Source organism: Perissodus microlepis, chromosome 6 (genome assembly GCF_051167445.1).
Source record: "Perissodus microlepis isolate ML-2025 ecotype Zambia chromosome 6, ASM5116744v1, whole genome shotgun sequence".
Lineage (NCBI taxonomy): Eukaryota > Metazoa > Chordata > Actinopteri > Cichliformes > Cichlidae > Perissodus > Perissodus microlepis.
In genome coordinates this window covers 3,567,274-3,851,702 of record NC_140466.1, presented here as the reverse complement: position 1 = coordinate 3,851,702, position 284,429 = coordinate 3,567,274, and the positions used below count along the sequence as shown (strand labels likewise).

Below are 284,429 nucleotides of genomic sequence, written 5' to 3'. Positions count from 1 at the left end.
CTATCAGCATCAAATTTAACTTTTCCCAAGCTGACATTGAGACTGCAGCCACCACCCTGAATGTGGACAGCAAACGGCAGTCCGTTGTTGAGGTATGTATGGTGACAAAACACCATACAATGAAATTAAATGTTAAATGGATCGGTACTTATATAGTGCTTTTCTACTCTACCCTGAACACTGACAGTTGCATTTCAGGGTCAGGGTACTGGGCTGGGGGCGGCATTACCTGGGCTAACGGTACTCTGGGGTCTTGGGTTGCTTAGGGTTAGCATGTGGTTTGTTCAGGTGTTTGCAAAGGCCCAAAGTTCTGTTAGCAACATCATGCATTTGTTTCTGTTCTCGATGCAGTTTCCACTTTACCATCGCATTCTTGTCCTTTGTCCTTCACTTTTGTAAAGATGATGTCCATATCCAGGCTGTAGACTCCGCCAGAGTGATGCTAAAAAAACTACTTTCATACATTTATTACTTCTAGGCTGGACTACTGTAATTTGTTATTATCAGGATGTCCTGAAAACATCCTGAATCACTTTCAGTTGATCTAAAATTATATAAATGAATTTAAAATCCTGCTCCTCACATACAAGGTCTTAAATAATAAACTTATGGGATAGATAAAGCTTTTGGAATGGCCTTCCCGAAGCCCAAACCTCAGCTCTATTGAAACCTTGTGGACTAAGCTTAGGAGCCAGGTGCGTGCCAGGAAAGCAACCAAATGAACTCTAAAAGTTCTGCTAAGAAAAGTGATCCAATATTCAGCCCTAAGTTTCTTGATGGCTGCCAAAAGCATCTGGTTATGTTGCAGCTTGCTAACTAAATATTAGTGGGGTATACATATGTATTTGGGTCGGTATGTATAGTTTTTACCTTGTTTGGATAAATTAAAATTTGTACACCCAATTTGTATTTTTTTAATTAATTAAAGATATGTCAGTGAACTGTGGCTAATTCCACAATAATGCATACCAACAAAGAAAATAAATTCTTAAAAGCCCCAAATTACCATTACATTCATGCCCATAATAAGCATATGCAAACTTATAAGAGGATAACAGGCAACAAAGCCTGTAAGCTACAAAGCTTTTGGCAGCATATTAATTTCTTTACATTTGACGGGACTTTAACATACTTACCAAATTAAAAGTTATCTTAGTTTGTCACATCAACATCATTTGGATCCAATAAGACATCGAAATTGTTCTACTCCAACTTTTTAGAACTTTATATTTTAATACAAACCAATTCTCTCACATCAGATAAACAGATGTATTATTTTTTCACAGGTTCCCTTTAAAAAAGGGTGGAGAAAAAATGACACTTGTATCGCTGAACTGGATGTGGATTTCAGTTTCATGTACGTATATCTGACAATCATAGCATAGAAACTATAAGACTGAAGTCACATGTTTAATGTAAAAGGTTCTTTGTTTCTCTCAGGACTACAAAATTATTAGTGGCAGAAGATACGTACTTCACCGTGTCTATAAAACTGGCCAATCACGGTGATGACTCGTACAACACCACGCTAACGATGCACTATCCTCCAGGCCTCTCCTTCAGTAGAATGACACTTATAGAGGTAACTCAGACTTTAAACTCATCTAATCTGATTAAATGATCTAATTTAATCCCAAAATAGATTTGAATAACAACTGCTATTTAAAGAGTCAAGCCATGGTTTTACACATCACTAAATTTACAGGTTGTGGGGAGCACTGCTGTATGTGCATGAGGGGTGTGCTATATGCATATGTAAAAGTGTGTTCACAAACTGAGCTCTCTTAACTTCTTTCATGTTTCTGCTGGGATTAAGAAAAGCATCTAAATCTATTTGGTGTAAATACTACAAGTTGAAAAATAATATTGTCACATAATATTTCAGTGAACAATTCTTTTCATGAAAATAAGGTTACTACAATTTTGGAGCAACTTAATGGTCAAAAGTATACAAACCTTTGAAGAGTATTAGTTGTTCCCTCAATTGCTGGTGCATGACAGTATTATTATTATTATTATTATTATTATTATTATTATTATTAATAATAATAATAATAATAATAATAATAATAATAATAATAATAATAATAATAATAATAATAGCAAATTTTGTTAAAAAGTTACAAAGTGCTTCATAAAAAGAAATATATAATTTATTAAAAATCCAGAAATAGTGGGAAAAAAACAAGACAAATAACAAATAAAAATAAGGAGAGGAATAAATAGTGGAGCAGATAATTTAAAAAAATTGCGCAAATAGTAATATAAGCACCAAATCTGGCACAATTCCTCAGATTAATACACATTTAAAGTTTACTTGATTAGCCACTTGAAAATCCAAGATGATGGATTTTTTAAGACGGCCACCAAAAAACTCTCAATTGTTTAGTTTTTAGTAATCTTGGTGTCTAAACAGACATTTTCAAACCTCCCAAGTTCATTTTCCCATTATCAAGAGCCTAACAGCAAGACGTATAACCAGATTTATAATATTATTTTGAAAACAATATGCAGTCAGTTATGTCGTGTAGATGTTTGCTATTTAGCAGATCAACAGATTGCTGCAAGAAACAAACACATTTTAATATAAAGCACAATGGTGGAAATGCACCTGCCAAAGCAAGTCAGTGTTCACTGCACATTTTAAGTGCAGTGGCACAGTGTCGATGACATCTGCCCCTGCACTGATGTTTGTATGCATACTCAATATGTCAGTTCCTGGAAGCGTGCAGTTAATTGTAGGGAGTGTGGTCCATGAAACTGCCAAGGCCTTTTTTCCTGTCTGCCCAGTCATCTGGGTTCCCATTGTTTGGATCCTAATTGATTGCTTGTTCACAGATTTTTCCGACCTAGCAGGCAGTACGTTTTACATGCTCCCTGAGGGCTGCAATGGTGGAATAGCATCATAACCCTTCTGTTTCCATGCAAATAACTCTAACCTTATTTACCAGTAACTGAATTTGTCTGGTCCTATATATTAATATGGTGAAGTGGCATAGACGTTCCCAGGGAGGCTGAGGAGTGTGATCTCTCTGTATTGGAGCACACCCTCTTCTTGAGGATGAGAACCCCCACCTAAGTCTGCCAGTCAAGAGGTACCGCCAAAATATCCATGCAACATTGTAGAAGTGTGTCAGTCAAGCCCTACAACATCTATAGCCTTCAGGAACTAGTGGCCTCACCCCCAGAGATAGACAAGAAGATGTGCGAGTGGAATTTAGGAGGTCTTCGAAGTATTCCTTGCACCGCCCGACAGTGTCCTCAGTCGAAATCAGCAGCGCTCCACCCACACTATACATAGTGCAGGTAGAGTACCGCTTTCCCCTCCTGATATGCCTATAGGTTTGCCAGAATCTCTTAGAGGCAGTCCAAAAGTATTTTTTCCGTGGCATCTCCAAACTCCTCCTGAGGTTTTGCTTCAGCCACTACCTGAGCCACGTTCCGCTTGGAACCTATCAATACCTATCAATACCTATCAACTGCCTCCAAAGTCCCATAGGCTAACTAATCCCAATAGGACTCCTTCATCTTGATGGTTCCCTTTACCTCTGGTGTCCACCATCTTGTTCAGGGGTAGAGGTGGTTACCACCACGACAGGGACCAACCACCTTGCGGCCGTACCTCAGTGTAGCACCTTCAACAATGGAGGTGCTAAACATGGTCCATTCAGACTCAATGTCTCCAGTCTCCCTCTGAATGCTGCCGAAGCTCTGCTGGAGGTGGGAGTTGAAGATCTTATGGACCGGGGCCTCTGCCAAGCATTTCCAGTGCACCCTCACTATATGTTTAGGCATCCCAGGTCTGTCCAGCATCATCCACCGCCACCTGACCCAACTCACCACCAGGTGGTGATAAGTTGACACCTCAGCACCTCTCTTCACGCGAGTGTCCAGTACATATGGCCGCATATCCAATGATACGATTACAAAATCAATCATCAACCTGGGGCCTAAAGTGTCCTGGTGCCACGTGCACTTATGGACACCCTTATGTTCAAACATGGTGTTTGTTATGCAGTTTGCACAGAAGTCCAGTAATAGAACACCACTCGGGTTCAGATCTAGCAGGCCATTCCTCCCATTCATGCCCCTCCAGGTCTCACTGTCATTGCCCACATGAGCTTTGAAGTCTCTCAGCAGGACAACAGAGACCCCACCCCGCACAGGGGCTCCAAGAAGGCCAGGTACTCTCAATAGTCTTTCAACGCATAAGCACAGACGATAGTCAGGACATGTTCCCTTACCCGAAGGCTCAGAGAACAAACCCTCTCGTCCACTGGGAAAAACCACAATCTACAGGCAGCAAGCCAAGGGAATACTAAGATATCCACCACAACCTGCCACCTCTCACCAAGGACAGCTCCAGACTTAGGCAAAGTTCAGCCCCTCACCAGGAGAGTGGTTCCAGTTAACTCTTAACCTCACGCACTAACTCAGGCTCCTTCCCCACCACCTTAATGTACTTCAGAGCAAGGCCATTTAATGCTTTCTAATGCTAATGAATGGAAAGTCGGTACTAAATTTAATCGACAACCAGTTTAAATCCACCAGTACTGATTATTGGATATAACGCTTAAGTCAATATTAGGATTCGGCAAACAGCAGCAACTTTAAAGCAATATTGCTGACTTTGGTCTTGGCAGTAGTTGGCTACATCACCCATATGAACAAGACAATTTGAACAAAGAAAGTTAGATTAGAACTAAATGACCTTAAAGTGAATTATTTTGTACATTAATCAAATTGACCTGAGTCTGGGTGCTGAGTTTTGCAAACACTTCGCTCATTGTTGTCCCCATTATTCACACATTTCAGATAATTTTAGAATTCAGACAGCTCGGGGGACTCAATTAACTTGGTAAGGGCACTTTGTACCTCAACAACACTTTGTACAAACCAATGGGTTTGTGGCTTATTTTGGCTGTCTGGTGTTTGGCGGGGGGCTGGTGTATAGCAAATAAAAAAACAGAAAAACCTCTAATTTATGTTTAAGGGAGACATTTGTATGAAACACAGAAGACTTAAGGAACTATTTAGTGAGACTTGGAGTTGTTTGTAGGTGCAAAGAGCTCTTTTTTACAGTCTACAATCTTCAAAATTATAAACTCAGTCTTACAGAATATCAAAAAAACTGTCGTAGTAGCTGAAAAAGTTGTTATTCTAAAGAGTCTCAGCAGAGACTATTCTAAAAGTCTTTTTTTTCTTAAAACAGTCATCAAGATCAACGCCCCACAAATGCTTAGATCTAGAAGGAGTACTTGACAAAACCATATGTGGTGTGAGCCTTCCTCTGTTTCGCAGCAGATCCTCTGTGAGTCACAAAACACCCAGATATCCTCCCAGCAGACAGAACTCAAGTTTCACAAATGGGGAACTGTCACAAGCTTTCTGAAACTTTTTGAGAAATATTTTTCTCTTCGTCTATGAATCAGGCCTAACCTCTTTTTAATTTCTTCCCACAAAAAGGCAACGTTTGAATCTTCTTTCTATGTCATGCATGACTTTGAATGGGATGATACAATCTCCATGACAACTGATGCAAATAGGTACGGAAATACTTAACATACAAACCATATCTTTAAAAAATTTGCTTCTGATATTAAAAGACATTGCTTTCTCATCTACAGTAATAATCAAGACTCTAATAGGACCAGTGCACTGACCAAAAATATCCCAGTACAATATGAAATTAAAATGATATTAACAGTGTAAGTTTCACTATTCACACAAAATATTATGCAATGCTTCTATGTTATTTATTTCTGCAAGTCTGTAGTTGCATAATTGTTCAGCTGCATGCTGCGAACATATTTTCAGGAAGCAAGACAGCACTACCTATCTGAACTTCACAACAGATGACACTGCACCTAAAGAAATGGGTATTACATACAGGGTAAGACATAATTACACTGTCAAAAAACCATTCAACAGAACTGATGAGCAATGATCGAAATGAATACTTTTTCTTTCATTTGCAGTTTGAAAAGGACATTCACTATTTTATAAAAATATATATTTTATTTATTATTTAATATATATTATTGACCACTATCCAGGAGCATGTTCAGTTTGATAAAAAACCAAACTGAACTGAATTTCACATTTTCATTGTTGAATTGTCATGTGTTCTCTTGACAGTAGCAGTTTATAAAGAGATAAAAAATATTACTGAGCAGAAAGAAGGTCATTCAGCTTGTTGTTGGTGCGGCCTTCTGCGCTGGACCGAGTGATCATTTCACTGGATCAATAAAAATACCAACATTTACTTTGGACAGTGGTCCCAAAACAATATCGATAGGTTCAAGTAAATGTTACGCTACACTTACTGACTGTAGCTGGCAGATGGGAGGGTGGTATCAATATTTTGATATTCATACATAAACTAAAACATACAAAAAATGTATGTATTTAAAACGACCATTCTCTCTCTACCGATTTACAGATAGATAACTTTGGTTTTAAGGATTTTCCTGTCAATGTTACCATGTTCTTCCCAACTGAACTGGAGCATAACTTTGAAATGAAAAGCTATGAAGTCTTTGTCAAGGAGGTAACTTTGTGTCTGCCAGAACATTTCTCAGTCATACTGGTGCTGGATATGAAAATATAGAGCCTTAAAGCTTACCATACTCTGTCTCTGTAAGAACAAAACGCAGTGCACAGCCACTACTAACCAGATGTCTGAGGTAAGTACAACGGATTTCACATAAAAAATATTGCTTGTATATTGACTATATGCTTAAACTTTCACAAAATTGTCAAATCATAAGCGTAACCTGTTGTGTTTGTTTCTGTGTTTTTATGCTTGTACTCTACTGGAATCACTCTGCATTATTCACAGTTCAGAATAATGACATCATTTTCTTACAGTGGACCTTGCTGTAGCCTTTCAATTGAGGCTCTCTCTTAAATAAGCCATTTTAGCTAATTTTCTTACTTAAGCTAACTTTTATCATAATCAGAAGGTTCCAGGAACATAATACAAAGCCAAAATTTGTCATAAACCATCGGTCTTAATCTAGCTAGGTATCCGGTGACAGGTAGGATGGTTGGGATTGATGGCTTGCATCTTATTATACCTCTTATATTTTATTTAAAGTCACACAAATCACATAAATCATCCCACATCTAATGCTTAGTTTGAACGCAGTCAGGTAATCTTGACAAAGTTTACATGTCTAAATGCAATGTGTTGCATGCCATTTGATTGGCTGATTAGATATATGTGTTAACAAGTAGTTGAACAGATGTAACTAAAAATGTGGCCAGTGAGTGTATGACAGAAAGTCAGGAAAAGCCTAATAGGTCTCTCTTAAAAAACTAAACCTCTGGTTCCATTACAGGATTGCTCTCCAGAAAATAAGTGCATAACCATGGTCTGCAAAAGTTTCAATTTGGAGAAATATTCAGCCGCTGAGTTTACCCTGTTGGGAAAAACAAATTTCCGAGACCTTGAACAGAAGCCAGCCGTATGTAATAACTAAATATGCAGACAAATTATACTCCACATATACATTTTTATATTAAATATAGAAAATCTTGTTAATCTGATCTTAACTTACAGAATCTTCCTTTTCTCAAAAAATACACTGGAGACAGTGGAAATGTAAAATTTGTAAGTTCTATACATGTTGGCTATAACAAGGAGCGGTTTGTGCTGGAATCTCTTAAACAAAAGGTATGTCTAAGTTTGACCACAACATATTTCTGTCATTGCTTTTTCAGTAAACCTAATTTATTATATTTATGACCCACAGAAAAAAGACGATTTTACGCCGTTCCAGTTTCCAATGAGAAGGGTACCTGCAGTCTTCACTCATTCAAATAATACTACTAGATGGGTCAACATTAAAAAGAGTTGGGTAGCACTTAGATTTCTTTTCTGTTTTCTCTGGCAATAGATTGAAGTTCAGTTTGATTTCATTATCCCTCCAAATAAACTGCTGATTATTTCAACTGGAGTTAGTTTAGGACTCGTGCTCCTGATTGTAATCACGGTCGTGCTGTTTAAGGTGAGACTTAAAGACTTTTATCTTTATGTTAATTTGAGTGTAACTTGATTAAGCATATTGAAATAATGGTTTTACTATCTGGTCTAATGATTCTTTTTTCTTTCGTCTCTCTCAAGTTGGGCTGCTTCAAGAGGAGAAAACTCACATATCACATACAACGAGAACGCATCAAAGCAACTGAAAATGTGGAGGAAACATATAAAAGTACAGTTATTTCTAATATACAAGTACAGTGAAGGAGTAAATTTGAACATCTAGAAAATGCATTTAATTGGTTCCTTAAAATCTCAACAATTTCTAATCTACCTAGCGACAGCTCAATGAGAAACAGTCCCAAAACCATTGAAAGAACCACTGAACTTTGAAAATGAAAATTGTCCATTTCCAAAGTTGATAAAATTCCCCTTCAAGCTCCTACACTAAGCCATGTGATTATGCCATGCGGGGGGGTTTTGTCTTTAAAAAAAACAAAACAAGAGACCAAGCTTGAACCAGTGTACCAAAGTAGATCATCACTGATTATGATTGAAACCCTAGTCCCATTCCAAAACCTTAAACTTTTGTTTTGGAGAATAGAAAATGATATTTCTTTCTAATAAAATGAAGTGTTTTTGATGAACAGAGAAAACCATGTAAGTGACTGCTTATCTTGTACTTAAATTTCAGTTTAAAGGGCTATTTCATTATCATTTGAATGTATATTATTTGTGTCAGATCCTTGTATTGAGTTCCCTTAAAGACAATGGAAATGCCAAAACATTGGACACATTAGTGATGTCAGCTGCATTTATGATATCCTAATTATTAATTATATGATGTCTTTATTTCGATGTGTAGAACATATCGTTTTATGAGTTAAGAGTTGGATGTTTGAATGACAAGGAGAGTATTGCTGAGTAATGTAAAATGTGATGGAGTGGCTCTTTGGTTTCTCCTATGTCGAGATCCAAACACTTGTCGCTCCACTGCACCGAATATACGTATTATGTTGTTTAGCTTATTTTGCTCTTGGGTTGAAACAGTATGTCTGACGGTTCTGCTAGATCTGAGTGCTCCATGAGCCTATGTTTGGACAAATGCTTGGTTTATCCCAGGGACAAAACACCTGCATTTGCTTGATATTGCAAAATAACCTATGCTATAAATGCTGGATGTGTTGGCTAGTTTGTGTAACATACTTATCCGTACAAAAATAAATAAAATTAAACAAAACTAAATCTTTCATTTAACCCTTCTTCCTTTAATTTCTTTAAAGTCTCCAGTTTTTCATGTTTATGGTGAGATTGATTAGATTTCTAGATACTCTCACATTTCACTCTAGAATATCTGTCTGACAGCTAAAGCTTTGTCCAAATTAGGACAATTATCCAAAGCACAGCAGTAACAACAGAATGACTGAAAAAGAAGGAAGGTGTCGCACTGCACAAGTCAAAATCAAAGCTAGGACTCCGGCATTATTGATGACAGAGGTTAACTACTTCGGCAGGTCTCTAAAATTGCACAGTCATGACGATGACTCTTAGTACACCAGCTGCACTATCTACCAGAATGTGCTTCTCTTGGATGACTCCTATCGAGGCAACTCAGACATTAAATTGTAAAGTTATGTCCCAAGATGGATTCATGGCCACTTTAAATAACTGCACAGCTATTATTTTAAGGGTTCAGCAGATGCTTTCGATCATATGAGCTCTAAAATGATGATTTCTGATTTTTTTTAAATGATTTTTTTTTTACATAATGCCTATATAAGAATAATATGTCCTGTGCTTAGTAAATATGTGTAGAATGAACCTAGAACTGAAACAAACTGGATTCATTTAGAAACGAATGAATTGCACTGATATTGTGAAGATTCACTGATGATTTTGAAATGCAAAGCTTGCATCTATGAACAACAGTCTGAGAAAATAATTATATTTGTGGTAATGGAAAATTATAATTCCACCATATGTCCCTTAGTACTTTTAGATGCTTTAAAAAAGTAAAAGATTTAACACTGAGATATTTGTGGTTTACTCAGTGTATATCTGACATATGCAGTATGACAAGCTGCCAGCAGATGATCCCTGTAAAGGACTAGTACAATAGTCTCATGATGTCAGTATGATAAGAAGGACACCTCAATTTCAATTACATTTTGCGTAATAAATTAGGATATTTATATTCCGTTGAATTCCGTTTTCCAAATTTTGCCAGACATAAATGGGACATAAACGTTGTTTTTACTGCCTTTTACTGTATATTTCATTTTAACTCTTAGCTGTTATATGCCTGTTAAGGGGATGAAACTCATTTGTTTTTGAGCCGAAACTCAGCTGTGGAAGAAGATGAACGCATGGAGCGCTGACACCCTGTAGTCTCATACAAATTACACGGATGCTTGCAATAACTGCATATAGACCACTTTCACTCGAGGGGTGTGTTTGGAGTAAAATGCCAAACAAGGGACGTTAGGCTGCGTTGCATGCTGGGAAATAATTTTGTTGCTAGGAGACCGTAAACCTCATTCGGTGACGGTACTAATTACAGCGCTTTGTAGCTAGTTTGACAAAGCTCTAAACACTAAGGCAGTTTAATTATTGATTTAAGAGAACAGTAAGATATTCTGGTGCTGAATATTTGATTCGATAGCCTGCTTAAATACAAGGTGACTGTCATCAGGCATCAACGAAGTTGAAAACGTTTTCTAACTTAACGGTAGGTTCAGTACAGGCCAACTGTCAGTTCGCTTCGACGTTTGCCAGCGTTTTAAGTACGTGACTTTAGCTAGTTGCATCACACTGTACACTTGCTTTTTGCACTTCCTGTGCTCTTGTCCTTTTACTCTCTCAGGGTTGAGAATATGGACTCAACTGCGAGGGGCGCGCAGCCGAGCCTCCCTGCCCAAAGAAGTGTTAGTGGCTCCCCAGGTGGGTACATCCATTATTCAGTTCATTTGTGTTCATATAGCGCCAAATCACAACAACCGTCGCCTCAAGACGCTGTATATTGTACAGAGAAAACCCCAACAATCAGACGAATCCTTGAGCGCAAACACTTGGCGACAGTAGGAAGGTAAACTCCCCTTTTAACAGGAAGAAACCTCCGGCATGACCAGGCTCAGGGAGGGGCAGCCATCACAAGAGTGTGAGAGTGTGGGGAGTGAGACAGGACAAAACACAGGCTGTGGAAGAGAGACAATAATAACCAATGAATAAATGCAGAGTGGTGTATTTAAATAAGGTGAATGAAGAAGAAACACTAAGTGCATCATAGGAAGCCCCCAGCAGCCTTGGTCTATTGCAGTATAACTAAGCAGGCTTCAGGGTCACATGATCCAGCGCTAAACATATGCATTGCAAAAATAAATTACAGTTTTTAAGTCTAATCTTAAGAGTAAAGAGGGTGTCTGTGTCCTGAATCCAAACTGGGAGCTGGTTCCATAATAAAAGGGTCTAAAAGCCTTAAAGGTCTAAAAGGCTAGTCTCCTGTTTTACTTTTAAATATCCTAGAAACCTCGAAGTAAACAACCAGTCTGACAGCAAAGTGCTCTACTTGGGGTACTATGGTCCTATGATGTCTTTAAGATAAGATGGGGCGTGATTATTCATGTGATCAGAAGGAGTTTAAATTAAATTCTCAATTTAACAGGGAGCCAATGAAGAGAAGCTAATGCAGGAGAAATATGCTTAATCTCTCTAGTGCCTGTCAGTACTCTCACTATAGCATTTTGGATCAACTGAAGGGTTTTCAAAGCTTTTAGTTAATGAATTACAATAGTAACAAATATTTCTGGCACAACTTCACCTACTGCATGGAGAAGATAAGGATCTAATAACGCAGAGAGTGCAACACTTAAAAGTAATGAGAAACAACTTTATTAAGTGACCAACATATTACGGCTTGTAGCCTTCATGAGGGTCATTGTAAAATGTAAAACAGTTTGTGTTTAAGTAAAAGCCAGGAAACAGAAAACAATTTCAAATGGATAATCAAACCTTCACAAATAAATCAGCTGACCAACTGACATTTAACAAGGTGGTATTGGTCATTTAGTTAAGTCACAGCCTTCGATTCTGGACTAAACCATTAAAGATTAAAAGGGGAGGGGAAAAATCCCCACATGTCTTAACGTAATACATACCGTATTTTCCGGACTACAAAGCGCACCTGAATATTAGCCGCACAAGCTAAAATCAGGGGGAAATCCTGTTTTGTACATACATTAGCCGCACATGACTAAAAGCCGCAGGTGTTTCAATGTTGACTTATCATATGTAAGAGAATATGCACAAAGGGAATTGTCAGAAAAGAGATGGCTGTTTGGAGACACATCACTTTTATTAATATTTTGAAAAACAAGTTATGGGTACATATTTGCATAACTTTTTAGGTATATGTACAAGTACCGGTAATTACAAGTACGAAACATGTACTGTGCTTCATAAACGAGTAACAAATGTAGTACATAACAATAACCTACAGCACACCAGAAAAATAGATTCGGACTACCTTTTAGGCTCAGGTGCAGTGACACGGCTTTAACAAGAAGAAAAGTCAGTCATTCACCACCATCTTCCTGCACACTAAAACCACGAAAGTCCTCTTCTCCAGTGTCGGAAACGAACAGGCTCAGGATGGCTTCGTCATCCACTCTCCGCTTCTCTCCTTTGTTGTCACTTTCAAAACCAAAGAAATCCTCGTTGTCAGTGTCAGAGTCGAACACCCTCAGAAGGGCCGTGGCGGTGTCCTCCTCTCCATCATGCAGCAGTCCAGCCCTTCAAAATCCGTTGGTGATCGTGGATGTTTTCACACTTTTCCACGCTGTCAGAATCCACTGGTGGAGTTGGGCATAACTTGCTTTTCGCAAGTTTATCGCCGCTCATCATCCACGCCTCCCACTGAACGCGTAGCGCTACTTTGAAGTTTGTTTTTCGCGCTACTTCGTACGGCACTACATTGCCTGGCGGACGGACATGTGACCAACATACCACTCTTGAACCCCAATACTGTGTGTCTGATCACATGCCCTTCCGCCAGGCAACGTAGTGCCGTACAACAGCAGAACAAACAAAACAAATCCTCTTACGATATAACAAAAATCATGGACAATCCATAGAAAAGCCGCACCTGACTAAAAGCCGCAGGGTTCAAAGCTTGTGCAAAAAGTAGCGGCTTATAGCCCGACAATTACGGTACTCAAAATTACACAGAAAGATGCAAATAAGTTAATATAAAGAATAAAAAAAGATAAAAATTAAAAGTAAATATAAGTACAGGAACATTAAAAGAGGAAGACGATGGAAAAATGTAGTTAAAAAAATATAAAAACACAAAGGTACAATTCACACAAAACCATTAATAGAAAAATCCTCATTCATGCCTCTAGGATGTAAACTCTTTAAACGAAATATCCAGAATGCTTCTCTTTTTTTTCTGACAAATTAATATTACCATCTCTTTGACTGGGTTCAATGGCTTATCAGGATTTCTTTAATTTATTCAACATCTCTTCTTTGCTCTTATTCTATTGTTCCAGAATTTCCCAGGTGTGTTTATCAATTGGCTTACAGGTAAGCTTTTTTTGAGGTGGTTAGCTGGAAGCAACCAGCTTCATAAGGAAAGAGGTAGATGGATATTTTGTAGACCTAGTGTCAAGGAAATGTCCCAGGGTCTCTAGGCCCTGTTCCTGGTTAATATTAGTATAGAAAGATTCAATATCAAAAGTCCACAATATTATATCTGTATCAAATGGTGGGAAGTCTTTGAGGAAAAGCAAAACGTTAGAGCTATCTTTTATGTAAGAGTTCAAAGTTGGTACAAAATTCTTGATGTAGAAGTCTGCAAAACTTGATATTCTCTCAGTTAAACTTCCAATTCCAGAAACAATGAATCTGCCGGCCGGTTCTTCTAGGTTTTTATGGATTTTCGGTTATATATATAAGAAAGCCCTGAAGGAATGTTCATTGAGCAAAAATGTTTTCTCCCTTGGAGAAATCTCCCCATTGGACAACACCTCTTTTGTGAAGAGGTCCATTTAAAAAAAAAATCTGTTTCCTGGCTTTTATTTAAACACAAACTGTTTGACATTTTACAATGACCCTGATGAAGGCCACAAGCCGAAACGTGTTGGTCACGTTTCGGCTTGTGGCCTTCATCAGGGTCAGTTGGTCACTGAATAAAGTTGTTTCTCATTACTTTTGCTTGTGTAGTGTTGCTGGAGTCTCCGCATCAAATTAATTACAATAGTTCAGCCTAGAAGTAATAAATGCATGAAGTAATTTTTCAGCATCACTCTGAGCAAGAATGTTTTTAATTAAAGGGATCTTGCGTAAATGCAAGAAAGCAGTCCTACATATTTGCTTAATATGCACATTGAAGGACATTTCCTGGTCAAAACTCCAAGATTCCTCCCAGTGTTACTGGAGCCCAGGTAATGCCATCCAGAGTAAGAATCTGGTTAGACACCATTTCTAAGATTTCTATCTGAATTTAGAAACAGGAAATTAGAGGTCATCTAGGCCTTTATGTCTTTAAAATTATAGTGAGTGACATATAACCATTAAGTCTCGGGTAGTCAACCTCTTTTGCAAATGTTAGGAATAAGTTTGGTTTCTACTTGATACTGTCACAGAGCTGCTGCAAAAGCTTCCTGAACTACAGAAGCCCCCTGACCCACCAAAGCCTCCATTCAGAGATCCCCAGGTGAGACTTGGCTTATTAAGTTCAAATGGTAGATGGTATGAAATCCAGTTTACTGTATACCCAGTGTCATCCATGGGAGTTTTTGCTTATCCATAAAATAAATGAAATGTTAGGGGCTTTTGCATGTCTTTTGCTTTCCTTAAATGTAGGGTGTGCTGAAGAGATGTGTAAAACGAAACGAGCCCAGTGACCTACATTTAAAAGCTCGCGAAGAGATGATTTTTCCAGGTTGGTACACAGAGCCACAGCCATCTAAAAGTCTGGAGCAACGGCGCCATGAAGTTATCCACCTAACTTCTCAGCCATCCTCTAAAGATGCCACTGACCAAGAGGTATTAGATGAGAATATGTATGAAAAAAGCCTACTATTAAAATTGCAAGAGCCAACGATCTGGAATCTTCAGCTCCCCATTCTGCCACTTTTATACATATTTAGCTGCTAGAGTAGTTGTGTAATGCAGTGCTATTAAGCTGGTTCAACAAAATATTTTATGTGATTATAGGTACTGCTGTCAGTTTTTGTTTTCCCTTTTATACTATTTTTTTTATTACATGTTGGTTGTAGTTCATTCAGTTTTTTATGAGACAATGCCATTGAGTGACATGGAGGCAAAATCATCAGATTTCTGTCTTTTTGCTAAAGGTTTTGTTGTTTTGGTTTTTTTACTCATCCTTTCAACCCTGAACCATGAAGTAATTGACAAAATTAAACCAAATGGTTTTTTCTTAATTGCATATAGTTTGCATGTATGAGCTTTAATTTGTATCATATTTGCTACACCGGCATTTGTTGCAATTTGTTGCTTAATATTGTGTTGTACAATTTATTTAATTTGGTTTGTTTGGGTTTTTTTAGAAGGTGCATCTTACAGTGATAATGTAAACGTCTCAAAACTATCAAATATTCACCTGGGATTAAGGGTTTCAGAAAAGCTTTATGCATTATCATTCTGCCTGGTTTCTAGGCTAAAACTGTATCCACCTATGCATTGCTTCACTTTTTGGAATTGCATTGTCTGCACAAGGGGCAACAGGCTTAGCTCAGTGGGTGAACAGGTGACCATATTCCACATAGCCAGAGTGTAGTGGCGCAAGAACAAGTCCAACCATTCGGCCTTTGATGGGTGTCTTCGCCCTCTGTCTCCCCACGTTCCTGTCCCCCAGTTTGTTTTCACTGCTGAGCTATCCAATAAAGGCATAAACATGCCCTATTTTCTGAAATCATGTGAATGCAATAACTGAAAAGGAAGTCACTGAGGATGTATGTCATAGCTGCATCTACTAGGAGGCTGAGGGGTAGTACTGGTGGCTGCCAGTGTTTATATATTTAGCAGTACACTCTTTGAGTTTTTTTAATCAAATCCAGATGAAATATTAACACTCATTCTTCTACATTTTTGTGTGCAAACTTTGGCTTTCACCAGTTCTGCACTTTGGAATGATTTAGTATATTTCAACAGCTTCAACATGTTCCTTAAATAATTCAATAATTACAGCAGTTCAACTCAAACCATTCAGCTTTCAGCATTCACACTGCATTTTCTATAGGAAGTTAGTCAAGTTATCGTTATAAATCTTTTCACATCCATAAAAGAATCAAACTGTTATGAGCTTATGCAGTTTTTTGCTTACCTTTAATGTAGGTTGTGCCAAAGAGACTTGTGAGACCTAAGAAACCGAGTCTCCAACACTTAAAAGCCTCTGAGCAGTCATCCACACCAAAAGATCTGAAACAAAGGCACCATGAAGCTGTCCACCTACCTCCTCTGCCATCCACTAAAAATGTCCAACAGGTATGAGAAGTTAATAGGTATGATTTTAAAAAAGCTTGCCCTTTAAAATATTGTGTAACCAGTCCTTGTCTGATGTCGCAAGCATTGCACACACAGTATAGAAAGTACTCTAGTCTAGTATTTATAAGTTAAAGTTAGTTAAAGTAAATACTGTGTCATAAAAGAGGTCCCTTGACATATTCAGGCAGCTTGATAATGTAGTGGTAACACTACACACCTTTGGAGTGGGAGTCGGAAGTTCGATTCCCACCCAGTATCCGTTAAGTAAGGGTCCTGGTTAGACCCCCCATGCTAAAAACCAAGCCCTGGAATGGTGTGGCTACTTCTGGAGCCTGTCAGCAGCTCAGACGCAAAACATTTCATTGTGTATCGTACTCTGTATGATTGTGTATGTGACAAATAAAGCTTGTTTGAGGAATTTGTGATCATGGTAGCATATTTTACATTAAAAAACAATATAGTGCTGTAGTACATCAGTAAACAATATCTATAGTGTACAGTGAATAGGTAGTTCCAAAATATGTCTAAAGCAATTTTCTGTCATAATTGCCACTATAACTGGAAAACTTAACTTCTCTCTTCTTTTCTCAGCCCTTAAAGGGTGTGATGTCAACCCCTCCTCTCCCAAGGCTTCCCATTAAGAGTTATATACAGCGGGACCCTACTTCCAAATCTCAACTTAATGAGTACCACAGTACTGACTTTGTTTTGACTGACAGTCAAACTGTGATTTCGGAGTCTGATGGTGATGATGCAGGATTGCTAATTGTGAAGCGCTGGGAAAAGAACGTATGCAAGCTGCGATGCATCCCCTTCTTTGCACGCTACAGACTATGGAAACCTTTCTATGTCTGGCACAGAAATGTTCGTGCCAACAAGATGACTTTGGCCAGGGAGTCACTACAAAAAAATTTGTTTATTGTCATTCCGGTATGTGCATGTACAAACTGAGGTCTGTTTTTAGTGATCTCTAAATATTTTCAGAGAGAGAAAGTCTTTGAATTATATAGATTTTAATAAGAGTGTGGTTCTTTTATCGTGTTCTTTACATTTGTCTATGTTAATCAGAATCTAAGTCCTGCACTGATGGATATTAGGAAAATGTGCTGCCAACTTATTGAAACAGGCTTCTGTCACATGAAGAAAAAGTATGCATACACACTGCAGGAATTCCAGGACAGTAAGATCAAACAACTACAAGAGGTGCAGTTGTATAAGAACTTTTCATATATATATGTATATGTGTATGTATATACTGATATTGTCTGTTTCATTACATTGGTTATAAGGTTATTATTACATTATTGCTTTCTTTCTTATTATCAGGCATACAGCGACCTGAAGGGGTTTCATGAACTAGTAAAGGAGGAGACAGTTTATACCTGTGGCCGCTACTTGATGGATGCTAAAGCTCGTGTTGGTGCGTACATGATGTGGATACTATTTAAGACACATGCTGGTGGCCACGAACTAATTGCCACTGTGGCTATATAAGCCACATAGGTTAACCTTGGCTTGAAGACCTTTCTGAGCAGGTTGGAACTGGAGAGATAGTCTCTTCACTCTGAGAATCTGGGTTACAATGTAACCAACTGTTCTCTTTCATCTCTCTGTCTTACATATTTCATATGTAAGAGTCCATATGAACTCCATGTGTCCATAGGCTTATATGGACCCTGTATAATTCAAAGACTTCCTTCAGTGGACTCTGTAAGACACCATGAGGAAACCAAGCATATGCAGCTGTTCAGGCATTAGGCTAGACCCCTGCTAGCCACATGGGCACAGTCTGGGCCTAAGTAATGCACACAATTACCATGGCCACCCTCTATAGGCATATTTATTCCACAACTTAAACAGGTGTCGTCCACTGGGCTAGCCATATTCTGTCTGGGAAATGTGCTGGAGTGATTTGGGTAACAATCACACGTCATATACTTAATGTTATACAGGTTCTAAAAACTATGGGTGTGATGCAGTTTTCTGTCGCTGCAACTGTGGAAATGTGACTCTGAGAGTCGGGTAGCAATTGCCAACAGCACAATGTTTTTTTGTAACTGTCTGGTGAGTTGGGTAGGATGAATGAAAGCAGCCTGACTTTTCCTCTGACTGGCCAGATTTCACGTGGCAAAAATGGCTACGTCAGCAGGTTGGTGAAGCACCCAAGCTTTTCACTAGTTTGTGTAGGGGGAGACAACAGCCATCTCTGGAGAGGTCGGGGTGACCAGCTCTCTTCTTACAATTTAGGCAAACATGCTGATGTTACGTACACTACACGCATTATAGGTACTTAAAGAGTATCCATGCTGCGCTGTGGGGATGTAGGTTGCAGAGATAGTCTTGACACAATAGAGAAAGTTGATTTGTATATCCAGATGTAGATCACAAAGTTCAAAGCCTGTTCATGCTCGGTTTGTCACAGAACAAGAAAAGAAGATCGCATCAGGGACCAACATGTCTTTTTTCTTCAACCACGTCATCCAGTGGGTGCATTTTATTTCTGTCTTTGCTTCCCAAAATGTAATATGTTTTCTGTATTGATTTGTATATTAAGCATACTGTACTTTTTTGTTTTAATAACAAAACACTCACATAAGTAAACAAGCAAAATGGCAAAAACACAGAACAGATAATCATGGCTCAAGCACATCTGTCACACTAACGATGTCTTTGTTTCTTACCTGCCCAGCTTTGTTCGACTTGTTGACTATTTGGTTATCACCACCTTGCACAGCTGTGCAGTGAATGCAGTGGATGAAATACTGACTCTCCTGCAAGTGCAGGCAGGTCAAACACCCAGCAATGCCATCATTCAAAGCTGGACCCTTGACTCAGACGCTGCCACTGACTGTACTGAAAAAGAGATGGATAAAAAGGTAGGGGAATTATTCAGTACAAGTAACTGTAAAAATATTGCATTTATTTCTGTAGCCATGAGAAATCGAGATGTCAAGAGAACACATTCTTGTTTATGCCAATATATGTATCTTCATCAGACTATTGAGTCAGAAGCTCCTCAATTCCATCCTGTATTCATGTCTGAGTTGATCCTGGACACAAACAGCTTGACTTATAAACCCTCTGAAGAGAACTTCTGGGTATGATTAGTTTTTACACTGTATAGTTTTTTGTTTCTAATCAGAAAATACCCATCAACATTATGTTTCTATTTCCTACAGGAGACTGTTGCAGATTTTATCAAGCATTTTGAGAACATGGTGACGTCAGTTAAGGATCTTACTAAAGATCCTATTTTTAATTCAGTGATTGAACCTCAAAGGGGTGAGGTTAGTGACGTTTTTCAATCTATTTCAACATATTTTCAACCTGCCCTCATATTTATACTTAAAATTGTCAGATTTTTTGATATGATTGAAGTATTATGGTTATGTTGAATTTTAATTTGCAATTAATATGGGATTTTATTTGAATGTTTTATATGTTTCTGGAAGGTGGTAAATAAATATGAACATGCACCCTCTTTGAAAGTTATCCTAAACAATGACGTCTATCTGCAAAGTTTAAAGCAAAGCATCCAGGTCAGTGTTTTTACTGTGTTGTTTTCCTACGGTCTCATGGCGTCCTGATAGCTTTGAACTGAGCTGATGTATTTTTCTCCTTCAGAGGTCATTCCAGATTGTATTTGCTGCTGCAAACGTGTACTCACACATGTTTGAGCACTTTCTGAGAATCTACAAGGAGAATGAAAGTTTGGATCTGGATGCACTGCAGGGACAGGATCAAGGTAATGTGCAGTACATCAGCATCAACACTGTTAGAGTTTTCTGTAAATTTCTGTGTTTTTTCCCTTTGTTTTGAAAAGATAAAGGTTTTATTTGCCAGATAATTGGACACTTAAAAACAGCACATTCATGTGTTGTCACTGGGTGTATCGTTGAAATGTGACAAATGTCCTCCCTCATAATATGCTTTTTAATATTTATTTAACTTTTGCATTGGTCCTTTCAGTCCTTTCTTGGCCTGCTGCTTTTCTTTAATGCGTTTTTTTTGTTATGGAAATGTTTTATAGTTTACTGCCCAGACAGGATCCATATGACTCAGTGTGATTTCAATTGTGTCCTTACAAAACATATTTCATTTTGTCTTTTAATACTTCAAGCTGTCACCAAATTCACATACCTTCAGAGACCATTACATATTATTATTTCTACTCCATTAAGAAAATTATTATTCTCTTCTTGTAGCCAGCAGTCAGTTTGCAGCAATATTTTGTTTTAGCATATTCATTCCACTCTCTGTTGAAGCCTCTATATCTAAGATCATAGCTTGGATCATAGACCCCACAGTTTGATTGTTCTCAGCAAATTAAATTGTTCTGCACAAGTTTGGCAGAGTGCTCTCTACAAGTAAAAGTCAGTGTACGTAATGATAAGGACATGGATATGACATGGAATCTTTCTTATCACTGTAGGTTTAGGTAACAGTACAGGGTCAATCAATTGTTGTAGCCTATACTATATTGATTTTTTTAAACATTTTTTTCATCCTTAGTTTGATGGTTGTTATGTTTATTTTAGAACACCTTACATTATAAATGCTTTTAATATTCTTGGGAAAACGTTCGGTCTAAAAAGGCAAAATGGGGATATTGGACATGTTTCTGAATAGGAGAAAATAAAATAAAGTCACGAAGAATAATAAGTTAATAAGTTGTACTTGTTAACTTATTGTTCTTGTGGTTTGTTTACAAAAAGCAAAGAAACCACAAGATACATGTTATTTCCTTTTTTGCTGATAATTCTTGATTTTGTCTCACAGATTTATCCTTCTTTCAAAAAGCACTCAAGTTATACCCCACACAGCAAAAGGAAGCCGCAGGTATTCAGCAGAGGACACATCTCGGTTTACTGGTTGTGGACAAAGGACAGCTCAAAGAGAAGCTTGTGTCATCTTCCCTCCGAAATCTGGAGGTTAGGATTAGCCTATCTGCACATGCATGCAATACACTCAATAAGTTAGTCCACTAAAATGTAATTTTTTTTCCCCATTATTATTTTGTTTTTTGTTTTTCATCTAAATTTTACTCTTGATTGTTTTGGAAACATTTGCAAATGTTTTTGACCATAAAATGTGATTTAAGGTCATCAATCACATGCTCACCCAACTCGCTAAGAGGAAAGTAGATGCCATAGTGACGGAAGTTTGTGAGGCCGAAGTTAAACTAGGTTTCAGTCCTTCTACTACAGCTCAGCTGGCTGACTTTCTCACATTTGTGGATGAGATTCAGGAGAGGGTGAGACGCTCCTGTTTAATAATTAAATGCGATAAACCAATAAAACAGCAGCTTGTTTTCTTTTTCCTCAGCTTCCTTTCTCTGCTTTACTTGACTCCATATTTCCATTTTTTGTTTTGCTAGATTATAGAAATAAAAGAAGAGCAGAAATCAGTATCCAAAATGTACGATCTGATCAACATGTACTCAGTTCCCACACCACCAGAAGATCTTGTGAAGTTTGCCGCACTGGAACCCTTTATTGAGTCGTTAAGCTCTGTCATGCTAAAGGCAGTGCTACAGCAGAATGGTACTATGGAAAAGTTTTGCAGCTGCTTGCAGAAGGATATAAAGGAAATCAAACAGGAGGACATGAAAATCCAGCTTAAATTGCAGGTATAAAAAGATGATGACTTTGTTTTTAATTTTGTTGTTATTTTTCTTTTTAATAATGCTTACTAATGGACAATTTAAAAAAACAAAATACATTTGGTATAATTAAAAACTTGTGGATTTCAATGTGTAGGATCCACAAATTCTAGACATCAATGCTGATTCATCACAAGTGCATCTGCTGTTGAGGGAGATCAAGATTTCCATAGAAAAGCTACAGGCCAAGGCATCCTCCTGCATAGCCTACCAGAAGAAATTCAAGGTATTTCGTCTTTCAATGTAAACATATTTCATAGAAAGTAGATCAGGCCATAACAGTTTCAATGTGTGCTAAAAAAAAAAAGTTGTTACTTTAATTTTGTAAGCCAAACTTCTGACCACCTGAAAACAACTTACTCTCCCATTCTCTGTTTTTAATTAATAAAGATGGAGGTGACCAAATTTGAGTCACTGGAGCAGCTAACGGCAATGTTCAAGCTAAAGCAGTTGCTCTGGACCTCTCTGGAGCAATGGGACCCTTTACAGAACGGATGGCAGCAGGTGAGGTGCAAACATTTAATTCTATATCTACAGCAGTGAAAGTAATTCTTTCACCACCTGCTAAATTTGTAAGTTTCATCACTTACAAAGAAATTATCAGTCTGTAATTTATATGGTACTTTCATTTAATAGAGAAACAGAATATCAAGCAAGAATATATATTTAAACACACACACAGACACATTACATCAAAATTATAAATCGATTTGCATGTCATTTTGTGATATAAATATTTGATCCCCTAAAATCCAGCCAGAATACTGACTCCTGTTGACCCACTGTGTGCACTAAGATTGCAATCAATCACAGATACTCCTAATCTCAACTTGTAGTATGTATAAAGCCCCCCTGTCCACAGAATCAATTTCTTCCATTCCAACCTGTCCACCAACACTAGAGCTATCAAGGGACATCAGGGAAAGGTTTGTAGACCTGCACAATGGAGTGAGCTTCAAATCCATCAGCAAGAACCTTGGTGAGAAGATGACAACTGTTTGTGTGATTATTTGAAATTGAAGAAATATAAAATGATCATGAGTCGTCCTCTGTGTGGAGCTCCATAGAGCCTGCCTTATGGAGTGATGATGATCATGAGAAAGGTATTAGCCCAAAACTACATGGGAGGAATTTATTAATGATCTGAAGGCAGTTGGGACTACCATAACCAAGAACAGCATTGGTAACACACTACACCATAACGGACTGAACTTTTGCAGGTCCCCCCGATCAAGAAGGTCTTAAGTTTTTCTATCAATGGGCCTGGGCCCCCTTGCCCTGGTGGGTTCCAGAGTGTGGGGGTGCCTACTGGGGTCAGCGGGGGAGCTGGCCCCAGGGATGGGCCGCTTGCCCCTCCCTTTCTTCCCTCCCCATCCTCAGCTGCCTCCCTATTCCCGCTCTACCACACCCACCCACACACGCAGGGCTTGGGGTGCAGGTATGTCACCAGGGTGCAGGGGAGGCACTCCCCCTCTGTCCCCTTCTGGCCGCCTGTGCCTCAATTTTATTCTGCAACCTAGACATCCACATTACTCACACTCTCACATAACACATACATATAGGGCCTTGGGGGTGGGCACGTTTTACAGCATCCAGAGGATGGTCGGTGTACTCCAACCCACCTCTGGCGCTGGTGCCCTACCCTCAATTTTAAATGCATTTAGACACTAAGGGTTTTCGGGAGGAGCCGTGCTGCTCTCTGAGAGGAAGCTAGTACCATGCTCTCCTGTGTTTTAAATGCACTTTAGAACAGCACACAGCAACACTACATATGAGTGGGCGCAGGGAGGTTTGGGGTCTTCACTCACCCCGGTTCTGTTAGCCGTCAGGGCTGGGGGGCTGGGAGGAGGTGCTGGCCGTCAGATTGGGGTCTGGGATGCGGGGCCTCCCTGCTACTGCAGATAAGGAGGTGGTCCGCTTGCCTCCACCCCAGAGAGAAGGGTTACATCTCCTGGGTTTAGGTGCGCCCCCTCTGGGGGTGGGGGTACCTGGACCTGGGATATAGAGTATGTTTGGGGAGTGCGACTGTCTGTGCAGTGTCTATTTGTGTCTGTCTACACGTTGGGTGAGTGCCGAGTATTTGGTTGTGCATACGGGGTGGGAATGCACGTCTGTGTCCGCGTGTGCCTGTTCGTCTGTGTCTATATGTCAGGTTGGGTCTTAGACTCAACCTCTCTGGGAACATCTCAGGCCCTCCAAAGTACGGAGGCCTATCTCCCCTCACCACACTCCCTGCCGGTGGCTGATGCCCTCAGACGTTGGTGTGTTGGTGGTCCTTGTCGACTGGGGCTGGGCGCTCATGTATGTACCGGCTCACTCCTGGTGGCCGATTGGCGGGGCCGGGCGCCTGTGGCCCGGCTGGGCCCCTTCCGGGGGATGGGATGCCCTCAGGCCTCTGGCCTCTGGGCCTGAAGCTCGGTCCTCTCTGGCACAGCTGGCTGCCGGCAGAGCCCACGGGCATGCCACTGCAACCCCCTCTGGCCTCTGCTCCGTAGCTGCTGGGTGACCTCTCGTTTGGGGCTCTACTCAGCTCTTCCCAGGAGGGTGGCACGGTTACCCCCCTTTTGGTGGTCCTCCTCGGGTCCTTGTACTCTGGGGCCTCTGGATATCTGGGGCCTGGATCTCCTCCATACCTGCTTCATACCCTGGTGGACGGGGCTATGGCTCCCCACACTCCCTAGCAGATCATTACATGGAGAAACCTTTGGAATACAAGCATGCTGATCCACACAGGTATGCACACAGGTGTACACACGGGTGTTCACAGACGCGGACTACACCTTTCTTGGCTGCTGCCTCAAAGCACATTGTGCGCTGTCTATCTTGCGTGCTGCACAATATCGTTTAATATTTAGTATCTACTGTTATCTTCTGCTAGCTAGTTTATTGTGATGGTGCTGTTTTTATTTTGTTGCTCTTTGTTGTTTGCTTTCTCTTCTGTTTTTTTTTCTCCATACAGGTGATCCAGGTGTTTTGTTTGTTTTTCTTTCTTTCTTCTCCCCCTTCTCACCGTCTCTTCTCCCCTCTGTTTTTCTTTCTCTCCCTCTCTTTATTTCATTCTTTCTCCCTGTCCTATCCCCCAGTCATGTCTGTCCCGTTTTTAGCAACCGAAAATAAAATAAATACATAATTATAATAAAGGTCAATCAAATGGATCAATATGGCAAGGCCATGATGATCCACTTGGTAAAATAAATCCGCTTGGCATCTTTCTTGGCCTTAAGACAACAATTCTGATGGCTAAAGATCCAAACGGGACACAAAGAAAAAAAAAGAAAAAAAAAGAAATGTCTGCAGTCTGAATGTCTGAACATACACTCACAAATACAAATGTTAAAAATGTGGAGCTGCTTTAAACCATTTACGTGTCACTATATAATGAAATAAAAGCTGTCTGTATTTGACAAATATTTACTTTATTACATTTTTAACTAGGTGCTTGAGGTTTCACAGTGACCAGCCTTACCCTGTTACCAGGATGACAGACAGCTAGTATGAACCCACAGAGAACGTGACTTTTTGGAATTGAAATGAAAGAAGTACTTTGATCCACCCACAGCTGAGCCATGTCATAGAGGAGGGGCCACTCTGTGTGTGAGTTTGTGTGTGTCGGTCCTTCATGTCAGCATTCATCAGTTTGTTTGTCACTGGCAGAAACTTTGATGGCAGCAGCACAGTTGACCATGAGTGGTGTCACAACTACCAAAGGCTTAGTTATGATTTTGACTCTGATGTGTCTGCTCCATCTTTCAAGTGCACTGATAAACAAGGACGAACTGGAGGAGCTGAAGGGAAACGTTGAAACATTATAAAAGGAAACAGCGAGAAGGAAGGCTGAAAATAATTTAGACAGAGCCTATGTTCCAGCTATCTTTGATGATTTTGGACGTCTCATGGATCCTTTGTCTGAAGTTATGAAGCCATTGTTGATTTCTACATCACTGCTTAGACCAGTGTTGGATTTAATGGATGACCTAAAGTGATGGCAACACTAACACAACTAGAAAATAATAAAGATGAACTGTAGCATGTTAGTCAGCGTCTGTCTCTGGTATTAAATGTTCTGTATCTGTAAAACTTCTCTTTCATACTGTGCTGCCTCAAAATCAAAGCTAACTGTACACTTGACTTATAAACTTTGACAAGAAAAAAAAAACATCTAAATTATTCAGAGAAGACTTTGAAGAAATTGCTGTGGTTGGATAAAAGTAATATCAAGCTGGGACAGGACCCTATACACAAAATCTTGGGAATTTAGTTCCCTCAGCCAGAACACTGAAGAACACTGTGGATGGATCTTCCAGCATGACAATGACCCTAACATACCACCAAGGCAACAATGGAGCGGCTAAATAGGAAGCACATTAATGTTATTGAATGGCCAATTCAGTCTGTTGACCTGAATCCCGATAGAAAAATCTATGGAAGGAACAGCCATGCGACTGTTAAGATACTTCTAAATCTTTTAGGATTAGAGAGTTTTCCATTAAAGAGAAGTGGGCCAAAATCCCTCCTGTGTGCAAACCTGGTGATAAATTACGAGAAAAATCTTACCGCTGTGCTTACCAACAAAGGTTTCTCTGTAAAGTACAAAGTCATGTTTTTCTTTGGGAACAAATACTTTCACTTAATGATTTCAATTAATTACATGCAAAATAATTTATAACTTTTATGCACTGTTTATTTATATGGATATTTAGATGATATTCCGTCTCTCTCCATAAAAACAAGACACTGTTCATTTCTTTGTAAGTGAGCCAAGTTACAAATTTAGCAGGGGATTAAATGATTATTTCCTCCACTGTATTGCAAGTCTGTCCATGCATACACTATAAAGTACAGTTTATAAATGAATGCCATTAGCTCTACTGTGTTCTTTCATTTTATCCATCACTAGACCACACTTCAACAACTGGACCCGGAGCAGTTTAGCTCACAAGTCAACAAATACAACAAGTACGTCAACCAGCTTGAGAAGGGTCTGCCACGTAACAATATAGTTCCCTGTCTGAAGAACAAGGTGGACGTGATGATGCACAGAGTGGGTAGAAAAAAGTGTTATGAAATATCTCATATTTTTTGTGGCATAGATAATGTTGCCAGCAGCCTCTTTATAAAATCATACCACATTAAAATATGGGCTGAAAGTAATAGACTGTTTTTGTGACTTCCCAAGTGGTATTTATGTGTTCTTTTTTTAGCTGCCTGTGATCACTGATCTTCGTAACCCATGTCTGAAACCGGAACATTGGAAGACTTTGGAGTCTTTGGTGGGGACTTCCCTCAATGTGGATGAACTTACCATAGCTGGTTTAGAGGAGCTCAGTGTTTTCTCATATGGCAAGGAGATTCAGGAGGTAAAATGTATATAATATGAGATTTGCTTGTTCTGCTTAGGAGACTCTGGGTACTACTGAGTACACAACACATCCTAATACCTAATAAAAGTTACAGATTGATTAGAGATCCCAAATTTATCAGCTCATCATTAAATTGCAACTATAGTTATGGCAAACTCCTTAGGAACTGACACAAATATTAACTTTTAGGTTTCAGGACAAGCTTCAGGTGAGGCATCAGTGGAGACCATTATCACAAAGGTATGTGGGTTAAATATAACTATTTATACAGATATTACATCTCATTAAAAGTACTACATTATCTCTCTATTTAATATACTATCCCCACATTTTATACCCAAATATAAGTAAAAGCCACTCAAATGTTACTTGATTTCAGAGAAAAAATGCTAATCTATTAGTGTAAAAGGGAAGAAACAGTTAGCTACGTTTGCATAACCAATTAACAAGACAAGATACGACATGTTACATGGCTATAACTATAATAGCATAAGAGGTCTAATGCAGCAGATGTTTCCACCATAGACAGGTTACCTGTTTTGGCTGCAGTGTCAGATTTAGCACTCTACTCAACACAATATCTACTCTCCTTTTGGAAATTCACGTTTGTGGGAGAATAAACATGCATGCAAAACGATATTTAAGAAATTCCATGTAGTTACTGCATGTTGATGAAGCACTCCTAATGGGTCTTGCAGGTGGAGGATTTGTGGAAGAACACAGAGTTTACTGTGCTGTCTCATGGTGACACTAAGGATGTATTTATCTTGGGAGGCACGGATGATATCCAGGTTGTGATGAGTTGCACTTTCATGCAGTCTATTGTAAAACATCACCAGTGTTTCAGTATCTCAAAATGTTTATGTTTCATCCCTCTGTGTTTATTTGTGTGTGAAGGTACTCCTGGATGACAGCATTATCAGTGTGGGCGCAGTGGCATCCTCACGCTATGTAGCTCCCATCAAGGGGAGGGTCAAGAAATTGCTGACACAGCTGATCCTTTTTAACCAAACATTGGTAAAGTCTTTTAAAAAACTAAGTTTATTTCTAAGTGAAACTGGTTCAGCTGTAATAAAGGTTTGCTTTCTTAAATGCAGATCCAGTTTCATTCACATTAGCTTTCCTCAGTGGCTATAGAAAAGAAAACAAAATACTTGCAAAATATATGATTTTTCAAAGTTTACTGAGTTCAGTAGATGGCTTAAGGGAACATTGTTGAGTTTTTTGTCTTTTTCATTAATTCCTATGCATTTTAAATACTCTGTCTGCTCACTGTGTTTCTACAATTCTTATTTCCCTTTCTAGGAGGAGTGGCTTACATGTCAAAGGAACTGGTTATACCTAGAAAGTATCTTTTTGGCTCCAGACATAAAGAGACAGCTGCCTGCTGAGTCAGAAATGTTTCTTAAAGTTGACAAGTCCTGGAAAGAGATCATGGCTAAAGTTAACTGGATGCCCAATGCTTTTGATGCAGCCACACAGACTGGTATGTGACTGTAAATGATTCATGACAGACGCAACTGTGTTTCAGCGGTTTTCAGCATTCTTTATTTTCATGGTTGCTGTTTTACACACACAGCTGTAGCTTTGCAGCTCACAGCTGAACACATCACCCACAACAACAACAAAAGACAGACAGGACCCAGTTCAGACTTTAAGCCGGCGAGGCATGATTGCGGATGTCGCTCAGGTGTCACCACGCCACAGTGACCAAACACGATGCATTAAAACAGCATTGTAGGGATGTTAATGCTAAAAGACGAAGGCAGAATTACTGTACATGCAAATACATGCATTCATGAAGGCGACTATGTTGACACACTGCATACAAGCCTGTTGTTTTATCCCAAAAAGGTCTGTTGGAGACTTTGCAGCAGAACAATGCTCTTTTGGATGAGATACAGAAGTGTCTGGAAGCTTACCTGGAGTCCAAGAGAGTCATCTTCCCAAGGTACTATGTACACATGATTTGTTTGTTTGTTACATGATAGAAAAGCAGGCCTGTACACTGTATTGCAGCTAGAAGCCTCAGATAAGAGTAGAAAAACAATGCTGTCAACACCAGACACCAGCAACTAGTATCTTCAGTTCCCAGACATCCCAGTTAAAATAAGATGGGATGCTACACAGTCATAAACACGGCCCTGTCCTCATTTTTTTAAAATTTGTTGTGACATTTGATGTTTTCTGTTGTGTGAATAAAATATGGTTGTATGTGATTTTAAAATCCCTTATTCCACCACACCAAGTATATCATATTTGATATGCAAGTTTTGTGCATTCTTTGAGTTTTTGAGACTTCTACAACAACAGTGTAAATTTTGAATTTACACACATTTTGAATGGACTGTTTTAAACTTCACTTTGCTTGATCTTCATAAAAATCTCAGGCCCAGAAATCGGCAGCATGTTTAATTTTTAAATGCAATTAAAGATGCGGAGTTTGAAAGATTATTTGTGGATGCCGCAGTAATCTGGGTTCACCAAAAGTACATTTTGAACGCATTCCTGAGACCATGCAACAATTTTCATTACATAATTGCAGCTATGTTTAGTCTATCGACATCTGATTGAAGATCATGGCAATGTAATATTCTTTTCCTTCCTTTAGATATGTTTCATAGACAATCTAATCTCTTAATGTCTAATTATTTATATTTTACATTTTATGTTTTTAGAAAATGACAAACATTATTGTTAGATTGTTTGCATGCTGTGCTATGTACCGTTTGTCTGTGACTTACAGGTTTTACTTCTTATCCAATGATGAACTGCTAAAGATTCTTGCTCAGACACGTAACCCTCAGGCAGTGCAGCCTCACCTCAGGAAGTGTTTTGATGCCATTACTCGACTGGAGTTTGCTTTATTGCCTGAAGAACCTTCTGGTGCTCCAGAAATGTTGGATGATGGAGAGCAGAAGACCATATATAGCACAGACATCCTGAATATGGTGTCCCCTGAGGGAGAAAAGGTCAGGGTTGAGGAACCTTCAGTCATCTGGTCATTATTGTCTGTGTTTAATTCTGCATGTTATTCTCTCTTTAGGTCTTTGTTATAAAGTAGAAAAACTTTCTGATGTTTTTTACTCATTTGACAGGTTAGAATTCCTCAATTGAACCAGTCATTGAGATACAAGTAAGATATGATTCTTAGGTAGCCAGTCATTTGAAAGCAAGAAGCTCACATGCACAAAATCTAAGAGAACAGTCTTAAAGAATAATATTATATCCTAATCACAAAGTATATGTAATTTTTAATGCAAGTGTGGATTTTATAGTTTGAGCTCTCTTTAATAAATACTACTTCTCTCTCACTTGGCAACCATCTTAGTATAGTAAGAACTATCTCAAGTGCAAGGATTTAGCAAGTACCAATTAAGGCATAAAAGGGACATCCCAAGTCTTAGTTTGCATCCAAAACTAGAAACATAATAAGACATGAAAGGTGATGTTATTATGGACATTTGTTTTACAAGAATTCTTTTGTTGACATCTGTTTGCTGCTCTGGGTTTTCTTATTCACATGAAAAACTCCAGTCTTTGCTCAGGTGTAAATTACAAAATAGTATAACAAGCACAAGAGGTGTAATCAAATCCTCAACCCTAACTGATTCTGTGGTTCTGTGCTTGAAGGTGGGTTTGGTTAAAGGTCTGAAAGCACAGGGAAATGTGGAAGACTGGCTTTGCAAAGTGGAGGAGGCTATGTTCTCCTCACTGCGACAGCTCAGCAAGGCTGCCATTGTAGACTACCAGAAGAAGTCTAGAGAGGAATGGGTGGTGGCTGGACACCCGTCACAGGTACACAAATACACGAACACACACACACAAACACACACACACACACACACGTGTGTTAAAGGAAAGTTGGGTGCTAGAGCCTTTTAGACTTTCTAAGGAGCACAGGTGCATGCTATCCTGTGTATAGTCATTTATTAGATTGGCACTGGAACAGATCAGGAAATCATTTCATGTAGTTACTACTAAATTCCATTTTATAGGTATATTAACAATTAGCACTGCATAACTGTTTATGAGTCAACCAGACTCTTGCTGTCATATCTAAAGCTTTCATAGGTTTCTCAATTTATTTATATACTTTTTTGATACTTTTTGCTCAGTTTTTGTTTATAAAAGATTTAACTTCACTTTGTCTTTATGCCCACCAGGTGGTGCTGACCATATCACAGCTGTTGTGGTGCAGGGACATGGATGCGTGCCTGGAGGGAGACCATGACCATTTTGCTGCCTTGCAGAAATTTGAAGGCACCAACTTTGAAGTAAATCGCAGTACCTATTCTTTTACTGCTTCTTTAATTCTGTGGTTACATTTTAACCTCATCAAACAAACCTGGACTTTTTTTGCTCTTTAATTTCAACGTTATAACCCAAGGATGCTTGCTTGATTATGTTTCTGTGCACTCCAGAGACTGAATGCCCTAGCAGCAATGGTACGAGGACAGCTCCCTGCTTTACATCGTAATATCATCACAGCCCTCATCACCATTGATGTTCACGCTAGAGACATAGTCACTGATCTAGTTCGACAAAAGGTACAACAGTGTAGTGTTAGCGGGATACTGACTATAGTTACCTGATTTTTCCTGTGATCAGTGTTATAAAAAACAAAAACAAGTTAGTAACAAGTCACCACCTTCAATTGACTTAAGGTTTTCTTCAGGTTGACAACAGGTCCAGCTTTGAATGGCAGAGACAGCTGCGCTACTACTGGGACATGGACCTTAACAACTGTGTAGCCACAATGGCACTGTCCACTTACATTTATGGCTATGAATATCTGGGAGCTTGTCCTAGGCTGGTTATCACACCACTCACGGTAATGGAGAATATAAAACTACATTCACACAAATGTAGAGTTCCAGTTGTAAGTATATTTAGACTGTTCTTCAATTTTGTGTGATACTTCGCTTAAATAAAAAATGTCTAAGAATTAAATTTTAATTTTATTTAGCGCCAATTCACAACAACAGTCACCTCAATGTGTTGTAAGGTAAAAGTAAGACCCTATGATTTTAGAAAGGAAACAATCAGATGACCCCTGTTAGCAAGCGTTTGGTGACAGTGGGAGGAAAAAGCTCCCTTTTAGCAGGAAGAAAACTCCAGTAGATCCAGGCCCAGCGAGGGGCAGCCATCTGCCATGATTAGTGGGGGGTGAGGAGAAGGAGAAAGCAGCGGAGAGGGACAGGACAGAAGACACTGTGGGAGAAGGAGGCAGAGTTTAATGATTAAATGGAGGAGTGATGTAAAAACACAACGGAATACATACAGTCAAACGGACCACAAAACAAAATACTAGCAAAACCACCATATGCTACTGGCAATAACTTATCATTAGAATCAAAATACAGATTATATATCCAAAACTGTTTAGATAAATGTTAAAATTAGTTAGAAAAACTTACACTTGGCATATTTTTGTAAACACTGTTTTATTTCATTTAGACTTCTTTAAGTGTTAGTTGTTTTATCTGTCATCTTTTTAAATTCTATAGAAACATGGATCCTTTTCTTCATTTTTGTGTTTCTCTGTCTGCCTTGGGACGCAGGACCGTTGCTACCTTTGTCTTATGGGAGCTCTCCAACTGGACTTGGGAGGTGCTCCTGCAGGGCCGGCAGGGACGGGCAAAACAGAGACCACAAAGGACTTGGCAAAGGCGCTGGCCATCCAGTGTGTGGTCTTTAATTGTTCAGATGGACTGGACTATAAGGTCAGCTACAAGGAATTTTATGAACCTAGATCCCTTTTTTGTCATTTCTAGACTACACCTGAAATAGATTACAGCTGGACAGGTGCTTGGAATCACTGTGACCAGCATAAAGGGCCGTTTCTGGTATTTTATAAGCCTGTTTATGAACTGCAAATAACTTTGAACAATGCTTTATGCCATCCATTAAAGTAAAATTACTGATGTCCTATTTACAAACACAACAGATGTACAAAATCCTCTTTGAATAATTACACTTAACAGTGGAATTGAGTATTTGCCACTATTTGGAAGATAAGAGTAGTAACTACTTTTCAAGTCTTGGTATTCCACACATAATATCTGTTTTTAATGAATCACAATATTCTTATACAGATGATGGGTCGGTTCTTCAGTGGGCTGGCACAGTCAGGAGCTTGGTGTTGTTTTGATGAATTTAACAGAATCGACATTGAAGTGTTGTCTGTCATCGCTCAGCAGCTCATAACCATAAGAAATGCCAAAGCTGCTAAGGTATACAAACACATGCACACAGTTTTGCAAGAAAAAAATCGGCTGTCATGTCCTAGAGTCACCTCACATAAAGTTAAATATTTCAAGTCTAATTTGTTGTTTTGATATTTCTGGCTTTTGGTTTACAAAATACAAATTAGTAAAAGTTTAATTTAATTTCAAGTTTGTTATAAGTTACTCAAATTTGAATTGCCACCAGGTTGAAGACACCGAGTGTATGATCACGTCCATTTTTACCACCATTTCTTCCACTGATTTCGGGTGTTGGTGATAGTTGGTCCACTGTGTTTTATAAAGGCCAAAGTCAGATTTTAGAGTATTTCACCAACTGCTGACAAGCTGTATGGAGGTGCCAATTTCCTTTTCCAGTAGAAATAATTACCTGCCATTATTAATTGCAGTGCCAAACTTACTAGCAGATGGATTGCTGGCCATATTATAACGCTCCTTGAATAGCCATGGGTATTACAGTAGATGGGGTGTTGTCAAGAGGAAGATACAAAAGACTGCACTCACACTTTTTTTTAACCCTTATTTAACCAGGAAGTGGACATCTTAAAGAAATACAGAAATACATTTTGTATTGTAAAGCCTTATTTGATTACGCTTAAGAAAAATGGATGGATGGATGGATGGATGGATATTTCACTTTATCCATAGTGAGTATATAGTTTAGGATAATAAAGTTGACCTTTTACTAACAAGAGTGTCTCTTTTATCTTTGTTATGTAGCTGTCAAGGTTTCTATTTGAGGGCCGGGAGATCAAGCTGGTGATGACATGTGCTGCATTCATCACTATGAACCCAGGCTATGCTGGAAGAACAGAATTACCCGACAACCTTAAAGCTCTCTTTAGACCAATAGCAATGATGGTTCCAAACTATGCTCTTATTGCAGAGGTAACTTCCAGTTTGTGTGTTTATGTGTCTTATTCTAAATTCTCTGATATTTCTCCACAAAATAAGCTATCATTTTCCCTCTTTTATTGACTTAAGCTCAGCTGCATTTGTATTGCTATAACTGTTTCTCTGTTCTCCCTCCAGGTGATTTTGTACTCAGAAGGATTTGAGTCTAGTAAAACCCTTGCAAGGAAGATGACCCAGATGTACAAGCTGTGCTCAGAGCAACTGTCCCAGCAGGACCACTATGACTTTGGGATGAGAGCTGTCAAATCTGTCCTGGTCATGGCAGGGTCAGAGCATTACACGGACACATATGCATTGAATAATCAGGGCAGACAACCATCTTCTCTGAAATGTCTTTCTGTGACTGCTGTGATTTTAAATAGTCTCACACACATATACATGGATATGTTTAGCATTTACCATTTTGTGTATTCTGAAGCTACATGTACATTATGTTTACTGTGACATGTTTCACATTTTAAGTAGATAATTTGCTTTTCAAGACAAAGTGCTGCTGTCCACAATAAGAGCAGTGAAACTGGTGATACTGGTGATTACTCAGATTAGAGGCTAAGAGCTTAGAATCAGAATCAGACTTTATTTATCCCCAAGGGGCAATTAAGAGCTCCCAGCACTTCCTCATTTAAGCTCTAGTTCCTCTCTGAAAAAAATAATTTTCATTTATTTTATTTATTTGATGCTTGTCATAACGAAGTGTTTGAAACACATGAAGAGATGAAGAAATGACACATTTTGTAATTACAACTATTTAAATGAATTCGCCAACTACTTTAGAAGAGATGCTCACACTGGTTCTTTAACCATGCAGGTTTCCTTTTATATTTTATAAATTTTTTGTGAATATGACCAATATGAAGACAAAAGACAGATTTTAGGATGCCCATTACTAACGCAGAACTATTTTCATTTTATAGCAATTATTTGCAAACCTGGAGTGACTCTGCAATATTAAATATAAAAAAATGTTTAGGTCACACAGAAATCCATATAATTTTTAATGTTTGCTCGTAGGTCACTGAAGAGAGAGAACCCTCACCTTAGTGAGGATGTGGTTCTAATTAGAGCACTGGGAGACTCCAACCTGCCAAAGTTCCTCACTGATGATGCCGTGCTGTTTGGGTAAGTCTATCTGACATTGTAAGGGACTGTTTCTTGCTCTGCAGCATAGGGATTTATACATTTGGCTGCGAAAGATCCTTATTACAACCCTGGGCGCAGACACAAATCCTTTTGGGGTTGTGTCCTCTGCCAAATTAAACATGTGGAGCTACCCACCGTGGTGAATAAGGGAGCAGCGGAAGTAGCTTTGTTATTTCTTGTTAAACTGCATGATAACAGTAAGAACATTAAGTTCTAAAAGTAAGAGTTTGTATGGTGCCTCTTCTTTCTTTTTTTTTATATATCTGTATTTATGTTCATGGCAATCTTCCATTCCTTTCCAGTGGTATCCTGTCAGACCTGTTTCCTGGTGTTTGTATCCCTGAACATGACTATGGTGTGCTACACTCAACCATTGTGGAGTCTCTGGTTAAGCGAAACCTTCAACCGTTGGATAGCATGACTAAGAAGGTAGAGTACAAGTGGAAAATATTCCAAGACAGACACTTCAGCTCAGTTAATTCCAGCTGCAGACGTAAATCTTTTTAAAAGATCAGAAATATTTTGAGTATTTAAAAAGCCTGTTCCTCTTATCTTCCTATTAGGTGATCCAGCTTTATGAGACCATGTTAGTTCGCCATGGAGTTATGTTGGTTGGACCAAGCGGTGGAGGTAAGACCACTGTCTACACCATCCTGGCAGACACTCTGGAGACCCTCCATCTCAAAGGGCACCAGGCTGTTAACCCCTTCTATCAGCCTGTCAAGACCTATGTGCTCAATCCAAAATCTGTCTCAATGGGAGAGCTCTATGGAGAGGTACAGCACACAGGAGACTAAATCTGACATCAGCAGTATTTCCTTTTCTCTCACTGCAGTTATTTATTTAACTTTTGTGTCAACCTCTCAGATTAATACTTTGACATTGGAGTGGCGTGATGGACTGATGGCACTGAGTGTCCGTGACGCAGTCAGTGACACTAGTGATGACCACAAGTGGGTTATCTGTGATGGACCAGTTGATGCCCTTTGGATCGAGAACATGAACACTGTATTGGATGACAACAAGATGCTCTGTTTGGCCAACAGCGAGCGAATCAAACTTACTCCATCCATACACATGGTGTTTGAGGTTAGAGCCAAACAGAGTGAAAGTGGAACTGGATCACTTTTGTTGACAGTAAATTGGATTATAAATTAATTTGCAGGGTCTTAAACATGAGCTCAAGAATAAACATTTAATGCTTTACTAAGAATATGAAGCTGGATTATAATGGACTCTCTTATAATAGGAGCTTGTAAATCTTAAGTCGTCTTCATAATGTGTATTTGCAGGTTCAGGACTTGGCTGTGGCATCTCCAGCCACAGTAAGTCGCTGTGGAATGGTTTATGTTGATCCTGATGAGCTCAAGTGGATGCCCTACGTGCAGACATGGATTACTGGTCTAGGGGACAGGGTATGTGCATGTTATATCTCCAAATTCTAGATTTCTGTTATATTATACAGATAGGATCATAAGTATTTTGACAGCTGCTCCTTTGCTTCTCCATGGAACTGCGCAGCCTCCTTTATGGGATTTTTGGACAAAATCTATCCTGTTCTTCCTGTTCTTCAGTGTAACCAGGTGTTGCACCTTGTTGTAAACCCTCTGGACTTATATTGATATGAAGATATCTCTTTATTGCTGACTACTGCATTCATATAGCCATTATAACTAGTAACAGATGCAACATGTTGTATATAAAGTTAGATCATCTAAAACGAATTCCCTGTGGAGAAATGTATTTAAATTTAAATGTATTTTTATTTTTATCCCTATAGGTTAATTTTTACATTGTAGTCAAATTGTTGTTTTTTTGCAGTGCATAGTTCTTCCCTCTCGATCTCAGTCCTACCTCTGGGCATCAAGAAGACTATTACTAGGGAGTCTAAGCCAAACTAGCAAGGTTACTTTATAAATTGTGTAGATAATGTAAATGCATGACTCTGCATACACTTAATATCCTGCTCCAATCTTCTCTGTAAACCTCATTTAACTTTCTCCTGTCTCTCCAGCTTCCAGACCCAGTGGGTGCATACCTGATGGAGATGTTCAAGCAGTACGTGGAGAAAGGTCTACAATTTGTGTCCAAGCATTGTGTCCAAGCAATTCGCCAAGTGGACATCAGTAAAGTCAGCACTCTGTGCTCCTTGCTGGAGGCTCTTCTGCTGGGTAACGGAGGGCCAGACCTCAAGATGGTACATTTAACACAAAATGTAGCTGTCATGTTTAGTCCTTTTTTTGTAAGATGCATCAAAAGAATCAGTCATTTAGTCCAAACAACAATTTTGCAAACTGACTTGACAATGAAATAAAAAAAGTTAATTTTTTTCCACAAAGGAAAAGCAAAAAATGTACAGGCAGCAACTTAGTTAAACCAGCAATGCGTTAAAGATGAGAGTGTGCTACTTCTGTTCGACAAGACAAAGCCATAAGTTATATACATGCTTCTTGTAGAATTATTGACTTACTCACCCATGTTCTTACTTATTGATATGTCTTCTTTTTGTGGTGCCAGAATCCCAAGCACCTTGATGGTGTACTATGTCAGACCTTCATATTTTGCTATCTATGGGCCGTAGGTGGCAATCTGACTAGTTCTTACTGGGATGCTTTTGATACCTTCATCAGAGAGCAATTTGAAGGCAACAAAAATGCAAAGGTATGCACCTGTGACCACCACACCTACAGAAATGGATGAGCCTGAGGATAATGCAATCTAAATTATTTATTTATTATAGAACAAAACTGGGCAGTTTATTCAAATCGGTCAAAATTCATACACTTGTATTCAATGTATATAAAGTGGAATAATTTAAGCTGTTCACAGAGTGCCGTATCAAACTATGTTAATGGAGCATTGACTGGAAGGAAAAGTTTATTAAGAATTCCAGATGTGAAACCGTAATTTGAACTTAACACACATAGGCACTCACATCCACACAAAGAATTGTACAAAGCAACACTTCTGTCACGGTCTGGCTGGCAGACCGTGGGGATGAGGAAAGTAGGACCCAAAACGCAGGACTCTGCGATGCCACAGTGCACTTTATTTACAGTGAATAGACAAGTAAGTCCAACAATTAACTCAGAGATGTAATTTGCCAATGGTGCTCATCCCTTGCTCCCAGTGCGTCCCGTGCTGTAGCTCCCTTAGTTTGTGTGCTCCCCAACTCGCTTCTTCGCTCGACTTTCCTGGAGGAAGAAGGGAAAACCACAATTAGCCACACACGCTAGCCGACTATCAAGACCACACGCCTAGCACTATACCGGTCAAGAGTAATAATCCCACGTTGACTGTCGCCGCGAGTCCAGGTTAAATACCTCTTCCTAGCCGGGAGGGATGATTACCACCAGCTGGTCAGGTAATCAGCTGCAACAGCAAAGAGGGACTCCCGATGACGACAGTCGCCCGGACACGCCTCTCCCACGACGCGCGCTTCCGTCAACAGCCCCGAGGACGGGGGGAGAGAGAGAGAGAAGCAGACACACGCACTCTACATACAAACGTGGACAAAACAGTAGATGACACAGACCCCAAATAATAGTCGTAAAAATAATAATAACAATAATAATAACCACTGCTCACGGACCCCTGAGTCCTCCAGAGCCGGGTCCGTGACAACTTCACCAAAACTGCTGTTACCAAAGGTATTAAACAATGTGAGTGAAACTGAACATTAATGATTTAATGTTTTTTCTAGCTAATGGCATTTGGGCTGATACTTAATAAGACACCTAATAATTTTGTAGTAAGTTTTTTACATTTGTGTGTTTTGTAGCTCCCGACGTGTGGTACCTTGTGGAGTGTCTACATGAATTTTAATCACAGGGATCTGCAGTTATGGACAGCTATAATCCCTTCATTTAAATATAATAGGGAACAACCTTTTTTTGAGATGCTGGTTCCCACTACAGACACTGTTCGCTATGGATATCTGATGGAGAAACTGCTATCCGTGCGCCGTTCTGTACTCTTCACTGGTGACACGGGAGTGGGAAAGGTAAAGAATCTTAGAACAGATAATAAAGGGTACATTTTATAAATCCGAAGCTTTTCTGATATTACTTGATGATGCAAAAAGAACAGCTGAAAAAAAGCACATACGTCTAGGATACTTCAGACTCCTTTTTGCACTTCATTAACAAAGACCCACTGCATGTGTTGCAGATGCCTTGCTGCAGCCACACTTAGCTTTGGACAGAACGCTGCACATGCATGTCATATTTTGTTGAGATTTGGTTCTGTGTGATTTGTGGAACAAACATTCCCATGCTTTTGGCATGACATATGTAGAAGGTTAATTGTATATATTAGTGCCACTGTTTATTTCATTCACCTGAATGACTCTGTGTGTACTGATGGATCTGGCAGTTTCCACTAAATTACTTATTATGATGGTGACATATTAATAAAATGCTGAGGAGTTTTAGAGGGGAAATAGCACGAGTCTGCAGCAATGCTTAGTTATATATTTTCATATCCAAAATATCCATGGTGCTAAAGCAAAGGTAATATTTTGGTGTTGCAATTTAGAAAGGAATGCAGATATCAAAATATATATGTGAAAAGTAATTGATGAACATGTTCTTGCAGACTGTGGTGGCCCGGGGCCTTCTTAACAGGATCCAGGAAAGTGCAGGATATCTTCCTGTCTTCATCAACTTCTCTGCTCAGACCTCCTCTGCCCGTACACAGGAGATCATTGAGTCCAAACTGGAGAAAAAGAGAAAGAACATTTTAGGTAAAAGAGCAAGTTTGGCAATGACAACATAAAAGCAAACCCAAGAACCATACATGTTGTGTCAGACTGTCATATGCATTTGTTACAATTGTTTGCACCATCTGGACAGCAATGTAGCTGAAAGGAAATCCTTTGAGAAACTCCAACTGATGAAGTTTTTCAGACAAAAGCTACCATCTTATTGTTTGAATTATAGGTCCATGCTTGTCAATGACATGTCTTCAGGGTCTAACTTACAGATAACACATTAAGAGGCCTTTCTTCAGCACATTCCCAAATTGTTCTGGAGCTGCTTAACACACCCATAGAGTCGCTTCCTTTCCATTAGTTTAACAGTTGCTTCCACTATTCATCTACACATCTACTGCCTGCCCATTCATCCAATAGTGCTTACACATTTACTTTTTTCCTTCTTGAATATTTATTATTTTTCTCTCCATGTAGGTCCTCCAGGAAACAAGAAGTTGGTGGTCTTTGTGGATGACTTGAATATGCCTAAGCTGGACAGTTATGGATCTCAGCCTCCTATAGAACTCCTGCGTCAGTTCCAGGACTTTTCTGGGTTTTATGACAGAAACAAGTTCTTCTGGAAGGAGATCCAGGTATGCAAATAAGATGAGCTACACTGTAATGAGACATTAAAATATAAATGTGTGTGTGCATATGTGAGACTCTGGTTGCAGTTGAGGTTTTAGACTTTTCCAAACAGTTTAAAAACAAAACCACAAGAAGGAGCATTTTCAAATTTTCAGATTTTAGAAAGATTATGGGGCATGTTTCCTATAAGTACAAGCACGTATCTAAAACAAGGGTAGAACAGTTCTACTAGCACAGCTGTTCTAGACTAGCTATAAGTTAATTGCTCATAAGTCTTAACCTTTTGTTTTTAGTGTCTGTACATTCTACGTTCGCATAAATATTGCCTACAAGTAAAGACAAAATCGTTCTAGTCTGAACTACTGTGGATGTTTTCCCCGTGTTCAGTTTTTGAGCACAGTTAAAAACCTCATTTGTTCTGTTTGGTGTTTTTAATGAATACTAAATCCATTTATGTAGGAAACCCAGTCATCTTGTGGACTATTTGTTAGCTTTTTTACTCGCCATTTATAGAATGAGAATGAGAATCAGAATGTCTTTATTGTCATTGTCGCAGGTACAATGAAATTAAAAGTGGTCTCTGATCAGTGCATCATCAATAGAATGTTTACTACCTTAACTTGTGCTATACAAACACACATATACACACAGGCACAACTGATTTTAGAACATTTCTGTACTGTCCTTAAATGCCTCACACAAGGAACCCCTCTTCTTAAATGGAACATTTTATTGTCAATGGTCACATGTCAGGAACAAGTAACATACTAGCGTTTTATCAGCTGTTGAGTAGTCCCTTTATTCTTTCTTTTTCTTCTCAGGAAATGACCATTACAGCAGCATGTGCTCCTCCAGGAGGGGGGCGAAATCCTGTGTCCCCCAGATTTATTCGCCACTTCAGCATGTTGTGCCTGCCAACACCCTCGGACACCAGCCTCAAACAGATCTTCAAAGTCAGGAGTCCTCCAAAATACTGACTCACACACACACAAACACACACACACACACACACACACACACACACGTATGTAAAGAATTACATTTTAGGGAGTAGTGTTTACAGTTCAAAAGATATCATGTCCGTGCTTATTTATTATTATTTCAAGTTAATCTTGACAGATTAAGAATCTTTATTGAGTAGTCTGTATGTGTTATGTCCATGAACTTCTCTCTATGAGATGTTGCGCTTACTTTAAATGTTTTAATTTTTCCATTTCCTGCTCTGCCAGTATATGTAATTTTCAGTATACCCCTCTTCATGCCCTCTCATTTGTGTTACAACCACTTTTCATACCCAACCTCCTTCCAGGCTATACTGAATGGTTTCCTCAGTGAGTTTTCCCAGGCAGTGAAGGACTGTGCCGGACAGATTGTGGATGCAGCTGTGGAGATTTATAACCGTTTAAGTGTGGATCTGCTGCCCACCCCAGCCAAGTCCCACTATGTTTTTAATCTCCGGGACCTCTCCAAGTGTGTCCAAGGTGAGTGTTCCTTTGGTCTTTGGCTGCTTTTTCATTCATTGGCAATCCAGTCCTTGTATCTGACTATTTCCAGAAGAATTATTTTCTTGGTTTGTTAAGTGGCTTAACACTGACCTGTGAACCATTCAAGCAGGAAAAACACCCCTAACTGAAGAGCTGAACCAGCATAAGTCTACACATAACAAACTTCACAAAGAACCAATTTCAGATTGTATCTTCGGGCACTTTGTTACTAGCAGCCTGTTGCAAAAACTCACAATTTGTTGCCATCTCTTGAATCTATGAGAAATGCCAAAAATAACACAACTTGACCATCATAAAATTTTACTTTTACAATGACAAGGTGAGTCGCAGATTATTAACCGAATTTGATCTCAGGATGGTGTGCCCTTAAATAATCTGGGGAAACAGGACAAGTAGAGCACAAAAGAACAACCTACTTCAGATATAGTATCTAAATGTCCTTAAGAAATAGAAAAAATATTCAGGAAAGTCCCGACACAGGACCTGAGAGATGTATTTCAGAGCAACACCCACACAGTTTTTATCAGAAGTGGTCTCGTTGGAAGGGTGGGTCTCAAAAAAATCCCTTTTTAAGGAATGAAGAGAGGGAGAAATAGTTTGCTAAATTACACAAGAACTGGATTCCTCAGAGTTTGTACCTTGACATTATTGAAGCAGTGTGGGACCATCTATACAGGGAATAGAACAGGAGGAAGTCAAGCTATAAATAAGAGCTTTGAATGTCTTCGGCAAACCTGAAGAACTATTCCTGAAGACTACTTTCAAAAACTGCAAGAAAGCTTACCTAAGGGTTCAGACTGTGTTGAAGAATAAAGATAGTCTTACCAAATATTGATTTTCAAGCTTGTTGTGAGTATATAGATTTTCTTTGTTGATTACCAGGCATACTGCAGTGTGAGCCAAGTCAAGTAAGAGACAAGACCCAGATCTTCCGCCTTTTCTGCCATGAATGCCAGCGCGTATTTCATGACCGACTCATCAACACCCAAGATAAGACCTACTTCAACACCATCATCTGTGAGATGGCCAGTAAGAACTCTCACAGTCCAGCCTCAGACTTTATTTTCTGAATGCTCAGTTAACTGTTATCAGCTCAAAATCTATATTTTGGTTTTATGGGTTTAAGATAGACCTCTCTCTTTTTTGCCAGGGCGATATTTTGACATCCACTTAGAGTCTTCACATTTTGTGTCTCATCCCATAATATTTGGGGACTTCATCAAGGTCAGGTTTTCCTCCAAGCAACTTATTTACAGGTCGACACAAAAATACTGCACATTATTTACTGATTTGCAGTTTTGTTCTGTGTCCACCTAATCATCCACATAGATGCATGCAGAAAAAGAAGATCGCCTGTATGAAGACCTGACAGACATGAATAAGATCCAGACTGTACTTCAGGACTATCTTGATGATTACAACATGACCTTCTCCAAGGAGATCAAGCTGGTTTTCTTCCAGGATGCCATTGAACATGTCTCCAGGTGAGTGAATTTAACTTATTTTTGTGTAGTTTCTTAACAGGTAGTTGATTTAATTTAGCTGTAGTTGGGACAAACTGAGTCACCCAAAGGCAGTAGCAATACGAGTGATTGTGTTTTATTGGTTTTTAAAATAGAACATGCAATGACTGTGATATGGACTGTAAGGATCATTTATCCATAATAATAATTACTTGCATGTCTAATTAGTAGACATACCTTCCACATAAGTAAAATGCAGGCACTCTCTTTCTTATTTTAACATCAGTAATAAAATTTAACTGCACATCTTCTGATTTTTTTTAAAGGTAGTGTCATATCAAGTGATTTGATCTGATTATAGCTAGCAGTACATTTTCTAAATGACACGATGCATGTGCCATATGGAATGAAATAATCTTATTATTTTTTAGGATTGCTCGTATGATTCGCCAGGAGCGAGGCAATGCCTTGTTAGTCGGGGTGGGAGGTACAGGCAAGCAGTCACTCACTCGCTTGGCAGCCCATATGTGTGGTTACCGCTGCTTTGAGATTGAATTGAGCAGAGGGTATAACTATGACAGCTTCCATGAAGACTTGAGGAGGCTCTACAAGATGGCTGGTGTGGAGGGCAAAGATATGGTGTTCCTCTTTACAGATACTCAGGTATTGCAAAAAGATTGCAACAAAAGTACTTACAGTATTTCAGTTTCTGTGTACTTACTGTGTTTAACTATTAAATCTGTTGTAGATTGTAGTAGAAGAATTTTTGGAGTATATAAACAACATGCTAAACTCTGGTGAGGTGCCTAACCTTTTTGAAAAAGACGAGCTAGAACAAGTACTTGCTGCTACCCGCCCTAAAGCCAGAGAGGCTGGAATCAGTGAAGAGAACAGGGATGAGGTATGTACGGTACTTATGTAAATACATAAAGTGTAGAAAACATGTGTCATTTAAGCAGTAAAGATTAAATACAGTGTCAAGTATATCTACATTATTTGTGAGAAAATAAATGAATTAAAATTTTCTGTGAAAGTTAGGATAAAGTTACAGTCAACAAAAATTAACAAATACAATCTCGACACAGAACTTTGTTTTCGGATACTACCCAAAATTTTAACAAATTAGAATGTGGGAAGAACGTGGAGTCATGAATGTTCATATCCTGAAAAGTGTTGTTTTCTAATCGAGTGGCTTTTCTTAAATGTAGGAAATCATTCTTTAACTACCAGATATAATCACTTAGTGTTTTCAGCGACAGTACATAGATCTGCAACAAGATAAACAAAATGAAATTAAACATTAATTTCTGATATAAGAGAAGTATGATGAAGCCTGACCTTTGTGAGTTGTTTAAAGAAGATAATAAACACCTAGCAAAGCATCTGAGATTCCCACTATGGGCTAAAATTTCCACAGACTGTATAAAAGCAGACAGTTAAAATCAGTGTCCCAGGCAAAAGGAAAGAACACATGAGAGCTGATGCTATTTGCCTGTTGTGATCTTCTATGTGTGTGTGTCTTTTTTACGTGTCTGTGATGGTGCGTTCAGGTGTTCCAGTTTTTCATCTCCCGTGTACAAGAAAAACTACACATTGTGCTGTGTATGAGCCCTGTGGGCGATGCTTTCAGGTCCCGATGTCGCATGTTTCCTTCACTGGTTAACTGCTGCACTATTGACTGGTTTGTGCAGGTATGCTGATATAACTCTGTTTCTCTGATATATATGAATCACTCAGTGTATACGTCACTACCCTTGTCTATGGAATCACTCTTGTTCATGTAAAATATTTCTAATATAACCCTTTTTTTTTACACCACCGTCCCTTTAGATTGAATTCTTTTTCATAATCTATAGCTTTAAGGTAATCCTATTCTGATTCCTCTCTTTTATAGAAAAAAAGAAGTTTCATCATCGTCATGGAAGTTGTAGTTTCTATATTTTTTAAGCTTCTTTTGAACTTATTAGTTAAAAAAAAAAAACTTTTTACAATTTCTGTTTTTAAATAAATGTTTTATCTGCTGGCGCTCTGCTGAATAACTGTTCAGTTGACAGGAGCTAAAGGTCAAAGCTACATATCGTTGTCCTCGCTGCTAATTTTATGTCACTTTCCTCTCTTTCGCTGTACGTTCTGGTGCTCAGTGGCCCCGGGAGGCGCTGCTCTCTGTCTCTGAGGCCTTTTTCCAGAATGTGGACTTTGGCAATGAGAAGCTAAAACAGAACATCTCTGCGATGTGTGTCGAGATACACGTTAGTGTCACTGAAATGGCTGAGCGCTTCTACTTAGAGCTGAGACGCCGGTACTACACCACACCTACCTCCTATCTAGAGCTTATCAACCTCTACCTCAGCATGCTTGGCAACAAGAGACAGCAGTTAGTTCTGGTATGGCAACACAATTATGGGCAATTTTTCACATATGTTGTTGATGATGAATTGTTAGCTGATATTGTGTAGGAAAAATAGCAGCTAGATACATTAGCTGGTGGTGAGTGCTTATAGTCAGTTTTATTTTTACTGTAACTGTAATGCATCATGAGTTGTTATGTTGATTATGTCAAACATGATAATTATTTATGCGTGTGTTTCTGTATAGGCCAGGGATCGTGTAAAGAATGGTGTCACTAAGCTGCTGGAGACCAATGAGCTTGTAGACAAAATGAAGGTGGACCTTTCTGCTCTGGAGCCAGTCCTCAAACAAAAATCTACTGATGTCGATGCCCTCATGGAGAAATTGGCTGTAGATCAAGAGAAGGCTGATGAGGTCTGTCTGTGTTTTATCACAAAACTTTCAAAAACGTGTCTGATGTTGCCTATATTTCAATTATAAATCATGGTAACTCTTTGTCATTACTTCATGAGCATAACTAAAATAATTCTCCTTGTCACAGGTACGTAAAGTAGTAAAAGAAGATGAGGCACTGGCCCGAGTTAAGGCTGAAGAAACCCAGGCCATTGCAGATGATGCACAGAGGGACTTAGATCAGGCTCTGCCAGCTTTAGAGAGTGCCAACCAGGCCCTCAGATCTCTTGACAAGGCTGACATCTCTGAGATCAAGGTGTTCACTAAACCCCCAGCCCTAGTGATGACTGTCATGGAGTCTGTCTGCATCTTGCTTGATTGCAAGTGAGTGTGCACTATTTTCTTAAAAAAATAATAGATAAATAAATAGCTTCTTAACATGATACACTTTTATTAGGTATCCATCCTGCACTGGTGATGGTTTCTTAAAGTGCAACTCTTTATAATCACAATAATAGAATCACAATGATGTAATAACTTTATCACTCCTTCACTTCACCGGGACTATTTTTTCAATCTTATGTATTTTGCGTTTAACATTAAACAGAGATAACTTGTAGATTTCACCATTCACTAATCTACTCCATTGTTGATCTGAATTAAATCTTCACAATATCATATCCTCTTTAGGATTTTGAAACTTGCTGTTCTGCCCAAAGAATTTTCAGTACTTTGAAAAGATCAACTAATGTCACGGTCTAATGTATCGAGCAACCGTGACATTTCTTTAGTCCTTATTTGTTAACAGTGTCTCACTAACTTTCTTCTCTCCTAACAGACCAGACTGGCTAAGTGCCAAGCAATTACTGGGCGATCCCAACTTTCTCAGGCGTCTGACAGAATATGACAAGGACAATATCAAACCTAGGATCCTGCTGAAACTACAAAAATACATCAATGACCCTAATTTCATGCCTGAAAAGGTCCGTTTGGATATTTTGGCAGATTAAAAAATGTCAAAGTACAAACAGAGCCAGTGAAAATAACAACTTCTTACTGTATCATTATGACTAAACACGTGGTTTTTCAGCTAGTATAACCCATCAGAAATTCTGAAATGTTTCAGTATGTTTTTGCTTGGCCTAATTTCTTATCGTGTCGCTCTTGTTAGGTGGAAAAGGTATCAAGGGCGTGCAGGTCCATGTGCATGTGGGTCAGAGCTATGGATCTGTACTTGAGAGTCTTCAAAGAGGTTGGCCCCAAGAGAGAAAAACTGGCCAAGGCACAGGTCAGTTACAGAGTGCATTGTTGGTGTGCCGTCATTGTTAGCTGAAGCTGAAATAAATTCATGTTCTAGGTTTACCTCACTAAGGAAAAATATGTTCTTACAGGCTTGTTCAAATGTAAATTATTAAGTGTTTCAAAGTAATTATAAGGATTCAACCTGTAAAAAAATAACAGGTTTGTCCTGTGGGAGCCCTGATTTAGGGTTTTAACATTATCTATCAGAGTTGTGTTAATTTTAGCCACATCATACAGGTTAAGGGGGAAAATATAATTAAGATATGAAATAGTTTGTAATATTTTGGGGTTTTTTTGGTTTGTTAATAGTGTTACACTAAACCAGGACAAAAATATCTGCATTTGTGGGACTATGACTGCTGACATTTAAGTAAAATGTTGATCTAAACATTATTTCTTCTTCATAAACATAAGAAAGAGTTAGTGTCATCTGTGTTACCTGCTATATATAAACACAAAGCAACTTAATGTCTTTAGCAGACATATTACCAATGCACCAGATCGTGATAGAATGATGAGGTCTAAAGAAGGAGATGATCAGTTTGACGCTGTTCACTAGTGGATCATGAATCACAGTTTACATAATGGAAGTTTGTAAGCTACCCAGTCTAAGATGGGTCACTGCAAAGCCAAGTGTTGGTGGTGGTCTTCAGCTCTCTCATTAGTGTTTTATTCCACTCGCTGTTTCAGATTATTGGGGAATTTTAGAAAATTTAAGGCAGGAGACTGCTATTGTCAAGACAAACGCATCGCTGGATTTCTATGGGCTTTAACAATGTTGTAGTACTGTAGCTAGAGCTATGCAGCTTATTGCTTTAAGGAGCAGTGAAGATTTTGGCCAGAGTACGTTACAGCACTAAGTCTGATGTAGGTTTGGCATATGTGCACTAAACTTAATGATGAGAAATAAAAACCAGACCAACACATACGATACTTCCAAATATTGCTTTAATGATTCCTGTATGATATTACCCTACCATTTCCCTCTTCATCTGTGCTTACTCATTTGTGCAGGAAGAGCTGGATGTGACTATGGCAACCCTAAAAGAGAAGCAGAAGAAGCTTCAGGAGGTGGAGAACCAGATCAAGGTCCTGCAGGAGCAGTTTGATAGCAGCATGAATGAGAAAGAAGATTTGGGTGAGAGTTGTGCCAAAAAGTACAACATAAAATATACTCTGTGAAATAAGTTCTACCATCTGTCTTTTATTAAATGTTTGATGTAACTTGCTGTCTTTGGCTTGCTAAAATTCTTTCTCTTTCTTTTTCATCAAAGTTAATACGATGGCTCTGACACAGGCCCGTCTGATCAGGGCAGGGAAGCTAACGTCCGCTCTTGGTGACGAACAAGTACGCTGGGAAGAAAGTGTAGCCCTGTTTGAGCAAGAAATCATCAATGTTGTGGGAAATGTCTTCATTGCAGCTGCTTGTGTGGCATATTATGGCGCATTTACTTCCCACTATAGACAGCTGGTAGGTACAGGTTTATTCTGTGCTTTTTAAGGTTTTACAGGCTGCTCTAACAAAGAATTAGCAGCTTGTGCCTTTAGTATGAGTTTAGTCTAATTTTTGAAAATCAGTAGAAAATAGGACACCACATAAGACAAACAAAAGCTGGGCCCAGTTTTCTCATTACTGCTATTGTGCTCAGTCACACGCAATCCCCACTATCGTAATGGCCTTACACCTTGTTTGTTTTTATTATAACACAGGAAATAACATGTAATAATAAGGGATGAAATGAGGAAAACAGTAGAAACTCTGGAGGATACAACCTGAGTTGTTGTGCTTGTGTGCGCTCTGTTTCCCTCTCACCAGCTAATTGACCAGTGGATAACGCAGTGCCAGAACCTGAACATCCCAATCAGTTCCACTTTTAGCCTGATTAACATTCTTGGTGATCAATATGTCATCCGCCAGTGGAATGCAGAAGGTTTGCCTCGTGACACTGTTTCTACAGAGAATGGCATCCTGGTGACTGAGGGCCACCGGTGGCCTCTTATGATCGACCCACAGGATCAGGTGAACTAGAAACAAGTTTCAAGTAGCATCCATGTAGTGCCGATAATTCCAACACTGATTACTTTATGAATGAAATGGGTTATTTTTTTTAACACTTCTCAATTATCTGTATAATCCCAAGTCATTAATATTCATTTCACACATTTATTACACGAGAACCTTAATTTTAAAACTAATGTTGATTTTGAAAATAGTGGTATACAGCTGCATAGCAAGGATAAATAAGTTTAAATTCGTTCTTACAAATTTCAGTCATCTTCATCACATTAGGGATTAAGGATTTTTTCTTTCATTCTCAGGCCAACCGATGGATCCGCTCCAAGGAGGCTAAACATGGTCTAAAGGTGATCAAGCTAACGGACTCTGGCTTCCTTCGTACCCTAGAGAATGCCATAAGCATGGGTGTCCCTGTACTGCTAGAGGAGGTAGGATTGCGCCACTCATGTGACAGTAAAACAGACTTAATCATAAAAAAGACAATTTGTGGTCAAATGTTGTATTGTATTGTATTGTAATTGTGTATTTTTTAAGGTTGGCTAACACTGGGCGACATTAAATAAGTTGAAGACCTTTATTGGACAGATTGTTATTAAATAGTGTTTTTAATTTTGCGTTGTCCCAGGATATCATTATAAAAGAGTTAAGAAAAGCATGTGTACTGTGAATGGCTCTGCTTGGGTATTTTGTGGGTGTATAGTTAAAGGAGACCCTGGATCCAGCACTGGAGCCCGTCTTGTTGAAGCAGACGTTTGTGGCTGGCGGCCGAACAATGATCCGACTGGGAGACTCAGATATTGACTATGACAAAAATTTTAGGTTCTATATGACCACAAAGATGGCCAACCCACATTATCTGCCAGAGGTAAGGACAGCAGCACACCTACTCAAACCTACTTATACTATATGTGTACAAAAGAAGATACTGTAAAGAGATGCAGTCATATGTCAACCAGCAAAACCCTATAGCTGAACAGTCCAGGAGAATAATAATAATAATAATGGATTGCATTTATATAGCGCTTTTCTAGGCACCCAAAGCGCTTTACAATTCCACTATTCATTCACTCTCACATTCACACACTGGTGGAGGCAGCTACAGTTGTAGCCACAGCTGCCCTGGGGCAGAATGTGGCTACAGTCTGCCCCAGGGCATTTAGTGTGAGAATGGGCTCACACTAAATGCAGTCATGTACTCTCTCATTAGTTCAAGCCAACAGTGCATGCATACATCACAGACATTATAAAAGAGAGACATGGACTCCAAAGAATCCTGAATTAAAACCACAAAGACGATCATTGAGACCAGCAAAGTAGTTCAAGGTTTCATTGTGATTTAATGAGTTTCTGTTTCCACCTTTTAAGGTTTGCATCAAAGTTACAATTATCAACTTCACTGTCACTAAATCTGGCTTAGAAGACCAACTTCTCAGGTAAATACATGCACACACATGAAAAAAGCTATTGCATTTCAACTATGTAACAAGTAGAGATGGACCGATACGATGTTACATATCGGTATCGGTCCGATACTGACCTAAATTACTGGATCGGATATCGGAGAGAAATAAAAAATGTAATCCGATCCGAAGTATCACAAAATCACCTCACAAACGCGCTACTTGGCGTAACCCAGCTCGGCGCATCGGAGTAGTATGTGTTACGTGATAGAGCGGCTGTTGTCTGCAGGACCTGTCGGCGGTCTGGTGGAGCATGTGGAGCCTCGCTACATGCTTCCAAACCGCGGCATGTTATCTCGGCAAAAACTATCCTAGAGAAGTAAAGCAAGTGTGTAAGTTCATCCCTGAATGTTTGCACAGTATTTCCACGTTAAGCTTAACAACTGATATATGGAGCCACAGCTGGACTGGCCATCGGAGTTCCAAAAGGAAGCAATTTGTCCCGTACTTAAGCTAGAATGAAAAAAAGACACAGAGCTGGAGTTATTCTGTCCTTGCTGCAAAGCTGATTCTTCTTCTCTCATTCCCCTTCCTGTTGCTACTTCAAACATGAAACTGATCAATGATCAGCTGGTCGGCTTTTCTGTCGCAAATCCTGCCTTTCTTGTTTGTTTATCGCCCACTTTGTGCCAGAGAGAGGAGACCAGTGGATAAACAACAGCAGCACGTTTAAGCTTAATTAGCTGTTGTTAGAATTTATTTAATATTACTTTCTAGTATCAGTTGATGTTTGCTGGAGCCACAGCTGTAAAAGCTGCTGGTCATGATATCGGTTTGGATATGTGGTGAGAGGGAAACTTGTAGATGAAACCAGGAGATGTCCTTACTGAATGATCAGAGCTGAACAGGTGATGGAGAAACAGGTTTACCTTTTAGGTGACATGAATGAGTTGAAGGGAAGTTATGAACTTATGCATTTGTTTTACAGGTGCATTAAATTAAAGTTGATTACGTCGATTAAGCATCAAGGTGGAGGGCAGTGGGTGGTTCTGGGAGATTTTTGTTAGGAGTTTGCAACCCTATTAGTTAGGTTATTTAATATTTCTGCTAAGGACTCTTTAAAATACCAGAATAGGAAGGATGGTGCAGGTTTAAGTTTATTAGATTGATCACTGTTGCTGAACTATAAAATATTTTGGGTGCAGTGTATTTTTTGCATACAAGTATAACAGAATAGTTTTAGTGTCTTGTTTTTTAAAACTTGAGTATGAACTTATACAAAATGCAGCAAGATATTTAAAAACTGTTTTGTTGATTAAAAAAAACCGCTATATCGGATTCATATTGGTATCGGCAGATATCCAAATTTATGATATCGGCATCGGTATCAGACATAAAAAAGTGGTCTCATTTATCTCTAGTAACAAGCATTTACAAAGCCATCTACATTTTTAAAAAATGGATAGAAATACTGCACATAATTTTATGTATCCTATTTAAGTAAGTAAGTAAGAAAAATGTATTTATATAGCACATTTCACAGATAAAAATCACAAAGTGCTTTACAATAAGATCAGACATACAAGTTAAAATTAATTAAAAGCCCGTTTGTATAAAAATGTCTTCAGCTGCTTTTTAAAGGAGTCAGTAGAGTCTAGACAGCGTAAAGACAACGGCAGAGAGTTCCACAGCCTAGGTGCCAGTGCCTGAAAAGCCCGATCCCCACGTACTAGGTTTTAAACCTAGTACGTGGGACCACCAGTAGCCTCTGACCTGACGACCTAAGTGCTCGGGTTGAAGCATGAGGTTTCAACAGGTCAGAGATATACTGGGGAGCTTCACCGTGCAGACCTCTAAAAGTTACAACTAAAATTTTAAAATGAACCCTAAAATTTACAGGCAACCAATGAAGAGAAGCCAAAACTGGAGTAATGTGTGACCTCTTGTTTGTACCAGTTAATCGTATATCCTAATTGTATGTATCCTTTTCCCCCTTTCTGATAATGACCTCTGGAATCTCTTGATTCAATCTTTTTTCAATCTGTTTTAAGTGATGTGGTGCGTCTTGAGAGTCCGCATCTTGAGGAACAGAGGAACGAGCTGATTGTGCGCATCAACGCTGACCGCAGCCAGCTGAAAGATATTGAAGACCGCATTCTTAAGCTTCTCTTTACCTCTAAGGGGAGTATACTTGACAACGAGGAGCTAGTTCAGACTCTCCAGGAGTCAAAGGTAGGGATTAGGCTATATGGATATGGAGTTGTGGTTGTTGAATTTAACATTACCTGCAATGATCTTTTTTTTAACCTTTCCTGTTTTTCTGATGTTCATCCTGTTTATTTCCATGATTTTTTGCATCCTCTTGTCTCCAGGTGACTTCAGAGGCCATAAAGCACCGTCTGGAAGAGGCAGAAGCAACTGAGCTGATGATAAACTCTGCGAGGGAGCGCTACAGGCCTGTGGCCACTCGAGGATCTGTTTTGTACTTTGTCATTGCCAGTCTGTCAGAGATCGATCCTATGTACCAGTTCTCACTCAAGTACTTTAAACAGGTGAGGGAAAAAAGAGCTGGGCTTTACTCTCAAATTTACAAAGCTACTTGTACAGGAATGTTTAATGAAAATGTGTAAGTACCCATTTAAAGTAATTATTTTCTTTTTTTCTCTCTTTTTTGTTTATTTCTTCCTTCATCTTCAGCTCTTTAATTCCACCATCGAGACATCAGAGCAGAGTACTGTGCTAGAAGAGCGCCTTCAGATTCTCCCGAATCAAATCTTGCTAAACTCCTACATTAATGTGTCACGTGGACTCTTCGAGCAACACAAGCTTATCTACAGCTTTGTGTTGTGCGTAGAAATCATGAGGCAGCGTGGCGAGATCTCTGATGGGGAATGGTGGCGCTTCCTAAAAGGAGCTTCTTCACTGAAAAAGGTGAGGTGGGAAATCCAGCCATAGAAGTTCAGCTTGATAGAAGCAATAATGAATAAAATAATTAACTAAAAAAAAAGATTTCCTTTTGTGATTGTGCTCATGTTTTTTTATAACCTCCTAGGACCTGGCGTCCACATATGTGGACATCACATTTTGGGTTATTTAGACCAAAATACTCAATTTTGCTCTACAAGGGCCTGATATCCACTTACGAGGACATTACACTGACACTGTTCTATCGAAATTTTATATGAATATCCTCATACGTGGCTCTCATTTTTCTTAGAAACAAAAATTAGGTGAAAAAAAATCTGGCAATTCTTTGTTTTTACATTTATCGGGTCCCAATCAGCCCAAATATCAAAGAGAAATAAAAAATGCATGCTGTGAAAGAGTGCAGGTATTAGGAGCTTAAAGAAGTTATAGTGATGGTGTTAACCCACCATTTGTTTTTTATGCCACTAGACTGGAGGCACTGGTTGTTAGCAGTCACAGTCCTCATGCTAGTTCTGTTCTTCTTTCTCCTACACCTCTGTTTTAGGTCTCCTGTTTATTGCCTCTTAGCATTTACTGCTCAAAGGTTTGGAGTAACAGGGAAATGTATGTTTCTGACAAAAAGCAAGCTTTTTAAAAACCAAAATAAAATAATAGTAGTTTGATTGAATACGCTAAAAAGGAGTAATGATTAATCGAATCATTAAGTATAAGGGATTTTAATGAAATATTTACACAGGTGTATAGAAGCGGATTTTCAGACTCATCACCCAAATATCTGAAAGCTGTTAATCCGAGTGAACACTGAATACATCTGACTAGTGGAGTGCCTGCAGGTGTAATCGTAGTTGGTGATTCAAACAAGAACTTTTTTAGTGATCCCAAGTATTTCAGATTAAAGTGTCATTTTTACTTTTTAAAGCTGCTTGTCATAGAAACCATTTGTCATCATCCCCTCACTCTTTTATAATTCTAGCTAACTTTCTCTTTACTTACACCAGTCGATAACAATATGTCTACTAAATTTGTGGGCATAAACTTTTCTTTTTCTGCATCTTCCAGGAGTATCCAGAGCGACCAGATGTGCCATGGCTAAGTGATTTTTACTGGCAGACATGTTGTGAGCTGGAGGACACACTGCCTTGCTTCAAGGGCATCTCCAAAGAAATCACTAGAACCCATATCCATATTAAGCTAGGTACCCTATCCCCATTGTTAATGTTGTTGAGCTGATAAGGATCTGTATATGTCAGCATGTTACTTTTAAATATAAAACTAGAATGTTTGACCTACATACACTCTGTCATTTTTCATTTTTATAAAGAGATGTTCTAATCATTCTTATCATTAACTTACCAAACTATGTACAAATCCTATGTCTGATTCCATAGAATTCTTTTTCTCTTATAGGGCATTTTGAAGCATCTTTAAATCCAGAAAAATGGAAAGGCTATGTGTCAGAGTTGCCTTCTCTCGAGGAGTCCAAAAAGGAGAAACAGGAGATGAAAGGATACTGGAATGAGCGATTGGGATCTTTCCAGAAACTAGTTCTTATCAAGACCTTCATGGAAGAGAAGGTGAGCCTGGATGAAGTCCGGGGAAAGATATTTACTGAGGTTTTCATGATTGTTTTCCAGGTGAAGAGGATCATTTTAAAAAAGTGTAACTTTTGTCAGTATTAAAGAAAGGATCTCAGTAAAAAAATAAATGACATGGGTTTATAGCTCTCCGCGGAGCTTTCCCATCACCGCCAAAGCTTGGTCAATTTTTCCCAGCTTTTCTGTGACGTATATCCTCTTTTTCCATGCAGGTGGTTTTTGCAGCAACTGAGTTTGTGATTGTCAACCTGGGGAAGGAGTTTGTGGAAAACCCTCCAGTTGACCTGGCTAATCTCTATAATGACATGTCCCCTACCACCCCATTGATCTTCATCCTCAGCACAGGTTCTGACCCAATGGGTGCCTTCCAGCGCTTTGCAAATGAGAGAGGGTGTCTCGACAGGTAAGGGAGAAAAAATGGTTAGAGAGGTCCCTCCAACATGGCTCGCAAAAATGTCTTTGTTTTGTTCACCAGGCTGTGACATCTGAGATATAGACATATATAGCTGGTTGGGTTTTTATTTTTATTTTTAATAGTCAGTAGCTTCTGTCTTCTGTAAGTCAAGTAGTGGGAGGTTTTTAGGATGATGCCATCAATTTGACTGCACCAAGCAATAATCTGCAACTTGCACTGGGACAGTTCAGCCATGTGGTTCTCTGCCAGAAAAGGGTGGATTGTCCTCTTCAGTTTGAGAATGAGTTGCTTCCTCAAATGAACAAGTTCAAGTTTAAGACTACAGATACAAGCAGTGGAAATGGGCTGTCTTATAAAGGGTGTCTAAGCTCAGTCTCAGACATAGGATGAGGAGTTGGGGAGAGGCTCAGAGTAGAGCCACTACTCATCCACATCCAGGAGGCCTTCTGGACACCTCTTACACGAAGGGCATGTCCAAGGGTCATGCTGGGTCACATCCAGAAGACATGTTCCCAAACCAGTATTTCACTTCGATATATGCTTGGAAGTGTTGGGGTAGTGGCTGGGAAGAGGGAGGTCTGGGCACCTCTGTCTAAACTGTTGTCCCTGTGATCCTGGACTAGACAGGTTGTTGCAAATGAATGAATAAAGTTTATAAAGGCATCAAAATGGTGATTTTTCTGTGTTTTTCAGGGTCGAGGCTATCTCACTGGGGCAAGGCCAGGGACCTATAGCGGAGAAGATGATCCATTCAGCGCTGACGAGTGGCAACTGGGTCTTCTTGCAGAACTGCCATCTGGCTGTGTCTTGGATGTTAGCCATGGAGGAGCTCATTAAGACCTTCACTGAGCCTGGTACTATTTTTAAATTGAGCTCAAAAGTTTCTGTTTATTTCAGCCTTCTGTCCTAACATTTGATGACATATTTTTTTTATTAGTTGAGGCTTATGAAGGTTGTATGAAAAAATAGTATTAAATTAGAATAATTACAACATTTGCTTCAAACTGGGAAATCCCAGTGGTAGTAATTTTAGTGTTTATGGATGGGGATACCCAAGAAAGAGATGCTGGGCTACAGTTTAGTTTCAGTTTAGTTACACTTTGCTAGTACTCAGTTGGACCCCATTTGACCTTCAAGAAAACGTACTTTAGTTCTTCATTGTGCAGACTCAACAATGCTTAAAGCATTCCTCAGAGGTTTTGGTCCACATTAACACGATAGTGTCACACAGTTGTTGCAGATTTGTTGATTGCATTACAGGGAGTGCAGAATTATTAGGCAAATGAGTATTTTGTCCACTTCATCCTCTTCATGCATGTTGTCTTACTCCAAGCTGTATAGGCTAATTATGCACACCCTACATCAGGTGTGCATAATTATTAGGCAACGTCCTTTCCTTTGGCAAAATGGGTCAAAAGAAGGACTTGACAGGCTCAGAAAAGTCAAAAATAGTGAGATATCTTGCAGAGGGATGCAGCAGTCTCAAAATTGCAAAGCTTCTGAAGCGTGATCATCGAACAATCAAGCGTTTCATTCAAAATAGTCAACAGGGTCGCAAGAAGCGTGTGGAAAAACCGAGGCGCAAAATAACTGCCCATGAACTGAGAAAAGTCAAGCGTGCAGCTGCCAAGATGCCACTTGCCACCGGTTTGGCCATATTTCAGAGCTGCAACATCACTGGAGTGCCCAAGAGCACAAGGTGTGCAATACTCAGAGACATGGCCAAGGTAAGAAAGGCTGAAAGACGACCACCACTGAACAAGACACACAAGCTGAAACGTCAAGACTGGGCCAAGAAATATCTCAAGACTGGTTTTTCTAAGGTTTTATGGACTGATGAAATGAGAGTGAGTCTTGATGGGCCAGATGGATGGGCCCGTGGCTGGATTGGTAAAGGGCAGAGAGCTCCAGTCCGACTCAGACGCCAGCAAGGTGGAGGTGGAGTACTGGTTTGGGCTGGTATCATCAAAGATGAGCTTGTGGGGCCTTTTCGGGTTGAGGATGGAGTCAAGCTCAACTCCCAGTCCTACTGCCAGTTTCTGGAAGACACCTTCTTCAAGCAGCGGTACAGGAAGAAGTCTGCATCCTTCAAGAAAAACATGATTTTCATGCAGGACAATGCTCCATCACACGCGTCCAAGTACTCCACAGCGTGGCTGGCAAGAAAGGGTATAAAAGAAGAAAAACTAATGACATGGCCTCCTTGTTCACCTGATCTGAACCCCATTGAGAACCTGTGGTCCATCATCAAATGTGAGATTTACAAGGAGGGAAAACAGTACACCTCTCTGAACAGTGTCTGGGAGGCTGTGGTTGCTGCTGCACGCAATGTTGATGGTGAACAGATCAAAACACTGACAGAATCCATGGATGGCAGGCTTTTGAGTGTCCTTGCAAAGAAAGGTGGCTATATTGGTCGCTGATTTGTTTTTGTTTTGTTTTTGAATGTCAGAAATGTATATTTGTGAATGTGGAGATGTTATATTGGTTTCACTGGTAAAAATAAATCATTGAAATGGGTATATATTTGTTTTTTGTTAAGTTGCCTAATAATTATGCACAGTAATAGTCACCTGCACACACAGATATCCCCCTAAAATAGCTAAAACTAAAAACAAACTAAAAACTACTTCCAAAAACATTCAGCTTTGCTATTAATGAGTTTTTTGGGTTCATTGAGAACATGGTTGTTGTTCAATAATAAAATTATTCCTCAAAAACACAACTTGCCTAATAATTCTGCACTCCCTGTATAGCCACTAGATAATGGGTACGCTGTGGTCATAAAGGAATGAACATTGTTAGCAGCAATGCTCAGGGACACATCTAAACAAGTTCCTTCATATTTCTAATGTCATTAGACATCATTTGTAATTTACACGTGCATTTCTAATCTCTGAGAAACAGAAATAAGTAAACTGTGATATTGTATGCTTTGGTTTTTCAAAGTGTTTGTATTATTGATAAAAAATACTGCAGGACCTTTTTACAAGTATCCTTTAAGGCCTTTTCTTTTTTATGAATATGCAAATAATTTTCTTATCTGTTTCTCTGCAGACACATCAGTCCATGAGAACTTCCGTTTGTTTCTCAGTTCCATGCCGACCAAAGTATTTCCTGTTACAGTGCTCCAGAACTCCGTTAAGGTAGTCACACAGAGACCCAAACACTGTAATACTATATAATAAAGCTATAGATTATTAAAAATACTGTTTTTAAAAAAGAACTTGTCTATACTGGTGGATTGAACATGAGTGAAACATAAAAATGACTTTGGTAATTACGACTACTGTTTATTTAGGGTAGCTGTGGCATAAACGTTACATTAGTTAAGCACTGCCTTCATAAATATGGGTCGAAATCTTTGACGTCAATTAAACGTACATTAACTACCAGCACTTGATTTATCGTCATCATGACCATGACCTGATAATTTGAAGAGTGAGTCACACGGTACACTGGTTACCTTGAAGACTCGTTGGGATTGTATGTGCACTTGAAGACAGCCTGAACAACAAGGAGGAGACGCTGAACCAAAAGATTTCAGGATTACTGGTAGTCTTCTCAGTAGGTCTCTGTGATGTCATTGCCAGGTAACTAACGAGCCTCCTAAAGGCCTGCGAGCCAACATGCGACGAGCCTTCACAGAGATCACCAGCAGTTTCTTTGAACACCACATTTTGGGACGACAGTGGAGGAAGATTGTCTTTGGAATCTGCTTTTTCCATGCAATCATCCAGGTTACATACACTCTTTCTCAGTATTTTACATGTAAAGTGCCTCATCATTATTACTTTGTTTTCTTGGATGTGTTTTACTTTGTGTGTGGTCGTACAGTACTTCTCTGCCTGTGTGTCTCGTGTTTAGGAGCGGATGAAGTTTGGTCCCCTGGGCTGGAACATCCGCTACGAATTCAATGACAGTGACAGAGAATGTGCTCTGCTCAACCTCAACCTGTACTGCAAAGATGGCACCATCCCTTGGGATGCTCTGGTCTACATCACTGGTAGGAAGCAAATATCAACAGAAATGTTCTTGTATCTAAATTCAACAAGGTAATAAGTTAGGGACTGTTTGTGTAGCATCTTATTTCCCATATGTAATGCATGTCTTATTTGTATTTTGACATTTTATATTAATAGAAAGCCTTTTCACAAAACAAACATGATTGCATGTCCTTGAAGCTAAACATGCAGCCGTTTCATAAAATTAAAAGTGTGGGAAGAATAATAGGACACTTTAAACCAGCGGTCAGCAACCTTAAACACCCAAAGAGCCATTTGGACCTGGTTTCTATGGAAAAGGAAACACTGGGAGCCGCAAATACTTTTTGACATCTAAAATGAAGATAACACCGTGTATATTGTTGTTTTTTTACCTTAATGCTTTGTATAAACAACTATAGTGTGTTGCTTATGAAATCCATGAAGTGCTATGGAGAAAATTAAATTTTATTTATGTAATGAACACAATGTCAACCCTTAAAAAATAATAACTAAAAAGAAAGTCAACCAGTTGAAGGTGTCTTTAAAATGAATTAAAAAGCTGAACTTAAATTATCCATGTAGCAAACAAAAACAATGAGCCGTCATCCTTATATCGCCTTCTGGGCTTTCGGAGTGTAGCGGAGCCTTGACTAGAATTTAAAAAATAATTGGAAAAAAAGCACCATGCTCCTAAAAAATTTAAAATAAATATTTTCAAAATATCTGCATAATATTTATTGTACCTGGTTAATGTGCTTCGCGGGGCGTGGCCCGCAGTGACGCTGCAGGAGAGGCAGACGTACCTGAGTGGCATCCGCAATCACGCCTCACCGGCTTGCTCTCTCTGCTGTTGCGTTGTTGTTTGTACGTGTCGGGCTGTGAGCTGGAAAGCTACAGCCGGCTGTGTGTGAAAAGTGGTCAATAAAGAGATGCTGAAGAGCATGTTCATGTAAACATCGTCGGTTCTGCCGTGATGTGTTTAGAATCGGACTTCTGCTCCTGAACCTCTGCGTACAGCGTCTGCTGTACGATCGGGGCTGTACGAAGTCACTTCATCTTTACGCAGGACTGTAAGCTGTCGTCTGTGAGGCGTGAGCGGTGTTTGTTTTTAACATAGTTCATGGTGGAGAATAGCTGCTCACATACGTATGTGGATCCGGTAGGTCACTCTCGTCAGAAGTAAATACAAATTAATCTGCGCAGCCATCATTAAATGTTGTATTTTCTTCAGATATTTTTCTTTTCTTACATTTCTCCATACTTGGCCTACCTGGGGCTGAAAGTCTCGGTAAATGCACGTCGTTCCGGCGGGTATACCGGCTTCCACGAGTGTGACGCTTATTTTGAGCGACGAAAAATAATAAAATCTAACTTTATTTTTATTATTCAAGATCACAATAATCTTCCAATTTAGAACTACAAGTTTTAAAAAAGAACTAACTCAAATAAAATACACTTCAGTTAAATATTTATAATTTATCTTTCCAAACCATGCAGAGCTGCAATATAAGGACTATAGAGCCGCATGCTTCAGACCATTCAGCTTTATATAAAAGAAAATGGGCCGATTTTTTTTCCCCCCTGTTTTCTGTTCTGTAATAGATTTCTCTTTTTAGTATTTCATCTTTAAATTGAATGACCTGGATCCAACTTCTTTCAAAATTATCTGTATAAGAACGGGAATTACACATATCTATGTAAATATACTATATGCATATTTTTTAGTTTAAAGTTGTTGCTGTTTTTTCCATAACTTTTTTATTTTTCTGATTCTGAGTGAGATTTTGATCAACTGAAACTAGAAGAGGGTCTGGTCTTTAAAAGCAATATCTCCTGCATTCATAAACAAAGAAAGCCATGAAATATCTCAAATCCTACTGTGTTTTTTTTTCTCTTCAGGTGAGATCACGTATGGAGGGAGAGTGGCGGATGCCTGGGACCAACGGTGCCTAAGGACAATCCTCAAAGGCTTTTTTTCTCCAGAAACTCTGCAGCCTGGCTACACCTACTCCCCCTCAGGTATTGTTCTTTCTGCCCTCTGTTGTATGTATATGTGTGTGTGTTTGTGTGCGTGTGTGTGTGTACGTGTGTGTGTACATGTGTGTGTGTGTACATGTATGTGTGTGTATGTGTACATGTGTATGTACGCGCGTGTATGCACAGTGAACGCTATGCATATATCTCAGTTAATGGTTTTCTCCCTGTAAGGTGTTTACTACGCTCCGGAGTCAGATGAACTCGAACAATATAAGAAGTATATTGAGAATCTTCCAATCATTGATGATCCTGAGGTCTTTGGTATGCATGAGAATGCCAACTTGGCTTTTCAGGTGAGGAACAATACTGTAACAATACCAGTACATTACAAGCAAATGTCTCTATCTCTATTTTATACCAGACTGCCAGTTGTTCTCTTAAATATAAATGACTGTGCAATTTCTTATTTATACGTAGTTTTTCAAAATCTGTTAAATTTTTCACTTAGCAGCAAGTATAAGAAGTGGCTTGTGGTCCTTTTAGTGATTTAAACTTATGTTTCCCATGCAGTTTATGAGCTTTGGGAGTGCTATGATAAAATATCAATGCACGAGTGTGTGTGTGTGTGTTTGCCTCTGCAGCGTCAAGAAACTATAACTCTGATCAATACCATACTGGATGTTAATCCTCGTTCTTCAGCACAACATGGAGCTAAGAGTAACGATGACAGAGTCTGCGAGCTCGCCGAACTGATTCTAGCCAAACTGCCCGGTAGGCTGACCCCACATAGATTCACCTGCACATAGATCTCAGTTACTGCTGAGAATTTGCATTATTACACTCACTCTTTTTCCCCATGTTTTCATTGGTTTGTGTTGTCTTTTGTCTCTTTGTGAACTTGTCTTTCTTTTGGAGTGCAGAGCGACTGGACATGGATGAAGCAATTGACACACTGTTTATCAAAGACACCAATGGGCACCTGAACTCCCTCACAACTGTATTGGCCCAAGAAGCAGACCGATTCAACAACTTGCTTAAAGTTCTCAGGGTGACGTAAAAACCACACACATTTAATTGGTGGAGATCATCTCATGACCACTTCAGGAGTTGTTTTCTTTGGACTGTAGTTTATTTACTTGATCTTAGAGAAACATTCAAATAGAAAAAAACCTAAACAATCAAAAAATATGCGTTCTGTTTAGTTTCAGAAATAACATTTTTCGGAATCTGTTGTTACTGTGATGTGTTATTCTCACTTTCTTTTTCGTAGATGTCTCTTATCACTCTGCAAAAGGCAATAGCAGGTTTTGTTGTGATGTCAGAGGAAATGGACCGAATCTACACAAGCTTTCTGAACAACCAGGTCCCCACCCACTGGGCAAACTCTGCCTACCCTTCCCTCAAACCGCTGTCTTCTTGGGTCAGAGACTTGACTCTCAGAACGTCCTTTATCCAGGTTTGCATACAGATATTAACAAAAACACACACGTTTTCAAGTTCAGTCCAGAGGAATTATAGAAGTTTGTGTGAAATGTGTCTTTATAAAGCTAACATACATTGGATTAGAACAGAAGTCTTTTTCTAGCTCAGGTCTGGGATATTGGCTGTGTTTTATTGGTTTGGGTGTGTGCATGTGTGCACGTGTGTGTGTGTCTGTGTGCATGCATATGTACTTTTGCATACATTTGATTTGTGTGTTATCTCATTAGGTTGGAAAACTGTAATAACACATGTACATTCTGAGTTCATCTTTCTGCCTCCCTGCACATCCTGGTTTAGTGTTTGGTCCATTTTCTCTGATTTAAGCTGCTCTTAAGTCTGCTCTGAACATGTATCGTACAGTCACTATAATTCACTTAAACAAGCACAAACAGGGTAAAGTCCTGTTAGTTTATACAGCAGTGGATAAACACTGAGTCACACTCCACATGCTGATTACCTTAGGAAACAAAATCTAATGTAAACTGATTCACTGGGTCACTTACAGCACAGTTGTTGAACTCCAGGCCTCGAGGGCCGGTGTCCTGCAGGTTTTAGATGTGTCCTTGATCCAACACAGCTGATTCAAATGGCTAAATTACCTCCTCAACATGTCTTGAAGTTCTCCAGATGCCTGCTAATGAACTAACTATTTGATTCAGGTGTGTTGACCCAGGGTGAGATCTAAAACCTGCAGGACACCAGCCCTCGAGGCCTGGAGTTCGACACCCCTGACTTACAGGATGCCTGTAATGCACTATATTGAATAAAAGAAGAAGATACTGCATAAAGAACGATATCGTTATTTAAAGATACATATATTTTAATTGCATCGCTTCTCTTTTCCTCTCTTGCAAGACTTGGATCACACGTGGTCAGCCCAAATCACTTTGGATCTCAGGGTTCTTCTTCCCTCAAGGCTTTCTTACTGGTAACACACTGAAACATGCTCTATGTTTTTTAATAATGCCAACAGTAAAGCACAGTTTTAGAGCTGAGCTTGAGGATTACAATGATCACTCGAACTACTCTTTCAAGTATACAGTGTAAAAATAAATGAATGAAGTTTAAAAGAGAGCTATTAATTAAATTTGTGTTTATTGGTAGATTTTGCTAAACAGCACAGTGACTTGTTTCAATGCTCTTGTGTCTTTGATGGCCTGTAGGAGTGTTGCAGAATCATGCCCGGCGTTACAGTTTGCCTATTGACGAGCTTAATTTCCGCTTCAGCGTGGTGCCGGCGTACAGGGATGAGGAAGCAGTCTGTGAGGCTCTACGCACTCTTCCCATTGGTGCAAAACTGAACATGGATGAGGAGGTACTGTAAGAGGAGCAGTGCTCTTAGTTATGCTTTCAGTAGTGCTTTGAAAAAGGGCACAAATATTCTTTTCTCCAGCCCTTCAAATATTAGCAGTACTTTAAGATGCTATTTTTCTGGCTAATAGCAGGAGAGCTAATGTGGAAGAGCAGATCAACAATCTCAAGATGCAATCTAAAATATTACATCAGTTTGGTTTCTCTACAGTTAGAGTTTGTTGCTCCTTATATTTGTTCAACTTAACTTACTTAACTGCAGTTAATGTTTTTATGTGCAATATTTTATTCAAAGTTCTTCTTACAGTTTTACACAAAATCAGTTATGTTATCAATTGTGTTTTTAAATTGTGTTTGTGTTTGCATGATTTCAGTTAGAGTCCTTGGAAGCAAAACAAACCTAGCAGGCTGAAGATAAATCCTTTAATCATTAATATGACCACTAGCTTGTTTTGTTTTTAGGCAAGCATTTGAAATGGTCAATGTAAAATGTGAATTAGAAAGTTGTAGGAACCTGAGATCATGACCTATTTGATATATGTATTTAATTCTTGTATTAATTGATTAATGTTTTTGTGAAATTACTTTATCCTGAATCTCTAAATCTGATCTGGTGATCTCAAAGTTAGCACCACAGAGCAAATATATCCTAAATGATCAAATTAAATCCATTATTATCCATTATTTTTGATTGGACTACATACTGATTTCTTTATTAAGATTGTGTTATAATTGACTCCAGGGTGAATCTGGAGGGCAGTACAGCCACCAGTATTGTTTTCTTTTTTAAAATACTGAGTTTATTTCCTGATGACATATCAGATTGATGCCCTCTTAAGCGTCATAAATAGTGAATATCAACAGCAGCAAACATTGTGTCAACTCTTCTTTAAATCTCTGTTCATGAAAATGAAATCCTTAAAGAATAAAAAGCTCTCGATACATCTGATAAAAGCAAAGCCACATGTTCTTTGTTTTATTTTCTGGCTTTGCAGCTGTTTGCCTGATGTTTGTGAAAAAATATAGAAACCACCATTTTTTCTGAAAAGGCACAAACTGCAAAAAGAAAGTCTTGTGTTTACTTTGTTTCAAGAGTTTGTCAGTAAAAAGGAAAAGTAAAATAAAAAGGTAATTCCTTTAATATGGTTACTTGTTAAAACAGTTACCAGAGCCGCGGGACGGTGTACTTGTTCACGGTATGTTCATGGATGCCTGTCGCTGGGACGATGTCGGCATGGTGATTGATGATGCGCTGCCTCGGGTTATGAACGCCATGCTGCCGGTGGTGCACTTTGAGCCACAGCAGAACTACGTCCCAGAGCCTGACCTCTACCACGCTCCTCTGTACAAGACCTCAGCCAGAGCTGGCACTCTGTCCACCACAGGTACACACCTGATGTATCCAAAGTCACTCACTGGAAACCTTTTTACATTTAAAGTCATGACACATTTTGTACTATCATAGTTTTTGGGCATCGCTGGGAGTTTTGGTGGGATACAGCGCACATCCCTGTTACCAACATACAATGTCAAAAAAAGAAAGAAAAAGGATGTTTGCTCAGATTGTTTCCTCACCCTTCATGTCTCTCTCCCTTCAGGTCACTCAACTAATTTTGTGGTGACAGTAATGCTTCCCTCCAAGCGACCCAGCGACTACTGGATATCCAAAGCCTCCGCACTCCTGTGCCAGTTGAATGATTAAATATTTATTCGAGGACCAAGCAGAATTTTGAATGGCACCAAAACATTTGCACAAACTTGAATTAAGTTTGTATAATAGCAACACAGACCGTAATAAAAATTTCACCCCAACTGATGTTTCTGCGTCCTTCATCTCGTACATGTGTTTGACTACATTTATTTATATAACAAACTCTTTAGAAAGGAGACGTCCCACTACACTGACTTACACTGCTTCATTTCATCTGTAAGTTAACAAGTCACAAGAAGCAGAGGTAGCAAAGGTAGATGAGTTTAAATACCTGGTGTCAGCCATCCCTATCCAAGGCAGCACACGGTGAACAAGAGAGGCAAGGTGGAGTGGGTGGAGACGAGTGACAGAAGGATAACTGTAAAAGTGAAAGGAAATTTTTTTTTAAGTTGATGGCTTCGTGAAAACAAGAAAAGAAATGTTTTAGAAAAACTAAGAATTCTATTTATTTATTTTTTATTTAGGCATTTATTAGACAAATAAGACAAATATACCCAAATTTGAAGCAGGAAACTGGACTTCTCAGAGATTAGTCAAATATAATCAACAATTCTCTGGTGTCCTGGATTGTTGATTACCTGACAGGAAGACCACAATATGTGCGTTTTCCACAGTGTGTGTCTGACAAGGTAATCAGCAACACAGGGGCACCACAAGGGACTGTCCTCTCCCTCTTCACCCTTAACATCACAGACTTCAGCCACTGCACAGAGACCTGCCATCTTCAGAAGTTTTCTGATGACTCTGCGGTGGTTGGATGCTTTGTGATTATTCATAAAATATTAACAAAAAGACCTAAAAACTGTGAGAATCTGAATTTTAGCAAACAATAGACAATTATTTATACCTATATTTCAACTTTTCAGAGTCAGGAGTCACAAAGTGGCGCACAAAGTTAACAAGTTCATAACATTTAAACTGTATATTTCTGTCAATACATAATTCAGTCAAAACTGAAGTCATGCACGTGATGTGTAGAAGGCCTCCTCTCAAAAATTAATTCAAACTGCGTGGGCCCTCCTCGTTTTCTGACTCCTCCTTAGCCTTTATCATTTTCTACCATTCTGTGGAAAAGACCAGTAGAAAAGATGAAGTTAGTCTGGCTCATCTGCGCAGTGGCTGTTGGTAAGATCTAAACAAATACATTTCTACAAAATCATATCAAAAAAAGAAGCTGAGTGTGGGGAAAGAGTTGTCTTTTCAATTTGACTGTTTGAAGGCGCAATTCAGCATTTGGAGAAATGTCTTTACTGATTTTCTTTTTAAGAGTTGGATAAAAAGATTGAGAGGAATCTCATGTCTGTTTTTAAAGTAGAAAGATCCAGTCAGTGTGCATCTGGTGGCCTGATTTAATGTAAGAGAAAACGGCCGACTGTAACTGTGTCAGTTTAAAGTTCAGACCTGTGCACAAACAAAGCTTTTGTGTGGGTGATACATGCTAAAATCAACAACAGAGAGAAATGTTAGGAATACTATGGCCTTTATTCTTTTAACCATCTTATATCATGTTGTGGAAAATGTGTCACACTTTATCCTCCGATGCTCTGGATGCTCAAATTAGAACACAGTATTTGTAATATGTTTTTGTCATGAGCTTCTTTGTATGTAGACAAAGGTTCGTAAGAAGCCAATACACTTAATCAGATGTGTATTGTGTATCAGGACCCCCCTCTCACCACATCGTCCCAATTTTCTAAAACCGATGATCTCAAATTCAGTGTGTTACCATTGCCAACCAAACGTTTTTACACAAGATGAAATCATGATTATTTTTTTTATGACGTGCTGCAGCCACCTCCGTATGTCTGGCTTTCAACATTGATACGACAGCCACCCGCATCTTTACTACAGAACAAAAAGATTTCTTCCAAAACAAGGTGCTTCAGTTACTGTCTGACAAGAACAATGGGTGAGTATCAAAGCTAATCTAAAGATGCAAAGTATCAAAATATTAAATCATATTTGCATCATTAATGTGGTGTACAGCTTTTCTGTGCAAATCAGTGCATGTTTTTTGTTGTTGTCTTATTTCTGTCTGATCAGATCTCACTAAGGCACAATAGAACTTTTTATTTAACGTTTCTCATAGAAGATGGGGACAGGAAATGGACTGGAAAGAAAGTAGGGGAAAAATTTAGCTGGGATTTGATGATCAGAGCACGTTTGATGTCCCAAAAGTGCAAAGATAAAATGACAGGTCATGTAACTCTAGTTGCTGTCTTAAACAAACATGGGTAAAAGTAAAGATTACCTTTGTCCTGATCGAGGGAAAAATAAATAACGCCCACACAGCATATTTACTTTCATTGACCCCGAGAGTATTTGTGGTTGTTGTCAATGTGGTCCAGGGGCGTTTTCAGAGACGGTGCCCGTATGGTTGCTACTGCCCAAGTAATTGAATTCAAATTCAACTGAAAGGTTAAAGTGACATACAGTGGCTTGCAAAAGTATTCGGCCCCCTTGAACTTTTTCACATTTTGTCACATTACAGCCACAAACATGAATCAATTTTATTGGAATTCCACGTGAAAGACCAACACAAAGTGGTGCACACGTGAGAAGTGGAACGAAAATCATACATGATTCCAAACATTTTTTACAAATTTTTTACAAATAACTAACTGAAATGTTTGGAATCATGTATGATTTTCGTTCCACTTCTCACGTGTGCACCACTTTGTGTTGGTCTTTCACGTGGAATTCCAATAAAATTGATTCATGTTTGTGGCTGTAATGTGACAAAATGTGAAAAAGTTCAAGGGGGCCGAATACTTTTGCAAGCCACTGTAGAAATTCTGAGAGCACAGGTCAGAAAAACTCTCTTTTTAGTGATTATCACGAGTGTTGTTGTGTCCACAGGACACTTGTCACTGCACCAGAGCAGCTAGGACATGAAGAGACATGCACATCTGATCTGAACCTGACCCACAGCTGCATCATTGTTCCAGGTACATTAATGCGGTTTTTGAAATGCAAATGACATGTTTAATCAGGACATTAAAAATTATTGCCACAGTATGGAGGTTGTATATGAAACAAAGCTGTTTTGAAACCATTACTAAACTGGATTTGTAAGAGTTAGCTCACTCAAACCGAATGAGCACCTACTCTGCAGCTGCTGCAGTTTCCAGAGTCACATTCAAGATTTTATTTTAAATTCAGCTTTGTTTTTTGTTTTAATTTCATATTGCACCAAATCACAATAACAGTTGTCTCACTGCACTTTATATTGTAAGGTAAAGACTCTACAATACTACACAGAAAACAGAGAAACTCCAACAGTCATATGACCCCTTTGACCTAGATAACTAATGATTTAATGCAAATAGGTGTATAAACACATATCAGTGAGTGAAAAAGAAACACTCAGTGCATCGTGGGAATCCCCCCAGCAGCCTAGACCTATTGCAGAGTAACTAAAAGAGGATTCAGGGTCACCTGATCCAGTCCTAACTATATGCTTTTTTTTAAAAAGGAAAGTTTTAAGCCTAATCTTAAAAGTAGAGCTAGTGCCTCCAAATCCAAACTGGAAGCTGGTTCCACAGAAGAGGGGCCTGAAAACTGAAGGCTCTGTCTCCCATTCTACATTTAAATACTCTAGGAACAACAAGTAAACCCGCAGTCTGAGAGCAAAGTGTGTCGGGTCACAAATTTGGAACCCAATATGATAACCTTATCCCACTAACGCTGTGGAGGTCCAGCGTTTCAGATCCAATTAAAATCAAATCACTCAAAAAGATCCTCTGGAAATGAGTGGAATTCTTTGAACAGAGTTTATTAAACAGTGACATATGAACAGCAGAACAGTACATTTACAGCAAAAATAAAACAACGAGCAAGCAAAACAAACGATAGTGAAGCAACCCCAGGGTGTAGAGCCTTAAAACACAAACAGAAACAACACACAAAAGACAGACAGGAAAGAAGCACCAGCGGGGGATAATGACCCTCCTCTTATATAGGATCAGCGACCGCTCCTCCTGCTGTCAGGTACCCTTTCATCCTTCGTTCTTTCTTTTCATCTGCCACTTCTGATACATACGACCCTACACCATAACTTCTCACACACCAGTCTTTCATCCGTCATTGAATTTGTGAGTTTTATGGCCAAAGTCCAAAAGTCTGCAGAAAGGCAGTTAACAGTTAATCAATTCAACAATTATGTTGGGTGTGCATGCCAGACATAAACTGCTATCTATGCTGAGTAAGGATTTTTTGCTTCGCCTCCTGGCGTCTGAGGCAAGAACCAGAATCTCAGGTACATGCCCAACGAGGACCAGGTTTGTTTGCTGTACAGCCATAGAAAGGGCTGTCTGCTTTTGCTGTACAGCCATTTAAACGGCTGCATGCTTTTAATGTACAGCCATGGAAAGGGAACACACATTTTATATACACATATATGTATAGGCCTGAATCCGCTCAGTGAGATCATTAACAAGACTGGCTACGGAATGGAACAGTTGTCAGCCACCTCCTGTACATGGATGACATCAAGCTGTATGCCAAGAGTGAACGAGACATCGATTCACTGATCCACACCACCAGGATATACAGCAATGACATCGGAATGTCGTTCGGACTGGAGAAGTGTAGTCGGATGGTAACAAAGAGAGGGAAGGTGGTCAGAACTGAGGGGCTCAAACTAATAGAAGGCAACATTGCAGATAGCTACAAGTACCTGGGGATCCCACAGGCAAATGGGAACCATGAAGAGGTCGCTAGAAAAGCTTCAACTACCAAGTACCACCAAGTACCTGCAGAGGATCAGGCAAGTCCTGAGAAGTCAGCTGAACGGTAAGAACAAGATCTAGGCTATCAACACCTACACCCTGCCCGTGATCAGGTACCCTGCTGGGATAATAACCTGGCCATAGGAGGAGATAGAAGCCACTGACATCAAGACAAGGAAGCTCTTGACCATGCATGGAGGGTTTCACCCCAAGTCCAGCACCCTGAGGCTGTACACTAAGCAGAAGGAAGGAGGCTGGGAACTGGTGAGTGTCAGCACCACGGTCCAGAATGAGACAACAAACATCCACAAATACGTCACGAAGATGGCCCCAACCGACCGTGTGTTCAGTGAATACCTCAGGCAGCAGAAACCCAAGAAAGAGGAGGAAGGCGAGGAACCATCATGGAAGGACAGGCCCCTGCACGGTATGTACCACCGGCAGATAGAAGAAGTGGCTGACATCCAGAAATCCTACCAGTTGCTGGACAAATCTGGACTGAAAGACAGCACAGAGGCACTAATTGTGGCAGCACAGGAACAATCTCTGAGCACAAGATCCATAGAGGCTGGGGTCTGTCACACCAGGCAAGACCCCAGGTGCAGGCTGTGTAAAGATGCCCCTGAGACAATCCAGCACATAACAGCAGGGTGCAAGATGCCAGCAGGCAGGGCATACATGGAACGCCATAACGAAGTGTCCGGCATAGTATACAGAAACATCTGTGCCGAATATGGCCTGGAAGTCCCGAGGTCAAAATGACGGAGCTAAGATCCTGTGGGACTTCTAGATACAGACGAACAAAATGGTAGTGGCTAACTGTGAAACGCACTTCACACACATACACACACGCACAGTTGTTTGTCGCCAGATGCCACGTTTGTTCATAGTTTACATATGTTATGACCGACCACAGTCTGACAGCTTCAGTCTCAGCTGATTTCCAGCCTCGCCTCCGCTCCTCTCCCGTCTCACTATAAAAGGGAAGGAAACCATCATCAGTCCAAACGCCATCAGCTGTTCTCACCTGCGTCTCCAGCACCGCCCCGTTGAGCTCACTGCACCACTCCTCCCCTGCAGCCGCGCCCGGGACCACACCTCCGCCACACTAACCAACCGGACATAGTGGTGGTAGACAAACAGAAGAAGACGGCCGTAGTGATCGATGTAGCGGTTCCCAATGACAGCAATATCAGAAAGAAGGAGCACGAGAAGCTTGAGAAATACCAAGGGCTCAGGGGTGGGTTTTGATTATGGATTTATCGATGAAAATCGATTCTGGCTTGGATAACGTGATATCGATTCATACAAATCCTGAATCGATTTTTAAATATAAATTTATTTTGCCCGAAACGCCAGAATCTCAGGTTAACCTCACAAAATTTCTACAACCACCAAACAGCTAAAACAGTAAATGGGAGCAGGTACACGGATTCTGCACAAAGACGTAAACACAAAACGCGGACCCAATGCATCTGAATCTGTGAGATGTCGCCTTTCTCACCCGATGGCGACATGGCGATGAATGTTTTACCCTCAGTTACTTTGATGCAAAGGGATCTGCTGTGATGCTTAAACCTTTGATAAAGTCTCAGAAGTGTCAGGTTTCTTTTTATAGATAAAAAAATATATAGATATGTACTGATAAGTGATCAGAATTATAATAATCGAATCGGAACCTTGTGAATCAGAATCGAATCGATTCTAGAAATCAGTGACGATACCCAGCCCTAGTAACAGTGGTCTCAGTGGTAATCAGAGCACTAGGTGCGGTGACTCCAAAACTAGGCGAGTGGCTCCAGCAGACCCCAGGAACAACATCGGAGATCTCTGTCAAGAAGAGAGCAGTCCTAGGAACAGCCAAGATACTGCGCAGGACCCCCAAGCTCCGAGGCCTCTGGTAGAGGACGCGAGCTTGAAGGATAGACCGCCCGCAGGGGCAAGCGGGGAAATTTTTTTTAATATATACATATATATTTATATACTAAGTGCTGGGTATACCAGTCTGGCCGAGGTCTTCTGTCAGAAAGACTGCAGCAGTCCAGGAGTTGGATTAACTGACTTTAATTAAGTTCCACAGAAGAATCAGAGCTTGCCAGGTGCAATCCAAATGCAGTCCAGCCAGACGTGAACTTATTATTTTAGAGGATACAGTATATGTGACTATGAGCATGGTTTTCTGGAAACAGAAACAAGCAATTCTATAATTAGTAGAGTCACAGATAACTAAGAAAACACTCACAACACATCGTCTACTCAACACAGCAATATTTTACACTGTCCCCATGGGGTCACTGTTGACCATAACTTGGCTAAATAGCACGTCTTTCAAGTTGCTAATAGTAAGACGAACATGGCAAGCTAGCAAAAGTTAAAGTAAACAATAAACAATAGAAAAATCCTTTAACGCTAGATGTAATCATCGCGGGAGATTCTAGCCACTGCCATTAACTTAGTACTAAAAAATTAAACCAACATGGTATCAACACACTTTGGCATAACTTTAACATTAACATGCAGAAACAACTACAGCCATTATCATACAGGTTAATCTGTCAAAGGGAATAACACTTACAGGTTCATTAACGCACACTTCATCACACAAAACTGCGTTACAACTGTGATGCTCTGCCTCTGCTCCTTTAGCCTCTCACTCTCTCTCTGCGTGCTCAGCACATGACCACTGATGCTCTTGGGTGTGCTTGATTCTTGCCTCTAGACATCCTGAGGCCAAGTCAGCAGGGAATTTGAACAGTACCATAAGGTCATTAAAAAATGGCCCCTGATTATTTGAAACCTCCAATAATTTCACATTAGTAATTTCTCTTAAATACTGTTTTTGTGTTTTGAATCAGGCCATTTTGTACTTTATCAAGTGTTTCCTCTTTATTACTGTAGGGTCGTTAGCTTGCAATATACAGCACTGTTGTAAATTAGTACTATTAGAATTGAACAGAATTGAACTTCTTCTTCTACTCATTACCAACTTCACATTTTTATCCTTGGAATCTACTCTACTATAGTAGATTGTTCGTATACTAGTCCTTGATCTATTCAGTGCCTGAAAGAAGTGAATTCACCTGCCTTAAAAAACAAATTTCGTTTGAACAGCAGCTGTGTGTCTCAGATGAGGGAATTAAAGATATGGTCTGTGTTTGACATCACAAATGGCCAAGAGTAAGCGGCTAATAGTCTGGTGCTTACATAGCATTTTTCTATTCTGAGCACTCAGAGTGCTTTAAGGAGAAAATACTGCTTGAAACTCAGTGTGGAGAAGTCTGAAGGGATTGAATGCACAAACTCTTAAGACTTTATTTTGCCCATGTTTAATATTAGCAACCACAGTTCTAACAGGATATATGGCAGAAAGTAAGGAGAAGTATAATAGGTTTATTGTAGGGTCTACCTTACAATATAAAACACCTTGAGGTAACTGTTGTTGTGATTTTGCACTGTATAAATAAAATTGAATTCAATTGAATTATAATAGGTACCCTTTAAAGGGACGGATTTAGGATCAGCCTATCCAAAAAGCTAATCTTGATATTTTTATTAGTCATAGCAGAATAAATTCTCATACTTTTACTGTTTTACTGTCATATCAGTAGTGCTATTAATTATCGGCACAATTTAGACATCACAATGTCTATGAAGACCATGTGAAACTGCAAACTGCAAAAAACATCATCTACATCACGGCAAAGACTACAGTTCACCTGGTCTGGTCCATTTAAAATTAAAGTGGGCTGTATGTGTCCCACATGTAAAATGAGTTTTAATTCCCAGAGCGAGACGGGTTTTTTTTCTATTGCAGAATGATGTAGTGTATTTGTATTTTTAATATAAGGTACTAATCTGATGTTATTGTCACAGAAATTTGGCCCGAACACATTCAAGTACCCATCAGGCAATTTGGACTGTCGATATCTGAGGACGCCATGCGCTCTCAAATCACTGTAAGAAACACTCAAAAAACATTTCCTCTGACAATATTCAAAACAAAAAAATGATCTCAGATCATATTTCTTTGTCTCGTTTAAAACCTGATGTAGGTTTGCAGCCCACGTGCAGTGCATCCACACAGTGGGAACTCGTCTCTGAACAAAGTGTGTTACAAGATGAAACTCGACCGTGGACCGTCCACCCAAGGTAAAAAAAAATATTGGGGGCGGCGGGTTCTAGCGGTAAAGGCACTGTCTGTGTCCAGCAGACCGTAGTGGTCAACAAAATGTTTGAACTCGACAAATATGAAGCTGGAAGTGTCTCACCAACACACACAGAGCACTCTGATTGATTCTATAAGTTCAGTTACATTAGAAACAGTGGCTGAGTACAACTGTGAGATCATAATTATTGCATTTGTTAATTAAATAATGTTCATGCTTATAGATGAATCTTTGTTTCATCAGACCAGAAAATCTAGTAGGACTGTTTGAGGTATATTTATGTCTGTTTCTATCTTCCAGGCTAAATATTTTCATGCTTTTCTCCCCCAGAACGAACAAATAAGTCTGTGGAATTCGTTTTTTTATTTGATGGATCAGCGAGTATGAGTGAAGGAGAATTCAACAAAAATAAAGACTTCATTGTGGAGATAATGGCAGCCTTAGTGACACGCCAATAATGGTCATTATATATTGATGTATATAAACTATACATTATATGAGTAATGAGTATAAGTAGTAACGTATATTTTTGTTGTTGTTTGTTATGTTTCCAGTTTGCAGCAGTTCAGTTCTCCTCAACAGTCCACAAAGTGTTTGACTTCAACGACTATGCAGCTGGACGTGCTCTCGATAAACTTAAGGATGACAAACATTTAAAAGGTCTCACCAGCACACACAGAGCCCTCGAATTTGTGTTGTAAGTTGTGTCAAAAGCAGCAGGATCAATACAGCTGTGAGATAATGAGCACTGTATTTGTTCATTTATTCATATTTTTAAATGTTGTTTATTCTGAGTGTTGCTTTGCTTTTGCATTTGTTTCAGAGATGAAATCTTTGACAACCCAGCTGCAGGCACCTCTCCTGATGTTACCAAAGTTCTGATTCTAATCACAGACGGCGATCCTACTGATAGAGACAGGAATGGGATCATTAAAAGATACGATGATAAAAATATAATTCGTCTTGTCGTTGGGGTAGGATGTGATCATATTTATCCGTTAGACAAATAAATGTGATCATTTTGTGTCACATAAACACTCTTATAGTATTAGACTGTTTTATTCACTGTTATTTAGATGGTACACAGTCATACTAAAGTAGAAATGCATCATGGTGTCAGTCTCAGCACAAACAGCTCAACAGATTTCAGTTCTTAGTCCAGTTTTTACTTCCCATGCTGATGTCAGACTTTGAATTTCATGTTTTCAAGCAGTATTCTGATTTCAGGTCAAAGATGCTAAGCTGGATAAATTCAGGGCCATTGCTTCAGAGCCAAAACATAGAAATGCCTTCAAAATTGAGAACTATGATGGACTCACAGGAGTGCTGGAGAATTTACAGAAAAAGATATTTACTGTGGAAGGTGATGTTAAACTTTGTTCCCTGTTTTGATAAATACATTTACAAAAATCACTGTTATCTTCCTGGTGTGGACCAGTGGTGGTCACATGTATCTCTTCATATTTAGGTTGCACAGCTCCTCTGGCAGAATTCAGTGGATTCAGTGCTGTTTTCAAAAAGGTGAATATCTAACTTCAACTCAGCTCAGGTCAATTCAGTTTTATTTATATGGCAGCTAATCACAACAACAGTCACTTAATATTATAAAGTAACGACTTTAAAATAATAAAGAAAATCACATAATCTCCACACATTTGATGTCCAGATAAGTTATTGATCTATAATCCAGCAGCACTGATTTTATTTCTGTGAAGTAAAATCAAATTTTCACTGGTTTGTGGGAACCTGCTCTTTTGAGTGACAGTTCAGTGCTTTTTTTAAAGCGATAAAATAAAAAAATAGCTTTACTTTTTATTTCTATACATCCTTCTATCAATTTTCTGAACTAGTGAGCACCATTTGTGGTTGTAGGGGCCTGGAGTGTATGCTGTCATGCTGCGTGAGACTTTTTGTGTAATTGAAACATTATGTGATCATCTCATTGGTGTAAATATTGATTCTAGCAGTGTGACATCAGGGTTTAGAAAAGCTGATGAAATTGAACAATTCTGAATAAGCGCTGAATGATTTGCCTTGAAATCATGTTCTCCACAGGATGCAGAGTAATCACTTTAATTATGCTCATTCATCTAAAGGGAGTTTTTCCTTCCCACTGTTGTCAAAGCGCTCGCTCACGGGGGTCATCTGATTGTTGGGGTTTTCTCTCTTTTATTGTAAGATCTTTACCTTACAGTATAAAGCACATTGAGGCAACTGTTGTTGTAATTTGGCACTTTATAAATAAAATACAATTGATTTGAATCTATGTAATATTGTAAAGTCAACATTTTAAGTTGTATCTTCTGTTATGATTACGCAGCACAGATGGATTTCCCATAGATTTAAGCTATGCTCTGCATTTAGCTGTACTGTAACTGCTAAATATTTCCATTGTTGGACATTTAAGTTCAGTTATAATTTGTTTTAGGTTTGCAGCACAACTGCAGTCAGCAACTGTTCCGACAACTCCTACCTGAATATTGTCTGTCACCAGATCCCAAATCTTCGACAAACCTCTTCTTCTGTTGTTGAAGGTAAAACTGTTTTTTAAAGTTTTATATGTTCCCGGTTACATTCTCTTTAAAATTGTTCAAAATTTTTCCCCCAGAACGAACAAATAAGTCTGTGGAAGTCGTTTTTTTATTTGATGGATCAGCGAGTATGACCGAAAGAGAATTCAACAAAAATAAAGACTTTATTGTGCACATAACTGACCTTATGATGTTGTCAGTAAAGGTCATTACACTATTCGTTAAATTATTCAAAGCATATTCCAAATAATGTCAACTATACCTGATGTTATTGTGGCAGGGCGTGGCTTGCGGTGCCGTGCAGGGAAGGCAGACGCACCTGCACAGCACCGCAAGCCACGCCCTGCCACAGTTATATACCTAACATATTGGGTTTTTTTCAGTTTGCAGCAGTTCAGTTCTCCTCAACAGTCCACAAAGTGTTTGACTTCAACGACTATGCAGCTGGACGTGCTCTCGATAAACTTGCAAAAGAAAAACATTTAAAAGGTCTCACCAGCACACACAGAGCCCTCGAGTTTGTGTTGTAAGTTGTGTCAAAAGCAGCAGGATCAATACAGCTGTGAGATAATGAGCACTGTATTTGTTCATTTATTCATATTTTTAAATGTTGTTTATTCTGAGTGTTGCTTTGCTTTTGCATTTGTTTCAGAGATGAAATCTTTGACAACCCAGCTGCAGGCGCCTCTCCTGATGTTACCAAAGTTCTGATTCTAATCACAGACGGCGATCCTACTGATAGAGACAGGAATGGGATCATTAGAAGATACGATGATAAAAATATAATTCGTCTTGTCGTTGGGGTAAGATGTGATCATATTTATCCGTTAGACAAATAAATGTGATCATTTTGTGTCACATAAACACTCTTATAGTATTAGATTGTTTTATTCACTGTTATTTAGATGATACACAGTCATACTAAAGTAGAAATGCATCATGGTGTCAGTCTCAGCACAAACAGCTCAACAGATTTCAGTTCTTAGTCCAGTTTTTACTTCCCATGCTGATGTCAGACTTTGAATTTCATGTTTTCAAGCAGTATTCTGATTTCAGGTCAAAGATGCTAAGCTGGATAAATTCAGGGCCATTGCTTCAGAGCCAAAACATAGAAATGCCTTCAAAATTGAGAACTATGATGGACTCACAGGAGTGCTGGAGAATTTACAGAAAAAGATATTTACTGTGGAAGGTGATGTTAAACTTTGTTCCTTGTTTTGATAAATACATTTACAAAAATCACTGTTATCTTCCTGGTGTGGACCAGTGGTGGTCACATGTATCTCTTTATTTATTTAGGTTGCACAGCTCCTCTGGCAGAATTCAGTGCATTCAGTGCTGTTTTCAAAAAGGTGATTTCAAAAGGTTAAAACTGCACACAATCAAAGTGTAAAGTATTTACTTGTGACGAGATTGAAATGTCTCAGTCACAGCTAACCTGACATACACAGGTGCAGCTAAAGCGCAGATAATAAAGCACTGACTACTGCTAAACTTTACTTTTACTTTCTAAAATTTTAAATTCTTATTGTTTGGAAAATAAAATCCACACTGACAGACTGTTTGACACAAAGAGAAACACTGAAAATGTGCTAGAATTGCAAAATGTACTCTTCAGTCTTTCTGTTTGTAAAACAAGTTGTTTTAAAAATCAAGAACTTTAATTTGAACCTGTACCCGACAATCCACTAATATTGGATTTTGAATATCTCACCAGCTACAGTGCAGCATATCACCAATAAATTCAGTGAATCAAGAGAAATCTGTACACAAGGGACGAGGCCAAAAATTAATATTGGATGTCTGTTATTTTTGGGGCCCCAGGCAGCAATGCATTAAAAAGAGGAATAATTATTTCATGAAAATCACATGAGCATGGGCTCAGGAACACTTCCAGAAATCACTGTCTGTGAACAGAGTTCACCATTCCATCCACAAACGCAGGCTAAAGCTCTCTCATACATATTCATATTATCCGTCTTCTCTGGGCTGAAGTTCATTTAGAATGGACTGACTCCTCTGAAGGGTTTAGAGTTTAAATTTGTTTTGGAAAAGGTCACATCCTCTGGACTAAAAAGGAGAAAGACCACCCAGCGTGTTAGCAATGTTCAGCACCAATAATACTGGCAGCTTGCACATCTGGAAAGGCTCGATCAATGCTGAAAGGTGTCTAAAGGTTTTAAAGCAGCATCCAGCTGCTCTGATCCAGACAGCGCATTTTTAATGGAAGGCCTTTTCAGCATGAAAAAAAAACTACAGCAACCTTCATCTGATAAAGTCCAGCAGCTGGTGTCCTCGGTTCCCAGATATTTCGACTGTTAAAAGAAGACCGAATGCTAGCAAGGCCCTGACTCAGCTGTTTGGAGACACGTTGCTGCCAAATTCGTAGTTAGTTTTTCTTAAAATCGTACGTTTTTTCTGTTCAAAAATTTGATATGTTTCCTATTTTCTCTTGTGAATAAAACAATGTGTAATGTAATGCAAATAACTTCAAAATTATGTTGTTAATTACATTTTCCACAGCATCAGCAACATGAGTTGCATCTCCACTGTAGTTATTGAAATACAGAAAAATAAGTATGCTGCTGGTTTTTTTGGAGTGATCGGATGCATTTTATGTACAGCAAAGAAAACAAACCATAAAAGCTTTACTTTCCCCAAAAAATCCAAAATGTATATCAAACTCAAAATATAGAAACAGTTTGAAGAAACTCTAATAATACATTTTAAACTGTCCGTCAATACAACTACAGAATGTCGATTATTAATTAAAATAATAATTACAGTGGATCATTAAACCCATGAATGAGACTATAAATGCAATTTTTCTGCTTCAGATTATAACCAAGCCTAGCCTTAGTAGTGTGCTTTAAGTGATAGTGGAAAAACATCATTTTCCTACAGTTCCTATCACTTAATGTGAACGAGGCAGCTCAAAATCTTCTTTTTAGCTGAGCTTTGCTTTTTTGTAAGCGTTCTTATTTTAATTCATGACTGATTTGCGACGTTACCTCATCACTGTTACTGGTATCTCAGTTCCTCTCTGTCTCTGTTCAGCCTGAACTTTAATCAGATGTTTCTGTGAGCAGGATAGCCTGATCGTGGGTTCTGTGGGATCGAACAGCTGGCGTAGTTTTCTCCATAGACCTCAAGAACGAATGCAGGGTTACCTGGGTAAACCCATTTCTTTTTTTTATTATTACCTACTATCTATATGATACCTGCTACTTTAATAAGATTACTTTTCTATGACTTGAGATACCATAGTGTAGCACATATGAGATCCAGAGTGAACATTTAGCAGATTATTATTTGGCTGTTGCAGGAAATTCCATTTCCATTGGAAAGAAAAACGGTGTTCCTTTGTATTTCGTGGGTTTACCAGAGTTTGAGCAAACAGGACAGATCGTTTTCAGACACCACTGCATATACTGGACAGAAGTGCAGAAAATTCGTGGAGAACAGGTTGGTAACTATGGAAATATCATGATTTTTAAAAATATTCAGATTTGAGCTAAAGCATGGAAATATTTGTGCCAAAACTTTTGTAAAAGTTTGGATTTTGTGTCATATTAAGAGGACAGCTCTTAATAACTGTACTACTTTGAAGCTGTGTCTTTGGGTTTGGTTTTGACTTTGTAAATCATCCTTTACACTCAAAACATTTTTAGATTGGTTCCTACTTCGGTGCTGAGCTGTGCTCATTAGATGTTGATTCAGATGGGAGCACTGACTTCCTGCTGGTAGGAGCTCCACAGTTTCATCTGCCTCAGGTGAAGAAAGAAGGCCGGGTCTACATCTACTCTGTGAGCAATGAGGTGAGCTATAATAAAAACTAAGATCCAGTGTGACACTGTGTGAGCTTTAAAGCTGACAAAATAAATGCATGTGTTTTCATAGTCCATTATTAACATCCTCATTTCCTATTAGACTGTACTGGAAAGTAACCAGGATGTGACGGGACCATCTATGGGTAGATTTGGCACCACCATATCCAGTCTTCCAGACCTGAATGGAGATGGACTCTGAGACGTAGCTGTCGGAGCTACGCTTGAGGATGATAAGAGCGGGGCTGTGTATATCTACCATGGCAACAGGCAGAGAGGGATAGTCAGCACTTTCAGCCAGGTGACACCGACAATACTACTGTGCAAAGGTCTTGAGCCACATGTCATGTCTTTATATTCTGCTTTTAAAATGCTAAGTAGGTGTAGTGATTTCTTGCAAACGTGCAAAATAAATGGAAAAACGATATAAGAGGCAAAAATAGAGTTTGTACAATTATAACAAGCTTTGGACTGCCTCTCTTCTTTTACACAGCCCGAACTCTCTTAGGCAGGTCATTTCTTTCTTGTAATTGGTAGTCTTCAGGATTAGTTCCTTAAAGGACATTCAAAGCTTCTCTTTGGATGTTGGCTGCCTTTTGTTCTCTGTAAAGATGATCCCACACTGCTTCAGTAACGTTGAGGTCCAGGCTCTGGGGAAACCAGTCGATGACTGTTAGTGTTCCACTGTGTGCTTTTCTATAAAGGTATACTTTTACTGTGTTGCCAGCGTGTTTGAGATCATTGTGATGCTAAAAAAAATGTAGCCATCGGCAATCAGGCGCTTTCCAGGTGGATCAAAATCTGACTGTACTCTTCCGTGTTCATAATTCTGTAAATTGTGACAAATCGTGAACCCGACTGGCCATTTAACGACAGCCCCGAACCATAACAGAGCCTCCACTGTGTTGGTTCAAAAGAAATTATCTTTTTTCTGTCAAACTCTGTTACCTTTGACATTTTTGAAGATTCCACTGAAAATATTGTGTGGAATTTCCTGCAACTCTAAAAAAAAATCAAACGACACGTGTCAAAAGAAATTCAATTAGAAGAACAATTTAGATAATTTCAGTCTTTGAGCTTTGTTTATGCTTTAATGATTCACAGGTCAGTGTTAAGTGGTTTTAAAAATGAAAAAAACATTCCCCTGAAAATGATCAGGTACAAGAACTGGACCGAAAATGAATTAAAAAGCAGCCAATGTTTTTTTAAAAAAAGCCTTTAAAAGACCTTTATTACTTACTTTATTATCAAAGATTCAGGAGGAAAATTATTTCTATAACCTTCAAATCTTATAAACCATCAGAGAACTGAGGCACAAACGATAGATCTGCACAACACTGTTGCCCCTCCATGCTTGCCTCTTGATTGTTTTAGTAATGCTGTAATATAACTTCAAAAATATGACAACCTGCCCAAAGAACTTTGTGTCCAACACTAGTTCAAATGGTGGGTTTAGAACATGTAGAATCTCTGTTTCTCTATCAGACACCACAACCTGCCAGCCTAAATGTATTCAAGTCAAAATATTGTAGAACAACGACTGAACGACGTGCAGAGCCTTTTCTCTTTTTTTGTCTGTGCTTATGGAGTTGTGTTCGTACACTCTCAAAACCCTCTGTGCATTTGCATTTAAGTTTAATTATCTGCAGCATGATAATATTGTCAGACTTACACTTATAAGAGCACTATTGTAGACACAGACATGTAATGTCATCTGAAAGAGGTATTTAGACTCGGCTCTAATATCTCATTATTCCAGAGAATCATGGGAAAAAATATAGACCGTGGGCTGAAATTCTTTGGAAGGGCCATCTTCGGGGACCTCGGGGAGGATGGACTCCCGGGTGTTGTGGTTGAATCACATGGTGCAGCTGTTGTATTCAGGTGAATATTATATGAACACTGCACCTATAAAAGAAGCTAAGCAACAGAAGAAGCGACAATCTATTTAAGTTCATTCGCTTCCTTTCAGATCCAAGCCGGTCTTCAACGTCTTGGCTCGTCTGTCTTTTCACCCTGAGAACCTTGACGCCCTGAGTCCAGATAAAAATGTAGCTGCTGTTAAAATAACGGCATGCTTTGAAAAGATCGAAGCAACAAAGAGCAAAGCAGGTAAGTTTGTTGTGATGAGCGGACAAATGTGGAACATTAAAACTGTTTTTTAAAAATCCACATTAATGTGTATTTATTTAATGTGACTTTTTTCAGGGCCAGTGAGCTCAGCATTGAACATCACATACACACTTAATGTGACGAGTCAAGCAAGTCAAAGTATGTTCAGTCAGACCCTGGAGCTGAGAGATGAAAACACCTGCGTCAGCTACTCCATCAACAGAGCAGTAAGAATGTTGAACATCATCTGTTTATTTATTCACTCTCTGATGACTTTAACACATCGTTCAATCACCACTTTTCCTTAAAGCGCCAGTTTTGTAAGCTGTTTTAGTGTTTTAAGCCATAGCACGCACTATGGACATGTCACATAAGATTCTGACTTTAGCCGAGCCTCAAAGGGCTTGGTACCATATAAATGACATTTTACATGATTATTTTGCATTTTACATTTACCTGACTGACTGCCCCTCGCAAGCTTGGGGTTTAAACCATTAAGAAAAGGTGGGCGGGGATTTGTCTACAAGTCCCTTTCTTTTGGCCACGCCCTTTAGGGTTTGCCACAGGAAATCATTTGACTGCAAGCTTTGGACATGCTTAATGTGAGCATCTACCACTGTGACAGAATGATAAAGACATAAGGAAAGGCATTATATATGGCCCTTAATATCAATAATCAGGTTTATTTATATTGTACCAAATCACAATCACCTCAATAAAGATCCTACAGAAAACAGCAGCAATCATGCACCTTCCTATGAGTTGGCACTCTGCAGCAGTGGAAAGCAACACTTCCCTTTCAACAGGAATAAACCTCAGGCACAACCAGTGGAGGAACAGCCATACATCTCCTGTTACTGGTTGGGGGTGAGGGGAGGGAGACAGGACAAGCTGTGGAAAACAGACAGAGATTAATAATAACTAATGATTAAATGCAGAGTGCTGAAGAATGAAGAGGTGCTTGCGGAACAAAATCCCAGCAGCATAGTCCTATTGCAGCTTAACTAAGGGAGGATTCAGGGTCACCTGATCCAACCGTAACTATAAGCTAGGGGCAGGCAGACCCTGATCCTGTATCCAGAGACCAAAACACCACAGACAACAGCAGGATAATGTTGTTTAGGTACTTTTTAATTTAATTTAATTTTAAAAAATCAAACAAATGGGTATTAAAATGGGTAAATCTGCTCATTTAGCAGCAGCGTGTGTGAAATGTTAGGTGGATAAGATGAGGCGATTAGTAGCTACATTAAAAAAATTAAATTAAAAAAAATCCCAATGAATCTACCTGAATGATGCAAACAGAAGTGAAAAATTCATTTTCATCAGTATTAATGCTTAGTTTTTAAGCATTAAAACTAGGGCTGCCACAAACGATTATTTTGATAGTCGACTAGTCACCGATTATTTTTGCGATTAGTCGACTAATCAGATCATGCATCCATTGGACATAAAACATATAGATTATTGCACCAGCAGCATCTGCTCTTATATAACTATCATTAGCTTACAGCTTTAAGTGTTTAAGGTATGTGCTAACTAAAAATAAAGACAAGATGATAGTTTATTAAATTTTAATGAAATTTGCAGATTGTTTCGGTGAAGTTTAATAAACTCCTTGCTATCTAAAATATAACGGGACACCGGAGTATATTCTCCAGCATCTCACACTTCTGATAATCAGTTGTCTCCTTGACATTTATTCAGCTGTGTAAAAACTATAACTTTAATCTCAGCCAAACAGATTTACTCAGGAACAAATAAAATACTAAAAAAAAGCCAAACAATAACATTTTTAAGTTATCAAGTGACTTATATATATTTAACCTGAGTAGCGAAAGACAGCGGTGGGTTTGAAAACGATTTGCTCTAGTTGGCTCTAGTGAGCCTTGCCCTCGGCTAGCTATCGAGCTAGTGGGTAACAGACGTCTCCGAAAACGTCGGAGCGCTTTTGAAAATATGTGGTGTCTTGATAAACTGAGCAGATATTTGAGGTTTACACAGCTACATTCTCGCCTGAAAATATGTTAAACGTTTATTTTGTGACCCAGAAAGAATAATAAGAGTAACATTAAAACTAACTAGCTGCCGCCATTGTTGGAAACTGAGCTGGGCTGCGCTATGAATTCTGGGACAGAGCTACTTCTTCTTCTTCGGGGTTTAACGTCAGCTGGCATCCTTGTATATGCAGTGCTGCCCTCTTCTGTTTCAGTCCGTTATTACACTCTTAAATCCTACTACTTATTCCTGCGTCTTTTGGGATCTTACAAAGCTTCAAATGATGCGTCGACTATTAAATCAGTCGTCGACGATTTTGATAGTCGATGTAATCGTGACTAGTCGACTAATCGTGGCAGCCCTAATTAAAACACACATACACACACACACACACACACACAACATATTACGGATTGTACATTAACATAAAACTGTTGTCGGAACCATACTGAATTTCGCACAACCCAGTTGTGTAAATTGTTATTGTCCCCTTTACCCCCTGGTCCTAAAGTGTATATTTATTTTCTTACTCTTCTTATATATATTGTTTGTTTGCTTCCACTGCTGTAACATCGTCTTGTCTCTCTATATACTGTACTGTATATAGCAGAGATGACAATAAAGTTTACTTTGACTTCAGCAGCAAGCAGACTCACCGAGGGCTCTCGTGCTCACTTTTCGCGTATAGAATTTCGAAAAAACATCGGTGCAAATCTTTATCCTCTCGAGGATACTTGAGGGTGCATGGGAGTTTGCCCAACCAGTCTACATGTGTTTTGTAGACTTGGAGAAGGCATTCGACCGTGTCCCTCGGGATGTCCTGTGGGAGGTGCTGCGGGAGTATGGGGTGTCTGGCCCATTGCGACGGGCCATTCGATCCCTATACAACCGTTGCAAGAGCTTGGTTCGCATTGCCGGCAATAAGTCGGACTCGTTCCCAGTGGGTGATGGGCTCCACCAGGGCTGCCCTTTGTCACCGATTCTGTTCATAATTTTTATGGACAGGATTTCTAGGCGCAGCCAAGTGGCGGAGGGCTTTCACTTCGGTGGCCTCAGAATCTCATCTCTGCTTTTCGCGGATGATGTGGTTCTGTTGGCTTCATCGGGTGGGGGCCTCCAGCTCGCACTGGAACGGTTCGCAGCTGAGTGTGAAGCAGCGGGAATGAGGATCAGCACCCCCAAATCTGAGGCCATGGTTCTCAGCCACAAAAGGGTGGAGTGCCCACTCCGGGTCGGGGATGAGTTCCTGCCCCAAGTGGAGGAGTTCAAGTACCTGGGGTCTTGTTCGCGAGTGATGGGAGAAGGGAGCCGGAGATCGACAGACGGATTGGTGCTGCGGCTACAGTGATGCGGACGCTGCACCGGTCCGTCGTGGTGAAGAGGGAGCTGAGTGTAAAAGCGAAGCTCTCAGTTTACCGGTCGATCTACTTCCCTACCCTCACCTATGGCCACGAGCTGTGGGTAGTGACCGAAAGAACGAGATCTCGGATACAAGCGGCGGAAATGAGCTTCCTCCGAAGGGTGACTGGCCTCTCCGTCACCGTCACAGGGTGAGAAGTTCAGCCATCCGGGAGGGGCTCAGAGTCGAGCCGCTGCTCCTCCACATTGAAAGGAGCCAGCTGAGATGGTGACAAGGATGCCTCCTGGTTGAGGTGTTCCGGGCATGTCCCACCGGGAGGAGGCCCCGGGACAGACCCAGGACACGCTGGTGAGATTATATCTCTTGGCTGGCCTGGGAACGCCTTGGTGTTCCCCCGGATAAGCTGGAGGAGGTCTCTGCTTAGGCTGCTGCCCCCTCGACCCACCCCCGGATAAAGCGGATGAAGATGGATGGATGGCCTCGGTGCAAATTATAAGTCTGTATCATGATGTCTGGTGTTTTCGTTTTTGTTGGTTTGTTTCTATTATGTTTGATTTTGCGAGTTGGTTATTAGATGCTGCTCCAGCCAGCCAGAGAATCCCCCGCCGCCCCGCCCTCTACTCCCTGTGCCGCAAGCAGCAGGCGCACCAGTTCGCAAACAGAGGGCGTCCTTACTCCCAGCAAATGGGCGATAGAAAATCAATCGGTGCTTATGACATTCCCAATATGTGCTGGCATGAGTTTGTTTGTTTTTGTTTTTTTTGGGGGGGGGGGTTGTTGCCGATGCCCATGATGCCACCCCCCACCACAATGCCGCCCCGGGCAACCGCCCGTGTCGCCCGTATAAGAAACCGCTACTGGCTCTAAGACTTATCAAATAACAGTGCTTGAGTTTGTTACCATCGTAGTATTTTTAGGCTTTTTGAAATGATGATGACAACGACTTTGTTTCTTACAGAACTATGTGGATGACACATCAACACCTCTCAGGATCAGACTTAACTTCCTTCAACCTGACAGCGAGAGCGCGAGCGCCGTCCTGAGCGTGGACTCTGAAAGAGAGGCTGTCCTTGAGGTAAGTTCAGTCGCCCGTACAGTCTGTATTTACATGCTTATTGTATACAACCAAAGATACAGCTCAGTCATGTCCTATTATATTTACCAAGAATATTTAGTAGGATTTAATATGAGGTTTGAAGCTTTTTTCTGACCTGCGGTTTAAGTTTGACCTGTTTTATTTTTTTACTTTTTACAGATTCCCATTTAAAAATAATGCAGAAGAAGTGAGAGCTGAACTGTTCAAGAACGTATTTCTGATCTTTAGCAAGTAAAAAAAATGTTATTATCATGGAGTAATTATTATCATTAATAAAGACTTATTGATGAAAACAATGAGAAGTAACTTTGTCTTTAAATGTAAAACGTTTCAATTCGTTCTTTCCTAATTTTTAGTTATTTAATTTAGATTCAGTTTTGTTTTATTTACACCCCACATAATCACAACAACAGTCACCTAAAGCCCATAAAGACTCTGCACAAAATAGAGATGAATGCAGAGAAAACCCCAACAATAAAAACTACCCCCCATTAACAAGCACATGGCAACAGTTGGAAGGAAAAGCTCTCTTTCAACAGGAAGAAGCCTCCAGCACAACCAGGCTCAGGGAGGGGCAGCCAGCTGCTGTGACCAGCTGTGGGTGAGGGAAGGAGGAAAGGACAAAAGACGTGCTGTGGAACAGAGCCAGAGATTAATAATGGCTCATAATTAAAAGCTGAGAGGTGTGTAAACACACAGAGTGAGGAAGAAACATCACGAGAAGCTATCAGCAGGCTGGGCCTTCAGTTAACCAGAATCTATCGTTGTTTCACAGAGACACTCTGCTGATGTGTTTAAACGTTTGTCTTGTCAAATCCAAAAACAATAAAATAAAACATATCAAAGCCTGTCACATCACACAGCACTGTCACTAAGCTCCTCGCCCGTTTCTATGCATTAACATTACTGTCATCTTGTGGCCACAGTAGGGCTGCCACAAACGATTATTTTGATAGTCGACTAGTCACTGATTGTTTTTGCGATTAGTCGACTAATCAGATCATGCATCCATTGGACTTAAAACATACAGCTTATTGCACCAGCATGCATCTGCTCTTATATAACTATCATTAGTTAGTGTTTAAGGTATGTGCTAACTAAAAATAAAGACAAGATGAGAGTTTATTAAATTTTAATGACATTTGCAGATTGTTTCGATGGAGTTTAATCTGCTTGACGTTTATTCAGCTGTGTAAAAACTAACTTTAATCTCAGCCAAACCGATTTAATCAGGAACCAATAAAATACTCAAAAAAAAGCCAAACAATAACATTTTTAAGTTATCTAAGTGACTTATATATCATGTTTAACCTGAGTAGCGAAAGACGGCGGTGGGTTTGAAAACGATTTGCCGGGAGTTCTCACCGGCTCTAGTGAGCCTTACCCACCAGCTATCGGAGCGCTTTTGAAAATATGTGGTGTCTTGATAAACTGAGCAGATATTTCAGGTTTACACAGTTACATTTTCGCCTGAAAATATGTTAATCGTTTATTTTGTGACCCAGAAAGAATAATAAGAGTAATATTAAAACTAACTACCTCCGCCATTGTTGGAAACTGAGCTGGGTCGCGCTATGAATTCTGGGACAGAGCTTCTTCTTCTTCGGGGTTTAACGGCAGCTGGCATCCTTGTACATGCAGTGCTGCCATCTTCTGTTTCAGTCCGTTATTACACTCTTAAATCCTACAACTTATTCCTGCGTCTTTTGGGATCTTACAAAGCGTCAAACGACGCGTCGACTATTAAATTAGTCGTCGACGATTTTAATAGTCGACGTAATCGTGACTAGTCGACTAATCGTGGCAGCCCTAGGCCACAGTCAGCTACCGTCGCTGAAAATCTGAACTCTAAAGCATAAACGCGTCAGTTCCTGCCTCTCAATATAAAAAAAGGAAAAACTGTTTGTGCACTAAATAAAAAGTTACACTTACCTTGAGGATTTTTCATTTTGTTTTGTTCGTTCTTATTTTTCCACCCTTATCTTTATCTATCTTATTTCCCATTTACCTTTTTTTACTTCCATATCTTGGGAATTTGTTTGTACCTTTTATTTATTCCTTTAACTTTTACCTTTTATAATAATTTTATTTAGACTTGTTCCCCATGTTTGTGTTGTAGGAGCACATGTGGTTGTCTGCTTTGATAATTAGCACCCAGATTTGATCCACCGCCACCCTGGTGTTAGTCATGTTCCTGTTCCACTTGGCTATCTTCAGTACTGGATGACAAGCTGGGTTTAAAGATTAATGAGCTTCATTTTATTTATTTTACCTGCAACAATTGTTAGGATTGAATGAAGAATCCTCCAGAAGGGAGAAAAATGTCTTCCACCAAGAATACCCATATGAACACGTGTTTTATGTATGTTTTTTCATTTAACTATGCACTTAGTTGCATAGATGTTCATCTCTTTTTTACGCTTCCTGAATCATGACCTGAACTAATGCTGTCAACATTTTATTTGTGAAAAAAACTTTTAAAAAACTGGCAAATATTCACTGAAAATGGAAACAACAAATGCTAAAAATCAGACAATTTGGAATATATGCATAAAGTTTACTTACAGTATCAAAGTAGAAGACTTTACACCTTTACCAAAACGTTTGAGGCACAAATGAGTGTTTTGGGTTATTATTTAATTAAAATAAACATGTTTTTAATAAAAAAATCTCTACAGTGAGCTAAATTTAAGTCACAGGAATGTATAAAAATAATGTTGAAAGAAAATAACACACAATGAGCCTGTTAAAACACAGGATTTAATTAAATGTGTCAGATGCTGAACACAGTTACGTGACTGATCACAAAGCAAAAAAAAAAAAAAAAAAAACACTGCAGGAAAAAAGTGTCAGTTTTAGTGTCATTTTCAAAAAAAACCCAAAAGACTGACAGGACTGTGCAAACACTGGTAATCTGGTTTGATGCACCGATGTGATTTAGTCAAAACTTTGGTGATGCATGGATGAACAAGCAAATGTGCAGGTTTAGTGCACACTCACAGTCCCATCACTAGTAAGATTTTCGCTATGATTGCATCTAACAGAGGAAACCCAACGTTAACGTCCCAGGTGGAAAACAGCGCTGTCCAGAGTCTTAAAAAGGTCCTTCAGTGGAGTCACCCCCACCATCCCACACCCCCTCTTTTCTTTCCTAGAGCAGTGCATCTCTCTCGGGTCGGTGTGGTGGTTGATCTCCGGTGTTGCTGGTTCCAGTGGCAGCTTGTACGTGCCAGAGTTTCTAACCTGAGGTTCGGTCACACCTGGACTGCTGAGGGTCGGCCCAGCTGTTACCTCTGAGGAGTTCTGAGGAGTTTGAAAAGAAAGCTGGTCGTCTGTTGAGCGTGCAGACGCCTTCACGGTGGGCCGACTGCTGGACGTCTGAGGAGCAGAGCACAAAGAAATAAATAGAAAAACTCACAATATTCAGGTGTAAATCATCTCTGATCAGTGTCTGTGTAAAAACTCTCACACGAACACTAAACCGCTGAAATAAACAGACTTCAGAGGCCAAACTGCTTTTTTACAGCAGTAACTAACAAACCAAGACAGGATTACACCACCAACTCCAAACAGGGCCCCTCACCATTTGAAAAATACTAACTAAATACTAACCAAACAATGCTGAAATGCAGTATTATATTTGACTGCCTATGAACAATAATCTGAAAGGTGGAACCTTTTTGGATTTTGAACAGTTGGCCCTGCAGCCATGCCAGCCCATTGTGACCAATTTTGTCACATTTTTATTTTGTATTTTTCTCTCCAATTATTCAATTAGCTTAATGCATACGTACCTAAATCTTAAAATAGATAAATGTGTACAATCACCACTGAAAATAAACAGACAATAAATGTGAGCAGTAACAAAACTTATGTTAAAAGCTGTATTTTCTTCCTACCAGTCTCAAAAATATAGTCAAATTTATGGGAAATTTAAGTCATTTTATGCTCTTAATTTTGTTGATTTTTCAGGCTAAAACTTTTGAAGAACTCTTGGGAACCTTGTCGATGTAAAAAATTACTGCCTGTGGAGGCTGATTAGGCTGAAGAGAGCATCTACTTCTCTTCCACACTAACAGTCTGGCAGATAAAGAAGTACAGTTTGAACTGACACTGATTCTTTGAAAACAGCAGATTCGTTCTGCTTCTTCTTCTTTCTGCTCAGTTTGGGGGCGTGGCCTAAACCTAAACTGTTTCATGTTAAACATGCATTCACGTACCCGATGCTTCTTTTCTTCGTGCTGTTGTTTTCCAAAAGTGTGCCCGACGCGACCTTTGTTGTTCATTTCTAGTTCTGAAATTTAAAAAAAACAAAAAAACAGATTTCTGTTTCATTCCACTAAAATTTTATTTAAAGTATTTAATGTTTTTAGCGGGCGTGAACAAACGGCGCACCACTGATCTGAATGCCGCCCCGCTGCTCTCCATCCTCCTGGTATGGGCTCAGGCTCACAAACAGGGATTTCAGGACTGAATCCTCAGGCGCCCCTATGGCAGGCGTTAAGAGCACATTTCAGACACACAAATGGACATTAGACATTTTTGTACATGTGGAGCGCATCCTTACTTGTGGGCGATGAGACGTGAGGCAGTTGCTGCTGTGCCGGAGTTTCCGATGGATTCGGACCACCCGGAGCTGGACTGGAGGAAGTCTCCTTGATTGAATCCTGCACGATGCTGCAAGCTGGATCTGCTGGCTGCTTCACAGGATCAGGCTCAGCTTCAGAGGTTGTGGAGCAACTATCAGGACTTTGTTTGACATCAGTTTGGACCTCACACGAAGGAGCCAACACTACATTAGAAACGCTTTGAAAAGGACTTTCAGCTGACGCCTGACTGCAGGGAGGCAAACTCAAAGTCTCAGAGAGGGGGTTTGCAAAAAGGCTGAGGAAGGAAGCAGCAGAGGTTTTTTCAGGTTTGACTTCAGTTTTTAAATGTCCTTCTTTGCTGGTGAAATGTGCAGACTGTGAGGCTCTCACTGGGTCAGGTGTCAGTGTCACGCTCTCAGTGATTGGGTTTTTAAAAAGGCAACTGAAGGGGATTTTCTGAGTCTTTTTACGTCCAGCTGAACAATCGGATAGAGTTGGAGTCTCCCCGCTGCACTCCGGTGACATTTTAGCAGAACAGCGTTTCTGTGCACCGGGTTGGAAGACAGATTTTGTCTTTCTTGAGTACCGAGGGATCTCAGCAAGCTGCTGTGCTACAAAATGATGAACGGCAATGTTTGCAGAGTCACTCGTCTTAATGGAGCTATCTGCAGGTTCGACAGGAGCAGAAGTTCTGCTTTTAAACTCTGAGACGCCTGAAGAGGTAGAAATACCCGAGAGATGTTTAGGAGGACGGGTGTTATCTGTAGGAAGCTGTGAGCTTTCATTCATGTCTGATTTGCTTTTGGAAGATGCAGGATTATCTTCATCTATAACAGGAGGATGCAAACGCTCCAGTTTAACTTCATGAAAAGCCATTTCAGCAGATTTCAGGGACTCTGGTATAGCTCCACATTGCTGAGTACCAGAGGAAAGAATAAGATCAGAGCTAGAAATCAGGCTGCCGTGCGCTTGTAGGGAAGACAGGCTCTTGTACATTTTCTTGAAGGGTTTGTTTGGCTCATGTTTGATACTCAGTGAGACTTTTTGTACTTGATGTTGTGAACTTAAGAGAGGATCCGGGATTTCCTCAGTTTTTACATGTTGTGAACTTAAGAGAGGATCTGGGATTTCCTCAGTTTTTACACTTGAAGCAGTGGGTCTTTGACCAAGGGTTGGATTTTCCACTGATTTTAAGGACCTGAGGACAGCATCAACAGAATAGGGAACTTCCTTTTGTGTCGTGGAGCCTAAAGTGGCCTCGGTGGTGGTCTCTGCGGCAGAAGGGGTAGTAGATTCTTTGCTTTCAGGAGTATTATAGAAGCTAGGGAAAGACCTGTACAGCTGAGGTCCAAGCATGGCTTCCACTGAATAACAAACTGGCTCCGGGCAGTTACTGCTGGTTGATGAAGGGCTGTGAGGTCGGGCGGTGTCTGCTGCACACCGAAGAACAGCTTCATCTGTAACTGTGGCCATTTCTTGTATCTGGTGTACTGAGGGTTCCCCCTCTGTAGCTGCATCTGCATCTGCGCTGTGGTAAAAGTTAGGCCTGAAAAATAAAAATATCCAGTGAAGGTAACGTGCATGGATTATCAGAAAAATTCCTGTTAAAGGCTAAAAGCATCGTAACAACTTAAGTTCCTCTTAGAATACAGCAGCGAGTCGTGTGTTCAGATTAATGTCTGCTGCTCTGTAGTCCAGAGAAGATGTAATCCATCTTTTATGTACAGTCTATGCCTGCACATAAAAGCCCGTCTTCTGTGTCATCGGTCTCATATTCATGAACTAATCCTTCAATTACACTTACTGCACGTAAGGATGAGGACATGTTTAAATTCAGAGGTGCATACCTGAGCGGGTCCATGAAAACATTGGGGGTCCCGTTTGTTTCTGTCATTCCTGCCTCCTCTTTGCTCGCCGGCTGTCCCAGAGGCTCATGCTCAGCTTTTTTTGCAAGCTCAGAGAGGTCACGTTGCCGTTTTAATAACTGCAGTGAAAAGAAGCAAAGCATTTACATTTGATTTCAGCACAAAGCAATGCATGCAAAACATTTTGAGACCATTTTCATGCCTGACTTCTCCATGCACACCTCATCCAACAGTTTTCCTGAGACGTCAGTAAGAGGCTCGTGAGAAAACTTGCAGTCTTCTCCTTGATAGCATTTTCCTTTTCTATGGAAAAACTTGCAAGGAAAAGACTGTGCAGCTTGGTATAGGAAATACAAGACAGCCAACAACCTCTGCTTTCATTTGGTTAACGAGATGTGTTTGTGGCAGCTTACAACAGTATATCAAAGGATATTGTGCATGTACGGACAGCTCTCCCCTTTTGTGCAGAAGCCTTGGATGTAAAATTTACAGACTTCTTTGATGAGATCGTTGTAACCCTGAATATGCTCCAGCTGGCAACTCTCAGCCTGTATCCAGGAAAGGAAAGAAAGCACATTTTTCATTTTTGCAGTCTGAAAAAAGAGATTCAGGTAAAGTTAAATAATCAGCTGTGATGCAACCTGCCTTTAGGCATCGTCCGTAAAGAAAATGTCGACAAAGTAACCGCCCGTCCACCAACAGCGCATTCTGGTCCTTGAACTCCTGAGTCATGAACCTTGGCTTCACTTGAAAGTCCTAAAAGAAAGGAGACACAAGTTAAATTTGATTCCACTGAAGGATTACTTGAATTAATGTGTCCGCTTCAATAAATATTCCAACTAACGCCGAAGGATCCAAGTATCTGTTTGTACTGATGGCGTGACATGAACTGGCGAGCCAATCCATCATAAACTCAAGCTGCTGCAGCTCTAACCAGCTGATGGTGGATGGCGTTTGTAATTAAAGCCATCCTGGAGTCTTGCTTACCAACATGTCATTTTTATGTCCACCGGCTCTTCCGCCTCTCCCGCCTCTTCCAGACATCGGTCTTCCTTGTCCACGGGAAAATCTCCCTCTCCGTCCCTCCTTGTGCTGATATGGATCTTTCTGTCCATCCTTCTTCTTCAGATGTTTCTGCCTTTGAGATTGACGGCCTCTGTTACTGAAGCCTTTGCTCAGTCTTTGCTCACCATCGCTGTTCTGCATGAAACACACTTTGTCCTTTGTGTTATCAGCTTTGGCGTTACTGCGAGTTCTGGGTCCCTGGGCTTGGACACACGGCTTCTGCAGAAAAATAAACACATAAAAATTTGATATAAAAAAAAAAGTTCTACATTTTATTTTATTAGCAGCTACCGGCTGCTCCTTGGCCACAAAGGCTCACCACAAGTAGAGTTTTACACCAAATGTTCACATTATAGCACTCTTCAAGCTCTTCCTTTATCCTGCATGTTGATGAACAGCGAGAGATCATGCAAACCAGACACTCTTCAAGAAGCTCCTTTCCACCACTGTCACCACTCCTTCAGTCACTACCCACAGCACAGCTGTCCCTTCACCAAAACAGAGCGTCTACAGCATCACTGCCAGTGCTTCCCCAATTCATCTCCTGTCTTCTCTTTCCCTTACTCATGAAGGAGCAGCTAATTCTCATCCCAGCTACCACACATTTGATACTAACCCCCCAACACTTTGATGCCAAACCCACCAGTGGAAGCTGGAGGTCACTGATTGATGAAGCGAACACATCTACATCATGATACATTAAAAGAAACAGCGCTTATCTGACACTGGCCCTCCTGTTTTTAAGCAACTCTCTTATGATTGGCTGTCGTAGAGACAGGATGGGTTGAACACAAACTATGACAAACTAAAATATATTGTTTTAATGTGTTATGTCAAACCTTAATGCCAAGGTTAGCTCACCTTTTTGTGAGATCCAAACAGCTCGCACTGAGTTTTCCTCTTTCTCCCACCTCCCCCAGGCTCATTCCTGCCAAACAGAGAGAGTGAGTGATGAAGAGGAGGCCATAAAAACAGATCTAACCCCGGTAAACTTTCATTAAATACCGCTGCGTGACGGCAGGCTGACCCGCACTCTTCACACCTTCATCCACAGCGGAGAGCCTCGAGAACAGGTTCGAAAAAGCCATCTTACTCCTAGTAATGTGCGTCTCTGTGTGTACAGAGCTCGGTCCGGAGTTACAAAGGTCCGATATCGAAAAACAAACAGCCACGTGCGCGCTAACAAACACAAACAGGAAATAAACGTCTTTCACTTTACGCCGTCACGCGGATCACTTTATCAGAGGTCGCTCCAGCGATCGGGGTTTCGCTTGTGTACATGACGGTACGTTCTTCAGCCGTTCACATTTAATTCCGTGTTCGATATTTACGTAACTCTACGTCACTTCCATACGACAGGGTCATTGGGTTAACGCTACGGACGCTTGTCGCCGCCTAGCGGTGAAGATTTGTATCGTCTTGTGTTAAACCTTGCAGCCATGGCAGCCCGCTGTTTATTCCCCTGTCAAAACCACAGCTGCCATGGCACAGCCCTGAAACTTTTTGGATTCTCACTTGATAACAGCGCATTTTTGAAGTTATTTACCATATTTGATCGGACAATAATATAAAATACCAAGCCAAGTGTGTTAGACTGTCTCTCACAGAGTGATACTGAAATAAACAATCAGTGCAATCTGAGTTATCCACCTTTGTTACTTTTTTTAAAATGTAAGATACATTATTAAAACCATGATGTTATGAAGTATGTAAGATAGTTGACAATTCAGTTTAACTGGTCCAACCCTGGTCTCAGAGGTTCAAGGAGTCCAGCAGGTTGGGAAATCAAGAGAGCAGGAAAGATGGAGAAGAGCTGAGCATCATAAAGACCAGACAGAGGTGACAGCTTAAAAGTGGTTGTTATGGCACACTGGCAGCACTGGTAACGTTTAAAAGTTGAATTAACACTGTCAGCAGATGAAAGAATAAAGTTACGTTGAAACCAAGCACACCATTGTTTTTCTTGTGACATTACCAATAAGTTTGATGTGTCACATGGCCCTCTTCCTATTGAAAAAAAAACAAAAGTTGTATCCAAGATGGCCGACTTCTAAATGGCCACCATGGCCCCACCCATCTTGAGGAGTTTGCCCTCTCACATATACTAATGTGCCACAAACAGGACTTTAATAACCATTCCCATGTTATTACGGTGTATCCATATAAATGGCCCACCCTGTAGATTCTAAACTTAAACACCGGAGTCAGTATGAAATCAGACCATGCTCTGTAAAATGGGAAAGGAAATGGGTTATTGACAAAACACATAACAAACGCACACATGCTACAAAAAATGGAATTGAAATCATCATCATCCATCATCAACCATGTAAAAAATCCAAGTAGTCCAATAAAATGTGCAAAAAACAGCTTTTGTGTTAAATTTTCTTCCATACAACTCTTAAATGTATCTCTACTACAGCCTGGTATTCTATTCATACAACTTGCTTTAACATTTTTCTTTTTTTCCATAAGAATTTTAATTGTGACACATTTCCAGACATTGTCCACCACTACTGACATTTCCTCCACCGCCTTATAATTAAAACCACAATTAACAAACAGAGCCACAGTCTCCTTTTCTCTCTTTTTGCAAGTCATTTCACAGTTTCAATGCCAAAGTCCACGCCCATGTCAGGATTTTGCTGTTATACTGTATTTAAAGGCTGTGTAAACTGACTGTAAGGCTGTGGGAAGTAGGAGCAGCCTCAGTCACAAAAGGCAGACAATAGATAAATAAGGTTTTTAAAGATGTTAAATATTATTCCTGGTGTTCGTTTTATTAAACAAATGAGAGGAATTTGTGGAAATAAGAAAATTTGTGTTTTCCTGCTTTAAAGCATCACAGTCAAATGATGTTACACACACACCGGCAGCACTGGTGATTTATTTCAAAATGAGTTATCATTACAGTTAATGTCACAGTCCTCTCTTTGTTTTATGGAGAGCCATGAGTGCCAAAATGAAGTAACCAAATACACCATTACTATTAAATAAAAATGCATTCATGCATTTATTGAATGTTTTAAATGAAATTAACTGATTAAATAAATTGATTATATTTATATATATTCTGTAATTACTGCCGATGTTGTTCAGTGCACTGAACAGTAAGAAAACAGCGTTTTTAAAGAAAACTGACTGTCGTAGCTGTTAAATAAAGTGTATGTTGCAGGGATGAACATCAGTTAATCATACTGCGGATAGATAATGAAGCCTCTTAAAAGTAGAGAGGTGGTCTCTATCCAGCCGTTCTGTTAGACTCTTATCCAGGTCAGGCTCACAGGGGGGCAGGAACACATGTACTAAAATATTAATAATATATTTCAAAATGTATTAGTCCCTTTTATCTTTAACTTTGTTTTCTGTGTCTTTTTCCTGTCAAATAAACTGCAGGTGTACACGCAGACACATGGCCTGTTAGGTCAAAACTCACAGACCTCATTGTCTCAGAGACCTGTCACTGCGAACAAAGCAGACACTCAGAGCTCAACTGGTTTCTTGCCGAGCGTCGAGGTGAGAAGTGTTGCCACTCGCCCATCCAAGCAACTCCAAACCTGACTTCCCTCTTTGCCTCTTTTATTGACACCAGTTACACACAGTTCAGTTATCCACATGACAGTTTAAGGCAGGCGTCTCTGAGCGAGTGTGTCTGTATGTGTGTGTGTGTGTGTGTGTGTGTGTGTGTGTGTGTGGCCCCTCGCCATACCATACAAGCCATGACTTTTATCAAACTTTCCAGTCGTCCCCATACAGAGTGTGATCTTTCACAAACTAACATGTGTACGAGCCATGCAGAAAAGCGAAAGTGAACAGTCGTGCACCTTACAAAAACAGGAACTTGGGGTTTCTAAATGTGCAACGGAAAATTAGAGACAGCTTCTCTCATCTTATGGATGTAACAGAAGCCGCAAGAAACATTTTACAAGCAATGGTTACATATTGCTACACAAATGACAATTTCAAAAGACTTCAATCTAACATCTCCTTTCAATATTTAGGATATATTTATATAATTTCCTGCTGTGTTTTAATTTTCTTTCTGTATATCTGTCAAAATTAATTTAAAAAATATGGAAACAGAGAAATTATGTTTTTACATGTTGGTAAAACAGCCATCAAAGAGGTAGAAGGATCATCTTTGCAGTATATTCCTGATATTTCTATCACATCTATGATACAGAAAATATATAAATTATATATAAATTGTTGTATAAAAAACTAACACAGTGGAGGGAATGTAAGTGTTTGATTCTCTGAAATTCTCAGAGGAAGACCCCCAGACCCCGTGTTTAATGTGTCTGCTTTGTGTGTGATTGGATCACTTTGTGTGAGCTACTGAACAAACACACTTTGTCATCCGTCAACAGGAACAGCACAAGTTCAGATATGCTAAAAAGATGAGATAGAAGCCGGACTTTGTTCCTCCACATATGAGGCCGTCCCTGAGTCAGGTTTAAAGTTCAGGTCACGCAGACAGTTTCAGTATTACCTCACTGAGTGTCGCTCCCTCACTCTCTGAACTCTCTGTTCACACTGAGCTGCCTGTAGCACAGGATGACCCGCTGGGCTCTTCTCACTCCCGTCCTGCTGCTCCCGCTGGGCCTGTTCATCCACAGCGCTCTCAGTCAGGAGGCCGGAGACCCAGCAAATGCACCACCTGCACAGGGCCAAGCAGCTGAAAGCACACAGGGAGGGGATGAAGATGGGGACTGGGGACTAGGGACCCTCCGCGACAGCTTTGAGGCCGTCGGCGGATACTTTGACTCCATGCTGGAGTTCATGGGCGGACGTGACGGAGTGTGTCAATACCGCTGCAGATATGGTAGGTCTGCTAGGTGAACATGTGGTATTGCATAGTCTGGTATAAGGCCATGTATGCATCTGTGTATGTATTATCGTAGGGCCTTTATAATAAAAAGCATACATAAATAAAATTATTGATAAACAGCAAAGCTAGATACCTGCACTGGAAATGGTCAGAGTTTCAAATTACGAGGTCAGTAAATATAAAACGCTTCAGGCTGCTCTAAACATTCAGTTTCAGGCAGCTTTTTTTCTACTGCTGGCTCTGTATGATGTCATCCCTCATCTGCGGTCTGTGACGAGCAGCAAATTAAATCCCCGATCCTGAAAAAGTTTGAAAAGCTGTGTAAAGTGTACATAACAAGAGAATGGAAGGATTTGTAAATCTCATAAACTCCTAATATATTCAGAATAGAACATTTGACGCTGAACGTTACACATTTTTAAACTGACAAAATGCAACATTTTGAGAAAAATGTTACGTTCATGTTAATTTGGTGGCAGGAACAAATCATAGAAAGGTTAGCAGTTCAGCACCCGAAGCCATGCTGCTGGAACAGCTTGTGGTTTAGTGTTGTTTTGCTGAAATATGCTTGGCCTTCCCTGAAAAAGGCGTCATCCTGATGGGGGAGCATGTGCTTCTCTATAACCTGTCGATACCTTTCAGTATTCATGGTGCATTTCCAGATGTGCAAGCTGCCAGATCCAAAGCCACTGATGCACCCGAGCGTCAGAGATGCAGGCTTTAGGACTGAGCACTGATGGCTGAACAAAGCAGACAGTCCCGTCCTCTATAGTGTGGAGGACACGGCATCCATGTTTTCTAAAAATAATGTCACATTTTGATGAATCTGACCACAGAAAAGTTTTTATCTTGGCCTCAGTCCATTTCAAACGTGCTCTGTCCCAAAGAAGACAGCGGATGATGTTCAGCTTTGCCCCTTCCCTCCAGATTCTCTGAATGTTTTAATGATAATTTGAGTCTTCAAGATTTTATGTTGTGTACATTACTCTGAGATTGTTCCAGACTGGCGCCCCACGTTCTTACACGTTCTTGCATGTTGGAGAGTCTCTGTCTCCGGCAGTCACCTTCGAGCAAGTAGACAACGGTCTTAAACGAACTCTGCCTCCTTTTTTGAAGCATTTAATATTTAAAGCTTGAACAAAGCCGCTCTTCACCTTTGAACAGCCAGCTCTTTTAATTGTAAGAATGCCCTAAAACTGAACCCTTTATGAATACGATCATGATTCCAGTAATCCAAGTAATCATCTTATGCTATTTCTAATAAACACAAATCAGCTGATTACAAATGTGCCCAGTTAGTAAGTATGTACGCACAGCTTTTGCAGATCCTCCTCTGTCACTCTGTCAGTTATCTCACCTGATAACTTCTTAATCACCTCCTTCTCTCGGAGCTAATAGGATTTATTCAGAAAGGTCTTGTACACTCTGATATTTGTCGTGGTTGTTATCTGAGCCTGGAAATGGACTGTGAACTCTGATAGGAGAGATTTTATGTGCTGACTGGGTCAAACATCAAGTGATGTGCAACATGTCATCTATGTGCAAACATGGATCTATTTTAAATCCACGGGGGTATCAAGCAGAGCCCAGCACAGTCCTGCTGGCCTGTTGCAAAACATGACCTACATTTTAATTAATTTTGATCAATTTATTTATTTATTGCTATTTCTCCCTCAGGTAAAGCTCCTGTTCCTCGTTCAGGCTACCAGATGCCAGAACCAAATGGATGTAGCTCTTACTTCTTCGGTCTTCCTATTCCAGAAGGGGTAGGTCTCTTCTGTCTGTTTAGAGCAAATTTATTTGGAAATCATCAATACTGTTATGAAAAGCTGGATCCATCTTCACAAGGCGCTTATAGAGTTTTGGTGGAGGACAATCGAGGCCCCATAGAGAGTAATGAGCATTTGCTTCTAATCAGAAAAAGTGTAAGCCAGTTTCAAGAGCTGCTGGAGCTTCGTCTTCTTTAGACTTCATGTGTCTCTCTGGGAATCTTGAACGTTAGAAGCCTCTGCTCTGTTTCTACACATTTTATTGTTTTCAGTAACCAGGACATCTTTACTGTGTCTTCTAAGTAAAGAAGTGAAGTGATGAAGTGACAGCAGTTAAGACAGGAGGAAGGCTCTGTCTGCAAAGTATTATATGCACATCTGTATAGAAACAGGCATACACTCCATACATGCCAACACCTAATGTATATTACAGCTATTAATTAGTGGAGTTTCCATGAAGGAACAGCAAAGCAGGAGGCTGTGGGAGATGCTTTTAAAATCCAGGAGAACTTGGGAAAAACAGGAGTGTATGCAAGTAGACTGGGGGAAAAAGAGGGTGAACTCCACCTTTAATAAAGGCACTCAATCTAAAAGCATCTGAGGTGTTTACTAAAGAAATATTACTTTGTTTATGTAATAAAAAAGTCCACAAAAAGTCCACACAGAGAGGCGACAGCAGTGCTGTAAAAATTCGTCCGATGAAAACAAAATAAAACCTGATCTCAGAACAAACAACAAACCTATTTCTGATGGAGCTAATAATGTTCAATCATTATCCTGTGTGAGGCCTGCACTTGTACACAAACACATTGATCTTTCCTGCTGTGTGTCAGATGGACATGGGCATCCCTGCCATGACTAAGTGCTGCAATCAGCTGGATATGTGTTACGACACCTGCGGCTCCAACAAGTATCGCTGCGACTCCAAGTTCCGCTGGTGCCTCCACAGCATCTGCTCGGACCTCAAGAAGAGCCTCGGCTTCGTGTCCAAAGTGGAAAGTCAGTAATATTTTAACCTTTCATGCACCGTCATGTTCTTCTTCGTGATATTTTAATCATTGATACGGTCTGACTGTAATCCGAGTACGTCACCTTCTGTTGATCCTGTGCTGTCCTGTTTCTTATTTCTCAGCATGTGAGACTGTAGCAGACACCTTCTTCAACACAGTGTGGACTTTAGGCTGCAGACCGTACATGAACAGCCAGAGGGCAGCATGCTACTGCCCGGGAGAGGAGAAGGACGAACTTTAGATGAACAACTGGATCTTCAATTACGTTATCACTCACAGTGCAGAGGGTCTTTAATTACCTATAATGGACGTCAAATGTGCCTTTGTCCTTTTAACACAAAGAGCACATTTATCTCAGTTTTCATCTTATCTGTTTAATTTGCTGATAAAGTCTTGTGTGCTGAAACACTTCAGGTCAAACACGACAATGCTGTGATTATAACGGTATCTAAATTCTATTTAAAATGTGGGTGACTTGGAATTTTGTGATGTTTTCTTCATCTCAGGCCACTTGTTAACCAGTTCCCAAGTAACTCAAGTTTCACCCAAACCTTCCCCGAACATGAACACAACTCAGGTTACTTCCTTTATGAAAGACCATGTTCAGCATAATGTGAAAAACAGATAGACCTGAAGGTGGCGCTCTATAAAAAGCCTGAGGATCCTTCCACCATCAGCTGTAATTTATGTTATTTAGGAACTCAGCCACAAGCTGTCAGACCATGTGAAGCTACAGAGAGGAGTCAGAGTCACCAACACCCTGCCAACTAACCGCAGAAGTCCAACCCTCCTCTGTATGTCTCAAAGTGTGTTTGTGCAGCTGCTGTAGGTCTGTGGACTCAGTGGACGTTTTTATTTGTTCTTTTAAGAAACAAATAAAAACGTCTTTTTTTTTTTTTTAGACTTGCATTTAGTTAACACTTTTCTTTATGCTTTCTTGTGAAGCTGGCAAGTGATTCTTGTCTTGAAGGGTGCTGTATAAATGAAATGTACTTACTATGTGGCCCAGTGGTTTTGTCCATATTGTGTAAATGTACAGTTAGTTATGAGTCATGAACACGCACGCCTGTTTTTGTAAGATTTCTTTATTAGTGTGACAGAGTGAATGTAAAACTGGAAACTGTACAGGCTGAAACATTTTTAACGATGAAAATATTCATTTCTCATTAACAAACTACAGTACGGCCTACAAAAAATAGTTCTTGTAATCAACATTAAACAAAACTGGTGACATTCACAGAAGCACAGAGCTAAAACATGAAAGCAGACCAATAATGAACTGTGCAAAAATCTATTTCAGATGACAGTCAGGCGTTAGAGGTCAGGGACAAATGTGGAGGAAGAATTAAACATGTGAACAAGGCTGAAAAAATAAAAATCTTCACTGGACACAGACGCCTGGAAAAAGGAGGAAAAAAAATAGTTAGCAGACAGGATCAAACACATTTGCATCAGCATGCAGTTAAAGAAAAATGTAAATAAAGAATTTTTCAGGACTTAAAGACATGCGGCTCTTTTTCACTGAAGCTGTGCTAATGCTGAAACCACTGCTGATCGTGGCTCTGCTGCATGAAATCAGCACTTTCAGCCAACAGATTTCATTAAAAAAAATTGAACCCCAGTTCTGCAAACAACTGCCCGTAACCATCAGCACGTAAACCTTTGGAAAAGTGAGCTGGTTATCTCCAAAGGAAGAACTGGAGCCGCACTGGGACATGCAACGCTACTGAGACAATAACCTGCAAAAATATGCCGGCTGTAACAAAAGTTGGTTTTTTTTTTACAGACAAAAGGTTCAACAAACATTCCAATTTCAACAAATTTACATTTCTGAAATGATTTCATGGTTCAGGCTTTAATATTACAGTCACGCTCCACGAGCTGTGCGTGATTGTTCAGCCAGTGCTCAAAAACAAAGATGGAGAACCGTAACCTGCAGAACCAGAATAACCTTTTAACTATGAATCATAGGAAACGTGCCAGGCTGAAGTGGAATTATCCTTTAATTTTCCTTTGAATATACTTACTTTGTTCAGTCTATCTCAGAGATCAGGGAGTTTGCCGGCTGCATGACTTTGGACTGAGGCATCTGGCTCGTGTTCTTTACCTTCTGGTTAAAAGCTTCAAGCTAGAAAAATAAAGCAGGGAAACAATTCCAGATTATAGCAGAGATAATGTAAAACATAACGACAGACTGAGATCAGGATTATGAAATTGAGATTCAGATGAAGTAATGATACTCAGAAAAGTATATCTAAGGTTTTAAATGACATGGTTGACAACTGTTACACATGCAGGGCATCAGTCATGTCTTCAAATGTTTAAAATTCTAAAAATGGAAATGATTTTAGTGACGTGTGACAGCGTCTGCTTATGCTTAAAATACATATTGACACGTCTTAAGTGTCTCAGACTCAGTACTGGGAATTCTGCTGAAGTTGATCCTCAGACCAAAAACACACATCAAAGAAATACTTTGAGCTTCCTACAGTTTTAGTAAAGAAAAAAATAAAGTAATAATCCATCCGCTGAATTAGATCTTTTTTTCATTTTTTGCATAACAAAATTTAATAAAGTTGGGCTAAATTTTACCATCGTACTACTAAACGTTTCTGATTTAGAAGAATCTTAAAGTATGTATGGAGCATTTTATTATGTAAAATACATTCATAAGTACAGGAGATAAAACACATGAAATTTTTAGGGCTGATAAAGCAGACAAAGCATCCATGGTACCAATGCTCTGCTCCTCTATGCCACAGATATCACATCAGTGAGAATCTGACACATCCAAGATACTGATGCTCACACTGGGATTAAGAATTTCATGCGGATATCTCCTGCACTTAAGAAGTTATGACGGTCAAAAATATATTTAAAAAAGAAAAGAAAACAAATTTGAACCCCTTCTAACTGAAAATGTTCACTGGATGAAGGTAACAGCATGCATGGCTTCATTAAATATACTGAAGTAATTGTGCTCAGTGTCCTCTGAGTCACTACATTTCATTATCAACAACAACAAAATACCTGGAAGACCTGAGCAAGGCAAATAATGGCACAACCTAACCTCTTAGCATGGCATGGCCTCAAGAGCTGGCCAAACTGACTGAACACCAACCTTTTTCCTCAGGTTCGCCTTTATTTCCTCCTCTGTTAGCTGCGGCTTCTCCTCTTTTAACTCCTCAGTGCAGGGGTCATTACCCACAGTCTTTGTGCATACCTTTGAGTCCTGTGGTGCCAGTGGTGTCTTCAATGCATTATTATGTTTCTCTAAAATACTTTTGGGATTCCTGAGATCTCCCATAAGCTTTTTGCGACCCCGTCTCCAGTTGTGTCCACCTGTGAGGCTCTGAGAGGATGCCTGCTCGGTATTGATGACTCTCAGGCAGCGGGAAACAGAGGCTGACCCATCTTGGCCTTCGCTCACAGACAGGTCCGGGTTTGGAAATGAGGCACTGTTTGTAAGAAGGCTGGGATCAGGGAAAGCCATGTTAGGTGCCACTACAGAGCCAGGAAAGTGTGGGTAAGCTTGGCTGCTGGCAGAAAGAGAGGGAGGAGTGTTGTACTGATTGTATGACCAGTAAGGATTTGTAGCACCGCTGTAGTGGCCACTCTGGGTAAGAGCAAAATGCGAGTACTGAGACAAAATGTAGTCTGGAGAAGCAGGATATGGAGAAGCAGCAGGATGAGGAAACACAGGATTTTGTGAATATGGATAAGCAGAAAAATGTTTTGAGTCTTTTCGCTCTCTGTCCCTCGGTGTTTCTCTGCTGTTCCATCGATCTCTGTGTTCCAGTCTCTCTCTGCTTCTTTCTCGCGAGCGGCTTCGTTCGGCCTTCCGCCTCCGTTTCAAATCTCTGCTGCGAGAGCGTTGACGGCATGAGGGGCTCGGGCTAGAGCTTCTAGAGGCTGACCTGGAGGAAGATGAGGACGAGGAATTTCTGTGATCTCTAAGAGAGCGCCTCTGCTGTGTCTCGTCCTCCCCTCTGCTCTCAGTCCTCCTCCTCCCTTCACTCTTCCTCACCCTCCCTTCGCTCTTGCTCCCATGCATTCTCTCCTGACTCTGGTCTGTTTTGCTGCTCCGCAGAGGAGAGCCTGATGAGGACTTCCTGCGATCTCGGTCACGAGAGTGCTTCTGGCGGCTCTCGTGCTCCTCTTTGCTGTTCACACGTTCGTTTTTTCTCCCGCACAGCCTCTCCTGAGTGCGGTTTGCCAGTTTGCTCAGCTCGTCCACGTCCAGGCTCCATCCCAGAGTTTTAAGAATGCTCTGCAGCTGTTCATGCTGCTCACTCACCGATGAGGTTTCTTCCTCCTCCTTCTTCTTCTTCAGTGCCACCGGAGACTTTAATCGATTACTAGAGCCCAAACTGTGGTCTCTTTTGCTCTTCTTCTTCTTCTCCTCCTCCTCACCAGGTAAGAAGAGCCTCTCTCGAGTAGATGAGTCAGTCTTTTTCTCTCTACTGTTGGTCCTGTTGAGGCCTGCCAGCAGGTTTCTACCATTTGACTCGCTGTCACTGTCATCACCGAGCCCGGGAATTAAGGCACCACTCTTTAAATGCTGGCTCTTACTGTCCTGGTTGAGACCCTTCAGCAAGGGTCCACTTTTCAACGACTGGCTCTTGCTTGCCCAGTTGAGGTTTAGCCTAATGGGCTTAGTGTTTGAGAGTTGGTTCTCACTGGGTGATGTGGCTCCAGTATTTAACTGTTGGCTTTCATTGGCTTGGCTGAGGCCCGTCAGCTGGACTCCACTGTCTGACCGCACACCGTCTTTGGCTTTGTTGAGTCCAGGCTGTGGAGCACCACTGCCAGTACCTTCACTGGACTGGCTGAGGCCCCTCAGCGAGGCTCCAGTATTTAATCGTTGGCTTTCCTTTGCCTGGTTGAGGCCCGGTTCACCTTCATTGGCTGTACTGAGTAGACTCTCATTTTTCTGACTGAGATCCTTCAGTGAGGATACAGTCTTCGATCGATGGCTCTCACTTTCCCATCCATGGCTTAGAAGAATGGGTCTAGTTTTTGAGTGCTGGTTCTCACTAGGTAGGCTGAGGCCTGACAGTGAGGCTCCGGTATTTAACTGTTGGCTTTCACTGGCGTGGTTGAAGTCTGTCAGCAGGGCTCCACTGCCTGCCCGCTCACTGTCACTGGCTTTGCCGAGTACTGGCTGTGAGGCACCGCTGCCAATGCTCTTGCTGGGATGGCTGAAGCCTTTCAGCGAGGCTTCAGTCTTCGACCACTGGCTCTCACTGGCCTGGCTGAGTAACAGAATGGCTCTACTGTTTGAGCACTGGTTTTCACTGGGTGGGCTGAGACCTTGCAGTGAGGCACCACTAAACAACCGTTGGCTTTCCTTTCTCTGGGTGGGGCTCGGCTCAATGTCATTGTCCATGCTGAGTATACTTTCACTGGGCTGTCTGAGGCCCAGCAGCGAAGCTCCACTATTCAGCTGTTGCTTCTCAGTCCTAAAGGGTGGATCTGATTTGCTCTCCATGTCAGGGATCTGAATGTTCAGGGGCTCCTCACCTAAAGGAAGATCCTCTCTATCATTGCTCATAATCTTGTTAAACTTTTCGATGTCCACGCCTTTGTTGAGGATGCTGAGGAAGCGCTCAAAACCCTTGTTGACATTATTTTCATCCTTTGCTGGTGAAGAAATGCTTCGGCCGAGAGGTGGCAGTGACACACCAGGGACCTGAGAAGGAAAAAAGAGATTACTGTGTCATTACTCAGAGAAGAGTAGAAAAGTAAAGCATTCTCATGTTGATCAAAGCTTCTTCTTATTTTATGATTCATTCATTTAATACTGCATGCAAGTGGAGGTGTGGTGTGGTTGAAATACAAAGAAAAAGCAGAAAAGCATCAACTGTACAACCTCGCCACAGTCATCCTCAGGTTTGAGCAAGTTGATGTCGACTCCTTTGTTGAGCACGCTGAGGAAGCACTCGAAACCCTTGTTGATGACGTCCTCTCTCTTAGCTGGTGATGTAACGCTTAGGCTGGAAGGAGGCCACGCAACGTCAGGGCCCTGAGAAAGGTCAGAAATTCACTTTACTGTTGAACCAGCAGATTCGTGGTGAGAAGCTCAGATGCTGTCATAAAAAGGATAATTACATGCTGCCATGATCCAGGTCTCAGGTAAACACGTCTGAAATTGTTCTCAGCACTTCCAAATCATCAACCACTCAAAAGATAATGGCCATATTTCAGCGTTTTATAGCACATTAATAATGTTAAGACAAAAGATAACATTAGCATTTACTACTTCATTGCCATGACACAACAGAAAGACTGTCAACTGCTGGGTCAACAACATAAGGACTGTACAGTAACAGCAGCTGGTTATTCCTCTGTTACAGAGGCACCTTGAATGCCTTTGTCACAAACAAACACTAACACCACAAACACATTGTAATTTGGGGGAAAACACTGTTATTCACACACATCCTGGTGGTGGTCAGAGGGCCCGGTGGCGCCAGTGTCCGGCAGCCTCGCCTCTGTCAGTGCACCCCAGGGCAGCTGTGGCTACAATGTAGCTGCCATCACCAGTGTGTGAATGTGTGTGTGAATGGGTGGATGACTAAATGTAGTGTAAAGCGCTTTGGGGTCCTTAGGGACTAAGTAAAGCGCTATACAAATGCAGGCCATTTACATCCATCCGAAATGTTTGTTCCAATCACTTCAGCTGTGAGGGCTTTGTGTGGCACGATATTAACCTCTGATTCTTTTGTCCCCGTGATAGAACAGAGAAAACCGACTCATATAGTGTGTTAAAACATCTATATTTCTTTTTATTCAATCATCTTCCGGAAGAGAGAGACCCCTAAGAGATCTCTAACATTAGAATCATAAACTGTGCCTCATATAGGTTTTATTTTGGTACTTTACACGTCACACAGTTTCAAACATTGCTTATATAGAAAGTTCCTATTTTCTGTGTCTTATCTATTAATATGCAGGTGCACTAAAACTTCCTGTTTTTCAGTCTGGCTGAGCACTTTGTGAGTCAAAAGTGGCCTTGCTCTACAAGCCTTCATTATTAAAGTACATAAAACAAGATAACAGGAAAATAAGGATACTAAGGATATTGATTTCATGACACATACCTGTTCACTGTAAGGTGGTACAACAGTGTGTCTCTTCTTCATTAGACCCTTCACTCTGAGCTTCAGAGGATGCTGTTCCTGCAGCACACCGCCTTTGCTCGGGCAGGATGAGCTCCTTCTCTCTCTGGCCGACTGCACCTGAATAATAGAAAAAGAAAGCTTTACACATGAACGAGATTTTTGAAATTGTGACAGTGAGTCAGTACGAGTCTACAAGTGATGAGGTTTCATTTCTTTTATTTTATATTAGGCCCTGTGTTTTTCAGCACTGAAAATCTCATGTAGATATTTCCTGTATAAAAAAATAAGGCAAAAATCCTATGTACCCTACTTCATCTAAATCTCAAGTATTTATAATATGAAGGTCATATTTTTTGTTATCCAAATAAACAAAAACAAAAAAAGAACCAAAACATCTGATTCTAAGGGGATCAGGTGGGTTGTGCAAAAAAAGAAACACACTTTACTCTGAGAGTCTATTCAGTGCTCCTCACCTTTGAGAAATAGCTGAGGTATTGTCGCTGCATCAGAATCTCCTTCACTCTGTCTCTTAGAGTTTGACCTACACACATAGCCGTAGGCTCGTCACCAGAAACACCTGGTGGTGTCTCCACAAACCGCGTTTTCATGGCGAGTGTAGCTTTCTTGTGCATAATTCTCTCCTCCATCTCTCTGAGGAGCTGCTTGTTTCTTGCTAGCTCTACATCCTCTTCACTGTATGACAGCGGCTCTCCGTCCGGGTCCTCCACCTCTGGGACTTTACTATGAACATGATGAGATGAAGAACTGAGCTCTTTCCACCTCACATCACTCCTATGTGGTTCAGGAACAGTATATCTCGAGTGTTCATGGTAAGTGTCCCACTCTCTGTAACCTCTGGAGGCATTCCCCATGCTGTGGCGGCTTGGCTCCAGAAGTCTCTGGAGTCTGTGGACAGCATCTTTCCACTCACGTTGATTCATTCTGCAGTCTCTCCAAGTGTCTAAAGCAGAAACAGTAAGTAAGAAATATGCAGCAAGTATGGGTAAAGATAGATGTGTATGTATATTGTGAAGCCATTACATCCTCCCATAATGTAAACACAAAGACATAAAGGCTATTTTGGAACCAGCTTCGAGCTTTCATGTTGTCTTTATGCTTATTTCACAGTTTCACAGCAAAACCCTCAGCGTTAGCTTACATGAACGCTCCTAATGAGCAAACACAGAGCCAACCAAAGTAACCAAGTAACAACCAAACCCGGCAGCCGTCACATCACACTCGTTAACGTGTGGACAGTCGGTCTAACATACTGTAAGGTGTTTACACAACTTAGCATCGTTGCTAAAAAGACTGGTCACCTACTATTGCCGTGGAAAACGAGAGCTTCTTCTTTTACATCGTGGAAAGATTTTTCATTTTTAAGCTTAGAGCCACTCGGACCAAGAACAGTGAAACTCCAACATTAATGACGTATCGGTAGAAAAATGGGAACCATTAAAGCTAAACGAGCTTCTGGTGTTAACAGAAAGAGGCCATTACTGATCACATTGCTTCGGTGGTGTAAGTGAGTGAAATGTAACAGCAGCGCCCCCTGCAGGTCAGAGTACTGACAATGCAGGAGAAAAACAGGTCAGGTGGTCGTACATTGGCAAAGAATTATCATTTTATAAATTTACTTACCAAATAAAACTATTTATAAAAATAAATGCATTTAGAAGCAAAAACATTTCACTATCGCTGTTTAAAGATTGCCCTTCAGACCGCACCTTTTAGCTGTTTGTAAATGCTCTCTACATCAGTTTTTTTTTTAATTTTTGAACTATGACGATGTATTGAACCATTATTCCTGAGATTAACCCCTTAGAGAAAAAATTGCAGTTGCAACATGCCTTTTTCTTCACTCAGTATATTTCCCTTCATTATATACACACATTCATTCATTCAGTCATTTATCCTTTACTGTCCTCCTTCAGGGTCGTGAGGGTCTGGAGCCTAAAAGCTCTGATTTGATCTTTTCTGTTTGAAGTTAGTATTTTTCTTCAAAGCATTTTGTATACACTGTTTTTTTTTTCCATAAATAAGGCTATCATCATTATTATTATTATGATTAACTTCACCTCACTATTATTTAAAGTTACATGTTGAGTCTTGGCTCTATTTTAAAAATCACATTTTTAGAAATATATGCAAATACTTTATTCAATATTACTGCTCTAATTTTATATTGAAAATGTCATTATTTATTCTAATTTGTTACTTTGTGAGCTAATTTGTTATATTCATTTATTTTATTGACCAAAGTACTTTTTCATGTTTTGGCTGCTATAACGATAATTTCATTTTTGAGTAGTATTGCTTATAAAGCATCTATAGAGCATCTTATAGAGTCTCTATAATTTAAACCTTTTAACCAAAATAATTATAAATTATTATTTCAAATAAATTTCCCCTACCTTAGACATTTTAACATGATTTTATAAAGCTTTTAAAAAAACATTTGTATTCCTATCTGCTGCTTGTGGTTGGACTGAAACTGAAGGTTAACAGCTGAAACCAGTTTCGCCTCTCTCGTTGGCCGAAGGCTTTTTTCTCCTGTAAAAGAAATGTGCTCTGGGTTTAAAACATCAAATTCATTGATTAAATCATTGTTTAAAAACAAAATTGGAAATTCATATTTTCTATTACAGAGCCTTTCTAGTTAGTTGTGGCGAGAACAGCGCCACAGTAAATCTGTACACGTTCAATAACTCAGCACACAGTCAAAGTATTTGCTTTTTTGTTTAATATTATCCAGTTCAATATTTATACAGCAAATTTCTGCATGTTTACAGAATAAGAAAAATATGTAAAGAGACAGAAGTGTAGAGCATGTCTTGTAGTTGTAGGTTGGCCTTTGAGCTAATTAATGAACATAAAGGCTCCTATATAAAGACAAATATGATGTCCACAAAAATAAAATGCATCAAATTTTAGTAAAACTTTAACAAAATAACACATTTTTGTACTTTCAGTATTTGTTTTATTTATTTTTTTCCTAGAATGACCGGGTTATTATAAGCTACACCAACCAAACAACATTAAAACCACCTGCTTCATACTGCCTGAGGAGTCCAGGCATGCATGCAGGACCTCCGAGCGGACGCTGCAGTGGATCCTTTGGGTCCTGTGAACCTCGGAGAATTATGGTGGTCCAGCTTCGTAGGCTGGCTTAATAACTTGTTGTAGTATAACGGGCTGCACTGCCATACGAGAGGAGGCTGCTGCCATCAGCCCAATGCCTGGTCTGCATCAAAGCTGTAACAATGTCAAAATAGCATCCATGTGAATTCAAGGACCCGAGCTGTTTCTACTTCCACTGTCGGCAGTTTTAATGTTGTGGCAGACTAGTGAATGTGTGATGGGTATGAGAGCAGACCGAGAATCAAGAAGAGCTGCAGCACCACCTACAGTTTGTCATCAAACTCACGATACAGTAGCTGATAATGTCATTGTGTTGTTCTCTTAGTTGCTGCTGGACTGATTGCTTGCAAATGTTCACTGTGATGTTCTCTGATGCTTCAAATGCGTGTTTTGTGGTTAAAAAGAGACTCCCTGAAGGCCCAGCTGTTTCCATCAGTCAGTTTCAAAGTCTCACTTCCACCCTGCGCAGCCTCGTTTATCTAGGCTTTTTTTTGGTTTGAATAACCTGCAAACAGCGGGGCCTTGTCAGTGGTTTGGATTTTTGCGTTGTGTTCACTGGCTGAACTGCACTTACATTTGATTGGCTGAAATACGGCGGCTGTGGATGATTAACGTGATGCGGGAACATGTGGCTCGCTTGTGGGAGCATGGTTGGATACATGTTCATAGGCGGGATGCCGGGGTACGGGACGAAGGGTGGCATTATAACCCCCGGCCCAACATGGGGCATTGGTGGAGGCACAGCTGGCGGGACAGGTGGGTATGGCATCGGTGAGCAGTTGACCGGAGGGTACGTCGGCACCACCGGAGCAGATGGAGGTTTGGATGAAGGGTATGAGGAATTAGGAGAAAATGGTTGTAATGCAGCAGCGCTCTCCTGAGATTTCCCTTCGCAGTTCTTACTGTCCTGTACTGTGCTGCTGCTCGTCTTCTGGTCATACTCAGCAGATTTGTATACTTGATGCACATCTGTTACATCCCTCTCTGCACTGTACGAGTCTTTTTTACTGTAATAATTCTGATTTAAGGGGCTAAAACTAGATCTGCTTGATGATGATGATGCTCTACTTTGACGTCTCGGGGAAATCGGTCGCCTCGTGCCCTTCTCCCTCCCAACTTTCCGAGCCAAATCACCATCCTTCTTCCCATACAGCCGCTCCTGGATTCTATGAGACATTTGGCCAAGCTCTTCAAATCCCAAATCCATGCCAATGGCCTGCAGCACATCCTGCATTTGCCTACGCTTGTGTTCATCCTCAGGTGGCAGCGGCACCCTTTCCACCACCAAGGGGGACCTGGATCTGCTGCGGAAGTAGGCTTCCCTGCCATCATTCCCCTGAAGGGGCTTTTCATCAGAGAGTGGGCACCGTTTTGGGCTGATGGACCTTCGATGAGTCTCCGGGGAAACTGGTCTGCGGGACCTTTCGCTTTCACTCCAGTAGCTGTTATCCTGGTGGCTTCCTTGATTCCTCCCAGCATTGTGAGTTGGAGACCACAGATGATCAGCAGGACTCGGTAATAAGGTTTGAGAAACGGGTTGATCGTCGTCATCCGAGGTCTGAGTCACAATCTTAGTGAGAACGTCGACATTCACGCCCTTGTTTAGCACGTCGAGGAAACGCTGGAAGCCTTTGGTTGACTTCTGCTCAGAAACAGCTGCACTTCGACTGGGTGCATCACTCTCAAAAGACTGATGGGAAGCACACAAACGTCACAGGTATAAGAGTCAAACAAATCTCTGGAAGGTTAAACATTTTCACACAATTTTCTGAGACACTTCTGAAAGCAAATCAAACACGAAACAGCAGTGTACGTGACATCTGAGAGCGGATTTGTAAAGCTACTGCAGAATAATGAGCAAGTGAAATACAATTAGAGCCTATTACACCTCGTTTTCTTCTTGTAGCTGTTTATTGTGTTAATCAATATTCTGTCTACTTTGAGGCCAGTTTTGATGTGCATCCCGTTTTGTTGTCACACTCATATTGATAAACCGTTAGAGTGGTCATTTCATTTATGTCAGGTTACAGGTGAACAGGGCTACAGGATCAGAGCCCAGATATACTGCTTTTCATGGTGGTGTTTTTACTGTGTGTGTTGTGCTGCATGTGTTGTAGATGTTGTAGTATTTGGCTCGGTAGATTTCTATTTTTGCATCATGTCAGAAATTTCACAAGTTCATAAAGAATAAGAACTACACGTGTGCTGAAGTGAAGTGCCAAGCTATTACTAATAAATAGGCCTATCAACTGGAGTTACACTTCTGAGAAGGTGCCAATCTACAGCAAGGTGGCTACAGCATGAGTGTAACGTTTCATGCAGTAGAAGTATTCAAGAAATATTGAAGAAGTATTTGGGATAATGCAAGAATACAGTAAACACTCTCTGCAATTAGCCAAACTGCAGGCTGAGGAGCACCGGTCCTCCTCCTCCTCTCTCAGATACATGCAGGAGTGAATGCAGTGTGGTAAATGCAATCAGCATTTACCACACTGCAGTAATAAAACCTGTCTTATTATGCATGTATTAATTATTATTGTTGTTGTTATTCGGCTACCCAGCAGCATATGATGTAATGAATATTTGCTTCTTTTATTACAAATCAGTAAAACCACACAAGGGGCCAGTTATGCTCTGATCTGGTGGCCAGAGACAAGTGGAATTACAAGCCATAACGTCTGAAGTGATAAAGATTTATCAACATGTGTAACGTCAAACCCACCTGTCGGCTCGAACCATTCAATGGATATCTTGTTCCAGCTTGGCGATAATCCTCATCATATACAGAAGTGAGAGGACTGTCCGTCCTCTCTCTGGGATTGACATAACTCTGTTTGACATGGATAAATATTTTTAATCAAACCACAAAATGATTACTTGGAATTAAAACACTATTCAAACTGATGCAAACACACAATTAAAACCCGTCCAACCCTCATTAAGCAATCATGTAAACTTACCCTCTCCTGTGATCGTGCCCTCTCTTGTGATGGATCCCGGCCCCTCTCATATTCATCTCCATCTTTGTAAGACCCCGACAGTCGTCTGTATGTTAACTCATCATTTAGCTGCCTGTATGGGAACTCCTCATGCAGAGGCCTGTGCCTGGAGTCCTGAGGTGTTTTCCTGTACTTGAAATCCTCATTTTGTGGTGACGCATCTTCAACATTCCTGGTTAGATGCGACCGTGAAAAACTGTCCGGTGAAGGCCTGTACGTTTTCTCCTGAGCCTCACGCCTGTACCTGTAATCCCGCTCGTCGTCATCTGCAAACCTCTGCTTTTTGTTGTCAGAGGGGTCCCGCACTGGTGAAGACATGCGTCTCCTCGCCGGGCTCTTCCTGCTCCGGTCCCTGTTCAGTGTATCTTTGCTGTACAGCCTCTTCGGAGACTCACTGTACTCCCTACTTCTTTTCCTCTCTGTGCTGCTGCGTCCATCCCCACCATATTTATGATACGACTCCCGTGGCATGTCTCTGGGAGGGTCACGCCTTTTCTCCCATCTGTTGTCATATTCATCCCGTTGCCGTGAACTTCTCTCGCTGTACTGCCGCCTGGAACTGTGTTCAGATCTGTTTGAGTACATCCTCAGACCTGAGTGATACAAAAAGAGAATAAACTTGAATAATGTCAGACTTCAAATAAACACAACCACTTATCTTCTATTAACAAGGCAAACAAAGTGCTCTCCACTTGGAATATGTCAGGATTTCTACAGTTGTTCTGTGCCTGTGGCGGTGCTCCAAAGAAATTGGCTCCAAAAATTTGTGATTCTAAACTGTGTGAATGGTTGTCTGTCTCTGTGCCAGTTATGTGACAGACGCATGTATACTCCTCAGGTTAAATGTTTAGCATCAGTTACCATGGTGATCGAGTCAGGTTAGAAGAAAGCCACATTCATGACATGCTAAACCATTAATAGCGTTCTGGTAATAACTACCCTCGCAATTCTTCTAAGTCGGGGTTAAACTGAAGATAGCCTCATATACTGCCTGCAGATCTGGCCTATGAGGTGGTAAAACAGGCCAGCTCACTGTTCAATGCTACTACGGTTTACATTCAGAGATCACACTGACAAGCATTCCCCCCTAGATCATAAATGCTTGATAATCACAACAGGATTGAAAGAAACAAGCACATGTAGGTCACAATGCGTCTACAAAAATATCCAGCAAAACATAAAATAAACATTTTTTAAAAAATGAACATACAGCAGGAGTCACAAACCAACAGTATAGGCGCGGGTGTGTCTTTAAATAGAAGCTACGTGTAAAAGCACCTGCTGTAGAATTCACTGAAAGGACGCTCAGGCATCCCAGAGCTTAGATAGCTGGCTTAATGGAGCTTTCGGTATGCCGTGACCGAGCTAACGTTTACAGCGTTGAACGTTAGCGTTCGCTGCAGCAGCTGCCTGTTAGCAGGCCACGGAATAGCTTCATTTGGCTTTAGCAAAAGGAGAAATATCAAACTTACAACTGTATCATCGACGGGATAGTATTTCCAGCTAAAATCTCTGCGCCTGTGAAAACTTTCTCGTCCTAAAGTGCAGTTAAATCAGCAGGAATTAAAGCTGTGCCCCTGCTTTTGATTAACCTACTTAGCAGCATTCGCGGTGGGCTAACGAGCTAACGTAAAATGACCATTTCCGCTGGATGACTCCACTTTCATTACAAATCAGGAAACACACACTCCCTTGGGTAAATGAAACCAGGGAAAACTGCTCAAAATATGTTTAGCAGTAAGTACGTTTCCTAAAAACATTCACAACATGTTAAATACAGTCGGACAGCATTTTAAAAACGGGCACTGACTGAATTCCAGGAGGTTTGTTTTTCTAATCTCCCCCCGGGGATGAAGAAGTGGGTTCAGCTACTTTTTAACGCAACTTTATTGATAACATTTAAACACAAGAAATTATCGTCAAAAAGTAAGAACATTCACATTTAATTGTCTTTTTAAAAAATGTTTTTCTTTATTTTCTTAATTGAGTTACACAGAAAATACAAGACAACAGAGGCACAGAGAGGCACTGTATACATAAGTACATAATTGTGGGGTACGTACTGGCATACTGTGAAAGCACAGTATGTTGAAGAGGATGATGTGTGGTTTCTGAGAGGACCTTTAAGTCATTCCTTTTTGTTGTAATATCAAGGTGAGATCAAGGTGACTGCTCAGCCAACACATCAGGCAAAAACAATCCCCTGATTCCCTGATTCAGCTCTGCAGCCACAAGGACAGGAGACTTTTCCAACATGTGAGACTGGGCGCTGATCTGCAGTACAGGAACTCCACAGGAGACTGTGCTGTCTCCATTTCTTTTTACCTTACACAGCTTCAGAACAACTTCTCGTCATGCAACCATCAGAAATACTCTGATGAAAGTTCTACAGTGGTTAGATGTGTTAGTAATGCGCAGGAAGAGGAGGAAGACAGAGCAGAGGATGATTTTGGTCTGGAATGTTCTGAATGTGGATAAGATTGGAGAGATGGTGATTAACTTCATATGCAGGGAAGAGGACAGCTACATTAAGCCATATAAAGTGCTTTTCTACTTTAACTGAGCACTCAAAGCCTCAAGCCTCGTTTACCCAATCACACACTTTATTCTATCTAGCATTTATCTAATATTGTCTTATCTAAAATTCATGCACACTTACAATACTGGGGTTAACTCAACATTTTGGCCAAGGGTACTTTGACATGCAGCCTGGAGGAGACTGAATCCTTGACCTTCCAATTAGTATACTTCCCACTCTAGCTCCTGAGCCATAGATGCCCCAAAGGACAAAACCAAAGCATCCACATCAACAGTGGGCTGAACTGGAAGTTGACACACAAAAGTGAATAAGCAAACTCTGTTCCTAGGGAAGCCGAGACCCTTCAGTGTGTGCAGGTAAATGACACTGAGACTTTCTACCACTCAGTTGTGGTGAGAGTATTATATTTCCCTGTGATCTGCTGGGGAAGCAGCATCAAAGATCTTCAAGGAGTCTTGCTCCATTGCTTCGCAAAACTCCTCCCATACTTGAGTTTTTGCTTTAGCTACCTTTTAGAACTGCTTTTGCTTTCAGCCTGCCACAGGAGATCAAAAGGCCAGTCACTCCTCTGTTTCACCTTTCACCTTACAGCTGCTGCTCCAGTCACCTCAGCAGACGTGTGGAACATTTAGTATTTTTTACTATTTTCACTTATTGTCTACAGCCATCCTGCTGTCAAAGTTCTTCTGGAGAAGATCTCCCTGACAGAGGTCTCTGACAGATGCTCTCGGCGCACCCTCAAAATATATATGTCAACTCACAACCTAGGGGTCCTGTTGTCAAGCGCACTTAGGGATACCCGTATGCTTGAACATGGTATTCGTTACAGGAAACCTGTCAAAGAAGTCCGATAGCAAAGCAGGATACAGACTGAGTAGACTGCCCCTTTAGGAGTTCCCAGATGGGGCACCTTCCAGCACCCCATCCAAGAAGGCCAGGTAGTCAGGACACATTCTCCAGGAGCTCTGGCCCCCATGCACATTCAGACTTACCTCAGCTGAGCAAGGCCCCTTCAGCCAAAAGGTGTTATTTTTAGAGTCCCTTATCCAGGCCTTGCTGCAGGGTGGGACCCTCGGTAACTCCATCCCAGAGAAAGTCATATATACCACTGTTATTAGGGAACTTCTCTCTTCTCTTCTCCCAGAACTGCAACGCTGAACACTGAGGCCCACAAACCCCTCCACAGTGATAGGGTCCTCTAGAAATAAATTGTATCATTGTTGTGATTCTTTAAATTTAATAACAGTAACATGTGGCACCATTATATTGAATTAACAAAAAGATTTTATTTGTGCGCCACAGCATACATTATTTTTAGTTTTATATGTTTGCATAAACATGTTTCGGAGCACAGATTTTCCTCCTCCTCTGCTTTTCAGTTTCGTTAGTAATAAAAGCAGTTTTTAAAAGAAGCAAAATATCTTTTAATCTAATTATTCAATTTCATTGTGGTTGTTTTAGTTTTATTAATTCATAAACGTACCAAAACATGGGGTTACTGTCATGCATAAATAGACCACTGGAAGGCAGTCAGATGTGGTTAAACGCTTTAAATATTTACACCCATAATGCTGATAGGCTCATTTATACTAATGCTCTTTATAACGTCACCCTCATTATAACACTTAATTATGATTTGGGGCAATCGTGGCTCAAGAGTTGGGAGTTCGCCTTATAATCAGAAGGTTCCTGGTTCGAGCCCTGGCTCGGACAGTCTCGGTCGTTGTGTCCTTGGGCAAGACACTTCACCTACCGCCTACTAGTGATGGCCAGAAGGGCCGATGGCGCGATATGGCAGCCTCGCTTCTGTCAGTCTGCCCCAGGGCAGCTGTGGCTACAACTGTAGCTGCCTCCACCAGTGTGTGAATGGGTGGATGACTGGGTGTGTAAAGTGCTTTGGGGTCCCTAGGGGGGACTAGTAAAAGCGCTATACAAATACAGGCCATTTACCATATTTTTTGGGTGGTCAAGGTTACCAAGCTCTTATTTTGTCAAAGGTGGAGTGAACTTAATTGCAGTAAATCCAATCAACCACTAGATGGTGGCAAACACTGTTGCACACACACACACACACACACACACTGAATTTATATATTCACAATAGAACATTGAATTAAATTGCAATATCTAAAATATTTCATGCAGCATCCAACATCCCAATAATAGTTTGCTAGAACAAAGCGATACATTTTTGTTTTAATGAGAAGTACATTATAGATAGATCACCATACTATAATTGCAGATTTGTTTGGGGGGGGGGTTACACAAATTTACATTTATATATATATATAATCTTTGTTTTCACTTCACTATGAGTTAATGCAGCTTTGCTGACACAGTTTTTATTGTGCAAACAAACCCTCCTTCAGCTCAGCCCCTGCTGACCGTCCAGGCAGACCCACCATCAGTGCAAATGTGAACAAAAAGCTCACAACACACTCAGGACTTTATTAACTTTATTATATCCTTCCCTACAGGGAGCCATCAAACAAATGACAACCCGTTCATTTGCAACATAAAACAAAAAGTTAAACGAATGCCGTACTCACAGTATTTGTGCAACGTCACACAGCTCTACATAGGCGCCTGTGTAGTCTACATCATATTTCTCACTAATGAGGTGCAGTCATTGCTCCCTGGGCGACACGGATGATAAATATGCTCCAATCACATGTGCTGTTAAGACATTCTGTGTTAAGGATGGAATGGGGACAGAGATGTGCGGTGCGGAAGTGAGGCGGAAGCCAACACGAGAAACGCTGGAGTCTGCAACAGTCCCAGGGCCTTCTCCTGCCACTCTGTGAGCACAAAGAGTATCCACCTGAGGGCGCTGTAACAGAGAACCATGAAACACAGCACATGTTAGGAGCTTAATTAGCTTTGCTGTGAGCAAAGCAGCAAATCCCACTTTAACAGGAGGATATTTCAATAAGTAGGAATCACAACCTCTGAGTTCTCTGACCTTTTATATCTCCTCCTAAATGAAAGGCTTTGTGTTCGTGTTTGACCTTCACGACGCTGTCAAAGAATTTGTCTTTCATCAAAAAAGGGATTTAAAAATGATCATCTCAATACCTTAAATTACATTTTAACCACTGCAGACTATATGATTACGGTAAGATGTGTCCACTTTACCATTAAAACTATTGCAAAATTCTTAACTTGAATATGTAGTACTGTGCAAAAGTCCTGAGCCACTCTTCATGTGTTTATATTTTACTTTCAAGGAGCCAGAATTTCTTGTAAATAGTCTTCAGTGATAATTATTTCTAATCTGAAGGTCATTCCAAGTTTTTCTTTGGACATAATAATAATAATAATAATAATAATAACAACTTTATTTTTAAAGCGCTTTCAGCCAAAGTGCTGTACAGCTATTTGAAAATAAAGAGATACATAAATAAAAGTGATGCATAGCAATACAAGTTAAAAACGCAATAACGAGTTAAAAACATAACAAAAGTTTAAAACGATAAAAATGTAAAAAAAAAAAAAAAAAAACAACTAAAAGGCATAGAATTAAGACATGTAGGACAGGGTGAACAAGCGGGTCTTTAAAAACCTCCACAGCATGCCTGCCTGATATCTTGAGGGAGGTTGTTCCACAAAAATTGGGCATGAAGAGAAAAAGCACGCTCTCCAACAGTCTTTGCTCTGGAACTTTTAAAAGGCCAGAGTCCTGAGATCGGAGAGCATGGGATCGAACATAAAGGTGCAAAAGATCAGAGAGGTATGAAGGTGCCAAACCATTTAAAGTCTTGTAGGTGAGCAGCAGGACCTTAAAATCTGCTTGAACCTGACAAGGCAGCCAATGAAAGGATTTCAGTACAGGGCTAATGTGCTCAAATTTTCCAGTTTTAGTTAAAATGCGAACAGCTGCATTTTGCACCATCTGTAAACCTCTAAAACTTTTCTTTGGTAGCCCAGAAAGGAGAGCATTACAACGATCGATATGTGAAGACAAAAATGCTCAATCAAATCAAAAAAAAAATAAAAAAAAGATGTGTGGAATTTTATCTTTAATTCAACATGTTTAACAAAACTATTGCCATTTTTAGCCCGCCATTTTCAGGGGTACAAAAGTAACTGGCAACTGAATGACAGGCAAATTTGATGGTAAGTGAAGCCTGTTCTCTTCTTATTCCATGATAAATTCCCAAAGGTTGTTTTACATTATCCGAGTACTTATGGACCTAACTGTCTGCAGACATGAAAGAAATCACCTTTTGTAGCAGGTCTTGCATGTTTAAAAAACATCCTGCATATACATGTTGAATTTGGTTTAAAAAGAATATATTAAGACAGTATGCATTCATAAGAGACAATAATCCCAGCCTAAAGCTCATTCATGCACATCATACAACACTAAATACATCCCTGCAGCCTCCCACCTCCTCACTGGTAGAACTTAATCTCAGTGTCCACGCAATCAAAAAATAAGTCCCCCAGTTCCTCTCCGGGTATCTCTCCGCTGAGCATGGCTGCGATCTCGCTCAGACACTGAGACTCCAGGTCCCTTAAAATGTTGTAGACAGCTAGACCTTCATCCTGAGACAGAACAGAGAGAAAACCCACAGAGATGCCATGAGAATAACAGTAACACCCAGGTTAGATCATACAAAGCTGTTAAACCTGATTTGATGTGACACCCTACTTTCTCCTCCTAAATTGATGCGTCTTTCATCATCATAAGCTTCAGTCAGATTTTAAAAAGGAGTCAGATCCTGCTGAAAACAGTCCTGAATCCAGTACAACCCCACGTCTATTGGGGGGAGATGCAGTCTGAATAACCGCAACTACAGACCTGCTTTTCTTTACCCAAATCCCACTGTGGTGTACAAAATGCACTTTGTACTCACTCTCGTGGCGTATTTATATTTTAAAATAACAAAATAATAAATCAGCGCTCTGTACAAATGTGAAATGATAAAATATTTACACCAACATCCAATCAACCGTCAAACAATGATTGAAAGAGTGACAGAAAAGTTATATTCAATGAATTGTAAGAGAACTGAGTCTCTGAGTCAGTGGAGGAAGGTGCACTGCTGATGAATACTGTGTGAAGTCCAGTGAGAGGTCAGCGAGTAAACTCCAAGGAGAGTTTGTTTGGTTAAAAGGAGCCTTACAACTCATTTCCTGCTCCGTTTCATTGTTGGACTCTACTAGAGTAGAGTATACTGGGCCGTATACTGGAACAGGCTTTAGACAAGCTAAACAAAGATATTTTAGCTCCACCCCCATTAAGGTGACCTCCCTTTAAACCAAACTTTCCTGATTGGCTTTACCTTCCAAACAAAAGTTTGAATATACTTTAGTTAACTAACAGGAAAGGAAAAACTAACACAAGTATGAAAAAACATGTTTCCTGAGACGTCGACACGACTGTTTAGTTTTCATAAAAACTGCACTTGAGAAAATGTAGAAAGCACCAAACTATGGTAGCAACAGAGTTTGCAGAATAACAGAAGTTAGGAAAATTTTAGCAAGATACCAATAAAAACTAAACTAAAATGCACAGCCAGAGCTGATGACCATATAAGTGCTCAACCTTTTTTGCACCATGGACCAGTTTATGTCCGGCCTTTATGGTGCCGCGGATAAATACAACAAAATAAAACCAAAAAAAGAAAAGAAAACATATTCATTCACACAGGAAAAGACCCAGAGAAACTGAGTTAATAATAAAAACTATTTAAAAAAAAAAGATAAAAACCCTGAAAACCATAAATTTCACACCCGAGCCTCAACTTTTGCGGCTAAGTACCAAACAGCTCACAGACTGGTACCGGTCTGTGGCCCGGGGGTTGGGGACCGCTGATATAAGGGATATCCACTCTCTATGACATCATACAGAGTCAAGAGTTAAAAAAAAAGAGAGAGAGAGAGAGAATAGGATTACTTGTGCACATGCTGAGATAATAATTTGAAACTTTGGCCATTTTTAATATTAAATATAACAGAATATACGCAAATACTAAATAGATCCACGCTGAATAATTTCCATTTAATTCTTCATCTTCTGGATCTTTGTCCTAACGTTTCCGCATTGGAACAGACCAATTTTAAAGGCGGGCTTTGTCACTTTTTAAAGAGAAAAAACTGTTTCCTCAAACTACAAAAGAAAAGTTGAAGTCATGAGTAAAAAAAGGAAGCAACACTTATTTGGTGTAATGAGCAGCTTTCGATAGCTAACATTAGCAAAGCTACAAATACATTTTGTATGCTCATTTTGTCCCGAGCCAAAATTCCAGCCCAAACAGGGCGCTGACCTTCCTCTGACTTCAGGTTCAGCTTGTAATCACGCACATAATGCCAGACAGGAAATCAGCTAAAATGTCTAAATGGAAAAACTGTTTGTAAGTTCTCTGGTGTCACAGTTTGAAACCCTGCTCTTTGGCTTTGAATGTGCACTTGTAGTGTGTTTATGTTTAGTCTGCACTGATGCCATGTGTCTTGTCTGCACCATCTGTGAGGTGCTGTTGTGTTTGGCTCTGCACTGGGAGTGTCTTCTCTGGGTTGTGCGACTCGCCTGTAATTTATCAGCAGCAACTCATCCGGATCGACTCTTTAACGAAAATAAATAAAAAGTGATCCTGCTGTGAATGTTTACTCAATGAACCGGAACTTCATGCACTGCCATTATCTGTGCAGGACTATCATTGACCTAGGTCATCCATCAGTGCCCACCGGGTTGGTCTCCATGGTGTTGAGCGCCACCTGATGGGCCTTGTAGAGGTCATGTCTGCGGTCCACCTGGCTCTGAAAGCGAGGCTGCTTCCTCGCAGGGTCGTCCGGGCCAAACTGTGGGGAGACCACCCTCGGCACTGGGGTGGGACAGTCCGAGAAGATAAAAGGCTTGAATACAGACCTAGCGGGGTGATAGGATTAGAAAGGGAGAGAAAGAGGAAAGAGAAAGAGGAGACTCAGAAATTCCCATCAACCCAAAGAAGATACAGAGGGTAGAAAATTAAAGATTAGAAGGGAAAGAAAACATTTTCACACTTTCATATCAGAGGAGCTCATAAAGTTCTGTCGCTTGAGATTTAAATTTGTTTGGTCTTCCTTTCAAGATCATCCTCTAAACTGTTTCCAGCTCTTCTGCTATTTTATTGCCCCTACAAGTCCCACTCACACCACTTGCCTATCTGTCATACACGTGAGGGGCAACGTCAGGCTCTGAGAAATGAAAAGTGAACATGCAAATGGCAAAAACTGCAGTCCTCTAATAGCCACTTAATTCTGTCCCCAATCTCAACAGACTCCCATGTAAAAATGTCCAAATATACAGCATCTAAAAAGTGCACTTTAATGAACTTAATATTATTAGTGGCCTACTTTAAGACCAGGAGAAAACATAAACCCAGCCTCTGAGGGTTGTAAGTCTGGGTAAGCGTGAAGGTTGCGTGAGGAAGGGCATCTTGTATAAAACCTGCACCAAATCAAACATGAAGATTCATCCACTGTGGCAACTCTCAGGGACCGTCTTCATTTAATTAATATTATTACGGCGTGCTTTGTGGAGCAGACCATCCAAAAGTTGAGCGAAATGCTTGCGAGACCTCGGCATAAAATCTACGTAAAAACTCCTCAGTTTAAGTAAACTTGATGTTTGCTCTCTGGAAGTTTGAGATCACAGATGGTCAGAATTAGACTTCCACACAGGCTTCTGGAATTAATCCAGAGGTGCACAAAGTGACCACCTTGAGGGACGTTTGGGGAATTTAGATGTCTTTTTTAATGGTCAGCACATATTCATATTTTATGCTTTTTAAACATTAACTGGTTGTTACATTTAATTTTCTAAAACGTACTTAATACTAAAGTTGTAGAAACAATTATGAGGAATTCCAGACCTTTAGTCTCACAATATTATAATCGTTCCATGAACATATAGTGGATAAAACGGGTTATTCAAGTAGCATTAAGTGGAGGAATTCTTAGTTTAGTGAGTGGCAAACCTGGATGGGTCTGGGGTGGCAGTGAAGAAGTGGATGCAGGGCAGAGCGGTGTCTCTGGGCAGGATGGAAACCATGCTGCCTGTGGTGCAGAAACCTCCAGAGTTCATGCAGATGCCGCTGGGTTTGTCCCTCAGAATGGACATCATCACCTCTGCCGTCACTGATCCTGAAAGCAGGACAGACAGAGAGCTGAGTGTCTCTGTAGAGAAGTTATCGTCATGTTCGGCAGCTCTACGCTCCGCCGAGCTCTGTACCTACCATCGTGTTGCTGGAGCAGCTCCGTGCCTCCCCTGTAGCGCTGCTTGGCCAGCTCCATCCTTGCCGGCGGGTTCTCGGGACTAAACACATGCGAGAAGTTAAATTCTCCCTCACCGTCCCACCAGCCCTGAGCCTTGGCCACGCTCCGCAGGTCCGGGTGCTCTGTGGAGATCTCGCTGCCAATGGTGAGCTGGTTGGAGATGTTCTTAACACCCTCTGGAAGAAGCAGGTAGATGTCAGTATTTGAGATACCAGATCAACTGAAATCCTATTTAGCCAGAAAAGCTCTGTTTGTGTGTATGTTTCACACAAAGCAGATAGATTGCAGCTGATAAAAATCACTCCATGAGGATTCCCATACATGCATTCTCAGCTGCTAGAACCTGATTTCAGCCAGGAGGCCAGTCTTATCACAAGAACGGACCTAGTTTACATTTTTTATTTGAGTTTGTTAAACACACAGACCGCTGCAAACACACAGTCACAAACAGTTTTTTTTTACTCTTGGCTCTGTGTGATGTGATACAGAGCTGAGGGGCAGCCAATCAGAAGAAAGCTAGATTAACAAAGTGGATCTAAAACTCACATTTAATGTGCTACACATCTATCAGCTAAACACTTTCTTTCTATTCATTAAAGATAGACACTGAAACCAGAGAAAAAACATCAGAGACAAAAAAAACCCCACAAAGACAGACTTATTAAAAGTTCATGATTTTGTCTTTCTAAAAGCAGTTTGCCCAAAAAAACTAAAGCTGACGTCCCGTTTTTCACACCGATTTCTGCTCAGTCTGCTTTCTGGTGCATTGAGGGGATATCAAAAATCAGGATTTACTTTTCTGCCCACCGGTTATGGTTTACAAATGCAGATAAATTCATGTGAACTAATAAATAGCCAATCGAGAGCAATTAGGCAGTGGCATTCCTAAAGGTTTTAGCTTTGAGTCAATACACCTTCTTCTTCCTGACTCAAACTGGATGACGCTTCATGTTTGTGAGCACAGTGAAGTAGAGTAGTAGACCAACGCTGGTCTCATTGTCCTGGAGCTGACTGACAATAACAATCCCATCTCCGTACTTTAACATGGTCCTGTTATCATCATACTCTGTAACACATCTGTGCAGAGGATAAATAACAGAGCACACACATCCCTGTGGAAACCAGCAGAGGAGCAAACCTGAGAACTCCATTTAAACTAAATTTCTGTGCCCACAAGTTTTAAAAGCAAACTGTTAAAATATAAGGTTAAAAAGTTAAAAGCAGAGGAAAAAACAGGAAGTCTAGCATGAGACCCTTTTCCCTCCGTGTGTTTAAGTGTTTAAGCTCTGGTCCTCTGTGTGGTCTGTAAGCAATCTACAGACCACACAGAGTTTAACCTCTCCTGTAGACACTTCTGCCATGTTAGCAGCACGGCAAGGACAGACTGATAATCAGTCAAGACAGACGTACGCATAGATATTCATCATCCTCAGAGGATGAAACCGTTGTTCAGTATCTCTGTTCGAGAGCAGGTTTCAGGATTGTTCCCCTCCCCCCTCTAAAATAAAGTCCTTTAAGCAAGCATGCAATAAGACACTTTATAAAAATATCACTAAGGAGATGTTCGTGCATGCACACCATGAACTTTTAAAGACATCCTCGTCCTTGTTACGACTGTTACGAAGTAATCGCACCTGCTTTCAAACACAAAATCTTTGCTTCAATTATAACAACCGGAAAAAAAAAGCTGGATGTGGTTATAAATGAAGCACATTCAGTAATTTTGAGCTCTATGGATGATCACCCCTTCATATCAACACTGAGTGGGGTGAAATTTTTTTTGAACTCATCTACTTGGATACCTATATTGGGGATGTGGTTGGATTGATGAACAGGTGCCCTGATAGAGACCTGAATGGATTATCTGACCAACAGTATGGCAACAACTGTGTGGTACAGACCACCAAGACATTTGTACTTCAGTTCTGGTGAACAGCATTCTTGTTCTTATTAGTATGTTACTGCACTAATTACCCGATAGGTGTCTCCTTACATTGGACCCATACAGTCTGTGAATGTAGCTTACTAATCACACTGACTAGCATTAGCTGATAAATTAGCGGGATGATCCCTTTGATCCATATAAGGTAACTTTTGGCTACCACACTATACTGCAGTGAGTGCACAGAAACAAACTCTTTTAGCACCTCCCCCTTTAAGCCAGAGCAACGTGAGGCCTGAACTTTTGGCTCACAGTTGTTACTTCTTTAGTCTTTTCAACCCTTGGTCCTTACCTGAGACTTTCTGTGCCACCCAAAGCCTCCCGGCTGTCTCCAGCACCCAAGCCTCACTGCGGTCCACAAGGAGGAAGGTGTTGTGGTAGCTGAAGGGTTCGGGAGCCTCCCTGCACTGCCCGCCCTGGCCATGCTGCTCCAGGAGGCTGGTGATCACCGTCAGTGCTGCCCGGGCACTGTCACCACGCTCCAGCCCCAGTCTGATGATCAGAACCCATGCTAGGTTATGTGTGTGCCAGGTTTCGTCTATTTATTTATCTAGTGTTTGATCAGTTTCACACACCATGAATTCACTTTAACTGCTCTGAAGTGTGCATTGGAGAAAAGCTGCTCAGTTAAAGAGTCTCTCTTTGCTGTTTGAGTATTTTTACACAGAGTAACTTCAACAGTCATCTCTACACCTGCCATAACATGCTAGTGACAATCTACACACCCTTCTGATCAAAGCCTCAGAGGATTAACTTAGTACTTCTACTGAATACATGCAATCCAACTTTAATAAGGTGCAGTCAGCAGCTGGATTATTTTCCATTTATTGATATCCTGTTCTTAATCCATACAAGTTTCTGAGGAATATCAAAAGTTTTCAGCAGCTCACCGGACAAGGTCCATGCCCAGCAGAGCCTCTCCCGGTGCGACGGGCTCTCGGGTCCAAACTGCCTCATTCCCAATACAGACCCCTTTGTCACTGGCGCCCATTTCAGCTCCCCACATCCATGCAGGTTTGCTGAGGACCACAGCGTTGGTCTGCTCCACCTGAGGGATCTGGATGTACGTGCACTGCAGATTGCAAAGAAGAAAAAAAAAGGATTGTGGCTTCAGGTATGAACAGTGGAGCATGAACAACATTTTCTTACAAATGTGCACATATTGGTGTATAACAGTGGAAGAAAAGGAAAAAGATATCTTAGTACCAAAATCCGAAACAGATGTTTCGGGTCATTCAGATCAACGATGACAAAAAGCAGTACAAGCACACGATCCAGTATTAGATATGGTTCACTTACATCATCACTCATTTAGTCAGGCTCTTGAATATCCAGCAATTGTCAGGATATAATGAAAAGGTAAAAGATTCGTATTCTACCTGCATGTTAAATTATCCTAAGGCTAATTTAACATTAGGGTCACCAGGATTGCAATACACTCTCAGAAACCTGGACTTTTTTTAATGTTTTACTTTCCAGTAATGCATTCAACAACTTATCATAAGGACATCATTAGACCCCACAACACCATCAGATCACTGTGATGCATACTTTGCTTCATGAGCTGAAAACAGCTATAAACAATGTATTCAGAGCACAGACACTATACAAGACGGATAAAGCCAGTGCGCCATTACCCACTGGTATCTGAAGACCAGTTTTGAAACCCAGTGATGAGCGTTTTTTCGCTGTGGTTTCAAAGGGGATGTGAAAACCGAGGGACGATAATGCCTGTGAAACCAAACACTAATCGGCTGTTATCGATCACAAGTTGTTGACCAACGAATAAACCCAAGATATCCCCTTAAATTAACAAAATATACAACATCTACTTAACTAAAATCTATTTGTTTTACTCTGTATGACCTGAAATTAGTGGCTGAGCTCAGAAACCCATCAGGAAAGTTGTTACTGACTTCTGTAGGACTGTAAACGTTTTTGCAACCACAAGTATCGACCCTTGTTCCTATTAAAAACAAACTGCATTAATGTGAAGCTTGGCTGCGCTGACCTAGCTGAGCTAACAGGAAAAAGTATTTCATCACAGTTGCTTCTCTTTAATTATTAAGAGGAAAGGTTTCCACATGAAGTCTGTGTGTAAATATTCAACATCCCTGCTTCAGACTTCAGCCTTGAAAAAGGTTGTTTTGAACCCAACAGATATGTAAATGTCAGACGGTGCATTTAAAACACAGCAGCAGCTGCGGCTTTTCCTGCGCTGCTTTACCTCCAGCATGGAGCCTGGAGGGTGAGAGGCTGCAGGGTAGTGGACCACCTCTTGCACCTCATCTCGAGGACGGTCTGAGTTCTTTCCAAAAATCACATGGTCATCACGAGAGCCAGGGGGCAAGGAAACAAAACAGTCACATGACATGGGGGGCTCTGCCATCCTGCAACAAAGACACAGAAACAAAAAAAAAAAAGGAAGTGTGGCTGGCTGTGGGGAACAGGGGCGTGATTGACCCCCACCCCCGGTCCTGACCCAAACACGCACTTAAGAGTAGTGGTACCCAGAAACCCGACTTGGTACTGTTAATCTTACAATGCCAAGTGACATGACAGAATCAGCAATAAAGCTGCTCAAGCAGTGATTAAAATCACCTCCAACTTTAACGTTAAAGTGATTCACACATTAATGAATCATTCATTATAACCCAGTGATTAACCTTTTTGGTATTTTAAGCATATTTCTGTACTGTTTCACCACTTTTCTGAACAGTTATTGAACACAAAATCGTGTATAAAGTCTCGTGCAGCCACTTTTCACCAAATACCATCTGATTAAGAGCACGAGGATCCACCATATTTTCAATACTCTCTACTTTTATCTGATCCAAGTATTGTGATTTCCTGTCGTTCCTTCGTGACACCCCTAAAAAACCCGTAAACGCCCCTGGTGGGGAGTGAAATAAAGAAGCACCACGAGCAGCACTGATTTCACGGCCTCATGTAAACAAGCTGATTTGAAACTAATCATAAGAGTCTGACGGTGTGTTGGACCTGCAGCACTACACCCTGCTGTAACCATAATGTGCATGTGTGGATCAGAGAGGAACAGCTCTCTCCATTCCCCACCCAGCTTTCTGCAGAAAGTCAGATCCAGCCGGTGCACTGCCCATCCCTTTCACACAGGGATTAGGAGGCAGTCTTGTGCAGAGCACTTTATTGACTGTAATCTTCACAAATCCGGCCGCCACGTTGCTCTATTGTCGCTCCTTTTCTCTCGTTTGCGACCACGAATCGCTCACATTCCGGAAACAATGTCGCCCAAAGTGCCCCGGCTAATCGCAGCTGTAGCCTGTGACGGAGCTCGCTTTGCGATCAGTGTTTATTTCAGAGATAAGGCCCACACTATCAACTCCCCGTCCCTCTCTCCGGAGTAGCGACGCGCCTGTCGCTTCGTGTCTGTCGCCTTTAATCTGGGGGGTGAGAATGGGGCTCAATTTCGGGGATAATAGTGCGTAAAGTAGAGCTAGGCAGCGGCGGGTGGTGCTGGAGAAAATGTTTACCTTTGTTTTTCAATGGTGAGCGCGCACGGCCGGCTGGGAGAAGGCAGGTTGTAGATACAGAGCAGTCACGTGACGAAGAAATCCAAAGGTCTGTACTTAAAGGTCTCGTCTCGTCTGGCCACAAGCACAGCTCACCGTCTCACAGAGTCCAGTCCACACCTGTGCAAAGCTGCACAGCAGGCCTGAGCGATGAGGTAGCTCTTCATCATGAGTCTGCCTCCCCTTCGCCTGTTTATCTGCAAACCCGCAGTCAACACGATCATAATTACATCCACCTTCGAGGAAATCCCTGCAAACACTGCAAGTTTTTACAATCCGCTGTTTCCACCGTGGAAACAACAAATCAAGTCTGTTTGTTTGTTTTTTTATTTATTCGCTCAGATACAAACAAAGACTGTAAACAAGTATAATTAAATGCAAAATGCTTCTGAGCTACACTTATGACCTCATGTCTGTGTGACTTAAAGGATGAGCCGGACAAACCTCTTAGCTTGCACTCACTAAAGTAAACAAGTTAACGTTTTCATAAGAATCACAGCCGCAGTTAAAGGACCTGTTTCACAGGTCAGTAAAAACTGTTTGCTTTACACAAACTTTCACAAGCCTGAAAAAAAACAAAACAAAACAAAAAACATATAAGCCCTATGATGACATCAGGGGCATCGTGGGAAATGTAGGATCTACTGTTTTAAACCCAGGATATCGCAGCCTGTGGTGTTTTGATTTTGAGGGCTGTTTTACGAAATATGTCATATATACAGCATATCCAAGCACACATCAAGTGCTAACTACAGACTACATAAAAGTGGTAATTACAGACTGACCAGCAGGGGGCGACTGCTCTGGTTGCACAACAACTTCTGGTTAATAAATGGGGAAAACAGCCCCCAGCTCCCTCTCTGTGTGACCTCAGTGAGATCTCAGTTCCTAGTTTTAAAGTCTCACTGATGGAAACTTTATAAACCATGGATTTGCTGGTCACAGGTTGTCAGCCAATCAGTGTGGCGACTTTGTTTTCCCAGTCAAACTCACCCCTTGCTTTTCAAAACTCCAAGATGGTGATGGCTGAAAACATTCGGCTAACCAATGGGTGATGTTACGTTACGTCCATCTGTTCTGGGAATCCATCCTACTCACAAATCATTTCTGCACATACGCTGCACATATGCACAACACAAAACCCAAATGAACTTCATTTTTTAACCCATTGTGAATATTTCTTATGGTTATGGTTATGGTTTGGATTAGTCAGAAGTCACGGTCAAATTATAATACGGGTAGGACGATTTACCAAAGTAGGACGGTTTCTTAGAACACCATCTTTTATATACAGTTTGTAACCCCAACCTATGAGACCGAAATGAATTAAGACTAAAAATTTGGGTTTCTCTAATGAGCACTTGAGGCTGAATCCCAACCAGATTGTATCAGACAAATATTTGAAGTATCACAGAGCACTACCTTTACCTCCACTAACTGGAGTCACTGAACTGGACCTGACTGTCAGACTTTTAATGGAAATATCCGACAAATAATTTGACTTGCTGTGCATCCAAGAACTTCATGCTTCAGTTTTTGGTGGCTGATTTCTAGTATTTATTAGCCTGTTAGCACTTAGCACTAATTAGCATCTGTTTGTGCCATTGTGATGCACTTGTAAACGTCATATATGCAGCTTCCTAACAAAGCTTATTACTGTTAGCTGATGATTTTTACATTCCAGCCTATTGTTTAAATACAGCCACTTCCACTTCAGTCAAAATGCTAATAGTGAGGCTTTAGAATGTAGAATTTAGAAACAAAAGGGCGACATCATAGTAACTAGAATTAGTCCTTTAGATTAGCATGTTTCTAACATGGAAAGGTAGGTTAATATTAACTTCCAAGTAATATAAATGGTGACTTTTTTATAACCTGCAAAGTCATAGCAAAAAAGCTGAGGCTCATCTTAAACACAGGTAAGTAGAAAAATGGACGAGCCAGCAAGCCACAAAGCTAATAAGATAATTTAACTGACAAAGACTTTGGAGTTTATATGAGTATAAGTCTATATTTAGAGTTATATTAGGACATCGAGCTGCACAACAGCCTGTGTTAATCTTATATTTATTTCCCCACCTCACTGGTTATTGGCTTCCAGTTGCCACCACAACTTTAAATAATAATCCTGAAAATCCTCTTGTTTAATATCTCTGTACAGAAGGACCGGGTACATCATGGACAGTCCATCACAGGACTTTTTACAGTGTTTCTCTACTAAATGCAGTGGAAACATAAGGTCAACAGTGAAATGGAATCAGAATTGCTGTTTACATTTGAGCAGTGGGTGAAAAAATAAGATGGGTAAAGACATTTGTGTTTATTTCGCAGTTTAACAAGTCACCTTCTTTGGCGCTGTGACACCAACGCTGTGTACGCCACTGCTTTTTAGCAGCACTCTGGCTCACATGTTGGCTAATCAGTGTAATTAAAGTTGGGCGAATTCATGTGTGTCAGTGGTTTATAGAGTGGGTGTCTCCCATCACTGGTGTTTCATTGAATTATGTCTCTGACACTCCCTGTCTCAGTCGTCGGAGACAAACTCACTCCCCACCAGCTTCCACCTGCTGTTTGCAAAGCATTGATTGATGACCCATTTCTCTCTGTCGGTTTTCTTGTTTCATCAGCAGAAAAAAACCCTCTGCACTGACGGCAGGAGACAAGTTCTGTTTCCTAGGTATCAAAGCTTCCCAGTGAGTCCTAAACCTCCCTTATATTTGTTTTGAAGCTGTTAAAATACATCAATTATTGTGCTTTTTGCTTCTGGGCCCACATGTCAGGCTGGAAAACTCATAATGTTGCCTTCAAGTACCAGAGATAGAAAGTTAGTCACAGAAAATAGGTACAAAATAAATTAAATTAACCTTCCACCTATAAACCATATAAAGATACAGGAGCCACTGCGATGTCATCCACTGAATAGTGAAATCCATTTTCAAGCCTCATTCATTGAACTTATATATATATCACCTATTTTATTCCTTTAGTTCTCAGACTAAACAACGCTTCAGGAAATCATGTCTGTGAGAGTGTACAATAACTCATATTTCTGTGACAGGTGAACACACCTGTCTGGCATAAGATAAGAATGCAATTTGTATTACTTTCTTAGTTTGAGCAAGAGATTAATGCAGATCAGTATTATTTTTTAGTCTTTTTTAAGTTAACCTCATTTTTATTAATTATTTTTCTTTGGTTTTTCTCACAATATAAGGCCCTCACTATGTCATATGTCTATCTGTCTAATCTAGAAGAAATGACAAATCAGTGCACTCTTTTACTTCGCAACATCTACTTTTTGACTCTCACAGGTACTTATAGTTACCTTAAGTAACCAGCTATCATGCCTACAGTGACAGAAAATGAATTTTATGCAAGCGTAGTTTGAATAAATGTGATGGACTACAAACAGATAATCCATCCAGCTTCTCTCTGAGCTGTAGTGAACACGTTGCCTAAAAATGGTAGGATCTAGCTGAAAACAACAACAACACAGAAACACTCAAAATGCTAAAGTTGAAGCTTGAAAAAGGTTGAGTTCAGAAGTGAGCTGATGGCTTCAAAGTGGCTGTCAAGTACGTATATGTTTGAACACAGAACTCCTTTCACTTTTTCTCTATTTGTACAGAAAACTGCAAAACAAGATATCTTAATAACTGACAACTCAAACTGGTAACACAGGTCCCAGTCGCCCAGCCAAGTGAACGCAAACGCACAGGATGTGCTAAAATAATAAAGAGAACTGGCTCTACTGCATTACAGTGACTGACATCTTCCATCATAAGTCATTTCCAGCATCAAAACCAGCGTGTAATTGTGTCATTGTCACTCATCAATATGCATACCAGCAGATCCCATTCTTAAAACTGACTCATGCTGGCATCTGTAAATGTTTGGTGACGCAAGTTATTGAAGTTCTTAAATACATAGGTGAGCGCATAGGAAACAAGGAGTGGCCGCTAATCCGCTCCAAACGTTCCACAAAACGTCGCGTTTTGAGCGCGCACACCTGGGTCCTGCTGTTGCTGACTTATGTCAGACTTGGAGGAGGTGTTGAGTTACTTTTTGAAGCAGGACGGTGGTGAGTGGTGTTCCCCCGTGGCTCACGAGGAGCGCTGAAGGCAACGCGAGCTGAATTCTTGAGAAGTTTCCTGAGAAGACAACCTGTTACCTGAACGGCAACCGACTACTTCCACTCCCTCTCCGGCCTTTCATCTCCTGGAGCGTGCTGACAAGCATCGCACATCCTGTCTGCCCTTACACAAAACACCAAGCAAACACCTACCTGAGCCAAAAGCGGACACACCCAAGCAAGAGCTAGCATATGTGTACAGTAACACACACACACACACACACGCACACACACACACACAAGCACATGGGTGCAGAAACAAGCAGAGACAGAGTGAAACTAAACAGATGAGTGAAAAAGAGAGCTTGTAAATACACCCACACATTACACCCCTCTGACAACAACATTTGTGTTGACTGATGATGAGTGATGAAGAGTGATTTAGGACACAGATTCAATCAAGCAGAGCTGAATACAAGATTGGCTTTGGGCTTTTATTTTTTATGCCTTTGCTTTGCTTGTAAAAACTTCCTGTTGCATGTTATTTAACATCGCTCTTGCTCTGAGGTGCAACTTGTAACCAACAAAAAAAGTAACTCTGATAAAATTACATCTGTCTGGGTCTGTCGTCCTCTAAGTGGGTGCAAATAAGATGGTGTAAACCACGCACGTTCGAAGATTTCATTAACTTATCAACATGGTGTCTGGGCACTGTGATGGATTTCAAGTTGCGTGGACACGAGACCCAACCTTTACCTCACCTATGTGAACACAGACACACACACACACAGCGCCAGGCGGCGGGCCTCATCTAAAGCCACGCAGGCCAAGTTTGTAAGCCGTGCCATGTGAAGCGGAGGGCCGGCCGGAGAAAAATGAGGGGTGTTAAGGGACGGAAACAGCTGGTGAGAAGCCCAGAGCATATTAATCTGACAGGGGAGACAGGATGGCAGCAAAAGAGGACGTCTAATAAAACATGGTATTAAAGGTGTGTGTGTGTGTATGTGTCTGTGTGTCTTCCTGGAGGATTACTGGTGAGTTATTGCAAAAAAAAGTTGGGTGTCTGTGTCCATGTGGCTACTACACATTTAAAAACTGTCTGCATCCTGCATTCAATCTGAGAGCATTTTTGGGGGCTGTGTGCTCAGTTTAAAGCTGTTAGGAAATCTGTGATTATCTCAGCCGATAAATCCAGCAAGGGAATTTTTAAAAACATTTTTACAACCCTTCGCACACAGCACACACACAAAAAAGGGGGTTTTGAAAATTAGATAAAATAAAGCAATCCAAATTTTCTCTGAGCAATTAAAGTTCCGGTTAAAAGGCAGAGGTGGAAGATGGGAGGGGAAGCTGGGCGGCATCAGTCGCACAGACAGTAATGACGGCGCCACTGCTGTTTAACAATCAAAGATGGGAGGCGGGGGCTCGCGAGGAAGTCTGTCCTTGAAAAATACAGGTGTTTGGTACAATCAAAGCTCAGCTTGCAGAAATGACTGGGTTTGAAGTTGAAAGGGGAGGCAGGAGGGGAGGGGGGGCCGTGGTGGTGAGTGAGTCCATGCATGAGAAAAAAAAGTGAGTCAGAAGACAACTGTGGGCTGGTCTCTCCTCTGGGATTTTGAATAATTAACAAGGATAAGGAAGTTGACTACTAGGTGCTTACTGTTTACTTTGCTTGGATTTTTTGTTGCATGTGGAGGGGAAGTGAGGCTTTAGCTGGCCTAGCTCTCTGGAGGCTGGCGTGTTCGCAGGAGGATTTGTCTGAGACACGAGTGTGGTTCCCGTGGGACTAGAGGCAAGTCAATCAAGCCACAGGCCAGTAAATCGGAATCAGAACCAGCTTAATATTGTGGAAATTCTGTATACAAAACACGTGTTCTTTAAGGAAAGTCCCACACTGAAATAAACTCACACACTAACTGCGAGCCCCAAAATTCCAAGACTGCTGTCTCATGTAAACTGCTTTGACCTTCAGAAAGCTCAGAAAACTAGTTCCTGTCTAATTACTGTAATTAAAAATACAATAGATGCTAACAAGCAAGAAACAGAATGTTGATACGGTAAAATAGTTATAACACATATAGTAAGAACCACTTACAGACATAAAGAAACTGTTTTTTTAGTACAACGTATGTGTTAGATACTACAAACTCCAACATGCAAAAATGACAGTCTGTGGGGATTACCTTCTTTATTTAAACCTCCTCTAAGCCCTAGGCTATTTTTTAGAGTTCCCACATGAAAAAAGGAAAAAAAAAACATTCCCAAATTGAGGCTCCACAACTGTGAGGCCAAATTTGAAATCTCTGGCTTTAAGGATAACAGAGAGTTCAGAGAAACATAAAAAGACTAAATGACTGTATTAAAAATTTATATTTTTGCAACATAATCTACCTCCACCAGTCAAAACTCACAAACAGTGGTTCTTGAGCGTATCTCTGCCAGATTTGATGCAATAGTCAAAAAACACCCTGATTTAAATCAAAAGTCTCACATTTTATAGTTAAAATAAAACTGTAACACTTTAAGCTAAATTAACTAGATTTTTATTTACATAAACTATAAAGAAAAAAAAACTAAACAAGCCCATTCAAGCAAACCACAGCATGATTAGATTAAATGTGTATAAAACTGCATCTCTGTTGGACACAAGCTCAGAGATTTTTACATCCGTTTTCTTCCACTTAGAGTTGAGTTTTGGCTGGAGCCTATCCCAGCCGCCACAGAACGAGAGGCAGGGTACATCCAGGACAGGTCGCCAATCTATCACAGGGCTAAGACAGAGACAGACGACCATTCACAGTCATACCCAGAGTTCATTTAGAACCACACCTTTGGACTATGAGAGGAACCTCAGTTCCTGGACAGAACCTATGTCTAAAACACAAAACACCACATAGAAAAGAACCAGCCAGTGGATTAAAACCAGGCCTTTCTTACTGTGAAGCGATGGTGCTAACTACCGCACCGCAATCTTGGTCATCTAACCATAACCATGAAACCTGAACCATAAAATAACAGCCATGAAATACAGGGTTGTTCTTTTTTCTGACGAAACAATTAAAAATGTGTTAAATATCATTTTGCACATATGAGTTATAATTTGAATCAATTTTGCAACATCTGGCATTTTTATGCATTCGGGTTTTTCAGAAAAAGAATGATGACATTAAATATGATCCACTTGGCATGCTAGGGTTAAAGCCAGTGTACTCGTCGTCCCAGTCCCAGGCACAGACAAATGAGGAGGATTGAATCAGGAATGGGATTTTAGCCAAATCACACACACCAATCGTCAAGAAGGAGATTTTCATGCTATGTCAGTCGGGGCCTGGGTTAACAATGACCTCCACTGATTGTGTCGACAACAGAGTGCAGTGGAAACTGTGCTAATGTTGGTGAAAAGCCAAATATGAGGAAACGGGGAACGCATAGCTAGGCAGCATCGGTTGGCAGGCTGTAGGATGACTTTTAAAATCAAGAAGAGGAAACAAGTGAAGAGTCAGTAGACTTGGTGGTGAAATCAGGAAGTTTAGAAAAGTATTCAAAGGACAAGATTAGCAAAGAAAATGTGGGATAATCAGGGAGAAAAAGAAAATGACTAGGCAGCAAGATTGAGCTGCCTAGTCATTGTGCAGCAGGTTAGGGTGATTAAGGACAGAGATGGAAAGGTACTAACGACTTAAGAGAGTCTGCAGAGAAGATGGAAGGAGTACATCGAAGAGTTCATGAATGAAGAGTGAGGAGAATAGACGGAGGAGAGTTAGTGAATCAATACGTGGAGGAAGTGAGGGTAGCTGTGAAGAGGATGAAGAGTGGAAAGGCATGTGGTCCGGGCGACATACCTGTGGAGTTATGGAGATGTCCAGATGACCAGATGGTTTGATACAATCTCAGAGAGTGAGAGGGCACCCGAGGAATGAACAAGGGTCATGTGCAAAACTGCAGGAACTACAGAAGGATAAAGCTGATGAGCCATAACATGAAGACATGTGACAGAGTTGTTGAAGCTAGGTTATGAGAAGAGGTGACCATCAGCGAGCAGCAGTACAGCTTCATGCTGAGAAAGAGCACAACAGATGTGACGCTTTCTTTGAGAGTGTTGATGGAGAAGGTCAGAAGGCGCTTCACTGTGTCTTTGAGGATCTACAGAAAGCATATAGGATGCCAAGAGAGGAGCTGTGGTACAGCATGAAGAAGTCAGGACTGGCAGAGAAGTGTGCGCGGGTGGTGCAGGACATGTAGCTGGTGGAAAAGAGCCTGGAGAGAAGAGGAATGAACCTCAGTAGAAGCAAGACGGAATACATGTTTGTGAATGAGAGGGAGACAGGTGTAACAGTGAAGGAGCAGGAAACAGAGGTAGTGAAGGCAGTGGAGTGTAAATACCCATGCATAAAGGAGGTGAAGAAGAGCATGCAGGCAGGTGCAGATGAGTGTGGGGGGTAATTTGTGATAGAAGGATGGCAGCGAGAGTGAAAGGGAAGGTTTACAAGTATGGATTGAAGAGGGTGGGACTGATGAAAAGACAAGCGGTCGAGCTGAAAATGTTCAGGTTTTAACTGGGAGTGAGCAGGACGGACAGAATTAGAAATGAGTACATTAGCAGGACAGCTCAGGCTCAGGAAGACAAAGTTAGAGAGATAAGGCTGAGATGATTTGAGGAAGAGGAATAGTGGATATATTCATGGATGTGAAGGAGGGTTGATGTGACATAGAGTGATGCTGGGGACAGAGCTGGAGGACGATCATTTGCGATGGTGGTCCCTACGGGGGGCATTCGAAAGAAGAAGAAGAAGATGTAGAAAGCAGTGTGATGTGGTTGGTCTTTATCTGACGCGTCAAAGGTGCGGCAGTGGCTCAGAAACTCAGTAATAAAGTAAAACATCAACACTGGAGACGAAGCTTCCTTTCAAGAATGTTTAAGTAACCAAAGATATATTCATGTACACACAGCATAAAGTCACACACATATACATAAAAATAAAAAGATAAAAAATATGTAAGCAGTGACAGAAATAAAAACTGTCAAACAAGCTATCCAAACACGTTTAAATCATTAGGAGAATTTGTAAGCCCCCGCTTGAAATCTCTCTGTAATTAAATGTTATTAAGCAGTCTCTTTCTAATTGTGCTGCATTGTATTCATGAGGAAATATGCTTGACTATTTAAAGATGTCGGTAAACACCATTTAGGCGTGGTGTGTGGTCTTCAGTTTAGTGGCCTGATTTCTTCTGTGAGCGTAAATGATACTGAAAGAAATCTGCAATATTATCCACATTTTAATAAAGATTTATCAAAGCAGGTTTGAGATGTTGGATTAATAAAGTATTCTGATTGTCCCTGAAGTTACATCAAAATAAAACACGTTCAAATAAAAAAACTTGTGTTAAAATAAGAACACTGGGGGGGGGGAAGCCCCTGATCTTTAAAGGTTCGAAATGTGCTTAAATCTAACAAGCTGTGTCCTGAATCAAGATGTTCTCAGTATTAGTCAACCACTCTGTGCTTCAAATCCACGCCGTGCTTTCGAGCTCAGCGTTTGTAGAGCGCCGTTCTAGAGAAAAAGGAGCAGAGAGGGTAGGAAGTCACTTCCCGCCGGCCTGTCTGTGGTCTGTGTTTGTCAGTTGATTTGAAGCTGCTCCACCAACATGCTGTGACAGGAAAGGAATTAACTCAGAGAGGAGACAAAATTTAAAATAACACCTCAAAGGCAAAAGATGTTAAAAACTATTAAATGTGTGATGCATGTTCAAAGCCACAGACTGAACTTTGACATGTTACAAGAAATGCAACATTTAGCGTGTTCTTTAAAGCTTTTGTTTGAGTTTAATCAGCATGTTAAAGAGAGACAGAAAAGAGCTTTCAAGTAGATCTGTGCAGTTCCCATGTTTTAGTCTGAGCCAAACCAGCTTTAGCAGGGTGACCTGATCCCACCTGGCCAAACATGAAGCAATGAGCAAGTGGGTCTGAAACAATGTGCGACGCAAGAAAAACCTCCACTAACAAACGGGAAATGAAGTGATTTTTAGTATTAAAAGGCACATTTTCTCATACATTCATACAGAGTCTGTTTTTATGTATTTCTGCTTCACATCCACACACAGTTAAGCAGTTAAACCTGAGTACCTGCAGACAACATGCAAACTCCATTTCATGTTCTGCATGACTATAAAGTGTGTAAGTGTGTATCATGTGTTTAGATTCAGCGTTTTTCTTTAACATTTGGTTTCATTTGTATACATCAGAACTGCGTGGTTAGATTTAGCTTTAATTATTCTTAAAGTATGATGCGTCAGGAGTGACAGCGGCCTCACTTTTCTTGATGATTGTGTGTGCCACCGTGACGTAGGTGTCAGTATTTGACGCCCTGGGAATTATTAAGCAAATCTTACTCATTTTTCCTGCCTTGACTGTCGTGCGTCTCTTTATCAGTCAGAGCTCACTTCACCTACTCCGGGTGAGTCTGCTGCCCAGAATTTAAAATGTATAGAAAAATATGACCACACAACTCCAGTATGTTCAAATTCACACTGAATGTCTGTTAAACCCTGTACAGATTGTAAAATCTTACAAACCACTTTTAAAGCGTTACTTGGCCTCAGTCAGTGGAGGATTTATCAACCCCATGCATGTTTGGGTCTATGATGACCAGTCTTTGCTTTTGCTTCCCCAACTGTGAATCATAACATTAGATGAAATTTATTGTCTTTAAAATCTCTTTTTATTCTTTTATTGCCTTAATTTTTACTTGTAGCAGGTTTTTGTTTATATTTGACTTCTTTATTCCTCATTATTTGTTTATTCACTTTATCATTTCTGCTTTTCTATAATTTAGTTTTTTTTATTTTGATGTTGTAATATATCTTCTTTTTTTTGTAAAAGAACATTTTAACAGTGTTTAAAAACTGCTATCAGTTTATTGCTATTATCAATGTTTTTTTAATTACAAAACTCATCACACATACTTCTAGTTGTAATTTTTTTGTCCAGTCGAACTGACAGAGAAAAACTAAAATACTGATTTGTTACACGTAATAATTATAACCACATTTATTATTCTTAATTAACTGTATCATTTGTTAACTGTTGTTATCATAATATATTTATATATATTTTTTTTTTGATATTTTGATTTAAACACATAAATAAAAACAATGGAGGTTTTTAGGTTTGGACCTCAGGAGGACAGATCTATTTATTTGAATTAATTTCTGTGAAAAATAAAGACAACAAAGACAGATTTCATGTTTTAATGTTTTTTGAAAACTACGACCAGTCAGTCTATAAGGAAGATTTTAAAATAAAGGTGTTTTTCTGGCACTAAAAGGGCATTTGGGGAAGGGGATGGTTACATAAGAGTCTGTCTAAGCTGACTTTACAGAAATGTGTTTAGTTTATTTCTTATTTCAACCACAAAAAAAATCTATGCTTTAATTTTTAAAAATAATTTATTAAAATGCATGTGATTGTCCTTGGAGAGAAAATCAAAAACAAAGACTCAAAATATTTTGGATGCAGGAGAAAAAGTCTGTGTGTGATCGCCCTACGTGTCACGAGTATCTGCAGTCACAGGATTCATGAGCTCATCTGTCTGACTGAAAGGCTGCAGTCCGACAGTAAACCCGGTTCTGTTTTAAACAGATTGTGACTTCAGACATAAAAGCAATTAAGGTAAACTGTGATACATGTGTTTGATATTTGTGTCAAGTAACAAACTGTCAGCAGATTTTGAATGCTTTTGCAGATTATTATCAAAGAAGAACAAAGCTTCTGCAGAGTGGAGGGCAATGAAAGATCTGGTAGAAGATATAAAGTGGACCTGGAGCTAAGCTTATTAGTCCATATATACATTTGTATATGTTTCTCTGTGTAATTTCTTACAACATATCAATGTTAAGAAGGAAATGCACATAACATTTTAGTACAGATGCAGACGTACATAAATCTACTTTATTTACAAGCATCGCTTTTTGTATGTAAATAAATTAGATTATTACAATTATTTTTTCAAGGCTTAACAACTGAGTATATGTAGTATTAACTAAGAATCAATTTATTTAGTTAGTTCTGTTTTTCTATACCTGCATACTAATGAAACAAACCTAAACAAATTAAAAACTGAGTAAATGTTTTCATCTCAGCATGTGTGGAGATTGTTTCAGTCTTTACTGTTTTTTTAAAGATATTATTTTTGGTGGCAGATACTTTTGCATTGTTCATATTACGGAAATGCAGCTGTTAGAGAAACAAATCTGTAGGTGAGTAAGAAGTCGAAATGAAAGAATATAGTTTTGTCTTTTGACATTAAACACTGGGGTAGCAACACAAAGTGAAAATAGCTGATCACAAGCATAACATTTCTGCAAACTCCATTAAGGTCAATGCAAAAAAGAGCACAAAAGCAGTATATATTATATATATAGTAGTATATATCATCAGAGCATCATTGGTAATACATTATCGTGTATAGCTGATTCATCAGGGGCCAGTTTATGTTTCTATGTGTCTATCTCTTGGTGGTCTGACTGATCTGTAACTGCATAATCCCACTGAAGTAATCAGAAAATAAAAACTGCAGTATTTCCTCTTAACTGTTTTGGAGGATGTATTAATACGCTGATGAGTAAATTGACTTGTATCCCACCACTGCAGCTCTGACAGGCTGTTCCACTGATCCCCTGTTTTCCTAAAGCGAGTCGTTTCCTCACCTCCAGCCGCCGAGAGCACATCTTCAAAGGGAGGGGTGGGGGGGCAGAGACGGAGCACCGGCAGGAGGGGGCGGAGCCTGGAGGGGCTCAAGACGCGCAGCCTATCATAGACTGTGTCACAACTGAGAATGCTGCTTACCTGTGCGCCAAAACTCTGACAGCCTTTCGCCTCACCTGGACCGTCTGCGATGGAGAAAAGCAGATGAAATATGATGAGGATTTTACTTTTCTGCGCGCATTTTTCCAACAAGGGCAAGAGCAGCGGAGCAGAGCCGAGACAGAGTTTACTTCCAGAAGAAAAGCACAGCGGCAGCACCTCTGTAGGGCAGACAGGTAAGGCTGTATTTTAACTTTCTGACATCTGCTGCGACCTCCTGTGTGGTACCGTATGTCTGTTATATACAAAAATCACAATGAAGTGTTTTAAATCTTCATCAGACTGATGGAAAGTCTTCCAGGCTTCAAGTTAACTGGAGGGTTTTATTTATAAATCGAAAGTCTCAAAATACAACATGTTAGGTAACGTACGCAGGTTACTTACTGGATAAATTCACGTTATAGAGGCTAACCAGCGGCTGGCACTTAATTTTAGGTTATGTATTTAGATTTTGGACAATAAACGCCAGTGTTAGAAAATAGAAATTCGAGATTGTTAAATTGTTGTTTTACAGCCGTAATTAGATCAGAATAAAATATTTCTGCAGGAAGAAAAAAACAACAAGTTGACCCAGTCTTGTATATTAAATAACTAATGTGATGATGAAATAAAAGCATAAAGTATTTGACCTTAAATTTAAGACCAAGATTTCACTTAATAAATTAGAGGGAAATCAAATCAGATTTTAGTCTAATCTCTGTGCCATCAGTCTGTTTTTCCTATTAGAAAATTATTGCCTAACTAAATAAATGATGATACTGTAAATCCCTAATTTCCTGCAATCCAAACTGGGGGATTTTTTTAAATATATATTTTTAAAAGTATAGAAGAGTGCAAATTAAGTTATAAAAAAAAGTTTTTAAAAAAATGAAAGATATCTTTCCACGTGAAGCTTGATTACAGTTTTTTTTTAATTAAATTAGTTTTACTCTGAAAATGCCAACAGTGCTGAGAAATCAGAGCTTCAGATTAAGATCTTTGTTTGATTAAAGCAGCTGAACCACACTGTAGGTACAGTTTTACTCAGAAGTGTTTTCCATTTGATTTATTTAACATAGATATTGATGTCATGAAGAATGTAAATGGCAGTTTATTGTTGCAAATGATGAAAGTGCTGCTAATTTAAAGTGTTTGATAGACTTATGACTATTTTAATGTAAAACAAAGCGTCATATTTTACTTTTTGTTGTTAAAAGTAAAAACTTTTATATCATATACATTTTTTAAAAGTCCTAAAAAGGGAGTGGGGGGGGGGGGTGATCTTGAATAATATATTAAGTAATTGCACAGTATATGATTACATTTTGCTGGACACTAACTAAGAAGCAGAACAGGTCTGATCTTTTTAAATGATTTAAAATTTCTTTGTCTATTTATTTAAAGTGTATAAAGAGAAGTTTGTGCTGAAGGACAACTTGTGACTGAGAAGATCTGAGAAACAAAACACTTTATAAAGTTTGTCAAAATCACCAAAAATAAAGTACCTTGTCACTTCTAGTAGAGCGACCAACTCTAAAACCTCGGTAGAGTCACTGTGAAACAGATTTTTGATTGAAAGTACCACACAAAAAAAAGTGTTGCAGGAAATTAATTTTACGCAACTGAGTATGAATCCGTGTCTCACATGTAAAGCTGTCACTCATATCTAAACCATCTCTGTGATTAATAACACAGTTAAAGTGCAGAGGGAGAGATTAGCAGCCCCCACATCTCAAGCTTTGCACACCGCACAACTTGATCCTTCGCCCAGGTGTGCAAATCGTCTCAGACTACGGTCGCTGCATCATTGTTTTCACATCTATTTGTACTGATGGAGAACATTCGCTCACGTACGGCCACTCTGCAAAGTTCAAAACATCTAGTGTTGAGAGATGTGTGTTTGAAGCTCATTTTTTATTCACCCTTCTGACAACAGCCGTGACTCCTGCACAAAGGTGGTCTCCTCTCCACCCACGATGTATTTAAACAGGTTAAAACAAACTTCTTCTAAATGTCATTTGACACTGAGCTTGTCTTTCTGGAGCCAGGATGTTGTTGTACATCTGGACTGCAGTTAAACTGGACCGCTGCTCAGACTGTGGCCACTACACGAGATTTTAATGTTTGTTTTAACATTGTTTTCTACTAATGGCAAATGTTTTTCTCACATCTGGTCACTCTACAGAGTTCAGAAATGTTTTATTTTGAAGTTTGCCATTCATATATTCTCTGCCATAAACATGCACTCCACTCTGCATGTCATGCACTTCTTGCAGGTTAAACCAAACTCCTTGTGGATGTCAGCGTTACCGTTTTAACTGCGTGGTTCTACGTCTCTGATGATATGGGAAAGTAGACGGATGGTTGTTAAACCGGATGTGTAAATGACATCGGGTACTGGAGAAGTCAAACTTTTGTCCCTAAAAGAGTTTTTAACTTTTGTTCTGCAGCTGAACAGCACAAAGTTCAGAAACGTTTAATTTTGATAGACACGTGTTTGAATCATATATTTTATTCCGTCTTCTGAAAACAGATGTGACTCCTCTCCATTTATAATGCACCTCAAGCAGGTTCAAACAGACTGCTCTAAAAGCCCTCGCACTGAAACTGGTCTTTTTGGAGTATAGACGATCTAACTGTTTGTTCTATATCTCGGATAATATGGGATGACAGATTAAAAGGGACAGCAGATCTTCCACAGGTCTGGAGTCAGACTTTGGACTTTTAATTGTTTGTTTTAATATCTTCTGTGGGCTAAATGCTATTTGACCCAGAGTGGAAACAGAATGGCTATTTTACCTGTTTTATCCCCGTGTGGGAGATGAGATGATGGACTTTCCTGATTTTTGGTCTAACAGTGTAAACAACAAGATAGTCCTTCAGTCTAGGGGACCTGTAATCTATGGAAGAAGACAGTTTGCAAGGCCCACCACATCTTTTACATGTCTGGAGTCAGACTGTGATCATTACAGGACTTTTTAATGTTTGCTTTAATGCCTTTTGTAAGCATGGCAATCCTTTTCTCACATATCCGCTATAACTGTTTGAAACACATGACATGACCTCCACTCAGACCTCCATTCCCAAACTAGTCTTTTTGGAGCACTAACATTACTGTTTTTACAACTTTATTCTTAAATGTGACAACAGACTTATAATTAAACCAGGCCTGATGAAAACATCCAAGATTTGTTGATTCTCAGTTACATTTTCTGAGTAGAAACAATTAGAGTAGCGCTTTCACGCTTTACTTATTTAATTTTGAAAATCACCAGCCGATGGACTAACAGTAGCGAGTTCTGTCTTTCTCGTCACTGCTTCAATCTGCCTCTTGTTTCTCAGTGGCAGGCTCCTAAATTGCGGCTCTGCTGAGTCTTGGTCAGACAGGTTTTATGACCAGAACTCTGTCATTGCTCTGAACCATCCTCCCCCGGGGCCTCCTCTCACTCCCTCCCCATGCCAGCTGTTCCTCTTAGGAGCCTGCAGTGCTTCCAGCACTTTAGCAAAGAGCTTGATTTGTTTATGTCAGTAAGAGCAGATTTGTGGAGGGACTGTGCCGCTGTGCCGCCATGTCACATTCTCAAAAAATTACAGAGCAGTATGTAGCTCTGGCTCCAGGCTGACAGGAACTAAATCAGCTGGACCTTTTAATACAGACCTTTCATGTGGGAATTCCAAACTAATTGCTTTACGATTTCAGTGAGACAAGAAAACATCTCTGAGTGGCTTTGGGTGAGCTTTTGAGAAGGAAATGTAGTATGCATGGTTTGACTGTAGTGCTCCAACATTCAGGATGCACCACACATGCAAAAAACGTGCAGAAAAGACAAGCAAAGGAAAAGGTCTAAAACTGTCTTTTTTGCTCATTGAAAAAGTGTCTCTTTATCACTTTTGATATATATTTGTGGATATTTATTTGTAAAATGAATTATAGCAATGATAAAGAATCTTTCAAAAATGTTCTGGATAGGGTTTTGTATCCAGATCAACTCCAAAAACAAATTCCTCTGAATTCAGGCTTAAAATTGTCATACTAACTTGTAATCCTGCTAACACACAATCTGAACCAATCACACGGAGTCTTTAGTAGAGTGCAGAAATAAGAAATCATACATAAAAATAAAGAAAAGAGAAAAGAAAAGTAAGGACTCAATCACACTTTGACCTTTACCTGCACTCTGGAACAGCTACCTAACCCACCTGTCAAAAAATTTCATTTGCAGGTGTCTAAAAGCTTAATAATTTAGACTTTACTCTGGACTATTTGAAGCTTACGATGCAGCCTGTTACCAGCATTCACAGCTGTGTCAGTGCAAGTGTAGTTACATCTACATCAGGTTACGGCTTAGGCTATGAAATAAGTTATAGTTTAGTGTTTCAGTAGAGTTTGCAGTTATGACGTACCTACAGAAAAAATCCACTATAATGCTGAGTAAATAAAATAAAAGTAAATAATATAAAAGATTTCACATAAAATACAATGAATACAGATATTTGGTAACATCTAAAAAATACCATGTAAGTGTGATCGAAATATCTACTATGATGTACGACTCAACTTCTAACCATTGAAGCATCCTCAGTGGTTGAAATTAGGTCAAATTCAGATCTTCGTAAGAGCCAGAAAAGACGACTTTTAAACCAAATTTAGATGTAAAGTGACGTCTTTTTAAAGCAGGGGTGGGGAACTCCAGGCCTCAAGAGCTGGTGTCCTGCAGGTTTTAGATATCACCCTGGGTCAACTCACCTGAATGATTAGTGATTAGTTCATTACCAGACCTCTGGAGAAATCCAAGACATGTTGAGGAGGTAATTTAGCCATTTAAATCATATCAGCTGTGTTGGATCAAGGACACGTCTAAAACCTGTGGGACACTGGCCCTTGAGGCCTGGAGTTCCCCCACCCCTGTTTTAAAGGCTAAAAAAAATCACAAAATAAGAAAATCACAGTCACAGAATAATGTATGTGGAGGAGTAACTCAGGGGATACTTCACTGTCGGCAAGCACAGCTTCACCTACTTGCTACATCTGATGCCAGTTTGACCTGCTGCTAATTGATCTACGCATCAGACTGGATGTCCATGAAGCTCGTGTTTTCACACAACCTGTCAGATATCACCAAATGATCTCCAGACTGCCATACCAGCCTCTACAGCTTCAGACTACTTTATTGTTTCCTGCTGTAAAGATAATTACAGATGTTCATGGTTGAGTTGAGGTGGGTGGGGGTTAGTGGAAGTCAACAAGATCATCTTGGGCCAAGGACAAGCCTCACAGGCTGGTAGCTTCTTGTCAAAGCTTCCACAGACTTGTCCACCTTTAACAAGCTTTGTGTCACCTGGAAATCTGAGCCCATCCCACTGACGCTGCTGCGGTTTGCATTCCTGGAGCGTGTTGGGCGCAGGATGCTATTTCAGCGCGTGTGCCTGTGATTATGGACGTAAAGTAATTGTTCTCATTTTGTCGTCGACTCCCATTCTCAGGCTCATGAATGTCGTCAGTCTGTAACTGTTGATGCTTTCTGCCTCCGGTGTGTAAGGGGCAGGGCGCTTCACGGGTCTCGCCTGGAGAGCTGTTGTTGTAAATCATGTGTGATTCATAAAAAACTGGTTCTCCTGTCTGCCAGGTTTCATCTCCAAAACCTCAGAGACGTACAAATAGACCTTGGCCTGCAGCCATACCTCCCTGGAACTTCTTCCTTTACCAAACTGCTCTCCTGTCAACACCCCCCTCCGCTCTCGTCCCTCCCCCCATCTAACCATCATTATCCTCCCCCCAGCGCTGCCTCAGTGCAGGCCGATGATGTTGTTTTCTTTGTACTTGTCTTTGACCGTCCTCCATGGGAAGTACCTGGCAGCGGATGCACGTAGCAGGCCTCTGCCTGGACACGTCCGGCTCCCCCCTCTCCTCCGTCTCCATGGCCATGCAGCGTGAGAACTGCAGTATCCATGGCGACGAAGGGGGTGTGCTTAGGGTTGGTTATTTAAATGTTGTAGACAGGCGGATTTAGGCCTGAACGTCAGCTCTTCAGAGGTTCAGAAACACACATACACACAATATGACAAACAGAAAAATGCTTTCCAACAACTCGGGAATATTCTGAAGGTCAAAGAAATGTTACAGAAGACGTTACCCAGCTTTTATTTCCTCCTTAGCGTGCTGTTGAGCTGTTAAGTTTAGCTCAGCTTTAGACTGCAAAACTCTGCAGCCTGTCTTCTGATAAAAACCACACGCTCTTCTTACATTAACCGGTTTTGGCCTCCTTGCACTGGTTGCTAATTTAATTTTCAGTCCATTTTAAAATTCTGCTCATGACTTACAAGGCTTTACTTTTTCAAGCGCCCGAGTTTATTGATGAAGTTTTAATTCCTCATTACCCTCTTTGTTCTGCTGGGTTCCCACCACCATCTGGTCAACCAGTCAACCATTACGTTTCATTACATTTTTCCTGGTTGGGCATCCAGGTAAAGGTCTGAGCGTGTCCTGGTAACTCAGCTCTGGACCTGTCGGCTTTTACGTTATCCTAACATCATCCTTAAGACACACTTTTACAGACTTCATGTCTCAAACTTTTTTTTACTTTTTTTTTTTTAGAAATAGACTTAAAATAAATCTTAATTTTGTGCTTCCTGTCAGAGCAGAAAAGGTTTTTGGATTGGTTTGTTTTTTTTAACAGAGGTGGGGCTTTTGGCCTGATTTGAAAGTGATTAACATATGGAGTCTTTTCAAATCCAGATCCAGGAATTTTTGGACAGATTGATTAGAATTGTGTGAAGGAAGAACAATTGTAAGACATCCTCCAGAAATTATAACAAACTAATCTTCATCCAGATATACATCTGAACGTGAGGGACTCGTTCGTGCTGGTTGTTCAGAGAGTTTTGGGTCTTAGTGGGGAGATGAAGTCTTGGATTGCTTTTAAAAACTTGTTATCCTCGTTGCTCAACAAGTTTTACGTTTGACCTTTTTGTTATCCTTAGAAGGTTAAAACAGCAGAAGTTGAATCCTCTCCCAGCTTTTTTGGAGTCAAACCCTATGTTTAGTCAGGTCTCACTCTTTTGGGAACAGCCTGAAAAGGTCAGACTTGGTGGAGCCTGCTGCATCACAATGACGTGTTTTCTATCTGTTTGACACAGGTTGTTTTTTTCCTCTCTGAAGGGCGTCAAAAGCAGCCAGCTGCTTATAATAGTGCTTTCAATTTTCTTTAGAAGGCTAAAAGAAACCTCATAAAGATATTTACTATAGAAATGCTTGATAGGAATGAGAAATGCTCATTCCTGTCAAGCATTTCAATAATAAATGTCTCCATATTTTAGACTTCTCGTTTGTGTCTCCTGAAAAATAAACTTGGTCTCGTTAGTACTTCCATAACAGTCTTCTCTTTCTTTCTGCAGGTTTTTAATGCGTCACCATCCTGTCATGTGGTAATCATCTCAGCGTAACCCAAAAGACACTGAACAACACTTTGAGCAGGTGACCTCATCCACAGATTTGCACCTGCACGAGCTGCTCACATGGCCCACCCATACGAGCCCTGGTTACGGACAGCACCACCTAGTGGCAGCTCAGACGACATGAACATCGCTTCCTGGTGGGACCTTCACAGAGACGTCCAAGCAGGCAGTTGGATAGACCTACAGACGGGTCAAGGTGTGGGCCTGCCTTCAGTGAATCCAGGCGGCTCCATGGGTTTGCAGCCTTCTCTGGGGCCCTATGGCTCAGACCCACAGCTGTGCACCCTGCCCCCGGCTCAGCACGCTCCACCCTCGCAACCATCCCATCTCTTCCCCCAGGACGGCTTCAAGATGGAGCCACTGGCCCCTGAAATGCTGCAGCAAGAAACCTTCTCAATGGAGGAACCTCAGGAGACGTCTGTGTCAGCTCGCCCCAAGCCCCAGCGCCGCTCTTCTTCCAGAGGCGGCAGCCAGGCTGTGTGCCGCTGCCCTAATTGCGTCCACGCTGAGCAGATGGGCCAGAGCACTGACGACAGCAGGAGGAAGCACATGCACAATTGCCACATCCCCGGCTGTGGCAAAGCCTACGCCAAGACCTCCCATCTGAAGGCTCACCTGCGCTGGCACAGCGGAGACCGGCCGTTCGTCTGCAACTGGCTGTTCTGTGGCAAGAGGTTCACGCGCTCTGATGAACTGCAGCGACACCTACAGACGCACACTGGAGCCAAGAAGTTCAGCTGCGCATTATGTCCCAGAGTGTTCATGCGCAACGACCACCTGGCCAAGCACATGCGCACCCATGAGTCCCCGCCAGGACAAGGGGAGGACAGGCTAAACGGAGATGGGAGGGGGGATAAGAGCTTTGATGCATCGACACCTCCCCAGTCGTCCTCAAACGTGTCTGACAGCACAGATCCTCCACTGAAGCTGAAGTGTGAGACAGACGCCTCCGTCTCCAGCGTGACGGGGCAGTCGGGCTAGCTGCGCCGCGTTCAGTTAAAGGGTTGCCATCACCTCACAGAGGTGTCATAGTTTCACGATAGATTAGAGAGTAGAAGGAAGGTATGAACACTCTTTCACTGATGAACACTGGATGGAACAAAAAATATGTATGTGTGATCCTGTGAATTTATCACACAAATGTGATAAACCGTGATGCCACGGCACGCTGAAAAGCAGGAATCCTATTGATCTTGTGTGTAAACCTTTCGTCTGTGACTACTAAAGGTGAAAGGTGGCGAAGGAGGCGACGGAGCTGAAGCTGCAGCTTGTTGCTGGACTTCGATTGCTGCTAGCGCTACAGCCACCAGTAGCCCAAGAGACTGACATGAGTTCATGAGAAGGTGGTTAGGTAACTTGTTTACAATCAGATCAAATGTGTAACTGGAAGAAAAGAGGATTGAGTTTAACAGTTTCAAGGAAAGCAGACAGTAATATTGATATTTTCCTTATGTTCAGACTGTTACCACGTGTGTGTAGCCTACTGTACTGGAAGAAGATGTAGGTTAGCAGCCATTTGAATGGGTGAAAGTGCAGAAGACCAAAGAGTGTGACAATAATTAAAATGGTCTGTAATTCAAAGGAAATACAACTTTAATGTTGTACTATGGCCAAAATAAGGCTGGTGATAATATAATATAATATAATATAATATAATATAATATAATATAATATAATATAATATAATATAATATAATATAATATAATATAATATAATATAATATAATTAATATAATATAGAAAATTATGCACTACAATGGCTAGTGTTTACCAAAAATACTGTGTTTATGTCACTGCCATAGTGGCACTTATTAACACACAGTAGGAGAATGTGAACAGGTGTTCCACTGGGAGCGCAACAAAGAAAAAAACTACTACAGTGATGTGAAAAACTCACAAGGACGGAGGCTGAATGGCAGGCGGACGGGAAATGCCGGCTGGTGAAATGAAGCCCGGTTTCTGTCGAGACACGCCGATGAGAGAAGTCACATCTGGCAGCAAGACAAACACAACTCCACAGATCAGCCCTGTCAACACGACAGGCTTGCACAGAGAAATACTCCTTCTGCTACATCTGCCATTTAAGGTCACGGATAGAGCTGATGTTCTTACTTTTTTATGAGTTGTGGCTAAAACACAACCAAACCATGGCCCCAACATTAAATGGGTCACTGACGATGACTGCTAATAGGTTAATCCGGAGCCCGATGCAGTCCCGCCGTTTAAAGCTGCATTTAACTGCAGCTTTTGTAACAATGGCTGAAATGTGTAATGTGAAAGAGCTCACTTGATGAGTCACCGCTCATTCATCTCATCTGTACTCTATGTTTTAGCATCTTTTAGGTCGTTGTTTTGATTTATCTGCTCTCACCTTTACTGTTGTTTCAGCTTCACCCATGAATCATGCTTCCAGCTCACTGCTGCCTCTAAACAGAGAGAGTGAGCAACTCGCTGCAAAACATAAAACTACAAAACTTTATTTTATTTTTTTTAATAAAAGGGAGTCAATATTAAACTCACAATATTCAAGGGACAAAAAATACACTATATGGATAAAAGTACTGGGCCACCTACACATTGCATCTGCAGGAGTAAACTCGTGCCACGAAGCTCCCGATGTACAGTTTTTGTGCTGACGTTAATGCCAAAGGATGTTTGGAGTTAAGGACTCACTGGAGCGTTCAGAGTTTTTTTCAGTGTCTGTAAAAGCAGCCTGCCTGTCCTGGTGCTTGATGTTACACAGCTGTGCCAATGCAGCTGAAAACACCTAAATTCAAAGGTTAAGACGTGCAGCTCAATACTTTTACAAATATAGGGTATAATTCTAAAAATCAAATACAGCTTTAAAATACACCAGCATTTACTGGTTTTCCTGCTGCCCCCAAGTGGCCAAAATTAAAATAACACAAAAGAAAATATAAAAAAAAACCAAAAACCAAAAAAACATTTTTTTTAAAAGCATAGAGATGGACATTGCCACCGTGATAAAGTAATGGTTTTGCACTCATTTTTAAGGTGAAATTAGCACCATGTTGTTTTTTGTTTTGTTTTCATTTTTTTGTTTGTTTTTTTTTTAGCTAGAAGTAACCGTGTATGGATAAAAGGGCGGAGTGCTAAGTTATCAGCAAACTGTAAAGCTCACGTGTCAGTCAACACAGCTGCACCATTAACTTAATTAAACAAGTAGATGAGTTCTATAAACAATTTTTTTTTTTATGAAAAGAGAGAAAAAAAACACTTTTGGAGTCCCTCAAGTGGACATTAGAGGTACTGCATTTTTGCCTTTTCCATGTTGGCTTTATGTTTCAGCTCTGGAGGCTCCCTCTATTGTTTTTCACACAGATATTCCACCTTGAGGCTGTCAGGTGACACCCCCGTCGTTATGACGCCTTTGCTTGTTCACACTGAACCACAGCGAGTCAGTGTGGTTAAACACAGGCCGGCTTAATCAAAGGGGCATGACGTCTTATGTGTCCCAGCGAGTTTTCGGAAGGGCTGGCGCCACATTCCAGCATTTGACACTTGATGAGTGTGCTGTTAGGCAGTGTTACGGTAGATGGTTGATAACTGCTCACCTTCTCAATAAAGGTGCTACAAACACACAATGACACACCTCTCATGGGCTTTCTGTTCCAAACTGGACCGACAAGGTTGCTTATTTGAGAACTTGTGTGCCTTTGTTTTATATTAAAGAAAAGTGTTCTAGACCTCAGTTTATTGCAAATGAGGAGCAACCAATGCAGTGCAACATCTCTCAAAACACAAACGGCCTACACTAGAATATGTTGCACAGGAAGGGTGGAAATAGTGGATCCTGTGGACCCAGGTTCACACTGATTCATGATTACTATGTGCCGGCTTGAACGTGAAAGCCCTCCGGTTCACTTTTGCACCTTTAACACAGAAGGTGTCCTCATACTTGAATCTCCCTGCTGTAAACAGGCAGTACATAAAAGAGGTGGAACATGACGGTCATAAATCTCATAAATATGTAAAAGAAAATGTCAAAATGGCTCAAAATGTTCACGCTGTCATCACATATATCATCTGACAGAGGGGTACACTGCTGGATTTCCTCATTGAGTGGCTTCATATAGTTCTTCCAAACGTTTCCTGCCCCCATTTCCATTTCAATAAGAGCTGCTGCAGTTTTGTTTTCATTTTCAGAGACACATCATTTACCAGAACACGTTGTTGAAACACGAGCACCGTTCAACTCCTTTTTTCTGCAGCGTTGACATGGAGAGAACGGCTGCGCTGGCAGACCAGCAGCAGGAAGAGCTTTGGTTACTTGTTTTGGGTAGTTAACTTTCATAATCGATATTGTATGATTGGTAGTTGTGTAGCAAGCAGTGCGAGCAGCTTTACAGTGTAAAACACTTTTAGGATGTATGTAAACCGTCACAGACGTTAGGCAGATTTTTATATATTAGAGAGCTTGAATTACTGGAGGCTCACAGTTGCTGTATTAATGTATAGAAAATAACAAATGAAAGACAATGCTTAAACATTAGTCAATTATTGTGTATTGACTATTATTATTATTAATAATAATAATAATAGTAATAATTTCTGAGTTCTTTCCTTTTATGGACAACATTTTGAATTGGTTACTGTAGTAAATGTAGTAGTTGTGGAGACTGTAATAAAATAAGTTCAAAAACTTTTAATAAGTTAAATATCTTGGTGTAATAACGTATTTAATCTATTATTGTCCTTTATTAAATAAAGATATATGTATATATTCTGTGTTCATGTTTAACTTTTATTTATAGGAGGCAGAATTTCTGAATTTCTTTTCGTTTTAATTTGCACTCAAATAATAAGAGACAAATAATAATAATAATGCTCTCACTTCGTTAGGTATACTTGTTCCACTGCTTGTTAATGCAAATATCTAATCAGCCATTCACACAATAACAACTCAGTGCATTTAGACATGTAGACATTGTGACGACAACCTACTGAAGTTCAAACCGAGCATCAGAATGGGAAAGAAAGGGGATTTAAATGACTTTGATTGTGGTATGGTTGTTGGTGCCAGGCGGACTTATCTGAGTATTTCACAAACTGCTGATCTGCTGGGATTTCACACACAACCCTCTCTGGGTTCATAAAGAATAGATAAAATATCCAGTGAGCGCAGTTGTCCGGGTGAAAATTCCTTGTTTATTCCAGAGGTCAGAGAGGAATGGCCAGACTGCTTCGAGCCGATAGGAAGGCAGTATTAATTCAAGCTTTGCAATCAAGGTATGCCGGGAAGTATCCCTGAGCATACATGTTGAACCCAGTAGCAGAAGACCACACTGAGTGCCACTTTTGTCAACTAAGATAAGGAAACTGAGACCACAACTCACAGTCTCTGCAAAGTTGGACCATAACAGATTGGAAAAACTTTACCTGGTCTTATGAGTCTCAGGTAGTAGAGTCATTATTTGGTGTAAACATCATGAAGCATGAATCCACCTGCTTTGTGTCAATGGTTTGGGCTTCTGGGGGTGTTGTGGGGGATATTTTATTGGCACATCTTTGACCCCTAGTACCGACTGAGCATTGTTTAAATGCCACGGCCTACCTGAGTATTGTTCCTCACCATGTTTATCCTTTTAGTTTTTTAACTTCTTCTTATTCATCAAGTGCAATCAGACAATCCAATCATTCACGTCTCCATTTGACAGATATAATGTCGGTGCAATTACATCTTTCTTTCTTTCTTTCTGAAAATCAGCCCACAATTTCTGGCATTCTTACGCTCCATATTTGCTCCATAACTACATGAAATGAGAGAAATAAGAACTAACCAAACATAAATAATAACATCCGCCAGGGGTCATAAAAACACTCTGAAATCTAACAGTATGGATCATATATCTATCAATTAGGGATAAGAAAGATGGTGGTGGGAGTAAAAATCAGAGGAATTAAAGAGGAAGTACCGAGGTTCATTGTAATGAAAGTAAATTTGTAAACCTCCTTCACCCTTTCCTTCTATTGACCCACCATTGAGGACTGTGGCCTCAGCCAGGTTATTGTGATCATCTTCTTAGCAATGAATAAAACAACTTTCAGTAGGAATATCCAATTGTTGCTTTTTAATCCATCTGGTCCCCAACATATTGATCTTCTTTTTAATAGCTCATTTGATTGTTAACATAAAAAATTGCTCCATACTTGGTGCTGTGGCACATGGCTTGTCCCGTTCTTTGTGTTTCTGTACATGTAGGCTCTCAGCTATAAATACCTCTGAAAAATCATGTGCTGCATGTTTGAGCTGAAGCTGTTCAGAAGACATCAGCTCATCTGCCTCAAATAGCTGACCCAACATTAGAAGCCTCTAATTTGGAGGAAGGAAAGTGAGAACGATGTGCAATCATCTTGCTTACGAGTCTTAATTTCTTTCTCACAATGGACCATTTTTAAAGATAGGTTTTTCACAACAATTATTTATTTGATTTCTTCTCCAGATGACTTTACTCATGAAGGGGATTGTATCTGAAAATATATTTGATCATTCATTCTGTTCCACCCTGATCTAGATGGTTTGTCCATCCACATTGTACCCATTTTCTGGCGACTGCTTCCTGGGGTATATCACACCTTGACACAAAATGTTTGAACATGACAGTGAGTTTACTGTAATCAAATGACCTCCACAGTCATCAGATCTCAGTCCTATAGAGCACCTTTGGGATGTGGTAGGACAGGAGATTCTCATCATGTGCAGCTGACAAATCTGCAGCTTGGGATGCTATCATGTCAACATGGACCAAAATCCCCAAGGAATGTTTTAAGCACCTTGTTGATTCGACACCACAAAGATTTGAGACAGCAAAAAAGGGAGTCCAGTGATATTAGAAAAGTGTAACTAATAAAATGGCCAATATGCAAATAATATTAAGCTGAGAAACAAACAAACAGTTGTTTGGCCACACAACCTGACAGAAGGTCTGTAATAAAATACAGACATTCTTTAAATTAAACTAAAATAATAAACTTTAAGGCAAACATTGATTTAAAAATACAATTTTCCTACTAAAGGATTAAAAACAAAATATTTTAATAATTAATTGTGTGGAAATGGTTACTTTCAGAACTGTCAGTTTGACTGGTAAAAAAATGTTTTTCTGGAAAATATAAAAAAAAATTACTTATGACTCACCTTTGATGGGAGATTTTATTACTTTGAAGTTTTAGTCATATTTTACACCGTAAATCTTGGTAAGACGCATCTAAGGATAAAAGTCTAAATGACCCAAATTAACCCCCTGAGGGTGTTGCGTTCAGGGACAACATACGGCTCTTAGATAAATATTTAAACAGGCAGAACTCATGGCAGGATTTTAATGGCTTCATTAAAGGCTTCTTAGCTGGAAAACATATATTGTTGTAATTTTAAGTCAGTTTCAGCAGTAGACTGTATATCGGTTTTATTTTCATTTAAAAAATGACTATGTATAATAGTGCCTTTAATATAGAAACCTATATGTGTAATATAATAATACACACATATATAATTTTAATAACGATTTTACACATGTAGTCTATGCTTGCCACCGAAAGCACCTTATTTAACTGAGTTTTTTAAGGACCAGTGAAAGCACCATGAGCTAAAACCGGAAGACGAAATATTAAAAACAGGATATACACAAAACGCGTCACACTCAAGCGTCGGCAGCTCCATTTTCCAGCTGGTGAAAAACTTTGGTGGTTTCACCTTCAGTCGCTAACGGTCAGTTTTGGCCATTTCCATTTCTCTTTGGGACTGAAAAGAAACGTTTTTCAAGATGGGAGGCGGCGATCTGGTAAGTCTGAGTCTTAATCTTTTACTACTGGCGCATGCGCCGGGGAAGAAACAACGCTAATACCTAACTCCATTGAAATTAATGGTTAATTTATAGATGTTTGCTTACATGTCATACACAGACATTTAGGGCTTGAATTAAAAGCTTTTGGAATTCTGTAGGAAGCATAGTTAAGTTCGGGCATAATTCCTTTAATTTCGGTCTTCTTATTCTGAACTAGTTGAGAATTATAAATATGAGTACAGTTTTAGATCAGAAACCTTTTATAAATATTTTTACTTATTTTTTCTGTGTAGAATGTACTTATAGATATGAAATATTATAGATTTTGTCGTCAAATAACATTTGGATCATTGCGGTAGAATAAAATAATTAAAATTAAGAACTATAGATATTAAAGGCTTCGGCTAGTTATTGTCTACTAAAAGGGAGCTCCTGATGGTTTCCAATGATGTAGCCGTTGATGGTTTTGACGTGTTTTCTACCAGAACTTGAAAAAGAGCTGGCACCCCCAGACTATGAAAAACATTGAGCGTGTCTGGAAAGCTGAGCAGAAACATGAGGCTGAACGTAAAAAGATCGAGGAGCTCCAGAAGCAGCTGAAGGAGGAACGAGCCCGAGAGGAAATGACAAAATATGCAGAGGAAACCGGCGTCTTAAAGTGAGTTATCTCCTGTGTTATGAGGAACGATAAGTTAATGGTTCAAAGAAGAACGTTGTGTCTGAGATATGCTGTACTTTTATTGGATGGTGACAGAAAAAAAGATGATCGGTTGGACTGGATGTACCAGGGCCCTGCCGGCCAGGTGTCCAGGGATGAGTACCTGCTTGGGCGCCCCATTGACAAGCAGATCACTGACCAGTATGAGGAGCCAGAGAGCGGTCCCTCAGCTGAGACAGGCCTCCTGCCTGGCTCCATATTTAACCCCGCCACCCCTGCCTCCAGCCTCGATTTGGCTGCCAAGATCAGGGAAGACCCCCTGTTTGAAATCAGGTGAGTGAACGTGCCATTCTCTTTTGATTTGTTCTGAAGATATTGTTAAATTTGCAGATGATTATGTTTGTGTTTTGTTGGTGTTGTAAAGGAAACGTGAGGAAGCAAAGAAGAGAGAAGTCCTGACTAATCCAGTAAAGATGAAGAAAATTAAAGAAATGGTAACGTTAAGGTCCAAAAAGCTGGTATCGGTGTAGGTTAATGAGATATAACATCCTAAAAAGCATTATTATTACAGGCTGATGATTTCAATCATGTAAATATTTGTATTTGTTTGGTTCTTTTTAAATAGCTTCGCCAAAACCTTGACAAGAAAGACAAGAAAAAGAAGAGGAAGAAGGAGAAGAAGGAGAAGAAAGGAGACAAAGACAGAAGGAAGGAAAAGAAGCATAAGAGGAGGAGTTCAAGTTCGAGCTCGGAGGAAGACGATGAGAAGAAACACAGGCTAGTAAAGAGGTTGTTTCAGAAATGATTGCAGTATGTTATGAGACTTCTGTGTAAACCAGCAAGTTGCTCATAAGTACCACTTTTTTTATATATCATTTTTGATTTGTTTTTCAGGTCACACCCACGAGACAACTCCTCAGACACCAAATCTCATTCTCATCATCATCATCCAGGCTATGGTCTACAGGTCTGTACCACAGCTACTGTGATCACACACATGACTTATCCTACATTTTCAGCATCTGATCTCTGAGACATCCACTGTGTGGGAAACAGTCCTAGAGCCTCTAAAGGGAAAGTCTGCAGGGTGTCTTAAGTTCAAGCTTGTATTTGTGAAAAGTAAAGGTGCCATAACTAAACAGCAAAGCTCATCAGTTTAAAGGGTAGAGTCATGCTTTGCTTCATTAGTTCCAAATTAAGGGAAACTCTCTGCATCATGAGTGGGTTGTAACAGGTGTGGAAGTGATTAATCAGATGTGCACTGGCAAAACCAATCGCTTTATCTTTAAAGTGTTTTTAGTAAATATGCTTATAAATATCCACAAAATATTAACCTTCTTCAGCATGCCTGGAAAACTTTAATATGCATGCATGAGTGTGTTCACATTCTGCCATTCTGACCCACAGTTCTGTGTGTAAGCTGCACACACAGCACGAGAGTAGAAGTTGAAAGCCTTCAACAAGTAGAAATAAGGGACTCCCGGTGACCAGGGAGCTAAAGTTTCTTTGCAAGTGTTGTTGTTTTTTTTGTTTTGTTTTTTAAGAGCAGCATGCAGCTTTTCTTTTTCTTGGGGGTTTCTGGCCCAATCCACTGTGAGGGGAGACCCTCCTGAAATGTGTTGCTGATCTTTGGTCTTTTCCCTCAGCTCCCAACAGGCAGATATCAACAGACCTCGACCTCCTCCGGTCACTCAGGGCGGCGTGAGAGGAGCCGATCCCGATCACCTCACAGGAATTACAAGGACAGCCGCTCCTACTCTTCATCCTCCTCACATCGGAGTGAAAAGAAGCAGGAACCCAGAGCTCCCAGCCCACAGAAGGACCGCTACCAGAGACAGAGGAACCACGTGCCCAAGTAAGACTGTACACATCTCCAAAAAGTATGTTTGTGAACGTATTTGTATGATAACTGATTAAATATTGCAATAACTGCTTTGATCTGCTCTTTTTTTTTTTTTTTTCTTTTTTTTTTTTGCAAGCACTTGTAAATATTATCAATGTCGTAACTGTGATACGTGTGTTAAGATGAGCAGATGAGCTGCTTAAATTGTAACATGTTACATAAAATTTCATCTTCATCACCACCCACGCTGAACTGGTTAATTTTCCATGTTGTTCTGTCTGATGTAGGAAGCTCTCTGCAGAGGAGATGGAGCGAAAGAGGCGTGAGATGATGGACCAAGCCAAGCAGCGGGAGGAGGACAGGGAGAATAATGTGAAGCGCTATAAGAGGCAGGACGAGCAGGAGAAGCAGAGGGAACAAAACGGCAAGCATGACCGCCATGCTGGCTTCATCCAGTAAGTTCAGAGTGTGATGTTTGTGGATACAAGTCTGATAATCACATCAGTTATTTGTGTGTGTTTGTGCATTTTAAGTTTCAGTAACTGACCTTTGTCATCTTGCAGCAACATGAAGCTGGAGAGTGCCGCGAGCTCCTCCTTAGAGGACAGAGTGAAGAGAAATATCCACTCCATTCAGAGGACGCCAGCCTCCCTGGAAAACTTCATGAAACGATAAAGACAAAAATTCACATTACAGTCAATGAACTGACTAAAAAGACTGCCACACACCATTTTTTCTATATTTTTTTTTAAAGTTGACTGGGGCAGGTGAGCTGCGAGCCTGTCAGGAATTCAAACACAGGCTTTTAATTTGAAAAGCAGATGTCACAGTATTCATATGTACAGTACAAAAGGCCTGTTGTTACTTCATGTGTTTTAGCTACTTTCTTCAAATCAAATAACTGTTTATAAGGTTAAAGTAAGTTTGTGCAATTTACTGTTTTTGTTTTTACATATTGATAGGACCTCTTATCTCAAATGCTTTTGTAATATTCGTTTGGTACTGTGAGTAACAAATGGTATAAAAACTACATTTCTGGATTTGTATTATTCATTCTTTTTTAAATGCCACTTGTCACTGATCATAGACTGTTATTTAAGAGAAAATATACTTTGTATACCCTGAAGTGGGGAAATTCCTTTACTTAGCACCTGAAAGTTAACATCAAACAGATCAAATAAAGAGAGTGGAAATAGAATAAAATGTGACAAAATAAATATATTAGCATGGTAAAGCTCATTTGAAATCAAAGTAAAGCAGTTATGTAACTATATAATAGTTAACTAGCTTAGTCAATGAGCTGTATAAGCACATCTCACAGACACACACAGACCAGCTAATTCATGCAAACTAACCAAGAAAATGTTAACAGTTCCCCAAAACCCAAGTTCTGTATCTCACTGCAAACCATAAAGGTTGTCACAATTGCATTAGTGGACCAACAGCATCAAGAGCACTCTGTGAAGCTCAGCAGACACAGTAGCAGTACTTGCATCATTTTTCTTTTCTGAAAGTTGCTGTTTAACACAGACCCAGCCACACACTCAGACAAAAATGGGTTCATCCCAAAGACAAACTTAACAACATAGTGTTTGCTGTACAGTGCAGCGAGGAATGCTCAGACCTCCATATTGGAGAGACCAAACGGCCACTTCATAAATGCATGGCACAACAAAGAAGAGCCACCTCAAAGGGACAAGACTCGGCTGTCCATCTGCATCTAAAGGACAAAGGTCACTCTTTCGAGGAAGCCAATGTTTTGGAGGACAAGACAGATGGTTTGAAAGAGGAGTGAAAGAAGCCATCTATGTCCACTGTGAATGACCATCTTTGAACAGAGGCGGTGGCTTACGGCACCAACTGCCTGCCACCTATAATCCAGTTTTGAGATCCCTTCCTGGAAGCCGTAAATCCCACAAACATCCTGGGCCATTTGACCTCAGGAAATCACATAATAGGGCGGGCTAGGTTTCACAATGGGTTCACCTGAAAACTTGGCTGATTTTGACCCACACCAGTGGGTCTTGGCTTGTATGATTAGGTAGAGGATCAATAGGAAGTCCATGACCCTCTTGGGGACACTCACATAGGGCTTAAAATCTGAGGCTCTCTACCAATCGCTCTTAGAACTGAAGAAGCTTCTTGGATGAGAGGTGAAACATCTTCAATAAAAGAAGTCCAGATGCTTTTCTTTCCAAGCTCCTAAGAGTTTAACACATACAGCTTTACCTGTTCTCCCCTCCACTAATTCAAGTCCCAGGAGCCAAATCAAAAACCGAACTTTTGACTTCTGTGAGGAATCTTTGTAGAGGCCATTGATGTTGCCAGCATTCATGCTTTTGCTGCTGCATTATGTTTTAATTACTGTGTGGTCATATCCTTGTGTCTTATATACAGTGCCAGCCACGGCAGATACGAATAAAATCCAGGGACTTTTTCCCATCTTGGATCCCTGTGTGATCAGCGTTTTCTCAGGAGCAAACATATTTGTCCCTCAAGTTTTTCCACTTCTTTTTACCTCCTCTCCATTCTGGTATTTCTGAATTTCCCTCCAGGAATTTGCTGACATTTGTGAGTCCTTATATTAAATCATTATTGGTGTCATTCTTATTCATTGTGGGCTGCGACCGCCCAAGGTGTAGTTAGATTTCCTGGAAAGTCAGGTTATGCTGTAGTTTGCAGCATAGATTGTCAACTGAAGCATAAATCTCCAGTAAGGCCATGTGTTTGCTTTCACCTTATGGCAACTATCCTCAGCTGGAATAAATTGTTCTGCAGGTTATGTGGCGTATGATGAGCAGCAAAAGTGTTACTGTATGGCAAAAAAAAAAAAAAAAAAGATTACCTGACCTCTCTCTATTATATGGTGGCTGTGTCACATGAAGTGATTGTACACGTGTAATTACAGTGGATTATTTTTTTTTTCTCATTCGTGATCAAATAAAATGTAATCTTTAGTTCACGACATTTTTAGCTCTGGGTTAAACTGTATGTCTAACTGTCTAAGCCTTATTTTAACCTGTTGTGTTTACAGGGGAGTGACAGCACAGTTTTAAACTACCTTACCGCTCCGCTGTGTTTCAATTTCGCTTTAACGCGCCTCTACCAAACTACGCACGCTTTGGTCACGCTGCACTTCTCACCCAATCACAGTCGCACATCGCTGAGGATGTCAGCCAATCATATCTGAAGGCTTCCGTTACGTATGTAGATAAGTTAGTGTGATCTCGTGTTTCTAAATCGTGTAGTCACTGTCGGAAGCTAACGGCAATCATTCACAAAGCTGGGAAGCAGCAGAGTTTGTCCGTTTTAGCAGTTAGGAATCTAAACCAGCGCCTTCACAATGGTAAGAACATTAAAAATAAGTTAACATCCGCGCGGCTGGTTGGATAAAAATTATATTAAACTGAGTTTGTAGGCTAACAGAGACTTGAGCTAACAACGGTAGCATCAGACATCTTTAGCATGGTCACTAAAGTTACCTACCGGTAACATCTGAATTAATTCTGAGGAAAATGCGAAGTTAGTTTTACAGTAAATCATTATTTAATTACTGATAATGTCCTAATGAATAATTTAGCTCTCGATTCTGGAGAATAAAACTAGAGAAAATCTGAAAGCTAAATGCTTAGCTCCTGCTACTCTTGAGCTAGCGTTGAATTTTGTGCAGTATTGTTTTTTTAACTCACTTTTTTGGCTTCGGTTTCAGTGTTTTACAACCCTAGTGAGTGTGTTTAGTCTCAGCCAAAGCTCACTAGACACTGTAAGATTAAACAGACACTGACAGATTAAAATTTAAAGTGATGAAAACAGTTAAAACTGGATTTTCTAAAGCTGCTGTCAGAAGCAAACATCAGCAACCTGCATCTCAGGAGCGCTGTTCTCCACTAGAAAACCTCATGAATTGAGAAATGTATACAGGCAATATTTCACACACTTTCTTACTGTTTATGTGGTAAGATGGTAGCTCTTGTGAGAGTTACACTTTTTGGTGTTAAAAATCTCTGCTTAGTCAGTATACGTTTTGCTTTTGATTTTATAATGTATTAAATAAACGCAATTTTTCCACTGTAGCCAAGTCAAGACTATTATTTCTACAGAAAAAAACAGAATACATTTAGATACTTTTTAGACACAGAAAGGGAGAAAATACGAATATGACAAGTTATACCACAAAAACAATATCAGTAGATGTCAGTAGATAGTCTAATCCTAATAGAACAAAATCCAGGACTTTTTTTTGGTGGTATTCTAACTAAAACACAGAAATTGATTTGTTATACATGCTGTATACATGTTTGTCATTTTTGATACCCAGTTTTTAAGCATGCACATTCCCCTGATTCAGTTTTATGGTAAGATGAGACAGTGAAAATGCGAGACTTTTATCGTTAATAGTTTTTCAGATATTCATGTTCATCCAAACTTTGGACCAAAAAATGTTCAGGCAAATCTGATGACCCCAGTCATTTGAGGTGATGTGACCCTTTTATAGATTTGGTTGATCGGGTGATTGATCCATTTTGTCCTCCATCCTCTTCTCCTCTCCCAGTCTATTATGTCATATAATGGCGGGGCCGTCATGGCCATGCGGGGGAAGAACTGCGTGGCGATCGCAGCAGACCGGAGGTTTGGCATTCAGGCCCAGATGGTCACGACAGACTTCCAGAAGATCTTCCCCATGGGAGACAGGTTGTACATCGGGCTGGCTGGTTTGGCGACGGATGTTCAGACAGTGTGAGTGGGAATCTCGTCCTCTCAAAATGTCTTTTTTATGCCTTTATTTTATTTGCTCTGCTCGGAATCAGCTCATTGGTTTGCAAACTTTCAGCTCAGTTTCTGAAAGTTTGAAGTGAAGCAAAGTATGTTGAAAGAAATTAAATACAAGGGTAAAAAGTGATTTTTCGGTGTCCTTTCCTCATGTTTTATTCTCATCCACCTGCACACAAGGAGTCTTAACTAAATGAGACACCCTCACTTTGGAGACCAATTTTTTTTGAATGATGTTAAATATATGTGATATTTGACACAGCTGGATCATCTCTCAGCCTGCTGCTGGTGTATTTTATGATCACATCTTAACAGTTTGGCAGCAGCTCTTCCTAAAGGGTTTGTTCCTGCTGTCTCAGCCTGTACCTGGGAATAACTACAAAGTCATGTCAATGGGAGAAAAATTAACCAGGGTCCAGTTTAACTAGACTAAACATTGAGTGTGAAACCACCCAAATTTAATTACCACAGTCTTCGTGTTTGATAGCACAAGATGGTAGTAACAGACTTTACTGAACTAATTTCTGATGCTGAATCAGGACAGATCAGTGGTCTAATGATTTCTTGTCTTCCATCCCTTTTTTGCAGAGCCCAGAGGCTTAAATTCAGACTCAACCTGTATGAGCTGAAGGAGGGTCGCCAGATCAAACCCAAAACCTTCATGAGCATGGTGTCCAACCTGCTGTATGAAAGGAGGTGAGTACACTGAACTGCCGAAAGCATGAATACTAATTTGTCTTTTGTTTCTGCCAGTTTGTTTGAAGAATGAACTCAAAAGGTCCCCTCAGTAGTGTTCTGTGTTTATACTTGCACAACAATCTATTGGACCACGTACTCCTGGAGTCTGAGCTCGGTCCAGTCAGTACTTTAATGAGAATGTGGGAATGCTGGATACTTTTTCATGTCTGATTCTCTCATTAGGTTTGGGCCTTATTACATCGAGCCTGTGATCGCCGGATTAGATCCTAAAACCTTTGAACCCTTCATCTGCTCCTTGGATTTGATTGGCTGCCCCATGGTGACAGAGGACTTTGTTGTGAGCGGCACCTGCTCGGAGCAGATGTACGGCATGTGTGAATCTTTGTGGGAGCCGGATATGGTCAGTATTAAACCTGAAACCACCTGTACTTGGGTTTAGTTTATTTGTGTTCAGATATGTCTGCAGGATTGTTAGTGAGCTTACCTTTTCTTTTTTTTTAAATTTAAATATCTGTAGTTTTAACTTACACTGTTCAACATCCAAGGAATTTAAACGCAACATGTTGGTTGAAGACGCAGTAATTCTTCTCTGAGGTGTTGAAACTCTGAGTGTTGATTTGAATTTTGTTCTGGTCATGCAGGAGCCGGATGATCTGTTTGAGACCATCTCCCAGGCAATGCTGAATGCAGTTGATCGAGATGCAGTTTCTGGCATGGGAGTCGTCGTACATGTCATGTAAGTATGGCGTGCAGGTTTGCATCCACACTGTCTTTCAGCCATGGCTGGTGTAACAGGTAGGGCTTTCCCTGAATGAGGGGTCTGAGAAGAATTAATCTTATAGTGGTGGTACACATCCACAAGATCCATCATTTCTATGCTGCTTGTTCTTTGTCTGTAACTAAGCAACCAAGAGACAGACCTCAGTCTCCCCTCTTAATACTCCTCATTTATTTCTTCACCTTTCCTGCATGGCTTTAACTTTTTTTCCCTCTCCTCCTCTTTGCTATAAATCACACCGTTGGTTTACAGCAGTGTTTTCACCCCTCCCTGAAAGCTCAGTCTGTTTAGTTCAGCTCAAGACAAGATGACTGACAGAGGATTGTTGGTCATTGAGGTCAGTCCAGAAGTAGGAAAAGGTTAGATGAATCTGTAGAAGTGTTACCCAATCAGCAGTTACCTGCATACAAGTCAGTCCACATGACGAACATAACAAAGTATGTATTTTGGGGCTGAGCACAGCGCAGAGCTGCTGGGTGGAGTCTGCGGTGATTGACAGCTGATTTCTTTTGTCTGGCAGTGAGAAAGACAAGATCACCACACGAACCCTGAAGGCCAGGATGGACTAGAGCTCCTTCTTCTCTTCATACGTCATTAACTCAGATATTTTGTACAAAAATAATAAGAAATTCTTGTATTGTGTCTCTTTCCTCATTCGCACTGTTCAATAAATGAACTTAGGTTTAAACAATAAACACGACCGATGTCATTGTTGGAGGATCTTGTTTAATATTACTTCTAATCTTAGAAATCGAGTTCACTGTTGAAATCAATGCCTCAAAGTGAAATCACAAACTGATTGAATGAGCTCATCAAAATCCTTGATGAGTTGTTAAAATGCTCTAACAAATTACATTTTTAAGGATTGAGGGTGAACCACAAAGTTTAGACTTCACCTTTGACATTTGTGCCACTTGTTCCTTCAGACCTTCACCCTTGATAACACACCTGTGTGGAGTAGTGGAAGAGCAGTTGAGGGTTCAAGTCCAATCAGGCACACCTTCCAGGAAAGCTCACCGAGAGCACACAAGTCTCCCACAGAATATGATGATGTAGTTTAAGGCACCAGTGGAAAAGATGTTGAAAAAGCACAGAAAGAAAACAAGCCCCTTTAAATGCCATTTACAGAATATTAAACTCATTTTCCTTCAAAGGCCACATAATGTCAATATGAGCTCAAGAGGGCTGGACCAGTAAAGCCATTACCTATAAAAAAGGAAAAAAACCTTTTATTTGTTAAAGTAGTACACATTTAATCCCCAAGTTACAAAAAGTGCAGTTTCAACAATTATTTTTTTCCACATTATAAAAGAAATACTGCTGTAGTAAATCACAGGAAATGCATACAAAAAATGCAGAGACTGCCCAGTAATCAAAAACGTTTCATGCCAACTCACAAAAATATCCCGTTCTTACTGTGAACCTACTGTATTTTTATATGCATGTAGTAAATACTCAAACATGAACACTTCTGTTATTTAACAGAAAAAAAATCTGTCATTTAACAGTTTATTTACTTCAGCTAAGCCACAGGGCATGTAAGAAGGCTGTAGAGTTGACAAAACAAAAATACTTTGCCCTACTAATTTTCACATTTTCCAAAATCATCCAAATGACCCCCAGACCGTTGGGATGACAGCCTGGGTTTAAAGAAAACTGGAATTTTTCCTGGTTCCAGAGTCAAAATCAGGCAGGAAGTTTTCACCTGCCATCCAACAGCATGTTGGATTAATGGTGCCCATCTGGCCTCTGGACATGCTCACAAAACAGCTTCTTAATGTAAAGTTTGTAACAGTATAGCAATAAGAAAAAAGCATAATAGATTCACTAGTATAAATGCAGTCTGGACTAATAGTTCTTATTGGTATAGTAATCAGATTACATGTAATCCATTACCCACCAAAGCCAAGTGTTACAAATATGAGACCCAAGAAGCAGAAAGAAGCACAGCCAAACCACAAAAACAAGATAAAACTCCCTTTAATATGCAATGAATCATTTTCAAGTAACCTTTTTTCCTAATGTCTGCTGGTAACAAAACAATACTGTATACAAACACAAAGTTGCTACATTAATGTAAACAAGATATAAAAATGATCCTTATGGTAATAAAACAAGTATTTGCTGCAGAATTCCCCTTTTTAAAGTGAATGTTTGTTTTTTTTTGTCCTCTTTGACCGACCTCCACCAAGTTCACGGTTAAATTGGAAAAATATTCAGAAACAATATGGCAACAGAACATTCAAACACGGATTTTTTTTTTTCCTTTTTTTAAAAAGTTTTAGTCGTAACACTCAGATGCCAAGTTCAGTGGTTTGATGTTTCAACTGGTGGAGTCTCATGTACAAGTCAGCCATGCATTTTTTTGATATTGCATTCTTTTACTTAATACACCATTATATATTCATGTGTTCATCACCCTGTCATTCCAAATCCATCAGAAGAACTTGTAAAAAAAACAAAAGAAAAATTGTTACCGAGAGAGAAGCCTGATGGCGACTGTCGAAGAGTTTGCCATGCAATCAGACCTTTCTTCATCTGCGTGTGTGCTGCATGTGTGCGTGTATGTCTAATAGAAATTATAGGAACAACAACAACATGAACAGAAACTAAAGAGACTCTACTGACGAACTGGTAACTGCTGAAGCTGACACACTCATTCAAGGCATTAGTGAGACAGTTTCCGTGCTGGCGTGAGGAGCAACAAGGTGGCTGAAGGAGAGCAGATTCTTTTTTTGTTGTTTGTTTGTTTGTTTGTTTTTTTAAGAAAAACACCACAGGGAGAATACCAGGAACCAAATTCAGTGAGAGAGGTTCACAGGTGGAGTCGGGATAGTGTAACAGGCTTGATGCTGAGGAGAGGTGGTTTAGTTTTAACGATGGGAGACTGACCTACACTGAGGTGAGGGAGGAGAGAAACGTGTGTGTGTCTGTGCGTGCGTGTGTGTGCGCGTGGGCGTGGCATCTGACAGATCTGTGACAGGGAGAGACCAGCTGGCTGGACTGGAAGATGATGTTTACGATAAGATGTTGGACATGAACTCGTAGAATCGTTTGGAGTACTGCTCCGGGTTCACTGTCGAGATCTCGGCCCCCGCCTGGGAACAAGAAAATAAACATAAACACGATTTAGATGAAGTGACACATGTGATAAAGTACACAGCAACCCACATTTCAAGAGAAAAAAAAAAAAACCTTTCAGGGAAAACCACACACAAAATCTGTTACCACGGTGACTGTGTCAGACAAAGCGATAATAATTATAAAAGCAGTCTTTAAATGACAGAGACATTAGACTACAGGCTGCGGCGATCAATCGTGCCATGTGATTAACGTCATCAGGAAGGAGGTGCTGGATAGAAAGAAAGGCTTTCAGTCCACGGGGCCACGCCTGGGCAGCTTTTGTCTCGTCGTGTTTACAGCGGCACACAGCTGAGCAGCAAAACAAACAGTCGGTGGCGAGCAGAGCGCTAATCTTAACACTCACCCCATGTTTCACAGTTTTGGCAGCATGTGCAGCTTTTTTCTTAGCGTCATAGTGTGTGAGAATGTCGATGATAGCCATGAAGTATACCTCCTTCTTCACAGCACCTGTGGAGAACGCCACGAGGAGATTTTATTAAAACAAACAAAACAGCCGATAAAGACGGCGTTAATCTGCTGGCTGCGAATTTCAGTAACATGTTAAAGGCGGCGCTCACTGTCATGGCTCTTGATCGCGTAAACATCCACAGAGGGGTCGAACTCCCCAGGGCCGAAAAACCCGCCGCAGTTCAGAGGGTTTCCGGGACTGTCGGGAGGCGTGCCGAAAGAGCCCGTTAACACGCCTCCTCCCATCCCGTCGTTCTCGTACTCCTCGTCCTCCCCCGTGCCCTCCACGTCCATCTCCTCCTGCTCCGCCCGCTCCACATCATGGATGCCCACCAGGAGACTGTAGTCCATGATCTTCAGAGTGGCCAGGAACTAAAACACACAGGAAACACTTGGTTCAAAACCTCTGCATCTCTGCACAGAGCAGTCGCCGTTCCGGTCTTTCAGACTAACGTTTGGAATCATTTTACAAATTAAATTTCAAGTAACAGCTGTTAAAATATTCATCTCACTGGTGTGATGGTTAAATAAGTGAGGCATGCAGTGTTTACAGACAGTAAGGTTTCAGAAACATTTACTGATTATACCAGGAGGAGGCTGATTTGAACTTTTAGTTTTTTATCTTTAGAAATACATGTTTTAGCCAAGGGGAAAATAAAAGTCTTCGTCAGGCTTTATGCAGTCGTGTGGAAAATTAAGTACACCTCATGAACCACTTCTAGCAACAATAAGCTGAAGTAAGAGTTTTCTGTATAGCTGTATCAGTTTCTGACATCCTTTCTTCAGCTACAGCTCTCTTCAGCTCTCAGCATTTCAACCAGACTGAGGTCTGCTCAATAAAAAAAAGTTATAGTGGCCCCGTCATCATTCTGATGTCGATTTGCTGCTCTGCTTAGCATCACTGTCCTGTCACAGTGACTCTAGAATACTTTGGTATACAGAGCTCACGGCCCACTCAATGACTGCATGGTGCTCATGTGCTGTGGCTGTAAAACAAGACCAAATGACCACCCCTGCACCACCACGCTGACAGGTGCATTTCTCCAAACACGGTGCAGAGCATCAGAACCTTCCTCTTGGCAACCCTTCGAAACAAGCCACACTTGTTCTGTCTGTTCCTGATGATACTGTCATGAACTTGTGCATTTAACATGCTAACTGTAGAGCCTGAATTGGAGCGCTTGGGTTGTTTTAAGATTACAAGCTAAAATGAGAGCGCATTAACAGAAAAGATCCAAACTGGAGTTCAGACTTTACATAAACTAATCAATAAAATAAATTATATTTAGGCTTACTCATGCATAACGTTTTAGCGCAGGGAGCCTGTTAACAAAAACAATCTCAGTATTTATGCTGGGTGAAACGGTTTCATTCCAGAGCAGGAACAATGAAAGCCTGAATGTGTGTTTTACCTCTACATCCCGTTTTAGCTTTTCCAAAAAGTACTTTTTGTTGTCGTCTCCTATCTGCAGCTTGTGGCCTTCATTCAAGAAGTCGTTGTCTTTGAAAGTGGGGAGCTCTTTCGCCTGAAGAGAAGAGGGGGTGGTGTTATGAAGCTGCAGCAGGAACCGTGTTTTATATTCAAACCAAACCTGTGTTTAAATGCTAATGAAAAACTCAGAGGTGCCGGGGCCCACCTACATCATCAGCTGCTGACTTTCAGCGTGCACTGATGTTAACATTCATATTCATGCAGTCATGATTACAACCATGTGACAGAGAAAATACACAAATTTAAGTCAAATCATGCTGACAGCATCTGCTTACATACAAGTATTTAATTTTAGCAGCAGTATGACAGGTTTGCTTGTGGGGTGAACTAAGGCCATCTATTTTTATCCCATCGTGTCAGCAGACATCAATGCACAGAAATAAAGCCCACCTTCTCCTTGTCGCTGGCTTCCCTTGAGACTGTCGAACCCTAGAAAAGATGCAAAATAAGAATAAAAATAGAATGAGCGAGACGCATCAGAGGAAGCATTAGCATATTTCCTGTTTGCACACAGCTGTCAGTATTAGAAACACAAAGATGTTTTCTCCTGAGGATACCGGCATGAAAGGAGGTGTGTGCCGATAAGCACCGATTAAAGAAGTGAGCTACATCCAGTCATCTTCATACAGACCTAGTTCAATCCTTGGGTAGCAATCAGGGATGCAAATATCGAGGAATCTGTCTGGTTAATAGTTACAGAAAAGCCAAAAGCAACAGAAATTGGATGTTTTAAAATTACATTTATTTCTAAAGTTTATAAATTATGGCCTTCAATTAAAAAATACTTCCTTAAAAAAAAAAAATCAATAATTTCTTCACCTTTGCACAGATTGTGATTAATCCTTTATTGTTTTTTATATATTGTATTGTACCCACAGACAGTATAAAAGACAAGTGAGTAGAAGATGAAGACACCGTGCCATTTTTACTGGCCACCAGGGGGCGATACTTGGTTCCAAATAGACTCTAGCTTGTGTGGAAGTGGATGGTAAAAAGTCCCACAGCCTCCTTTCTCTGTGACTTCAGTAAAAATCCTTCCTGAGTTTATGGGATTAAGTCTTATTCAGCAGATCATTAATTCCATTTTACTAAGCTATTGTCATTTTAAGAGCCAAAAAAGATTATCTGGGGTATTCTTAATGGCTTCGCTGTTAGTCACAAGCCATTAATCGATGATTGTGCAGTTTCTCAGATGGACCTTTCGCTCTCACATCCGGTTTCAAAACACCAAGATGGCAACAGCAGAAGTTATAAAGACAACTGAACTGCGTTGAAGTGTTTCAGCTCTTTGTCATGGCCTTCATCGTTTAGGGCTGCGCTAATGAACAACGATCGGTGGAACTGATGACAGCAGGATTGCTAATCAAAACAACATTATCAGTTAAACATTACATTTAATCTCCCTCACTGTAGCTTCATCTCAGCAACTCAACAACACTTTGGACACAATAGTTTTATATTTTTATGCTGCTTTTATAGTGAGTTGAGAATTTGTCATGATTCGGGGGGAGATGTTCCTCGCTGTTGGTCTGATTTGAAATGAGATGGGTCTCATGGGCCTGTGTATTTGCAGAGACACTCGTTTATCTCTTTAACCCTGCATGTGTTGGTCAAAGAATCTGCTGTGTGTGGGGAGGGAAAGGCATTTTAAACCAGTATAATCACGAGCACGGATCCCCAAACAGTGCTTTTGTTCCCAGGAGACTCCTAGCTATATGAAATTGATTATCGTCTAAAAATATTTTACTGCAAAAGAAAAAAAAAAAAGTTCAGGAGGTAGAGCAGGTCATCTACTAATTAGAAGCCTGGCGTTTTGATCTCCGATGCTCCCGTCTGTATGCCAAATATCCTTGGGCAACATACTAACACCCAGCTGCTCTCTGATGGATGGAAATGTCAGAAAATACTTAAGCATAGAAAAAAGCTTGTACGAATGGGTGAATGAGGCCTGTTGTAAAAAGCACTTTGAGTGCTCAGAGTAGAAACGCACTTTACAACAGGTCCATTTACCACAAGTGGTTAAATTAACACATATTGTTAAATAACCCTCAAGTTTAAAAAAAATGAAAGACAAATTATGAAACTGAGTTTCATGAATGTATGCGAGACCGTAAATGTGGCGTAAAGCACTCTAAAAGGATGATGAGACTCGTGTGCATGTGCGGCGTAGCCAGCGTACCTACCTTCAGGTCGTATTTGCGGTGTACGGTGAGCCGATGGCTGAATACATTCCGGGTCACCACCATGTACGTCTCTACCCCGTCCACCGTTAGCCTGTACATGCCCAGGAACTGAGGGAGCAGCGTGTTGCCATGACACTCCACTATAAACTGGAGACGGCCAGGGGAGGTGAGCACAGAGAGAAACAGGAAGTGTGGGGGTAAGGAATCAAATACACGCAGAATACAAGCTGATTAAAAGTGAGCGCAGCTTCGTTTCTGTGTTTAACTTTAAAAGGCAGAGATCACGCTCTCCTGTACTCCAACACTCCTGTTGGGACGGGAATTATTCTGCTCATTTCCAGCGCCACGCATTTATTCCTGGACGCTGCTAAGCTAGCTTTGCACAATTCACAGCTCAGAATAATCCTTCTTTACCTTATGGCCATGCTGCAGATCCAAGCAATCTGTTTTAGCTCCTCCTACTTTAGGCTTAATTTCCTCCTGATCTGCTGGGGCTGATATGTCCCTAAACTTTTATATTCTCTATGACATCATAAAAAATAAATACTGCCGGAGTCTATAAACACCTGTGCTATCAATTTGAAACTCCTACGTCGCTTCATTCTCGAGTTCTTCCGTTCACACACCTGTGTCCACTCCACCCGCCCTGCAGGGCGACAGCAATAATCCATCAGCCTTTTACGGCTAAGGGTAAAAACTGAAGCTGGGCGTTTCATCTAATTTGTTGTGTTATTCTTCTTTTATTCTTCACCACTGAGTCACACCAGATTTTGCTTGACAACAGGCTTCAGCCCTGCATGGCTTTAAACTGACAAGCCAATTGTTTTACAACATGTTTGAATTATTGGTTTTTAATCTTCTGTCCGTGCGTATATGACTGTATTTTACTGTGTGTATTATCTGTGGCTTAGCGAGAGCCACCTAAATAATCACAGGGATTACTTGTACAAACGCGACCTCGTTATTTAAAACCTCGACCATTTCTGTAACAATACATGGACAGAAAATAAATTAATAACAGGTTCTCTTTATCTTTAGATTCAAATCTAGATTAGAAATTATTTAACAAACTGATGCTCCTGAATTTTTCTCCTCACACCCGACACGTGAGCACATTTCAATATTAGGATAATGAATCATAATAAAAGTCTGGCTCTGCAGTTCCTCGCAGCGGTGCCTCTACCTGGTGATATTTCTTTAGGATGTTGTGCATCTCAGCGATGTCCTCACTGGACACGGTTTTGATGACGAAGCGGTGGTCGTAGCTGGACAGGATGCGGTTGCCGAAGCGGCCCTGGGTGTCGCTGTTGAGCGGGGCGCTCCTGGTCAGAGAGTTCTGCCAAACCAAACGCAACAAGGTGGATTACGCTCCTGTGAGAGCTAATGAACATTTCTGCTTGTGCGTCAGTGTCTGAGGTCTCACCTGATAGTCCTGGTCATCAATGCAGAACCTCTCCCTCAGGTTTCTGAACACCATGGGGCAATACTCTTTAAACTTAAAGCGACTAGGCAGGTTTTCTCTGGCAGGAGAGACGAACAGAGTCAACACAATCTAAAACGAGGAATTAAAAATCACTGACTTCTACTTTTTTTGCTCGCTGTTGTATTTATTTCTGCTTCTTTGGAATCAGACTGAACAAAGAGATAGTGTGAAGTTGTCATTTGCAGTACAGCAAAGGGCAGAAAACAGAGAACTCACTCAAACTGATTTAAATGTAAAGATCTCAACAGCATTATTGCCCTGATCACTTATGAAAAACAAACAAAAAAATATATTTTAAAAAGCTCATGTATGATGTGATGCGGTTACTAATGCAGCCACAAATCAAATATTTCTTTATGTTGCACTGCTTGTTCTCACACCGAAACCACTGCAGAGCCTGATACACTGGGATATGGACCATCACAGTTTACAGCTTATAAGTGAGAAACGAGCTCTCCTGAGTAAATAAAGCACTTTGGAAACTGAAATGAAACTTAACTAGTTCAGATCTTCTGAACTTTTTCGCTGATGTTGAAAAAAGAAACAAAACAGCACACTGATTCATTTTAGTTTCACTGAAGGCTCAACCCAGAGCAAAGAAATGGAGCCAATGTGGAAGTGCCAAAAGTTACAGTTCCTCTAAAAGAGCCTTCCACATACAATGCACCGCTGCACTCTTACATCTATTCTTTTCTACTGTTTGCGCCACACAAGAACAGTTTCCTGCTGCGTCGAGCAAAGCGATGGGAAACACTTACATGTGCCGCTGCCAAATTTCCACACAGGTTAAACTTTGACTCCAAATTTAAAAGTTTACAGCAAATTTAAGCATGTTTACACCTTGGTATGAAAACCAGTTTCAGCTTCTATGGATAGTTTTCTAACAACTCTGAATATTGTGAGGTTTTGTAACGTATCCACCTGGATACTGTGGTTTAGGGGTATCACCACTGTGATTGATAGAAGCAGTTAGAGCCGGTCTCTGTCTGCTGGAGCAAAACTCTGCTACTCTGAGTCAAACTGGACCTTTTCTGTGTGCGTTTGCTGCTGGTGCTTTCTGAAGCATTTCTTAATCAACTATCAGGATAAAATTAAGGCTTGCTGTGAGGTACAGACTATCCAATGAGTGAGATCACAGCGTCCGAGTCCATCTTTTATACAATCTGTATAAAAAGATCTGTGGCTTTTGCGATAAAAGCCCTTTTTCCATTGGTACCTACTCGGATCGACTCAACACAGCACGACTCGGCTCGACTCGTTTTCCATTACAATCTAGTACCACCGAATGTGCATGGGGTCGTTATAGCAACGCGGCCAAGTGTCCCACAATTAGCATACGACACGAAGGCTGAACATCGAGGCAACGATACACCTGCTGCTCGGTCGGCTTTACGTCAGACTCGGGCTTTGGTTTTTTTTAGCCATTTCCCTCGTTGTTGGGTTTGATTTTCGCAAACGACACTCATGACTCATCGAGTGACGACACTGACTAACCAATCGGTGGCATGCAGTCTGTCGATGTCACACTTTTGGATCACTTCGGATTGCGTGGAACCCCAGCAGAGTAGGTGCTAAAAAAGTATCTGGTACCAAGTACGATCACTTAAAGAAAACCCTGAAAACCGAGGCGAGCCGACCCGAGTAGGCACTAATGGAAAAGGGGCTAAAGGCTCCACCTTCAGCTGATCGATAGACAATGGATCCAGTCCAGGTGAGGTGTGTCAACACTGTGAAGGATACTGGCCAATGTTTATTCCCTAAAATCAACCAGTCCTGTAGTATAACTTGCATATAATGTAATATGTGATACTACAAGGATTTTAGGCATTAAAAGTTGCTGCTGTTTTAGATCAACTGTACAAAATACGTTTTATAACAGCATCTGTAAAAGCGCTCAGGCAGCCCTTAAAGGACGAGCATACCTGAGCAAAGAGACCAAACCATCTGCACCTTAATAATGAGTCAAACGCTCAAAAACAAACAAACAAAAACCTACACAGAATTCATTAGTGGGGGTGCAAAACACTGCTAAATGTGAGCAACAAAGTGACTCATCTTTGGGGCAGCATTGGCTATATTTCAGTGATGTTTTTTAAATTCCACATTGTTTTGTCCACTCCTGCATGCAGGACCGTGGGACACATTTCTCTACCTCAGCCGTGCAGGGGTTAAGAAAACAGTGCAGAGTTTCAGTGATCCCAGGCTGGTACTTTGCAGTGAGGATGATTTAAAGTGTTCAGATGAGCTTCAACAATAATGTGTCTAAATGCAACCTCGTCCTGCAATAACATCCTCACCGTGGATTCAGATACCAGGGCGTTCGGAGGGCTGCTTTGTACCTCTGAAAGGATTTCATGTTTGCAGAAAGTTAAAGCAACAACCTGCAATCTCTGACCAGCGAGCAGACTTGCAGAGTCCTTTTATGAGGAGTCAGTCTATCAGAATCACAAGGTGTTCTGAACCCTGCTGGAGCCTTGACACTTTTGTTTACTTGTGGATTACGAACTGTGCCTAAGCTGTGATGTACCTACTTGTTAAATAGGTGGTTGTCCACTTTGATCTTGCTGTAGGCTTTAAAGTCATCTGGCATCAGCATCACTGGTACAGGCACATTACTTAACTCGTTAATCTGAAAGAGGGAAGTGAGAACGAGAGAGAGAGAAATGAGGAAAGAGCCTGAGGAAGAGTGCAAACAGCTGAACAAACAGACTGCACAATTACTGAGGAATAACACAAACCAAGGGAGCAATATTGGCTTTTGCAATTTTGATCTGAGCACAAAACCAAAAAAAAAAAAGCAAAAAAAAACAAACTCCTACACAAAGTACTCAGTGAGTAGTGCAGGTTAATTTATAGAACAAAGCCACGACTACCTGTAACACAGCTCAGTATTTCAAAGCCGTTTCAAATCTCTGACAGTGATTAACTCGGGGACCAAAGAACACGCAGGCAGGTTTTCTTGCTGCTGCTGCGCCTCCAGACACTCGGCTCATTTACTGAAACTCATCCAGAGCAAAAGCGCAGTGATGAGCTCCGGAAAAAACCTTGAAAATCGCATAAATCACTTTATAGAGTGATGCAAAGGGACAGCACACAGTCACGGTGCTGCCATTTAGAGGAAATAAGTTCTTCTCATACTGGAAGTAAACAACACAGTTGGGTATGCACAAATAATCAGCTGATACTGGCTCTGCTGACTGATTATGGGATGTTAGACGCTGAAATTTGTTACCAATTTTGTGCTTCCTTAAAGTTCAAACGCTGCGATCAACGTTTTAAAGGTCGTCTAATTTTAGTTTTTCGTCACACAGAAAAATGAATATGTTTGGTTACTTTGTAACTTTTTTCTTTTTGAACCCATGAAGTGCCAACGTCGCCTGTGTTCAGTTTAGTGGAAGACAATCCCCTTGCTCTTATTTTGAAAGTTCAGCTCACATTTGTTCCCTTTAAGCTGCAACTTTCTGGAGGAAATCAAAAAAACCTTCGGGCGTGGACAAGAGGCATCAGCTTATTACAGAATGCTTTTATTAGCTTCTGATCCTAACACACTGTCCCTCAAAAGAACGTGGGAAATGGACTTAAATCTCAGCTTTACAGTGGAGGAATGGCATTCTCAGGAATCTGAAAAAACGATTGGTCCAATTTAAGATTTTAAATAGAGTTTACTGGACACCCTCACGGTTGCACAGGGTGGGTCTAGCGACTGCCGATGCATGCTGGTAGTGCCAGCAGGGAAGTGGCACACTTTTACATTTGCTTTGGGGGTGCGTCAAAGTCCAAGATTATTGGATTCATATTCACACCGTAGTAGAGAAGGTTGTAGGTCAAGGGGTCCCATTTATGAACAGTCTTTACGTATTAGGAGACCCTTCAGCTTTGAGTCACTTACCCACTCCTCTTGCTCATTGGGTACAAACGGCTATTATGCTGGGGAGGAAGCTGTTGGTGAAAGAGTGGAAGGCCTCATCGACTCCTACCTTCTCTCAGTGGTATACCTCTTTGGGACAAGTGGCAGCTTACGAAAGATTATCATATAGACTGCTAAATAGACTGGACGACTATAACGACAAATGGGCTAACTACTTTTCATACACAGGTCAGTGACTTATCGGCTAAAGTAGTTAAGGTCGGACTAAATAGGACAGCTATAATTGGGTCTATGTGAAATATTGGCATCATTGTGTATTTATGTTATTTTGGATCTTTTTTTTTGGATGGAAATATGCATCGATTCTCAATTTGTTTTGTTGTCGTGACTTCGAATGTCCACTCTGTTATCTTCTGTTTTTTTTTTTTTTTTTATATTAAAATCTAATAAAGTTTGAGTCATAAAAAAAGAAAAAAGAAAGTTCAGCTCACCCCAGCCCTTCCCGCCCACATGATCCCCTCCCCTCCAGTGGATGTTTTGCCAAATGGTTGGACATATTTCAGCTCAAACTTCTTAGACTCCAGCTCACATCAATAGTGCTCCTCCTGCTCTGGAGGGCACAGTAAACACAACCATGCACCGCTACAACAATCTCACCAAGGCTGCAGAGCACAACTCAGACCACTGCAGTCCAAGATGGGGGAGCTGGACTTCATCCGCAGGGGAGAGACTCACTGAAGAAGCTAGCACTCATACCGATCAGTAATGTATTTGCAGAGGAAAAACTTACAAAATTGCTCAAAGAGCTGTACATGTATGCCTCCCCACCATAAACTGAATCTATATTTGAGAGAATATAATGTTAGTATAAAATATTGGTATCAGCTGTAGGTCATACCACTTTCTGCTATCTGATCACACGCAGAGATTAGCTTTTACTTGCTGATTTCTAATTTTAAAAAAGCACTCTACAGTCTTACTTCAAGCCACCAAAGATAAGTCCAATATTTTCAATTTGACAGAGGTGTTTGCCCATGACGATCAAAGTTTCCAAACCAGATTTTCAACATGCAGAGAATCCAGTTTGACAGCTTCCTCATACCGGAGGCCCTACGTGTGCGCCGATGTGATGCAAGAAAATCAAGATCAGCTCACGCTGTCTTTTAAAAATCAGCGTCGCGCGTCCATGTCAGTGAAGGAGTTTTGTTGGGGGATTAATAACATCACACAGGTGATGTCTCACATCACCTCACACACAGAGCAACAGTAAATCCTGCAGCATCACAGCTCAGGCTCCATTAAAAATGCATACGACTTCTGAGTGGAAGACGAAGGCTTTGATGAGAAGTCTGTTTGATGTCTTGAATCGGCTTCCCGCCCACACCTCAAATCGTCAGGACTTGTGTGCTGCTCCCACACACACACACACACACACACACACACACACACACACACACACACACAAAGTTCACCAGCTGAATAATGGAGATGCTGCAGTGATAGCCATATCATTAGCAGCTCACTTAATTCCATAGCAGTGTGCATTTATTTGCTATTCCAGGCAGGCACAGGCACTTCATGTAAATAGCATGAAGTGGGATATTCAGTCTCCCTGTCCGGATCGCCAACATGTCCCAGGGATCCTAACCCTTCTGTTACTACCTGTTAGACTTTGTGTTTTGTTAGTCTAATAATGAAGAATTCAATCAAGTATGACTGGAGCACAAATTAACAGGACCCCGGGAAGAAATGACAGCTTTGTGTGTCAACCAAGCAACATTTCAGCACCAGGTGTTCCCCAAGTCGGCACAATTTAGTTCAAAAAACTTCTGTGTCACACCTCAGGGGGTTGTTTTTCCGCGCATCAATCAAGCAACAGTGCAACCGCCCCTGCACAGCAGGCAGGACTAAACTGCTGGTGCATAGCCCACTCCATCCATCCATCACTGGTGTCCAATCTGCCCCTTCACTGAGCTTTTCATAGGCATAGGCAGCCTCGTCCAAAAGCGAATGCGATAGATTTTCTGCTCTATTTATAGTGAAATGATGTGATGGAGTAAACTGCAGCGAACTGGACGCAGGCGCGGAGTGCGGTAGCTGCAAACGCAAGTCTCAAGAGCAGGTTTATTTGAACAATAGGCAGGCTGCTGTGAGCAGCTGTGTGCAGCTGAAAATCTGTGTAACCTGCTGCTCCGGCTGCCTGTCACACCCCTCCCACCCCACGCCTGCACGCACTTACAGCAACAGCTCACGATACAGCAACAAGATACCGAACACATTTTACGATGGCAGCTCACTGAATGATCTCTCTCTCTCTTACACACACATACACAGCAAAACGTATCACAAATATGCACATTTTCTCAAAAGTTAACCAAATAAAATCCCCGCAAAACTCGCGCTTCAGCCACAGCCACCCGCGGCGGCAGCAGTCCGCTATTAACTGCACGAAAACGGCTGGATTACAGCCCAAGTGCAGTGTCATATACTTGGCTGAGTCCACGCATGAAAAAGATCAATTACAGGGCATCAAAACTGGCTTGACAGATGAAGGTAGCTGGCTAACAAGCTAGCATGCTAGCTAAATCAAAACAGCGGCGTAAACAAACAGCACACGGGCAGACTGCACAGGTATTTACCGTATGGTTGACACCCCACATTAAAACGCTGAGTATGGGCTCACTGGCGCGGAATAATTTCACTTTCTGTCCTATAAAATGCTTCTTTTTCGTCTTGGTTTTGCTGGCGCTGATGGGCGCTGAGCTGGTGCAGTTGGATGACATGTCTCCGGCTGGGGATTCAGGGTACGCAAGACGGCGGTCCGGGTCGTTCACACAGCGATAAATAAAAGCTAAATCTGAAAGTACAGAGCGTTTTTCCTTTTCGAAGAAATCTATAAGTGCATCGTGCTCGTTGACCAACTCGCAGCGAGTCTCTGGGCAGGATGACTGTCTGTTTGGGAGTCAGCGGTGAAGCATTTTGCGCCGTCACCACCCTTCCTCCTCCCGAGCAGGCCGCGGCGTATCCACACAGCAGCTAGCCGGCCATCGGGTTACAGCGCGGCCTCGCTCTAAAAACAGCCTGCAGCGGAGAACCGTCACCGAGGCAGATCCTCTTCTCTCCGCTCAACGCCTGCAACCCAACACTGACGCCGTTTTACTTGGAAGTGAGTAATCCCGTCATGATGAGCGTGTTGTCACCAGCCCAGCGCTGAGATCGGGGTCTCCTCAAGATGGCGTCCGTGCTGCACTTCACAGTCAACAGCGGCCCCAGCAGGCCAGCGGGGGAATTGCAGGGATTCCCACAGTGTACCGCTCAGGGTTTGCTGCTCGAGCAGTGGTTCTCCCTTTTTTTTCTTCTGACGTGCCCCATTAAAAAAAAAAGTTCATGTATAGACTCCAGAATTTTCTTCGTTTTCTTTGATGGCTGTCAAACAACACTGAGGTGTTCTGTAGCCACCTGCTTGGCCGGAGTAATGAAAAGAGACTCCAAAACGCAGACCTGCATGCAGCACGAACCTGTGCATTTAAATTTACACCCAGCTTTCACAACATCCATTTAATTTATAGTTTCTATTTCTTTTTCGTCTTCTTTTGGCTGCTTCCTTTCATGGTCACCACAGCAGATCATCTCCCTCCACCTCACCCTGTCATATAGGGCATGTTATCCCAAGCATCCCCTCTGCATGTCCTCCTTTGCTACATCCATGCACCTTCTCTGAGTTCTTCTTCTCGCCTGGGAGCTCCATCTTTTTTTTGGGGGGGGGGGGGGCAAGAATGTCCTATGTTGGTAGTAATTCTAATAAACGTGAGCACAAGAGAGAGGGAGACACCCTACAATGAACTGAAACATTAACTTGTTATTTATTCCTACTTAAAACAGATTATTATGGATTTTGAAATCTTATTTGATTTTCATTTGATTTTCATTTGTACTTATTGTACAGGCCAGGTGTGTCGCCAACCCTCACACTTTATCCTGTTTTGTTTGCTTGTTAAGTTAGTATAAGATGTAATCACATATGCTTTTGTATATTGTATATTCTGGTACTTTAGCACAAGAAATATAATTTAGTGGGCATATTAGGGTTTGTTTAAATGAAATGGACAGAAAAAGTTTTTTAAAAATGGAAACACAACAACGATGTAGGCTGCGTTATGAACAAGGCAGGGACAACTTTGTGTCCTATTGTGTTTCAGCTGCTTTGTTTTCATTTCTGTTGCAATGCTTTCTGAAATTGTTTACACCTCAGGGTCATCGTATTACCGGCACACAATCGATCATGCGTCAGTGTGGTGTGACCCCCCACATGAAAGGCTCACCGAGGAAAATTTTTTGGCAGGAAACATAAACGCTGTTCCACCAGAAACATGTTTCTAAGGGAGGGGAGGCGGCCCTTAGATATAAACAGTGGAGTCATTCTGCTCATTTCCAGCTTCATATTTTTTTATTTTTGGTCCTAGAGTAACTTTACACAATTTCCAGATCATTGACTCTTGGAGCAACCCTCAGTTCATCCTCTGTTTGAAAAAAATATATATATATATATTTTTTTTTTAGCTCCTCCCCATTTTGGCCAACTTTCTTTTGATTGGCTTCCCCTCATAAGCAAAAGGTTTGAACAGCAGGTGGATGGGACTTAGCTGTGTCTGGTGTTCACATGTATCTGGTTGATGTTAATTTTCACTGCTAATTTTCCTGTGATTGTGTGGACTCTACAAGCCATTACACTAAAATACAGCCACTATGCACGTAGCCTTCAGACTGACTCTAAAGAGAAATTTAAAAAGTAAAACAGGAAGCTCTCCATTTCTGCAGCTGTATAATCCTGTACTTAGAGAGATCTGGTCTCAGTGACATCATACAGAGCCACACTGACTAGGATAGAATAATCCTTTAATTGTCCCAAAGGGGGAAATTTGGAAATTTGACCACATGATTTGAAACTTGCTTTATGTTTCTTTCTACATTAAGAGTAAATACAGGACAGAAAATAGAGAAAACTACGACATATCACATGCAACGCTGTTGAAAATTCACCCTGGAGACTGTGAGTGTTAAAAATTATCAAACTGACCTAACTTGAAACATTTTGTAACCGGGCAACACAAAACAGCCCAACGTTTATTAAACTGAGACTTCAGTGGGTTGCAAAGATCTCCGAGTTCCTTAAAATTAGAATATTAAGTCAGGCTGGTGCAGTTTTACATTTAAAATGATTCATACATGTTCACGAACGTATCAAGACTCAATATGTTGGTACTTTCCACCAAAGAAATGTAATTCCCTGAAATATCTTTGATTTCAGTGATTTGTTTGAAATGCTTACAGAACTCTCCATAAGTCGGCCTTGTCAGAGGTTGCATCCGGAAAATTTGTAGATGCTCTGCCCTGAGCGTGTCTGCACCAGGCGGGAGGACACTGGAGAACAGATGGCAGCTTCAGTAAAAACACGATTGAAGCAGGAGACTGTTGATGGGAAGTGCTGGTAAATGTTGAATTCTCTCTCTGCTGCCATAGTTGGTTTTGTTTTGTTTTCTTTACACAAATGACGTGTCCATCTTCCATCGATGACGTATTAGGGGAAATTAATTGGTGCTCAAAATTTCCGTTTTATTTGTAGTACTCAGACTCAGTTTATCCCTGTAGGCTGCTGTTACATTTCTACCTACGTGACCGCTGTCCGCACTGAGGGCGTCCACACATGGCTATTTAATTAGTCTCAGCGGAGACGGGGGAGGGTGGGGGGTTCATGTCCTTACAACCTGCTTCCCAGAGGACACGATGGCCTTTAAAAGCGTCTAAAGAACAGATGGTAGCCACTGAGGTGCATTATGGGGGTTGTAGTTTTTGAAACTTGGTCGAAATCACAGCGTATTATTTCTTTATCCTGTTTTTTCAGCTTTGGTTGATTCGCAGGTGTAGATTTTGGGCGGTGGGGGTGTTGTCTCAGTATTTAGACGCATGAAGCACATGAATCTACAGCTCCTCTCCCCTGTGAACGACGCAGAGGAATTACCGAAGAGACAAAGACTTTTTTCATGCGTGGATAAAGACGCTTTCATTTCAATGCGGAAAATATGCAATAATTAATAAAATCAAGTGTCTGGAAATCACAGTTTCCTGGGAGATGGATCTACACCTATGGGTGCAAAGGTGCATTTCACTATAAAAAGCAAAAAGGGTGAAGCAGGATGAACAGATCCTGCGGAGCTGCTGTGGAGTCACTTTATTCAACACAAAATAAAAATGATGCTCTCCTTTGATTCACTCGGGAACATTCAGGTGGTCCAAACCCAGCATCAATGAACTCTGATTTTTTTTTCCTTTCAATTTTTACACTTTGTGCTTCAAGGTAAATGTGGGACCAGTGAATTTTCCTCCTCCTTTGTGATGTTGTGAATGAGACCGTACTTTCTTAAAGTCAGAAGTAACTTTTCTCATAACCTTTTCCCCCCCCAGAGTTTATTTCATGTCTTTAAACATGTGCTGTTATCTCAGCTCTACCTGGGGGATATTTCTAATTTCAGAAATTAGTTAGAAATTAGAAATTACTGCATGTCAACTAATCTGCCCTGAAATCTGTTAAGATAAGATAAACCTTTACTAGTCCCACACGTGGGAAATTTGTTATTTTATGTTGTTAAATTTGTTGAAATCTTTTGAGTATTTGTTTTTCAGGTGGAAATCTATGTCCTCTTTGTAAAACAATTATTAATTGTGTCTAAAAATGACATTTGTTCAGTATATTTTCTTGTCTCTTATAAAATAATTAAAATGAAAACGGAAAAAAACCCTCTCAGTTCTAATAACATCTCCCGGAGCTGGTGGGCCATCCGTGGGTCTCGGGCCCGGGGACACGAGGCCTGTAGGGCCTCTCTCCCTCGGTCATCCACAGAAACTCAGTCAGAGCAGCGGAGGGCGGGGCCGGGCGGGCCGAGCAGCCGCTGACTGACACAAATTAATCACAAGGTGGGAAATCAGAACAAGAAGTGCGGGGCTCGGCGTGTGCGGGACAAACACCGTGGACAAAGTGCGCGGGGCCTGCGGACTCTGAGTCTGGACACCCTCTTCGCCCCGTGAACGAGGCGACAAAATAAAGTCACGTGATCCAAAATGGGCAGTCCTCTGACGGTGCTGAAAAAAGCCATTTTCTGGCGCTGCTGCAAATTCTGTCCAAGTCCCAAATAACTGAGCCGCCCTGCGCCGCGAGGACGCGGACCCTCGGAGGAGAGACCAGGTAGGACCGCGCGTCGCGGATCGCTTTTGTTTATCGCGCTCATCGCGGCTCAGTTTGCGGAGGCGCAACGCGAGGCGCACGGTGTCACATTCGAGTCTCCCTTGTTCGCCTCCTGGTACAGCAGCTCTGTCAGTGGATTTAAGATGGCTGCTTTGTGTACCAGTGTGCTTTTCTGCGGCTCGGTGCCCCCCTCCGAACCGCCGCTTTCGCCCCCGGTGCTGGGTTGAGGTGCCGTCTCGGACGGCGGAGCTCCGCGGGGAGGGGAAACGCTCTTTGTTGGGCTGGAGGAGATGAGCTGGTGCACGAGATGAGGCCACACAGGGGCGATCGAATAGCCCGCTGCCTGCCGTGTGCCCCTCACAGTCTGCGCTGAGCTGCTCGGCTCCTGCTCCCGGCTCGTCCCTGAACCCAGCACCGGGATTTGGGGGGGCTTTCGTCGGGCTCCGTTTGTTGTGGTTTCGCGAGCCGCTGACGCGGTGCAGACAATGTGTGAGGGGATCCGGGCACAATGTGGGGGATGACCTGCAGTCTCCAGCAGTAAGCGCTCATAAAAACCCCCTCACGTTCTCTGCTTCTTCTGCAGATCAGCCCAGATGGAAAAAATGCAGCCTAACCGGATCAAAATCACAGATCTGAACCCACACCTCACATGCCCTCTGTGCGCCGGCTACCTGATTGATGCTACGACCATCGTAGAGTGCCTGCACTCCTGTAAGTTCCTCACATGAATGCACCACCTTACATGCATGCACACCGTTTCCATCAGACCTCTGCTCATGATGATGTTGAAGGGAGGTGAACAGGGTGATGTTGAGTCACACACTCCACCTCAATTAGGCCTGTAGGAGGTCCACTTCAGGGACCACACTTGCACAGCAGCACATGACTGCATCTTCTGGGTTGTGTTGAAACTGCTTGTGCTGGATGTTCATGTTAAACGTGGGCAAAGTTTCAACTGACGGTCAAGGAATCCCTGTGAGCCAAAACACCAGGCTTCACACTGACAGACCTTTCTAATGTTGGATCTGTGTGATGTCACAGAGAGGGGATATCCCTAATATGGGCGTCAGGAACCCATCAGAGCTAATCTATGGAGAGCCATCAACTCCTTATTAATGCTGCTGTTCTGAAAATTGCTGCAGGTAGCCTCAATGAATAAGAGCAAATGGAGCTAAATGGCTAAAATAGGTTCTTACAGCTGCTTCGAGAACACGGGTGGGAAGCCAGTTTCATTCAGAGAGCCGTACTTACTTAAATGATACAAAAGACTACACAGAGCTGAAGCACAGTGCGCCACATTTGCTAAACTCCACCACTTTGGTAGACATAAGGATAAGAATGAGTCCCACAACTTTCTGACAGGTTGGTCGCTCTGTGACCGTCTCGAGTACCACGACATAAAATAATCCACTGAAAAGCTGAATCAGTGTTTCCTTTTTATTTATATTCACCATCTGAGTAATAGACTAGGCCTGGTTTAGGTTTTCTTTCCGAATGTTTGAGGCCGGTTTGAGACAGTGGGCTGGCCTCCTCTGGGACTTATTTTGCTTTTGTAAAGCCATCATTTTCTTTGTTTTTGTAAACGTGGTATCAGTTGTGTAAATAAATTTAAATGACTGCCCCTTTTCATTTAATTTTGCCTTTAAAAACACTCTCGTCATACTAGATATTCAGTCCAGGCTCATGTTCCCTGGATGCTGTTTGTTTATAAGCAATAATTAAAACGGACATTAAAAAAGTAATTAAGAGGCTTCCGTGTGTGGATAAGAAGGAGCTGCTTGTGGTGGTTGATGGAGATGCTATCAGGAGGCTGCTGCGCGCTTCGTGCCTGAAATCAAAATGGCAGATGCCATAAAGCTGCTCATGGTGCTGTGATGTCATTAAAATGTACAGAAAGGTATTTTACTGCAATCAAAACCCATAAAAGAAACTCTTGATCATTGTCCTTATTTCTACTGTCACAGACACGAGAACCAGTGTTAAAACAAAAACCAAAGAAAAGCCGATTGCAAGCGCACGGTTCCCACCCACCTGTGCAAGAGTAGCCAATCAAAAGAAAGATGGCTGAAAGGCAAAGACGGCAAACCGGCTTGTTTCAGACAGAGGAAGAACTGAGGGGATGCATGAAGGCTCAGAATAGGTAGATAGGGATTATTATGAATTGTGGTTCATGCAAAGCTGCTGTAGTAGAGTCAAAGAGTTAAACTATGAAGCAGAAATGTCTCGTTTCATTGTATGGCATCAAAAGCAGTCAAGAACCTGTGTTGACACCTTATCACTGAGTAAATGAATAAAGAGAACGCTATCGGCACCAAGGGGAAGCGGGTCCTGGTATACAGGGAGTGCAGAATTATTAGGCAAGTTGTATTTTTGAGGAATAATTTTATTATTGAACAACAACCATGTTCTCAATGAACCCACAAAACTCATTAATATCAAAGCTGAATGTTTTTGGAAGTAGTTTTTAGTTTGTTTTTAGTTTTAGCTATTTTAGGGGGATATCTGTGTGTGCAGGTGACTATTACTGTGCATAATTATTAGGCAACTTAACAAAAAACAAATATATACCCATTTCAATTATTTATTTTTACCAGTGAAACCAATATAACATCTCCACATTCACAAATATACATTTCTGACATTCAAAAACAAAACAAAAACAAATCAGCGACCAATATAGCCACCTTTCTTTGCAAGGACACTCAAAAGCCTGCCATCCATGGATTCTGTCAGTGTTTTGATCTGTTCACCATCAACATTGCGTGCAGCAGCAACCACAGCCTCCCAGACACTGTTCAGAGAGGTGTACTGTTTTCCCTCCTTGTAAATCTCACATTTGATGATGGACCACAGGTTCTCAATGGGGTTCAGATCAGGTGAACAAGGAGGCCATGTCATTAGTTTTTCTTCTTTTATAGCCTTTCTTGCCAGCCACGCTGTGGAGTACTTGGACGCGTGTGATGGAGCATTGTCCTGCATGAAAATCATGTTTTTCTTGAAGGATGCAGACTTCTTCCTGTACCACTGCTTGAAGAAGGTGTCTTCCAGAAACTGGCAGTAGGACTGGGAGTTGAGCTTGACTCCATCCTCAACCCGAAAAGGCCCCACAAGCTCATCTTTGATGATACCAGCCCAAACCAGTACTCCACCTCCACCTTGCTGGCGTCTGAGTCGGACTGGAGCTCTCTGCCCTTTACCAATCCAGCCACGGGCCCATCCATCTGGCCCATCAAGACTCACTCTCATTTCATCAGTCCATAAAACCTTAGAAAAATCAGTCTTGAGATATTTCTTGGCCCAGTCTTGACGTTTCAGCTTGTGTGTCTTGTTCAGTGGTGGTCGTCTTTCAGCCTTTCTTACCTTGGCCATGTCTCTGAGTATTGCACACCTTGTGCTTTTGGGCACTCCAGTGATGTTGCAGCTCTGAAATATGGCCAAACTGGTGGCAAGTGGCATCTTGGCAGCTGCACGCTTGACTTTTCTCAGTTCATGGGCAGTTATTTTGCGCCTTGGTTTTTCCACACGCTTCTTGCGACCCTGTTGACTATTTTGAATGAAACGCTTGATTGTTCGATGATCACGCTTCAGAAGCTTTGCAATTTTGAGACTGCTGCATCCCTCTGCAAGATATCTCACTATTTTTGACTTTTCTGAGCCTGTCAAGTCCTTCTTTTGACCCATTTTGCCAAAGGAAAGGAAGTTGCCTAATAATTATGCACACCTGATATAGGGTGTTGATGTCATTAGACCACACCCCTTCTCATTACAGAGATGCACATCACCTAATATGCTTAATTGGTAGTAGGCTTTCGAGCCTATACAGCTTGGAGTAAGACAACATGCATGAAGAGGATGATGTGGACAAAATACTCATTTGCCTAATAATTCTGCACTCCCTGTAGAGCGTCAGCCTGTTGCTATGCAGAAAACAGCACAAGCACAAAACAAAAATAATCATCATAAATTATAAAGTAAGGAGTGGATTGGCACATTTACCCAGTCCTTTAGTCTCATCAGGAAGTGTCCCAAATCCTGGAAGTGACCCAGGAATGTCAGCTTAGCAGCTTTAATAAGACCTTTCTTGAATTCTCCAGCTAGTAAGGAAAGGTGCTTCAATGCGTCCTTTGTTACCTCCTTTAGCAGAGGACACACTGGACCATCCTTTATGAAAGGGGAGGTGTTCACAGTTCATAGATGATGCACCATCCAACAAACAGTCCGCGTGACTGACAGGTTCTGCAGAGCATCTATATAAGTTTATACGTTTATTTCCCAGTTCCTGGCTTTATCAACTGGTGCTAATCCTGGTTGAGGTGTTGCCTCACATGAAGTACATGTCTTTATATGAGTTCTATCAAACTAGTTTGGAAGTTTTAGTAAAGATGTCAAAGTGTGTTTAAGGTTCTGGATAATTAAGCTTGAATGCCTGTTGTCGTATCGCAGCCTTTCTAATTATCATGAAATCTTTTCTTTTTGTCTTTTGGCTCGCTGGAGGAAGTGATGGATGGAGTGATTTAGACAAAGATGAGGAAAAGAAAGATTTCTCTGAAATGTGTTTTATTTTAGAGTTTTTATGTTCTGTTTTTTTATAATGAAGAGATATTTTTCACTGGTGGCTCTGGTTTAGATGACCTGCATGAGGCAGCGTGGTGAGAAAACAGGGGGAAGTGTGATGTGTGTTTTGTAGCAGCAGACATCCTCCATCAGGCTGGTTAGCAGTCCAGTGTGAGCGCAGATGGATTCTCTGAGCATCCAGCTTCTGTGCCTGAGTCCTTCGCACCTTTGCTTGACCTCGTCACACTGAGGTCACGGAAACAGAGGCTGGACTGCATCACTGCAGGGAATTTTCCTTTGTTAATGAATTTTAGGGCAAAGTCTGCAAACATTTAAGCATATTTTCAAAATCAGATGTCCTGTTGAACATGCACATTACATTTTAAAGTAAATTTAATTCATATTATGCTTCAAAAGTGTTTCGAGATGGCTGTCGAGTGGCGAGATCTTTTATTTACTTTATCGCGCACATACACCTGTGGAGATGTTGGGTTAATTTTGGGTGCTGTGGACACCAAACACACAGCTCTATGTTTGTAAGTGCTTTTTCACTCGAGCACACACTGAATTTGGTTCAGGATCTTCCCAAAGGACACTTCTGTGTGCAGACTGAAGGAGTCTGCCCATGAGGCCTGTTCAATCTCCTGAGCCTTAGCTGTTAAAGAGGCCTCTAATGACACAAAAAACCCTTTTAAAATAGACAAACGCATAAAAGAAACGACATTACTAAAACCTAACTGTATGCTTTGCACCGAGTCTTCATCCTGAGGGTAAAGGAGGAGATTGTTCTGGACTTTCTGCTGCTCGTCTTCTAACAGCTTGTTCTCTCTCCACATGTAGTTTGTAAAACATGCATCGTTGCCTTCCTCGAGACAAATAAGTTCTGTCCTCGATGTGACGTCCAGGTCCACAAGACGTGTCCACAGCTCAGCATCAGGTAATCCAGTCTGCTTCATGTCATTTTTTTCCTAACCTCTCCAAATTCATGATGTTTCATATCTGACACGAATGTTTTTCTTTTCTGTTTTTCATTCCAGAGCAGACAAAACTCTGCAAGATATTGTTTATAAGCTCGTTCCGGGGTTATTCAAAGGTAATGACCACAGTTTTGGGAGGCAGTGAAGGCTTAGTCATATCTTTGTCATAGATTTCAGTTTCACGATGCGTGTGGCTTTCCCGCAGATGAGATGAAACGGAGGCGGGACTTCTACGCAGAGAATCGTGTGCTGGAACCGGGGGAAGTGGTGGAGACGTTCAACATAGCAGAGGATGAAATTATCAGTCTGTCCATACAGTTCTACGAGAGGAACAAGTGAGTCAGTCATTTCCTTCTTATTTTTATTTTACTCGAGAATAAGAGCGAGAACCGTTAATCTGTGGTCTGTCCCACTAATAGTTACAGCGAGTCCGCCTGCGTGTGTCCTCTTTTGTATTTGCTCTTATTTAGCCATTTATGTGCATGTATAGATGGAGAAGATTTACTTCATCCTCAAATTTTGTCAATTATTTTTGTTACAGCAGCCAAAAGTGGAAAAACAGCTTGGCTCAATAAAAACATAGATTAAAAAAAAAAAATTCTATCTATAGATATCTAGATAGAGAGATAGATACAGATATATATCACTTATTAAATACTATAATTAATGTATAATGGGCAGCTTAGTAAGTAAAATCTTCCTTTAATGAGATAAATGAGAAAAGCCTGTGAGTGGTGCAGAGGGCGTCTCAGGTCATTTGTTATCTATGGGTATGCGCAGACATTTGGATGAGCTCTGTTCAGCTGAATCCAAACAGTGTGCTGATTCAAACTGAAATCATTCACCAATGAAGGAGGAAAATTTCCCCCAGCAGCTCAAATGGACTCAGTCAGACAGCTGCGAGTTCAATATTCAGGCCACACAAGCAGCCAGACCAGAATTCCACCGCTCTTCCTTCAAACTGTACATTCCCTCCACATTCCTCCTTACTGCTCAAATTAATATTTGTTTGCCCAGAAGTCCCAAAACCAGGTACGGTCAGATCCCGGGGAGTGCAGGCTCAGCTACGTTTCACTGCAACCGAGCGGTTCTTTTTGTCCAAACACGTCATGTTCTCCACGATGACAGCTGGATGAAATGGTTTATATTTCCTCATCTAAGATTTCCATTTAGCTTTAGCTCTGAAATCCTGTGTCCTGCTCTGCAGCTCCTCCAGGGTTGCAGGCCTCACTCCCATCAGCACAGTCAGCTGAAGACTCTCCATTGCTGAGAGCGTAAAAAGAAGGAAAACCACACGTAGGCCTGCAGAACCTGATTTGACAAGACTTTTAAAACAACAAGTAGTCATTTCACCTCTACATAAAACACAATCTACCACAAAATATGACTTTATCTGTGAATAACGTTGTTAAAATCAGAAATAAAATGAGTTGAGTGAACAGCACAATGCAAACGGTTACGTAAAAGTCCATAAAATACTTTAAAATACTATAAATACTAATACAGTATTTATATGAATCCCACAGCTGTTAGTTAATATTAAAATAACAATATTATCAGAACAGTTTTTTCTTCTCGCTTCAATGTGTTTGTAACTGGAAGCTTTTGATCATGAAGCGAACAGAAGCAGCTTCCAGCCGGGTCCCAGATTTGTCCAGGCACAATTTATCTGCAGCTCTACGTGGAGTTTTGTTTTTGTTCCACCAGCTGCAATCTGATTCTGCGAAAAACTCTTAAATATCATTAAAATGTAAAGAAATGTAATTATTGTTTAACTGCTTTTTAATTTCCCCCTGCAGAAATAATGAGAGGCAGCATTCAGAGATGGAAGGAGACAAGGTAAAGCAAAGATGTTTAAAAGCGGCAGCTGAAGTTAGCCAGTGTAATTATGGTTTTCTGGTCCTCATCCTGGATTAATGCATCCCTCTCTGCTCTTCTCTTTGTTCTCAGTCCAACGGTAAACGCTTCCTGCAGTGCCCGGCAGCCATGTCCATCATGCACTTAGCGAAGTTCCTCCGCAGCAAGATGGATATACCCAACAACTATCGGGTAATTGGACACACCGCAGCCCCGCACAGTAACGTTTGCAGTATCGATTCTGCAGACAACTTCAAGGCTGAGGTGCAAAAATATAAACGCTTTGTTGTTCCACAGTAGCTGCTACAACGGCGAGGTCATATTGGGTTGCATTTGTGGGCTATAAAAGAGTTCTGGCAATCATCGTGCTGATATGTGAGCTTTCAGTGCAACGTGATAACGAGCAGACGCTTACCTGAAGTGACACTGCTCCGAAACCTGCAAAATTATTAATGCTGCTTTCATTTTTTTATGGAAGCAGTAGATCAAATGAAGTCAAAGGAAACCCACAAGCGAATTACAACCCAGCTTCACAGATTCACCTTTTTTTCGGGGTGGGGGGACCCTGATTAGAACCACTATAAGCTTCCTTTCCAGCAGTGTTAGTGAACACTCAGCCCAAAGTGTCGGCCGCAGCTCGCTGACAGGCCGTGAAGGTGCTGCAGGTGGGCTGCAACAAGTAATTCTTAAATCTTTCCACATGTATGTAGATCCCTTAGCTCAGATTAGCACAGTATATCTGGCTATTCAGAGCCCTGCTTTATAGGTGTGGAGAAGGAGTTGTTCCTCGCTCGTGTGGGTTTAGCATTCCAGGTATGTGCCACTTGATAATAAAGTCAGGCGGCTTGAAAGACATTTTTAAAAACTTATTTTCTCCACAAAAAGCTGTTTTGATTTCTGCTTGAAGAGGAAGATGAGCCAGGCTGAAGGATTTCACACACAAGTCAAATATGTGCAACTTAATCCTGTTTCTATGAAACGGTACGTGATTAAAACTGTAGAGCGACGTGGAAAAAACAAAGCTGCGCCTCAACCTCTTTGTTTTCAGAAACACGGGTGAAGTAAACCATCAGGAGCATAAACTGGCCTTGAAGCTAGACAGAGATTCACGTAAAGCTTGGAGAAGAAAATCTCACGAGTCTGTTTAAATCCAGAATTATTTTATTTGTACGCAGTGAAACAAACCTTTCGCCGTGGTCGTTTACGTCGGTACAAACTTCAAACGGCTCGCCTGGCAGAGGACGTTTCCCCCCGCTAACGTGTTAAATGGGTTTCACGGTGTGTTACAGGTGGAGGTGCTGTATGGGGACGAACCCTTAAAGGACTACTACACACTAATGGATATCGCTTACTTCTACGAGTGGAGACGAGTGAGTGAAACCTTTCATGTCTTTGACTTTGAAACAAACATCAGCAGCTTGATTTGAAATGAGGAGGGTACAAAATGTATTTATTTATTTTATTTTTTTAAGAGTCTGTTTGGATTCAATCAATCAATATATTTAAAAAAATGCATTTAGGCTTGTAGACATGGTCGAGACAGTTTGCTGAAATACAACTCGAGTATCAGGATTAGGGCTGCCACGATTAGTCGACTAGTCACGATTACGTCGACTATTAAAATCGTCGACGACTAATTTAATAGTCTGATGATAGTCAGGTGATAGTTTGACGCTTTGTAAGATCCCAAAAGACGCAGGAATAAGTTGTAGGATTTAAGAGTGTAATAACGGACTGAAACAGAAGATGGCAGCACTGCATGTACAAGGATGCCAGCTGCCGTTAAACCCCGAAGAAGAAGAAGCTGTGTCCCAGAATTCATAGCGCGACCCAGCTCAGTTGTCAACAATGGCGGAGGTAGTTAGTTTTAATATTACTCTTATTATTCTTTCTGGGTCACAAAATAAACGATTAACATATTTTCAGGCGAAAATGTAGCTGTGTAAACCTCAAATATCTGCTCAGTTTATCAAGACACCACATATTTTCAAAAGCACTCCGACGTTTTCGGAGACGTCTGTTACCCCCCAGCTAGCTCGATAGCTAGCCGGGGGCAAGGCTCACTAGAGCCGGTGAGAACACCGGACTCCTGGCAAATCGTTTTCAAACCCACCGCCGTCTTTCGCTACTCAGGTTAAACATATATAAGTCACTTAGATAACTTAAAAATGTTATTGTTTGGCTTTTTTTTTAGTATTTTATTGGTTCCTGATTAAATCGGTTTGGCTGAGATTAAAGTTAGTTTTTACACAGCTGAATAAACGTCAAGCAGATTAAACTCCATCGAAACAATCTGCAAATGTCATTAAAATTTAATAAACTCTCATCTTGTCTTTATTTTTAGTTAGCACATACCTTAAACACTTAAAGCTGTAAGCTAATAATAGTTATATAAGAGCAGATGGTGCAATAAGCTGTATGTTTTAAGTCCAATGGATGCATGATCTGATTAGTCGACTAATCACAAAAACAATCAGTGACTAGTCGACTATCAAAATAATCGTTTGTGGCAGCCCTAATCAGGATAAGGAGGAAAGGTGATTTAAGTGACTTTGGATGTGTTGTGGTTGTTGGTGCCGGGCGGGTTGGTCTGAGTATTTCAGAAACGGCTGATCTTCTAGAATTTCCCCTCCCAGCAATCTCCAGGGTTTACAGAGAATGGTCTGAAAAACAGAAACTGCCAGCAGTCGTCTGACCTGTGGCTTTAACAGGGTGTTTTTGCCCAGAGGAGAATAAGCAGAACTAGGGAAAAAAGAGATTTCCCAGAGGTAACTGAAGCCGTTGTATCCACTGTCCTCACTTCAAAGTCACCAGACTTGTTTTGTTAATCTGGGACTTTTTGGTCTGAACAAATCCTCACTCACTACTTTTGCTAACTACTTTTACTCCCCTGTCCCGTAAGGTAAAGTTCTTGAATCCAAAGGTGTCTGGTGATTTGAGGAGAGGACTATACCAGCTTCATTTCCCCGACTGTAAGGGGAAAAATTGTAGAAATGTTTTAAATGTAGTTTAAATTGTATGCATTAATCTTACAATTTAAACAAGTCTGCCTCTCCCAACAAAGGGCTGTGCCGACGGCCGTCTGCTGTCTGTAATAACCGACTCTACCAAAGAGTACCTCGCATAATCCCATTTCAAAAAAATCCAAGTAAATCCTTTGAGAAATTAAAAAAAACGAGGCAGACTAAAGTCTGATGTGATGGATAACTGTCCTGAATAAACTTCAAGTCCTTACAGGTTTAACTGGTATAAACTGTAAAGTAAAACCAGGAACTGCTGGGAAGGAAACAGAGACGCTCCTAAAAGAACAAGCTCAAACAGGACGACTGTGTGGCCACGATGACTGTGCTTCATCGGGCCGACGTTGTTAAAAACGGCTTGGGTCGAGTGGTTTGGAGAGAAAGTTAGAGAAGCAAGGCTGAGGTGGTTTGGACACGTCCAGAGGAGGGCTGGACAAAGGATGCTGAAGATGGAGCTTCCTTGAGCAGGGAAAGAGTAAGAGCACAGAGAAGATTCATGGATGGAGGGTATGCAGAGGGGAGGCCCGCGATCAGGTGAGATGGAGGGAGATGATCTGCTGTAGCGACGCCCGAGGCAAAGCTTTTTCCAGCTACAGCAACAGTTTACTACTTTCATCAGATGCAGTGAAATCTGACTGAGCTGTTTTCAAACACATATCGCAGCCCTCCACGCTTCAAGCGACCGTGTCAGACTCGCTCGCATCAAATGCTTAAGCCACCAGTTTCCCAGGTGGGGTCACAAAGCGAGCAGACACCCTCACCCTCTCGTTTCCAGTAGAGAGGAAGATCTGATGTCCAAATCTCTCTTTCAGGGTTTATTTTCCCGCACATTAAACGTTTTGGTGTTCTACCAAAGAAATGATCACTTGATGACCTCATCGAGCACAGCAACGGCATCCAGATTAAAAATTGCAACATCGCAAAAGAGGGACTTCAATTAGAGATTTGTTCTATTATGTCTTTACTAACTGTGAAACCTGCATCTCAGTTAGCATAGTTTATCCTGCTTTTCACTGTAACTAGGACCATCGTTTACAAAGTGAACTTTATGATGATTTTTAAGACAGTAAAGTCTTCAGGAACGTGTTTCCAGAGGGAGCAAACATCTTTTTGCAACTACAGATATCACCCCCTGCTGGTCGTTAGAAAGAATGACAATCTGAGGCGTTTTTATATATTGACGTCACTCTCTTTGAATCCAGAAGCTGTGTACATCTTTTATATACAGTCTGTAATTGTAGGCTGGAATATACAACAGTCATTTATCTGTGTTGACTGTCTTTGTGAGCAGCTGGGTGAAGCATTGCTTTGAATTTATCTTTGAAATGATCAGATCAGTCAGCCCTCTGCTAATGGAGGTAATAAAAGATGCACTTGTTTTTTTTTTTGGGTTAGCATTTTGAGGATTTCAGCTTTTATTTCAGCTGCCGCGTCATTGATCCTGTCCTAAACAAAAGTGGTGCCCAGATTAGCAGAGTAGCTGTTGGGTTCCTAGCTATCAGAGGACAAATACCCTTTTGTTGGTTTAGTGTTTATTGTACGTGTGGGACTGATTTAAAAATGGACTCTGTGTTTTTAAGGGATTTGTTAAGGTCCTGTAAACACATTTTCCCTCTTTCTCTCTGCGTCCGTGCAGACTGGACCCATCCCTCTGCAGTATCTGGTCAAACCCACCCGGAAACGCAGGAGGCCGTCCCAGTCTGCTGCCCAGGGCCACTCCGACGGCGTCAACACCAGCCCAACGTCGGAGAGCGACTCTCAGAGCGACAAAGTCCACAGTCCCGCTGCCGCTCAGCCGGCCCGAGCCTCCTCTCAATCCAGCCCGGCGTCCCACAACCTCTCTCCCGCCATCCAAAGCTCCAACGGTACCACTGTGTCCAACAACGCTCAGCGACACGCCCTCTCCTCCAAACAGGCCGCTCGGAAGGTGACTGTCAACGGCACGAGCTCCGGGGCCAGCAAAGAGGAGGCGAGGGGGGGCGACAAAAGCGGCCTGCCTCCCACGACCTAACGCGCGCGCACACGGCGGCGAGGAGGACACTGTTTGAATTGCTTCCTTGTTTCTTTGTGCAGAGCAAAGACAGCTCGGGCCTTCGTCCTTCTGGAAATGCGGGAGGCAGATTTGTGTTATCTTCCAGCAGGACAGACTGAAACGTGCAGCCAAATAGACACTTGTATGTATGTGCGTGTGCGTGCGTGTTTATGTGTGTTAGACTAGAACAGTGCACACATACAAACTGTACAGTATGTATCAAATGTGAGCATGTGTGCGTACATATGTATAAACTTATCTTTTATACAAGATATTGTAATCGTTTTGTATTGTACACGCAGTGGGTCTGTTTCATTTCCATAAGCATCGATTTGGCCTCCGTGAAACTTGAGACAAAATGCTGAAAGGCATTGCAGTGCGGCTCACTGCTGAAGCTGGATGTAAAGACGAGGAAGAGAAACTCTTGCTTTAAACAGTCAGACGTGTCAATAACTGCTGTATAAGTGTCCAGTATAAGCAACGGCTCATCAGGTAACACATGCTCATTAAACTGTTGATGCACTTTGTTACGGTCACTTCACACAAACCGACGAGTATTTTCCCGACAGAAGCATTAATATTTACAGAAGCACTACCAAGCTGTTTGTCAGCGTTCTTTCCTTCATGGCAGTCGAAGAACTCAAAAGGGATTTTTGAATATTTGGCCATGTATGTTGTAGTTCCATGCATTCCAAGCATTCCTTTGATTTTTTTTTTCTTCTTCTTTCCGTTCAACAATGATGCTTTGTTTTTGTTTTTTTTCCAATTACAAAAAAAGCAGCCATATGTGCATGTTTTAGGTCAATAAAATGTTTACTTACTAGGTTTTTCTGACCCGAGTGTCCTGTTTATGCTCCAAACAAATGTTTTCTTGACATCCATCCCGCCGACTCGTTCTTATCGTCCTCCTGAGAAGAATGAGACCGCCTTCCTTCATTTTAACGTGGTGTGAATTAAATGTTTGGCGCAGCTGCATCATAAACAACTACAGCTGTATTTTATAATCTGAGATGTAACAGTGCTCATTACAGGGTTTTTTTTCAAAATATTTAGGGCGACTTCTAATTAAATTCACAACATGGTGCAAAGTGGCAGGACAGTTTTTTTTGTTTTGTTTTTTGTTTTGTTTGCTGTATTTAATCATTGCTTTGAATGCAGAGTGGGTACTCTGGCTTCCTCCCACAGTCCAGAGACGAGCAGTTAGTGGGGTTAGGCCAGGTGTGGGCAATCTCAGTCCACGAGGGCCGGTGTCCCTGCAGGTTTTAGATGTGTCCTTGAACCAACACAGCTGATTTAAATGGCTAAATTAGCTCCTCAACATGTCCTGAAGTTCTCCAGAGGCCTGGTAACGAACTAATCATGTGATTCAGATGTGTTGACCCAAGGTGAGATCTAAAACCTGCAGGACACCGGCCCTCGAGGACTGGAATTGCCCATCCCCGGGTTAGGCTCATTGGTGATTATAAATTGCCCGCAGGTGTGAATGTGAGTGTGCTGTCTCGTTGTGTTAACCCTGAGGTTAACAGGAGAAGATGAATGGATGGATGGATGACAGCTGAGGAAATGGAAGCAACACTCGATCATCTCAGTATAACACAAGGTCAGTTACACTTCAGGAACGGCAGTCTGTCCAGTTAGGAAGGATCAACTTTTGTGAGTCTTTGTCACTATTGGTAGCAGGAGACAATGTCTGAGCATGCTCCTGGATGGACAGTGCTATTTGGTAGCATCAGATGCATAACATCTGAGAAGTACTCAGTTAGATTCAGGACTGGGGACCTGATCCCATTCTCCTGGAGTCTGATAGTCTGGTCAGAAACGTGTATGAGCAGCTTGCTGTAGGTCACTTTGTAAAGCTCTGGTAGTGCTCCTCGTGAGCAGATACCAGTCCTGCTGCTGGGTTGAAGCTCTTCTACATCGCTCCTTGCATCTGTTTACTGGTATCTCCTTCATTGTCTTGAAACTGTGCTGGAGACACATCAAACCTCGTGATGGCTCGTATAGATGTGCTATCATGGAGCAGCTGGAAAACCTGTGCAACCTGAATTGAGTGCAGGTACTGTCTCAAGCTACAAGTAGTGAGGACCCCAGCAAAATGAAAAACCAGAGAAAAATTAAGAGGGATAACCAGACGGCAGTGATCTGTGAGCCTTAAGTGGCTCATCTTGTTCTTGCCTCTTCAGTGGAATGTGTTCTCCTAACTGGAGAAACTGATATCCTGAAGGGGTAGGACATGGGGCCAGAACTGCTTTAGCAAAAGTCCTGTTAAACAGATTTCCCAGCTAGAGCCATGAGAATGACATTTGTATTATTATTTAAAACCTTTACAAAGACATCAGCTCAGAGTACAGACTGCCCTGTTTATTTTTACTTTACATACACCGTTCAAAAGTTCAGTGGAAAGAAGAGAGTGACTTGTCTCTGTGGAGTGAGCAGTGTGGGCTAATGACTGTCACAGCCTGCCACCAATTCTAATTTCATCTCATGGACACAAGACTGGAGCTTCAAAATCAAGGCCATCATAGCACTGGATCCCAACTTCTTCATGGAGTGCCTGCCGGGTTGTTTCCGCAGGAATCTTAATATTTGGCCTTTGATTCGCTAAATACCCTCAGTATAAACTGCTCTCTGTTTTACCGTAAAGTCATCCTAATGTGACTGCAACAGTGTCTTTGTCATGAAAGTCGAATCGCTGACGAAAACACTGACAGGAAACGCACACCCCTCCACCCTCAGGACTCTGCTGGTTCGTGTAGCGGAGCGCAGACAATGAAGTCCAGCTTGTGCGTGCCGTCGCAGTAGGGCGGGTTGCTTGTGTGCTTGCATCCACACAACCAAACCGAGGCGTCTTTCTCTGGGACGAAGCGTAGCGGGAAGAGGCCCTGGGCTTGGGTTTTGTGGCTTCCATCGCAGAAAGGCTGAAAGAAATCAAAAATCAAACCACAAATAATGCTGGAACGCTCATTTAAACAAGAAACAATGTGTAATGTGTAAAACTACTGTGAATACAAGTTTTTAATTTTTATATGCTACAGAAAAAAGCTTTCAGCGTTATAAATGGATCGGATTGTTTTGGAATTATGAAACCAATAGATCTGAAAATAATCTGAAACTTTACTCTTTAAAATGTTATAATTTATTTTTTCTTAATTTATTAAACATAAAACAAAGCAACATTTATGTTTACGATGCTGAGATAATGACTGAATGAAACACCCGTGAAGCTGCCATAGGCTCCAGCGTGAACCCTGAATTTGACCAACAAAAGAAAGCGAATGATTGTGTAGGGCAGTGTCCAACTCCAGTCCTTGAGAGCTTCTGTCTTGTAGCTTTTAGATGCATCCCTACTCCAACAAAGCTGGATCAAATTATGGATTACCTCTTCAGCATGCCATCAAGTTTGGCAACGGCCTGGTAACAAGCCATTCATTTGATTCAGGTGTGTCGCAACAAGGATGCATCTAAAAGCTGCAGGACCTGGAGTTGGACACCCCCGGTGTAGGGATTCACCTGCTTCCTGCTGTGCCCACAGGTGCACCACGAGTAACGCTTCCCACCAACCAGCTCCACCTTGAAAGGCTTCTTAGCTGGGATGACCGGTTTAGGAGGAAGTGTGGACAGCTTGACCTGAGGAAGAGGCAAACTTCTTTTAAAATACATTCCGTGGCCAGTTTATTAGGAATACCATCTAATGTGGTGGGGGCTTGATTTTCACTGTGTCTCTGTGTGTATGTTAGTTTGTTTCCTCCTCATCAGCCTTGGCTTCAGCTATCCTTCCTGGGTACATTTATGCATTCACACTAGGGCTGCCACAAACGATTATTTTGATAGTCGACTAGTCACTGATTGTTTTTGCGATTAGTCGACTAATCAGATCATGCATCCATTGGACTTAAAACATACAGCTTATTGCACCAGCAGCATCTGCTCTTATATAACTATCATTAGCTTACAGCTTTAAGTGTTTAAGGTATGTGCTAACTAAAAATAAAGACAAGATGAGAGTTTATTAAATTTTAATGACATTTGCAGATTGTTTCGATGGAGTTTAATCTGCTTGACGTTTATTCAGCTGTGTAAAAACTAACTTTAATCTCAGCCAAACCGATTTAATCAGGAACCAATAAAATACTAAAAAAAAAGCCAAACAATAACATTTTTAAGTTATCTAAGTAACTTATATATCATGTTTAACCTGAGTAGCGAAAGACTGCCGTGGGTTTGAAAACGATTTGCCAGGAGTTCTCACCGGCTCTAGTGAGCCTTACCCACCAGCTATCGGAGTGCTTTTGAAAATATGTGGTGTCTTGATAAACTGAGCAGATATTTGAGGTTTACACAGCTACATTTTCGCCTGAAAATATGTTAATCGTTTATTTTGTGACCCAGAAAGAATAATAAGAGTAATATTAAAACTAACTACCTCCGCCATTGTTGACAACTGAGCTGGGTCGCGCTATGAATTCTGGGACACAGCTTCTTCTTCTTCGGGGTTTAACGGCAGCTGGCATCCTTGTACATGCAGTGCTGCCATCTTCTGTTTCAGTCCGTTATTACACTCTTAAATCCTACAACTTATTCCTGCGTCTTTTGGGATCTTACAAAGCGTCAAACTATCACCTGACTATCATCAGACTATTAAATTAGTCGTCGACGATTTTAATAGTCGACGTAATCGTGACTAGTCGACTAATCGTGGCAGCCCTAATTCACACATATAAAATCTCCACTTACATAAGCAAGCTCCCATACTGATATTACTTAAGTTCATAGAAGGCTACAGGCCTTGAGGGTACATACAATACTGCTCAAAATTCATATTAAACCTACAGTTCCCCACGTGATTTCTATGTTAGTGTAAGAATGCCTGTAGACTAATTAAAATCTAACCAATGAGGCCTCCAACCTCCATTAAAGCAGCTGGAGGAGCTGCGATGTCAAACATCTGTTTTCTATTCCCAGTTTGGGGAACATAAAAATACAAATTTGGCTCGTGCGTGAGTTGGTTAGCTTAAATGTGGTACAGTTTCTCCAGTGCATTACTTTTTATGTGTGTGAAAACAAATGGCCCGTTAAAAGTGCAGCAGCAGTCTGCATGACATTTACAGAGGCTAACATATGCAGCGGTTACCTTGAAGGCTGCCGTAGCGGATAACCAAGGGTGCCTGAAGGTGAAACTGATCCATTTGGGCTTTAATTTGGTCACCACCGTGTTCATGTTTCCTCTGACAGCTGAAGGAAGATCAGCTTCTGACACCAGCTAACCAGCAGCAATTTAAGAATCACGCGACAAACGTTGGAGACAAGTACCGCAAGCAAGGAGAATCAAACGGAGACAGAAAAGCAAAACACAAACTCGGAGACGCAAGACAGCTAACTGAAACCAGTGTTGCCAACTCTTGAGTAAGGAAAATCGCTATTGGCTGTCCTAAAAGTCGCTAGAAGTCGCCAAATGACGTCATCACCTAATTTGCATGATTGGTCATGCTAATGTAATTGTAACCTATGCTGTTGGAGAGAGAAATAACATCGTGGAAGAGACATAAAGTGAGTAAAAAAACGTCCTAAATGCAGTTTGAATTTATTTAGAACTACAAATTAAATTTATTTTAGCAATTATTGTTTTTTTTTAATGTCACAATTCCAACCCTGCTCCTTTATCCAGGCCTGGACCGGCAAAAGTGACCCGAAATTGGCACTCTGGTGGAGTTACTTTGTGTGTGAGAGTGTGTGTTTATAAGTCGTTTTAAACCTTGTGATCCACAAAACAGCATAACAGTAAAAGAACTGACTGCGTTAGTCAGTGTGGGAGCAGCGGCTTCGCTCATGCGCGATTCATTTGCCGTTTGGACGCACAGGTGTGAATGTCTCCTGCCCTGATAGCAGCTGGGGCAGGACTATCCTCCGCCTGTGAGCGCTTTGGCACGGGTGAGGTGCCCAAGGCAGCACCGCTGCTTGTTGAGAGTAAGAGCAATACGCGTTTTCACGTCAAAAACTCGTCATAAATAAGTCTCCAATAATACCAGAAAAAGTCGCCAGATTTGTCGCTAGTCGCTTTTTAGAAAAAAAGTCGCTAAGGGGGTCTGAAAACTCGCTAAATATAGCGACAAAGTCGCTAAGTTGGCAACACTGACTAAAACTGCTAGCGTCCTCAACAGTCACGTGTTAGTAGCTCGACCAATCACCGGGCACATGTCGGAGAAAGGCAGACTGAATGGAACTGATTTGGACTTGGACATATGGAGGACCAAAATTGAAGTATAATGTATAGATTTATACATTATTTTACCAAAATTTATAAGTCACAAGCTTTGAAAATATGAGACATGCTGTAAGTATGTAACAAAATTTTACAAACAGCAGAGAATAGGATGTATTTTTTTACTCTCTTGAATGAAATCCTTCTGTGATTCAATGAAACAGAAAAAGATGAAATACGACAATAACGCATACAAACAACTAAAGGCTAACACAATTAATAATATCAATTTAATCTATATACAAAATAAAGACAAAAAACAAAACAAAACACATGCTACTATTAATAAATTGCTGTCCCATTTTTTCCCCACTATTTTTTTTCTTTTAATTTCTTAAGTACATGTCAAAAGCAAACTAGACAATGTAAAATTAAACTAATAATAATACCAATAATTATAAAATAATACCAAATTTTATTTGAAAATGTCAGATAAATAGTTTGCAAAATATAGTTCAGCAGATCATGTAGAGAAACTTTACACGAAATACACAATTGTGTCAAAACCTGGAGTGGAAGAGCAACTAATCTGTTTTTAAATTAAACTTTTTAAAACTATTCCTACAGAGATGCAGCTTCAGATTCCAGAAGATAGTTTATTGAAATACAGTTTCAAAAGCCTCTCCACAGGTTAACCCTTAACAAACGACTTAAAAGTGCCATACACAGAAAGGCCTTCAGGGGGCGCAGGTGCTCTCTGTCTCAGAGCTTTATGTAGAAACTCTTGGGACAATATCAGCACACACACACACACACCTACCTTAGACAAATACTGATCATTTGCTCTCGAAACAACCTGTGTTGTGAGACAAATGTGAAATTTCTAAAGTATATGAAGCGTCTATGTGACCAAAAATAATGTTTTAGTACGATATGTGTGATATTCCCATGTTTAATGTTTCTTTCCTCTTTTCTCTAAACTTTCCTTTGGCTGAACTGGTCTAACAAACTGATTAACTGAAGATTATGGAGTAAATCATAATAATGATACTCTTCACAAATAATATTTCAAATAAAATGGGTCAAAGGGCAAAATATTAACGATTATACTTTCCACACAAAACACTTCAGAGTGCAGGTCAAAGTGGATATACTAAAAAATATTCAACAAAGCTTTAGATAGAATAAACAAGGCTGACTGATTATTATTTTCTTATTTTGAGGATTAGTGTAACCGGTGTGATTCTGCGTTGTGTCTGATAAAAAAGGTAAAAGAAAGAAAGACCTCCAAGTAAATAATTTGCCCACTCCAGCTCCTACGACCAAATACAAACAGTGGGGAAGAGGGTTAGCTCAACCCACCACAGCTCCCAAGCTAGCAAGGGTATATATTCATGCTAGCATTTATGGTGCCTAAAACACATTTATGATACACACATACTACACACTTATAACATCTTACAAAAACAGGCTTAATAATGACAATAACTGAACTAAAATCGCAATCATAAACATCAGGGTGGCTAAATATGAATTATGTGTGTTTTAAGGTGTTGGAAAGAAATGACACCCACCTCTCCCACAGGGGAATTGTAGAAAAAGGGGAGAGGCAAAAGGGGTACACTGTATTTATAGTATTGCACCAAAGAAGAAGAAGAAAAGAATGAGGAGGGGCTCTAACTGATAATGAACACAACTACAGGCTTGGAGGTCCTAAAAGTCAGGTATAAAAGGAGCAGTTTGGGGGTTTAGGACACATTTTGTGTAATTATAACAATGTGATTTATGACTCTGTTACATTAGCTCAAAGCCAAAGCAGATAAATAGAATATAGCTGCCTTTTTCAAAATTATTTCATAGCGTCAGATTTCATATGAAACTAAACAAGCAAAATATCATATTTACCAAGTTTATTGCATTTGACCTCAAATAACAACACAGAAATAGTATTTAACTTACAATGCTGTTTCTATCTGACAAAAGCAGGGGCGGACCTAGAAAAAATTTCTTAGGGTGGCATGGAAATCTAATGGGGTGGCAAAATCAAAACCTTTTTTAAAAAAACCAAAAAAACAACAAGACATATGCAGATTCAAATGCAGTAAGTATACACGTTTCATATAAATATAGTCTTAATTATTTTCTGTAGCCCACATGATTAAACATTTCAGTTACTTAAAATGTGATTTTATGTACTGTATAACCTTTATAATAAATAAATATATTTATAAATATATTGCTGCACCACATTTACACACACAAGTCTAACTTAAAAAAAGGTTACCAAAACTTTAGTAGAAACTCCTCTAAGGGGCCGACTCAGGAGGTCTGGAGTCACGCAGGAGGTGTTGGAAATGCTGCCCCAGGTGATGTCATTGTGACATTAACACAAAGTTTTCCCACTAAGCATTTTAATGGAATATATACTTGTACTGAAAGGTTAACATACAAAAGCAGTTTATAACAACACAAACTCCATCTGATTTACCCAAAACAAACAAAGCAGCATTACATGATTTTAATATAAAAAATATGACTTTTTTAACCTGATAAAACTATTGGATAACATGATTATGATGCATCATTTCCTGTAAGAAGACATCATTTAAAGATGCCTTTCAGATACTTCACTACATCCTGGTAGATGACTTTGAGGTGCGAACCGTCGCAGTACGGAGCGTTTTTGGTTTGCTTGCAGGCACACAGCAGGACTGTCCTGTCTTTCTCGGGGGTGAAGCGAAAAGGAGAGATACTCTGAGCTTTTTTCGTGTGAGTGCCGTCGCAGAAAGGCTGAAGAAGAGGAAAAAAAGCAGGTTGAAGACACAAACTTGAAACTTACTTTTATTAGCCTAAAAATGACAGGACGCATGTACCGCAGACGTATGGCAGTAAGCGATCACTGTGGATGAACCCGGCTATAAGCTGCTAATAAGACAGACTGAAAGGTCTCCTGCTGTCGCTCCTCAGCTGACACGCCACATTAGGACTTTGAAACTGTGGACTGAAATTGGTTGTTGCTGGTGAGCAGTCTTCATCACCAGTGATGATCCCTGATACAGAACTGAGGTCAGTTTTAAGTAAAAGTTGACATTTTTGCTCTCTGTGAGGTTAGAGGTCACATGGTCCTCCACTGAGGGGTCCAGAGGTGCCCGAGAGATGGGCCAAATTCAAACCAGATAAATCGAAGTGATCACATCTGTGCATGGTTAGGTTTTTCATGCCGTTTAAACATCAGTCAGGTGTTTATCATAAAGGAAAGGATCACGTGTAAACCAGAGGGTCTTTTCTTTCTTTTCCTGGACACACCAAAATGAAAGCACCAAGCCCAGACACCGACGATGGATTAGAGTTAATCCAGTTTCCTTTATGTTACTGGGACCTCATCAAGCACCAGTTGGTCTCAACCAGCACGGTGCTTCTTAAAGGGTGGCTTTCAGACGGGTGGGAACGTAAACAGGAGTAAATGAGGCGAAACTCTACGTGATTGATGGGCTGCATTAGCTTTTACCCCAGATGACCCTCCAGCCCCAAGTGTCTCTGAAACCTGAGCCTCACCTGCTTCTTGCTGTGGCCACAAGCGCACCAGGCGTAGTGTTTTCCAGCAGACAGCTTCACCCTGTAGGGAAGCCGGGCGGCAGGAACTGCCTGGGTCGACTCCAGACAGCACTGAACCTGGGGCACAAAGTGAGACACAAACTTAACTTATCGTCCACACTAATGGATACCACAACATCCTGCAGTGACACATCCCGTGTGGTCTAAGCCAAAACACAACTCCAGGCTCTCAGAGGGCTGTTTGAATAACAATCAGAGTGATGGAGTGCTGCCTCACATGACCCGAGGCATTCGCAATCACACAAACTCCTTCAGGTTTACTTTGAGAACCCAAATTAAAAACGTATGTTAAACTTGTTTTGCTTACATCACAAAATTACACTGTAATCGCTGTGATGTCACTGTTTTGGTTCCACTGGATAAAAAACTCAAACAAATGAATAATAATGTAAAAACTTTGAATAAGTGGGTCTACATTTTTACACTCAACCCCACCCCACAAAGAAAAAGAGGAAGTGGGACTGGGAAGTCAGATTAGTGCTTTCTGATTATAGTTTAAGTTTTTTAACCTCTGGAGCTGAAAGATGAAGCCAACCCAGACTGTCACAAACTGCAGTTCCTCCGAAGTCCTCTAAAAGATGGACAGTCACCATGGCATCGCCTGTTTTGACGTCTCAAGCGGAGCGGTTCCTTTCAGACGGTAAAGGTGACCAGAAATGACTAAATGTGATGTCATCAGCATGACCTGAAACTAACCTTTGAGCCCATAAACTCAATATGAGAGAGCTTATTAAGGTCATAGAGCAAAGAGTCGCTCTCAGATAACCAGGGTCTCACCCTGGCTTTTTGGAAAGCTGAGTTCATCTTTAGTGTCACACGCAGGCCTGATTACAGTCAGACCAGCTGAATCCAGAAATCACTTAAACAGAACCAGAAGTGAAGCAGGAGAAAAGCTCTCATAGAGCAACACATCATGCCACGATCTACAGAAACAGAAGAAACAAAGCCACTGACATGTATCAGTGTGGAAAGGGTTACAAAGCCATTTCTGACAGAGTCCAGTGAATCACAGACTCATCCAGGAGGACACAGGAGAAACCAGAACAACATCTGTGGAACCAACTTGCCTCAGTGAAGTTTGGTATTCAACAACAAGAAAGAGACTGGGTGAAAAGGAGGGCTTGATGGAGAAAACCACTGCTGACCGAAAAAAACATCTCGACCATCCACAAGAGTCTTGGGAAAAAAAATTGTGCGGACTGACGAGATAAAAGCAGAAATGGTAAATGGCCTGTATTTTACTAGTCCCTAAGGACTCCAAAGTGCTTTACAGAACCAGTCATCCACCCATTCACACACTGGTGATGGTACATTATAGCCACAGCCACCCTGGGGCGCACTGACAGAGGCGAGGCTGCGGGACACTGGCGCCACCACCAGTAGGCAACGGGTGAAGTGTCTTGCCCAAGGACACAACGACCGAGACTGTCCAAGCCGGGGCTCGAACTGGCAACCTTCCGATTACAAGGCGAACTCGAGCCACAATCGCCCCATTAGAAGAACATCAAACCAACAGTCAAACACGGTGGTGGAAGTGTGATGGTCTGGGGATGCTCTGCTGTTCCAGGACGACTCGCTGTGACTGCTGGAAGCATGAATTCTGCTCTCTACCAGGAAATCCTGAAGGAGAATGAATGAAGCAGGACAACGATCCAAAAAAAAAAAAAACACACCAGCAGGTCCACCTCTGGGTGGTCTAGTCAAAGTCTGGCCATATATCTGATTAAGGTTATCCTAAATCATCTCATGCTGGAAACCCCCAAAAGTGTCTGAATTAAATCAATTCTGCAAAGATTGGTGGGCCAATTTAGGGGGCGGTTACTCCTTTACACAGGGCAGGTAAGTTTGGAAGAAATCCTCATTTAATAAGTGCATTTTGTATTTACTCGGGTTATCTTTGACTAATATTAAAATGTGTTTGATCTGAAACTTTAAGTGTGACAAAAATGCGAAACACTAAGACGTCGAGAAGGGGACAACTGCTCTGCATCCATCCTGATATTTTATAACTCCAGTGCGTTATAAAGCCCTCACGTGCTGTACCTGCAGGTTGACTCTCACAGAGCATCGGGGCTAAAGGTGACTGAAGGAGGGCGCATCGGGTTGTTTGTTTGCACAGAAAAAAAGAGAAAGAAATCGGGAAATGTCGGCAGTCTGCTCCGTGGATGCAGCAGCAACGAGAGCAACACGAACAGCTGATAACACAATAATTAACACGAACACTCGGCAGGCAGACTCACTGTGGGAGAATAAGCAGCCAGGAGGAGCTGAGGTCGTCGGAAGGTCTGCGCACCTCTGCGCATGGTGACTACAAACCGGGGTGTGTTCATGCTGCTGCGGGCCGCTTGTACTCCAGCTCCCGATGCTCCTTTAGAGGAAATCCGCGCACAGCTGGTCCACAAAACTTGAACCGACTTCAGTTAAAGTTACAATATGGCTGACGATGCAAGCTGATTGTGCTGTAGAAGCCTCCCCGCGGTGAGGACACGCCCCCTGCCTCACCACTCCTCCTCTTCCTCCCACGCGCTGCATCCATCGTTATATCGCTCATAGCTGCAATAAATAATAATGTACACACCAGTCGTTAATGAATGACTGACTGCTTCATTACTGAGATATTAACCCTGAATGCGTGGAAATCCACTAGCGCATTTTTTTAAAAAGAACACACATGAATTACTTCAATTAGTGAAAAAATCATATATGTGAAAACGAGATTCCACATTTATGAGAGTAAATTTGTTTTGTTTTTTGTTCTTTTAAAATATATACATTTCATTTTTCTGCACTTAAATAATTTTCATTAAAAACGTGTTTTTAATGTGGGGATATCAATCATATAACCATAATTTATATTTTCGTTTATCTATGGGCAGAAAAAATAGAAATAGTAAGCACGTAAGTAGTAAGCTAACACAGACTTGGATCAGTCATGTTTAGTGACCCCCCACATCCTGATGGGCTTTCCTCAACTTACAGCAAGAAAGTCAGTATTAGTAAATATTTTATTAACGTTCACAAACCATTATTTTACATGACCCTTATGAAGTCTAAAGCTTGCCTTATTAAACAGATATAAAAAAGGTTATTCAGTATATCAAAATGAAATAATGTTTTCATGGTCTGATAATAGCGTCACGATGGTGCAATGCTTATGTTGGTGTGCATGTGCATGTTCTCCCTATAAATATGATACATATTATGAGATTAATAAAGGATGAATCCTCACATAGACCCAATGAAAGGGGAAACATTTTCAGACTAAAAGAGTAATAAATAGCAAAATAAATAAATAAATAAAATAAAAAAGTTTTAAAAGCCACGCAGAGATCACCAGACTTACTTTCCAAACGTTGCCTGAGGTGAAAAAAAATTCAATATTTTTGAACAACATAAACGTCATTAAATTGGAGCCTAAAATCACGTGGTGCTGATGAAACCGCGCAAGGTTCGATTTCTGATCCCTTTTTATTTTTTGTTTGCTTTTCTGGTAAAACTTTACAGACTCCGTGTCTTTTCACAACGCTGACGATAAACAAACCTTCCCGTGAGGTCTGGTAGAGTCTCAGTGATGCTGGACATCACGACTGGTTCAGAAAGCAACAGCTTGGAGTCTTACTGGTTCAACAGATGACATCACATAAACCCGGGCCCTCATTTTACCACTCGTATTAATCAAATGGCCAACTGGGTGTAACCCCAAACTTCATACCAGAACTGCTGACCCCTTAAGAGTCAAACCCACATCCTTAGATCCTCACGCAGGGCCCTTCTGACTGCAAGCTTAGTCTAATTTTGCCATCAGGACTCATTGAACTGGCTGAGGACATGAGGCTCGCAGAAACCCTAAAGCACATCTTGAAAGTCATTTTTAATTGTCTTCCCATTTTAACATGAATAAATCAGTTTATTTCCAATAAACCTCCAAAAAAGGCGACCTTTTCATAAACTTTACAGCACGTAAGATAGAAAACATTTTTCTTCACTTTCTGTATTTCTCATAGTGGTGTAAAGTCAATGTGTTCACTTTACCTGAAGTCGATTCCTTTACGGTGAGTAAAATACACCCACAGTTAAATCACTCGACATCCAAGAGAAAATGTCAAAGAACTCAGTAAAATACATTTATTGACAAAAAAAGTTGTCTTAATCTGTCCTTTTAATTTTACACACAAAAATATCAAAATACTTTACAGGGATTTTAATCTGAATATCGTCAAATTTGCTTCAATCAATTCTCTCAAACAAATACACTGTACAATGACAACGTGCTTGTCCTTTTTAAATTCAGTGCTCATTTCATTTCCTTTTTTTTTCTCTTCAGGGAACAATGCATTTAAAATTATGCATAGCTATTACTTGGTATTTAGCGATACATTTGAGAGACATCACTGCATTTCATGCAATTCATATCCCGATAGTTAACTTTGCCGTCCATCAGACGTCACTCGGAGCCAGGTGCTTAAATGTTGCAATACATAAAAGATACACAGTACGACATTCATAACATGAATTATCTTTACCCAAACTTCAAAGCTTAAAAGAATGAATGTGTTTTTACACAAACATATTAAAGTATACAACTCGGATCTCAAAAAAACAAACAAACAAACAAAAACCCATCAAAAAAAACATTTTACAATTGGGCCAAAGCGCCCCAGTGCAACATGAGAAAGAAACTGTTTCAGAAATCCCTCGCGCCGCTCTGCAGGTGATCGTGTGGTCGCGCTGGTCATACTTGGTAAATTGCAGACCTCCCAGCAGGAGTCACGTTGGCTCATGTCTTTGTCAACATTCTCCTTCTGTCATTGCTACAGTATTTATCACCAACCATTGAGCTGCGTGAAGCTTCTGATGTCTACATGAGCTGCTAACAACATAAAATAAAAATAGATATCACATGTATGGGAGTTCATGTTCAAGACTCCAAACAGAGTGACAAATGAAGGAAGGAGGAAATTAAATAATCCCTTCGTTTGAGGGCGGAAAAGGTGAAATGGTGACGCGCCTTTGTTAGTAAAACTGAGCTAAGCGGAGGTGTCACTTCATAAAGTGGAATGGAAGGAAAAGCTTATTAGGGGAGACCAGGGACACCTGTAACACCCAACGCTAATGTGTCCAATCAGAAAGCTAGGACGACGACACGCCGGCAGGATTAACGAGCTCGTGTCCAAATTGTTGCCTTTTGTCTATTTTAATGCTGCGAAGAAAGAGGAAACGCAGATCGTTCAGTCATGCTACATTAGAACATCATTTTGACACAGAAGGAATGAAAGCTAGAAGATGAAGTTTTAAAAGTCTTCTCAAAAAACATATCAAACGTCTAGTTTCTGCTCGTCTACACCACAGACGATAAACTGGTGCAGTTTTTTTTAATTGAAACTGCAACATATGTCATGTTTTTGATGCAAGTATTTTGTGAGTTGTGAAAGAAAATGTAAAAAACCCAAAATGCCACAGCTGCCCCCGGTCGCCCTGCAGCCTCCCCGTTTCCTACATCGATTCTGTTTCTGCAGCACTTTCATTACGAGCGGTTCAAACTGCTGTGCAGATTCTCTACAAGTCCTTTTTCTCAGGTCTCTGAAGCACAAACAACTCAAAAACATTCCAACACAAAACGTACAATAGAAAATGCTTTGACACTTTAGTCACCACTATACGCTTCACACGTTTTTCCACTGTTGAAATTATCAGTCAGCTATCAAAAGTATATAAATGGGCTTAGGAAGAGTGCTTTCGTTGGACAACGTGACCCTCTGTGTACACGCAATAAAAAAAACACGTTATCAAAGAAAGACGAGAAGAGAGTGAGCCTTTGGGCTTGTGGTTTCCTCTGTAAATCTAACATCATTAAGGCATTATCTATCCAGTATTGCTAAAAGAACAGCTAGTTGGTGGACATGAAAGGAATATCTATGTATGACAGTAAAAGACTGACACTTCAGGACAGGAGTGCAAAATACTCAGAAAAATCAAAAACCTGTTAGTCCCTAGCGACCTATGAAGTACCGAGCATCCTTTAGAAGGTACTGTGTTGATGGCTAATTTGCTCTGTTAGCTACTAACATGCAAAGTGCACACTTGTTTAGGAAAAAACTATTAATTTCTTACTTACAATTTCCAAATGTTTGGTTTCGTCCGCTTAATCTCGACAGCAACTAGAAGGATATAAAAGTCTTGAGAAACTCTGGTGGTGGTCTGGAACAAAACCCGGCGCTCGCCCGCAGACGATGGCGGCTTTCTGGACACGCAGGTGCTGTGTCATTTTTACATTTACATGAGTTAATACCTTAGAGCAAACACCAAGATATCTTTTTGGTGGGCATTTATATCCAGTGAAGGCTATTGTGGTAATGAGTCTGCACAAAAGTCAACAATGAAAAATACAAAGTCTGAGGTAATAACTAGCTTAATGTCGAAATGCCACTAACCACACATCAAAAATGATTGTATGTTTATCCTTTACATAATAAGTGCCCGTGAGAGGCTTCACATATGAAGTTGAGTGGGGTGAACACAAAGGGAAGACACAATATCGAGGAAGACAGTTGAGGTTGCAGGAAGTGGCAGAAGTCCGCTTTTTTTTTTTCTTGTTTTTTTTCCTCGCTGACTGACTGAATGGAAACTCTGGAGGGAATTCGTGAACAGTCAGTGCTTGGGAGGTCAGAGAAGAGAGACTCAGACCTTCGGTTCGTGAACTCTGCCTTCATCAGCAGCCCCATTGGTCTAGCTAACAAATTAGTGCAATTTAAGAAGAGACCACTGTATTCATGCTCTCTGAAAGCTGCCTACACACAAAAAAAACCCTATGAGAAGAACCTCTGATATCAAGAATTTCAAAACACGAAAAACTTCACCTTGACATTAAAGTCCATCCTGTTGTACATTCATAAAAGAGGGCTTAAGATAAAGACGACAGAGAAGGAGAAAGTCCTGGAAATTTGACCTCTTCAAGGCGGCACGTCATGCCTGATGTTTTCATCGGAGCTGCTCGCGTGTTGTGGAGAAACATCAGCCATTCTTGTCTCCACCTTTCTCTCCAGTAGCCTGAAAACACAGAGAGCAGAGGGTTTCCAGCACATCTTCACCTTCATCTGAAGTATAACAGGATGTCCAGATACCAGCGAAATAAATGCGGACTTGAGGCCACTACACCCCGAGCGCGTTGCTACATGAAATTCAGAGTTTTTCAGATGCGAGCTTGTTGCGTAAGCGCCTTCACACACTGAAAAAAGTCTGTATGAGGTTTCGTGGTTTGATCCAGGAGCTGAATCTGTATCACGGCCGCTTTCATATGTATTTCATGATGTCAGCAGGTCAGTTCGAGCTCTCGTTGGCATCTCGTTGGAAGAGTTGGGATCATGTCTGAGGAGGCAGAGAAATGATTTCAGAGAGCCGACTGACCGGAGCAGCATGGAGCTGTGTGTTAAACTGTACTATTTAACCACACGTAGTAAAGTATATACAGCACCAGTGCACTTTTTGAGCTGCACTGCTAAATGGAGTGCTTTGATTGGTCAGATCTTTTTATTCACATATGAAAAATCAAGCTTTGATATAAATGCAGAAAATTTGTCAGTGTGAATGTAGGGTAGGAATAGGACAAATATTTGTAAAGACAAAATATTCGCATGGATTTTAAGCGGATTTTAAGGACTTGTGGGACGTGTTACCGTGGTGGGTGGAACATTTTAGATTTCAGCTTCTCTTCATTAGCTCCAGAGCTGGATCTAAACGGCTCCATCTTATGTTAAAGACCTCGTGGTATCGTATCACCCCAACAGAGCACTTTGCCCTCAGACTGCAGCTTACGTGTAGCTCTTTCTAAAAGTAGGATCTGAGGTAGAGCCTTCAGCTTTCAGGCACTCTTCTGAGGAACCAGCTACCAGTTTTCTATGAAGCTTGAAAAGGTTCAAGCCTGGTCTTAAAAGTAGACAGGGTGCCTGTCTCCTAAATCCAGACTGGGAGCTGTGTCTGTGTAGGTTCTCAGTCATCCAGGTAATTTATGGAGCATGGAAAGAAAAGCGACTGGACTTGGAAAAAACATAAACTTGAAGAAGTCCAGTCGCTTTTCTTTCCATGCTCCATAAATTACCTGGATGACTGAGAACCTACACAGACACAGCTCCAAGTTTGGATTTAGGAGACAGGCACCCTGTCTACTTTTAAGACCAGGCTTGAACCTATTTGATAAAGCAGATCATTAGAGCTGGATCTGGTGACCCTGAATCTTCCCTTAGATATGCTACAATAAGCTCAGGCTGCTGGAGGACTTTCCCATGATGCACTGAGTGTTTCTCCTCTTCTGCCCATGTGTTTATATGGCACTACTTCATGTCATTAACTTTTATCTACTCTCTTGTCAATGACTGATAAAAACTCTTGGAAGTGGGCTGTTGAGTTTCTTGGTTCCCGGAGTTTTTCAGGAGGACAATCACGAGTATTACTCACTCCGGGTTTGTGAAGCGTGTTCTCCTGCAGCCCGAAGAGCCCACCTCCTTGGCCTCCCTGCAGGGGGGAGGCTGTAGCTGAGGACAGCAGGTTGGGTGACTGGGCAATCATGGGTGAGTTGGGGGTGGAGGTGAGAGCTCCTGTCAGCGTGAGGCGCTGCAGCTCCCGCTGTCGCTGCTGCTGCAACATCTGGCACACCAAGGCCTGCTGCTCCTGGAGGAGGATGAGAGGAGAGCGGCTTTAAGGGACGAGCAGAGAAAAGGCGCTGATGGGGGTTTGTGTGGGGGCTGATAGTGCTGGGAGTCTGTAAACGCCGAGCAGAAGCGGCAGACCGTCACCAGGGGGCAGTGTTGGACATAATGTGAAACAACTGGCTGTGTGGGCTACTCTTGTTCACCTGTGTGTATTTGTCATGTAGCTCCTGCTGGGAATGACAGCGTGGACAAAGAGCGTCTCTATGTTCAAACTGACTGTTAAAAACAATGAAAACTGTCCCCTGGAGCCACTGCGTGTTTGTGATCTTTGATGGGGTTTTGCATCTTCTCCTCAATGACCTCCGCTGTTACTCCCTTTCCTGTTTGAGCCATCTGGCCTTCATCACCCTTGAGTTACATGCTTTTAGGCTTTGTAGAGGAGAGCCTTTGAACTGCATTCAAGGATTTCCAGGAAATGCCAGTTTCTGTTTAAGTTTGGGGATATTTGTATAAAACAATCATACTTTGAACAATCACGCTGCCATAACTGAGCAGCACTCCTGTGTCAGATTTCCTGGCACCCTCATCTGCTCTGGGTTCTTTAAAGCAGCTTCCATCAAAAATAGGCCCAAAGCTTCTTTCTTTTTTTTTTAGCAGAACAGAGCACCCCGACACTTCTGGGAAGAAGTGAAATGCTGAGGCATGTCTGGAAGAGTCAAGCTCAGGTGTCTGGGCGAGGATGCACCTGCGCTTGTTGAATTCAGGGTCAAGTAGTTTAAGCTAACTTAAGAGCAGTGGAGAGCACCGGGGACAGGAGTGACAGCGAGTGATTTTTACAGGGTTCCTGCCAGAAGGACAAACAGTGAGTTTAAGAGCTACAGAGGCGAGTGCACTGCCTCGCTCTGCTGTTACTGGATTGGCGTTAGTAACAGACTGATAACTGATAACACACCTTATCTCAGGGAAACCTGGAGCAGTTCACATTGACCGTACTTCTTGTGTGTGAGTGGGAACTCTCACAAGTACGTTTATTTTTTTCAAACTGCACGTGTTTTATTTTATTTTTTAAAAATTGGACGTAAAAACTGTAAACAATGTTAAAGCTATTTTCCTTCAGTCGTTCTGTTTCACTGTCGCCTCGTCTAACAGAAAAGTGAAAGTATCCAGTTCCCCGCTGTCTTTAGTCTATTATATCAAAGTACTTATAGTTTACAGTCAAACAGGAAACCCACTGGTTCCTATATTTACAGTGCCTGACTGGTTTGCGCCCCACCAAGCTTTCCTCACTTTGCATGTCAAATAAGGGCGGCTGGTTCACTTCTGCTGGTTCACTTCTACACAAAACATTATTGTTGGTACAACTTCTTTCTTAACTAACATAATTGAATCGGTTAGTATCTCTATATGAGGTCTTGCTAATGGTTAATATCACAGTATTAATCTCCCAACTTCAAAGTGTGTTACAGCAAGTTCCTGAGTTACAGACAGTAATAAATTCTTTGAAAAAGTTCGTTTTTACTGAACAGGAGGCCAGTCTGATTTCTGAATGAGTCTAAAAATAACGCGTGAGATTGCCCCTGATGTTAGCGCTTATTCAAATAGCCCTGATTTGCTCGGTGTTCCCGTCACGACCAAACATCAGAGAGCTGCTCCGTTTCTGAGGCGTGAGTGAGAAAATATTCTGTTCCATAAACATCCTTTTCTTATCCTAAATCAATTTAAGCCCTCGGTTAAAAGCTTTTGTAGCACAGATTTTATCGCTGTGATGGTTCAGTGAGCTAATGAAAGTGTTTATGAATGAGTCGAACCAAGCAGCAAACACCGGGGCTGAGAAATGATGCAATACGGAAAAACTGCAGTTCCTCTAATGGCCACTTGATTTCAGCTTACACTCCCAAGTAAATATGACCGACTTTACAGCATGAAAGAGCACAACTATACAGGGAGGTTTTCATTTAAGCATAAAGTTTGCATCTTTAGGGCTGCTTTGACTGACAAATTGATGCAATTGGATGAAGCTGCAATAATCAGGCAAATAATATATCTTACTATGTGCTTAGTTTTCACGAGACGAATTCTAGCTTTACTTTTACATTTCTTTATACGTGCCATTTAATTATCAGGTACACGGGTCTGTGCCACGCGCCTCGCTAAACAAGCTTTAGCTGATATGCTTGTTTATCTGTTTCATGACATCATCACACCACGAGTCAGAAACATGCGGATAGAGAAAAATCTCAGAGAAGCTGTGAGAAAATATAAAAATCAGGGAGAAAGACAGAGCGACGAGGCGAGTGTCCTTACAGGTGTGAAGTTCTGCGAGGTGAGGAACTGCTGCAGCTGCTGCTGCTCGAGAAGAAGCTGCTTCTGCTGCTCTGACAGGAACGGCGACCTGAAACAGATGTTGACATGTGGAAGCACACCTGTCAGAGAGCGCCACCGAGTTTAAATGTTTCTCACAGATTTAGATTTTGGGGTCAGTGGGCAGGGTCTGGCACACATGTTCTCGCTAATCTAGTAATAAACAGTGTTTATAATCTCCGACGCAGCAAAGACGTGATCATAAATAACTGACTAAACAAATATAGTGCGTCTTTCTTCCTGCCAATCAACTTCAGCTGGCGGTGGTTCTGCTGCAGCCTCGTCACGCTCGCTGTGGTGGCACATGAACCTGCTCCTCTCCACCTGCTGCAAACCTGGGGGTGGAGTGGTCGTCCATCTCACCACAGCTCCTCAGAGCAGGAGAAGAACCACCGACAGCTGCAGTCCATGACAGTCCGCTACGTCCTACTATGGGGAAGCAGTTCGCAGACATCAACAACAGAAACGTGGCCAGCTGGTAGCAGAGACACTAAAATTTAAAAATAGGAGTCAGGGGATTCTCCGCTTCAGAAGTGAGCAGGGTTGGTGTTTCTCTCTCAGACGGATAGAAAAAGAAAAGAAAAAGAAATCACTGAATCCTAAAAAAATCTGAAACAACCAAAGTTAGTTAATTCATTTAGAGGCTCTTGTTTTCTTCTTCTGTGGTTTTTACAGACAGATTTTTTACGTACGGACTCGCACTCTTGGGAAGCTGAAAGCCTTGAGCCAGCGCCAGGGGGTTGAGGGGTGGAGGTTGGGGTCGCAGAGCCGGGAGCGCGGGCTGAGGAGCGTTCTGCACAGGCGACTGGATCACTCCGTTCAGACTGCCGAGCACGCCGTTCACGGCCAGCTGAGGACTTCCCGCGATAGACGCCATGAGTCCGCCCACCACGGGCAGTGCGGAGCTGCCGGCCTGAGTGATCGCCCCCAAACCGTCGTTCAACCCTCGATTCAAGCCGTTCAGCAGCGGCTGCCCGAAGGAGGCGGGGCTCTGCTGAGGAGGGGGGGTGCTCTGGAAGGAAAGAGACGAGCTGCTTCGGGACGGACTACCGGAGTGCAGCTCCTGGAACAAACACAAGACAGCAAGCGAGCAGCTTTTTACTGAGTTTACCGTAAAATTGAGAAAATCTACAAAGAGGCTTAAAAAAGTCAAATATACTTGCTAATGGTGCCTGACGGGATTGCACGGTGATTTTGAGACACGAAAGGAACTAAAGTTTCTCACCTCAGACGAGGTAACAAAGGAGGTGTCATTCAGGAAGCAGCTTTTGGACAGGGGACTCTTATTGGTGCTCAGGGGGTCTAAGGAATGAGAGCCACAATCACAGGGTGAAAACTACCAGGTTTGCACTGAACACCATTTTCTGTACTATCAAAACTGTTCCTACGGTTAATTAACATCAATAAATCATCCGTGTGAGCGGGTGGGGCTGCAAAGGGAGGATGAAGGAATGCAGCTTAAAAAAATAAAAGAAGGCGATGGGATTTATGTGCCCTGAAGTTCGCTTATGAAAGTGGACAGAGGAGCTTAATCTGACCTTGGGTGGATGACAGGAAGTTGATCTGGGCGGACGTGTGCATGGAGCCCTGGGTGGAGTGAACCTGCGGAGGGAAAGGCACGGCCAGCTCCGTGTTGAGCAGCTGCAGTCGCTCCTTCTTGGCCGTCAGGCTGAGGATCTGGTCCTGGAGCCGCTGGTTCTCCTGCTGCAGGGAGTGCAGCGACTGGAGCATCTCCATAACTGGGGGGACAAGAGGACACACCACACTTCAGTCCAGTGTTTCCCACCATCTTCAAGGAGGGATGACTGCAGGTAGCAGGCACACACTATTTTAAATTAATTATTAAATAATGGAGCTGGTGATGCTAGTCTGCGTTCTGCGCTGCAGCCTCTGTGAGCTCAGTGCAGAATTTGGTTACAGCGGTCTTCCTGCTCAAAGATCTGCGCAGTAAAAGAAGGACGACTGCCCACAACAGGCTGTTGGAAGGTCACATTTTAAACTGAGAGTTTCTGGAGAGGCAGCTGAAACATATCAGACCCTCCCTGGCCTCTGTGATCACCTCCACTGATTCTCTCACTCTGTGGAAGATTTCTCTCTCTGCCATCTGGGGCTCCAGTGGGTGATCGCACTCTTTTTTTCTATTCAGCTATAATGCACCACGTGGGAAACGGCACCACAATACCACAACACCCCAGCAGCGCATTTCACTATCAGAGTTCAGTATCGCCTCAATATAGCATCAATATATGACTCACAAATGTCGTCAGATTCCCGGAGAGATGGTTGAAATTATCGGTCCGGATGTGAAAAAAAATTCAAACTGACCACAACAAAGAGCAGGGACCAAGGACGCAAAAAAAGTCCCAGCATTTGATTTTGATTTTTTATTTACAACATGGTAACTCAGGCATAATGCAGCACACACTTACGTAGGTCACATTGTAGGCGCTACAAAGGTTCCCCACGCGAGTCTAAATCAGGCATCGCTCGTTTTCAACAGTCCAGCCTGAGGCTGAGCCTTCAGCTTCCAGGCCCCTCTCCTGAGGAACCAGCTCCCAGTTTGGGCTCTGGAGACAGACTCCCTCTCAACTTCAAACTTTTAGTTTTGATAGTTAGAGCTGCATCCAGTGAACCTGAACCATCCCTCAGTCGTGCTATTTTAGGCTCAGGCTGCTGGAAGACTTCCCATGATGCACTGGGACTCCCACTTCTCTCTTTCGCTCGCTACTGCATGTCAGTGGGTTTTGTGTTCTCTTGCTTCCTGACCCCATTTTGTAAGTATTTCTGGGTTAGGAACTCCAGCTGTCATCATTACTGTCAGTATTATTACTATTACTGCCTGAGAAGTTTTAGGATTGGCTCGGGTTGGTTGTTTTATCATTTTTAGCGGGTGATGGGTGGATCGGCACGAAAGGGATCCAGGAATATCAGTTAGTGTTGTTTGCAAAATTGGACCTTTCACATCACAAACACAGATGAACACTGGAGGAGTTCTGCTCTCGGTATTATTATCATAATTATTGTATTTACTGCAACAACCAGCTGGTGGTGCTCAAACAAAAAATAAGTACTAGCATTGGATGTTTCCTGCCTCTCTGCTCTCCTCTCGCCCCAGCCGGTCGGGGCAGATGGCCGCCCACCCAGAGACCGTTTCTGTCAGCAAGTGCTTGATCAGATTAAACTCGCTTTGCTGGAAGAGCTGGCTCAATACAATCAAGGGCACAGAGCAGTTGATGGGCGTACAGTTTTCATGTATTGCGAACAGTTAAACTTGCACATCGATCCAAAGCAAACCTTCTGTTTTTGTGTAGTTAAATATCAACACGCTGATTTACTGGACGTACTGGGATAAACTAGTCACGGCTAAACGATCGGAGATATGTTTGACAAGAGTGGACCCAGCAACCTGCACTGTGCTTTTTTTAAAGTCCTGCACTGTCTCACAGGCGTTTCCAATTATTCTGGCAGTTCGGGCCCCCGCTTGGGTTGAAGTCGGGCAGAGTTATGCTGGAAAATATTAGAGGTCACAAAACAAAGGCTGGGTCCTGAAACATGCCACATTTTCAGCCTTGTGCACTCAAGTTAAGTCACTTATTTTTATACAACACTTTGCTGTTTAAGTAGAAACGAGTGTGTTTATTTTGAGAGTATGTCACAAGTTACTAGTTAGGCTCAAAAAAAGAAACGTACACAAGCTGCAGCTTGAGAAAAATCTGCGAAATAAATGTTACGCTTTCTCATGCAGATAAATATAATTAAGGTGAGGACTGTGGGGGTATTTCCTTTTAGAGAAATACACCTAGCTGAGCGCGATGAGACCAAAAAGAGAAGAGCAGCAACCATGGAAATAAAAAGCCGTCTGCATGCAAGCGTGAGCCAAAAGCACTGACAGTGCTGGGTGTAGGAAGAAAAAAAAGAGCAAATAATAGATTTGAAAGCAAGTGTCAGCTGATGATGTCCCTGGAGAAAATGTGAGTCAGAGCAAAAGGCGGCGAGCAATCTGGTTCAGCGGAGAGACGAGCAGAAATACGACGGCAGAAAGAAACAAAGCAGCTGCTGGAGCAGCTTTCAGAACCGAGAGCACATCTGATCTCTTGCTGAGCTTTTTTTTGTCCTCACACAGGTACATTCATCATCTGACGACAGCACGAGGCACACACAGAGGCCGGCAGCGTCTACGTGTAAGGTTCCCAACATTTCTGGCTTAAAATGAAGTGAAAGGTTCAAGCAAAGAGTCCTTTCTCTTTCTCAGATCTGTTTTTGAAGGATTCTGAGAGGCTCAAAGATGAGCACTGAGCAAAGTAGTACTAAAACAACCCTGCAGTTCCTCTGATGGCCAGTTTACATCTCACTGCAGGAAATGGTCTGTAGACATGGTCCATAACAGCTTTATACTGGAAGAAACATTTTCTTAAGTCACCTGGTTTGATTTTTTTTAATTGATAAAGTTGGTGGCGTGGCTACTCTGACTGGCCAATAACCGATTCTTACAAATAATACGACTGGCTGTGCGGCTAACAGTACAGCACGCCATGCTCCACTGTTAACAGACCACTCAAAGAAGCACACGCCTCACGAGTCTGTGCTCCAGCCTGCTGAGTAAAGTTCTAATATTTTATGCACTCCTGCAGTTTATGAGGCAACTTATGCATATCACTCTGTTTATGTCCATCCTTTATGCACAGAATACACTTGCTGGCCACTTCATTAGGTACACCAGTTCAGCAACTCAATGCATTAAGGTCAAGGGGACCAGCTGAGGTTCAAACTGAGCATCAGCATGGGGAAGAAATGTGATTAAGGTGACTTTGTTGATACCAGGCAGGCTGGCCTGAGTATTTCAGACTGCTGATCTGCTGATCTTCCCTCATAAGCATCTCCAGGGTTCACAAAGAATGATAAAGAAAAGGAAAATATCTGTCCAGCAGCTCCCTGGGAGAAAATGCTTTGTTTACACCAGAGGTCAAAGGAGAATGAACAGACTGCTTTGAGTTGACAGGAAGGCAACAGTAACTCAAATAACTCCTGGTTACAACCAAAGTATGCAGAAGAGCACCTCGGTTGCTCTTCTGCACCTCAGAAAACTAGAAAAACGATTCCTGCTCTGAAGAGTCTCGATATTTGCTGTGAATTCAGACGGTAGTCTCAGACTTTGGCGTGAACAACATGAAAATATGGATCTATCCATGGGTCAGTAACTGAGAACTGTTTAAACACCACAGCCTATACCTGAGTCTTGTTCTTGACCATGTCCATCCTTTTATGAGCACAGCGATCCCCAACCCCCGGGCCGGTACCGGTCTGTGAGTTGTTTGGTACCGGGCCGCGAGAGTTGAGGCTCAGGTGTGAAATGTATGGTTTTCATCGTTAACTTGGTTTCCCTGGGTCTTTGCCCGTGTTGTAGTTGTGTGTCTTATTTTGAAAGAAATATTTACGCGTTACCATAGCGACCAGAGAGCATTAAGGGGCAGAGAGGAGGATGTTACTCTCAGTGTTGTTGGCGCATTTCAGGAGGACGCTGCTCATAAAGTTACACAGTTACACAGTGAATTCGCGTTTATTATTATCTTTACAAATTTTTTTTAGTATTTTTTATTTTGTTGTATTTCTCCGCGACACCTTAAAGGCCGGTCCGTGAAAATATTGTTGGACATTAAACCTTTGGGATGTGGTGGAAAGGCTGATTCTCATCATGGATGTGCAGCAACTGCATGAAGTTATCCTGTGAATATGGACCAAAATCATTCAACAATGGCACCTTGTTGAATCTTTGCTACGAAACAAGTTCTGAAGGCAAAAAGGGGTCGAACACAGTACCAGCACAGTAACTGCAGGTCCATCGAGTATATTTGCCATTTCATTCATCTTATAAACACTTTTCAATATCTAGTCCCACTGGCCTTACTTACTGTTGACTCCCATCTCTCCGTTGCTGTGTTTCTCCAGCAGCAGATCAATGTGAGAGCTGGCTGGAGGGACGTTCTCAGGACGGGCTCTGACTCCGGCGCCCAGCCCGTCCCTCTGGTCGAACAGAAGAGGAAGACAGCTCATCGGAGACCTGGGCGTGGAAGAGGATAAAGTCAACAGGAAGTCAGAAGCGACACGTCACAGCTTCTGCAGCCAAGCTGGGAAACTACCAATCATCCTCTGTGGCTGTGGTTTGTGTTTTTATCCACATAGACGCTTTGATTGTTAACCAGCTGGCATTTTCCTGTTGCTGGTAATAAAAATGAGAAAGGGAAAAATCAACCAAGTGATGATTTGAACAGATGAATGATGCGTCACCAGTGGTTTATGCATCTCTCTACTTGCTGACTCATTTCAGTCAGTAAATCTGAAGTGTAAGAATGATGTATTGTTTTCAGGATTTGACACAAATAATAAAAAATAACAATAAAGACAAAAAAGCAAAGACTCACTGCGAGGAAAGACTCTCTCTCGGTGAGTTCCCCTGACATGGGAAGCGACAGTCATCGAGGTCAGACTCTGAGAAAAGGAACAGACACGCTTTAATTTCATGTGCGCTCACATTTACTGAAAGGCAGCATCATCAAAGCGCCGTGTTTACTGTGCAACAACAGCACATTTAATGTTGGATTTCTGAAAGAGGATTTGAGCCAGAACAAGGTTTTTTTGTGAAGCTTATCTAAAGCCAACATTCGTTTCTCAAGAAGTGCTTCCTGTCACCTGGCAGTGAGGTCTGGGCTTGGCTCAGTAGTGGCGGCAGTGTCAGGGCTGTGGAGAGACAGCTGGTGAAAGGCTGAGTGGAGGTCAGGCTGTAGGAGGCGCTGGAACCTGGATTCACCTATAAGACAGCGAACGTCAACAAAGAAAGCATGGAGATAATCAAGGAAGGATTTTAGTTTAAAAAAAAACAACCCCAAACTGATCTTTTTGTGAAGAAAACATCCATCTACTGGAAACGTAACACACATCTATCAAAAATAACTCGAGAATGAATTGTGCTTCCAGATTCTTCATGATTTCCACATCTGTCCGCTCATCATTGTTTATGAACACACTCACTTTCTTTCAGCTTGTCCCAGCCGTCACAGGCTACAGGGTACCATCCTGCACAGGTCAACCAGACACACTCACATTCACACCTACGTGCACATTAGAACCCAACATGCATGTCTCTGGACGCGAGGTGAAAGTATCCGCTGTGCATGATTACGCTGCTGCACTCAGTTTTGGTACAACACTCCACTTCTTTTCTTATGAAGCAGACACACCCTGTTCCACCCTGAACTGTGTGTTTCAGTTTGAGCCAAGACAACTAAAAGAGAGACTTTGATGACAACTAAGGGAGTAAAAGTGAAGACGTGTGGAAGGACTTTGGTGTCTGTCTGCAGCTGCTTTTGTCTCAGGATCATTCGGGGGCTCTTGCGGTCGGCTTTTGGTGGCGAGTGTCAGCTTTGACTCTGCAGCACCACCTCTCTTTACCCCAGTTGCACCCAGTGACTGTAATGAGTCATAGACCTGCACCCACAGAGATGCTGAAGTGGAGGCAGGCTGGCACCAGCTCTACAAGTAAAAACACCTGCTAGTCAGAGGCTAACTCCTCCGTTGCTGCTTACTGTAAATCATGATTATGAATTTTCCTATAATCCTCAGGCCTGAAACTTCATGTGTCATTTAATTTTGTTGAAATGTTGTTTGCTGACACAGACGCAAACAGCACATGTCCTCTCTTTGTGACGTACCTGTGTGTTTGACACAGCATTGACTGGTGGAAGAGACAGCGAGGAGTGGGATGGAAGGAGTCCTGAGGAGAGAGGGGTGCTACACATGCCCCCTCCCAGGGACAAGGAGGTGCTACACACCCCTCCACCCAGGGAAAGGGGGGTACTGCAGACACCCCCGCCCAGTGTGAGAGGGTCCTTGAGACTGGAGTAGATGCCTGAGAGACATAAAAGAAAGAAAGAAAGGAATAAGGTGTTTGTCGTTTTCATCTTAGAAGTCGTATGACTGCAGAAAGAGGAACACGTGAGCCAATCAAATGGAAAGTAGGGCAGGAAATGCACTACAGACACGTGCGGCGCACACAAAAACACCATGTAGGACAATATCACTGCCTCGCACAGATTACACAAACGTTCTGAAAGAGATTTAACAAATATTTTAAAAGTGGTGCCACGAAAACGTTGACTTATTCCGTTCATTCTTAATTCCAGGAGTTATTTTCGCTGCGCTTCTGATACAGAGATAAGCTGCTGCGTGTAATGGAAACGCACCAAAGTGCAAAGAGATAGCGCTTCAGTTTTTTTCCTTCACCACACACAGGAAGCTAGAGGGCTACCGCACACGCCCACTCGCTCAGACTCACCAGAGCCGAGCAGCGAGTTGCCGCGGCCTGTAGAAAAACTACCAGTGGAGGACGAGGAGGAGGAGAAAGAAGAGGAAGTGGAAGAGGTGGCGGTGGGAGGCAGCGTCGAGGAGAAGGTGGGGTGGGGGATGGAGGACGGGCTCGGATAGAGCGACGAGGTTAAGGCTAGGGGAGGCGGCGCTGTGTGGTGATGGTGGTGGTGGTGCTCCTCCTCCCCCCTCCTCTCTCGGTTCTTGCTCCCCCGCGGGCGCCCCGGGCCGTGGCGGCTCTTCTTGTTGCCACGGTGCCTCCTCTCTCGAGGCAGCGGCGGTGGAAGCGTGGCTTTGTCCTCTGGGTCGGCCTCCTCCAGGATGGGCGGCGTGCTCAGCTGGGATGGCTTGCAGAGAGATTTGGAGGGTTTGTAGTCGCTCGACGAGGAGATCTTTCGGATCTTGCTGCTGCTGCCGAGCCCCGACGACGACGTGATGCGCATGATGGACCCGAAGGTGGAGATGGTGACTTTGTTCTCGAAAGGGCTGGAGTTGCCCTCTGGCCTGTCGTGACCTTGCGACCCTGCTAGCGGGCCCTCAGCGGGGGTCAATGCTGGTGGCTTGTGGTATTTACAGTCCTCCTCCTCCTCTTCCTCGTCTTTTTCCTCTTCCTTTTCATCCTCCTCCTCCTCCTCCTCCTCCGCCTGGACTGCCGGTCTCCTGTGACGCTCCTTGCGCTCCTCTCCGCTGTGGTCGTCACCTCCTCGGTCATGTTCACGCTCCAGGCGGGAAGAAGATAAGAACTGATGAAACTCCTGAGCAGACGACAGGGAACCACCTGAAGGAGAAAAACAAAGAGTTAAAGTCAGACACAAACGGCCACACGACCACACGACCTCCCTCCGTCTCCAGGGTTCAACAGAACCCAGTAAGAGAGGATGCTGGGAAGCTAACTGGTCATGCACTTGTCTGCACAGGGCAATGACGGTGCTTCCACCAATCCCAGTTAGAAGTTTACCTGTGAAACAAACTGGCTTAAGTGAAAGCTTCACTAATGACAGTGTTTTTTAGTACGAGGCCACTGAAAGAAAACCAACTGGTGCAGGACTCTACAGAGCGAGCGGTTCTCTCATATTCGTGACAGAAATGGATCCGTGCTGAACGTAAATTGAATTTAGGGGCACGTGTGTGGATAAAAATCCCAGTGAGCTTCTGTTTTTCTCAACAACACAACAGCAGCCAAGATGATGCAATCACCCCTGTTACATCTTAAAGTGGAGCAGCAGCCTCTCCTCCCACAGAGGCAGCCAGCAGCACAACTCCACCTCATCCACAAGTTTCCAGCTGCTCTGTTCGTCCTACAGAACCACAGCACGGCTGGATGAAGATCAAACTAAAACTAAAATTCGATTTGCTTTACGTTTTTTGGTCTGTGTTTGCCGGGGACGATGTAGAGCAGACAGGAAGACGACGTGGGGCAAACTCAAACTTTTACTACAAATTATACTGTAATTATAAAATATCATTCGGCTAGTGTATACAAATAATTCAAACTGTACTGTCGATGTACCGGGCTGCATGGGCATCGATCACATCTGAACTCGAGAAGAAATCGAGCGCTGACCCTTCATGTGGTACCTGTGTTGAATGGACTGGAGGAGCAGGACGATGAGGAGCAGCTCTTGCCGGTGCTTCCGGTCTTCTTGCTCCGATGACTGTGACCGTGCGAGCTCAGCTTCTTGGACTTTCCCTCGCCGTCCTTGCTGCTGTGGTGACTTGAGGAAATCTGTCCCAACACAGACGGGTCAAAACCATTAAAGCACTGACTGAGACATCGCGGCGTCAGCAGCTCTCTCAATCACTGCGTGGTGTCCTCGGATACCTTTTCTATGCCGCTGGATGTCACAGCGGAGCTCAGGTTGTCGCTCGACTTTTTGTGGCGCTCCTTTTGCCGAATCTTGTCTTTATGACTCTGAAAAAAGCAACAACACGCACATACAAATGCACAAGTTTGAGCCTAGAATCAAGGCTGCAGAGTCAACACTGGCACATTACACAAACGCAGCGAGTGGAATATAAGCGAATCACATTTGCTACAGTCAACCAGCTTCAGCAACAATGTCTGCAGGGATACGCTAACAGCACAGTCAAATCTGTTTGTGCATCACTGTAACTGCATTTGATGAAGATTATTCTGAATAAAAGCGTCTGGCTTTCTGTCACAGCAAAAACAACTGATTTATTTTTTTATATCAGAATATCCCAAACAGCCATTTTTATCATATCAGACTAAAATAAATGATTACAAGCGAGCCTGCGATCAGTATGACTCGGTGCCACTAGGTAAATGATAATAAATACTGGTCTCTTCTATCTGCTACTGGCTTAAAAGCAGGGTGTTAGATTCAGTTTCACAGTGGGTTATACTGAAAATGGCATCATGTAGCGCCAGACGTTGACTGAAAATATATGCTTCACACAGCCGTCTCACACACGCTACTGTGTCAGTCTAAAACCTACAACCGAAAAAGTGCAAACAAGTGTTTTTAACATGTAGTCCTGCAAAATTCTGTCCACAGCAACAAGACAACCGCACAGCCAACTTTTAACAGCCTGAATCCGACAGCTTCCGCCAGCATCTACGCGACACTAGATCATATATTTAACCCGTCCAAGGTTGCCATAAAACCGAGCCTTCTGCAACAAAACTTGCTTTCACAGCTCAGTTGAGATTTGACTGGAAGAAACACGCTTTTCTTCTTCATCTCTTTTTCAGTTCAACAACTGCGTGAAGCGTCCGCTCCCTGACTGTGGAGCCATATCTCTGCCGGAACATCAAAACGATAACAACGATGATTCTTTGAAGACCGGAATTGTCTGGTGGCGAAAAAATATGCAGGTCTCTTTTTACACTTGACAAAGAGCTGCTCAGCTGGAACCGTGTGCCATCAGCACTATCTTTCCTGTCTGCTGAATTCTCAGTTAGCTAGTCTGTTAGCTTGCAGGGGCTTTGAAGGTGCACCTGTCTGCTTAGTTTTGCATGCGTATGATGGGGTCACGTGCACGTGAGCACCGCACCTTCACAGAGTTAACTCGCCCCATCTGAGAAGTGCACGTTAGGTTAATTGTTTATTCGAGTGCACAGAATAAGGCGCTGTATGAATGTGTGTGGAGGAGGTAAATGTGGCGTGCAGTGTGGAGAGCTTCAAGTGGTCAAAACGACGAGAGAAGTGTTACATGAATGCTGGCCTATTTGATTTCAAGTGTTTGAGGCTGAGAGGATGTAATGGCGCAGAGAGATCATGATGTTATTTCATGATATGTATTTTATAATATGGCTTTTTATGTTTTTTATGTCTTTATGACCAGAGGCAGGGTACGCCTAAATGCGTTAGCTTTTGTTTAGCCAGGCTGTACCTCCAGGTATCTGAGACTGTCTGAGCACATAGTTTGTATTCAGATTAGAGTTTGACGTCAAGGGGTCGAGCTTATCACTGCCTGAAATGATGACACCTGGAAATTGGGAGTGATGACTGAACGTTCCCCAGGAGCCAACAGATGGAAGCTGTGAGGTTGAAAGCGTAGGATAACTGGGAGGGCGTGCTTACACAGTGTAGCTCAGCTTGCTCACGCCCATGCAATAAAATCTAAATTAGCTCTCTGCTTATTTGATGATTTTATTAGGAAGAAAATGCATTAAAATTCATCCTTTTCTTCTTTGCCAATTCAGCTGTTATTCAATCGTTTCAAAATAAAAGAGTCTGTGTGCCAAGCTGGTCTGGATCAGACTGGCTGGTCTTATTAATCTGACGATGAATAGACAAAGTCTATTTTTAACTGTTACTTTTGGTTTTGTAGTGTACAGTTATCCACTAATATTAGCAAGCTGCAGACACAAACTGCACAAATACATCACACACAGATCCTGTTAATTAGTGCTACAAAATTATTAAATCCTAGCATTTCCCAGTTCCAAACAGTAAAACCTTATTATTTGTCTGATAATTCAATAAAATGCTCCAAAATGACATTTTCTTTCTAATCACAATCACAACAACATGTCACCTAAAGTCACTTCATATTGTAAAAAGACCTTATAGTAATACAGAGAATACCACAGCAATAGATGACCCCCTATGAGCAAGCACTTGGCAATAGTGGGGAGGAAAAACGCCCTTTCAACAGGAAGGAACATCTGGCTGACGTAAGCTCAGGGAAGGGCAGCCATCGACCAAAAGATGCCAACAGAACAAAAATAGTCAGCAGGTGTCCAGCGGAGCGGCTCTAGCTAGCTGAGGCGAGGCCTAGCCCACAGCCAGCGCCTACATCTGACTGATTCCCTTTTTTAACAGCCTCAAGTGGACATTAGAGGAACTGCAGCTTTTGGTAGTTTTCAGCTCTGGAGACTGCGACTGATCTGACCACAGCTGTGCTTACCTTCCTCTGTCTGTGGTGGTGGTGCTGTTTTTCCTGTGACGGAGAGCTGGAGCGCCCCCTGGAATGACTGAAGGAGCTACTTGTATTTTCACTAGAACGCAACTTCTTCTGCTGTAAAGTCCAAAAGAAGGAACAGCAAACAAAAAGTTAACAGCTGCTAATTTCAAAGCAACAGTTTGACATTTAAAGGTTCTCTACAAGCACTTCCAATGACTTAACAGGAGGTTTATCTCCTGAATTATTTATTTTGGTTGGGCGTATTCCAAGAGTCATTTAGCTGCCTTGAGCTGAGTTAGAGGAAAAACAGCCGGGCACAGAAGCCCTTATTAATCATGTTAGCTGTTAACTGTGCAGTGCAGTAAGAAAGGCTTTTCTGGGGTACAATGTCATTATGTTCTTTACCATTTTGTTGTAGTGATGCTTGCAGTAGCCACAATACTTCACGTTATCAGCTTCTGGTCCTTCCTCCTCACACAGCAGACCAGCCATCTGAGCACTACAGCGCAGGGTGTCGGAGGGTCGGAAAGGAGATGAAACACGAGAGCCAAGTTAGCACACATGCACGGACTGAGACGGCAACACCTGGCCGAGTCACCTGAGAGCTTCAGTCACCGATCGTCGCCAGATTGATCGAATGTCACATTAAAATCTGAGCCTGTCAGTGTCTCGGGATTTACTTTTAAATAAATCATCTTTCTGTTGTAGCAGGAAACAAAATAAAGGCAAAAAGCAAGATGAGCAGCATGAAAGGTAAAAAATGAAGAAAAATGAAGAAAAACCAACTGTAGCCCACAATGTCTGTGTGAGTAAACTAAGGCTGTAGCCAAATACACATAACATATGAGCACGTATTCAATCTTGGCAATTGGAGACGGAATTTCTTTTCTATTCTTGGCCTTATTTTTAAAAATGATATGACACAGGATACTCAGAGAAACAAGACAAACTTTAACCTGCTTCGATTAGCACACAAAGTAATCACCACCCATTCATGATATCCAAGTTAGGGTGTGAGGCGGGGTCCCTGCGAACGGGTTGCTAACGCAGACGACCATTCACACTCACGTCATTCCTATGGCCAATTTAGAGTCACCAGCTAATATGCATCTCTCTGGACTGTGGAAAGAAGCTTGAGTGCCCAAAAAGGCTAGGACCTTCTTGGTGTGTGCCAACCATCACAGTCCTGCCCACAATATTAATCATATGCTGAGCAAAAAAAAGTGCCACCAGTGGAGATGTGCCCTAAACTTGCATTCTTTCTAACGGCCAGCAGGGGGCGACCCTTCAGCCTGCAAAAAAAGAGTCCAGTGGTGCAAAGTCTATGAAGAGATTACTCTTTGGATCGCCTGATCTGTGACTTCAATAAAGACTTTACTGATGACTTTATGGTCTCACCCCATAGTTTCAGGTCGTATTGAAAATAACACAGTGCTGTTTTTTATGATTTCTTTTTTAAACTTCGTCATAGTTTTTTCAGGTTGTTTCTTTTCTAGGTTTAAACATGGTTAATGGGAACAGTCGGCTAACTAAAAATAACCCTTAATAAACGTTTTTGCCCTTGAACTGCTTCTTATCACACTCGGTCCTCACGCACTGTTCGTTCATGTTGATGTCCCCACACTTTCACATAGGCGCACACACACACACACACACACAATTTAACACTGACCAGGTGACGTGGAACGCTTGTCTGCAGCCCTGTCTGTTGCAGGTCATGCACGCGCCGCAGGCGGCCTTGCTCTCCCTCCCGTGGTCCTCGCAGATATAACAAGTCTGTTGAAAGAGCACAAACGGAGAGTACAGGAGATGCAGGGACTCAAACACATCAATCATCATTATTATCATCAACAACAGGTGCTGGATTGCTTTTCCATCTGTCGCACGAGCAGAGCAAGCCGTCCCGTCTGACGGCCATTAAAATGAACTATTGTGATTGCGGTGCAGCAGAGATGAAACACTCCTCGACTCGAGTCCAGCTGCAGCTGCAGTGCAGATGATTAGGAAGTTTTTCTTGTCAAGACAACAGATGAGGTTTTCAAACAGAGCACAGTTTCTACAGAGAAACTGTTGACCAGATGTTTGGGGATGTTGTAAAGAAAGTTGACACAGATCGGTCTGCAAACTGCTCTGAATCTGCTTCGAAACAGACGCTGCGCTTGGAGTTTTCACCCTCCCGTTAATCTTTTTCTTTGCACCAAAGTGAGGTGGTTTCTAACGAACTTCAGGGTGCCACAGAGCATACGCTGACGCGACAAAAGACTCATATCAGCCCGTCTCCAAAAGACATGTAAGCATACACACTCGAGCCCCCGAAAGCAAACAATCGCATGCACGAACACACACGCCGCTTTTGTACTTCTTGTTCAGCTTTCCTCAGCGAGCAGGCCCGACTGGTGGGGGGTAGAAGAGGCCTAGCAACAGGTGCGGGACAAAGGAACAGCAGGCTCTTTACCTTTTCACTTCGGCCCGCTCTGTTTCACCTTTTTCTCTCCCTTTTTCCTTCTCTCCATATCCTACTCAGATCTCTGTTTCCCTTCAGAGGATGTCTGCTGTGCAATGAAAGGCCGGAGACATAACTGCACCGGGCATGTAAAAGGAAGAGTGGCTTCTCGAGTTTTCAGTGTCCATTGTAACGTTGTCTAGGAATGCGGGCAGCAAAGTCTGAATGAATGGCCCTGACGGGGGAAAGCTGCATGCAATTTACTGTAGCTGACACAGTAATATGAAACCGGGCCCTCAAACACTCACACATGTACATTTATATGCAGGCACGCACACACACACACACACACACACACAGAGCATCTAAACGACGCACAATGCAAGATGCTTAGTCCATGAATCAAATATTGATTTCTTTGTAATGTGCTTTGCTTTGAAAGGCTTGCTCTGCTGCACACACTGCAGATGTCTTCTGAACAGTTTTTGTAACTTTGAAAACAACTGCAGTGTTGTGCAATCAAACAACCAAGATGTGGTACAAGTTCTTTCATCTTTAATTCAAGGAAGTTAACAAAAGTATTGCATAAGCTCTTGAGGAATTGCATACATTTTTATTGACATTCATCAATTTTCAGAGGATCAAAATTAATTGGACAAATTTACTTGGAGTTGATTCCAAGTGTTGCAGCTGTTCATTGATCCAGAGAAACGTGGCTGCAAGTAAAGGAGGCACTGAAAAATAAACCTATCCAAGAGGTAGCAAAAGCTTTAGGAGTGGTCAAAGCAACAATCTGGTGCTTTCTTATTAAAACAGGAATGCAATGGCCAGCTCAGCAACACCAAACAGCCTGAAAGACCACAGAAGACTAAAGTGGACAAGAAAAACTTCAGACATTAACCAAGTCAAGAGCAGGAAGGCCAGATTAAATTTCCCAGGAAACATCTGAAAGAGCCGGCACAGTTCTGGAAAAATTCTTTGGACACATGAAACCCAGAAGAACTTGTACCAGAAGGATGGGAGGAGAAAAGAACGGAGAAAGAGAGAAACAGCTCATGATCTGAAGCGCATCGCATCATCTGTCAAACACGATGGCGGCAGTGTTATGACACTGGCACGTACGGCTGCCAGTGGAAACGGGTCACGGGTGTTTATTAATGACGTGACTGCTGACAGAAGCAGCAGGGTGACTCGTGAAGCGTACAGGGCTGCACTCTCTGCTCAGAAAGCACTTTGCAGCGCAAATGAATCAAAGAAAGCAAAATGCAAAAGCAACTCAAGAAATGGGTCATTCTTTGATGGCCAAGTCAGCCACCTGATCTTAACCCAGCAGAGCAGCTTTCCATTTACTGAAGGTAAAACTGAAGCAGAGAGACCCACAAGCAAGCAGCAAGTGAAGGTGGCTGCAGTAAAGGCCTAGCAGAATACCTCAAGGATAGATTTGGTGATGTCCACGAATTACACACTTTCATCCAATTGTTAAAAAATCATGCAAAATATTTGCAACAGCCTTTAATGTGAAGATGAAGGTCTGCACTTTAATCACATACACCACTGTGGTGGTGCACAGGGCCAAAGATCCCTTCACTTTTACTTTTGTCTCAATTTTCCATTTGAAAATATAATTTAACTTCAAAGGCAAGTTTATTCTTTTTAATGAATCCACAAAGCCAGTGAGTAACTGTGTTAAATATTCCTGTAATCCTCAATACGGACCAAAATACCCGATTATGATTTCTGCCAGTATCGGGAAGCCCTAATAAGAGAGTAAAGTTACCAGAGAGCTGATGCACGTTGAAGCTGTACCCGCCTGAAACTAGTCTGTGGTTAAACTGTTTGTGTGCAAAGTAAAAAAGAAAGAAAAACATCATTAGCAGAAAATTTCAAAAGCTAGCGTGAGTCTATGTGTTTCACGTCCTCTTATCTTTGAATCTTAACAGCCGATCTGCAGCATTCATTAATTATACATGAAGAACACAGAAAACAAACCTGAGCCGAGTAAAGCAAAATTCCCATCACTCTTTCTGTGGTAAGAGATATTTAACAATATAAAACGATGCAAAAAGAAAACACTTTAAACATCCATCTTCATTCAACAAAGGATGAAGATGTCAAAAAGCACCACTGACACCAGTCTCCACCCTCCCTGCACTTTCTGTTGCCTTAGATATTTAGACTCATCTTCACTACCTTGCAGCTTCAGTGTTACACCGTCTCCCTCTCAATCACACACACTATCTTTAATTCCTCTCCTCTCCACTGCACACCTCCAACAGCTCCCTACAGTCATTACAGGTCACAGTGTCATCTGCAAACATTGTAGTTCACAGAGACAACACTCCTACAACAGACGACTGTTTGGGCTATTAATGTATCACTACTGAAACACTGTAACAACTGTGAGGCATGAAACAGCAGTGCAGAGTGACATCAGCACACAATCACAGTTTACATCTTTCACAGAGCGATTTAACCCATTCATTAACTAATCAGCTGACAAACAGGGACAGATATCAGCTAAACAGGTACAACTACTTTGTATATAAATAAAACTGCTACTTTGTAACAGCCTGATTGTTTCTTTTTTACCTTTTTTTACTTCTAAATACTGAAAACAACTTCTAAGTATGTTTTCAAGCTTTTTTTAAAAGTGTGAAACAGTCAGCTAATAAGACTGATCAGATAAGAAGCTCCTTTCACGAGCTGGTAATAAGCAGAGGAAACGTTTTGCCTTCAAAAGTATAAGACAAACTTTTATGTTTTCACTTTATATTTACTCTGCTATAATCTTAGAGTACTTAGTTGACTTAGATGCCAAAAGTATGAATGAAATGAAATGAAAATGTGCTGTCAGAATTAAAAATGGTGGCCTCACATTCAAAATGACCTTTCTGTGTGACTCAGCATCAGGCACGCTGTCGCTGCACGTCGTCTCTCAAACCCGGGCTTTAAATTTTAAATCTGTAAATGATTCGACTGCATTCTGTTTTTCTTTGCGTAACAATTTTGAAAACAGGAGAGCGGCTCGGCAATCTAACACGTTTTTCATTTTCTATTTAAAATTATTAAATGTATTTTTTTTTAAATCCTTGAATTAAAGCTTATTGAAAAATATTTTTTAATTATTCAAATTTATTTAATTGTTAAAAGTTCAAATCATGAGAAACTTTTTGTGTTCTTTTTCTATCATCAGTCAAAACTCCAAGAGGAATAAACACTTTTTGATGTGAAAACCAGAAAAACTTTACTTTCACAAATCACTTCAGGGTATTTTTGAATCTTTGCACTTATGGTAAATGTGCTTTGCTGTTTACTAAACATGCCACATCTACTACAGCTCAAAATCTCCCACATTTCCCAGAAAGGCTTTCAGCAGCCTCCAGAGAACAGGCGTGACCTTGCCACGCTGAGCTCCGGGTTAGTACAGGACGTGTAGGTGGAGAGAAGAACGGGGATGTGAAGCAAAACTGGTTTTCCCGTTAAGGAGGAAAGCAGTCGTGCGGTCTCCCACGTGTCGTCTGCTGCATTGCATCATGACTCGTTGAAGTCGGTGCTGAGGACGGAGATGACACTTTTTCTCTTTTCCCTCTGTTTGACTGCTCATTCTGAAAGTACTCTCTATGTTTTTGATGACTGCTGACACACCGTGTGATACATGTTGCATAACCTGTTTAGCAGTGTTTCATATATGTAAACATGGATGCAGCTTTCTGTGTATTTATACATTATACTGTTGAGGATTTTCAGTATTACTGATTACTGGTGCTGACTTCTTCTACCTGTTTAAAGTGTTTGTTTATCAAACTCAGGTTTGTGGGGTCACCTTGTGCCAGTTTCAGGGGTGCGGTGCAGGTGTGCAGCTTTACACGTTATCATAGGTACGAGGATGTGTTTACATTTTTCTCTGTGATTGGATGAGAAGCCGGAGACTTCAAACTGTACTATCAGAAAACTTTTTAAATCTTATTTTGGGTTATTGACAAACTTATGTTTGTTTTTTTTAATTAAAATATGGTGAAACAGGTTTTAGGTCCTGGTAACAATGGAAATTATTAGTTATTCTCTCCATTAATTTAGATTGGAGCTTTGGGGATCACAAAATACTTCATATGCAGAGGTAAAAAAAACCCTAGTTTAAATCTTTAAATGAGCAAACACTTGCTGATGGGGCTCTGGGATTGCTTTGTATTAATGTTATGCATTTAACTAAGACGTCTGGCCCTTTAGTCGCTTCCCCCGAGAGAAGCCCACCTTCACTGAGCAGCATCTTTTAGCCCCACTGTCATCTGCAGAGTCTTATTCACTGCTCATCTCGATCTAATCTGGATTACAGTGGCTTGGATGTTTAAGTTGGACCCATATTTAAATGTGCCTTTCAGTCTCAGACTGAACCTGAAGCTGCGCTTGGTAAGACCCCGTTTTACTGGCAGGATCGGAAAGAAATGGGAGTGACCCCCCAGGATGACCTTTTCTGTGACATCTTCTACACCATTTTGGAAACCTTGGATCTGTCGTCTTCTATCAGGGCTGTTCAGACCCAATACAGAAGCTCCTACAGTTTCTAAGCATTTAGATACTTTTGAACGCTGGGAAAGGTCATGAAGTGTTATTCTCTGCTGATCAAGAACTTGGCTCAGGAAGGTTTTCCAGATCTCAGGAAGAACATGGCAGATGATTTAAGACTGACATGAGACAATAGAGATTGTTAATATAAATATTATTAGCAAAATTAAAATGATCAAGGGAGGGATGATGAGACTTTGTTGTTATTCTTAGCTTCTTAGATATTCTTATTTATACTTGGATAAAAAGAAATACTAAACTGCTGGTGAACTATAAGAAGGAGAAATTCACTCTATGCCTCAAAGTCAGGTAATAAAATTATCGAGTTTTATTACCTGAAGAGTTCTGGACTAGATTATGTGAAATTAAGATATTCTAAGGATTCATAGGCAGTCCAAGACTATTTGTTTTAGGTGATGATACAGACTTAGTGGGAGATGACAGAGAGATTAAGCATCTGGTCCAGACTAGCATCATGGAAGTAGTAGAGATGGCCAGAGCTGAAGCATTGGAAAAGATGACAGAGAGGACTTAAAGATGAATAATTATTTTAGAAATGGAACGAATATATTGTTTTCTTTGGAGGACACTTGGTTTGGGGTCGTATGGTGTGAAGAGTTCTTTGTTACCTGTTTAGCTGCAGGTACAAACAATGTAAAAATCTGTGTGATGAATGTGTTCACAGCCATTTTTGAGTTATGAACAAGGAAACGATTTTACCGAAGGATTGAAATGTCACCACTTTATAAAAGCACAACAACAACAACAACACACCCTCACAAACAAACAAATAAATAAACTCCAAAGTAAACCCTTAGTTCTACTTTCAGATTAGGCTTCAAACTTTCCTGTTTGATGAAGCTTATTTTTGGGGCTGTATCTGATCTCTCTGTGCTCCTCTTTTCTCTCGCGCCTCTAACTTCCTGTAGACTAATCCAACTTTCCCGCTCAAACAGCGTGCATCCCTACCTTGTTGTATCTCTCATGTGGGACATACTGCAGGATGATAGGCTCCATGGTGAGGACGTTGGCGAACTGCACCTCGGGGATGTAGAGTGCGCACACGACGTGGGCCCAGCCTGATTGGAGGAGAGATTGGCAGCGGATCAACGATACGACAAGACTCGGAATGACTCGAGTGGAAATGCGCACTCGGTTATGCCCTCGGGAAGAGTGAGCGGGAACATGATGATATTTACCTCCGCTGTCTGTCCTCTTGAGGGCGCCATCTTTGTGGGGACACAGCTCACACCTCTGAGGAGACACGGGAGAGAGCGGAGCTTGTTGGAGTGGATATCTGTCTGACCATGACTCCAAACGTTAGGGCAGATACAGGAAACAGTGGGTCAGTCTATTCGATGCAGTTCTAAGCTAACATAATATAGAGGAAGTAACAGTTCAGAGGCTTTATTTTACGCCTATGACATCAGCTTTTCTGTATATCTCTGCCTCAGTTTATGGCTTTTATTGCGCTTCTTGTAATAAAATGTGTTGTCATCAAGCTTTTTAATTTATAGTTCACTTCATCTGTCGCTACTCAGCTCCACTCTGCAGGCAGCACATGTGCACCTGAGCTGTAACCAGAGTGAGAGCAGGGAAAGGAGTAAAGAACATGTTAGCACACACAGGAGGAGGACAGCTGATAGGTGCGCTCAAGGCTTTATTGTTGGGTCTTTACCTTTGAGTACTGAGCACCTTGAGGCGACTGCTGTTGTGATTTGCGGCCATATAAATAAAACTGAATTGAATTGAAAAATTAAGAGTAGCATGTTGTCGTGTCCTATGATTTTGTTCACTTTTTTAACAAGCCCTGCCCTTATTTGGTGTCTATATATATGTAAAGAAGGAATCAAACAGCTCTTGCTGTCCACAGACTGTAAAAAGGAGAATCAGGAGAATCCAGAGTCAGCTGATAATTGTGACACATCAAAGTTAAAATCTGTTTTAACTCTTGCAGATGCAAAGACAGTTTCTATTTTATCCTCTACGATCTTCTTCTTTCTCCCCTCGCCAGCCCAACTGGTCATGGCAGATGGCCCCGCCCCTCCCTGAGCCTGGTTCTGTCGGAGGTCTGTTCCCTTAAAAGGGAGTTCTTCCTTCCCACCGTCGCCAAATGCTGCTCGTACGGGATCATCTGTTAGCTGTGGGGTTTTCGCTCTTATATTATACGGTTGTTACCGTGTAGTATAAAGCACCTTGCTGTGGGAAGTGTTGTGAGTTGATGTTATATGAAAAAAAAAAATGAATTGAAATGAATAGACTAAAATCAGACTAGTCCAAAAAAACCATGAAGGGACGGGAGAAAAAGTCCTCGCTGAAAGTTATTATTTAATAATAAACACAGTTTCAGTTAATGTGTACATTTCTTTTATGGTAGATTTTACTTAAGAAAGGTAGGAAAGCAATGTTTAAATCACGCCTGAGGCTGCTTCACACATAAAAACACAGGAATCCAGCTTATTCGTTTAACTCAGCTTTAGGGCATCAGTATGGGACAAGCTGGCTCAGCACACCTGAGGCAGACTACTTGTAGGTGAAGGTGAAGCAGGAATGAATGGATAAATTGTGTCATTCGTGTTGGCGTACTCACCACACGTGCCGCCCGCTCCTGTGACTCACACTTCCGACAGAACCACGGGCCAGTTGGCACCTGCACGATGCCGTAGCATGCTGCGACAAACACACAAGCACGGGAGTGTCAAACTGGACCGGCACGACCAACGGTAACACACCTGTATTTTAATGTAAACTACAGGTACAAATGAAAACATGCACATTTAATGAGTCATTCATTCATTCATTCACAGGACAGATGTTGAACAGATGATGTCAACAATTTGTACCTTTAACAGTGGATGTTTAAAAGTTTCACGTTTTCTGGAAATAATATTTTACTTTTTATGATTGAAACGACTTGCCAAGCTCTATAAATACTTTAATAAATACTAGTAAAGCTGGCAGTACCTGTCCAAGAATACTACTCAAGATAATACTGACTTGACACTTGGCAAAGCCATCCTGCTTTAACAGATGAATAGAAAATGATTTCAAACTGATTTTATGTTTTAACTTTTCTTTTTCTAAGTTTAACATCTCTCCCTGTCAGTGGTGAGAGGTGCTGCTGTCATCCTGATCGGATTAACCTTATAATCCTATTTCATTCCACTTTGACATAAAGCTTTAATTTGACTGGGACAGCCCTGAAAACAGCCTCCTGCATCAGCACCTTTCTGGATCAGAATCTTCTGCACTTTTTCAGTTTGGGCACAAATTTCTTTTTGTTTTTTTGGCACATTTGTGCACCAACACCGTCACAGCATCACTGAGATCAGAGGGCTGATCCTCACTCAGAGTAGCCATCCTGCGTGAGGTCCCACTTCAAATCGCTCGAATGCAACAAAGCAAGTGGACACGCGCTGCTGTCCGAACGAGCACGGCCTCGCGAACGCGTCGCAGCGTGCCGCACGGTCCGCGACGCACGGACCTCGAGGCGCCATCCGGGCTCGGTGTCACGCCGCTCGGCCCTGCGCGATCAATCAAGTGTGCGGAGAGGAAGCAACAACAGCACGCTTACCTACCCGCCCCTCCCGCACGAACACAGAACACGCACGTAGGCAGGGAGGACCAACGCCTCCGGCCACAAGCTAGAGCCGCTCCGGCTGCCCGGGAATCACACGCTAACAGCAGCTAATGTTACCTTGGTGAACGGCGACGCTGCAGCCGTGTCCATCACAGTACACCAGCGGATTCTCAGCCCAGCCTCGCTCGTCGGAACACACGCAGCAACCTCCGACCATTTCCCGCATGCTGCTCCCATATGAAGAAATAGATTTCCCCTCCCGGCAACGGCTCAGACCCGGGCCAGGCCTGTCAGGCGGTCGTCCCGCATCTTAACGCCGCTCTAGGCATGGTCACGGGCCGCCCACGTCGTGCAGATTTAGTGCAGCGGAGAGCCGAAATCTCTGCGTTTGTGGTGCTTCTAGTAGATTTTCCGTGATGTCCTCCCCGTCCCATACATAAGTGCGCATGCTCAGATCTTCGCCGGAGTAAAAGTCGCAGCAAAGGTAGCAAGTTATTGTTGAGCAGGAAGCGCCTTGTCAGCGCGTATTTTCAGGCAGTGACGACCCGATTTCCACGAACCCGGGGAGCAGACGCCCGCACGGCCTCCCGCCCCGGTCCACTGTGTTCTTTACACGAACCCCGCGCATCACGTCGGCCCAAACCGCTGTCTGCGCCCGGCATCAACCGCGTCTCAACAGCGCCATCTGCAGGACATCTTGGGGGTGGCTAACAGCAGGAATTACAAGCTATTTCACCATCCGGCGTCCGGACCTAAAATAAATAATAAAACATTAATAATAAAAGAAGCGACATTCCCGTGTGACAGCGGCCAAAACAGATCAACACAATATCATAAAATATTAAAAGACAAAAATGGTCATATTGGGAAAAAAAACACGCAAAAGAAAGGAGCTCAATTAAATAGAATAAAACATAAACTTTCATTAAAAAAAGGGGAGCTCAATAAGCGCAAACCTACATATAACAAAATAGAAGACAAAGTAAAAAGTCAAGTATAATACAAACAGGAGCTCAGTAAATAAATGTACCATTTGAAATTCATAATGTAATGACAACGTTTTATTTTTGCTCATTTGCTTTTTTTTTTTTTTTTTTTTTTACTAAAAATGAGTACTAAAATAAATACATAAATAAATAATAACAATAATAGATAATGACAGTAATGACAATTTAATTACTAAATAAACCTGATTACATAGAAATAAAAAAAAAAGACAGAGAGAGAAACACAAACCCAAATGTTTCGTAAACAACGCTAATCACATCTCAGTTTGTAGCTCATCACAACTATTACACAAGTTTAACACTTTGACAGATAAGCATCTACTTTCTGTTATTAGTACCGACCCTGCTTTTCATACGTTCTGTCTCTGACTTCAAACAGCTTCTTTCAAATATTTTTCCATTTCTTTGTTCATTATCAGTTTAGTGCATCAACTAAATCATAAAGATTTAAAACAGGCAGCATACAAACGGGATTAACGTTTGCACAAACCTCACCTTCAAACCACCAGTGTGAACCATCAGCGATGTGTGAGGGCTAACACCCTCATTTTCAAGGTTTTACATATCAACACATATAAAACCCCTCAGATGAACAGCAGCACAGCATATTATTACACGGTGTTATTACACACAGCTCTCTGAATTTTAGTTATAAATTGAATTATGTAGACTGGGAAGACTGGCAGGTGTCATCTGCGAATAATGTTTCTCACTCTAGAACGATGGACTTCAATTTATTTGGAGATGGTCTTCGAACTCTTCCCAGACTGATGGATCATTGCTGATGTCTGTCCTCTTTGGCACTGAATTAACACACGGCTGAATGATCTAAAACATCTGCTTTAACACAGGTGTTCATACAAGCACCTGGGTGCTATTCTTAGTTTCCACAGAAATGTCATGTGTTGTTCTTTATCAGAAGTGATATTTATCTAATTTTAAGACATGAGACTAATTTTAAGGATGAGATTAGTTTTATGTCCTGATATGTAGTATTGGAGCTGGAAGAAGAAGAGGAGGCGTATTTGAAACTTAGTTTTACAAGCTCTAACTGGGCTGTTTATGGCTTTGAGTGTGACAACCTGGATTCAGAAAAAATAGTTTGAATCACAGAGACATAAAACACTTTTTCCTTCGGCTGAGCTCATTAGAGGTCACCATATATATCATCTATTCCCAGCATCCTCTTCTGTCATACCAACCCTTCACATGTCCTACATACATCTTCTCTGAGGTCTTTTTTCCTCCTGCCTGACAGCTTCTACTTCAACATCCTTCATCCAATATATTCATCTCAGCCTTGCTTCCCTAACTTTATTTTCTATTTAAGAAATCTCTATCTGTTTTCCGGGTTTCCCTTAGAGATCCATCGATATCACTGAATTGAAAATGGCAGCAGTCTCACCATTTGTGGAAAAACTGAAGAGTGTTTAGCTGAAATCACATTTTTTAAAGATTCGTGCGTGTGTGTTTATAATGCTGTTGTGAATGGATGACTCAGGAGACTTTATTCAAAGAAAGAATAAACTGAGACGGGTGGGTTTTTTCCATGCAGGTTGTTATGTAATAGTTATTGCGGTCTAACCCAGTTGAGATCAAATTGGGCTGTTTTGTGGTCCATGAGCTAAAACGAGACGCATGACGCCCCCGATCTATGGGAGCAAAACTGAAAAGTACTAAACATGTGAAATTAAAATTTGAATCCAGTTTGTCCATCTGAAGCGCCCTGAGGTTTAATGACTCAAACTTTACTGGCTGTCTTTCCACTTACACTAACTCCTGTAATTCAGTCAGCAGATGTCACCAAAAACATCTCATTTTGACTGGTCTTGCGTCATGGATGCTTTATGACTCCTATCTCGTCTGGTTGAGTAATTCTGTCTTTAAGGTGAAAAGGGGACCTCACACTCACACACACACACACACACACACACACACACACACACACACACACACACACACACACACACACACACACACACACAAACACACACAAACACACACACGGGTAGAAGCTATCTCGACATAAGCCCTATTCCCATTTTCCCACGTTTCATTTTAGCTCAGACATGATTTTTCAGAAAACATTCATATCTTCCTACATTGCCATAATCTGACATGTCTTTCAGCCACAATCTTACTCAACACCATCAAACAACTCGGAAGACATATGCTGTTAACTCAGTGTCTTATAATAGGAAAAAGAGAACCAGCGCAGTTGTACTTTTGAAATGGATGACTGGGCTTTTTATACTGACATATGGACACAAAGCTGTGATGACAGTTTGTCTCACAAGTGTCATTTCTCTTCAAACCCAAAGAGAGAAAAGGGAACTGGCGCTGATGGAGAGGACAGATAGCGAGGTGGCAGCTGGATGAAGCTAACACCCTCTGCTGATCTGAAGGCAGCAAGGCGTAGCCGAGTTCCTGCAGTAACATGTGGGGGCGAAGTGCATCCACATTTGCGCGCGCGCACACAGACACACACATACACACACATACACACAGCCCCTCCTGCACTCATATATTAAGTTAGCTAGTCAGATCTCATTTTGTGTGCTCACCAAAACTTCCCCAATACAAACAGGAAAGACAGATTTAGCTGTCAGAGGAGGCTCCTGAAGTTTGTCACAAAGAAATTCCCACAAATTTCACATACATTTGTTGCACCTTTGAGATCCCATATCAGGGAGCTTTACTGGCACACATAATTGATTTCTCTCCTTGCTGTGGGTGAAGTGAGATATAAGTGGGAAGTGGGATTTTTTTTAAATTTGCATATTCTCTCATTCTTTTCTGGCCCAAAAAAATTTGAAATTAAACTATTGTTCACTTTTCTTGAAATCCCCTTCGCCCTCTGTCCAACAAAACCACTTTCACATAGAAGCTACACGCACAGAAGACCACGTATGACACATTCGCCACATAGACGACACATATGTGAAGAGACATGTGACTCGTTTTTGTATTTTCTCAAGATGGAGTCAGATTAAATCCCGCGATGATCCCGTTACAAACACCATCTCCCCTCCATCCATGGATGGAGGGCAAAAACTGCCAAAATCAAAGATAATTAACAAAATAATTACAAACGGCGTGAAAACTTCAGTTAGAGGAGACGAGCAAAAGGGCGGCTTTGATGCATTTGCAGGTGTTTTTTTTAAGCGAACATCTACATTTGCTTAAAAGTCCTGATGTCATGTTTGCTTCTTTACGCTATGTTTTGATCATGGCTGATTCTGCATTAATGCACCAGAATCTCTTTAATACATTTAGTGAAATGAGTAAAGGGTTTACTTCCCAAATGATCCTAAACAATACAAGGAGCTGGATTAGCTCAGACCATCAGTTCTCTAGCTGTTCCTAACTGCAGACTCTGGTGTAGCTCTGGTATCCATCGTGAAAGAAAATATAGAAATAAATGAGGACATAAACAGGAAGGCGAAAGAAAATATACAGAAATACTTTTAGAAATTATATAAAAAAACATTCAGAAGCAAATTAAAATAGAAATATTGGGTTGTGTTGTGCAGTCCCCAAAATAAGAAAGGCCTACATTTATTTTCAACACATTCACCACATTAATTGAGCCATTTACTTACATATGTATTTATTTTAACTTTGGCAGCTTCAGCCAGCCATACATTTCATCATTTTCAGAATCTGTCAACACGTACTGCATGGAACAAAGTGATCAGTCTCTTTTTCCCTCCTGATTTAATGGAACCTAGAAGATGTCATCTGCTGCCACACGCATTTTTGAGGCCTTCAGCTTGACTTTATACTGAATTTTTATCCACCTTGTTCTATCTCCTTTACCTCTGTCCTCCATAGATGTAGTGCAGTTTTGTACTTTCAAGGGTTAAATGTAATGATGGAACCTCTGTCTCACTGCACGGCCTTTTCTGCACAGTGTGAAGGGAACCGGTGCTGTATAAATCAAACAGAAGTGAGAAATGTAATTGAACACTGTGTGTTTTGTGTGACTAAAAGTCTTGTGAAAAACTGTGAAGCAACTTGTGGGGAGCGCTAAATGAGTACAATATCTGGAGTGAGAAGCAGAGTGATGTGTCCTTTGAAGCTGTGAACTACACTCAGAAAACCACAGCTGAGAAAAAAAGAGACATGTGACCTTCGAGATAATAGGATTTTTTTTCTGCAGTCTTGAATTGCCAAGTTTTTGTCAGAGAAGCTAAAAGTCTTTCGGCGTGGTGCAGCTTGTGTGTGACGAAGGAAGAGCTGTCTTTTATTACTTACATCTTTACACTGATAAAAAACAAAAGCATTTACACAATAAATGTAATAAGTGCTCATATTTTTGGAACATTTGAATTAACATATGGAACTGAGGATTAGGATATACACAGCGGCTACAGCAGGGACCATTAAGTACAAATATATGCATGAAAAAGGAGGTAGAAGTGCTCCTGCATTAACATTTTACAGGCCATCTTTTCAGATGACTACAGTATGACTAAAAACACCCTGAAACCCGTTACACTCGTATAACGTCTCCCTCTCTAACACACACACCCACAGAGACAGACACACTCAAACACACACACACACACACACACACACACACACACACACACACACACACACACACACACACAGAGGCAGAGAGTGATAGCTACTTCATGAATTCATTTCTGACACTACTTATATGAGTTAATCTGCTGTTTTTCTCATGCAGTGCTGGTGTTGTGCCTGCAGTCTACTTCAACTCTAGGCGGTGCTCGCCACGGGCTATGTGGGAAGAAAACTCGTAACGGTCCCGACTGCGGTGGCCACACACGTTACACTCGAGCGGATCGCGGAAGCCGTGGCACCCCATGTGGATGGTGAACATGACATAGTCCAGGAAGATCACCCTGCAGTGGCCACAGGGGTACACGGCCCCGGGCACGGGCTCCCCGTCAGCTCGCATCACTCGCAAAGCCTCAAGAGGCGACAGGGGGATGGGCTGGGTGTGTGGGTGAGGCATGCCGTTCTGGGAATTCAGCCCCCCAAGCAGGTGGCCTAAGCTGTACATGACAGGCTGGGATATCTGGGCGTTGTCATTGTGGTAAGAGTCCATGCCAAGGGGAGGCTGGGAGGCGTGAGGGATTCCCAGGAGCGGCATGGCCATCTTGTGGCCATTGGTGAGGCCCATGGGAGTGATGTCGCCACGGGCTAACGGGATGGGGTAGGGCCTGTGGGAAGGCGGTTGGTCACCATCGGGGCCTGGGTGGATCGGTTGTTGCTGGTGATGGGCGTCTGGCCCCGGGGAGCCCGACGGAGGATCCTTGACATCAGTTCGGTGGACCAGATCCCTGTTAAAGCTCAGGTCCAGGCACACGCCGTTGTCGCCTAGACGACAAGAAAGAGCTCAGCACGAGGAGACTTTGCAAACCTCATCCAGCAGCACGGGCAGAGAAACAACACAGGAAGCAAGAAGCAGTTAAAACAGATGGAAAAGATTTAGACCCTTACTGGGTTTCTCACTCCGCCGTGGAGTCGAGTGCAAAACGTGCCCCCCGAGGGCAGGAAAAAGCAAAAACCTGGAAAGCGCCAGGTCGACGGGACAAAAGCCTGGCAGCATCCTGAGGCAGCAGTTAGGGACAGGGAGGAAGCATACGACGCAGATGAAGGCCTCTGTAGTGCAGCTGGTGTAATGACAGAGACACCTGCTCACGTTTCTCGCCTCGCGCCTTGTTTGCTCTCTGTGGTTACTTCTCTTTTTCCTCCTGTGGTTGTCATATTGAAAGATCTCACTTCATTTGTAAACCTGATGGAGATGTAGGAGGGTTTTTTTTTTAATTGCCAAAACACTCATGCTTTTTGCGAGCAGCTCGAAGCTCGATTGCGAAACTACAACTCAGTGTTAGTCTTAACCAGAAAGGTGAGAGCAAGCTATTGAAAATCATTGTGCATGTGTGTGTATATATACGCCCATAAAGTTTGGGAAATCACTGTGGCAAGTCAGCCATTTACCGAAACTGATACTTCTGATAATTACCAGCTCAAATTATCTCAGATCAAATCAAAACACAAGCAGTTAGTAATGGAACTCAGAGGTTTCATGTGCATGACACTATTTTATTAACCGTGCAATAATTACCAATACCCACCGATGACACAATTCCTGCAGAGAATTTGGGGCAGTGGGGACCACTCTGTGGTGTGTGCAGGTATGAGGCAGGTGGTCTGCCCTGAAACCCCCTTTGGCGACAGATGAAGGCCAGCATAGACAGACAGACAAACAAGTAGCTCAGACAGACAACTTCAAATTCTGTATTGTGCAGCATAAAAGCGCAGCAAAAGGCAAAATGACAAACGATACGTATAAAAGCTGGAGCCACTAAATATTCCTTAAAGATATAAAAGCACATTTTTAAAGAGAAATCTGAGCGCTTTCATCGGCCTGAGGTGTTTATACCCTTACCTGTAAACTTCTGTGGCATTGAACTCTTCCGCTTGGCTACGTTGCTGGCGAGCCTGTCGAGCAGCAGCGCACGCTCAGTACCCATCTGAGTCCTGGATGTGTGACTGTCCTCTGCTTGGCAGCAGAAGAGCACAGAGAGAGAAAGAGAGAGAGAGATAAGGAAATGAAGACTCTCTTTTTGATCAGGCAGTGTCATGAGTGCACAGCTGTCCATCAGCCTTTGAAGTCACAGTTTTTTTTTAAAAAAGGAAGAAACTCAAAAACACACAGCAGCTGCTTGTTCGAAGCGCAGTTACACCGGGAGGAACGAGATATTAATTTGAGAGCAGACGCTCCTTTGACCTCACTTCCTGGTTGCTTTTTTACTTCACCAGCACAGGAGAGGAGACCACAGGATGAGGATGTACTTCCTCACCACTATGGCACTATCAGGCATAAACTTACGACATTTGGTGACCACAGAAACAGAGCATTGTCTGTGTGTTGCAACCATGCTGTTGTCCTCTGAGTACATAAAGGCTTTTCTGTTTTTTTTATTTGGAGGGAAGGGGGAGGTAAGGTGGTGTGCGTTTGTGTTCCTGCTTGTGTCGGGTGGCTGGGCTGAAGCATTTGCCCTACATTATTTAGCTCCCCCTTTGATGGTAGAGAGATGAGAAGCGGTCTTCTGCACGCTGAGCCTGTACGCCACAGCAGCCATAACCCGTTTAGCTGTAAGTGCGGGGTAGTAGCCATAAGCTTGTTATTTTTAATGGGGCTATAAAAACAGGATCTGTTAAGTGTGCACCTGCACGAGCGTGTGCATTTCTGCACGAGCTGCAGAAATGCATGCGTACTTCATAACTTTAACACCTATATGTGCATGTGTGAACCGAGTGTCCCTCGGAGACATGTTGGAGTCTTCTTACAAGCGTGGTGGTGAGACAGTGTGTGCGCACCGCTGCTCACCTCTCTCGGCGGGACCTTTGCTCTGAATGTACACATGGCACCTCTCTCGGTGCTCCTCCAGCGAGCTGCGCTGCTTGTAGCTGCGACTGCAATGGTTGCACTTGAAGGGCTTCTCTACTGCGAGGCAGAGGTTTCAGTTAAACACTCAAACACATCAACGGCATGAAGCAAGTATTACTTCGTTAAGTACGCGGTTTTGTACAAAACTGATGATGGTGTGCATATTGGAGGCCGTGCAGGAGAAACACGTGAACTGAAAGTGAATGAGTAAGTTTCCAGAGGTGAATGAGTAAGATAATCATATGTGATGTGTGTAACCATATGAGAATGCATGGCAAGGTGTTACTGGAAAAGCCATGTAGCCTCAGCAGACCTCAGATTCAAAAGGAGTGAGAAACCAACCAACATGGTACTGTACGCAGGTGCATACAGTATCAGAGCTTATCAGTGTGACTGACTGTGTGCGTGTGTGTGTGTGTGTGTGTGGCTGCCTGGTACCAGAGTGGGTGCGCAGGTGCCCGCTCAGAGCGTCACGTCGCCGGCAGGCGTAGCTGCACATCGGGCATTTGAAAGGCTTCTCCCCGGAGTGCAGTTTGATGTGGCGAAGCAGGTTTCCCTTCTGGGTGAAGGAGGCCCCACACTGAGTGCAGTGGAATGGCCTCTCGCCTGAAAAAACACAGCGTTTGAAACAATCCTGCACGTTCTCACACGACACCGGCTTCTTTAATCACACAACTTATTCTGATTTCGACCACCTGTTGTGAGGCTCCTGTAAGAAAAAAAAAAAACCCACTGTGGTATTCTTATGTTCTTGTTGGGTGGAAATTTTGCAATAGCTCAGATATTTGTTGGCTTCTATTTTTTTTGACTTTAGTTATTTTCTTGTTCCTACGATGAATTGCAAAAAAAACACAGAATCATTCACCATCTTTAAAAGGGGAAGAAAGTAACGTCCAAACCTAGAAAAGACTGTTCTCACGGACAACTCAGACCGCACAATTGCCAAACAGATTGTGCATGACTTCTCATGTCAGAAACAAAGCCTCACAGGTGCCAAATGAAGACTAGCACTGCTCGGCTCTACTCAGTGAAATGCAGCTCTAATGTTTGTTTGTTTTACAACAAAAGTCGCGATTAAATGTCACAGAGACACACGAGCCTTTCAAGTAAGCGAGTACTGCATCAGACGGTGGATCATGGTTATTACAGGGAGTATGGTCGCCTCAGCGTCTTCACAACCATCGGATTTCCTCACGTGTAGCGGATTTTCCTCAATTTCTCTCCTCAGCTCGCCCACTGAGGTCTAACAACAACTTGAAATTACAGTTTGTTCCACGCCCCCGCCCAAGGACACGAGGTGATCGAGCTTTTCGAGGCCACAGCAGGCGACCTGTGGAACGCTCTGCTTCACCTCTGAGGTTTTCCGATTCTGTCATCTCTTTTAAAAGTCCGCTAAAGTCACTTGAGCATTTAAGTAACGTGCTTGCCCCAGCTAAGGACATTTGTGCCTTTGAATCCATGTACTGCTCTAGACTCTGTTTTATTGGGGCAGTTGTGTGTGTTCTTAATCTATCTTCTTTTATCTGTGGGTAAAAAGTACCATATAAGTAAGTATAGCTTGCTTTCATGTTTAAGCACCCTATCTACTCTATCATAACCATAACCCCAACACTATTTTTTTTTGCTAGAATATTTTTCTGACTAAGATTTGAGAGTTTCAGAAGCCTAAAATCACATAATCTCACAGCACAGAATTATAATAATTGTCTGCGATGACTTAAAGCTAAACTCTGCTTTGTTAGTCAGACTGATGGAAGACGGGACAAAAATAATCTTCGTGACTCATTTTGAAGACATTTAAAATGTAGCAACATGAGAATTTGTGACCTTCTTTCACGTTTTTGATATTTTTTGTGCGCCGCCGATAACTCGATATATCAGTTCTATGGATAAGCTGACAGTAATCCCATGAGTGGGATGAGTATTATTTTCCATACTATAACTCGGCTCTGAGCACGCTGGTTAGGTCATCACTTCAGAAAATCTGTCATTCATTTCAGGATTTTAGGGCAGAACGATAACTGCAGCTGCAGTCTGATGTGCTGACCTATCTGCTGCTGCGATCAAATCACTCAGTTAGTGCATGTGTGGAATATATGAACAACAATAGAGGCTATTTCACAATCTGTCAGTTAGCACACGATTGTGTGTTCCTAATCGCTTTGACAGAGTCAATAAAAGGAGACCTCAGGGCAATCAACAGCGCAGCGATTGCACAACTGCGATCTTTGAGGTCAGCGTCCCTCTGCTTACCCGTGTGGCTGCGCTTGTGCACCAGCAGTACGTTAATGCTGATGCAGGACAAGCCGCAGATGTCACAGCTGAGCTTGCCTGTCGGTTGGATGCGAGGCGGCCCGGCTCCAGGTGCGTAAGCGCCTTCCGCGTTGGCGGCAGACGCTGCTGCGCTGGCGTCGGGGAGGGCCGCGCTGTCGTAACGCGAGTAGTCCACCAGCGACAGGTCCTGCGGCTCACTCAGGCCATCTCCCTCTTCATCCCCTTCCATGTCCCTCTCCTCATCATTCTCTTCCTCTGTCCTCTCCTCATCAAAACCTTCCTCCATCCCGTCCTCACTGCCTCCCTCTGCTTCCTCTTTAGGCACAATCTCTTGGTCTTTTTCAGCCTTGAGAAGCTGCTCGTTATCTTCCATCTCCTCAGCCTCGGTCTTTATCACACCTGAGCAAAGTGGAAGGAGGGGACAACCAAAATATGCATTTGGAGAGACATTTCACAGGAATGTGTAGAGCATTTTCCAACAAAGGAGCTAGATAAGCTGTGAGCAGAATGTGGAACACAGTCACGTCTTTACTTCCACGTTTGTATTTAAGGTCGATAGCAAGATATTAGTACTAGCACATCTCCAAAGTGTGGGTAGCCTAATTTGGGCCGATGCATAGTGTCACAGAGAGATTCAGAAGATGTGTGCTTGAGATAAGGCAAAGGCATTTCCTCTACACAGCGGCTAGAACCAGGGCAGGAGAGAGAGAGAGTGAGTGAGCAGGCGCCTCAGACAGACAACACTAATTCCTCATCTGCCTTTAAAGAGTCATTTCAGACTGACTGTTCATCACGTTGGTCACAAAGGCTTAAAAGCATCCAAATTTAAGGGTTAAAAGGTGTTAAAGTGCACCTAAAGTCCTCTCAGTTTCCCCTCAGCCAGCCAAGCACCAATTACATCACCTATACAAGCAAGATTTTCCCGCTTTTGTTTTTTTTTTCTGGTTTCTCAACCACACGCTCAGCTCAAACTACTTCTCCATGCAGGATTTAGCAATTTCATTTATTAACACCACATCTGCCTACACGCAGAGTCCTAAGGCCCAATGTACAGGACCTCTCACCTAGCCTCTTGCAAGCGTTAACCAGCCCCCCAGCTTATTCAGTTCCATCCAAAAACCACACTGTGGTCTTGGCGGTGACTGATGATGAGCTGAAGAGCAGCGCCTTGTATTGTGGAAAGCGCTCAGAGGTGCTATGGAAACTTTGCACACACAGAGCTCCGAGAGGCCCGATATAGAGTCCAGTGTCTCAATGCAGTGAACCGCAGGCTGCGCATTAGACGCAGAGCAGGGCTTTAGGAAGTGCACCCAGTGGGGTAGATAGATGGGTGGCAGTCAGAAATAAAGAGGAGAGCTGTCTGTAACACCATGTTCTTTTTTTTTAAGTGAGAAATGAGAGAGTTAGGGCTGAATGACAAAGTCAAAACAATTCAACATTAAAAATATCGTGTGAAACAGAGTTGTCACAGTTTCTGCCCGCTTGATGACAAGAAGAGAGCTTTTAAAATGCAGCTTTTATCACAGAAGCACGAACGTGCAGTGAGAACTAAAACCAGACCATGTCTACCACACGCTGGAGACAGCCTCTCATATCTACATACAGTGTGTGTTCAGTCAGTTTTAATCAAAGGGTCTCTACATGAAAGATTCAATTTAATTCTGTATTATCTGTCATCGGGCTCCTAGTAGAAATTTACAAGAAGAACAAGTTTTGAGTAATGATGCAGAAACTGAAGGAGCTTTTCTGGTCACTCTGCTGTGACCAGAAAAAAGAAAGAGAGAAGAGACTGCAGAGTGTGGACACGACACTGGCTGAGAAAATGGAGACAGAGTCCCTGTCGGTTCTCATCAGTGTTCTTGTGACCAAAGTTCACCATGTACAAGGAGTTAAAAAAGGTCTGATTTTAGACTGATTGAGTTTAATGACACCAAATGCTGGAGATGAGGACAGATTTAGGCTTCTGTGAAATGACTTCATCTACTTCCAGACTCAGAGTGCAAACCTTTGGTTTTTGGTGCAGCCCTCAAGTTTTCCTGTAACACTGTGATGCAGCAGGAACAGGACTCGGACCCAGGGACGTTTCTGTGCAGTTTCATCATATATGTTGTAGACATCATAGCAGACTAATAAGTCCTACCATGTCTAACACACTGAGGTGTTGGTCTATATAACTGACTTTGCTGTGAATGTTGCATTGATGTTACAGCTAAAAAGCCTCTCTTTCACAGGCGTTCTGCTGAATCTGTTTTTACTTCTTGCATCACTGCTTTGTTTGGGGTCTAAACCTGCCCAATAAAAACAGACCCAGTAGTCTCGTAAGAACAGGTCTGATGAGCCAGGCCAAGCTTTGGGTCAGTTATAACAGGAAGGGTCTCTGGAGGGCTCCTGTCATACTGGGCTGTCTGAACCATCCACACCACAGGCAGATTGAGCTTTTGCTCGAAGGTTTCATCATCTCTTTGTCTCCTTTTCTGCATTCTGACTGCATTTTAGGAAGAATCCAGGATGGATGTTTCCATTTCATCCAATTACTTTTCTGGTTGCTGTCATATTAACTGCTGCCCAGTAGGAACAGAAAAACGACTTCGGACACTCATCAACACTCATTTATTGACCGGAGCTCTGGGAGAACACGCAAACTCCACATAGCTACGGCCTCACAAGTCTGAACCCACTGTTCTTGTGAGGTGATGGTGCTAACCACTGAGGCATCATGCACCCATATACCATTGGTGTCAAGAAATGTCACCTCACTAACTGGTGAAAAACAACGTTTCCGAACATAAACCACCATCCACTGATCAGATACAGTATAAATGCATATTTGCAGGCCTCGCTCTCTTACTTTCTATATTGGCACGCGGTCAATGAAACTTTAATCAGCTAGATGACCTATCAAATCAATCAAGCACCTCTTCGTCACGTGCAACCTTGATGTAGTTCATGTCAAACCCTGGAAAATGAGAGACATGCAAATACCAGACACAGCTTGTTGCCGAGCTCTAATTTATGTCTTCTCACAATGATTTGGTCCACAGAAAGCCCTCAGCTAGTACACAACAATATTTATTTGACTTTATAGTATTCAGATAAGCATTTATGCATAAATTTGACAGCTACCGGCATGAACACTAGCTAATTAAACCCAGAAAACTCTGATGTAAAAGCAAAATAACAAATCTGCTTTTTTTGTGCAAGTTTTTGCAGAGACGAACATCACAACTGAAAGGTCGCGTGGGAAGTTTCATTTAAAACACAGTTAAAGATCTTTGCTGTTTCACCTGTTACACACATTCCAGTCACCTGCCACGAAACTGGCTGCGCATAAAAATGAAACTCGTCTTCACGTTTCCATCATTTTACGAGCGGGTTTGATAAAACATTTTGCGCTTGCAGCTGCGCTTCTCTTGTGAGCTCAGCGAAGCAGCAGTTCCCTGTCTTTGACTCCAAATGCCTGCTGGTTTGCTGATTCAAACGACAAAATTAAGCTGCAAATTATGCCGTTTGTTGCTTTCGGCGATAGCTAGCCTGTTAGCTCGCAGGTGCAGTGGAGGTGCATGGCCACAGCTACAAATAGGTGGATAAAAAATGATCAGGAACATAAAATAAGATACGGCCTGATTAGGATTTGCAAAGGGCCGGATTTGGCTCGATTTGGCCGAATGCTCTGGTTACAGGTGACCTTTCACTGACTTTATTTTAATCCCCCTCCTCTACTTTTTCTGCCACTCTAAATGGTTTCCTGTATTTCCTGTCCTCAACCAGTATAATCTATTTCATTGTATGAAAGTATTGTAGCTCCATTCCTCAATTTTTTTCCTAGAACTGAAGCAGGCAAAAAACCCAACAAAAGACGTGTAAAGAACAGCTGTAGCACCAATGCCACACACACACACACATATACATATATATATATATACATATTTGTGTGTGTTTGAGAGAGAGAGTGTGAGTGTGTGTGTGGGTACACATACGTGGATCTGCGACACCTTCAGCGGACTGAATTCCATTTTCACTAAATGAGTTGTCCTCCTTCTCTTCTTCCTCCTCCTGCGACTTCACATCTGCAACATCTGAGAAAGTAACATGTTGAGTGGATGTGTTAAAACTGAGCGACGCTTTTCTTCTTAATTAAAAAAGTGTTTTCCGTAGCAACAAATGAACATCAAAACTCCTGATTAACAGTAAATATGCAGGAAGTCTTGCTCGTGACCCCGACACTATGACCTGCTTTCAGCTGCAGCGTGCACAAATCCCTCCACGTACGTGCACAGAGTTTTTAGGCACGACTTCAGCCAGGATGGTGGCTGCTGTGGAGGAATGCGTGCATCCTCATCATCTAAACTTTCACATTAAAGACAAGGAATGCCTATACTCACCCATCCCGTCTGCCTCTGAGGATGTGAATTCAGGATGCTTTTCTGTGCTCATGATGAAGGAAAACGTTCTGTGAGGGGGGGGGGGATTTACAGTATTCGGTTAATGAGAGTCTAACCAGATTCTCCCCTTTGGCGCTTTAAAACCAGGTCTGCCAATAAAGATAGAGAAAAGGCGGCTTTGTTTCTTACATTCATTGTGTCACATTTTATCTGACCGTTTGTGAGACAATTTTAACTTTTTCAGATGCTCTCGATGCTAATAAAAGAGCCCCCCCAACCTCCCCTTTACTATTTCTACAAGGCCTGAGAAGAAATAGAAGCAAGACTTGCATCTCTTTGTTCCTGTTGGTTGGACAGTGTAAAAAAAAAGAAGAGTGGGTAAAAAAGCCCACGGTTGATTGCTCGACCCTGTCTCTACATTTAGCCTTATGAGAAAGAGATGATGTTCACTGCTCATGTATTTCCTGCTGGGTTTGTACACAGGAGCAGGCGTAAAAGAGCACACACAGACACTCCAGCACAGTTTCAAAATTATTTAAGAAAAATCCAGACGTGCACTTTTTAAAGAAGCCCCCTGTCAGTTTCCACCGAGTTAACAAAGTATTTAGTTATATTTTATATTGTTTCAACTATTTATTCGCATCAACTCTAATAAATAATAAAAACCACACCGTTGATAGGGTTTTCATGATTAACTGAAGCTCTTGCGTTAAAATACATCAATAGGAAACTTTCTCACATGGTCAAAATGAAATTGAGAAGCACATGTCTACATTGCTGCTGTTAATTCCAGGAGACGTCTTTGGTTTTGTTTTTTGCTGGAAGTTAACAGTAAGTCTGAGGAGTAATGATAAGAATAAGATCTTACCTGCTTCTTGCTCAGCACCACAGAGGAGAAGTGCACTCACAGGAGGAGATTCCACACTCCGCCGCTGGACTTTCTCTGAATATGGAATATAAGCAACGTCACAGCCGTGAATTCCTTAAAGGAACAGGAACGCATTTTCAGCAAGGTGGAGCAACAAAGACCAGAGCGTGTGAATCCAGCAGAGCAGCACCGACGGCGAGACTCAGAACAAGTCTGATGATGTTTTAATCTACAAACATTCCTTCTCTGAACCTAAACACGCACAGCCAACAACATTTATGAGCGAAACAAAGAACCGATTCGGGGTTTGATGTTACTTCAGGGCGTCCACATGGCTCCAGACTTGGCTTTTAAGGAGATCTAACTCCATCTTGTGGCCAGATGTGAAAGCTACTTCAAAGTCCAACTCGTCTGAAGCTGAAACTTCATTTACTTTTCTTTCTTTTAAGAATTCCCCTCATTTCAGGTGAATAAACAGCTGATATCTGCCCTTTGTGGTCCGTACCTGCAGAAGTCAGACACATTTTATTACTGGCTGTGGAAAATCTTACGTCATGGCTCTGTATCTGTATGCTGCAGCTGCTGAGTGTCCCTCTCTTTATTCCCATCTCTGACGCAGAGTTGGAAGAGAATTAGGAAAAAAGCTTTTAAATACTTGTATCCCAATATTGTCTACAGATGAGCTTTAACAGTCGGGGCTTGTTATTATAGGAGAGTTTAAGGCAGTCGTAAAAGTGCATATGCAGTATCACTGAAATCAGTACCTATTTTATGATACAGCATATGATCTGAGCACAGCATTCACTTGTTTACAGTGAGTGAAGTTATAGTTGTGAGATTTTTTATGCCTATAGTTGTTAAATCATCTACCATCCCCCTCACGGGAAAAACAAGCGACTCTAACGCGTGTAAATAAAGGCAAATAAAAGCTCATTCTCTCTCCTGCTGATAAAAATAAGTTAGAAAATCCCTGAACACATGCGCAGCAGATCTCCAGGTGCATGTTTAGTTTGAATGCACTTGTTGCTTGAATGAGCAGCAGTTCTCTAAAACCGCCGTTCCAGTCATACTTAGGTTTTTCTTTAAAGGGGACGAGTGACGCAAACTGAGACAAAAACATGGGGGACAAAAGCGCGCATGTGTGTGTGTGCGTGGGTGCGTGTGTGTTTATGTGTAAGAGAGGCGGGGGGGATACTGACGTATTTTCAGTGTTACGTGAACATTTTCACCGGATCCAGCTTTGACCACAACCTGTGGAGTTACCACAGGTAACAAAGGTCTTGTGGTACAGGAGGATGAAGTGACCCTCAGATATTTGTATCAGATTTAGTTTTTGGTTTCACCTTTAAAATTTACAAAATTTCAAGTGTGAGGTGAAATTTTAAGGGGGGAACAAATAATTCAGCTGAAACACTTTAAAAACTGCCAAAAACTATTTAATATAATCAAAACTTTTAAGGATGGATTAAAAAAAACAAAGTCTTGTGACATTTGAATGTTTTATGTTCATCCCTAAGGCGGGTTTGTTACAAAAGATTATCCACTATCTAACACCACAGACGCCTAATTAGTAACACGCAGTAATGACTGGAGGTTAGAGCGACCATATGAGCAAAGCTGGTTTTCAGTGACGGGAGGACGTACCAGCATGTAGTGCCTTTAAAGATCCGAACGTAGTCTGAAAACTGAGGCTGAAAGAGGGTCACTGATGAAAATGTTTGTCTTTCACTGCTTCTAAAATTGCCGATGCATGCTCCTCACTTTATTTATATACTTCTTATTTATTTAAATATGATGTTTTTAATGCGTCAGATGTGCCACAATTGTACGTTTTACTATTATCTGTGCATAATGAAGTTTTTCCATCTGGTACAACAGTGTGCTTCAAAATCACAGGACCTATCACAGCCTCAGTGTTCTGGAGAGAGAAAAACATCTTTCACATTTTAGTGAGGAACAACTGTTTTTGATTTCTCTTAGATCACATATCCTAAAAGCACAGGGTTGGGCTAAGGACTTCTACACTCACAGGTTTAAATATTTGATTGCAAAGAGCTCTGCTGGCAAAGACAGTATGCTTCAAATCAACATTTAAACAGCTTTTAGCTTCCTGTGGTCGTCCCTCCTCTTTGTAAAACTTGTGGACATGACTCAAACCTAAAGCAGTTTAATGTAGGTGAGAGAAAACGTACAGTTCTCCTTCCAGTTCTGCTCGTTTTCAGCTCCTTTCTCTCATTCTCCTTTAATAAGACAGCTTATTGGTTTTATCCTGCACCTTTGTGCAGTAAATATTCACTTTACTGAATCAACTTTGACTGCTTAAGCTTCATATTAGCACCAGACAAACATTAGAAATACCATATATCCTTATTTCTTTCGCTGAAACCACATAATGAAGGAAATGTCAGCTTTCTCCTTTTATTTCTCCTTATGTGGCTTTAAAGTTGAGAAGATCTGACAGGTTGTTCCATTTCATAATGAAATCTATACCTTTCAGCTTTTATAGCCAATACTTTTGAAATTTGAGTATTGCACGTGGTCTCTTTTTGGTATTGAAAATATTCCAGGTGGCAAAGATTCTGCTTTTTTTGGGGAAATCTTATGACATCTATTAGAAGCTGTTCATGTACTTTTCATTTGTGAACTTTAACAGATCACAGCTTATTGTTAGAATAAACAGCAAGATAAAAAAATGTGATTTCCACGAGGATATAAACTTTAAGACACTGGCCGGTCGTGGTTTTGTTGGGGGGGGGGGGGCTTTGTTGTTCTTCTGCTTTTGTCTGCACCGTTTCTTTCAGGTTGTTTTGTTTTACACTGTTGAAAGATTCCCATCCATCGTTTCCCGTCTACGTCTGCCCTCCTTTTCCTGTCATCTCTGGCAAAATAATATTTGTTTAAAATGAGCCTAAAATACTGGAAGAAGAATTTACATGTTCCGCTTGTCTGCCGGTCTGTTGCACTGCTTTTCAAGTTACAACAAAAACACAGCTCACACACAGCTCATTAGCTCAGCCAGCATCTACAAAATAGTGTCAATAACCACATTTAACCTTTGACTAACCACCCTGCACCCCCCAAAACACAAACACAGTCAAACACCTCATAACTGACACATAATAACATTCCTATTCTTGCTGTAAGTTCAGAGACTGTTGAGCAATTCCAGAAACTGCAGCTTGATTTTTCCGTCTCTGTAAAAAAAGAACATAAAAGTATGCGGGTGGCTCGTCTTTTAAATCGAGGCTCAGTAAAAATTTCTAACCTTACCACGGAGCCCTAAAGCAGACTTGTATTGGAGTGTGTTTAAAGTGCTTTGTGGACGTTTCAGATCTGTACCACCGATGTCTCGTAACTAACAACACTCGCTGTAGCACCCACCTGAGCGGTGCACGGCCTTGAGAGGCTTGGCTGCTGCCCACGGCCTGCCGGTGGCAACCAGCCACCAGCGTGTAGAAAAAAGCTGAAAGAACGCACACTCACAAAGGCGTTACAATGCATGCTGGGTTTCCATGGCAAAATGGAGGCAAAGAAACACAGGGGGAGAAAAAAGAAAAGCAATAAAAGCCATGATTGAAAACCTTTTGGGCTGGGCGGAGGGCGCACATGCACAGGCAAACAAGACGCAAGGAGCACGCTGATTTACAGAGTCTGGCCTGATCAGAAACACACACGTGTGTAATAAACTGCAGCGTTGTTAGAACATATCGTGTGATCCCACTGGTGGGAGGCGTTTTTAGGACTGGTGGGGGCAGGGCAGCAGCTGGGAATGGGCAGGGGGGGGGGGTCTGTGTTTGACTGTCCATTTGCCTTTTTATAGCTGCCCACTCTAGTTAGGAAAAAGGGAGAGAGAGAGATCTATGAGCAGAGATAATGAGGAGGTGGGTGGGTGGGCGGGGGGGTTGACGGCACAGCCTGGACTGACCACTGGATGCAGGCACAAACACACGGCGAGACCCTGTTGAGGCAGCAGAGGTTGTTTTCTGCTGTGCATTTGGGGTTGATTAAAGCAGAGCAGCATTGACACGTTGCTTCTTTTTTCCTGGACGTAAATGGTTTTATCTTTTTTAAAAAAAGGAAAAAAAAAGAAATCAATATTTGAGAGTGGCTGAGATAAGGGTGGGCTGCAGGGAGAGAGAACAGAGTGATTTTCTCTGTGTGAACAAGTGAAAAGGCGATTGGGCTCTTTTTTCCCTCTCCTCTCAGGGCACTCAGGATTGAGAGAGGACAAGTAAGTGAGGGAGAGTGTATATAAGTTTGTGTGCCTGAGTGCGAGAGGGAGACAGAGGGAGAGAGCTTTAGTCTGGCTTTTCTCTGCTCTGCCTTTCAGCTCCTCTCTCACTGTAGAAAGAGGCGTGTCCATGGGCCAGTATAAAGTCCAAGGAGAGCCACTCGTGTTGAGCCATTCTCAGGAGCGAGTCCTTTGCACTGCACACCAGCAAGAGGAAACTGCAGCTGTTACCAAAAACACGGCCTTTCGCTGACTGGCTTTGCATTTGGACACTTGTAGACCAGATTTTTTGGTGTTTCGGCAGAGCGCGGGCGAGCATCGGGACTCGGACTCGAAGACAGAGCAAGCCTCACCTGAACACGCCGGCGGATATCCTTCCCGCTTGTTCCACCTTAACAAAAAAGAAACCCCCCCAAAAACCCCAAAACTTGTTCTCATCACCCACGAGCTGAGTGCATCAAGAGCAGGCTCCAATTTCTGCGGTGTGAAATTGAATCAGAGCAACGGAGAAGCAGTACAGCAGAGGCATTGTGTGCCTGCATTTGAAACACTAACCAGCTGAAAATATCAAAGACCTTCTGGGACAAAGCGTTCCTCTCAAACCTCTTCTCAAAGTGATTATAAGCTGCACCACATTCAGAAGAGGAGGCGGCCAAAGTGACTATACACAAGGGCAAAGGATTGCGTGCAGGTGCCGGGACTGCCATGGTGCGTGGAGGTGGCGTGGCAGTAGCTCCGTCCTGCTGGGGCCTGTGGGTGTTTGGCGCCCTGTCGTTGGCGGCACTGTGCTTGTCAGACCAGGCCATTCGCTGCCCCGTTTGCTCAGAGGAGCGCCTGGCCAGCTGCCGTCTGCCTGAAGGCTGCGAGGAAACGGTGCGGGAGCCCGGCTGCGGCTGCTGCCCCACCTGTGCCCTGCCTAAAGGAGCCCACTGTGGCGTTTACTCACCCCGATGTGGCACGGGCCTCCGCTGCTACCCGCCGAGGGGCGTGGAGAGGCCGCTGCACTCACTGATGCATGGCCAGGGGATCTGCACTGATGAGAGGGAGGTGGAGGAGAACTCAGGTGAGAGTGAAACCGGGCTCTTCTTCTTCTTGTTTAGTTACGCTCAAAGCGGCAAAGGTCTTTCTCTCATTTGGTGCCAAAAGTGATCTGTCCAAAGCTGAAGCGGCGTCTCTGCAGACCAGAATGTTTTCTCTCTGTGCTCCCCGGACCTTTTTTTTACCTGATCCGGGCAGAGTTGGGGGGGTGACAATGTGCTGCTTGTTTACCCTAATCTCAGCTAAGCCCTGAAGCAGAGCATGCACACGCACCAGATCCTGATGGGAGAGCGCACACAGTCCCGCCGCTGTCCTGCGGCCGCTCGCTGTGAAAGGGAGCCCTGCTGAAAGATGCAGAGCACCAGGGTGTGCGTGTGCTGCACGCTGCACAAAGTTTACTGAAGGCATCCTGCAAATTTTCTTCTTATCAGCAGAACTCGCGTATGCCATGTTTAAGTGAGGTCCTGCAGGTGAAGTGCAGGCAGTGAAATGGACTGTGGTGATGCTGGAAATGTGAGAGTCTCAGTGTGTGTGTGTGTGTGTCCCAGTGAATCTGTGTGTGTTTGTAATGGGAGGAGGTAATAAAAGCTGCTGTATGAAATGACTGTAATGGAGTGTGGCCAGTCTGGAGCTATTAGAGCTCTCTGCAATCAGTAATTTACGTGGTGCTCTTTCATGGATACCCCTGATCCTCCTCCTCCTCCCGCTGCTGCTGCAAATCTCTAACTCTTCTTCTTCTGCTGCTGATGTCTCTATCACACTCTTCTGGCCCAGCTCTCCTTTTCTGTTATTGCATTCCTCTTCCAAAGTCTGTTTCCACTTTCACACAGTGGGATGTCTAATGCTGGATCTGCATATCCAGTTCCAGTTCACTGCATTAACATCAGCTTCTTCCTAACTAGACTCTAACTGCTTGTCTCCACAAAGGGAGTGGTGCTGATTTCCATTAAATCATTTAAGACAACTGTTATAAGGTGGCGGCTCTTTTATTTGTTCCAGATTATCTGCCGCACACATGCTCCCAGACATTTTCTGGTAATAGTAGTAGGATAGTCTTCCAAAGACCTGGACGGGCTTTAGTCAGTGTAAAACTCGCAGGACGCTCATTGTCATTGCAGCATCTGTTTCTCCTGGCCCTGGGAGCACCCCACCTCCTCTCTTGCCCGAACGAGCCCTCGAGCGCATCGCCCACCGTGTCCAGCTCCTTCGTGAGGATGAGCTCATCGGCACTGTTGCTGCCAGAGCTGAAATTAGAGCCTTCTGCTCTCTGCGCAGGGCCAGCATAGGTTAGCCCGGCACATAGCGTGACTGAACGGAATCAGAAAGAAGAGGAAAGCTGTGTTGAGCTTGATATAAAAGGAGAGCTGTTTGGGTCCACACCCGTTTATCTTGCAGAATGTTCTCCCTGAATCTCTCCGATGCTGCATTGTCCAGTTAGCTGAGCTGTAGCACACGGAGGGGACTTGGCGGGTTGGAACATTTTGGAAAAGTTTTGTTTTGGGGGTTTTCTGTAATCCGAGCGCTGGATATCGTTTGCCTTGATGCTTTTTCTCATCCCCGAGGTCTGTCATAACAAAGCAGGGAAGCTCTGCCTGATAAATCTCACTGTAAATCAATTCTGCTGGCAGCAGCTCAGATCTACTGTATGAGAATGTTTAATGTAAACCGTGGCAGACGGGAGACGATCAGAGAGGCACCGGGGAGAGGCAAAAAAGCTCTAGATTTCCTTTGTGGTGCATTCACCGTACTTATGCATTATTAAACAAGGGGGTGCATCTCCTGAATACATGTCTGACACTGCCCCACTCCTAGCAACAGTGAACATGCCAGATAAAAATAGAAAGAGGGATTGTAAAAACCTAGAGAATTCGCAATAAAAGGACCCTGGGATGCAGGCACATCCTAACAGCGTACTGAAGTGAATTTAGGGTGTTCACGCTGGTAGTCACAGCCCTGCAGCTGCTGGCTGGTGCTGCCTCGTGTTTAGGAAAAGTAACATATTAAATCAGGCTGTGAAGAATTATGAGCTATCTGCCCGTTTCTCTCTTCCTAAACTGAATTTCCATAGCAACAACAGTATCCTGTGCCGCATGTCAAAGTCTAAGGCAGCTTTAGTGCTTCTTAATATTCCTTTCTCAGGATCCCTCTCAATCTTAATACTTAGAATAAATCATCAAGCGTGTGCTGGCATCTGTTCCCGCATTCCTGCTGGGTCTGCCCCGGTGTCGGGTATTCAGACGCTTCCCTCTCGCAGTGAAACGGATATTATTTACAAACTGATACAGATGTCAGATATGAAAAGTCTTACACCTACAGGCACAGAGGGAGTTGCATGAATGAAGCAGTCGGTGGAGCCAGACTCTGTTCGACTATGTCCAATTTACTGTGACGCACATAGGCCTTTATGAAAGCAGCATGCTAACCTAGATTTTTTCTCCCAGCACAATTTGGGAGCTCCGAACTGGTTATTAAAGATGTGCTTTCTTAAAGTTCTCTCGGCAGATGTCATTTCATATTTGCTTTCTTTGGGTTGTGCGGTGCATTTGTACAGCTGGGGCTCTTGTGCAGCCGTAAATGCGATTAGCTAATTGCTGTTCTCTGTGGGGCAGGGACCCCCCTCCAGAGTTGGAGCCGAGAGATACACAAACAACCCAACTCTGTCCCGGCCATGACACATCCTTAATCTGAGGCGAGTGAATCCTCACGGGCTGTGATTTAAGTGTGAGCCAGAAGTTCAGTAAGAAAAATACTTTAGCTCCATCTCTTGAGAACAAATGGACATTTTACCTCCTTCAAGGAGGACATGTGACTGGCTTGGTTTGTTTGTTAGCAGAACTGCTCGGAGAGTTATGGATGGATCTGCATGAACATTTTTGCCCCAGGTGGGGCTTGGCCCAGGTTAAATGGAGTCCCTGGGAGTCGATCCAGATTTGGATCCAGGAATTTTTGGAAAGATTTTCACCACTTCAAGGTAGAACAAAATTGGACATTTGGTTTCATAGCTTCATGAAAAAAAAACACATATCAAACTGACACTGGGAGTTATTGTCTTAAAGTTCTCAAGACAATATTACACTCTAATCTGGGCCCAGATGTTCTTCGGAATCCAGGAATTCAATATATACACTAAATAAATCTTTAAATTTTAAATTTCAGTTGGCCTTGGTGTAGGTATGCACCCTTTGACTACATTTTCACCTCTTAACTTCCACTAGGTCACTTAGGAAGCACTGAGTTTAGGATTAGGGGTCCACATCCTGACCTGTAGATGTGAATCAAACTAAACGCCTCACCGGCAACAGTCTTGATATTAAGAGATTAAAAAAAAGTGCGATTCCTCAGCTGTAATCACCAATGTTTGATTTCATTTCCTGTCTTCGCACAGGGGAGGGAATCACTCTGAATGTAAGAATATTCAGCTTACAATCAATCTAATGGAGTAACCCAGAATAGTTTGACCTAGTTCACTGTAGATGCAGGGTTCCCTCTATTCACCACAAAGCACCATTAATGCATAAACTCAGCAAGGATTACTGCTCTCTGTGACAGAATTTACTCACAAATCTGTAAGCAAATGAATCTGCAAAACAAACAGCAACAAAATCTGGCTCCAGAGATATCTTACTGACAGATCCACATCGGCTGAGTTTATATAACAGACATGAATTCAGATTCAGGTTCTGTCTTCATCTCGATTAAAAACAGAATTCCTTCCTGAAAACACGAGAAACTTAGAGGGGCCGGTGAGCCCCTGTTTCTGAAAAACAAGCTTCATTTTCATCGCTGAACAATGCTTTGATCCAAAAGTTTGACACAGGTTCAAGGATAATGTTTATCCTGATGATGATCCATCTGGAAAAGGTTCAGCCCTATCCTTTACTCGTGTGTGTGTGTTACATCTGGCTTATAAGAGGTTTAGGCTGTAGAATGGAGTATTGGACTGAAGGGGACCTATTATGCTTTTCCTTGTTTTCTGTCATGTCTATATTGTTATAACGGAGGATTCTCACACTAAACACGGTTAAAGTTTCAAATAATGAGGTCAGCGTGCGTAAACGCAAACCATGTGGGTCAAAGCTCAGGCTTCATACTGCTCTAAACACTCAGTTGCAGACAGTTTTTCTCGGATCGGTTTGCCGTCAGTGAGAGGGGATATCCTTACAAGGTAATCTCAGACGCAAACCTCTGGCTGTGAGAACAGAAGCTTCACGCCCTGCTGTTCAAATCTGTTGTCTGTGAGGGTCAGCCGATCAAGGCATCTGCCATTAGGAGCCTAATCAGTGTGTTTGAGCCAGAAGATGAACTGGGGCTGCATAAGTATAAGATTTTGAATCATGAAAAGCTGCTTTGAACCTGTAAATGAGCCTTATAGTTATAGTTTCTGAGTTCTGTTTCTAATTATGCACTTTTTTCTGCTAGCTCCTAAAGAGCAGCCAGTATATAATCAAGCAGGCATTTTTAATTTTACAGGTTTATTGCTCCTAATTGGTTTCTAAAGACTGGGATGTCTGTTTTGACATCCGCTGAGCAGCAGCAGGCCGTGTAGTAGCAGCAGGTTTCTGCTTTTGTGATTTAGTGTTGATTTAACGTTCTTTCAACCTTTCCTTTGACAAATTACCCTATAGCACGGTCCAACATTTTCATTGGCCCTGACAGCAGCCCTGAACACAGTTACTGGTGCTGTGTTAGATTCGAGCTGATGATTAACAGATTCAAAGAAATCTTCTGCCTGGAAACCGAGCGTCTGATACTGATACTCTGGCAGTGTCCAGTGTTGACCAAAAAGAGCAGTCAGTTGGTAGTAAGCCTAGATGAGTTCAGTTTGCTGCCAGAATCGCTTGCAGGGAAGGGGGGAAAAAGCACATAAAAGTGTCACCAAACATTTGGGAAAAGAAGACTCCCCGAAGACCATTTGTTTCAAAAGACATTAGCTGTTGTCAGCGCAATATAAGCTATTCTATCAGGTGTCATTTTAAGTTTTATGTTTAAATCAAACTAATCCACAATGTTTGGACATAAATAAAACATAATGTGTCAGAACAGGAAAGGCCTGAGGCTGATGAGCTGTGGCTCTCGCTGTAACTCAACAAAAGAGAAGAACTTTAGCTTTTTAAGCACTCAAACAAAAAAGTTCATTTAAGCTCGGTCATTCAGGAGGGGATCACTGCTTTTCTGGATCAGAAGAAGCCAGTTGAGCAGGTTCGTGTGCCTCCTGGATGACTCTTAGGTGATTTGGTTTGGGCATGTCCAACTGGGAGGAGGTCCTGGGGCCGACCCAGAACATGTTGGAAAGATGATGTCTCTCAGCTGGCTTGGGAATGCCTCAGTATGACACCCACAAGCCTGCAAGAGCTGTTTGGGAAGAGGATGGTTTGTGCATGTCTGCTTAGACTGCTACTCCCATAAACCAGACTTGCCAGAAAAGTGTCAGAAATGGACAGATGCATTTAAGAGCATTGTTAAATACATTACTAGAATCATGAGAGCCGCTAACATGTCAATGGTGTTTCTGTACCATTCAATATAGAGAGCGATGTGGATCATTTATGGCTAACTTAAGCATTTCTGTGATTAATTTCACACAGTTGAAAAATATATTGTCCAAGTACGGATCCAGTCAAAAGTTTGGACACAATGTTTTTTCCAAGAGCTTATTTTTTTGCAATAATCCAGTAAGCCTAAGTAAAAATCCCATTGGCTTTTTGTTTCAGCCACCAGCACAATGTGAACCTCTGGGTTGGCCTACAAAAGAACAGCAACCGTGTGGCACTCTATAAGTAGCAAATACATTTTATAGCTGCTCCTCTTCAGGGTGTGTCCACCAAAACATCTCATTTGTGAATATGCTGTCCTCCAAAGTGATCTCCATGCGCTTTCAGAAAAGTGCTTGATATGATGTTTTCAGCTTTTCAAACCTTTCTAGCCTCACCTTAAACATATTCACAGCATCTGTATCCAGTAGAGCACGAATGAATAATCTGTAAAAGGCTGTATGTCATGTTTTTGTACAAATGTCTCGTAATGGACGATCTTCAATCTGAGATCCAAGTTAGGAGAAGTATAAACGAGTGGAAAGCAGTCTGAGAATAACCAAATATTTATTTGGGGAGAACATTTGTCTTTGGGCTTCACAGCCTCAGCCTTAAAAGCCACTAACAGTGGAATCTGTAATCTGATGACCCCTTCGTGTCACTGTTCTACAGTCTGCAGAGAGAAGGCACATATATAAACAGACACATGTGGCCTGGACTTGTTATGATGTGGATTAAATAACGTACTGAGACGAACTTGTGTAAAGTGGGGTTTTTCTTTTCTAGCGATGAATGATGCCCCTCGGCACGTCACGCTCACTATGACGAAGACGTTGGCAGCAACGCGAAGACAAATATTTATGTAAAAGCTAGGTTGAGCAAGCAATGCAGTTTATTGTGTAAGAGCTTTTGAGTTTGTCTGCTAAATACTCCGAGTCAGAAGCTGCGTTATCGTTCTGCTAACTTATCACAATGACTAGTTGACGATGACCTAAATCTGCTGATTAACAAACAGGTGAGGGTGTCTGTTTGAACTGATTACAGTCTCAGCTTTGGTTAATTAAAATGTACCTGGTCCCTGATTCTGAGTGTGATTGTCTGCTCACTCCAGAACTTCCTTTATCTCTGCTGTGCACCTGTGACTAACAATGCGCCGCAAATGTGTCAGTGTAGGCCTGACAATGCCCTGAAGGAATGATATTTAGATGCCAAGAGCTGGCGATCCAAATCCGATGAAACCACACAGAGAAGTGGCGACTTCCTCCATGGAAAAACAGAAGTGGTAGCAAACAGGACATGCCACCCCTGACCCACTTTGGCTCGCTCTACGTGGAGTCGGAAAAAGTCTGAACCGGCAAAAGAGGAGAAAGAACAACTAGGAAACAGATGAAACCCCGATGGCTCTTGTGGAAGAAAGTGCTGATGAGCAAGGTTTAACAGCAAAGAGACTAAAAATATAAACAGCTGAGATATACTTCCACCCCAGACAAACAAAGCAACATGACCTTTCGTGAGGTTTAGAGAAACACGGTCACCGATCAAGTTGTAAAACCCTCTAATCATCCCCAGGAAGTGGCCCGGGATCCTTAAAGGGGCATTCCAGGACATGTTTAAGAGTCTGAACTACAAAGGAAAGGTTTCTGTATTTGAGCCTTTATGCACCTGAGAAAAGGCTGCATGTTGCACAAGATTAAGGAGGCTACAAACCCTTGTTTCACTGTCTATGCCAGGAGCAGTTAGCTGGATGCCTGCCAGTGATCAGTGATATTAACCAGAGCTCAGATCTGGTTCAGTGATCAGAGAAAGACCAGTTTAAAAATTGTAAAACTACACTTTGAAGTCCTTTGATTCCAGTGCCAATTTGTAAGAAAGCCATGGATTATGAGCACAAAGTCCAAAGCGCTGCCAAGCCTTAAACGCCACAGGTGAAAGGCAAGATGCATGAGAACCGAGACTTTAACATTTTATTCTTTACTTCGCCCTTCTCGTGCCCCCAAAAGCTTGTGACAGTGCAAATACTCTCAAACAACCTCCATCTGGTGCGGACTGCGGTTGTTGTGGAGAGGTGGAGAATGACGAGGCAGGGGGGCATTTCCTCAGGAAGCAGCTGGTTGCCTGCTGGGCTCATACTGCAGGATGATGGAGATGCAAAGGTGGCACAGACCCCCTTCATACAAACAGGCAGGAACAAGGCTGCGTGTCCTTGCAGTTAACCTGGCCTCGTTTTTAGCCTACATTCACCACACTGTTGGCTGTCCGTTGAAGAACGAGGAGGACTATTAGAACAGAACAGTTAGATGCTTCACTTCACACTTTTATCATTTAAATGAGAAATTATTAGCTTTCACTGCCATTCCTGAAGTAAACTTTCACTAAAATACATTTTGGACTGTTGGTAAGACAAAATAAGGTATTTGAAGTCGTCAAGGAACGCACAATTTAACTTTCTGGAGCTCCTTCTGTACAGTTAGGTTCATGCCCCCATAAAGGAACTGCCAGTAAATAAGAAGACCTCTAGAAAAGTATTTTATAAACCTGCTGTGAATAGCATTTTTTTTAAACACATTTATTTCAAGGATTCATAAAACGCTTGTTTGAATTTGAAGATCTAAAGTTTTACTTCTTGTTGTTTAGCTATGGACAGGCAGGAAGAGATGACTCCCGAACACCCGAACAACAGCAATATCCGGTGCAGTCCACAGGACAAGCGGTGCATACAGAAGACCCTGGCCCGGCACCCTCCAAAATCCACAAACCTGAGAAGCAACAACGCCAGAGAAGACGCCAAAGCGATCCTGGTGAGAGAAATGATCCTCGGGCATTTCTTACGTTTCACAGAAAAAACAAGAAACCCAGACGATCTCCGCTGCAGCGAAATGCCTGAATCCAGCAGGTGTTTTACATTACGGCTTTACAGTTCCAGAGTCACAAGCATGTAACAGGCAGGTTATAAATTGAACAAATTAGTTATTTACAGGCTGGAACATTTGGTCTTGTGAATGAAAGTACACGTGCATATTTTCATTAGCTGTTCAAACCTGGATCCTAATCCGTCACAGGCACGTTATTCAGTGCATTCATTTCGCACAGACATGTGGAACATCGACGCACAGAAATAACACATTTAGAGCTTGAGTTCACATTTCTCAGGGTCAGATGCTGAGTACAAACACACCGGCTTATTTAAAGCTGCTTTTTCATAATCAGTGTCTTCTGTGCACTCAGATATAACGCTGTGCGACTTCAACCGCAAAAAAAACGACAACATTTTAATCCTATCCCCTTCAAGGTTTTCTCCGTTAACACTTTAATCAGGTACCATCTTTAAATTACTCCCTGTGAAAGCCTGTTCTGACGACTTCCTGCGCTGGACCCCAGCCATGTTTTCTTAGTTTTCATTTTATTCTGGGAAAAGAGGAGGAAGAGGCAGGGCAGCCAGATCTGTCAGCAGGGTGGGTGGTTAGACTGTGCTGGTGTGGTCATTGCCACAGTTCGGATGAATGCTGAACTCGGCACTGACAGTCTGACCCTGGGGAACAAACCAATGGTGCTCAACCCTCTGAATATTTAAGAAACATGCAGGCGTGCTCCTGATGGACCACCTTTGTGTTGGGACACCACTATTTGGTATAAGTAATAGGTGGAGACCCATGATAATCTTTAACATGGGATTATTGATGCAGAATGGTAAATGGCCTGTATTTGTATAGCGTTTTAGTCCCTAAGGACCCCAAAGCGCTTTACACATCCGGTCATCCACACATTCACACACTGGTGATGGCAGCTACATTGTAGCCACAGCCGCCCTGGGGCGCACTGACAGAAGCCGATGTTCTACGAAGAACTCGCAAATGAGCACGTTTAAGAGGTCAGAACGGGACATGCACAGGCCGTTCAAAACTTAGGAGTCGACCTTAACAGGATAGCTGCCAAATCAGGGTTTTAGCTTTTCATGGGTTGAGTCACAAACTGCAGTTTGTGAGTAATCAAAATGTTTTTCACTGTGTTCTGAAATCGTGTTTTTGGCATTACTCATCACTTTTCATTACTGACTACAATGGTAACTTAAGATGGGTGATGCTTTTTAAAAGTAAATCTAAACTTGCTCGAGATTTTTCCATGATTTTAATGAGCAAAGAGAATAATTTTCTTCCATTTTTTAGTGCCTGTTTATATGTGTGGTTGACAGCTGGTCTTTAAACGTCAAATCAAATCTTATTGCTCCTACAGGCCCCGTGTCGTGCCGAGCTCCAGAGAGCGTTGGACAGATTGGCATCGAATACTCGCACACACGATGACCTCTTCACGATCCCCATACCCAACTGTGACAAAAATGGAGATTTCCACCCTAAACAGGTCTGTACTTTCCAGCTTTCACTCAGTGTGAAATGCCGAGCAGACCGCAATCTGACCATGTCAACTGGTGAACTGTGAATCTCAATCATGAAGCCGTTACCAATAAAAATGCCTATCTTTATAGTTCAAAGAGTTCCTTTCAAACTACATAAGCAATCTTCTCGCCAAGACACAAAACATGCCTGCAGCTGATGACATACAGTCTAAATCAACACAAAAGTGTCTCCAAGCAGACTGTCACAGTCATGCCAAGATCGCTATTGTTCTAAGCTCACATGGAAAGTGATTTACTCTCAGAAATCAAGACTGTGTGTAAAGCGGTTTCCCCTAAACTGTTGGACAGTAATCACTTTGTTGTTACGATGGATGCAATTAGTTCTTGGATGAAGTTACCTGCTTTTTTTGGGGGTTAGTTTATTTTTTTGCCTTTGAAAGATTGGGCAAGCGTACAGATAAGAGTGAGGGAGAATGAGAGGAGATAGGGCTGCTCTTGAGCTCTTGATAGAGCTGCACATGCAATCAAAGCAGCAGACGCAGAGTCAGTGATAAAAGACAAGCTCTGCTAAGGCACCCGTCATCAAAAGTCTGAGCTGTGCAGATTGTGTAACACGGCTAAAGTATCTCTCTCTGCTCAGATTCGCAGGCATCTGTTTACTGTTTAACTAAAACTGCGCTGTGATAAAACGTATTGGGAAGTAAAGCACAGGTCATTGGGGACAACTGGGAATCATTTCATGGCAGGGTTGCTCTGAGATTGTTAACTCGTCTGTGTTGGTGATGGGAAAAGTGCAAACGCACACAATAAATTTAGTATTACAGTAACTGTTGAAAGCTCAAAAAAGGAATGCTTTAGCAAAATAATTCAACTGCTTCAAACACTTCTCACACTCTGTTTGGATCCACTGGGTATAATTTCTGTAATGTGTGATTGTGTTTTTAGCAAAGTAAGCAGCATTATCTCAATCTGGAGCTGCGATATTACATTTCGGTACAGTGGGAATGTCTTTAAATATCACAACGAAGGTCATCTTTTCATTTATGAGTCTTGTTACACTCCTAGCAAGACTTGTAGAGTCCAAAAACAAAAATATGCAGGAACAAATTAGCAGAATAGGTTCTCTTTAAAATTCCATGCAGTCAAAACAAAGCAATAATTTACCAAACGTGGACTGCGCCATAAAGTTGATATGACCCGCAGAGCTGTATGTCTCCTCTGCCTCACAGTTAGTCCAGAAAAACTGTTACAGAACTAGAATAACGCCTTTGTCTTTATGCTTGCAGTGCCACCCTGCACGTGACGGCCAGCGGGGAAAATGCTGGTGTGTGGATCAGAAGACGGGCCTGAGGCTGCCGGGGCCGCTGGAACTGCGAGGGGATCTGGACTGCCACCAGTTAATTGCTAGCCTGAGGGACTGAAGACGAGGGGGGAAGCAGTGGGGGTGCAGGACCAGCTGAATTCTACTGGTGCTTATTAGTAGAACTATATGACTAAAGGACTTCATTCTTAAGCCTCACTCTACCTGAGGCCAACGGTACTTGAGCTTGTGCAACAAAAAGGAAACCATTGAATTGAGTTCTTTTGCTATCTTGTTTCTGTGTGTGCGGGTATGTGATACGAGTCTTTTGAGCACTTGTTCTGTTTTCTTTGTATCACGTGAACTTTAGGCCAATAGTCCTCAGACACATGTGCTTTAAAGTACCAGATGGCAGAAGAAAGGCACACATACACTTCCAGATAACAGTTGTGGTTGTGATCTTTGAGAAAGAGAGAGAATGCAGAGCGTGTCATTTTCTCTGGTTTTAGTGTAGCATTCTGGGAAAAAAAGCAGTCACTCCACCCAACAATCAAACCTGAGATTAAACATTTGGTTCATTCTTTCTGGAGCACTTATTCACCTGAATTTCTGGACAATCCGGAAAGATTCTCAAAAGACTGTGCACCAGCTTCTTGTTTTTTAAGTAACTTGTGACTCTTAGCCTGCTATTCTTTCTTTTGTAAACCCCACTCATCTAATAAGCAAGTGAAATCAAACCATAAAATGCGTTTGCTTGCGTTTGATAAACACAAAGTTTACTTCAGCCACGGCATCAGAGTAGCAATAACAGATGGGACGAGAACGAGAGAAAGAAACAGGGAAGAAAAGGAATGCATCAACCCCTGTCTCGAATTACCAAAATGATAAGCCATAGCTTTTCACACCACAAAGACCAAAGTGAAAAGTGAGATTAGTCTGCAAATCTGTATCTCACAGAGCCCAGAATAGTTTTGCTTCATCACCCCGTGGTTAACTCTGCACCCCCTCCCTCTTTGAGCTCTCTCTAACATAAAGGACTGGCAGCGTAGCTGGGTTAGAAACTCTGTGCACTGCTGATAGGATAATCTTGTTTCTCCAGCTGGTGCTAAGATGCCAGTAGGACTCGTGTTTGTATGAATATGCTCCGATGTAGGGGATTTATCTCCAAACAGACTGCATGGCAGAACTTTCGGTGGTGCTACATATTGATTGTGCCAAAATACAAAAGAAAGAAAAAAAAAAGGAAAATGTTTCTGCACTTTTTGGGTATTGTTTCAGATTGGAGTGACGAGGGGAGCAATTAGCATCAGCAAATGTGAGGATCACCTTTGTTTGAAAAAGGCTTTTCCTGCAGGTTTTCAGTGTTATTGTCAAATGATAAAAAAAAGAAAATCCCACATTAGCTTTGCACTATCACTGCAGCTGCCTGGCTGAATGTTTCATTAGTCAGTTCTGTAAATATAGAAGCAGAGTGTAATAAAGTTTAATGATTAAACTCGCAGCAAAGTAAACTTATAGCCAACATAAAATTGATGACTGCGGCGAAGCAGTAAAGATAACGCAGCGATGATGTGGAAATAAAAATTCCTCAGCGTATCTGTTATCACGCATCTGTTGAGGATTACAATAATAATTAAAGGAGTTCATTATCAGTGCAAATGTCACGGTTTTCCATCATCAGCTGCATGGGCGACTTTGGTTGTTACTGACTCAAGAAAAGATTGTTGTTGCTGTCGTTGTTGTTGGTGTCCTGGCAGTTTGGGCCCAGGATTCACTAGAAAAGGTTAAAAAAACCAAAGAACAGAACAGCATTAACATTAACCTAACAAAGCACTGGTGTGTGGGCTATAATTTTAAGATGTGTCGAAAACAAAAAGACACTTAATACAAAATTTTGGCTTTCTTTTTACTTTCTGTATGTCCACCAACTGATTTTACCTAAACAATATTTAAGTTTTAAATCACGGAGCGGTACATTCAGCTCCAAACTGAATAACAAACGTGCCATGAAAATTCATTCATTTTTGCTTTTTACCTTTCCCACAGTGCATTGGGTTTTGACTTTATAAAAAGCAGGACAGATAAACAGAGACTGAGAAAAGAAAAATAATCTGAGCTTATCTCTCGTGCTTCCTGGGAAAGGTAGTAAAATATATAACCAGTGACAGCTGCTTTCAGCCCAGGTCCCTGTGGAAAACTGATATTCCCAATGTTAATGTGATCATTTTCTCTTTATGCAACTCAGTCAAGAAATTAGATTTTATTGGACTTATTATGCTCATTGCCAACTCCATATCTTGATTCTTAGATTCTAGTAGAGCAGCTTCAAAACAGCTAAAATAGCTTAAAAGTAATGCTCATTTATCTTACACTGGGTCCTGGTGCTGCCTCCCTTTTTAGCTCTCTTTAAGCCAACTGTGCTGTCTGGCAAACAAACAATCAAGGGGTCATCTGCCATAGACTGTATATTAAAGATGGATGCAATTTCTGAGTTCACGCCAATATGGAAGAGTGCCTTAAACTTAAAGAACAGGCAGCAGAGGGCAGGCCTCTTAATTGTAAAAAGAAACCCAACTGTTTAAGTCTATGGGAAAATGGCCCTCAGCTCTCTGACTACTTCTGTATACATTATGATTTATATTCCATAAATTAAAGTTGCCATTAGTGTCCAGGATACCTTATGACTGAACCTTGTGACTAAATGAGTAAATGTGCTAGCGTGCACTGTCCAGGTTTTAAATCAGATCTGCCCCCCATGTTCATGACATCTGGTTTGAAAACACCAAGACAGCGATGTGAAGACCCTCATCACGATGGGTGTCCTCATCTTTTATATACAGTCTATACGTATAAAGCAAAGAGGGATGAGAAACAAACAAACAAACAAACAAAAAATCCCAAATAACAGAGCATTTAGAGCACTCTGCACATTGGACAGTGTACCTGTAGACTCACTGATCTTATCTGAAACATTCACCATTATAACAGACAAATGAAGGAAAAACATATTTTTTCTTTTCTTTCTTTCTTTCTTTCTTTCTTTCTTTCTTTTTCAAATGGAAAACTGTCAAAAAGGTTTATTATGATTAAACCCTGTAATGTTTAATCATAATAAACAATTCGAGCAACAATGACCAAACTCAGCATCTTTTCTTGTCTCCGTGTTAACCAAGTTTTGCTCTCATATAAAGCATGAGTCAAGTTTTCACACACAGGTTACAGGGTATAAAAGTAACAATAAAAATCCAAATAAATCAAGCTACGATAATCTAATCACTGAAGCCAACGCTCAGTTTAAACATTTTTAGATACAGCGCATGTCATTGACGTGCAGTTTTAGATGGTAGTAAAAACAGAAATGCATCCAAAGGTAGTTCACGTAACCACAGATAGATAAGTAGAAGATGGGTGGAGAATAATTGCTGCGGCTTGAGAAAATCAAACCGAAAACTCGTTGCAAAGACTACGAGCACGCTAAAATAAAGACGCCAGTTCTCATTCAGTGAACTCACAAAGATCGTTCCAGCAAATCCTATCTTACAATTCATCGACTAATGAAGTGTTACTAAACACGTTTGTCTGTTAAAACAGTCTTAATCCTTGTGAGAGATGGAAAATGGTTTTGGCTTTGACTGTGTAAAGGCCTTCTAACTACATAAATGGTGTATTTAAGCTATAGTAAGTTGCTTGTCCTCTGACTTTGCTGTACTGAACTGTAATTACATTTCTCGACAATAGACTGTTTGCATTTGATATTATCTGTTAATGTGTAGAACATATGAAGTAATGTTTGCATGCATACAAATGGACTGAGGTTGGGAACAGCTGAAGTCTTGTGTATGTTTCCAGAACAGGATTGCTATACTTAAACACTGAAGTGATCAAACAACTGAAATATAGAGTTTCAAATGAAATAATCAGCTACATTTTAAATGTTTTCCTGATGAAAATGTACACATTGTAATAAAACGATTAAAATACATAGAAACTACAGTGTAGCTTGGTGTTATTAGTCGCAGCAGTGATATAAACCTGCATTCCTTCTGATGTCCAGCAGGTGGCGAGTCCCTTGGCTGCCAAAAGAAATAAGATTGTATTAACTGAGAATTAAAAAAATAAACCTTCCACTAAATTCTTTTGTGACCTCAATAAACATTGTTTGGTTGATTTCAAGGTCTCAAATGCTAGTTTAACATAGAATAATGTTAACTTTTTAAAGTATTGTCACATTTAGAGTAAAACTGGACAAAAAGAAGGATGTGCTTCATGGTGTGACTATATCCTCTATTGTTTTAGTGAGGTGGTGCAGAAAAAAAATAACATTTGGTGCCCACCCTAATCGGGTTTAATGTAGAGTGAAAGAAAACTAACCTGCATTGCATTTGTAACCATTTTTTGTTACCTGGCTTTTCACATATCCAAGCATAAGAGATATTTCTGTTTATTAAATCTGCAGATACAAATAAATACAAATAAATGCATAGATTTGTCCTGTAAGGGTAACACAGATTCTTTACCTTCCTATTTAGGACTAATTGTGTTTTTGTGTCTAGTCACCCACCAAAAAAACAAAAAAAATCTGCAATGGGTGACATCATTTATATACAGTCAATGTTTATAGCAGATATAGTTCCACTGATGGATCATGGAAAACAGTCATCTGGTTATCATAAAGTAGTGTTTTTGGTTTTTATCCCACTGGGAAACGTGATTTCTTGGAGTCCTCGCTTCCTGAGTACAAATGCAAAAAGTTCACTTGAGCATTTGTGGGATGTGTCTGACGCACAAAGGCCTCACACTTCGACCCTCAGGGCCCGAAGTACCGACTGCCAAATTCCTAGGGTCTGTCCATGCCTTGACAGGTCAGAGTTAAACTGAAGGCACAGTTGGATGTGTACAAAGGTAGCAAAACACTGTAGTATAAAAATGTCAGAGATATATTTTGGAGAATGGTGCATCAAATCTGAAATATGCTCTATTTAGTGTTATTATTATTTATCAATAAAGACTTGGTCTTATCATTTCTTATCAGTGTCCCAGTTTACTACAGTTAATTATAGTTCTTAGTCTTGAAGCATTTTTTTCTTTTAAATATCTAAGTTGTTTGTATCCAATCTCAGATCTTTACTGACTCTTCTGGATAAAACTACCTGTTAAACATGCTC

At 41.5% G+C, this 284,429-nt stretch overlaps 15 protein-coding genes and 1 pseudogene across 28 annotated transcripts; 8 read left to right on the top strand and 8 right to left on the bottom strand.

The window, feature by feature from the left end:
* Window positions 1-10,405: 10,405 nt before the first annotated feature.
* dnah6 (dynein, axonemal, heavy chain 6) lies at window positions 10,406-67,215 on the top strand. The gene is made up of 83 exons (XM_084930252.1): window positions 10,406-10,712; window positions 10,848-10,924; window positions 14,629-14,699; window positions 14,849-15,031; window positions 16,343-16,492; window positions 17,084-17,422; window positions 17,561-17,695; window positions 17,819-17,912; window positions 18,915-18,975; window positions 19,182-19,368; window positions 19,489-19,590; window positions 19,672-19,779; window positions 19,945-20,031; window positions 20,117-20,237; window positions 21,272-21,423; window positions 21,594-21,746; window positions 21,870-22,121; window positions 22,252-22,380; window positions 22,545-22,658; window positions 27,052-27,195; window positions 27,356-27,511; window positions 27,704-27,754; window positions 28,213-28,305; window positions 28,412-28,531; window positions 28,820-29,000; window positions 29,369-29,465; window positions 30,261-30,486; window positions 31,148-31,312; window positions 31,681-31,791; window positions 31,939-32,064; window positions 32,193-32,348; window positions 33,079-33,240; window positions 33,613-33,750; window positions 34,483-34,650; window positions 34,795-34,943; window positions 35,689-35,796; window positions 36,120-36,246; window positions 36,381-36,593; window positions 36,685-36,906; window positions 37,110-37,232; window positions 37,832-38,014; window positions 38,335-38,478; window positions 39,599-39,820; window positions 40,414-40,561; window positions 41,006-41,163; window positions 41,980-42,111; window positions 42,468-42,639; window positions 43,546-43,692; window positions 43,814-43,887; window positions 43,993-44,147; window positions 44,558-44,789; window positions 44,875-45,027; window positions 45,677-45,817; window positions 46,268-46,510; window positions 46,722-46,889; window positions 47,017-47,252; window positions 47,707-47,851; window positions 48,040-48,156; window positions 49,185-49,308; window positions 49,445-49,641; window positions 49,987-50,190; window positions 50,490-50,615; window positions 50,888-51,052; window positions 51,553-51,620; window positions 53,639-53,819; window positions 53,960-54,139; window positions 54,285-54,518; window positions 55,575-55,710; window positions 55,923-56,089; window positions 56,323-56,513; window positions 57,219-57,379; window positions 59,583-59,671; window positions 60,119-60,265; window positions 60,393-60,531; window positions 62,411-62,530; window positions 62,720-62,841; window positions 63,130-63,259; window positions 63,409-63,536; window positions 63,759-63,944; window positions 64,826-64,898; window positions 65,134-65,285; window positions 66,444-66,666; window positions 66,880-67,215. Exons 2-83 carry the CDS (start codon window positions 10,858-10,860, stop codon window positions 66,981-66,983), a joined length of 12,258 nt encoding a protein of 4,085 aa, XP_084786378.1. The 5' UTR covers window positions 10,406-10,712; window positions 10,848-10,857; the 3' UTR covers window positions 66,984-67,215.
* A 752-nt stretch (window positions 67,216-67,967) lies between these two features.
* On the top strand, window positions 67,968-89,100 carry LOC146384839 (integrin alpha-X-like; annotated as a pseudogene). The gene is made up of 25 exons (XR_014800435.1): window positions 67,968-68,117; window positions 68,784-68,901; window positions 69,852-69,940; window positions 75,596-75,678; window positions 75,775-75,871; window positions 76,219-76,364; window positions 76,443-76,585; window positions 76,712-76,862; window positions 77,116-77,251; window positions 77,357-77,409; window positions 78,317-78,422; window positions 78,497-78,624; window positions 78,803-78,945; window positions 79,072-79,222; window positions 79,476-79,611; window positions 79,719-79,771; window positions 81,509-81,593; window positions 81,745-81,884; window positions 82,091-82,237; window positions 82,350-82,547; window positions 84,006-84,130; window positions 84,219-84,358; window positions 84,455-84,585; window positions 88,675-88,791; window positions 88,972-89,100. The product of XR_014800435.1 is annotated as an integrin alpha-X-like (transcript).
* A 2,248-nt stretch (window positions 89,101-91,348) lies between these two features.
* On the bottom strand, window positions 91,349-97,677 carry LOC146384838 (uncharacterized). The gene is made up of 11 exons (XM_084930251.1): window positions 97,337-97,677; window positions 97,193-97,259; window positions 96,254-96,550; window positions 95,912-96,022; window positions 95,700-95,814; window positions 95,488-95,597; window positions 95,249-95,385; window positions 93,380-94,947; window positions 93,208-93,300; window positions 93,033-93,106; window positions 91,349-92,190 (listed from the first exon to the last, which is right to left on the bottom strand). The coding sequence occupies exons 1-11, from the start codon at window positions 97,417-97,419 to the stop codon at window positions 91,870-91,872; spliced, it is 2,976 nt and encodes a 991-aa protein (XP_084786377.1). The 5' UTR covers window positions 97,420-97,677; the 3' UTR covers window positions 91,349-91,869.
* Window positions 97,678-100,830: 3,153 nt separating this feature from the next.
* On the top strand, window positions 100,831-104,194 carry LOC146384837 (group XIIB secretory phospholipase A2-like protein). The gene is made up of 4 exons (XM_084929944.1): window positions 100,831-101,156; window positions 102,840-102,928; window positions 103,765-103,930; window positions 104,064-104,194. The coding sequence occupies exons 1-4, from the start codon at window positions 100,889-100,891 to the stop codon at window positions 104,180-104,182; spliced, it is 642 nt and encodes a 213-aa protein (XP_084786070.1). The 5' UTR covers window positions 100,831-100,888; the 3' UTR covers window positions 104,183-104,194.
* An 814-nt stretch (window positions 104,195-105,008) lies between these two features.
* LOC146384836 (uncharacterized) lies at window positions 105,009-112,683 on the bottom strand. Of its 2 annotated transcripts, XM_084930246.1 has the most exons (7): window positions 112,389-112,682; window positions 111,539-112,026; window positions 111,045-111,182; window positions 109,814-109,966; window positions 107,063-109,633; window positions 105,969-106,069; window positions 105,009-105,339 (listed from the first exon to the last, which is right to left on the bottom strand). In XM_084930246.1, the coding sequence occupies exons 2-6, from the start codon at window positions 112,004-112,006 to the stop codon at window positions 105,974-105,976; spliced, it is 3,426 nt and encodes a 1,141-aa protein (XP_084786372.1). In that variant the 5' UTR covers window positions 112,007-112,026; window positions 112,389-112,682; the 3' UTR covers window positions 105,009-105,339; window positions 105,969-105,973. The 2 variants fall into 2 exon arrangements, with proteins under 2 accessions (XP_084786372.1, XP_084786373.1); XM_084930247.1 differs by having other exon boundaries at window positions 105,009-106,069; window positions 112,389-112,683.
* A 1,107-nt stretch (window positions 112,684-113,790) lies between these two features.
* On the bottom strand, window positions 113,791-118,852 carry LOC146384835 (uncharacterized). Of its 3 annotated transcripts, none has more exons than XM_084930248.1 (4): window positions 118,678-118,852; window positions 117,167-117,798; window positions 116,929-117,036; window positions 113,791-115,896 (listed from the first exon to the last, which is right to left on the bottom strand). In XM_084930248.1, the coding sequence occupies exons 2-4, from the start codon at window positions 117,788-117,790 to the stop codon at window positions 114,682-114,684; spliced, it is 1,947 nt and encodes a 648-aa protein (XP_084786374.1). In that variant the 5' UTR covers window positions 117,791-117,798; window positions 118,678-118,852; the 3' UTR covers window positions 113,791-114,681. The 3 variants fall into 3 exon arrangements, with proteins under 3 accessions (XP_084786374.1, XP_084786376.1, XP_084786375.1); XM_084930250.1 differs by lacking the exon at window positions 118,678-118,852 and adding an exon at window positions 118,416-118,634; XM_084930249.1 differs by lacking the exon at window positions 118,678-118,852 and adding an exon at window positions 118,484-118,634.
* Window positions 118,853-122,183: 3,331 nt separating this feature from the next.
* scrn2 (secernin 2) lies at window positions 122,184-133,743 on the bottom strand. Of its 2 annotated transcripts, none has more exons than XM_084930244.1 (9): window positions 133,455-133,743; window positions 132,173-132,335; window positions 130,836-131,017; window positions 130,238-130,437; window positions 127,964-128,179; window positions 127,706-127,871; window positions 126,435-126,615; window positions 124,136-124,292; window positions 122,184-122,574 (listed from the first exon to the last, which is right to left on the bottom strand). In XM_084930244.1, the coding sequence occupies exons 2-8, from the start codon at window positions 132,332-132,334 to the stop codon at window positions 124,140-124,142; spliced, it is 1,260 nt and encodes a 419-aa protein (XP_084786370.1). In that variant the 5' UTR covers window position 132,335; window positions 133,455-133,743; the 3' UTR covers window positions 122,184-122,574; window positions 124,136-124,139. The 2 variants fall into 2 exon arrangements, with proteins under 2 accessions (XP_084786370.1, XP_084786369.1); XM_084930243.1 differs by lacking the exon at window positions 133,455-133,743 and adding an exon at window positions 133,021-133,435.
* Window positions 133,744-146,408: 12,665 nt separating this feature from the next.
* On the top strand, window positions 146,409-155,483 carry sp6 (Sp6 transcription factor). Its single transcript, XM_084930242.1, has 2 exons — window positions 146,409-146,604; window positions 153,803-155,483. The coding sequence occupies exon 2, from the start codon at window positions 153,923-153,925 to the stop codon at window positions 154,841-154,843; it is 921 nt and encodes a 306-aa protein (XP_084786368.1). The 5' UTR covers window positions 146,409-146,604; window positions 153,803-153,922; the 3' UTR covers window positions 154,844-155,483.
* Window positions 155,484-161,511: 6,028 nt separating this feature from the next.
* Window positions 161,512-165,208, top strand: cwc25 (CWC25 spliceosome associated protein). Of its 3 annotated transcripts, none has more exons than XM_084930240.1 (9): window positions 161,512-161,664; window positions 162,153-162,325; window positions 162,422-162,658; window positions 162,750-162,819; window positions 162,951-163,102; window positions 163,220-163,292; window positions 163,972-164,180; window positions 164,456-164,623; window positions 164,732-165,208. In XM_084930240.1, exons 1-9 carry the CDS (start codon window positions 161,647-161,649, stop codon window positions 164,841-164,843), a joined length of 1,212 nt encoding a protein of 403 aa, XP_084786366.1. In that variant the 5' UTR covers window positions 161,512-161,646; the 3' UTR covers window positions 164,844-165,208. The 3 variants fall into 3 exon arrangements, with proteins under 3 accessions (XP_084786366.1, XP_084786365.1, XP_084786367.1); XM_084930239.1 differs by having other exon boundaries at window positions 162,951-163,114; XM_084930241.1 differs by lacking the exon at window positions 164,732-165,208 and having other exon boundaries at window positions 162,750-162,851; window positions 164,456-164,608.
* Window positions 165,209-167,373: 2,165 nt separating this feature from the next.
* Window positions 167,374-173,175, top strand: psmb3 (proteasome 20S subunit beta 3). The gene is made up of 6 exons (XM_084930235.1): window positions 167,374-167,514; window positions 168,721-168,905; window positions 169,527-169,634; window positions 169,860-170,037; window positions 170,279-170,373; window positions 170,936-173,175. Exons 1-6 carry the CDS (start codon window positions 167,512-167,514, stop codon window positions 170,982-170,984), a joined length of 618 nt encoding a protein of 205 aa, XP_084786361.1. The 5' UTR covers window positions 167,374-167,511; the 3' UTR covers window positions 170,985-173,175.
* Window positions 172,380-186,290, bottom strand: LOC146384830 (phosphatidylinositol 5-phosphate 4-kinase type-2 beta-like). The gene is made up of 10 exons (XM_084930233.1): window positions 185,672-186,290; window positions 181,696-181,793; window positions 179,105-179,201; window positions 178,865-179,017; window positions 177,682-177,828; window positions 175,889-175,927; window positions 175,419-175,532; window positions 174,117-174,378; window positions 173,903-174,006; window positions 172,380-173,513 (listed from the first exon to the last, which is right to left on the bottom strand). Exons 1-10 carry the CDS (start codon window positions 185,813-185,815, stop codon window positions 173,433-173,435), a joined length of 1,239 nt encoding a protein of 412 aa, XP_084786359.1. The 5' UTR covers window positions 185,816-186,290; the 3' UTR covers window positions 172,380-173,432.
* Window positions 186,291-189,988: 3,698 nt separating this feature from the next.
* On the top strand, window positions 189,989-203,539 carry LOC146384829 (polycomb complex protein BMI-1-like). The gene is made up of 9 exons (XM_084930234.1): window positions 189,989-190,272; window positions 190,856-190,983; window positions 195,667-195,763; window positions 195,864-195,919; window positions 196,009-196,138; window positions 197,603-197,642; window positions 197,754-197,852; window positions 198,950-199,030; window positions 202,317-203,539. Exons 2-9 carry the CDS (start codon window positions 190,866-190,868, stop codon window positions 202,689-202,691), a joined length of 996 nt encoding a protein of 331 aa, XP_084786360.1. The 5' UTR covers window positions 189,989-190,272; window positions 190,856-190,865; the 3' UTR covers window positions 202,692-203,539.
* Window positions 203,540-205,052: 1,513 nt separating this feature from the next.
* On the bottom strand, window positions 205,053-215,089 carry LOC146384828 (uncharacterized). Of its 3 annotated transcripts, XM_084930238.1 has the most exons (4): window positions 214,767-215,044; window positions 212,467-212,583; window positions 206,223-206,339; window positions 205,053-205,630 (listed from the first exon to the last, which is right to left on the bottom strand). In XM_084930238.1, exons 1-4 carry the CDS (start codon window positions 214,854-214,856, stop codon window positions 205,445-205,447), a joined length of 510 nt encoding a protein of 169 aa, XP_084786364.1. In that variant the 5' UTR covers window positions 214,857-215,044; the 3' UTR covers window positions 205,053-205,444. The 3 variants fall into 3 exon arrangements, with proteins under 3 accessions (XP_084786364.1, XP_084786363.1, XP_084786362.1); XM_084930237.1 differs by lacking the exons at window positions 212,467-212,583; window positions 214,767-215,044 and adding an exon at window positions 207,844-208,436; XM_084930236.1 differs by lacking the exons at window positions 205,053-205,630; window positions 206,223-206,339 and adding an exon at window positions 209,374-211,701 and having other exon boundaries at window positions 214,767-215,089.
* Window positions 215,090-216,637: 1,548 nt separating this feature from the next.
* On the bottom strand, window positions 216,638-247,508 carry LOC146384827 (protein AF-17-like). Of its 3 annotated transcripts, none has more exons than XM_084930230.1 (20): window positions 246,968-247,508; window positions 245,861-245,940; window positions 244,470-244,524; window positions 244,240-244,349; window positions 237,937-238,040; window positions 236,670-236,763; window positions 236,268-236,378; window positions 233,713-233,802; window positions 233,469-233,616; window positions 231,862-232,668; window positions 231,239-231,435; window positions 230,220-230,337; window positions 229,952-230,018; window positions 229,442-229,590; window positions 225,071-225,271; window positions 224,758-224,834; window positions 224,225-224,595; window positions 223,476-223,563; window positions 220,978-221,190; window positions 216,638-219,891 (listed from the first exon to the last, which is right to left on the bottom strand). In XM_084930230.1, the coding sequence occupies exons 1-20, from the start codon at window positions 247,074-247,076 to the stop codon at window positions 219,886-219,888; spliced, it is 3,195 nt and encodes a 1,064-aa protein (XP_084786356.1). In that variant the 5' UTR covers window positions 247,077-247,508; the 3' UTR covers window positions 216,638-219,885. The 3 variants fall into 3 exon arrangements, with proteins under 3 accessions (XP_084786356.1, XP_084786355.1, XP_084786357.1); XM_084930229.1 differs by having other exon boundaries at window positions 216,638-219,573; window positions 246,968-247,507; XM_084930231.1 differs by lacking the exon at window positions 236,268-236,378 and having other exon boundaries at window positions 216,638-219,573.
* Window positions 247,509-251,450: 3,942 nt separating this feature from the next.
* Window positions 251,451-266,591, bottom strand: LOC146384826 (zinc finger protein Aiolos-like). Of its 3 annotated transcripts, none has more exons than XM_084930227.1 (8): window positions 262,814-266,591; window positions 261,946-262,094; window positions 261,541-261,639; window positions 257,543-257,962; window positions 255,728-255,895; window positions 255,230-255,346; window positions 254,285-254,395; window positions 251,451-253,209 (listed from the first exon to the last, which is right to left on the bottom strand). In XM_084930227.1, the coding sequence occupies exons 2-8, from the start codon at window positions 261,995-261,997 to the stop codon at window positions 252,575-252,577; spliced, it is 1,602 nt and encodes a 533-aa protein (XP_084786353.1). In that variant the 5' UTR covers window positions 261,998-262,094; window positions 262,814-266,591; the 3' UTR covers window positions 251,451-252,574. The 3 variants fall into 3 exon arrangements, with proteins under 3 accessions (XP_084786353.1, XP_084786354.1, XP_084786352.1); XM_084930228.1 differs by having other exon boundaries at window positions 261,946-262,013; XM_084930226.1 differs by having other exon boundaries at window positions 261,946-266,591.
* Window positions 266,592-266,932: 341 nt separating this feature from the next.
* LOC146384825 (insulin-like growth factor-binding protein 4) lies at window positions 266,933-283,255 on the top strand. Its single transcript, XM_084930225.1, has 4 exons — window positions 266,933-268,107; window positions 276,248-276,411; window positions 277,844-277,969; window positions 279,251-283,255. Exons 1-4 carry the CDS (start codon window positions 267,750-267,752, stop codon window positions 279,383-279,385), a joined length of 783 nt encoding a protein of 260 aa, XP_084786351.1. The 5' UTR covers window positions 266,933-267,749; the 3' UTR covers window positions 279,386-283,255.
* The last annotated feature ends 1,174 nt before the right edge of the window (window positions 283,256-284,429 follow it).

Bases quoted from the DNA above. Each gene is read 5' to 3' on its own strand.
- dnah6 (XM_084930252.1), top strand. From the start codon at position 10,858: ATGGACTCAACTGCGAGGGGCGCGCAGCCGAGCCTCCCTGCCCAAAGA. The intron at 15,032-16,342 runs GTATTAGATGAG...CCTTTAATGTAG, and splicing joins AAGATGCCACTGACCAAGAG to GTTGTGCCAAAGAGACTTGT. The intron at 44,790-44,874 runs GTATTGCAAAAA...AATCTGTTGTAG, and splicing joins TCCTCTTTACAGATACTCAG to ATTGTAGTAGAAGAATTTTT.
- LOC146384838 (XM_084930251.1), bottom strand. From the start codon at position 97,419: ATGGCTTTTTCGAACCTGTTCTCGAGGCTCTCCGCTGTGGATGAAGGT. The intron at 95,598-95,699 runs ATATCCTTTGAT...ACCAAGCTGCAC, and splicing joins GAGCTGTCCGTACATGCACA to AGTCTTTTCCTTGCAAGTTT. The intron at 93,301-93,379 runs GTAAGGATGCGC...CGCCTGCCATAG, and splicing joins TCACGTCTCATCGCCCACAA to GGGCGCCTGAGGATTCAGTC.
- LOC146384837 (XM_084929944.1), top strand. From the start codon at position 100,889: ATGACCCGCTGGGCTCTTCTCACTCCCGTCCTGCTGCTCCCGCTGGGC. The intron at 101,157-102,839 runs GTAGGTCTGCTA...TTTCTCCCTCAG, and splicing joins TCAATACCGCTGCAGATATG to GTAAAGCTCCTGTTCCTCGT. The intron at 102,929-103,764 runs GTAGGTCTCTTC...GCTGTGTGTCAG, and splicing joins GTCTTCCTATTCCAGAAGGG to ATGGACATGGGCATCCCTGC.
- LOC146384836 (XM_084930247.1), bottom strand. From the start codon at position 112,006: ATGAATCAACGTGAGTGGAAAGATGCTGTCCACAGACTCCAGAGACTT. The intron at 109,967-111,044 runs GTATGTGTCATG...GACCTTTCTCAG, and splicing joins TACCACCTTACAGTGAACAG to GGCCCTGACGTTGCGTGGCC. The intron at 109,634-109,813 runs GTTGTACAGTTG...TTTCCTTCTCAG, and splicing joins CTGAGGATGACTGTGGCGAG to GTCCCTGGTGTGTCACTGCC.
- LOC146384835 (XM_084930248.1), bottom strand. From the start codon at position 117,790: ATGTACTCAAACAGATCTGAACACAGTTCCAGGCGGCAGTACAGCGAG. The intron at 117,037-117,166 runs GTAAGTTTACAT...CATGTCAAACAG, and splicing joins GGGCACGATCACAGGAGAGG to AGTTATGTCAATCCCAGAGA. The intron at 115,897-116,928 runs GTGGGTTTGACG...GCTTCCCATCAG, and splicing joins TGAATGGTTCGAGCCGACAG to TCTTTTGAGAGTGATGCACC.
- scrn2 (XM_084930243.1), bottom strand. From the start codon at position 133,064: ATGGGCAGTGCACCGGCTGGATCTGACTTTCTGCAGAAAGCTGG. The intron at 132,336-133,020 runs GTGGGGAATGGA...TCTTTGTTGCAG, and splicing joins GACTTTCTGCAGAAAGCTGG to GATGGCAGAGCCCCCCATGT. The intron at 124,293-126,434 runs GTGGGCACTGAT...GTTCTGTCTCAG, and splicing joins ACACCATGGAGACCAACCCG to GATGAAGGTCTAGCTGTCTA.
- sp6 (XM_084930242.1), top strand. From the start codon at position 153,923: ATGGCCCACCCATACGAGCCCTGGTTACGGACAGCACCACCTAGTGGC.
- cwc25 (XM_084930239.1), top strand. The intron at 162,820-162,950 runs GTAACGTTAAGG...CTTTTTAAATAG, and splicing joins TGAAGAAAATTAAAGAAATG to CTTCGCCAAAACCTTGACAA. The intron at 164,624-164,731 runs GTAAGTTCAGAG...GTCATCTTGCAG, and splicing joins CGCCATGCTGGCTTCATCCA to CAACATGAAGCTGGAGAGTG.
- psmb3 (XM_084930235.1), top strand. The intron at 168,906-169,526 runs GTGAGTGGGAAT...CCTTTTTTGCAG, and splicing joins GCGACGGATGTTCAGACAGT to AGCCCAGAGGCTTAAATTCA. The intron at 170,038-170,278 runs GTCAGTATTAAA...CTGGTCATGCAG, and splicing joins CTTTGTGGGAGCCGGATATG to GAGCCGGATGATCTGTTTGA.
- LOC146384830 (XM_084930233.1), bottom strand. From the start codon at position 185,815: ATGTCATCCAACTGCACCAGCTCAGCGCCCATCAGCGCCAGCAAAACC. The intron at 177,829-178,864 runs GTAGAGGCACCG...GGCCGTCTCCAG, and splicing joins TCCTAAAGAAATATCACCAG to TTTATAGTGGAGTGTCATGG. The intron at 175,928-177,681 runs GTAGGTACGCTG...CATCTTTTCTAG, and splicing joins ACCGCAAATACGACCTGAAG to GGTTCGACAGTCTCAAGGGA.
- LOC146384829 (XM_084930234.1), top strand. From the start codon at position 190,866: ATGGAAAAAATGCAGCCTAACCGGATCAAAATCACAGATCTGAACCCA. The intron at 195,764-195,863 runs GTAATCCAGTCT...TTTTCATTCCAG, and splicing joins TGTCCACAGCTCAGCATCAG to AGCAGACAAAACTCTGCAAG. The intron at 196,139-197,602 runs GTGAGTCAGTCA...TTCCCCCTGCAG, and splicing joins CAGTTCTACGAGAGGAACAA to AAATAATGAGAGGCAGCATT.
- LOC146384828 (XM_084930238.1), bottom strand. From the start codon at position 214,856: ATGAACACACCCCGGTTTGTAGTCACCATGCGCAGAGGTGCGCAGACC. The intron at 212,584-214,766 runs GTGAGTCTGCCT...TTTGTGCCCCAG, and splicing joins TGGCTGCTTATTCTCCCACA to GTTCAGTGCTGTCTGGAGTC. The intron at 205,631-206,222 runs GTGAATCCCTAC...GATTTCTTTCAG, and splicing joins GTGGGCACAGCAGGAAGCAG to CCTTTCTGCGATGGAAGCCA.
- LOC146384827 (XM_084930229.1), bottom strand. From the start codon at position 247,076: ATGCGGGAAATGGTCGGAGGTTGCTGCGTGTGTTCCGACGAGCGAGGC. The intron at 245,941-246,967 runs GTAACATTAGCT...TGTTTGTCGCAG, and splicing joins CAGCGTCGCCGTTCACCAAG to CATGCTACGGCATCGTGCAG. The intron at 223,564-224,224 runs GTACGTAAAAAA...CATCTGTTTCAG, and splicing joins CTTCCCAAGAGTGCGAGTCC to GTCGCCGTTCCTGTCAGAGC.
- LOC146384826 (XM_084930226.1), bottom strand. From the start codon at position 261,997: ATGAGCACAGAAAAGCATCCTGAATTCACATCCTCAGAGGCAGACGGG. The intron at 261,640-261,945 runs GTGAGTATAGGC...TTACTTTCTCAG, and splicing joins CTCAGAGGCAGACGGGATGG to ATGTTGCAGATGTGAAGTCG. The intron at 255,896-257,542 runs GTAAGCAGAGGG...GTGTTTTTTCAG, and splicing joins GCACAAGCGCAGCCACACGG to GCGAGAGGCCATTCCACTGC.
- LOC146384825 (XM_084930225.1), top strand. From the start codon at position 267,750: ATGGTGCGTGGAGGTGGCGTGGCAGTAGCTCCGTCCTGCTGGGGCCTG. The intron at 268,108-276,247 runs GTGAGAGTGAAA...CTTGTTGTTTAG, and splicing joins GGAGGTGGAGGAGAACTCAG to CTATGGACAGGCAGGAAGAG. The intron at 277,970-279,250 runs GTCTGTACTTTC...TTATGCTTGCAG, and splicing joins GAGATTTCCACCCTAAACAG to TGCCACCCTGCACGTGACGG.